The sequence below is a fragment of the Pleurodeles waltl genome, chromosome 2_1 (assembly GCF_031143425.1).
Source record: "Pleurodeles waltl isolate 20211129_DDA chromosome 2_1, aPleWal1.hap1.20221129, whole genome shotgun sequence".
Taxonomy (NCBI): Eukaryota; Metazoa; Chordata; class Amphibia; order Caudata; family Salamandridae; genus Pleurodeles; species Pleurodeles waltl.
The window spans coordinates 81,049,362-81,337,719 of NC_090438.1; the positions used below are offsets into that span (position 1 = coordinate 81,049,362).

The window sequence follows — 288,358 nt, forward strand, 5'->3', positions numbered from 1 at the left end:
ACTCATACAACCACTTCACCCACTACATCTCTCTCCACCTCACCCAGCCAATCCCATCATACACACAGATACACATACTGAGTCACACACAAGTCGATGCACAACATGACAGGTACAGATCCTCTTGCAATGTGCACACATGGACACAGTTGACCAGTGTGATTGTACCATCATTGTGGTGCCAGCAAAGAATACTGACACCATAATGACTGTTGTGTATGTGTTCGATATTTTGTGTACCAGTGTGTCCCCAGCTGGGTCTGACCCAATTGTTTCGCTGACATATGCATGTCACAGTAATTTGGAAAAATTACTGAGACATGTATATGTGTGCAGTGGTCCCATGTCCATGTGCAGTGACTCGCCAACAGACACAGCCAATGCGGGTAGCCTACCTTCATGTCCAGCCATGGGGTGGCCATGTTTTTTCTATGGTCTCATGGCAGAAGTGACTCAGGGTCCTGTCCAGGCTTGTCCAGCCGGAAATTGAAGTTAAATCGGGAAAAAAGGTGAGTTTTCACATATTCTCCCCCCTCCAATCCACCAAGTCAGAAGTGGAGGTCGGACCACCACTTTTAGCTTGGCAGTAAGGCACCTCCACATCTGCTCAGGGATAAGTGTAGCTGGAGTTTCACTGTCAGGCATTCTTTCCTATGGTGCCGTGCGGCAGATGGGAATGTTTGGCAGAGTCGACGGGACTCGGGTGGGTTAAAGTCTATAGGACCACCAACATCTAAAATCAGGGTGGCGGACAGGTTTTCAGACCGAAAACCAACCGCAGGACTATTACACCAAAATCTAAATCAGCCCCTTCATGTTTTGTTTCTGTTTTTGCAGTTTTATATAGCGCAGACTTGACCCAGAGGTATTGGAGTGCTTTACATTAGCATCAGTTACATTACACAGGGACACATTCATTTTGGTTTTAGGCATGGGGAGATTTCCCAGAATCATAGGAGGTCGAGATGATGACAAAACCTGGTTCTCCAGTTGCAAAGTCCGCAGCTCTGGGATAATGCCACATCCTCTCCCCTAAGTGTAACATGTTGTCAAGTGATCAACTAAAAAAAATAAAGACAGTAAATAATTTTCAAGTGCTTTGTCACTATTTGAGAACTCAGAAACTTTGTCCTCAGTTTAGTTTTTTAGAGTACTAACCATGAGTGCAATGGGAATAAGCCCTCTCATTTTTATAATTTCTGAAAGAAATGTTTTAGGTATTACAGTTTTGAATACATCAAGATGACTTCAGGCGTGCCACACTTTTGTATTAAATATGGAATGTTAGCAATCTATTTGTTTGAGGCAGAGGTCAGTTTGTAGAGACTTGGATAATTGAGGGCAGGGAGGTGGTGCATAGGCAGCAAGTTGACCACGCTTGGCAGGCGGGAGGGGCACTGGCAGCAGGGGCAGGGGCAATAAATCAACCATGCAGGGTAGGCAAGAGCGGTTGTGGCACTATAACAGACCATTGAGGACAGAAGGAAGAGGCACTGGAAGTACAAACATATACCCAACAGACCTAATTCAGGCAGGAGACTCCTGATGTGTTTAATTTATTTTATCTGTCTCCTGATAAAATCTCCTCTTTTTCAATGTAAGTCAATGGGGAAAAGCAATTACACAGGTTCTTTTTTCAAAATCTTCAAATTACCAAGTTTCAAATGTTGGCAAGAATGGTACATTGGATCTTGGAGGGTAGGAGAAATAGAGTAGGGACATGGAGTTGCATAGCAGAGGGCAGAAGAGAGATGGGCAGGGGCACCAAACTGACCTTCCCCGGCAGATGTCAGAGGTTATAGCAGCACAACACAAGGCAAGCGGGACAGCAGTGCAGAACAACAGACCATGGAAAGTAATAGGGAGGGGACAGGGCTATGCACATGGACAACAAAGAGCAGAGGGGAAGAGGCAAGGGCAGCAGGCTGGCTGTACCGGTCAGATGAGAGCAACAGTTGCAGCAGAATAGACCATGAAGGTCAGGAGGGAGGGGATAGGACCCTGCACACATGGAAAACTGAGGGCAGAGGGCATTGGGACAGGAGCACAAGGCAGGATGGGCACTGGAAGCACAAGACACGATGGAGGGCAACAGTGAGACTATAATGGCAAACACACAGACAATGGAAGGAAGGTCGGAAAGGGTCAGAGGGGGATGGGCGGGGTCAGCAGCAGCAAGATGGCCACACAGGGCAGGTGGGAGGGTTAGTGGCAGCACAAAAGCCATGGTGAGTGGGGGGCAGGGGCATGCACAAAGGACCATGGAGGACAGAGGATGGGGTAGGGACTGGACAAAGACAAGAGGGGGAAGGGGCTTCACACCACACCACACAGGGCAGGCAGGATGAGCTGTTGTAGCACAACAAGGCAGAAGGCAGAAGGGAGTGGCAGCAAGGAGGGAAGGGATAGGGGAATGGAACTCAGACAGGCAGGATGGAGGCGGCAGGGACAGGCAGTAGCCATCTTACCATGCTACGCAAATAGGAAGGTCAGTGGCAGCTTCACAGAACAGAACACTCAGAGCAGATAGGAGGGGCAGTGGCAGGTCCATGGAACATGGTGGGCAAAAAACAGGAGCAGGGGTATGCACACCGACATCGGAGGGCAAGGGGAAGGAGGGTAGGAGCAGCAAGTTAAGCACCGAGGCTAAGCAGTAGGGCAATGATGGGGCATAGAATAGGGCAATGGAGGGCAGAAGGAGTGGGCAGGGACATCAAGCTAAAGGCAGTGGCAGCACATCTGACCATGCGGAGCAGGAGGGAAGAGGCTGGAACATGGACTCAGACAACAGAGGGTAGGCAAGAGGTGGATGGGGTGGCAAACTAAGGGGCAACATTTTAAAAAGTGGCACTGCACACAGTACAGCACCACTTTTTTTGTGTCCCTTAATGCCCCAATAATGCCACCATGTGTGTGCCATATTTAAAATACAGCGCACCAAGGCAGCAGTTAGAAAACTAGCGTCAACATTTTTTATGGTAGTCCGGCGCTTTGCGGGAGTAGCATAATTAATGTTGACGCTAATCCTGCGAAGAACCCAGAGGCCCATTGTAAACAATGAAAGCCTCCGTTAATGCCTGTTCTAAGCAGGTGTTAAAGATGCTTCTTAGATTTCCTTGCCCCATTTTTTGGGCCCCACTAATGGGGAAATGTTCCCTGCGCATACATCCTGCCTGGTGCAAAGGGAGATAAGGGTTACAAAGTGGTTTTACAAGGTCCGTCTGTCCCCAAGGGGGCAGAAAGCCCACCAGAGACCAGGGAAGATTTGTTTTTTTTTAAAAAGAGGGTGCGGCTATGGCCATACCCTTACCCTAAATAAATTGGGCCAAAGTTGTTCTGCCCACTGGTGGGTAGATGGGGCAAAAACCCTCGATCCACTCCCTGGGGGGCACAAAGCCTACTAGATGCCAGGGAATTTTAAAAAAAGAAAAAAAATAGTGAGGTGGTGGCTACCAACCAGTATGTGCATGGTTATGCCCCCACCCCAACTGAATGGGGTAACAGTCTTTCAGCTCTTCCCCACACACTAAAACATCTTATCCCACAGCAAGCAAGAGGACATTTGATTATTTTATGTTTTGGTTTTACATTTGAGACATGAGAGCTTGTTTAACTCTCAAAATCGTCCCACTTTGAAAGGTGAGGGCTGTACTTTTTGGACTTTGGGACACTGCCATGTAGAAAATTGCACAAGACCTAGATGCATCTGAAAACTAAACATCATGGTGAGTCTAGGGTGGTGCGCTTCACATGCACCCCACACCATTTTCTTACCCACAAGGCCATGCAAACCTCCAACTTTCCTGGAAATCACAAATGTTTCCCACATTGTTGTGGTGGAACCTTCCGGAATCTGCAGGATCCCACAAAATTCCTACCACCCAGCATTCTTGCATCTATACCGATGACAAATCTGCCCCACTTGTTAGCCTAAAAACATTTTCTTTCAAACTACCCTTTTGGGCCCGCTGTGGTTCCCCCCTCATTTTTAACATGTTTTTGGCTCTTCCCTGTCACAGGCACTTGGCCCACCTACACAAGTGAGATATAATTTTTACAGAGGGACTGAGGGGAACATTGAGTGGTAGGAAATTTGTGCTGGTGCAGTAATCCCACACAAAAATGTGGGAACATTTCTTTTTTAGCTAAATTTGAGGTTTGCTTAGGATTCTGGGTAAGAAAACACTAGGGGATCACACCTCCCTGGATTCCCTCGGGTGTCTAGTTTTCAGAAATGTTTGGGGTTGGTTGGTTTCCCTAGATGGCTGCTGAGCCCAGGACCAAAAACACAGTTGCCCCCCACAAAAAAAGTAATTTTGTATTTGAGAATTTTGATGTGTCCACATTGTGTTTTGGGGCGTTTCCTTGTCACGGGCACTAGGCCTACACACACAAGTGAGGTATCATTTTTATCGGGAGACTTGCGGGAATGCGAATTCGAAGAAAATATGTGGGTCCTCTAGATTCCAGAACTTTCTATCACCGAAATGTGAAGAAAAAGTGTTTTTTGGCCAAATTTTCAGGTTTGCAAAGGATTCTGGGTAACAGAACCTGGTGAGAGCCCCACAAGTCACCCCATCCTGGATTCCTCTAGGTGTCTAGTTTTAATAAATGCACACGTTTGGTAGGTTTCCCTAGATGCTGGCTGAGCTAGAGGCCAAACTACACAGCTAAGCACTTTGCAAAAAACACTCCAGATTTCAATGTAAAAATCTGATGTGTCCATGTTGCCTTTCCTGTTGTAGGCACTAGGCCTACCCACACAAGTTAGGTACCATTTTTATCAGGAGACTTTATCGGGAAAACAGAATAGAAGAACAAGTGTTATTGCCCCTTGTCTTTCTCCCAAAAAAATCCTTAAAAATGTAAGACAGTGTGTAAAAAAGACGTCTATTTGAGAAATGCTCTGTAATTCACATGCTAATATGGAGACGTCGGAATTCAGAGATGTGCAAATAACACTGCTTCTCAACACCTTATCTTGTTCCCATTTTTTCACTCTTTATATTTCAGCAAATGATTTGCTGTATACCCAGTATAGAATGAAAACCCTTTTGCAAGGTGTAGCTAATTTATTGGCTCTGGGTACCTAGGGTTCTTGATGAACCTACAAGCCCTATATATCCCCGCAACCAGAAGAGTCCAGCAGACGTAACGGTATATTGCTTTCTATAGTCTGAAATTGCAGGAAAAGGTTACAGAGTAAAATGTGGAGAAAAATTGCAGTTTTTTTCACCTCAATTTCAATATTTTTTTTATTTCAGCTGTTATTTTCTGTAGGAAAACCTTGTAGGATCTACACATATGACCCCTTGCTGAATTTAAAATTGTGTCTACTTTTCAGAAATGTTTAGCTTTCTGGGATACAGCATTGGTTTCATACCTATTTCAGTCACTAATTGGAAGAAGGCTGAAAGCACAAACAATAGTAAAAATTGGGTATGTTACAGTAAAATGCCAAAATTGTGTTGAAAGATTGAGTTTTCTGCTTCAATATTCCTCAAAGATGGGAAGATGGTGATTTTAGCACCGCAAACTCTTTGTATATGCCATTTTCAGGGAATAAACCAGAAGCCTTCTTCTGCAGCCTTTTTCCCATTTTTTTTTTAAAAACACACTTTTGCTGTATTTTGGCTAATTTCTTGGTCTCCTTCAGGGTAACCCACAAACTCTGGGTACCTCTAAAATCCCTAGGGTGTTGAAAAAAGGGACACAAATTTGGCATGGGTAGCTTATGTGGACAAAAAGTTATGAGGGCCTAAGCCCAAACTGCCCCAAATAGCCAAAAAAGGTCTGCACCTGAGGGGGATAAAGCCTGGCAGCAAAGGGGTTAAATATGCCCCCAACTGGTCAAGGAAGGCAGCAAAGGCAGTGGCAGAACAACAGCCACAGAGGGCTGTAATGAGGGAGCAGGGGCAGGGACTTGGACACCGGATGGCAAGGAGGAGGAGGGCGGGAACAGCTAGCTTGGGTGGGGGAAGCACAATGTCAGGCCAGGCCCTGCATCCAAGCCCCCACCATGCATTGCAATGGGCATCTTACTTAACGTTTAAAAAAAACTAGAAATTCACTGAAAAAATCAAAGGTTACAGGGAAATTATAGTTTGGAAACATAATACAAAAGCATTAGAAATTCTATTAAAAAACCAAAGGATTTACGGTTATTTCAAGTAACTTGAAGTAACTTCAAGTAACTGCTTCAAGTAACTATAACTCGTGCCCTAATGTAACTATAACTTGTGCCCTCATCATGCACTGGTAATTACCCCAGATATTACATCACTCATGACATCTTCTATGACATCATTGATAATATCACTGTAACATTTGCAGTGAACTTACTAATGAGAACACTGCGCATGGTGAGGTCACAAGTTATGGTTACCTTAGGGTATGAAATATTCTGAAATGCTAGTGGCTCAAACCTTTGCTAGTATTCATCCGTTCATCTTTGTGTTTTCTTCATCACGACAACCTGTGTATGATAAGTGTTCCCTGATGTGGGCTCTGAGCTCTTTGTACTGCAGGAATCAAACTACATCACACTAATTGGGCTGCAAACAGTCTAAGGTTGATTGTGCTCGGCTACTGAGGTGATCTGATAATTTGGACTGTACAATTCCTCTTGGAACAGGGCCATGGTGAATTTGCATCATGGTGATCTCAGACTGAAACAAGTACAACCTAAGTGAATGTTAGTTTTTGATTCTTTTGCAAGTATTCCAACAATCATCTTTGTTTTTTCCTTGATATATTCTTTAACACACGTGCATATGTTTATACACATTACAAATTAAGGGCCTGATTTAGAACTCAGCAGATGGGTTACTCCATCACAATGGTTATGGATATTTCGTACTCCAAAATCTAAATCCCATTATCTTCTATGGGATTTAGATTTTGGCGAACGGGATATCCGTCACCCTTGAGATGGAGTAACCCGTCCATGGAGTTCTGAATCAGGCCCTAAGTAACATAAATATACAGACAATATACACAAGCTAATAGAAATCTAAAGAGTAGGAGAAAATTGAAACAGGTAACTTTTAGAATTTTCCACTATTGATGGACACATATGGATAGCCGAGATCACATCAAGGTGTCATTTTTAACATCTTTTAGCAAATCTGATGAGTTACTCTGCATCATATCCATTTGGTGATCGCTATACTTACCAATAACTTCAACAATAAGGAGTATAGCTACAACTTAAGATGAGACCTTCAGGACACCTTTCACTACAACAAATGTTAAGGGTTGTTGGACTTTTTCCCTTATGCAGGGTCATCCCCAATCTTTTTGCCTCCTATTTTATCTGAACTGGTTTACTGGTAAGTCTCTAGTACAGTGCACTAGAGGTGCCCAGGGCCTGTAAATCAAATGCTAGTATTGGGCCTGAAGCACTCGTTGTGCCACCCACATTAGTAGCCCTGTAAACATGGCTCAGACCTGCCACTGCAGTGTCTGTGTGTGCAGTTTCAAACTGCCAATTCAACTTGGCAAGTGTAACCACTTGCCAGGCCTAAACCTTCCCCTTTCTTACATGTAAGATACCCCTAAGATAGGCCCTAGGTAGCCCCATGGGCAGGGTGCAGTGTATGTGTAAGGTAGGAAATATACTAATGTGTTTTATACGTCCTAACAGTGAAAAACTGCCATATTCGGTTTTCACAGTTGCAAGGCCTATCCCTCTCATAGGTTAACATGGGGACTGCCTTTAAATATGATTAAAGCATAGATTTCGTTTGGGAGGGGAGAGACATGTGGAGTTTGGGGTCTCTGAGCTCACAATTTAAAAATACATTGTTTAGTAAAGTTGGTTTTAAGATTGTGTGTTTGAAAATGCCACTTTTAGAAAGTGAGCATTTTCTTGCTTAAACCATTCTGTGACTCTGCCTGTTTGTGGATTCCCTGTCTGGGTCATTTTGAGAGTTGCTCTGTTTGCACCTTTTAGACAGTAACACAAAGGGAGCTGGGGTGTAGCCTGCATATCCTGATGAGCCATCTGTGCTAGGAGGTAGGGGAGCAGTGGTCACTGAATCCTGAAAAGGCTGTGCCTGCCCTCGCACAATTCAATCTCCAACCCCCTGGTGTGTGTCTCGGGCCTGGCCTGGGCAAGGCAGGATTTCACAAACAAGAGAGAATTTCCTTTGAAGTAAGCCTACTTCAAAGGCCAAAATGGGTATAAGAAGGGCACCCAAAACCACAGACTTCAGATCACCTCTGGACATCAAGAGGAACCTCTGCCTGAAGAAGAGCTGAACAGCTGAGGAGAAGTGCTGCCGTGCCTGTGACTGTGCTTTGTGGAGCTATCCTACAGTTGCTGCTTCTGCCTGGTAAAAGGAGACAAAGACTGGACTTTGTTGTGCATGCCTGCTTGTAAAGAAATCTCCAAGGGCTTATCCTGAGCTTGCCGCCTGTTGTTGAAGTCTCAGGGCCATCAAAGACTTCCCCTGCCAGCACCTGGACTCTCTGTTGAGACTCCTGCCCTGCAAAGTGGTGCCCTATCCAGTACCTGGGGCCTTGACAGGTGAAGCTGGCAGACCAAGATTGAAAATCCACGTACAGACCACCGTGCAGGGAAATCTCTGATGCAACCTCCGAGACGGGGCTGAAGAAACAATGCACCGCCGGCTCTGCAGCTGAAATCGATGCAGCGCTTGCAGCGTGGCTGGAAGATCGACGCATGTGGCGAGAGAAACAGCGCGCTGCATCGCTAACAGAGGCTGGTAGCGTTGCATTCCACACAGAGCGGTTTTGCTAACACTGTGCAGCAGGATTTTCCACACAAACCTTGCTGGGTGTGGAAAAACTACGCAATGCCATCCTGGATCCAAGTGCTGCCCAGATCGACGCATCGCTCCCCTGTGGGGAGGAAAAATGATGCATGCCAACACAACTGGAGAAGGAGAAATGACGCACGATCTCGCTTGCGGGTGAGAAATCGACGCACACTCACCTGTGCATGTTATTTTGACGCTACACAGGTACCTTTCAATGCTAACAGTGTTTTACCTGTTTTCAAAAGGATTTAAGGCTCTTTTGCTTTTAAAATTAATAACTTGACTTGTGTCTGTTGGATTTTTGTAATTTTGTTCTTGTTTTGTTTAGATAAATATTTTCTGTATTTCTAAACATGTGTCATTTTGTAGTGCTTTCATTTTTGTGTGTTGGTGCAAATACTTTACACCTAGAACTCTGAAATTAAACCTACCTGCTCGTGCCAAGCTACCAAGGGGGCGAGCGGAGGTTAGCTGAGGGTGATTCTCTTTACCCTGACTAGAGTGAGGGTCCTTGCTTGGACAGGGGGTAACCTGACTGCCAACCAAAGACCCCATTTCTAACAAGGGTCTATGGTTACTGCTTTTCAAAAAACTTAGCTGAGTTAAGCAGTTTTGGACCTGGCCCTCTCTGCAGGATCACCCCCAAATGTTCTGTCTATACACACTTATTTTTCAGAATTCATTGTTTTCTGCAGGCCTTAGGACTCTGTACACTTTCCCACTGCTAACTAGTGCTAAGGTTATTTGTCTCACTCCCTAAAACATATGAATATTGGCTTACATCTGATTGGTATATTTAGTTTACTTATAAGTCCCCAGTAAAGGGGTATACCATATACCTATGGCCTATAAATTAAATGCTACTAGTGGGCATGGAGCACTTATTGTGCCACCTACTTAAGTAGACCTTTAAAACATGCCCTAGGCCTACCATTGCAGCCTGTATGCAGTTTTAAACCACTAAATGGACTTGGCAAAATAACTGCCTTGCCAAGTATAAGCTCCCCTTTTATGATATATAATTCACCCCTAAGGTAGAGATAGATAGCCCATAGTGCAGGGTGCATTGTAATGAAAAGGTTGGTGTGACGGGACGTCCTCCGTGGAAGCAGCCCTCAGATGCCCCGGGGGTACGTCCATGGACGCCTGAGGCCCCGGGGGTACTTCCGGGGTCTCTTGTCTCGACCCGGAAGTGGTTGAACTGGCGCCAAGGGGCGCCGAAACATTAGATGCTGCAGGGCTTTTTAACGCCCAACAGAAGAGAAACGAGGGCCCACCGCCGCTAACGAAGGACCAGCAGCAGACAGACGAGCCGACCGCGATGAGAAGGAAAGAACAGCTAACCCAGCAGCCAAACCTCAGACCTGGTGACCAGGAGGCAGCATGACCCTGAGGCCGGCCACACTCTAGGAAGAGCGTGGCCTAACCAGGTATGGGGAGAGGCTGGTTGAGAAAAGGGGACATGCTCTGATTGTTTGTTTTTCCCTACATTTTTATTTATTCTGGGTTTCTTTCCCCTTAATATTTAAACGGGGACCGGAAACATACGGAACACCTGAATATAAGGTGAACTTTATTTTTCACATGCTAAAAATGGTTGTTTCTCTTTAATCGTTTTTTTTTAGGAACAGATAAAGGGGGTCATTCCGACCCCGGCGGGCGGCGGGCGCCGCCCGCCGGGCGGAGAGCGCCAGAAGACTGCATCGTGGTCAAATGACCGCGGCGGTCATTCTGACTTTCCCGCTGGGCGGGCGGGCGACCGTCAAAAGGCCACCCGCCCGCCCAGCGGGAAAGCCCCAGCAACGATGAAGCCGGCTCCGAATGGAGCCGGCGGAGTTGCTGGTGTGCGACGGGTGCAGTGGCACCTGTCGCGATTTTCAGTCTCTGGTAGGCAGACACTGAAAATCATTATGGGGCCCTGTTAGGGGGCCCCTGCACTGCCCATGCCTGTGGTTTTTACCGCCAGGACCAGGATGGCGGGAAGGGGGTCGGAATCCCCATGGCGGTGCTGCGAGCAGCGCCGCCATGGAGGATTCTTTGGGGCAGGGGTAAACCGGCGGGAAACCGCCGGTTGCCCTTTTCTGACCGCGGCTTTACCGCCGCGGTAAGAATTGCCCATGAAGCACCGCCAGCCTGTTGGCGGTGCTTCCGCGGCACTCTGCCCTGGCGGTTTTCAACCGCCAGGGTCAGAATGACTGCCAAAATCTTAACAGAACCAAAGAGACAAGGAATTAACAGGTTATTTTCTTTCTGAGATCTTTATTTTTTTGTCATTGTCTCTTTGTTTCAGTAGGACTTTCTATGAACCTTAGGCAGGCAGACCCATCAATATAGCACAGAACGAAAGAAGTGCAGCTAAAGGCAGGAAAGTGAAACTAAGACAGAAAGAAAAGTGGGAAAAGATAAAAAGAGAAAAAGAGAAGGATAAAAGAAGAGAAAGAGAAAGAAGCAAAACTGGAAATTAAGGAAGCTACAAGATAGAATTATATCAAGAAGAGAAAAGAAAGAGGTAGAAAGAAAGAATCAGAAACAGTCAGCAAAAGGCGGGAAAGTAACACAAAGGAGAGCATAAATACCAACCTTTTGTGTTCTTCTTATCTTTACATGCTCCTTGTGGGTCGACCCCTGAATAAAAGCAGAACAAAAGAGAGAAGAAAACATAAAGATAAAAAGGAGAAGGCCAAAACGAAGAACCAAGACAGACCAAGGATTACAAGATTTAGAGACTGTTAAACTCACTATTACCTTAATAAACTACTATAACTAGTTAAACTGTCTAAACTGTCCATTACTGACACTCTCTTACAGTTGGACATGTACTTTTCAGTTTTATGTGTCCTGGCAGTGAAAAAGTCCCACAAACAAATGTGTGAGTTTTTAGCTACCATGAGGCCTACCTTTCTCACAGAGTGACATTGGGTTACTTTATTACATGTAATAGATGCTAGCCTTTGATTGAGAGCAAGTAGAGAATTCCTGTTTGGTATCAGAGAAATTGTAATTTAAGACCCTCTTTCATTGAATAGCTGGACTTTAAGTTACAGTTTTGAAAATGGCACATTTACAACGCTGGCATTTTCCTGCTCCAGCTATTTGATGCCGGCAGCCTGTTCCTCGGTCACATGACTCGGTGTGGTTTGCCATTGGACTTTGTATATTTCTTGCAGACAGCCACACAATAGAGGGATTAGGTGTGCCTGGATGGGCAATCACTGGCAGGTGGGGGGAGGAACTGGCCACAGCCCCACAGCCCCACCTGCAAATCTACAGGCTATGCCCTGTCTTCACCAAATAACTTCACACTAATGCATTGTGCCCTTACTTGACTCCTGACTGCTAATCAACCTCCATGGGTAGGGGCATCAAGACACCAGGCAGGCACCTCAGAGATTGGGGGGACAAATGGGGGGGTTGGATTTTAGTTTGGGAGGGGGGTCTTTGGGGTTGGGCTTGGGAGGGGGGCTTTGGACGTAGCTTAGGGGGGGCTGGAAACACTTTGGAGGGGTCAACGTCTTGGCGGGGGAGGCACATGCGTACTAGCAGGAGAGGCAGGGGAGGACTTGGAGGTGGTAGGGGTGGACTTGGGGACTGAAACTGATCTTTTGGGGTGACAAGGGGTGGCAGAGGAGTAGGGAAGTAGGGAAAAGGTTCAACTCCGAGAGGATAAACTCCTTAGACACACAGGGACAGTCATGGCATAAGGGTTTGGGAGTGGAGGGAGAGGTAGTGTTTGTAGGAGATGTCTTGGTGGATATTTAGGGTGCATGTGTGTGCAAGAAATGCTTGTGTGTGCTGGGTGTCTGTTGGGTGGGTGAGTGTGCATGTTTTTTTGTTTTGGGAAGGGGATGGAGGAAGTGGGTGATGCCATGCTGGATAGGTGACTGTCTGTTGGGGTTTTGACTGCAGGTATGGTGGATGTGCAGAATGTGGGTGTGTCTGTTGTTGTGATGTCTGCGCATATGGTGACTGGGGTGGATGTCTGCGGGTCTGCTATTGTGCTGACTGTGGGTAGGATAGGTGTTGTGGCTGTATCGCTGAATGTGATTGTGGTGTCTGCAGGTGTGTCAGGTGTAGTGTCTGTGAAGGTGGGGTGACGGGGGAGTCGGTGCAGGTAGTGGCTGCAGGAGGGTGTTTTTTGTGTGCGTGCCAGTGCTGGGTCTTGTGGTGCATGTGTTTGTCTGTGGGACCCTTGGATGATGAGGTGGATGCATGCTTGTCTGTCTGTGTGCTCTGGATGGGATGGGGAAGGTGGGTGGTATTGGGAAGAGGAAGATGGAGGGGGGACAGAAGACAAAGGGTGACAAGATGCCGTCACTGTGGAGGCCAGAGCCTGAAAGGATCTCTGTAGGCCAGCCAGTGCACCATGATTGCCCTCCAGGGACGCATTGCTCTGTTGGACTTTAGCTGCAAGTCCCTGGATGGGGTTTGCGATGGTACTCTCATCCACAGAGATCGACCTCAGGAGGTCAATAGCCTCCTCACTGAGGGCAGCAGGGCTGACTGGGGCAGGGGCAGAGGTGCTTGCGGTGAAGGAGACACCCACCCTCCTTGGTGAGCGGGCACGGACAACTGGGTAAGGAGCTACATGGAGGGCGGTGGTAGTAAGAGGGGTGGTGGACAAAGATCATGCTGGGGTGGTCCCAGATGTGTTCGCCACAGACAGGGAGTGTCCACTGGAGGTAGGATTCCGAAGATGATGAAGTAGAAGATCCAGTCTCACTGTGGCACTCCCCTTGCCCTCTGGGCCACTGGGTCTCTCACTGTCGGTGCTCACAGCACTTTGCGCCCCGTCTCCTTCATCTGCCAATGCTGATGCACACAAATAGAGAGAGAGGGAGGGAGAGAGAGAGAGGGAGAGAAAGGGTTATCATATTCCATACATACACACATGTAAACATGTATAACTGTAGGTACATCTCCAGGCTAGGCTGGCACTGCACATTTCCTACATCATGTCACAACATGTTACAAATATCTACCCCTTTATGTCATCCCTCATATCCACATCAGACACCAAGTAAGTCTGCATGACTGGAGTAATCCAATTGTACACCTCTAAAGCCATGTCAGCATGCCACTCATGCCCTGGCAGAAGTAGGTATATGAAGCATATTACAGATCATATCTCTCCATACTCCTATCATCTATTGGAAGATCAGGTGACTGATCGCAACACATCATGCATGTCCTAAAACAACACCTGACCAGTCTATCTCAATAAGTAATATCCAATGCTAGTGTCGACTACCGTTTTCGCCTACTACACAGCACCTGCCATACATATCACTTGGTTGGCTGACCCCCTGACAACTGATGTGTGGACTATATGTCTGGAATACAGGCATGGCAGGACATTCACACATTCACAGAGGAATATCTGCAGACACAAAATACAGATACACCACATCACTGCATAAATGCATGTGCAACTGCAATGACCTACATAGCACACATAATACATGCATTGCCAATCACAGTGCAGTGTCCCAATAACTACACTTCGGCAGCCACAATTGACATCATAGGCCACACACCATTTCACCTGAAATGCAGTTACTGGTCCAGGTCTTGACAACATGAGTAAACCAACATCACTCATGCAAATGACATGTATACATGATGTACCCATGGACCTACACGACTGCCAGTGCATATACAACAATTGCCACTGCAACACATACCTGCTTTAGAAATAGTGGAACAACAAAATCATCATTTCATGATAGCATGAGTCTTGCAATACCTAATCCTCACCAGACTGAACACATCAGCTAGGACAAGAGTAGCAAAGATTGTCCCACTTCATATGTTGTAAACCCTGAGACATGGTATAGGTAGCACATTACCAGGGTTGCTAAGGAATTGGTAGGGCATTTTCACACATAGCATTGGCATCACATATTGTAAAAGGCTAGCTCTGCCAAGGCACTTACCTCCTCTAGAACCAACCGATTGGGACAGAGATGAAATGCCCACATGTCAATCACATGCAAATGCATGATGAGTCTAAATACACAATTCAGACACCCAAAGTAGAATGCCCTTAGTTGCAACCTTCACATGCCCCATAGAATGGAGATGAATGGACAATGGCGGGACAACAACAAACACAGATATGTACTGTCCTCTACAGGCAATATCTGTGTTGTAAATGAGATCGCAGCATTACATGGAGTCATTACCTGTAGCAGTACTAGTAATGTTTGTAACCTGTACCAAATAAGTGGGTCAGTCAGTTGATACAACAGGTGATCAGCACAGATGCGAGTGGTCAGACACCTTAGAGCCACTAAAGGCCTGATTTATACTTTTTAAGTGCTGCATTTGCATCATTTTTTGATGCAAAAGCGGCACAAACTTACAAAATTCAATTATATTTTGTGAGTTTGTGCCACTTTTGCGTCAAAAAATGACACAAATGCAGCACTAAAAAAGTACAAATCAGGCCCTAAATCTCATATGCAGATGGTGGACCAGGTTAGAGTCAATTGGCTATGGTGAAACATTGGAATGGCAGGATGGGGCAAAACATGTGGCATTGACATGAGAGGATCTCCACATGCTGTCAAAATAATATCTTGATGCAAGAGTCCAAAATGTACACATGGCTAACCATGATGCCAGGTCCACATCTCATACACTGGCAACTGATTGCCACTAGTCTACAACCATTCGTCACTTACTACATTGTCACAGAAGCTACAGCGAGACAGGAGACACCATACAACCAGAGCCATGTACCAGGATACAGTCAGTACTTACCCCCTTGTGGCTGCTGTGCTACTCTCAAACGCCCATCAACCTCAGGGTAAGCCACTGCCAAAATGTGGTCCATAAGGGGGGGTCAGGGTCCGATGGGCACCCCTCCCTCATTGGGAGGGCATCCCCAGCTGGGCCTCAGCGGTCTTCTAGGCCCAGCGTCTCAGGTCCTCCCACTGCTTCCGAAAATGAGTGCTCCACCAGCTGAGGACCCCCAGGGTCCGCACTTACTTGGCGATGGCATGCCAGATCCCCTTCTTCTGATGGGCGCTCACCTGCATGGATGACACAGACAAAGGGAGAAAGTCATGTTCACATGCCCCATACCAATAGGAGTTGACACCACACAAGTTCAACAGCAAGTGAGCAGCCATCCTCTCAGTACACATGCCTGTACGGTATGGCCACTGCATGCATCTACTCCAACTACAGTTCACATAGCTGACTCACCATCACACACAACACGAAACACACCTGCATGGGCCATTGGACTAACCTGTTCCTCTGGTGCCCCATATAGCTGTCCATACAGGGGGAGGACCTCCTCCACCAGCTTCTCCAGCTCTTCCTGTGTGAAGGTAGTGGCCCCATCACCTGCAGGACATGGCACGATGGCTCCCAGAGGCAGTACACAGCAGCTTCTATTGTGGAGGTCTTGCTAGCAACAGTGTCAGGAGTCACGTGAGCAGGACAGCAGAAAATGATGGTCACAGCTGCCACGTACAGGACCGTCACCCCCGGCGGTCATCGCCATTGGCTCCAGTTCACCATAGGCAGCAATGTTAATCTATGATAAGTTGCACGGCGGTTGCGACTGCCTACTGCTATGATGACTTCCTCCAGAGGACTTAGATCACTTCCAACTGTCCAGAACAGTAGGTCAGGCAACTGGCATTTTGTGCACATGTAGTCGATGCATATGCATAAATAAGTGCATCAGTCACCTATTCATCCAGATATCTGTGTCACCCAACAGTAAATATGACATGTTGAGCCTTTATATATGTGGATTGTTCTGTGTAGTTAATCTGAGGTATATAGGTGTCGGATAAACATAGGTTGATTTCATTAAATATGTGTGATCAGTGCAGGATTGCATAGTCACCCACGCATTTCCTTATACATATGTGTCATATGCCCGATCCTACCTACATTTCATCCAATTTGCTACAATGACGGTGTATGATGTGCATTTGTATGGTCTGTAACGTTTATGTCAGCACTGCTACACAACACCCTACACGTGTTAGGTGTATGCTACTATACCATGTGCTGCAGACGTGTGCCTACTGCATGACTTATTGTACATTTTCTCCTTTCAACATTGATATCCTGCCATGACGGAAATGAGACAACCACCAGTGTACCATTCACTGGTAGAACTGGCAACCATGGAGTACAGGCATGTCATCCAGACCTATCGTCTGATTCGCCATACCATCACGGATCTATGTAGACAAGTGGAGCCAGATCTGATGCCAAGCAATCGAAATTCCTATTGCATACCTCTCATCTTTCAAGTTTTTTTAGTGCTACACTTCCTGGCCACAGGGTCATTCCAGAATACTGTCGGATAAACAGCAGGGATGTCTCAGCCCATGGTCAGACTGGCGTTGATGGTACCCATGTCCCCCTGGTGCCTCCCAGTGTCAATGGGCAGGTGTATAGGAAGAGGAAGAACTACCGCTCAATCAACATGCCAGTGGTGTGTCTGGCAAACCAGTACATCTCCCAAGTGACAGCCAAGTTTCGTGGATCAGTGCATGACTCCTACATAAGTCAGAACAGCAATGTCCCACACATGATTGCACAACTACACACAGAGAGGGCATGGCTGGTTGGTAAGTATGCATTGTAATGTGTTTGTATGTTAGGTGAGTTGTCATCACTATCTGCCCACTCACAGAACCTTCTATTGACAAGGTGCTACCAATGTTTTCACAGGTGACTCTGGCTATCCAAACCTTTGGCTGTTGACACCTGTGAGGTACCCAGCCACACCTTTTCAAGTATTGTCTGTGCACAATCAGAAGTGGTTAGCTGACATTAAACCTCCTGAACTTTAGCATATGTGAAGGAGGAATGATGTCCAATGCCTATGTGTGAGTTGTGTAAGCAGACAGATAGAATGTAAGGTGTACAGTATTTCTGGGTCACCTCTAACATGTGTTGTAGCAACAGATTCCAACATTCATTTGTGAGCTGGATGTCCTTCATTCTCCTATTCCCATCTCCTCCCACCCACTCAATGTGGATTTCATCAGTGGGTTTGCTACCTAAGGCATGAGGTATACATTGTCAGTAGTCACTGGTGATTGAGTAGAGTTCTGAGAGGTGTACATGACAGATATCCAGTTAAATGGATTGTGTGAAGTGCCTGGGCCAGGAAATATATAGGTGCAATCTGGGTGCCCATGATTTAGAGTAATACTACAATAGGCACACAGTCGAATACCTGTATATGTGCTTACTGTGTCATTATGCCTTCCATCCTGATGGTACTCTCTGTCTTGCTCTATTTGCAGATGACTTAACTGACTAAACCCTGGTGTTACTGTGGATTTCAACGTCACTCTCTGACATCTGTCCAGTGTCACTGATGGTGTCATGTGTGTTCTGCTGAGGGTGCCTATATCTGATGGCCATTACACTGGGAGTTCGATTCAGGGAGCCATTAACAGACCACAGTTGGGTAGAAGGACAATTGTTGTTGTATCATTAAACACACATATACAGTAGCTGGTTCCATAAGTGGTTTATTGTGCATTTACGTTTTGTGACAAGTGAAAGAAATGTGAACAACATAACAAACAGGTGATGAGTGGAGTCATGGTACATTAATTGATCAGAGTAGCTGCAACAACATTTGGTCACACAGAATCAGTGTGCTTGTACCATGGGAAAATGGAGCTCTATCTCCGAACAGTCAACAGGGTATATCAGTGGCACTCAAGGTTAACAAAGCAGGAGAGGGTCACTTCCTAGCAGTGGGGTTGGTCTTGGCATCTGCTTTAGCCCACTCCCAGTGTTAGCAGGACCATCATTGTCTGGGGTGTCATGGTCCGACTCAGGTCCCTGTACTGTGGGGCACACAATAGATTGAACAGTCCTTGGGTCACAGGTTTGGGGGTGCTTGCTTGGCTGTGATGCTGGAACAACAGGGGTGGGGGGAAATGATGTGGGTAGGGTGAGACTGGGAGTCGTTGACTGACCAGGTGTCCCGGATGGGACAGGTAAGTTGTCACTGTCCAGACATCCAGGGGTGTTGTCCTCACTGGGACCTTCTTCCTGAGGAGTGCTGGCAGTGTCTGGTATCCTCTCCATGGTGGAGTGAGACACAGAGTGAGACACAGAGTATAGTTATGAAAGTGTGTTTGGTTCCCTCTTTGTGAGATGCAGCCAGTGGCTTACCATGATTCCCAGCATTGACAATGACAGATGCTGCATAGCATAGCTAGGTAGTACATACTGGTCTGTGACAGGAGTACCATACTCCATGTTGTGTGCTGTGAGCAATGAATTGTACATATGGCACTACTGATGTGTTGTGTTACTATCTGATACTTGACATGGCCATTCGACTCTGCTACCTAGTGAGTAGTCAGGCTAGGTAGCTGTCACACAATATGACTACACATTGTACTATAATGTCCCTTTGGGTATGCAAGGTTTATACTCCTGTTTCTGGATTGTGTGCATATGCATGGAGTCTGCCATCTTACTTTCCAAACGTGGTCAGTCCATTTCAGGCTTGGGGATATGGATCAGTGTCCATTGGAAATGATCATTGAGACGTAGCTGTGTTTAGCCTTGCTTGCCATTGTGGTGTGCCCTTGCACTGCTGTCATTGCCATGTACTGGTCCTCTGTTGTACGTTCTAGTTGGTGTAGGTGGTACAATAGTCATACATGCATGTAACGTGATGTTATGTGTACAAAGTAGGTTTTCACATTAATGGGTTGGTGCATTGTGGGAGTCGTAGTGATAGGATTAGTCTGTAGTATACGTGCCATTGTCAAGAGCTGTGTGGGCAGTACAGGATGGTGACATGCAAGAGAGGGGCATTGGGTGATTGGCAAGGAGGTGTAGTGGGACATTCAGTAAATTAAGGGGTATTTGGGTGGTGAGGAAGCATGCAGAAGATGACAATTGTGTGACATTGACTTTGTGGGTCCTTACCAGTCTCCAGTCTCCAGTCAACAGGTATTCCAGTCAGGCTCTCAGGATGCAGCACATCTAAGACCTTCTCCTCCCAAGATGTGAACTGTGGTGGAGGAGGTTGGGGCCCACCGCCAGTCTTCTGCACAGCTATCTGGTGTCGTGATGCAATGGAACGCACCTTCCCCCATAGGTGGCTAGACCTCTTTCTGATGTTGTCCCTTGTGCTTGTGTGGCTGCCCACTGAGTTGACCATGTTGAATATTCTTTGCCACAACTCCATTTTCCTGGCAATTGATGTTTTCTGGACCTGTACTCCAAACAGTTGTGGCTCTACCCTGACAATTTCATCTACCATGACTCTCAACTCTTTGTCGGTGAATCGTGGGTGCTTTTGTGGGGACATGGTTGTGACTGGGTTGATGGTGTGGGGGGGTATTGTGTCTGAAAGGGTGCAGTGTTGGGTGATTGATGGGGTGTGGGTGGTGCGTTGTGAGGGATGGACAGTTGTCATGGAATGAGTGTGCTAGTTTTCTGTGTATTTTGTTCGTTTAGCTGGTGTGTGATGCGTGTGATGTGTGTATATCTACAGTGTTAGTTTCTCAATGTTGTGGTTTTGTTGCAAAGGTTTGTGGGTTGTGTGGGGTGTAATATGTAGTGGTGTGTGTAGGTGTGTCGGGTGTGTGGATGCGTGTCAGATATGGGGTGTTCAAACTGTCCAATGTGGTGTAGTGTTCTGTCAATGGTGGTTTTTTACCGCAGCGGCTCCTACCACCAATGTTTTTCCAACATGGTGGAATCGCTGTGGTGATTTGTGGGTCGTAATCTGGTGAGTGGATTTGTGTTGGGCTGGTGGTGCTAAAACCGCCTCTTTCTTGCCCTCCAGTGTCCTAGTGGTTTCAGAATTTTGGTTGTATTTTGGCTGTCTTCATGGTGTGGGATGTAATACAGCGGTCGAATGACCGCCCATATGGCGGTCTTTTGGAAGCCGCCACAGCGGCGGTCTTGCCAAACTACCACCAAAGTCGTAATAAGACCCTAAGTCCTAATTTAGTAATATTCACCACAAATTCATCCAGCGGCTCCCTGATCATGACACCTCCATCTCGGACACCACCTTCATCCTTGTCCCACTGAACTTTATCTTCTCGAACATTTTTCCATGAAATATCTTCGGAAGATAAGCGCTGACCAGGTCCAATCCACTTTTTGTATCTGACCCATCCGCAATTCATGTAGGCCATACATTTCAACTTTGAGCCGGTCTGAGGTGACTGGATATCCGTGCTTGATGGTTCAAGATTTTAATCACTAGTTTTCACTGAAAACTTAGGATCTACTGATTGGATTTTATAGTTTTGGTGTCAAATAATTTAGTAAAATGTCCTTTATTTTAATTTTTAATTGGTGTGGGAATTTTCTTATGGGGTGTTTTCACTTTATTACTGTTTATGTGCTTCACTTTACACATTACCTCTACATTAAGACTGATGCCTGATTGTAAATGTGCCAAGCTATCAGGAGGTTGAACACAGGTTAGTTAAGTCATTTTAGTAGTGCACCATGAAATAAATTGTGGCCTTTGCTTGTCCAGGGATTCTACCCCACTCAATCAACCATCCAGGTTCTCACAGGCACTTTTCTGGTACAATCATCATAATCTACACAGCTCATTTTAAAGATTATCAAGTCCTGTAACAAGCCAAGCAGTAGAAATTTATTCCAGTGATTTCTGTTTCCCTGATCCAAGGCTTTTCATTTGGAAGGCTCAACCGCAGGTTGCCCACCGAACAAGAAACAAGAGACTACGCTGTGCCTAGAATCATTCTGGGGTTATCTTCCTTAGCCCTAGTACCAGATCCTGAGGCAATTAGATATTTAGGCATGGAGTATAATAGCTCTTCTTCCAGTTCTTCAAAACGTGAGAGAGGTATGTTTTGTCTTTTCTCTTCTCTGGGGCTGGAAGAGAATGTTTATTGGTTTAATCTGATCGCTGGTAATTACTCTTACTTGGATACTCAGAACACATTTCCCTCACCTAATTTCACTACAGGGTGATGCAATGACATTTTTCTAAAATCCTAATCAAATTTTTACTAGGGCAGGAATGAGTACAAACCTGGTGGGTCTTTCTGGTCCATGGAAACTGGGAATGGATTTTGTTGTCAACTGTGCTAGGGCACAGATTGTTTTATAGCTGTCAGCCGAGCTTAAAATTGTTGCTCACCAATTCCAGATCCAGTTTGGCTAATCTTCTCTAAATTGATGAAATGCTTTCCTCACCGACGAATATCAAAAACATTGCTCCCTACACTTTAATGTTTGTCTCTAAATAGGTGGCATGAGGCTTTACTTAGACCTTCTGTCTTTATTAGACCTGGCATCCTTGGAATGGTCTCCCCTAACTTTCTGCCTCTACATCCCAGGTTGTTGCTGTGTGTTGGACTCTATTTTTGCAGTTTTTGTTACTCTCTGCACTTTACCACTGCTGACCAGGGCTAAAGTGCAGGTGCTCCTTATGTGAAATTGTATGTGTAATTGGCTTTCCAAATTGGCATGTATGATTTACTAGTAAGGCCCTAGTAAAGTGCACTAGAGGTGCCACCCATGGCCTATAAATCAAATGCTACAAGTGGGCCTGCAGCACTGATTGTGCCACCCACATGAGTAGCCCGGTAAACATGGCTAAGACCTGGCACTGCAGTGTCTGTGTGTGCAGTTTTTAAACTGCCAATTCGACCTGGCAAGTGTACCACTTGCCAGGCCCAAACCTTGCCTTTTTATACATGTAAGGCACCCCTACGTTAGGCAGTAGGTAGCCCCATGGGCAGGGTGCAGTGTATGTTAAAGGTAGGACATGTGCTGGTGTTTTTTTGCATGTCCTAATAGTGAAATACTACCAAATTCGGTTTTTACTGTTGCAAGGCCTATCTCTCATAGGTTAACATGGGGGCTGCCTTTAAATATCCTTAAAGTTCATATTCCTTTTGAGAGCAGATAGAAATATGGAGTTTGGGGTCTCTGAACTCACAATTTAAAAATAGATCTTTTAGTGAAGTTGGTTTTTACGTTGTTAGTTTGAAAATGCCACTTTTAGAAAGCAGGCATTTTCTTGCTTAAACCATTCTGTGACTCTGCCTGTTTGTGGGTTCCTTGTCTGGGTCAGACTAACAGCTGGGCTGTTTCTGCATCTCGTCTAGATAGTGACACAAAGGGAGCTCGGGTGTAGCCTGCATATCCTGATTGGACATCTGGACTAGAGTGGAGGGAGGAGTGGTCACTTACTTCTGAAAAGGCTGTGCCTGCCCTCACACAATCTAGTCTCGAACCCCCTGGTGTGAGTCTGGAGCCAGACCTGGGCAAGGCAGGATCTTGTAACCAATAGAGACTTTCCTTTGAAATTTGCCTCCTTCAAAGGCAGAAAGGGGTATAAGTAGTAGACCCAAAACCCGAGATTTTCAGATTACTTCAAGATTCAAGTGAAACCTTTGCCAAGGAGAAGAGCTGAAGAGCTGGAGGAGGAGTACTGCCCCTTTGTCTGTGACTGTGCTTTGCTGGGTTCGCCTGCAGTTGCTGCTTCTGTATGAAGGAGGACAAAGGCTGGACTTTGTGGTATATTCCTGCTTGTGAAGTGTCTCCAATGGCTTTGACTAAGATTGCCCCCTGTTCTGAAGTCTGAGGGCAATCAAAGACTTCCTCTGCCAGAACCTGGACTCTCTGCTAAGACGCCTATCCTGCCAAGTGGTGCCTAGTACAGTCCCTGGGCCCTTGAAAAGAGAAGCTTTTGAAAAGCCAAGAAAATCTAAGTGCACTAACTTTGGACGACTCCAGACTGACGCTGCTGCCGGATCCCACAATGCTGCCTGCAGCTGAAGCTGTGGTCCTCACTGGAGTGCAACAACACCACAGGCCCGATGCCGGGGCAGGCTCCCCGAAGTCCACAACTCTGTGAAGTCCTGGAGCGATGTGTCACTGATGTCCGTGAAACCCGACTTTGCCACACCATGACGTGACTGCTGGATATCGACTCCGCCGAAGTGCACAGATCCAACGCTTTGCACCAACTTCCTCACCTTTACAGCAAGGACCCAACACCTTGCACGACGCCTCTGCTCCTTCACTCTGCAGCACAGGAAGTGACGCCGCACCAGATCCAGCGATGCCTCCATCCCTGACTCCATGCACTGGCTTGCTTCCTCCTTTTCACGATGTCCTGTACCTGGGAGTTCGTGTGACTCCGTGAATGGCACCGGATTGTTTGGAACGACTCCACCACGACACTGTGATATCAACAAATCAAAGTATTTGTGCTTTTAAGCACTATATTGAAGTTTAATCTTAAAAAATTCATAACTTTGCTTGTGCGTGTTGGATTTTTGTCGTTTTGGTCTTGTTTTACTCAGATAAAAATTGGCTATTTGTCTAATCTGGTGTTGAGTCCTTTTGCAGTGTTTTCACTGTGTTACTGTGTGTGTTGGTATAAACAGTTTACACATTTCTTTGGGATAAGCCTGACTGCTTTTGCCAAGCTACCAAGGGGATGACCAGGGTTTATCCAAGTGTGTGTCTCCTTTACCCTGACTATGAGTGAGGGTCCCTGCTTGGACAGAGTTCAAACTGACTGCCAAACAGAGATCCCATTTCTAACACTCTTTCTCTTCTTTTTTATTCAGTTTTGGTATGATACTTTTGGTTAAATTGGTGCATGGCATTCCCTTTTCTTACATCTGCGGATGAAACACAGTTAATGATCTGCCTCAGTCTTAAAGCAGACTCAATTAACATACACTGGAACACCTTGGCCAGTGTTTGCCTCCTATAAAAGTCTGAACACACACAAACAACTACGTGAAACTCAATTAATCTAAGATGAAGCTATTGCTTACCATGACAAATTCATCCTTTGGTGTTTCTGAATTTTAATCCCTTCCAAAGTGTCTGTCCTGCAAAAACAGAATATGTGAAAATCCTATTATTCATTTTAGACAAGAACGTTTCTATGGAAAGAAGATAAACGCATTGAAAATATCTATTTTTTGTGTTTATGTTGCCTATGTATTTGTTCATACTGGGATTCCTCATTTCAGATTTAGTTTGCAAGCACTTTTATCCAATCCTCTTTGATTACGGGAACAGCCTCTCTGTCGTCACCTACAAACACTCAAACACACTGATTATGTTGTTGTCACTAGGCCTTGTCTCTTTACAGATTCCCTAAATTAAAAGCGCCAGCTTTCGCTATAGTGTTTTCAGAGTAACAGCTTCCAAATTTAGGATCTAATTGTCCTCACATTTGAGGAGAATTATTTTCTTTTCTGGCCTTTTCCCTTTGACATGTGGAGTCCCTCAGGGCTCGTCCCTTAGCCCCACTCTTTTTAACGTTTACTTGTCACCTTTAGCTAGAGTAATCGCCCCTCATAATCTGTCACTGGTCACCTATGCAGATGACACTCAGCTAGTGGTGTCCCTCTCCAGCTCTGGAGACTCGCCGGTGGCTAATCTCTCCCGCTGTATGAGTGACATCGCCAAATGGATGACCGAGTCCAAACTCAAATTTAACGATGGAAAATCGGAAGTCCTGGTCTTGGGAAATGGTCCCCCCGCTCTTCCTCTCCCCTCGCTCTCAGACGCCTTTAGTACTCTTCCCCTCCCCAAACCTCAAGTTAAAACTCTAGGTGTGATGCTTGACCCCCGGCTTACTATGGATTCCCAAGCCAGTAAAGTCTCCTCTACCTGTTTTGGTCTCATGCGCATGTTCAGAAAGATTCTCACCCTTCTCCCTCCTACAGCCAGAAGAATTCTCATCCAAGCCTTAATCCTTTCCCGGCTGGACTACGGAAATTCCCTGTTCCTCAGCTCCCCTCTTTATGTTATAAAGAAGCAGCAAAGAGTACAAAATGCAGCTGCCAGGCTTCTTACTCACTCCTCAAAATATTCATCCGCCATATTGGCTATCTCCACTCTCCACTGGCTCCCCATCAAAGAACGGATCCATTTTAAATCTCTCTGCATTGTCCATAGGGCCCTACATGGTAAAGGTCCCATCTCTCTGAGGAAACATATTTTCCTGCATACTCCTTCTAGGAACTTACGCTCCTCCTCTCTTAGGTATGCACACATTTCTCGGTCTAAGAGAGCCTGGGGCAACAACTCCTTCTCCAGTAAGGCTTCCCACCTTTGGAATACCCTTCCTATGGAGCTCCGTTACGAACCCTCTGAGCGCCTCTTCAGGAAAAAGCTTAAAACTTTTTTATTCTGTAATTAGTATCGACTCTTCCTCCTACTCGTGTCTTGTTGCTTTTAGCGCTGGGATGCCTTCGGGTCGCCATGCGCTCTATAAATTCTAAAAACTAAATTCTAAAAACTAAACTAAACTTTCAAGTAAAATTCCAAAGCCTTTTGTTTCTGATCTGGAAATAGGTAACCATGATGCTAGTACTTTTTTGTGCCTTCAAAGCCCAATCTAAGTCAATTTTCAACAGTGCCATGAAAGGATGTGCAAGTGTGTGCTTTAGAAGTAAAAGTGTGGAATAGAGTTGATTTGAGGTGTAATTTCTGTGCAAGAAAATGACACAGGACTTATCTTACCAAAAAGAAAGATGGCGGAGGCTGGCCTCCTGTCAGGTAAATTCAGCTGACTCAATAGTAGAGCGGTCCTCGGACATTAAAGACACTCCGCATCTCCATGAATGGTTGGTGGTATTAAAGCACTGTGCCTCATGGAGCAAGTGTACTCAGCATATTTTCCAGACATCAAAGTGAAGTGGGCATTTCACAACCCGTCTTGTGACAAAAGAAATGCGTAGTTCCAATCCACCTCCTGCTGTTGCTACTATTGATGACAGTGGGAGCAAAGTTTTCTCAGCAGCATATATCTGCACCTATTATTGTTTTCTCTCCAGCCCATAGGGCTCATTCATTCTTTATCCATTCAGTGGCTGAAAAGATATAGGGGGTCATTCTGACCCCCGCGGGCGGCGGAAGCTGCCCGCCAGGCAGGAACCGCCAGAAGACCGTACCGCGGTCAAAAGACAGCGGCGGTCATTCTGACTTTCCCGCTGGGCTGGCGGGCGACCGCCAAAAGGCCGCCCGCCCGCCCAGCGGGAAAGCCCCAGCAACGAGGAAGCCGGCTCCGAATGGAGCCGGCGGAGTTGCTGGTGTGTGACGGGTGCAGTTGCACACGTCGCGATTTTCAGTGTCTGCCAAGCAGACACTGAAAATGTTAATGGGGCCCTGTTAGGGGGCCCCTGCAGTGCCCATGCCAGGGGCCCCACGACACCCATTCCCGCCATCCTGTTTCTGGCAGTGAAAACCACCAGAAACAGGATGATGGGAAGGGGGTCGGAATCCCCATGGCAGCGCTGCTTGCAGCGCTGCCGTGGAGGATTCCCTGGGGCTTCGGGAAACCGGCGGGAAACCGCCGGTTTCCCTTTTCTGACCGCGGCTGTACCGCCGCGGTCAGAATGGCCCCAGAAGCACCGCCAGCCTGTTGGCGGTGCTTCCGCGGTCGTTGGCCCTGGCGGTCCATGACTGCCAGGGTCAGAATGACCCCCATATATTGTTATCCTTTTACTATTGGCTAAATCATATTTTGATTCAGACCCATGTCTATAATTCTTCTGGGAATTCTTCCAATAGCTGGAACCAATCAAGAAATATAACTTTATGGAAGTTTGGATTTTCCCTTTGAAAGGAGAAGAGGAACATAGAGCCAGATGTCTCAGACACATTTAGCAATTCTCAATGGGGTCACAACGACCTACCTCATCAACATTAATGAGATAGGTCTCAATTTGCGACCCCAATGGGAATGGCCGCATTCACTGGGATGGTGGCCTGCTGGGGACAGCAGAACACCATGTCTGTGGCTGATTTAAATAATGCAGTTTTTAAAACAAATGCAGCCCGTTTTCCTTCAAGGAAAACAGGATGCATGTAAAAAAAAAAAGAAAGTTTATTTTTATTTTTATAGAGTAGGCAGTGGTCCATGGGACCATTATTTGCTTCCAGGTACAAAGGAGAAGGGATCCATGGGAACCTCTTCCTGTTTGCAAATCGGTTGCCACCAACTTGAAGCTAGTGGTAACTGTGAATTGTTTTGTGACCGCATTCACAGTTACAAAACATTCCTACAAGCTAGTGTGATTCGGTATTAGGAATGGACCCCATAAAGACACCCTAAACACGCCCCTTCCTAATACTGAATCGCAAAAGCAAAATGTGATTCGGTAAACAAGTTATGTAGTTGCATTTTGCTTTGATACATAGGAAAAAGCATTTTTCGGTCGCCAGAAAAATGCTTTGTACATCTGGCCCAAAGACTCTCACCTTCTTGTGTAGGTGAACGTGTCATGGGAAATGACTGGCCATGGTGATAAAATTCCTCTACTCTTCCAAGCTTTGAAAACAAGAACACATGTGCTCAGGCATAAGGTGACCTGTATCCCTCAGCCAGTTGGCAGTATACTGGGTATTAATGTTTAGTCTCTTTTTGTGTCAGCATTTTAACTTGACAAAGTGTCAGGCTACTCCTGTGTTGATCGGCCTACACTTTAGGAAATAGAAATGCAATTTCAGAGATCATAGAGGCTGAAGCCTACTCATCAGGCCTCAGTCCCCAGCAGGGGTCAAAACCCAGGCTAGCCTTAAAGCTAAATGTGTGAGAATTTGCAAGGTGCAGAGAGGACTTCTTAAATTGCTCACATTTTAAGACACTTCAACTAACAATGAACTAACCTCAATGTACATAGTGACATAAGAAATGCTTTTAAGGTTCTAATCACTCATACATAAGTATACTCACCTAAAGACCTAACTGTTGTGAACTAAAGTTGAAGCTTTGTTTCCAGACTATATAACACTTATGTATCCCTATTTTAATCCATCAATATAAATGCTGTTGTAAAATTCATCCCAGGAAATATACTGCCTCCAATTAAAGCCTTTGTGTGTCTCCATACAGCTAATATGCACACTCTAAGTGTAAGTGTACAATGAATCTCTTTAACTGCAAAAACTCTGAAGCAATTCAGTGTGATGATGGTTCAGTACGCCTCTCAGTACATCAGACTGACAAGATGCACAATTAGAGGGGTGAGATCATCCCCTATAGTGAAAATGACAATGTGGGCAATTAGAGCCAACGAGTCAAGCCCATGTGCAGCTCCCAGTGGCAAGATTAGTCACGTAAGGAGGTGTGATCAGCAAGACAATTGATAGGAATAAATATATTGAGTGTGGAGTCACTTTATTTTAAATAGTACAGCCATCATGTGAAATGCATGGAGATTCAGAATATGTACGGGATGAAAGTATTGTAATGTCAGTCCCTTCAGAATGCAATCTAGACTTAAGGATTTCTATCATTTCAAAACTTGTAGAGATTTAATATATGTTCTTCTTTACAAGTGATATTCGATCAAATAATTTCCTTTATACATTAAGGCCCTCATTACAACCCTGGCAGTTGGTGTTAAAGCAATGGTAATACCGCCAACAGGTAGGCGGTAAAAAAAATGGGATCACAACCACATTGGAAACCGCCAACACATACAGCCACTTTAGCAGTCCGACCACCACGGCGGTAGCAACAAATACCACGGCGGTCACCGCCAACAGACAGACAGGAGACAATGTCCCGCCCACCACATTACAACCCATCAATCTGCCAGCTTTTCCAGGTGCGGTACCAACACCATCAAAAGCACGGCGGAAACAGGACTTGGAAGGGAAACCACTCACCGCTCAACACAAACGAAGAACAAGGACATGATGGAGCCTGAGCTGCAGGTCTACCTCCTCATACACGAGGAACACCAAAGACGGCGACGAGGACCACGTTGAGTACTGCACCTAGTACTCAGGGGAGGGGAAGAGGAAAAAGAGAGTGACACACACACGCAACACACAACACCCCCACCCCCAACACCATGCACACAAACAGATGCAACAACATTACAGATACACCCCGTGACCCCCTGGGAGAACGCAAGGACAAAAGGAATTGAGTCAAACCAGTGATATTTAAGAAGTAGGCAGATATACTATAGAATTTGAAAAACAGTATTTACACAAATATACAATATGTGCAGAAGTCCGTACATTGTCCTTCACAAATGTTCCTGGGCCACCGTGCCAAAAACCATTTGCCAAGCCCACACTTGACTCCTGCCTCAATACGCAGAGAACACTGCATGGACATCGGGTCAAAAACACACAGGTACCTCGGAGGGATGGGGAAGGGGGGGCACATCAGCTGGAAGGTGGTACAACGCCACTGCTCCTGGAGGGAGCTCCATGCCCACTACTTGCTCCTGGGGAGTGCAAAGCCACAGTCTCTCCAGTGGATGCCTCCTTCCACTGGTTCTGGAGGGGGCTTGGTGCCCAGAGTGCTTCATCCTGCCAAGGATAGGGGGAGTGGATGCCTTTCTCCACTGGTTCTGAAAGAGGCTTGGTGCCCAGAGTGCTTCATCCTGCCAAGGTTAGGGGGAGTGGATGCCTTTCTCCACTGGTTCTGGAGGGGGCTTGGTGATCAGTGATGCAGTATTTGGGGTGAGCCAGTACACATTCCCTCACCTTGGTGTCTGAGGCACAAGATTTGCAGGGAACAGGTAGCATTATAGTTCATGGAGGCAGGGCTGGGCTCCATCCTGCGGCGGCTAAGGCTGCTAAGTGGTGGTATTGGCGGTGCTGGTGGGGGTGCTGCCAATGGTGGTGGTAGGTTCCCGCTCGTCTACTGCAGCCTCTGACAGCCGCCCACTGGGGCTGCTGGTGCTGGAAGTGGTCCTATAGTCAGCGGTGCAGGTGGATGTGCCTGCTGCTGTGCTTGCGGTGGAGATGCTGGCGGTGCTGGCTGTAGTGCAGCTGCCGGTGCTGCCAGTGGTGGAGGGAGGCACCAGCCCTTCTCCTGCAGCCTTGGATGGCTTCCCACTGGGGCTGCTTCTGCTGACAGTAGTGGTGGCAGTGGCAGGGCAGGTGGTGGTGCTTGCGGTGGGGATGCTGGTGGTGCTGCACGCGGTGCAGGTGGCGGGGCTGGTGGTTCTGCTGGTGGGCACCAGGGCTTCACCTGCATCCTCTGTTGGCTGAAGTGCCTTGCCTTCAATTTTCTTCCCTTTCCTCACCTTGGCAGATGCTGTTGTGCCCTTGGCTCTGTCAGCTGGAGGTTCGGAGGAAGCCTTGCTGGGTGGGTTGTGCACCTTGCCCTTGCTGCATGCTGCTGGCCCCTCCTTCACCGTGGCAAGTGGTGGAATGGTTTGATCCTTTGCGGGGTTGGTGGTACACTGACTTTCCTGATGGGTGCCCCCTTTGTGCCTCTGGGAGTTGCAGGGTCCACATTGGATGACGACTTGGTGGCCGAGGTGCTGGGCTGGGTTCTGGACACCCTGGCCCGAGGGGAGGGTGGGAGGGGTAGGGAACAGGTCAAAGTTTGCCAGGAAAAGTTGTTTTGACACATTGGGAGGGGATGATGGAGAGAGTTTGGGAGTGGAGGAAGAGGGAGTGGTTGTAGGAGGTATCTTTCTGCTGACTTTGGGTGAAGGTGCATGGGCTGGATGCTATTGTGAGGTGGATGGCTGTTGGGTGGGTTGGTGCTTGCGTTTGTGTACTTTGGGAGGAGGGGTCACAGACACACTGGGAGAGGACACAGGGGACGTGTGCATGGTTGTGGGGGTGGTGACTGCTCGTGAGGGGTGTGTGATGATGGGTGTGCTGGTGACAGAGGTAGTGGATGAAGATGTAGTGCATGCAGGTGTGAGTGGAGACGCAACTGGGAGGGAGGTGGATGACGACGAGGAGGAGGGGGGACACAGTGGAGGCAGTGGATGTTGGTGTGTTTGCATGGGTATGGTGCTTGTATGAGTGCCTGTGAGATGAAGTGTGGCGCTTATGTTTGCCTGAGCCACCTTTGTGTGGTGTTTTGGGTGAATGCTGGTCTGAAGGTGTGCTTGGGATAGGCTGAGGGTGGAGGGGATTGGGACTGAGTAGAGGAAGTTGGAGGGGGGAGGCTAGACACAGGGACAAGGGCTGCCATCAGTGCGGAGGCCAGAGTGAATGCCCTCCAGGTATGCATTTGTTTGTTGCAAAGGCCTCTCGACACCCTGAATGGCATTCAGAATGGTTGACTGCCCAACAGTAAGGGATCTCAGGAGGTCAATAGCCGCCTCACTGAGGGCAGCAGGGCTGACTGGGGCAGGGCCTGAGGTGCCTGGGGCGAAGGAGATGCCCACCCTCCTAGGTGAGCGGGCATGGGAAACACGCTGAGGGGCTGCTGGGAGCGAGGTGCTGGTACGGGGGTGGCAGCTGTACCTGTTGTTGGGGTGGGCACAGAGGTGCAGGTGCCTCTGCTCCTCTGCCAGATGATGCTAATGCACACAAGGACAGGGTGACAAAACAAAAAGGGGGGGAAGAGACAGAGGATAATCTTGGTCAATGCCAGCAACAACACTACCGTTGGCGTACACATCACACAGGGAGCAGCCCTATGCACCAGGCCATGCCCAACCATTTACTAAGACAGTCACCAGCCCATGGGGTACAATGCCTAATGCCATCAGCTGCACACCAGAAACCCACAGGACCCTGCCCAGTAGTAGATGCCCTGACAACACTATTGGGGAAGGAGTGCTCCAGAGCCTGCCCAACAAGGGACCTACCCTGCCATCTTCGCCCTGGCCTAGGGGCACCCACATCCCACATCCCCCACCCAGACACCTTCTACCACGCGCAGAGTCATGGCTCAGAATCTGTACTCACCCACGTGGCTGCTGTGAGGCCTTCAAGCGCCCATCCAACATCAGGGGGGTCATGGTGCGACGGGCACCCCTTCCTCGTTGGGAGGCCAGCCCCAGCTGGGCCTCTGCCATCTTCTTTGCCCAGCGGCGCAGGTCCTCCCATCTCTTGCGGCAGTGGGTGCGCCGCCTGTCAAAGACCCCCAGGATCTGCACCTTCTTGGCGATGGCATGCCAATTACCCTTTTTCTGGTGGGCACTGACCTGCAGGGAAGAGACAACAGAAAAGGGAATTAGTCACCCATCTGGACCGTCATACTCATTGCCCACCAGATCCCACACATCCCCTGACGCACATAGATTGACCACCTTACATGCTGCACTCTAGCCATGACCCCTCTGCCCCCCCTACATGTGGCTTACACACACAGCAGTCCATACATTCATGGCCCACGCATCATGCTCACAGTGTACTCACCTGTTTGTCTGGAGGACCGTAGAGTAACGTGTACTGGGGTAGGACCCCATCCACCAGTTTTCTCCAACTCCTCCACAGTGGAGGCAGGGGCCCTTTCCCTAGGCACATGAGCCACTTTCGCTTCCAGACACAGGTCACAGCAGCACTTGCAGTGTAGGTCCTCTCCTTTTGAAGGTCAGGTAGCAAGTGAGTGACCAGATAGAAAATGGCTGTCACGTCCGCAGCCATGCGTACCGTCACCGCCGGCGTACATCGCCATTGGGTCCTGGAACCCATAGGGCCCAATGATAACCAATGCAAATTTGCGCAGGGGTCATCGACCGCCTACCACGACGGCGCACAACGCCAGTGGAATAACCTCATTTCCACCTGTCCGTCCTCACAGGTCAGGCAACCGCCATTTCAGGGGGGCAAAGGGCATGGCACCTAACTGTGGGCACATCAACGGACTCTCGACTTCACATACTGTTTCTGTAAAGTCAACAATTCATCATTAGTGCAATAGATGTGGGAATATGACCCTCTGCTCACCGTTCTCTTCCATAGGCTTCAACCGCTGAGGCAGAGTATAAGATGGCGGCATCCTCTGGTGTACAGACCCCTGGTGGACCTAGTGACAATGGAGGACAGACACATTATCATCACCTACAGACTTGATCGTGCTACAGTCCAAGAACTGTGTGCCCAATTAAAGCCAGCCCTGATATCTGCTATCCGCCAACCCACAGGTATTCCCCTTCTAGTGCAGGTCCTGTCAGTGCTCCATTTCCTGGCAAGTGGTTCCTTTCAACCAACAGTGGCCATGGCATCAGGGATGTCTCAGCCAATGTTCTCCAATGTGTTGACCAGAGTGTTGTCTGCCCTGTTTAAAAACATGTGCAGCTACATCGTATTCCCCCAGGTGGAGGATTTGGTCACAGTGAAAGCTGACTTTTATGCCCTGGGACATATACCCAACTTCATTAGTGCCATTGACGGCACACATGTGGCATTTGTCCCACCCCGGAGAAATGAACAAGTTTACAGGAATATAAAAAGCTATCACTCAATGAATGTGCAGAGGGTGTGTTTGACAGACCAGTACATCTCCCATGTGAATGCCAAACATCCTGGCTCTGTGCATGATGCCTATATCTTGAGGAATGGCAGCATCCCATATATGATGGGCCAACTCCAGAGGCACCGGGTGTGGCTTATAGGTGAGACAAAGGTCCCCACACAGTATGAGTAGGTGTCTGGGTATGGGGTTGTCCCTAAGGGTTAGTGTGTGTCTAACAGTTGTCCCTTGATATTTGCAGGTGACTCTGGTTACCCCAACCTCTCATAGCTACTGGCCCCAGTGAGGAATCCCAGGACAAGTGCAGAGGAACGTTACAATGAGGCACATGGGCGTACCAGGAGGATTATAGACAGAACCTTCGGCCTCCTGAAGTTCCGGTGCCTCCATCTGACAGGTGGATCCCCTGTACTACTCACCCAAGAAGGTGTGCCAGATCATCGTAGCATGTTGCATGTTGCACAACCTGGCCTTGAGACGCCAGGTGCCTGTTCTGCAGGAGGATGTGCCTGGAAATGGTCTTGTGGCAGCGGTGGAGCCTGTAGACAGCGAGGAAGAGGAGGCAGAGGAAGAAGATGTTGACAAGAGGAACCAATGTTATTCAGCAGTACTTCCAGTGACACACAGGTAAGACACTGTAACTTCACTTAGCATTTCAGTTATCTGTTGGATATTGTACAAGGCAGCCTGTTTCCTTATGTCTATGGCCACTGACTGTACCCTTTGGCATTTCCATTTTCAGATCTCTGTGCCCCACTCTGACTCCTGCTATGTGTACTGCTGCCCACCAAAGTTCATTCTAAAGTATATTTCACTGCACTTTTGATTTGCAATGCTTTGATAATGTTGTACTAATACGTATTTGAGTCATTTGACAGACGCCAGATTGGTATTTGTTCAAAGGGTGTTTATTTAGGTGCTCATAAGTAAGAGAAGGTGGTGCAAGGGGCTGGGCTGATGGTGGAGGGAAGTTCGGGGTAGAGTCCAGTCTGTTGGTATCAAAGGTGCTTTGTCCAAGGGGGCATAACAAGGGGAGCAATGTCAGTTCAAGGTGGACAGGGTGACAGAGTGGGACAGAAGGATGACAAAAAGGAGAGTCTTATTTCCTGGCGGGGTCTTGGCAATGTTCTCTGGCTTCTGCCTGAATCGCAGGGACAGTTTGCGGGGTGGTTCTCCTTCTGCAGGGGGTGGGGTGCTGGTGGCCTGTTGTTCCTGTGGTGGAGCCTCCTGTCCACTAGTGCCAGCGGAGGTGGAAGACTGTTCATCGGTTTGGCCAGTGTCAGGGGCCCGTTGGTGTGCCACTGCCTCCCTCATGGCGTTGGCCATGCCACCTAGCACCCCTGCAATGGTGACCAGGATGGTGTAGATGTTTTTGAGGTCATCCCTGAGCCCCAGGTACTGTCCCTACTGCAGCCGCTGGGTCTTCTGCAACTTGTACAGTATCTGGCCCATGGTCTCCTGGGAATGGTGGTATGCTCACAGGATGTTGGTGAGGGCCTCGTGAAGAGTGGGTTCCCTGGGCCTGTCCTTCCCCCGTCGCACAGCAGTTCTCCCAGCTTCCATGTTGTCCTGTGCCTCTGTCCCCTGAACCGTGTGCCCACTGCCACTGACCCCAGGTCCCTGATTTTCTTTGGTTTGTGGGGTTGCCTGGGGTCCCTGTAGTGGTGGACACACTGCTGATTGACATGTCCTGGGGACAGTGGTATGGGCCCGCTGGGTGGGTGCTGTGCTGGTGCTTCCTGAGGGGCTTCCTGAGGGGCTCTGTGATGGGGCTCTGTGAGGGGCTCACAGAGGGGCTCAGGGGCTTCCTGAAGGGCTCTGTGATGGGGCTCTGTGAGGGGCTCTGAGGGGCTCTGTGATGGTATGGGACTGTTCCTGGTTAACCAACTGTCCAGAGGTCCCTGATGGGCCACATTGGTCAACCTGATCCAGGCGTGCAGAGCTGCTGTCGTCACTGTGGGCCTCTTCTGTGGGGGGACTGGATGTAGCTGGCACCTCCTCTCCGGTAACATTGATTAGGGGTCCTGTGGTGATGCAAATGCAGTGTTAGTGTAGCTGCGTGGGCCATATTGTGCATGGGTGTGTTTCCCTGTATGATTATGATTTTCCTGTCAGCTTGGCCTTGTGTGAGTGGTGTTTACTGAGCATGCTGTGGTGATGGGTGTCCATGCAGGTCTGTGTTGGGGATCCATGCAATGGTGTTACAAGCAGGTCTCGGTATTGGGATGAGTGGGTTGTGATGGTGGGGTATGTGTGAGGTTGTGGAGTGATGGGGTGAGGGTAGGGGTAGGAGTTTGTGATGGTAGGCAGGTAGGGTGAAGTGGATAAAGTAGTAAAGCTTTGACTTACCAGAGTCTAGTCCTCCTGCTACTCCTGCGAGGCCCTCAGGATGCATTATTGCCAAGACTTGCTTCTCCCATGTTGTTAGTTGTGGAATACCACCGCGGTGATGGTATGTTGGCGGCCGTCAGCACGGCAGTAGGCAGCATTTACCGTCAAGGTTGTAATGAGGGCCTAAGTATTCTCTGATTAAGACAACAGGAGTCTTTATATAGTTCTGCACCTGAAAAGATGGTTGTATGTCAGAACCACTCATTGTATTGCAACACACATTGTTACCACACATGCGTTACAACGAGAATGCCATTACTACGCTTATCCTTTACCACGCATGCCTTTACAATGAATTACATTGTAAAAGCATGTCCCTTAAAGGCATATGCGTGTTAAAGAACCTAGCGCGACTCCTCCTCAGTCATTCTAAAAAATACCTCTCCCTCACCTTAAACCCTAAATTAGTCCAACCCTATCCCCCACCCTGAACCCTAAAATCATGCTCCCGCCCTAAGCTTGAAAACTGATCCCCGCCCTAAAACCCAACATCCCACCCCTTCCTAAAACAGCAACCCCCAACCCCAATCCCCTGCCCTATGCCCGAAAACTGTCTCCCCGACCTAAAACCTAACATGGCCCATCTCTAAAACAGTAGCCCCCAGGCCCGATTCCCTCAGCCTGAAAACCATCGCCCCACCCAAAAACCTTACTCCCCCACCCCTCCCTAAAAAAGTACCCCTAGACCCAATCCCCTGCCCTAATCCAGAAAAACGCCCCTGCCCCTGAACCTAACCCCCTCAACCGCTGCCCTCTCCCTAATACAGTACTCCCACCCCCATGCCCAATCTTCCCGCACCAGACTAAGCTCGAACACCGTCCCACCACCCTAAATCCTAACCCCCACTCCCTCCCTAAAACAGTACCCTCCTACCCCCAGGCCCAATCCCACCCCTCCCTAAGCCCTAAAACGGTCTCCCCCACCCTAAAAGCTAGCCCCTCCAACCCCTGTTCCCTCCCTAAAGTAGTATCCCCACACCCTCAGGCCATAATCCCCCCCCCCCCCAGTCCTAAACACAAAAACCATCTTGCCCACCCTAAAACCTAACCCCTCTTACTCCTGCCCCCTCCCTAAAGCAGTACCCCCACCCCCAGGCCCAATCCCACCCTGCCCGAAGTCCAAAAACCATCTCCCCCGCCCTAAAACCAAATCCCTCCACCACATGCCCCTCCCTAAAACAGTACCCCCTCCCCCAGGCCCAATCCCCCCCTCACTAGCCCGAAAACCATCCCCTGCTCTCGAACCTAACCCCTGCACCCTCCCTAAAGCAGTACCCCTGTCCCCTCAGGCCCAATCCCAATTACCTCACTCCCAAGGCACGATGCAGCTCGTTCTGAGGAAATGGAATGATGCTTCTGTTTCTTCTAACGACTCCGATAGCCTTCCCCAGCATTACCACACATAGCCCTTACCATGCATACCATTACAAGATAATTTGTTGTAATGGTATGCATGCTAAAGGCTGTTCATTGTAATGAAGGAAGCATTGCAATACATGCGTGGTAAGGCTAGTCAGGGAAACAATTGAGTTGTAACGTCTGTTTCCCCCCATGTTTACCTTACCAGAATATTACTTTCCAAGCATGTGTCTTTTTATTTGCTGCTTTTCTTCAACGTGAAAACATCATATCACATCAATGTGCTGACGAATCATAACACTGCCTCAGGGTTTCAAGCAAACTGAACAACTTCCTCCAACTAATTATTGCACGGACTGCCTTTGTCAACAAGTCTGTAATCATTTGATAGTCTAAAATCACTAATTTGATTTAGGATGACAGCTTCAGTGCTTGGTGAATGTTAACAAGTATTTAAATAGTTTATATGATGAGTTACATGGATTTTGTCAGTCTTTCTATTTACACTTGAAGATTTTGCTGGCTGGTACATTGGAGCTCCTTATGTAACATATTTAAATGTCATATAAATCCATTGCAAATCATGCATAAAGTGCTGCAGTGTAATTTAAAACAAATCACATGTGTGGCACAACGTGACATGGCTGCCCGGAGTACAACTGTGATCTGGCTGGGCTACAGTTACCCAAGGCATGAAAAGTAGCCTTTGCCATGTAGAAAGGTGTACTCATACACACTCATAGTTCACACCTTGAAATCTACCTTGAAAGTCCACATGGCTGGGTGCTAATATATAAAATACGACCAATCACACAAGTTAGTGTGCCCTCTCAGTGGTATACAATTAAAAACAAGTTTTACTGTGTAAGCTATGCTAGGCATTTCCATGAACAGGCCTAGATGTGATTAAGTTATTCATTCTGCATCTCCACCTGGGAGAATGCTAGAAAAATAATTCAACATTGCTTTCACTTGGGGCATGGCTTCACATGCGCAAAGATGGCGGCACACTAAAGAGGCTCTTGTTGCTCGATAAAGATTACCCCATCATCTGACATTAATCCAGGCACATCCGGACATGGATCTCCCCCTGCAAGGTGAGGGGAGACTGCAAAGCAAAAAGGAAAGCACAGAGTGTCTCCCCCCCAGTGGAACTATGACAGAAGGAGGTGACGGAACGGTGTGGCCCCCCCAAATGGCCACCTAAACGAAACGGAGGTTGGGCTCCGGAGACGGGAGACGGGCCCGGACAGGTGGGGCACTGGCTGGCCCACCTGAAGAAGGAGCAGGAAGTGCTGGGACAGTGGAACCGGTGGTCGGCCAGCAGAAGAGCAGGCCCGCCCAGGCTCCTGAGACGTTGTGGTGGTGAGCGGGGCCTCCTGGGCAGAGAAAACCAGTGAGAGGTGACATTGATGGAAGCCCAAAAGGAGGTGAGGCGGTGGCCGAGAGACAGGGGTTATTGGCGAAGAGGTGGAGAGCGGCTGCAGCGAGGAAACAGGAAGGCTCAACTGAGAGGCGAACAGTGAGAGCTGGTCCCGTGAATGTGCTCTGGGCCTGGGAATACAACGAAGCAGGAGATGTAGGTCCGGCGGACCGGCGACCGGCTGACAAAAAGCAGACAAAAGAGGCAGAGGTGATTGGCCTCATCTGGTGAAGAGCAATATTGTGGCTGCAGAGAAGGCCAGAGAGGGGCGCGAAGGACTGCGGCCTGAGCAGAAGTGAAGAGGTTGCCAAGAGGGTTGTGTGACCAGAGACAGGGTGGGGGAGCATCAGCTGCAGAGAGGAACAGGAAGGTCCGGAGGAGAGACAGTGACTGGTACTGCGAATTTGCTCTGGCCTGGAAGCACAATCGGAGCAGGAGACGATGGTTCGAGCATGTGAGACCGGAGATCAGCCGACAGAAAAGCGGACAGGCAGAGGCCTGTCCGCGACTACACAGAGGAGAGGCGGTGTTTGCCCTTACCTGATGGGGGGCCATATTGTGGTGGCAGAGACAGCCTAAGGGAGGTACGAAGTCTGAGGTCTAAGCGGAAGTGAGGAGACAGCAGAGAGGCCTAGCTGCTCGATAAGGTGGTAGGGAAGTGGCTGCAGTGAGGAAAGGAGATGCAGGGCTGGTCCCTGAGAGTGATCGGGACCGAGACCACAACTGTGAGTAGAGAGGGCCCCCCCCCCCCAAGAACAAGGAGTGGAACATCAGAGCGCAGATATGAGGGGGGAGGGAATTTTGATTGTGCCTGCCGGGGCACTGGAGGGCACTGAGTGAAGCAGCGCGACAGGCAAGATTGGAGACACTCACTCCCCATAAACACCGTAGCAAGGAGGACTCCTCTGGTTGAGGAGAATGGGAGGAACATCAATTGGGAGAGAAAAGGCAAGACCGCACAAGACGCCATCTGGTGACTGCAACAAACGCAGGAGGAGCAATGAAACCAAAGGGAGGGGGGGCGGTTCAGTCAAATAAAATGGACAAGTATGCTACATCCAAGGTGCCCGGAGGGCTGATGGGAGGGACAGTGGATGACTCAGAGGGGACGGAACCATCCCTGCGCGGCGATAATGATGACGAATCAAGATCTAAAAAACACCTTGGAACCCAAACTAGATGCTGTCACGGTGGATCCTGCTGCACGCTGACTTTCAAAAGATGTCAGAGAAGGTCACCTCAGCTGAAACCCACATTAACTTGCTACAGTCAACGTCAAAGAAGTTAGAGGAACAGGTACAATGTCTGACACGCCAGCAGGCGATAATAGCTGCACGACTTGAAGACCAAGAAGGCTGAGCGCGGAGGAATAATCTCCGCGTAGTTGGGGTCCCAGAGGGAGCAGAGAGACCAAGCGTTGACCTATTTCTGGAAGAACTCATTACTAACACCCTCCGCCCAAAGCGTTTATCCAAGTTCTTATCCATCGAGTGAGCGCATAAGGCGCTGGTGCCACCACCGAAACCGGGGGCCCCACCGAGAACTATCACTGCAAGAGTGTTCTACTATAGAGACAGAGATGCTATCCTCCAAGCGGCTCGTTCACATTGGACATTAGATATGAGAATGCAACGATCCGTTTTTTCCCAGATTTTATGCTCCAGGTACAAAGGAAACGTCGGAGCTTTGACGAAGTCAAAAAGAGCTTACGCGCCAAAAACATAAAGTACATGATGATCTTTCCTGCCCATTTGCGGGTCGTGTCAGAGGATAGGTCCTTCAGTATGCCAGCTGAGTCCTGGAAGTGGATGGAGGGTTGGCGCACTACCAGGAGAAGAACTTCAAAGGGGCTCCAAAAGAACAGAGGAGGAGCAGTCAGGACATCAGACCACCGGGGCAGCAGCTGGAGGTGGGGCTGGCCCGGGAGGGGGCACAAGCCAGCCTGGAGATGCTCACGTAGAGGCAACCTAATATACTAATTAGAATACAGAGTGAATGCAAGAAAGGTAGGGTCCTAACACCACCAAACATACTGAGTACACAGGGTTTGTAAGGGGGACGCTGACACAGAGGATTGGTGCCACAGTGAGGGCTTCTCAGTACTACTTTTAGTCAGTTTGATGCCTAATTATAACAGAGGTGCATTGCTATGTGTAAAAAGAATGGGGATAAAGTATTTTTGGAAGTGTGTCAGCTTGATTGGCGAAGCCAGTCAAACCTACTTAGTTAGATATTACAAACGAAGCAGCAGGCACTCTGCAAGTTGGGGCTCTATTATGCCTACTATGCGGGGTAACAGGGAGAGGGGTGGTGGGGTAGGAAGGATTGGTTTTGGCAGTTGGGAAGTTGTTTATAAGCTCACAATCCATGTACTTGAGGGCACTAGAGGTCTCGGTCTAATACAGGGGAGGGGTGCGACTCAGCAGGACAAGGTGGCGACTGCACACTGTATTAAAAGTATTTATGGCAAATATGTCCGGGCACAGCGCAGAGTTAAAGATAATGACCTGGAATGTAAATGGCCTGGGGAATAAGATTAATCACACAATAGTTCTTCAATGAATTCGCAGTGACTCACCTGACTTAGTCCTTCTTCAGGAGACCCGCCTAAAGGGTAATAGGTACAGGGCACTTGATAGGATGGGATACTCCTTACGGGCACACTCTGGCTTCACTGCCAGTTGAAGAGGGGTAGGGATCATGGTAAGAGCGACGGCCTACATTCTGGGGGAGACCTGGACAAACCCATTAGGGAGATTTGTAGCACAGACAGGAACATTTGGAGGGTGAACGATCAACTTGTGCTCTGTCAAAACTACATGCAGAAACCTTTAGGGAGCTAGCTGAGGTGTTGCTGGCATTCCCTATGGAAATACTGGTGATGGGTGGGGACATGAATGATACAATGGACCCACAATGGGACGGGCTGTCTGGCAGCAGCGGAGGGCCTGACTCGGGACTGCTGAGATCGTTTGCAGATGTAATGGGAATGGTGGACATGTGGTAGGAATATCATCCAATGCAAAAACAATACGCCTATTTCTCACACGAGCATAACAGCTATTCCCGACTAGACTAAATTTTCACCCAATCTACACAGGTGACGCATTTTCATGGAGTAGACCATCTCCCACGGGGAATTTCCGACCACTCCCCAGTGGTGGTTCAATTGACTGGCACAGGAACAGAGTCAACTCTACCCCACAGGATAGATGCGTGGCACTTTAAAGACAGGTCCTTCCAAGACAAGATGAGGGAATGGGCTATGCAATACTTTCGGAAGAATGAGGGGACGGTGGATGCACAGAGCGTTCAGTGGGAAGCAATAAAGGCGGTCCTCCGGGGTCATGCACAGGCATTGATTAGGGGCATAAAAAAAGAAAGAAATCTGCAATGTGCTACACTGGAAAAAGCAATAGCTGAGTTGAAGGTGGAAGTTTTGGTGGGGGGAAGACCTAGTTTGGAGCAGAGTCACCGACTCCAAGTGAGGCAACAAGAGCTGCGAGATTTGTCTGAAAATAAAGCCAGGGCACATGCACTGGCAATGCAGTACCATCTTTACGATGTCGGGGACAAGGTAAACAAACTTATAGCCTGGTTTGAGTGGAGAGACAGAGACAGAAGCTGGGTGAGGACATTGAGCGATCATGAGGGGAGGAGGCATGTAACCAGGAAGGCAATGACTGAAATCTTCGCCGACTATTACGAGCGCATATATATGTCCCAGTCCTAATACACGGAGGAGGATTGTGAGGACTTGCTAAAAGACGTTCCCCTTAGGACACTGTCCAAGAGTGACAGAGAGGATCTGGAGCTCGTTCTGATCATAGAGAAGGTCGGTGATGCAATTAGGGCCCTTCAGAGTGGGAAGGTGACAATGGCTTACCTGTAGAACTTTACAAATGTTTGGCAAAGGAAGTTGCGGAACATATGGATTTTTTTTTAGGGAGAGTAGAAGGGAGGGGACTCTCCCGGAAGATCAACGCAATGCCACAATAGTGGTGATATTGAAACCAGGCAAGAATCAGGAGTCCTGCAACTCATACTGATCCATTTCTCTCTTGATGTAGAGGCCAAAGTGCTTGCAAAGGTCCTGGCTAACAGGCTTCGTAAGGTCATTGCGTCCCTGGTCCACCCAGACCAAATGGGTTTCATGCCCCATAGAGGCACAAGGCTTAATCTCAGAAGACTGTATGGAGTCCTGCAAATAACGGAAGCGTTAGACCATGAAGATGCAGTCCTGCTGTCACTAGATGCCTGTAGGGCATTCAACAGTATTGAATGCCCACACCTCTTTGCTGTCCTAGCCAGGATGGGGTTGGGGGCCTCCTTCTGTGCATGGATTAGGTTCCTATATCAGGCCCCACTGGTGTGGGTGCTGGTGAAAGGAATACTCTCTCGCCCTTTTACATTTCAGAGGGGTACAAGGCAGAGTTGCATCCTCTCCCCAAAGCTTTTTGCTTTAGCTCTGGAGCCGCTGGTGAATTGGGTTAGGCATGATCCCTTAGTGGCAGGCATAGAGAATGAGGGAGGATGGGACGAGTGCATATCGCTCTATGCGGACAACATCCTATTGCACGCTACAAGACTACGCACCACGATAGATAGATTACTATATATGTTTCAAGTTTTTGGTTCATAGTCAGGGTATGAAATTAACAGGGTTAAAATCTCTGATCTTTCCACTAACGGGGATTGCCCCTCCAGTCCCAGCAAGTAGTAAGCCCTGGTCGTGCGCAAAGGCTTCAAGTATTTGGGTATATATATATATATTACTAGAGCAGCTGATGCTTTCTTGCGGGAGAACCTACACCGCCAGTTGGAGTGTCTACGAACAGATGTGGAGCATTGGCGAGGACTTCCAGTGTCCCCGATGGGCTGGGCGGTCCTCCTCAAGATGATGGCCCACCCGCGCATATTATGGCTCTCATTACGACCCTGGCGGTCGGTGTTAAAGCAGCGTTAATACCGCCAACAGGCCGGGGGTAAAAAAAATGGGGTTTTGACCCTGGCAGTAACCTCCATCACAGACAGCCACTTTAACACACCGACTGCCAGGGTGGTAACAGCAGCTGGGCTGGAGACTTCGGTCGCCGGTGGCCGTCACACCCCCACCCTCGGGATTACGACCCATCCTACTGCCATGGTTTTCGTGCCAATCTTACCACCACGAAAACCATGGTGGTAGGCACTATCAGTGCCAGGGAATCCCTCCCTCTCCCTCTCCCACACCCCCGCACATGTACACACCAACACGCACATCCATATACACACATGCACACATGCATACCCACACACAGCAACACACACCAACATACTTTGTTGCACACACGCATTCACAACACACAACATACACTCACATTCTTACCTGGTGCCACCGTAATTGTTCAGGCAAGTAAATGGAGAGCTCCGTTGGCTACTATGGGATGGTGGGTGCACCCGTATATCCTTGCCTAAGCTCCAACGCGGAGTGTATGAAGTGGGATTGGCAGTACCAGACATGCGTTTATATTATTCGGCACTGCACCTATGTATCATAAACGAATAGGTCTTCACGGAGCGAGATGACCAGGCATATCGGGTGGATAGAGAGGCCACAGGGGTTGGGGGCACCTTTCTCTCCTTTATGGGATGGGGAGAGGGGGCAGAGACCGCAACACACGCAGACAGTGGTCCGATACTGGAGGGAGGCTAGCAGGCTCCTTGGCTGGGAAAACAAGCTGACCAACCACACTCCTCTTTGGAATAGCACTGAACTGCGTGAGGTAGGGAAGTTACCGGGATTTAGGAAATGGAGACTAATTGGAATCGAGTATCTGGGAGATGTATGGTGGTCTTTTACGGATCTGGTGGGGAACTATGAACTGGCGGGCTCTGAACAGTTCTGATATATACAACTAAAATTTGCCCTGAGGTGTCATGTCCTGGAGAGGGAGCAGCTCCCAGAGTCAATGCCATTGGAGGATAGACTTCTAATGGATCCAATGCCAAATAAAGTCATCTCACTAATCTATGCAAAATTACTTTACAATTCACCTGCTATTCTACAGCTCCTCCAATCAGTATGGAAGGGTAGGGTCTTTTTCCATATTATATGGGAGTGTCCACAGCTGCAGGAGTTCTGGAGGGAGATTATACAAATTATGTCCAAGGTGACGAATTTACAAATCCTGCTAGAACCCAGGTGGGCCCTGTTGCATATCGCGGGGGAAGAAGTCTGGCCTAAACACATGAAAATTTGGTTAAATGTGGAGACGGGAGTGGCAAAACGGAACGTAGCATGATTGCGAGGGCGGTTGAGGCACCTAGACTTCCCGAATGGACCACTCATCACACGTCCAGAGCTGCAATACACATCCTTGGCTAGAACAGTTAATGAACCATTTTAGAAAACAATAGCCTGCCTCACAGCCCAGGAAGTACAAGGTGTTTGTAACTACTGGCAGAGATTACATAGCAGTGAATGAACAGGAGCACCTGACAGAACAGCGGACAGCCTTGGCAATTGGAGATGCCAAAAAGGCCTTCTCCTATTAATCCCCAGACCATCCCAGATTGCCAGACTCCAATCACAGTGGGAGGGAGAACCACTTTGGATCCTGTGTCAGGTCATCAGATGTAAAAGTTCAGAGCTAAAAGATTTTAAATGTGGAGGAGATGGGGAATAGGATAGTAGAAGGACAAACACTTCCAGGGCAATGTAGTTCAGTATGCCACTCTAACTTTGGTCATATCAATACACAGTGCTTGAAATGGAAAAATTAAAGTGCAGGTACTCTGTGACAGGGTACCTGCTTGTTTCCGAGAAGTGCCGGTACTCTCCAATTAAAAGTATTACGTTTTTCTTGAGATGTGCCGGTACTCTCCCTCTCAAAATAAAAAAGTGCCGGTACTCAGTACCGGACAGTACCGGCCCATTTAAAGCACTGTCAATACACCTTTCCAGGTCAATCTAGATAGAGCAGTATAAAGATCTTCCACATGAGCAGCAGGTTTCTGGCAATAGTGGTTGTTAACTGACAACTCTTTTGCCCTTACTACAGCTCGCTCCTAACCTTTCATTATTTTAACTTTGTTATTTCACTCTTTCATTGTTTTCCTTGGTCTCTCTCATGTTCTGGATTTAGAGCCTTGTTGCATCTTTGCTGATTGTTTCCCTCCTCTCAAATTTCTCCTTCCTGGTTCTGCAGAGTTAACCTAGCCTACTTTGATTCTTAATCAAGATTCCTGGTTGCCTTGGGGGCTAGTCACAGATTACCTTACTGGTAAATCAAATCTTTATATTTCTGTTTTACTCTGGCTTCCTTAATAACCATGGGCCAGATGTGGCATTTTACGATTCGCAAAATCAGATGCAGTACGGTGTCTCAGACACCGACTGCGAGCCGCTATGGGGTCGCAAAGACCCACCTCATTAATATTAATGATGTGGGTCACATTTTGCGACCCCATAGTGAGTCCCTGCACTCACAGGGATGGTGGCCTGCTGAAGTCAGCAGACCTCCATGTCTGTGACTGCTTTTTAAATAAAGCAGTTTTTTAATTTATTTTGCAGCCCGTTTTCCTTAAAGGAAAACGAGTTGCAAAATAAAAAAATATAATGAAACCATTTGGTTTTAGTTTTTCAGAGTAGGCAGTGGTCCATTGGAACATTTGGCAACATTCACAAAGGGGAAGAGATCCCATGTGGACCCCTTCCCTTTTGCGAATGGGTTACCACCAGTGTGACACTGGTAGTAACTGCGAATTGCTTTGCGACCGCATTCGCGGTCACAAAGCAATTTAGCATAGTGATGCGAGTCGCAAATAGGAAGGTGACACCTCTTCCTATTTGCGAGTCGCATTCACAATTTGCGAGTCGGTACGGACTCGCAAATTGTGAATGAGCATCGCAAATGGCATTTTGCATGGCGCAAACTGCGATTTTCGCAGTTTGGACCATGCAAAATGTTTGCTACATCTGGCCCCATGTGCTCTTGCTTTGCTTCTTTTCACAGACAATTTGCAGCATCTCTACTTTGTCCTAGATGGCGTGCTTTTACTGTTGGTCTTGCACATTCAAGTTTAGTCTTGATCTTCAACTTCAAACCACTCGTTTCCAACAGCACATACGTTCCCATCACTGTACTGAAGTTCTACTCAGGAATTTGCAGGCCCTCATGTGAGAAGGATTTGAGCTCATTATCCTGCACTTGAATGGGTCCTCACACATTGTCAGGAGGGATGAGACCTTGGCTAAATGAAATGGGGGAGGGAGGCTAGGCTGCTGAATTGAGGCATTTCTGGTGGTAGAAAGGTCTACTATTTTGATACTGGGGCTCCTGAGTAATTTTACAGTTAGACAAAGAGGAAGAGCTGCAGAAACAGGTCGACATAGGATGAGAAAGTAGCCAGGATTTGGTAGGAAAATTCTCCAGTCACTTGCTACTCACATGGTGTGACTGGCGGCACTCCCTCACCTATTCAAGACAATTATTGTACCTGGAAATAATACACATGAAGAAAGAAGACTCCTGCTGACAGAAGAGGGCTTACTCAAGGACGCAAGTTATCTCACATTCAGGGATTGGAACTGCTCTCCAAAGGTAAAGTGGTTAGCCTTGAGTTTTTTTTGCTTCAGGAATATAAAAACACAAAAAGACTTCTGAATCCAAGAGTGTCTGGATGGCCATGGAGGATTGGATCCTGCATGAGATGAGGGTAGACCGATGACTGTTGCCTAAATGCCTGCTCTGAGGAGCGAGGGGCTGAAAGACTGATCAGAAGAAATTTTCTGACAGTTGGAGCAAAGTGATACCAAGTCATTTTTCCACCTATGCAGGACTGGGACAAGGTACATAGGCCCTCAATATGAACCTGGCGGGAAACACCACACCGCCGGCGGTGGCGGTAAATACCGCCAACAAGCTGGTGGTCCAGACTGCCATATAATGATGCACATGAGAAGCAGCCAGCGCGCCAGGCACTCACCTCCAGTGTGGGAGAGCTGCTGACGACAGCGGTAGGCCTTTTCAGGCCCATTTTCAGACAGGTTCTGCTGCGGGTATAATGATGACAAAGACCTCCATCTGTACTGCGGTGGTCATCACCACCAGGTAAAGCATGGTGGTCCCCATTGTAAGTATAGGGGGGACTGGGAGGCAGCACCATAGACACCTCCCATTCCCACAAATTTTACATGCATGACTCCAACAGACACCCCATTTGACCACCCAGACACCCCAGACATACAGGGCACACACACAGACACACACACTCACCCACGGACCTCGCTTACCTCACATTCGTCGGGGTCCGCGATGACGCCTGCTGGTGTCCCATGTTGTGTATGGGCACTCCCACACCGCCGACGTGTTTCCACTCTCTTCCACACGCCCAGCTCAAAAATGTATCATTATATGGAGCGCGGATGTTTTTTTGGCGTGGCTGTGTGTGTTTGCAGATCGCCAATTATTAACGGTTGGAGGCCCTGGCGGTGAGTGGAATTGGTGGTGTGTCATTTTGGCATCATTATATGGCAGTATGTATACTGCAACCACTGGCAGTCTTTTGTCGGCTGTCAGCATGGTGGTCGGAGGTGTTTCCCGGCAGGTTCATAAAGAGGGCCATAGTCTTGCCTAAGGAGCTCACACCCACCCAGGATGGGCAAGAAACTCAGAGTGTTATACTGCGTTGAATACAGATTCAGAAGGGCAGTGCCAGAAAGATATATAGCCTCACTAAGACCTGCTTGGCTATTGCTGCCAGCTTTGGACTCCTGGAAGATTTCAAGAACAATAAAAATGATATATTTCGAAGGACAAACCTTGAATTGTGCAAAGTGGCAACTCTATCCAGTGACCTTGGTGCTACAAAATCCAGCTTTGTTATCCTTCAAGCTCTTTTGTGCCAAAGTCAATGAACATTCGGAGCTCAACAATGAAGTGTCTGACTTTAAGGGACACTCAGAGGTCACAGGCTTGGGTTGCATGAATGGGTGTAGCTGACAGTTGGTCTTTGTGTATTACTCCCAGACATTGAGACAAAGGGAAAATAGATGCTAGCTGGATCGGCCATCTCAGCCTTTGACCTTGCCTTGAAGAAGAATTCTGAATTCCATTTAGAAAACCAAGTCAGAAAATAAATGTTAGACCAGTCAGCCTTAAGGTGGTCTTTCCCCCCAAACGTTTGTCTTACTCCCTTATTATGTTTGCTGCTCTTGTTTTTGTTGGCTTTAGGACTCTGTGCACTTTACTATTTCTAACCAGTGCTAAAGTGCTTGTGATTTCATTTTAAACATAGTGAAATTGGCTTACACCCAATTGGCACATTTAATTTACTTGCAAGTCCCTAGTAAAATGGTACTACATGTACCCAAGGCCTGTAAATTAAATTCTACTGGGGGCCTGCTGCACTTATTGTGCCACCCATTTAACTAGCCCTTCATACATGCCTCAGACTTGCAGTTCCAACCTGTGTAAGCAGTTTAAAACTGCCATTCCATACTGGAAAAATAAACCTTTTTACAAGGCCTAAACCTTCCTTTTTAATGCATATATGTCACCTCTAGGGTAGGCCCTAAACAGCCTATAGGGCAGGGTATAGTGTATTTTAATGTTTGGATATGTACTTTTAACTTTTACATGTCCTGCTAGTGAAAAACTATTAAATTAGTTTTTCACTACTGCGTGACCTACCTGTCCCATAGGATAACATTATGTTACCTCATTACATTTAATAAGTGATAATTTTCAATTGGGATCAAGTTAGAATGTTAAGTTTACTGTCAAAAGAATTGCAATTTAAAGCCCTGTTCAATGGTAAAGTCAGATTTTAAGTCACAGTTCTGAAAATGACACCTTTAGAAAGTTGGTATTTTTTTGTCCCAAACAGTTGGTGCCTGTATGCTGTGTTACATGACTAGGTGTAGTTGACAGTTGGTCTTTGTGTATTACTCCCAGACATTGAGACAAAGGGGGAATAGGTATTGTTGGATAGGCCATCTCTGACTTGATGGGAGGATCAGTGGACTGTCAACTACCACACTTGCACATTACAAAGGCTGTGCCTCAGCACACTCACAAAGTGATGTACACAAGTCTAGTGTGCCCAAGGCAATCTGGGGCAAAGTCAATGAGACAGGAAATTCCAAATACCTTTGGCAGAGGAAATCTCTAGAAACTTCTCCTACTTCAAAGCTGGCACCAAGAATACATTTAAGCACCTGCTCGTCATTACACTCCTGGACCTGTGGGTACTTTAGAAGAATGATGCACTGCTTTCTGAGGCCTGCCCTGCTTTCTGAGAAGGAAGACTAGACCTGCACCCTTCATCCCTGGCTGAAGTGGCTCCAAGGGTCAGCTGACTGACATCCTGTTCTGAGCTACAGGGACATAGCAAGCTTCAGACGCTCCCTTCATCTGAAACCAGCTCACCTGTTGTCTGAACCTGTAACTAGACCTGCCAGAGCCCTGCTGGCCTATGCTGGAGTGAGTTCCTGACATCTAAGAGATGCCCCACAGGTCCTGGACCCTTGGTGTGGCATCATTTGAGCTGCTCTCCAAAGAAAAGAAGAAATCCATAAGTTTTGGGCTCTTAATGACAGGGAACAGGCCTGTTTGCATTAAGATATTGTCGTCCTTGCCAACCGCCAACGCGAAATTCCAGTGAACCAACTCTTCACTCTACAGAGACCATCAGTGATGATCAGCAATGCAAGATATGCACTTTGCCCTGCAACATTGACAGCCCATGGTGTCTGGTATTGTGAATCTCCAGCCACAACCAACTGCAACACTCAACAGGATCTTCATGCTACAGCTTGCAATATTTGTTTTTGGAATGTTGTTAGTACATGTATTCGCTATGGGGATGTGCAGCAGCAGATGCATAATTGAATTGTCACAGAGCTGCAGTGCACATCAGAACTGAGGCCCTGATTCGCCGCCCGCCAAGCGGGAACCGCCAGAAGACCGTACCGCGGTCAAAAGACCGCGGCGGTCATTCTGGGTTTCCAACTGGGCTGGCGGGCGACCGCCGAAAGTCCGCCCGCCAGCCCAGCGGGAAACACCCTTCCCACGAGGAAGCCGGCTCAGAATGGAGCCGGCGGAGTGGGAAGGTGCGACGGGTGCAGTTGCACCCGTCGCGAATTTCAGTGTCTGCAAAGCAGACACTGAAATTCTTTGTGGGGCCCTCTTACGGGGGCCTCTGCAGTGCCCATGCCATTGGCATGGGCACTGCAGGGGCCCCCAGGGGCCCCACGACACCCCATACCGCCATCCTGTTCCTGGCGGGCGAACCGCCAGGAACAGGATGGCGGTATGGGGTGTCAGAATCCCCATGGCGGCGCAGCAAGCTGCGCCGCCATGGCGGATTCCCATGGGCAGCGGAAAGTCGGCAGTACACCGCCGGCTTTCCGCTTCTGCCCGCGGCTGTACCGCCGCGGTCAGAATGCCCGGCGGAGCACCGCCAGCCTGTTGGCGGTGCTACCGCCAACCTCCGCCATGGCGGTATTTACCGCCAGGGTCAGAATGACCCCCTGAGTGTCTAGCCCCTCACAACACAAAGAAGGACCTATCATTACTTTTAGTCCCATACTTCCTTATGCTTCCCATCTCCCTGCATATCCACATTTTTATCTTTTATTCTCTGCTTCTTTTCCTTTTGGCTTCTAGAGCTTCTTTTCCCACTTTTGGGAGCTTATAGATCCATTGCCCAGTAGTTACATTTCCATAATTCTCTGAAGATGAGGAAGTAGGCTTTACAATTTAGTCTTCTTTTCTGAGTTCCTACAATTCTACCCCTTGTGGTAGATCATATTACTTTATTTTCTTCCCACTCCTCTTTTGATGTAACCACCAATAAAACTAAAATAGAATGCATGAACATTATAAAAGGAGCTATGGGAGAATCAAGCTGTTTTCCTTACCCATACATTCAGCAGAAAGACTGGTTATGCCCCTGTAGTGCTTCCTGTTGCCCACATCGGATGGACCATGAGTGTTGCCAGCCACGGAACGCTCACCTTGGGGGCATGTATTATTAAAACTAGCCAGCAATGGGAGCATTCTGATTGGCTAACTAGCTCTTAAAGTTATACTTTGGATACTAATAGAAACCAATAAGAAATCCACTTACCACCTAGACTGTTCAATCGGCTGCCATATTTTATGGCAATGCTTCTATTTTTTCGTCATAGTGTTTGCAAACTTTAATGTTGGGGAAGCTGATGGGCCATCATCAATGTAAACAAAAAATTATCTAAAGGCAAAAGTGTAGTTTTGGTCTCCATAAAGTGCACTGATGAGAACTAATTTCGGTGATGATGTGCTCTTTGTGAAATGTCAGCAAGCCATAACTAATAGTGAAGTCCGTCAATGACTAAAGTGGGCTGATACATTGCCCCTTGATGCACGCTGGAGTGGGTGTAGAAAAATGTGAATGACAGAACCAAAGACTAATGGACCAAGTCTGGCTGAATACCCCTATGGGTAACTATGTTATACACATAATTTTAGTATAATTCAAAAAGGTCTTGGCTAACACAGACAAAAAAAAACAATTGGTCTGGCATCGGCTGACAGCCTTTGAAAGAAAAGGAAAGAAAGAAAGAACGAAAGAAAGAAAGAAAGATAAAGCAGAAAGCAACAAAAACACTGGCACTGAAGGGAACTTCCTTGTGTGTTGATGCACTCCTTGTGAAAGGACTAAGGGCCTGATTACAACTTTGGAGGACGGTGTTAATCCGTCCCAAATGTGACGGATATTCCACCTACTGTATTACGAGTCCATTATATCCTATGGAACTCGTAACACGGAAGGTGGTAAATCCGTCATATTTCGGACGGATTAACACCGTCCTCCAAAGTTGTAATCAGGCCCAAAATGCCGTCACTCTAAGTTAGTTAGCCAGTGGGTAAAGTTGACTGACCTACTGCCCCACCCTGTCAGTGGTACTGGGCAGACTCAAAATGTGAATGACAGCACAAACCGATGGATGAACAGAAGTCTCTGGAAGTCCCTTTATTTGAGTATATGATACATATAGTTTTAGAAAAATCAAAAGGGCATAGCAAGCGTCAGACCTAATCAAATCAAGTGAGGTTATATGTTTTGTAGTCAAGCCGGATTTGAGTACTAGAAATCTTTTTAAATCCCACGCACTCATACATGAAACCATTTCGGCAAGTATAAACGTAGTGGGTGCACTTATGTGCATGCATACATGTGACTTCCAAGTGCCACTACACTTGTTATTTTTGTTTCTCCACTGAAACATATAATTTAAATGGTGACACCTGTTCCATTACCCCTATCATTTAAAGAGTGTTACTTCCCAATTCTCATTCTAGATAGTGGTATTTTCCTCTCCTATGTAGCAGTGAAACTTTGACACCATCAACACAGGGCATGAGACAGCCAAGAGTGTGTACACATAAACACACACACACACACATATTCCTTGAATACGATTTGTTCTAAGGTGATATTATGCACTTCTGCTTCAATATTATATGGGATCAAATACATTTATCAGTTTAAATGCACGTTCTGTAAATACAAAACAAGAATATACGGTTGTAAATTGAGGTTTTTATAATGGAAATGGAAATCCTTTGCATTGTCACTGGCTATCCTAAAAATCTTGAATTGCTCATCCCTTATATACAAAGACTCTGACACACCTTACATAAACGATTATAAAATCAAATATAGACAGATTTTTGTACCCAATTTTTGTTCTGATTTCAATTTTATTTTTTTACTTTACGTTTTCAAACTGTACACACAATGAACATGTCCTGTGCTGGTGGAATGTGACATTTCTGGGGAAAAAAGTTCCTCTACTTTTGTAATTTAGATTCCTAAGAATCAAAGCAAACTTTTTTATTTTGCTCACTTTATATTAAGCACTTATAAAATTATCTAAGAAACTTGGGGCTCTGTTCATCTCTGTGTCTGTTTCGTAATGGAATCTACTATTTCCATATAAAGGATGACAACTTGACCAAAGAAGTTCTACCTTGCTTTGGGAAAACGAAGATAGTTTTCACTGACATGGAATAAAAAAAGACTCACACACTTCTGGCATGGAATCGCTTTTCCACAGTTCAGTCATTTACAACAAAGCCCTATTGAAACACAACACAGGTGCAAGGTTGAGCAGAAACCACCTTAGCTCATGTTCACGATGGGCTCAACAATGGAAATGTCGGTCCTCCCTGAGTTGGCATTAGAGGTTGACCGGTTGCTTTTTGAGGGCTTTCCTCTCTTATAGTCACAATTCTCAGCCCAGGCATGTCTGAACGGAGGGGAGATGGCATGCAGGGCATGGCTCTGGGCGGCGCTCTTCTGCCGACACACGCACAGGAGAGACTTGAGTTCTGACCGGAAGCTCTCATTCAGCCAGCAGTAGATGAAGGGGTTGTAACAGGTGCTGCTCATTGCGAACCAGTGAAATGCAAAGTAGAGCGCGTTGTTTGTGCTGATGACCTTGCTGGACATGAGTACCAGGTAGCAGTTCAAGGGGAACCAACAGACGGCGAAGACCACCACCACCAACATGAGCATCTTGAGGGTCATCTTCTTCTTGCGTCGGTGTGCGTAATACTGTTCCATGGTGATGTCCCCAATGGCATTACGCAACCACAACTTTTTGGCCACTGTTGTGTATGTGATGGAAATGACCAGCAGGGGTAAGACGTACAGAAGTACAAAGGTGGCCAAGTCGAGGTATTTCCAGAAGAGGTCTGGGGGCTGTGGAAAGCTGTGCAGACAGACCATTCTCACTGTGTTTCTGGAGAAGAAAGGAAAAACATTTTCATTTGAGCGAAATCAACGACAACTGAAAAGCATGGTGAATGTAGTACTGTTTAACATGATGACTGAAACACTGATCAGAATTTATTTTGGATTTTTTTAGTTTTACTGAATTTGATTCACAGTGTAAAACCAGTGAAACCACAAAAAGAAATGCATTTAATTAAATGAAATGCAAGTAGTACTTGCAGACACTTCAGTTGTCACAGTAAAATTGTCCAAGGTATTTATTTCGTACTGTTCTATCTACATGTACAATGTGAGGATGCCCAGGTGCTGCAAGTCATGCTTCATGCGGTAGCTCATGGTTGGTAGCCAGACTGGCTGGATTGAGAGGCTGCTTAAACAAGAGAGAAGCCGAACAGGCCTGATGCACTGTTAGCATGGCCGTAGTGCATGAGAAGCACTCCAAGAGCATCAGCACCATGGCGAGAGCCAAGGATGATGGACATGGACCAGGAAATTCTACACCAGCGCTGATGGCTGATTTTAACCAAAATGGGTTAGTATTTATAAAGAGGGGATTGCCTCAAGTGGGGAATTAGGGATTTGGAGCCAGATGTATGGAGCTTTTTTGCATTCGTAAACAGTCCAATATGGAGAATTGTGCCATTTGTGAATGCAAAAAGGCATTTCCATATGTACCAAGCACAAATTGCGAATCCTTTATTTGGAAGGCGCCTGCTTAGAGCGTCTCTTCCTAATACAGATTTGCATTGGTATCTACAAACGTAATGTGATCGAAATGTGATTCCAAAACATTTGCATTTTACCCCCAACTCAAAGGGACCTCTTCCCCTTTGAGAATGGTTGCAAAAATACTTTTTAAGAGCAGGCAGTGGTGCCACAGACCACTGCCTACTTTCAAAAATTTTAAAGAAAACTTTTCACTTTTTAAAGGAAAAAGGGCTGCATAAAAAAAATATATATATATATATATATTGCTTTATTTAAACAAAATCACAGACATGGTGGTCTGCTGACCCCAGCAGGCCACCATCTCTGTGCTTCATGAGGTAGGTCAATTTGCGACCCACTAGGAATCGTAAAGAGTGTGAAACACACTGTACTGTATTGGTGTCTGTAATTACCAAAGACAAATACACATTTGCTATTTGGTGATTGCAAACATTAATGTTAGTACATTAATTTATCAAGAGCCTCTTCAAATTCTCTGTACTCCCTTAATCGTGTCACTCTTATAAAAATATCAAATCTGTCTGTACTCTGAAGCAGCCTTAGAATAAAAGGGGCAGATGTACAAAGCATTTTTCCAGTCAAAAACCGCCCTCAGAATTAAGTTGTTTGCTTTTTCTAATGTACAAAAGGCAAAATGGGATTTGGTAACTTATTACGAATCACATTTTGCTTTTGCAATTTGATATTTGGAAGGGCCATGTTCAGAGCAACCCTTCCAAATACTGAATTGGTATGGCATGTATTACTGTTTTGCGACCCAATTTCAGTTGCAAAACAGTAATACTTTACCACCATTTCAAAACTGGTGATAATTTGTTTGCAAATGGGAAGGGGTCCCCAAAGGGCCCCTCCCATTTAAGAATGTAAACCATAATATTTTTTTTCAGCGCATGCAGTGGCCCCACAGACCACTGCCTACTCTTAGAAAATGAAACTGCAAAGTTTCACTTTTTCTTTTTAAATGCATGCCATGTTCCTTTAGGGAAAATGGGCTGCAATAAAACAAGTTTTGCTTATTAAAAAGCAATCATAGATATGGTTTTATGCTGACCTCAGCAGACCGCCATCCCTGTGATGACTGTGAGTCATAATGGGTCGCAAAGTGCAGCCTACCTCATTAATATGCATGAGGTAAGTCTATTTGCGACCCACTAGGAATTGCTAATGAAACTCAAAAGAGTGTCATAAATTAGGAATACTGATATTCTAATGTTAGTACAACTGGGGCAAAATGTTTCCCTGAAAAGAGGGTGAACAGTATATAGCACCATTTTCAACATTGCTACCTCGATGTTGGTAGCCTGGCATGCAATACTACAATATCTACTTCTGCTAATCTGCCACTGAACTGCCCTGCTGTTAAGATACAAGGATCCTGATTCCCACAATTGTTGCTGTGAGTGGTGTAACTTACTCTTCCTGTTGCACTGGATTATTCCTGACTTTCTCTTGGATTTACATTTGCCTCCTGCTACTAGTAGGTGGCAAGTGTATGTGGGAGCTTCTGAGTAAGGTGTGAGGGAGGGAGGATGCAGGAGTAGAGGAGGGAAGATGAAGGCCTTTTCTGACAGAAGGGGCATTGTAGGCTCGAAATGTCAGAAAAAATGGGGAATGGCGCTAGGGTGAGGCCACCACTGATGCCTCATGTGCTTTCTGGAAATATCTGGTCTGGTGTCCTACTCCTCGGAAAACAGCAAACCCAACCCATTCATAATCATGTGGAGTCAAATTCAGTGTGGTAATAGCACCAGTCCTGACTCGTAATGAGGGCGGAAGGGAGACAGACCATTCAAAGTCTTTGGTGCATTGAGGAATCTTGGAGTAGTGGTCTTGGAGAGTTGCTAACTACTAGCACAGATTATCTTTAGAGGTGCAGGTGGGTCCCCGATGGTCTGCAATGAAAAAGAATACTTCCCCATCCCTAAAAACAGTAAGAATGTTGCATCACTGTCCTTAAATATTCCACTCTTGCATTATAACATGACAGATAGAGCCTCTTTTCTAAATATGTCCTGGTCTAATTCAGGAAGCATGGGCCCCAATGTAGTGCTGAGTGACATAACTACTGCTGCTATGAGTACCTTAAAGGGTGAGTGTGGGGTACCGAATGAAGGATTAGTAGGTTCAAAACAGGATAATCTCTGTGAGTTAAAATGAGTCACAAGATCCAGTTAAAGTTAACAGTTAAATTGAATGAGATGGGTGGAAGGAAGAAGGACAATGAAAAGATGATAGTAAATACTTCATATTTACCTTATAGGTATACAGGTACTCAAACAATTCTCAGCTCCTCAATTACAAGACTCGTGGCCACTGGGAAAGGGCAGAAATGTGCTGTATCTACAAGATACGGTGTATTTCTGTCCTGCTGCCCCGTGCTGCCATGTGTCAAAGCAGACCCGTTCCTTCACAAAAACAATCGCAAGAGCTGTTTCCCTCTTTCTGTGTGTGCTTCTGCAGCACACATTAAAAAGAGGAACTACAAGGAGAATTAAAGATAATTCTCCCCGTTGCATCACGCTTATGCCACCCCTGAGGTGGCGTAGGAATCTGATGCATCCCCAAACTTGTAAATCTGGGAATGCGTCAGATTCCTTTGGGTTCCATGGGTGTTGTGTGGGAACACACCACGCAACAATCATGGAACACCCCTTTCACACAGTGTTATGCTTGAAGGGGCTCCATATTTACGAGGCCATGAAAAGTCATGCAAGGTGGCTTTGCGTGGCCTTGTGAATATGGGCTGGCACACTGCGCCACAGCGTAAAACAAAATGACGCTCTGAAGGCACAGCGTTCTGCTAGGGCCTCATAAATGAGGCCCTCAGTTTCTAGTGTTGTTACATGCCAGTTTCCTGATGTTGTGACTAAGCTACCATTGCTTTTGTGCCATATGCATGGGTATTAGGGATCACATAGTTACTGGCTGGCCAACTATTCTATTTAGGGCTACTTCTTGTTTCCTAGGGCTAAGTTTTAGTGGATCAAATTTGAAACGTATGCCTGATGTATTACACAAATAGTAATGGCATATAGTAATGCCCACTCTATTGTGTAACATATTACTCAAAATGACAATGGAGTTCTGTAACACAGAGTGGATTTCTGTACAGCATTTTAAAGACCTCTGGTTTGGAGTAAGATCCCTCTCTCGCATTTGATGCCATGAAAGGATTACAAATATATATGTTTGTGTGTGTGTACGTGTGTGTGTGCGCGCGTGCGCACGCACGCACGCGTGCAGTCGCTCCTGTCACAACAAATACGAGAATTACGAGTAATGGTGAGAAAATCACATTGGGTAGCCACACCTGCAGTTTTTGCCAGGTCAGTTTCAGTAGGAGAAACCTGCCTAAATGGACCAGGGGAAAACTCCTGGTAATTAAAGAGACACGTATTTTGATACCGTAAGCAGCATTAGTCACATATTAATTTCCACTGTCAGGGAAAACTGGTAATATTTGCTATTTATTGAACCCAGTAAATAATTCCTCGGGGTGTGATAAATATTGCAACCAATACCGGGCTACTCGGAGTATGAACCTAGGAGAAAAGAGTGAAAACTCTCCTTCCATGTTACTAAAAAAAAAAAGAAATAAAGAAGTGATATATGTTTACGAAATTATTTTTTTGCAGTCATATGGCCAGAAACAATTCGGGCCTGATGTTAGAAGCGGTTTGAACTAACCAGGTCAGCTTCCTGTGATTTAGTAGTTGACTTTCTCAGAGGCGAAGTAATTACTATATGCGAGGAAAGTTAAAAAATACTTTGTGGAGCAAATTATGAGAATGTCATTTTCTTTGGTTGATGTGGTGCTCAAAAAAATCAATTACAATGAAAGATTGCAGAGTGACTGGCTGAGGTTGTATTTCAGATATTACATTAAACACATTTGACAAGATGGAAGGTATCCATTCTCACTTCCACTTACTTGGATTTATTTATTCAACCAAAATACACTGCAAAAATTTAATTTTGTGGCCCATATTTAAAATAAAACTGGCTATGCAAATGATACTACTTGCCACAGATTATTGCATGAGTAAATCCAGAAGTAAAGATTTAGGGCCATATGTACGAACACTTTTTCCCATAGACACAGAATGGGTAAAAACCTTTGCTACATCTGGCCCTTAGTACTTTTTCAAAAGGTTTCAATTTACGATTTTCCGCAAAGCATGATGGCATTGTAGGTACTTAGGGCCAGATGTATAAAAGCATTTTGCATTCGCAAACGGTGCGAATGCCCGTTGCGAATGCAAAATGCCAGTTCAGAATGTATGAAATACATTCTGAACGCAATTTTGGGGTGCAGCAGAGAGGGCCTTAGCCCCCCAGCATTCTGGGGTTTTGCATTTCCAAAATTGCGATTTCTGGTTCAGAAATCGCAATTTTGGAAATGCAAAAAATTTGCAGTTATGGGCCATAGCTGCGAATGGGGCCGGTATCGCAATTTGCGATTTGGTAATAGCATTTGCGATTTTTAAGAAATCGCTATTACCGAATCGTAAATGTGATACATGGCACTTTGCGAGTCGGAAATAGCGATTTCTTAAAAATCGCTATTTCCGAATCGCAAAGGGCCGTGATGATACATCTGGCCCTTAGGCCCATATTTATACTTTTTTAGCGCAGCATTTGCGTAATTTCTTTACCTAAAAGCGGCGCAAATCTACAACATATTGTATTTTGTACGTTTGCGCCACTTTTGCGTACAAAAAAAAAGAAATTACGCAAATGCTGCGCTAAAAAAGTATAAATACGGGCCTTAATACCTTAACTCAGAAGACTTTGAAGAAAGGTATTGTACTGTGATGTTGCTCCTACATTCATTTTAAACTAGCCTTTGACAGCGTTGAGAGAAAATTGTTATATAACAAATTGAGTACTTCCAAGGTACTGCTAACCTAATTCTGATTCATCGGCCAGTATTTTCCGACACATGGTTGATGGCCCTCATAAATAAAATGGGGGCAATGTTTCCAGTTGACTTTCCAGTTGCTTTGGTGGTGCAAGCTTGGACTCACAAAGGTTTGATGAGAGTTCACATTCCTATAGTTTTGGAAACTGTTTACATTATTAATGTGTATTTTTAGAATAAAATATTCATTAATAAGTTATGGCAATATTCTTTGGTAGTCCAAAATGAACTTAAATTTTTTCTGGTAGCGATTGCATGGGCTATGGCGATTAATGTAATAATTTTGGTTTGCAATTAACAGGAAACTAAAATGGTTACCCTAACTTAAAGTAGCAACTTCTTCTGTAACTCCCACTATAAAAGGTCTAAGGCTATTCAAAAACAAGTATGGGGTCTTGTTAGAAGAGTCTTTCAAGATAGTATATAGTTTGGGTCTCCAATGCGTAGATCAGGAGCAGAGGGTGTATAAACGTTACAGAAGGCTGCACTGCTCATCTCAAGACCATTTGAGTGGCAGCCAGGCAAACTACTGGTAGGGCCTCATGCTAACACCGACACACTCTATGTTGCGCTATGAGGCCTGCAACATAACCACCGGTAGCCACACTCAATCTAGCAAAGTCACCAGGAGATGGGACACATCGTAGGGCCCTATGTCTGTCAACAAATGGCCAGGAAAGAAGAATGTCAGCAGTAACTAGAGAAGGAGATGAAGCAGAATCACTAAGTGTGGACTCTCAGGATCCAGAGCAAAAGTGTGTGAGTTGGTTGCATGGTCAGCCCAGGAGCTGCGGAGAGCAGTGGCTGGATCGGGAGCTGAGATCCACATCCTAGACCCACTATGCATACATCTTTGTGTGTGCATGCATGTGTGCGCAATTCTATGTGTGTTTTTCCATGTCAGCATTTGGCATTGTATATCTCCACCGTGAACATTATTTCTCTCTGGAAACAATGGTTAGTGTCAAAGACCACAAAAGGTAGATGCGGCTCAAGCTCATGTGGGGTTTCACTCTGGCACAATTATGTCAGTTGGAGGCATAGTATGGGCCCTTGCATAATACTTTTCACCCTTGACATATTTTGGTCTAGTTGTGCATACTCTAAGCCATATATTAACATATAGTGAGTGTGAGTGAGCTAATGTTGCCATCCATGGCATAAGAATGGCCATTACAGCTGTATTGTGAGCAACCTGGTCATTACGGTGTCCATCCTTGCCCTTATATGAGTGGTGCTCCTCATATAAAGGAGAGCCTTATTGGCATATTAGAGGGTTCCCTGGCATCATGGCATGTGCTTGTAAAGCCTATTCATTTGAAGCAGCTTATGTTTCTGTGTAGCATTAGTATATTTGTATGCTTGGGCCTGCACATTTACTAAAATGAAAACTGGTATTTTGAAGGGACAAATTGTATTTCTTTAAAAAACAATAGGGAAATTGAGTTTGCTTGCCCAAGATGTAATAGGTATTTGGGAGAAAAATAGTTTTATTTTCAGAAACTGATATTCTGAGGAAGACAAAAATGGTTTTATTCCCACAATATATTTAAAACTGATAGTTGTACTGTGATAAAATCTGTTGCCTGCTCAGGATTATTTTCCTTGAGCAGATCTAACTCTCAGTACTGAAAAGATCTTCAAGCCCTGGTCTATAGTGTTCAGGTGGATCCAGCTTTTATCGGGTGAGCCCCAATATGTATTGCATTTGGGAAATATAACCAGGCTGCCTGGAAGCAAACTTTTTGAGATTAGTATCAGACCTAAAGACTACAACTCCTGTGAAGACAATTCCTTGTGAATTTTGAAGCTAATTTCAATGACTATGGGGGTCATTCTGACCCTGGCGGCCGGTGACCGCCAGGGTCACCGACCACGGGAGCACCGCCAACAGGCTGGCGGTGCTCCCAAGGGCATTCTGACCGCGGCGGTTCAGCCGCGGCCAGAAAGGGTAAACCGGCGGTCTCCCGCCGGTTTACCACTGCCCTACAGAATCCTCCATGGCGGCGGAGCGCGCTCCGCCGCCATGGGGATTCTGACACCCCCTACCGCCATCCTGTTCCTGGCGGGTCTCCCGCCAGGAACAGGATGGCGGTAGGGGGTGCCGCGGGGCCCCTGGGGGCATGGCAATGGCATGGGCACTGCAGGGGCCCCCGTAAGAGGGCCCCACAAAGTATTTCAGTGTCTGCAAAGCATACACTGAAATATGCGACGGGTGCAACTGCACCCGTCGCACCTTCCCACTACGCCGGCTCAATTCTGAGCCGGCGTCCTCGTGGGAAGGTAGATTTGCCCTGGGCTGGCGGGCGGCCTTTTGGCGGCCGCCCGCCAGCCCAGGGCAAATCTCAAAATACCCTCAGCGGTCTTGCGACCGCGGAGCGGTATTTTGACGGGGGAACATTGGCGGGCGGCCTCCGCCGCCCGCCAATGTTAGAATCACCCCCTATGTGTGCGTTGCTAAGCCATTTGGGGACAATCGCAATCTTTTCAACATGATAGGATCACTTTCAACACAATTGGAATGTTTGGAGGCCTGTTCAGCACTTCTTTTTTTCACAGAAATAAACAATTAAAGTTGGAATTTGCTTTAATGAAACAAAAAACTTATTGTGCTGATACATAGGGATTTTTCTGGTCTGAAGTCCATTTCTAATTTTTCTAGCCTGGCAAAGCCCGGTTCACCCAGCTCGAATATTTAATATTATAAGGCCCACCCCAAGTAGGGCAAGGTTTGCACTCTTAGTTAGCTTGTGACCCAGTGGTGGATGGGCTGCAATCTAAATATTTCCAATGGCAGAACAAGCTTAGGATCCACTGTGAGATATCTGTGGTTCTACTTCTTCTAAATGAGGCAGGGGAACAATAAATTTGGTGGTACGAGAGAACTCAGATTTGCTGGTGTTCTGCCACTCCACCACAGCAAAAGATCTCTCTTACATCCTCTCATTGGTGGAGAAGATGATATACATTTTCCTATCGGTACTGAGGGCATGCTTTTTAGATGGTTTGTTTTTATTCTTTTTATCTCTTCAACATTTCAAAATGTATTTTATTATTATTACTTCAATTTTTAAACTCATGCTTGCTTGCACAACAGGCTCCTTGGAGTCAAAAGTGATAATTAAACCAACTCAAATTCAAACTCTCAATGAAATCCTAAGAAAGCAAAACTAGTCCTTCTGGTACTCTAGGGACAATACCTATGTAGAGATGATGTAATTTTTTGTACATGAAAACAATAATGACCTAAAACTAATTCTAGACCTCAAAGGTAATAACCCCTGATGGCCAAAAGGCCATTAGATATATTTTGCTTAAATTCTCCAAGTGACGTATTAACTGTTTGTATCATTGAATAAAGTACTGGTCCTTATGCAGCCAACTTCTTACAATACCTTCACTCCCTATCAATTGCGTCATAAGAAGACATCAAAAGCAGATTATCATGTTGGGCCCTAACAAATGCAATTAGTTTTTTGCTCAAGGTATCTTACATTTCAGTAATAGGTTGAAAAGAATGCTATCTCTGGAGTGGGTAGTAGGTCTCTGCAGAGAGAAAAAAGACAAGACAAGCACAGTAAAGAAGGACTGAGGCCAGGAAGAAATGGACAGAAAGGGTGACCAATAAGAGATAATGTTAATTGCAGAGGATGCAATGAATAAGACTGAAATGCATTGGTGGATTCAAAACCGAAAACAGATTGCAGGAGATATAAAATAATTTGCACTGACGTTCTCTTCATCTTACCCAATGCAAAATTGCTCAAGTTTCTGATACACCGCATGTGGCAGAGAGAAGCAGCTCGCCATTACCCAAATGATGATGATGCAGATGACGCCCTTGACGGTGGACATCCGAGGTTTCAGTGGGTGCATGATCACCTGAAATGAAGGCAAAAGTTCTTAGGACCTCTGGTTAAGATCACTTGCACCTTATCGTCCACTGCAGCGACTTGGTTGTTCAAGGCACAATTTGCAATGGTAGAGTTGGCTCATCCTTTTTCTAGCACTAGATCGTAAATTTCAAGCATGTTAACTTGGTTTAGTAGCAGGAAGATGATGTGAAAAGTGTCAGCTATGTCATTCACCTGTTGATGCACATTTACAAATAATAAGGCCACAATGTCCCCTTCAGAGACTATTATGGAACAAAAGAGGCACATAGTATTTTTTGGACAAGTTATAGCTGTGTCCCCTCTGCCTACCTGTACCTCTGAATAACGGGGAAGGGTACCATTTTGTAGGGTGAGGGGGACATGTCACCCCCCGGGCTGATTCTGGCCCAGGGAACTCCATGGCCTGATGACATTCTAGAGGGGGAGAGGGGCACGCAACCCTCCTTGCTGGGCCACTTTTGGCCCATGAGACTCCCCCCCGGGCCCAGTGACAATCTGCAGAAGGAAAGAGGCCTGCTGATTTTAGTCCTTGGGACCCCTTCTCCATTAAAGGTGGGTGACCTTGTGCCCATCCAGGGCACCCACCATGCTCTTGTTGAGGACTACGGGGGAAACCTCAGGGCCACAATGAACTCAGATGGCTCCCTGCATAAAGTGGCCAGCATTGCTCCTTTGTTCAGGAAAAGGCAATATTTAGATTTATTTCCCTGGCGACATCACTGCAGACAGGGAACAGATCTGAAGTTAGCTCCCAGCAGGTGGGAGCATTTTTTAAGCTTCCACCCACTGGGAGCCGGCTTGGTGCCTGCTCTTGCTTGACGGCAGATTTAAAATGCTTCTGCCAACTAAGAACAAACACAGGTTTCCCTGCTCAAAACAGCTTTGCCCCGGGGCTGGCCTACCCGGGACATAGTCTGTGAGCCAGCCCGTGGTATGGAGTCCCAGGGGCCATTAGTGGCTCGGAGAGGGGAGCATGTGGCTCCCCTCCTTGAAGTAATCAGCCCCAGCTGGGGCTTCCTTGGCACTTTTGAGGCTCTGGGAGGGGGACCGTGCAGCTCCCCTTCCATTTTGTGAAATTTCAGTCTGGGAGTGGGCTTCCAGGGACATTTGATGCACGAGGAGGGGGACCGTGCGGCCCCACTCCCCATATAAGCAACTTTCAGCCCCAGGGTTGGGCTCCCCGGGTCCTCTGCAGGCACAAGGAGGGGGTTATATGGCTCCCCTTCCCATATAGGGTAGTTTCAGCCCTGGGAGTGTACTTCCATGGGACTCCGGTGGCTCAGGGAGAGGGGCCACGTGGCCCCTGTCTCCTTTATAAATAAGCCCTGGGGTGTGCTCCCCATGACATGAACCAAGAAATATGGCCTGGCAGCAATTTTGTTTTTTCACATTTTTTGATCACATGAGAGTTTTAAGGCATTTTTCCAATTTTTTATTTTCATTTTATCCCATGAGGGAATCAATCTGGGTCCTCCCCATGGAGCATATGGGGACAGGATAGCCCTACCCTGCCCCCTATGTTATTTTTATTTATAACATCAGGACAGGGAACTAAGAGCCTGATTTAGAACTTGGCGGATCAGTTAATATGTCACAACAGTGATGGATATCCTGTCCCCCGAAATCTAAATTCAATTCACTCCTATGGGATTTAGATTTCAGGGGACGCGGTATCTAACACTGTTGTGACAGAGTAACCCACTCACTCTCGCGAGATTCTGTCTCCCAAGGGCGTGAGATGTCCCAAAGGAAAAAAATCTCCCCAGCCCAATCAGAATGCTCTATTTTTCAATTGGCATACCTACTAGAGTCTCGCAGGACTTTCACAGATTCAACTGCCAAAATATATAAATATTTTTCACCCAAAAGTTTTCAAAAGTTATTTATTAGATGTAAACTAGCTCACAAAAAAAAGCACAGTCTGCAGACTAAGGTCTAGCTTCCTCACAAATTTGGTGTATTTCCGTAAATCAGTTTTTGTTGTAGCCCATCTTAAACAATTCTATGGAAATGCACTGGGATTTTGCATTTGGGACACCCTGCTTTTTCTCTGCCGTTGCTTGATGAGTCTCCCAGAAACTTCCAAGGAAGGAGCAGAGTAAGATGAACTTTGTTAAGGAAAGTTTTGTGAAGATTCCTCAAACAGGGCCAAAGTTATTACCAAAACAAAAAAAGTAATTTCTGTGGAAAAGCAGACCTAATTATAACTACCTTATAGCGACCGCCACTAGGTAATATATTCTTGCCTTGTGGATATTTTGGTCCCTGATGCTTTGCCCACAGTGTTGAGCTGACCTGCTATTCTGGGGATGATTTTAAAGTGAAATATCCAGCAAGGCAAAAATAGGCTCTCAACCAATTCCATCTTCATCAATATTCATCAAATTGCCCACAGACCCTTGGCTCTGCATACCACTAAGACAATTAGCGTAGGGTGAAGGACAATCCTAATTGCAGTGCTGTACTAGGCCACAATATTTCAGTACCATGAAAGAACCATTCCATGTATTAGGCCCTGAGTATTACAAATGAACACAGGAACCTAAACTCTTTCTTTAACCCAAAGAAGCAAAGATCATGGAGCCACAAGGTTATAGAAGTGGAAGTCCTGAGTGTTAGACCTGTAAATTCTGGATTGAGGTACCCTGTTTTACAAGGAAGAAAGACTGCTTCCTTGGGACTGTAGGATCTGGAAACAGGGCAGTACTTTGGAGTGGCAAGACTGCCAGTGCAGCCGCACTGTCATCTAGGGTTTACCCGCACAACCTGAGGAAGCTGCAAATACCACCATGGCTTTGGACAATGCAGGGCCTTCATACACATCCTCAAAGAATGCTCTGTTTAAAGGTTTCTGGCTCACCCAATGTGAATAGCGCCAACATTGCCTTGTGAGGCAGAACAGTAGTCTCATGATCTATCCTGGGGATGAAAGGGGCTTCACCCAATGTCTACCAATACATAAGGTGACAGTGCGGTATTTCTTTGCCTGTGCTGCATCTGCAAAAGCTAGCATAAGGGAAAGAGAAAAACAAGTGGAAAATGTATGAACCCTTTACAAAGGGCACTCAGGAGTGCACCAACTATGCTGTGTGTGCACTGGTTTGTACATTCTGGGCTTGCACACGAGTGCATTTAGGAATGGGCACATCAGTCAGAGCCTGTGTGCATGACAGTTAGTCACAAAGGGGTAATACATACATTTGCTTACTCTGCGCCTGATCCACACAGAGACAGAATTTAATCGCTTGTGAAAATGGAGTATTTCAGTAGGTGGATCCTTCCAGGTAATGCAAAATAATGGGGCATCCTAAAGATTGTGAAGAGTGGCTCCTTAGCCTCCCATCTCTCACAGATATTCATTTGGCTTGGGCTAAATGAAACCTCCCTGAAGGGCTCCTGAATTTTTGACACCTCCCCCGCCCCTGCATCACAAGAGATGCAAGGGCCTGTGTTATGCCTCTTCTTCCACAATGGGGACCGAGGTCTTCAGCTAGAAACGATGGCTGGTCGCAAGCTTATGACACTCCTTCTGTACATTACAAACTTGTGACAGGGAACTTTGAGAATGGGGTAGTTTGTCCTGACATGATGCCTTAACCTATTCTTCTGAATGGGTAACTTATATGTCTCGCTGTAAACATCGATTTTTGCTGACTTTTCTAACAAAGATATCATGATTGACTCATAGGGGAAATAGCTAGACCTATGGCAGCCAATTGAGGACAAGGGTGACCGCACAGCCAGAACATTAAGAGCTGATGCCATGGCAATGTTTTCCTTTGCTGTAGCGAGACAACACTCAAGTATCTGATCATTGCTGCAATGATTCCAGAAAATAGTTCCCTTATCCATTAAAATAAAAAAATGCAGTTTAATCCAAATGGCTTTGTCATATTTTTCCATTCAAAAATGTAACTTTGCCATCATATCATGTATATACCAAATGATTTCACCAAAATGCAAGCTCAATGCATGCTCAAGAAACATTATAACTACTTAAAACTGACATCTTTTCCAGGGCTCTGTGGACAGTGCTTAATTTGTGCTTGTTGTTTCCGGAGCTGAGGACCGGCACTTATTTGTGAGGGCCAGTGCTTTTTCTTCTGCCTCAAGCACTTGCTGCGAGTAAAAAACACGTATGAGAAAGGCGGGAAAGAGAAAAACGAAAAAGCGTCACAAAGGGAGAACGCAGAAAGCTGGAAGAGTGAGCTGAAGAGGCAGGGAGTGGATGTAAATAGATCGAAGAGGCCCGAGATGGCTTCAGGATTACGCTGCCTCAGTATTTCGTGTTCACACATTTAATTGCAGCAGCCGCGTGTTTAAGAAGAGAGCTTTGGGCACCGGAACGTTTTTATTTACAAATTAAGCACTGTATGTGGACATGTATGAACTAGCTGTAAATATGAATTCTTGGACTACTTTATTGACTGTATAAAAGTTAGAGCTTGGTTAACTGTTTATTTGGGAAGATAACAGAGGAATCAGCAATTGAAGTTTAAGAAGTCCCATTTACATTTTGCAGTAATGTGTTAGTGTACATTTTACCAAAAATATTACTTTGGTTGCTGATTTCTCTCCTTGTGTCTGTTGGTACATTTATCAAGTCAGTACTCCTGTGTGTTCCTTTTCACATAATAATATATATGAGATAAAGAACCCACTGCCATACATTATAAGGATTCTGAAAATCAAGAGTTCTGTGACCATACAGAAGAACAAGGCTGGAGGCTGTGTTGCTTTATAAGGTCATAGAACTCCGAGTCAGACTAGTGTTTTTGTGATGCGCCACCTGGCACCTGCCCTCTGGCTGATATCAATTGCATTATCGATCAGGTGCCATCGTCCTCTCAGACCCTTTGTTAAAAATCCGTGGTTTGTCTAATTCAAGCCTTTTATATTAATCATCTACATCGATGAATGAGAGATCCACCAGGCAGATTCCTCCAAGCGGCTATTGACTGTTGACATATGTTCATTTTATTGATCAATTACCACAATCCTCCTATTTGATACCCCACCCCAAGTGCTCTGAGGCTGCTCTGCAGTGGTATGCAGTGCACTAAAAGCAACAAATGAGTACCCACTAATGACCTGTATACACATTCTATAGACTGTCACAGGTATTACGTAAGGGATGAAGTTAGTCCAAGGATGTGATATAAAGAAATTGCAAGCTACATAGAAGAATCAAAACCAAACAGACTAAGAAGGCTAAAGATCAAGGGATTTTACCCATTCTGTGCCTATGGGAAAAAGCTTTCGTACATATGGCCCTAAGTTCTGTTGTAAGGTCACAAATGTGTCCCACACGGTCTGTTTTCTGTATAGTACGAGTAATTTATTCATTACAAACCTGGGTAGCAAACACCATTATTATTTCTTTGATCCCACTTTAAACTTGTGGGCTCATTGCCTCTCCTTATGAAAGAGTTATAAATATGCAGACAAGATATACAAATATGTGCAGTGAAAATGAACTCGCCAATCTGCACTTTCTAATGCTTTACGGGCACATATTTAAAGACTGTAATGTAGAGTGGCTTATCACAGACATAGAGCCTGATTTAGAGTTTGGCAGACGGGTTACTCTGTCACAAACACCGTGGATATCTGTGGTGGATATCCCATCCGCCTTATTACAGGTGCCATAGTGTCTAATGCACTTGTGATATTGTGGACGAGATGTCCGCCGCATTTGTGATACAACTGTAGTTAATGATTACAGAGAGGCAGTATATTAATAATAACTTAAGTTCCATATATTTTTAATAACAATGTAGTTTCTGTTATGCACATGTGGTGTAGGTAACAGGCATTAATATTACACCAATTTGATGGCACTCAATTAACCGACTCCAGAAGGTTAAAAATTGAGCTGACATTGCTATGATTCACAGCCCTGGGGCCTGATTTACAAAGGTAACGTAAGGTTTTGAGTAAATTCACTATTTTGAGGAAGTTTACTACATTTCAGGTTTTTATAAAATGCACTTTCATAGCAATTTACACTCTTGTAGTAACTTACACTTTTGTAGTAACTCCAGCACTACATGTGTCACCCACTGGTACTGCAGCATCCTCTCACAGAAAATAACAGAGGTAGGGATTTACTACAGCAGTGTAAATTACTACAACAGTGTAGTTTGTGAATACCGAAAAGTAGTAAACTTACTAAAAAGTGTAAGTTACTACAAAAGTGCAGTTTGTGAACAGCACTTTGTAATAAGTTTCCTATTGCTCCTGTAGTACTACAAAATATACTGAAAAGCGTTTGTGAATCGCCCCATGGTCTGCAAGTCAGTAAAAGTTAGCAGCAAACATTTAAGTAACTGAGTCATCTTGGCAGCAAATGTACTTTTTCAGATAATTTGCAGATTGTTTCTTATTACAGGTGAGTAGTGATGTCCCAAGGACTGAAATAGAGAATTGAGAAATCGTAATAGTGATGGCAGAGAACACTCTTGTTTGTGGTGTGGGGCACCGGCACTTATTTTTGAGGGTCGGCACTTATTTTTCTGCCTCACGCATTTACTGCGAGCAAAAGACAGATATGGGAAAGACGGAGGAAGAGGAAAACGAAAAAGCGTCACAAGGCGGAAAAGCAGAAAGCTGCAAGATTGAGCTGAAGGGACACGGAGTGGCTGTAAATGGATCAATGAGGCCGGTGGTGGCTTCGGGATAACTCTGCCTCTGTATTCAGTAATCCTACGTTTAATTACAGCAGCAGCGTGTGTGAGAGCAGAGCTTTGAGCACCTGCACGTTTTTATTTACAAATTAAGCGCTGCTCTTTTACAGCCTTATTTCATAGTGCTAATCCTCAACTTTTTAATAGCTGCTGCCAGGGGCTATGCTTAATGTAATCGAGACAACGCCTTTTGACCTATGGGATCTGAAGTTTGTAAAAACACCTCGCTCAATTCAGCCCCCTGTTTTCCTTTTGTAACAAACAGTGTGTTCCTCGTGTTCTGAGACACAGACGTGCTCCTGTGCTTGTCTCTCTCATTTACTCCTCAGATAAAGTCCAGTATCTTGGATACCTTAATTTTGTAGTTGCTGTGCTCTGTCTGCAATGTGATTACTTTTTCTAAATTTACGCTTGCGCTGGAGTCATTTTTCTACTCCATAAATCCAATTTACTACATTTTGCAGAGCCATTCTCGTATTCTGTTCAGAGGTTTGTGAGAAATACTTTTCCAAACTCCATGGTTATATTTTTATAAGCATAAAAGCAATTTCCTCTTTTGAAATCCGTCATTTAGTGAATGCTCAGCAGGCGCAGCGAGAATCTTTCCCTGTAGTCTCTTAAAATGAAAAAGGAGAGGATAAACCTTGCCTCTGTCTTTGTGGCATTGTCCTCCCTAATGTTATCACTGATAAAGGATCGATTCCTAGCCCTAGTTAATGCTCCTCTGGCCACTGCCCAGATAAGATTGACCATTTCCACTGTCTTTCTGGCCTGATTTTAAATCTACCTTGGCTGCAGGCCTGTTTACATCATAAACCCAGAATCCAAGGGTTACCAGTGTGGGACCAGGGAGGCCACACCCTTGATACATTTTCACCATGTCCACTAATGACAAAATGTACGTGCCATAAATCCTCCTAGCCCAAGGCTGGCCTAAAAGTCTGGCTTAGACCAAGCCCTCCTGGACCTGTTTTCGGCATTTCCTACACACCAAGGGGCATACTTAAGAGCCCCTTGCGCTGCCTTAGCACCACCTTAGTGCCATTTTGTTGATGCTAAGGTGGCACTAAGGTGGCTTTTTCCTCGCACCATATTTACAAAGTGGTGTAATGCATGCATGCACGTTAGTGTAGCAAAGCGCCACAATAGCTTCAAAAATGTTACCACTTACTGCTAATGACTGCCATAGTACACTGTATTACAAATACGGCGCAACCATGGAGTTTTTAGGTGCCTGTTGGGGGGTGCAGAAAATGCCCCACTTTTTCATAAATAGGGGCCCTACCTTTACAATATCTGCCACCAACACCACCTGTTACATAGATTCATGCATGCCATGCTGCACATACCCTGTACGTACCTAATTGTCCCAGACATGTCTGAGGGACATAAGCATGTGACAGTTGACCATATGGATTTACATGTAGTCATTTAATCTGAACTGTTCGATACATAAACAGAATAGATGCAGATAAAAGCGACATTCCAGGCCAAATTCACTCATTTCGAAGTCAGCTCCAGTCATGTCATATGGTTCAGTAGTGTAATAGCCACTAGGTACAATATGTTCATCTCAGAGCAAATGGTGCCACTTGTGATCAATGGGCATGCTGACCTGAAGAGTAGTCACCTACAGGGCTGTGCAGGGGACAATGCCTTGATAATGCCACTAGATTTTGACAGGAGCAACAGTACTGCAGAACAGCCACACTGGGAAGAGAATCATACCTGCCTGGAGGTGATGCAAGCTTCAATGTGAGCGAGTGCTGTGGATTCTACATTTTCCACATCAAGCAACATATCACCACCTACTGTGTTTTTCCAAAGATAGTTACCGCTCCCACAGAGGCTGTAACAACAAGGTCATGGATAAAATGCTTGAATTAATCTCAGCCACTGCTAGGCCAGGTGATCCCTGAACCACAACACAAGCAACCAAAGACTGGTTTCACTCTGAATGGGACTCTTTGATTGGGGGCAGCTTGGTTCCAATGGCACAGTGAGCATAGGACTCACACCTGGGCATACCCGTTGAGCTTAGGAAGCAAATGTAACAACATCAAGGTGACAGATGGAATGTTTGAATTACTCTCAGCCACTGGCAATCGCCTGGGCCCACAATTCCATCCATCATTTTTTCACCCACCATGTCACCTCAGTTTGGACCCAACCATATGTAAACCATTCTTGACCCTGTTTAACCAGGAACATTCCAGCTGGAACTGCCAGGCCAGGTCCTCCTTTCATCAGAACATAAGCAGGCCAAGACCTGTTTTGCTCTAGCAATGAATTCTAGCTGAGAATAATTCAAGCATTCCATCCATCATCTTGTCTTTAGCTGCCAATAGTGGCTGTGTCTTCACAATGCTATCAAACCCTAATATTTTCAGCAGAATAAAGGACTAAAGAGTTACAGGTTGGTGTTCAGCAAAGACATCTGACAGCCTTTCATGCAGCTTATGCCAGCCTCTGAAAGGGGTGGGGGATTACTAAAGGTTTGCAACCAACAGCATAATAACAGCACAAAGATGCAGGAAGCCAGTACACTCTAGAGCAGTGGTTCTTAACCTGTGGTCTGGGAACCGCTGGGGGTCTGCAAAGCCTACCTAGGGAGTTGGGATTGCTTAGAAAATTAAATAATATTAAAATATTATTAAAGTATGTAAATAAAGAGCAAAATGAACAGTTGAACATTTTAAAACATTCTGTAAATTTTAAGGAATTCAAAATTGTAGGCAAAAAAATTAAGTCAGTATCCTTAGATTGATTCATTGGAGGAGAGCAAGAATATCACACAGAATACAACCTGGATGAAGTTTAGCCTCAAATGAATTTAGAAAAGCTCCAACCTTCCCATAAATATTAAAATTTCGATTTTTGTATATTTGTTTTTGCATTAACTAACATTTCCTTGTTTGAATGTTTTCTTCATGAATACTCATTTCTGTTTTTTGTTTTTATTGTTTTGTGGTTCAAATCATCAAAAATGCTTATGTGACGTCCCTTGCTTCCATTAATTACTCAGTGTGGGTGTGGGGTCAGGGGGGCGAATTCCAATAATGACTCAATGGGTTTCCGCATATTCCTGTAATGTTTTAAGTGTGGGTTCAAAGAAGTCAAAAAATTGAGAACCTCTGCTCTAGAGGAATATGTGGGGTATTCTTACAAATGTCTCCAGGAGGTTGATAAAAAACAGCTCTGCCTCATCCTCCTATCTAAATAACAAACGATACTCAGCAGCTTAAATGAGTAAGAGGAATGTAAGAATGCTGACAAATCCAGGGCCCAGTACCTCTGAAGTAGAAATGCCAATATCCAATGTGTGGACTGTCTCCACATTGTTGCTGCTTTTCCATAGGCTCTCACCAGTTTCTGGACGAGTCATTTTTCATGATAGTATAGGCCATTTTTGGAACTTTGGAGTATTGTTATAGTTTGGCGAAATGGTGCATGTGCATAAAATGGTGGCTATATCATTTAGCCAAACTTGTGATCCCACCACACCATTCAGAGGTCCTGAAAATGATGCATTTGTGCTGAAACAAAATCAGCCAGAACTGCCAGCATAAACCCTTGACATAGTGGTTCGTTCATCAAAAGATTTCCTGGTCACAGTGGGGGTTTCCTTGCTCTATTTATGGTGAGATGACTATCACTCATTTTCTGTTCATGGGATGGCCTGTGCAACATAGCATGTTGAGGAGACAGATCTCATTATGGCACCCATGCACAAGGAGAAACATTCCTGCATGTCTGAATCACTGTTATTTTATTTTTTGTAAGAGCAAATTCTTGCTTTGAAAGTTTTTCCTTGCATAGTAAAACATTTTCCAGAGTAGGTGCTAGAAATGTGATGCCTACTAGGCAAAGACTCAGTTACTTTAAGGAGAGCCACCACAGTGCTGATGTCACTGAAGGAACAGAGATCCTTGCCACGCCGGCATTCTTAAATAAGTCTAAGTGGTATGGAACTAAAGTGTATTAAATTAGTCACAAAAATTAAGGGGTGCTGGAAAAGTGAGAGAGAGTGCAGTGCACAGAAATGCGTACTCATAAGATAAGAAAACATTGTAAAAACCTGAAAAAACTAGATCTGTAAAAATTGGAGGAATCAACTACAAGAAAGTCTTTTTTTTTTTTTAAACTTCATCATGGATTTATGATACGCTATGTTCCAAGCCCTTTACATTTTTTGAATAATGTCTTCTCATTTACTTGACTGATCATTTTTTTCCACTAATACTGACCAGCAAAGTTCAATCACCATGTAGTTGCCCCACATTTCTAGATTTTTGTCTTTTGTTCCCTAATAATTGAATCATAATGAATGTTATTCGTATTAGAATACTATGTTCTCCTTCAAGGAGCAAATGTCCTAAAGATGTTACTTTAAGGACCCAAGGCTCGAAATGTGTCTGATCACTTCAGCAGTTATGACTAGAAATTCAATAGTTGGTATAGATTTTGAGGTCAGGGCTCTTGTAAGCTTCCCTATACATAACACGATCTATCTGTTGCTGGTTACAAGATACACTCTTTATATGAACAGGTGATTTCTGCACTGTGTGATCACCTTTCACTGGGTATGGGTGATCTACCAAGTATCCTTTAAAATGCATATGATTAATATTGCAGTTTATTTTATTCTAAATATATAATTTGATTTATTTTGTTTTGGAACTTATCTGTGGTGTTGTCTGCTTTTCCATTGGAAATTAAACCATTAATTTGAATAAGGGAACATTAAAAGTCCTTCATTAGGATGTTGATGTTTCTATTTTGTTTTATAAACACTACCTCCATGAAATACTATTGCTTGCTATAGTAAATGTCCAAGTTTCCTAGAGATTTGTTTTTAGTTGGTTTGTATTATAGGTACGTCTTAGCATAGATCATGTTGTCTCTGACACAAAGAGAAAGGAACCACATTAAAAATTACCATACATTGCTCATTAGCAACGAGTGGGAGCAGAAGGGAAAGACATTCAACCCACTGAGAAAACCTACTTTCAGAACACAAAAGAGGGTTATGATCCCCAGTAGTAGATTGCATTTACCTCATTTAGATAAGCTCAGATCCTTTTCCCCTTTGTTTAAAGTCAAGCATTTTGGTATTACTGAGTGAAAGTCAGCATGGCACGCAACATACAGATATTGGTGTGACATTAGTTTTAAACTTGGGACTGTGTGCTAGTGGTGTCAGCTTACCACACATCTTCAGTATGATGAAGCACAGGAGACCACCTTCCCCAAAGTGGAACATCACACTGTCACCACACTAGGTAAAGTGGTGTTTCCAGGGCACCTCGTTTGTGGCACCAGGAAGCCCACCACCATCTGAACAAGTGGAGAGTGGCATGCCTCATTTATCTCTCTACACTTGAGTTTACCACCAAGGTCTGAAATATCACTGAGATGTTTATACTTGCAATAGAAATCTAACAATTCATATGTTTTACTGTTTATTTTCAGCAGTGCTTCTCAAACTTTTCAGAACAATGACCTACTTTTTAGCACATGACCCACCTAGCTTTGCCATTAATGGCCAGCACATTTTCCATTGAAATGGTTAATAAATTTGTGCAGACTTACAGTTTTACTGATAAAACTATACTGCACACAAATTATAATGTGTGGAAATAGGGTGTCAGTGAATATTTATTATTTGTGCATCGCCAAGTACAGTGTCTTGTATGTTTTCATCTTATCAAAATCTTTGTTTTTATCACACTTCAGAATTACACAAAGTCTGCTCATATTTGCTTTCCTAGCTGCTGAATATGTGGAGTTCATTTACAGTTTTTTACATTTTGCCGTGTGTTAGGAAAAAAATGACATCATACCTCTTTCCCTTTCACACTTCATGTACCCCAGCAAGATGGTCACCTAAATATTTTTACGTTTTGTTCTGACTGCTGTTTGTAAACATTAGTTACCATTTTAAAAATTTAACAGCAGAAGACGTAGCCTTGCATTTGACCTCTGTTTTTAAAGCATGGCAAATGTGACATGATAGATACAGAATTTAAAGACATCTTTATTTATTGATTGGACTTTGGTGACTCACCAAAAATCAGTTAACGACCCACCAGTGGACTGCAACCCACAGTTTGAGGAACACTGATCTATTACATTATTCACAACATTAGGACAAATTCACAAAGGTTTGACTGTTACTTACTCTTTGAGCTTGTAATATTAAGCAGCCACATCTGGCATTCTGGATTTGATTTGCAGATTTACTGTCCTCCATTGTGGTCATTATTTACATGTTCACTTTCCATTTGTAAAGCTAGCCACCCTGTCAAATTGAAAATCAGTCTAATATTGTGTTTTTGAAAGCTCTTCTTATTCACAACATAAACTGGTCTTTTAAGTTATCATCTTTACAAAATTATGAATAGTTTTTGATTGGGACATTCATGAAACAAGGAAGCAGAAAGATTCTCTTAAGATGTCTGAGAGAAATGTGCAGATGTTCAGCTCACTAGATTAAACTAGGGTCTGTGTGTGAGTGGTGTCAGCATACCACACATCTTCAGTATGATGAAGCACAGGAGACCACCTTCCCTAAAGCGGAACATCGCACTGTCACCACACTAGGTAAAGTGTTGTTTCCAGGGCACGTGAGCAAGTGAAGAGTGGCATGCCTCATTTATCTCTCTACACCTGAGTTTACCACCAAGGTCTGAAATATCACTGAGATGTTTATACTTGCAATAGAAATCTAACAATTCATATGTTAGCACTCTTTATTTATAGCAGAGCTTCTCAAACTTTTCAGAACCATGACCTACTTTTTAGTACATGACCCACCTAGCTTTGCCATTTGTGGGCAGCTCATTTTCCATTGAAATGGTTAATACATTTGCACAGACCTACAGTTTTACTTATAGAACTATACTGCACACAAATTATAATGTGTGGAAATAGGGTGTCAGTGAATGTTTATTATTTGTGCATCATCAAGTACAGTGTCTTGATTTGTTCTCATGTTATCAAAATCTTTGTTTTTATCACACTTCAGAATTACACAAAGTGTGCTCATATTTGTTTTCTTAGCTGCTGAATATGTGGAGTTCATTTACAGTTTTTTACATTTTGCCGTGTGTTAGGAAACAAATTACATCCTACCTCCTTCCTTTTCACACTTCATGTACCCTAGCAAGACGGTCACCTAATTATTTGTACGTTTTTTTCTGACTGCTGTTTGTAAACATTAGTTCCTATTTTAAAAATTAAAAAGCGGAAGACGCAGCCTTGCACTTGACCTCTGTTTTTTGAAGCATGGCAAATGCGACAGGATAGATACAGAATTTAAAGACATCTTTATTTATTGCTTGGACTTTGGTGACCCACCAAAAATCAGTTAACGACCCACCAGTGGACTGCAACCCACAGTTTGAGGAACACTGAGCTATTACATTGTTCCAAACATTAGGACAAATTTACAAATGTTTGACTGTGACTTACTCGTTTAGCTTGTAATATTAAGCAGCCACATCTGGCATTCTGGATTTGATTTGCAGATTTACTATCCTCTGTTGTGGTCATTATTTACATGTTCACTCTCCATTTGTAAAGCTAGCCACCCTGTCAAATTGAAAATCAGTCTAATATTGTGTTTTTGAAAGCTCTTAATATTCACAACATAAAGTGGCCTTTCAAGTTATCATCTTTACAAAATTATGAATAGTCTTTTGATTGGGACATTCATGAAACAAGGAAGCAGAAACATTCTCATTAGATGTCTGGGAGAAATGTGCAGATGTTCAGCTCACCAGGTTAAACGTGTCTTTTTAAAAAAAAAATCCCTGAACAAAATGAACAACGTGGACAGGCTTGAAAAGAGATGTTTGACTGTTTTGAAAGAAATCAAGCTGTCTAAATGGGCACACACTGTGTAGATGTAGGGTCTGATTCATATGCTGGCTGATAAAGGAATTACCGTCTCCATGGCAGAGTGTTTTTCTCCCATCATGGCAAGGGTACTCCACCTGTAGTATTGAGAGATGTCTGCTTCTCCGGTGGACATCTTCAGCATTTACAGAAACTATCATCACGGCTGTTTCTGACAATGCATTGTAAGTAAGATGGATGGCTCTGTCAACATGACAGAGCCATACTTCAAACTTACAATTTTATTTTCAAAAGAAAATCCAAAAGCAGGATTTTCTTTTTGAAAATGAACAAAATTACCCTCTTGCCATGGAGTCACTCTCCCATGGCCTGGGGTCAATGAATGTTTTCACTTCCCCACACCACCATGTTATTCATGGCACTGACGGCCAGTAGAGACTAACCATATGTCCGCCCACTCTAAATAACGTGGGCTGACACATGGCCAAACCTCTGACAGCCCTTCCTCCATTGGGCCATCAGAAAAGTACCTCCGTGATGGAGAGGGAGTAGTCTCTGCCGTCTACAGACTGAAGATCCAACTGACTCTAAAGGGTATATTTATAAGCCCCTAGCACCACCAGAGCTTCACTTTTTGTGACGCTCCAGTGGAGCTGTGCTTTGCACCACATTTACAACGCAGCAAAATTTTACAAGGCACAAAAAGTGGCTTAACGCCACCATGTAAATTTGGGCCTCCCGATGCAGTTTTCAGCAGCAGGGGACGTGCAACGTCTGTTGCTGTGGGCGTCCCCATGCAACACCCTTTGCTTTTTGACACTGTCCCAGATTTACAAGGAAATGTAAATCTAAGACAGCTTCAAAACTAACACCATCCCATGGATAGCGTTAGCATGGGGCAACGATGAGAAATACCTATTTCTTCTTGTTTTTGCTTTTTCTATGTGTGCTGCAGAAGCATTCTGCAGCACACATAGAAAAAGCAAAAGGTCATTAATGATTGTCTGACCCTTCCTGCACATAAACAATCATTAACCGATGATGATTTACTACTTCTATGACTAGCAAATCGCGATTATTGATTGTTTATGTGCAGGAAGGAACAGCTTTCTGCATATAGACAATCATTCCCTGCAATGCAGGTACCCTTGCAATGCGGGGCAAGAGTGCCTGTGTTGGCGCTAGGCAGCTAACTTTAGTGCCAGCGCTAGTGGAAACACAGGGATGCGCCACATTTACGTAAATATGGCGCATCCCTGCATTTCTGAAGAGACGCAGCTCAGCGCTGCCAATTTTTGCACAGTGCCACTCTGCTCCACGTCCTTGTAAATATTCCCCTAAGTGAGGCAGGCAGACCTTGAGGTTGGGGAAAGGGCTCTCTGTCACCTTTCCGGCAACATATAATTTAGGACCATAGTTACTAATGAGATTCAGTCACCACTGCTGGGAAACACTGAGCTGTGCCACCAATCTTTGTTTACGAGCTGTATTGTCTGCAGCTCACCTACTATCTTTCTGAATAAGGCCCACACTGCAAGAAGTCCCTAATATAGGATATAGAAGTTTCTGTGTAGATTGGTATAATGAGGGATGTGGCAATGGTAGCTATGCTAACATGCAGGTAACACTGGGGAGACACTCACCTGGACAAACCTCCTGGCATCAGTCCCTACAAAAGGCCTGGAAATTGGTGAAGTAACTCCAAGTTCTGCATATTAATCCTCAGTAATGCCATAATCTAGAATTACTGATAATCACGGTTTTGATAATATCAGCGGTGGGATTAATTGCACAGTAAATACATAGGGTCTTTTGATGGAGACCATTGTCTATGCACAGTTAAAAGTACAAATAATTTCAGAAACAGAGATCATCTCAGTTCTGCACCTGCACACACGTACATAATATGGCTTTCTCTTCCAGCCTAAAGAAGTGCCTCAAATTTCTCACTTCTAAATGTTGTATTCTGTCAGAGGTGCTTGCTACACTTTTGAAGTGTTCACAAAAGAAGATGAAACATCTGAATCCACTCACACTGTCACACAGAATCAGCATGTTGATGTGCTGCCTGAATTTTCTTTCAATTTATTTGATAGCAACTTGTAGTTGTGCATTTCAAGGAAATAATGAATAGTGTTTGGTTGGTATATCCATTTAGAAATGAGTGCCAGAAACACTCTCATTAAATGTCATGGAGGGATTGTGGTATGTAATTGTACGGATGTTCAGCTCATTATTTTAAATATGCATTTAGGAAGCCATGCTCACAGGGCTTTACATCTTCTCTGTCCAGAGGCAGGTTATGGAACTTTACCGGTGGAGTGCAGTTTTGTTCAAATGTTTTCCATCACTGCGAGCTTCTAAGTCAACATTTGCCAACAAAGATGAATTTTTAGAGAAGATTTATTTTCACATGAAGGAATATTTGTTTCTGCGGCAGAGAGGGTTCATTGTAAGGATGTCAGCATGTGTATTTGCTTTTAAAAGCTGAGAATTATCCGCTCATGGGCATATTCAAATAATAATAACTTTGATGCCACAAGCAACCTGGAAAACGGTGTCCTCTTGTGTCAAGATAGTGATAAAATGACACTGAAGATGTACGGGTGGCTGACTTTTACAAATTTCCTCTAAGCTTTGTAACAATGGAAATTACTTTACCTTCCAAGATTTTAATAATTGGTAATAATCAAGCAATGGTTTTCATTTTAGAACAACTGGCTAATTTCCCGTTTTACCTTATGTAATATATAGTGGAAGTAATAACGCGGATAAAAAGCCATCTCTAAAAATAGGAACACACTATGAAAAAATAAAGAGGGACATTTAGGGGCAGATTTAAGAGGACCTAGCGCCTCCTTATGCCAGATTAGCGTCATTTTTTTTTTACTTGAATGTGGCCCAACCACATCAAAATCGCTGCGCCAAATTTACAAAGTGGCGCAATGCAGGCATTGCGCCACTTTGTAACCCTTTGCGCTACATTATGCATGCTAAGGGGGCGTTCCCCCATTAGGGGGAACAAAATAATGGCGCAAAGAAATCTAAGAGATTTCTTTACCTCATTTTCTTTGGCACTTTTAATGTCTGCTCAGAGATGGCGTTAAAAAGGAGGCACACAATTGTTTACAATGGGCCTCGATGGGCTCTGCTGGATTAGCGACAACATTTTTGACAATATTCCTGCAAAGCTCCGAACTAGCATCAAAAATGTTGACACTAGTTCCCTAACTACCGCCACGGTGCGCTGTATCTTTGATATGGTGCACACATGGTGGCGTTATGGGGTGGTAAGGAGCACAAGAAAAGTGGCACTCCAATGGGTGCAGATACATTTTTCTTAAATCTGTCCCCTAGAGCTTGTTCGCAAGAATGTCTGCTAAATGTGAGAGGAGTCGATTTCCGTCACAGTTATCCGTTATCACAGTTATTATAGTTGGAGAAAAGTCATATTTTTGTATCAAAGAAATGTTTGATACATGAACAAAATGTTAGTATCCATTAGAGACAGCATGAAACTGATTTTAATTTTGCATCAATGAAGGAAAAAATATTTATAAAAACAGGTTTCCCTCTTTATTCATCATTTAATTCCAGATTCCACAATATCAATGTTACGGGTTCTGGTCACACAAGTAACAGATTTGTGACATTACCGCAAATGCCCTATTATCTTTTAATGGGGCTAAAGAATTCATTTTTTTTATTTTTCCGAACATTACCTGGAGCATACTTCATAAACATCAAATCAAATGTAAAAAAATAATTATGGTTATTTGTAGAAGTTTCCAGTTTTATTAAGCAGTTGCAAGAACATTTGTTCTTTTCCTTTTTTCACCATAGTTTTTTTTTTTTGCTATATAAACCTAGGTTCAGATTTACAAGGCCCTAGCGCCACCAGAGCATCACTTTTTGTGGTGTTCCAGTGGTGCTAACCACTTCTCCATATTTACACGAAGGTATAACGCCACTTTTTGTGGCTTAACACCTCCTTGTAAATATGGGTCTCTCCGATGCAGTTTTCTGTGGCAGAGGGGCGTGCAATGGGTGTTGCTGTGGGCATTCCACCGCAACACCTATTGCTTTTGACGCTGTCCCAGATTTACAAGAAATCATAAATCTGTGGCAGTGCCAAAAATCTGTGGCAGTGCCAAAGTCTAACGCAACCCTAGGGATGGTGTGAGCATGGCAAAACGAGGAGGAATACGTTTTTACTTTTTTTAAGTGTGCTGCATTCTGCAGCACACATTGAAGAAGCAAAATGCCATGGATTATTGTTTATGTGCAGGAAGGGACACCTTCCTGCACATAAACAATCAACACAGACACTCTTGCACTATGGTGGAAGGATGCCTGTGTTGGTGCAGGCTGCTTAATTTAACACCAGCACAGGGGAAGCACCTTGCTGCACCAGTTTCTAGTAAATATGGCCAATACTGGTTGAACCCTGTAGTGGCTGTGGACTACTAAATATGCCCAACAAGAGGATCTCTACTTAGGATTACCTTGAACATTTTACTGTTCGCTCACCCATGTGGCTCTTTACAAATGTATTAAGAACTCAGAAGAGAGGGCAAACTCTGATTAGTTAACAGAGCTTGCAAAGACCGAGGGCTTGGGTGTTATAGGCACCATATTGCTCGCTTAGGAAGTTGTATTTTGTCCTGAGAGCTTTCACATCAACTTTCCAAATCATCCTTGCAAATTTGGATAACGAATTAACATATCTAAAGGGCAGAAAAGCTTTGTAGATCTGTTTCAGCAGGCACTTTATTTGCATAAACACTTTACCTGCTCGACTAGGTAGTTACATTTTATTTCGAGACCTTCCACAATCAATTTTTTGAATATCCTTGAGATTCTGCATATTTTGTCTTATGAATCTATTTGTGTAGAGGACAGAGAAACACTGAAGCCCAGTCTGAGTATGCACATTATTTGTTTTATAAGCACTTTACCTGCTTGCTTAGGCAGCTACATTTTATCTTGAGTCCTTGTGCATTCCCTTTCCTGATTATCCTTGCGATATTGCACACTCTGGCGCGTGAGGGGCGGACAAACACTGCAGATCTGTCTTAGCATGCACTTTACTTGTATACCTCTGTAACTATTATCCATCCTCTGACTTGCACACTTCCTACCTAAGTGCTTCTGCATTTTTTTGCACAACCAGCCCAAAACCCTTCTGCTATGCCAAGGGGTAGGAGTCATTACAAATGACTCTGAAATAAGGACTGTTCCCCGGTTGGGGCCAGAATCAGAAACTGAGGTTAATTAATCATTTTGGGAATCTCCTTCTCCTGTGTATTTTTTATTTTCTTAGAAATTTGAGATATGTTGTTTATCAGTGCATCTGAATGGCACACTACAATGTTTTTTTTTCTGTTTAAGCCAACGTTGTAAATATGTGTTATGGTGTTATTTGATCATGTATTTTTTGGTCATGATGTGTAAATGGGTTCATTGTTTGCAATGGTTTTAATTAACTGAGCAATAATAAACTTAAAACTATTTAAGATAGCTGATTTCCTCTTCAGAGTGCCATAAAGTATGGCACAATGAACTAAAACCTCTGGTAAAAGAACTGTCTGTGTGCATGACCCCTGCACCAAGTACAGATACAGGAAGTGGGAGCAAAGGATATAAAGCACAGCACTTATTTTTGAGGGCCGGCACTTATTTTTCTGCTTCAGGCCTTTACTGAGAGCAAAAGTCACATATGGGAAAGGTGGAGGAAGAGTAAAACGAAAAAAGCGTCACAAAGAGAGAAAACAGAAATTTGCCAGAGTGAGCTGAAGGTACAGAGTGGATGTAAATGGATTAAAGAGGCCGAGATGGCTCACACATTTAAATGTTGCAGCCGCATATTTCAAAATAAAGCTCTGGGTACTGGCACGTTTTTATTTACAAATTAAGCACTGCTTAAGTCTATAACTTTTGAAGGAAAATTGCTACTCAAATTATAGTTACTAGGTAGATATAACTTAGATGACGTGATTCTGCAGCCATGACATTCTTCATATAATTAAGGAGTTACCGCACTTGCTGCATAAGCTACCATCTTCTGCAAAACTTGCATATTTAACAAAAAATGTTTCTCGCTGAAGTGGATAATCAGGCACTAGACAAGAGACCATCACTTATGGTACTACATAGCAATCAAAGGTCAAATGCTTACCTTTCAGTTGCTAAATGCTGTAGTAATGTGCTAAACCGAAACTAATAATGGGAAACACTGTATTTGTGTTGAAGTGAAATATTACTACCACGGAATGTGCTGCATTATTCCACATAGTTGGAATTTTTCCCCACATAATTTAGTAAACTCCGCAACATATTTCGGAACTCCTGTGTAACATAGTTTCAAAGGACTTCTGTATAGGTAATAACACTAATAAAACATTTATTTGTAACTCACCCCTTCACCCAGAAGGGTATCTAGCATGGAAAAACATGCATTTATCATTACACAACTCTTTGTTCCTAGTTACTGTAGGAAAGTACCATATTGCCTGGCATGTTACCCCCATATTTCACTGTATATATGTTGTTTTAGTCTATGTGTCACTGGGACCCTGCCAGGCAGGGCCCCAGTGCTCATAGGTATGTGCCCTGTATGTGTTCCCTGTGTGATGACTAACTGTCTCACTGAGGCTCTGCTAACCAGAACCTCAGTGGTTATCCTCTCTCTGCTTTCTAAATTGTTACTAACAGGCCAGTGACCAATTCCACCAATTCACATTGGCATACTGGAACCCCCCTTATAATTCCCTAGTATATGGTGCTGAGGTACCCAGGGTATTGGGGTTCCAGGAGATCCCTATGGGCTGCAGCATTTCTTTTGCCACCCATGGGGAGATCTGACAATTCTTACACAGGCCTGCCAGTGCAGCCTGAGTGAAATAACGTCCACGTTATTTCACAGCCATTTACCACTGCACTTAAGTAACTTATAAGTCACCTATATGTCTAACCTTCACCTGGTGAAGGGTGGGTGCAAAGTTACTTAGTGTGTGGGTACCCTGGCACTAGCCAAGGTGCCCCCACATCATTCAGGGCAAATTCCCCGGACTTTGTGAGTACACGCGTGCACTGTACATAGGTCACAACCTATGTACAGTGTCACAATGGTAACTCCGAACATGGCCATGTAATATGTCTAAGATAATGGAATTGTCACCCCAATGCCATTCTGCCATTCTCTAGCACAGAACCCGGGTACTGCCAAACTGCCTTTCCGGGGTTTCCACTGCAGCTGCTGCTGCTGCCAACCCCTCAGACAGGTGTCTGCCCTCCTGGGGTCCAGGCAGGCCTGGCCCAGGAAGGCAGAACAAAGGAGTTCCTCTGAGAGAGGGTGTTACACCCTCTCCCTTTGAAAATAGGTGTCAGGGCTGGAGAGGAGTAGCCTCCCCCAGCCTCTGGAAATGCTTTGATGGGCACAGACGGTGCCCATCTCTGCATAAGCCAGTCTACACCGATTGAGGGATCCCCCAGCCCTGCTCTGGCGCGAAACTGGACAAAGGAAAGGGAAGTGACCACTCCCCTGACCTGCACCTCCCAGGGGAGGTGCCCAGAGCTCCTCCAGCGTGCCCCAGACCTCTGCCATCTTGGATTCAGAGGTGTGCTGGCACACTGGACTGCTCTGAGTGGCCAGGGCCAGCAGGTGACGTCAGAGACTCCTTCTGATAGGCTCTTACCTCTCTTAGTAGTCAATCCTCCTTCCTAGGTAGCCAAACCTCCTTTTCTGGCTATTTAGGGTCTCTGCTTTGGGGAATTCTTCAGATACCGAATGCAAGAGCTCACCAGAGTTCCTCTGCATCTCCCTCTTCACCTTCTGCCAAAGGATCGACCGCTGACTGCTCAGGACGCCTGCAAAACCGCAACAAAGTAGCAAAGACGACTACTGCAACCTTGTATCGCTTCATCCTGCCGGCTTTCTCGCCTGTTTCCTGGTGGTGCATGCTCTGGGGGTAGCCTGCCTCCTTCTTGCACCAGGAGCTCTGAAGAAATCTCCCGTGGGTCGACGGAATCTTCCCCCTGCAACCGCAGGCAACAAAAGACTGCATCACCGGTCCTCTGGGTACCCTCTCAGCATGACGAGCGTGGTCCTGGAACTCAGCAACTCTGTCCAAGTGACTCTCACAGTCCAGTGACTCTTCAGTCCACGTTTGGTGGAGGTAAGTCCTTGCCTCCCCACGCTAGACTGCATTGCTGGGTACCGCGTGATTTGCAGCTGCTCGGGCTCCTGTGCACTCTTCCAGGATTTCCTTTGTGCACAGCCAAGCCTGGGTCCCCGACACTCTAACCTGCAGTGCACAACCTTCGGAGTTGTCCTCTGGCAACGTGGGACTCCCTTTTCTGACTTCGGGTGGACTCCAGTTCACTCCTCTTCTAAGTGCCTGGTCCAGTACTTCTGCGGGTGCTGCCTGCTTCTGTGAGGGCTCCCTGACTTGCTGGGCACCCCCTCTGTCTCCTCATCCAAGTGACGACATCCTGGTCCCTCCTGGGCCACAGCAGCATCCAAAAACCCTAACTGCGACCCTTGCAGCTAGCAAGGCTTGTTTGCGGTCTTTCTGCGTGGGAACACCTCTGCAAACTTCTTCACGATGTGGGACATCCATCCTCCAAAGAGGAAGTTCCTAGTCCTGTTCGTTCTTGCAGAACACAAAGGGGGTGATTCTAACTTCGGCGGGCGGCGGAGGCCGCCCGCCGAAGTTCCCCCACCAAAATACCGCTCCGCGGTCGAAAGACCGCTGAGGGTATTTTGGGATTTGCCCTGGGCTGGCGGGCGGCCGCCAAAAGGCCGCCCGCCAGCCCAGGGCAAATCAGCCTTCCCACGAGGACGCCGGCTCAGAATTGAGCCGGCGTAGTGGGAAGGTGCGACGGGTGCAGTGGCACCCATCGCGTTTTTCAGTGTCTGCATAGCAGACACTGAAATACAAAGTGGGGCCCTCTTACGGGGCCTGGCGGGATGGCGGTAGGGGGTGTCAGAATCCCCATGGCGGTGGAGCGCGCTCCGCCGCCATGGAGGATTCTGCAGGGCAGCGGGAAACCGGCGGGAGACCGCCGGTTTCCCGAATCTGACCGCGGCCGAACTGCCGCGGTCAGAATGCCCTGCGGGGCACCGCCGGTCTGTCGGCGGTACTCCCGCCGACCCTGGCCCCGGCGGTCTCTGACCGCCGGGGTCAGAATGACCCCCAAAGTTTCTTCCATCCGGTGGCAGCTTCCTAGCACCCTCAGCTGGCATTTCCTGGGCTTCTGCCCACTCTAGACACTGTCGCGACTCTTGGACTTGGCCCCCTTATCTTACAGGTACACAGGTCCGGAAATCCACTGTTGTTGCATTGCTGGTGTTGGTTTTCCTTGCAGAATCCCCCTATCACGACTTCTGTCCTCTCTGGGGGTTGTAGGTGCACTTTACATCTACCTTACAGGGTCTTGGGGTGGGCTATTTTTCTAACCCTCACTGTTTTCTTACAGTCACAGTGACCCTCTACAAGCTCACATAGGTTTGGGGTCCATTTGTGGTTCGCATTCCACTTTTGGAGTATATGGTTTGTGTTGCCCCTAAACCTATGTGATCCTATTGCAATCGATTGTAACTTTACACTGCTTGCATTACTTCCTTTTGCTATTACTGCATATTTTTGGTATTGTGTACATATATCTTGTGTATATTTGGCATCCTCATACTGAGGGTAATCACTGAGATACTTTTGGCATATTGTCATAAAAATAAAGTACCTTTATTTTTAGTATATCTGTGTATTGTGTTTTCTTATGATATTGTGCATATGAGACCAGTGGTATAGTAGGAGCTTTATATGTCTCCTAGTTCAGCCTAAGCTGCTTTGCCATAGCTACCTTCTATCAGCCTTAGCTGCTAGAAACACCTCTTCTACACAAATAAGGGATAACTGGACCTGGTACAAGGTGTAAGTACCTCTGGTACCCACTACAAGCCAGGCCAGCCTCCTACAGTTACCAAACATGGAAGGCTGTAGGCCTGAGCAGACCTGCTGGCGCTCAAACCTGGGCAACATGAGGTCAATCACATATCCCTGCAGTGGATGCATTAGTCCATCGAGACACCAGACCCGACATAAGAGGCCACTGCTGAAGTTACATTGCTATTAGCTATTAATGATATGAACGTTTTGCAATATAAAATGTATTCTGCCTGATATCACCTGAAGTGCCTTCCAAAAGGCCTACATATTTCCCGTTGTAATCACACCTTGTTTAAGCCTATGTTTTCCTCTCAAGCAGCTGTTACCTCCAAGGACAGTCCTAAGTGACACCAAGAATGGGTGATGGGATGCTGGTGGAAGACAAGAGGGACATTTGCCTTTGAATATACTTTTGCAGCACATTCTCATAGAAGGAATAGTGCAAATGATCCTGAATTACATGATGCTGTCGCCTACCTCAAATATCTCCAGTAGACCAGTTGGAACTGAAATGTATTCATGATTCCTCAGTGCACCTTCCCTGTTGATACCTCTGGGTGCATAAGATCCAGAGAATAGTAGCACATGTTGCCTGCCCAGAAGAATTTCAATAGACAAATTGGAACGGAATACTTTCTTGCTGCTGTGAAAGCAGCGTTATGGAGAGTATCCTGCATTCGGAATGCTAGAGTGGAATCTGGGGAGCCTGCCTTCAGTAAATGAAGTATTTTCTTTAAAATAGGAGTCCTACCAGAATTGGTCTTAGACCGTGATAGAAAATAGGCCCAGGCACTAAAATAAGAGATAGCTAAAAAGTGACCCATGTTTGTAGATTGGGGCAGTTTTGAACTTGTAAATACACTCTATATTATTCTTTAGCACGGTATGGAGGATTGTGGATTGGAGATTGTTTCAGGCACTGTTTGTTTTGTATATAGCAGAAATCACCAGTAAAAACCACCATAGCAGACCACAAAACTGGTCCACAAACAGTCAGTAAAACAACCCACATAGTAATCTGCATGCCAGCCCTTTGGGCACTAACTGAGTGCCCTACATGCCAGTCCAATCCTGACCAGAACTTTAATAAAAACTTTGAATTTTGAAGGACTGAAGCAACCTGCCAGTCTTTCACCAAAAGGCTCGAATTCAATGGTTTAATCATAGTGTTTTCCAAGTCTTTTGTTTTTCAACTGAAGTTTGAATCTACAGAGGAGTCACAGCTTCATTTACCATATCTAGTCAAGTGGGGCAATGGCCAGCTTCACACTCGTACTTTTTCCACTGCAGATATTTGACCTCTAGAAGCCTTACTAAGTCTAAAGGTCAAAACTTAGTGTTGGAAGACCACCAACCTTTTTTCATAAATTTTAGCATTTCTCATAGGGTAAAACTGAGCCCTTTTTGCAGTGCTTTTCTAAAGGATGTGTTCTTTCATCCTTTATATCTCTTCGTCTTATTATCTGATTTGCCTCTCTTTATTACTTTTATCTTATGAAACTTTTATCAGTTTAATTTTGTTAGTCTGGGGTTCTTTATTTTCTTTTCTTAATTGTGTTTTCTTGGATTAGCTGTTAGAAATATACATCGAACAATTTCTAGGAAGATGGCTTTTTTGGAGTTCATTTACAGCTCACAACAAAATGTTTGGCCTCATTCCCTCAGCCTAAAATGACTTTCCTAGTTTGTTAATCTGACCTTCCAGACCAACATATTTTGGTGGCATTAAGGTATAGGCTTGCAGCAAAATAGGGAACGACTAGCAGCACTGAAATATAAATGGTCAAACATATATCCACATGCATTAAACTTAGACAATGCCAATAATGTTTAATCAAACCATGTCTTGAGTTTGTAAGAGGAACACTCGTGAAGTAGTTGGTAGTCAGACACCTAAAAGCATGACTGGTTCATCTTCAGACTACTTACAAAGCTAACCACATGGGTACAATACTTAAATGTCTAACTTTTACTCTAGTTTCTGAAGGCGTGTGAAAAATGTTTTTTTTAAATAAATTTTATTAATTGAGCACAAAATAACTATAAACTTTGGAGAACTGTTTATTTGGATGTCGCGAAGACCTACAATCAGGGTTGATATGATGTTGATATGACCTGATTTAGTGAAAAATCACACTTTTAGCCTTTTGGTCACAATAATCCTTCATTCAACTTCCTCTCCATGTAACATATATTGAATTGAAGTCTTGGGATCATTTGTTCCTGCTCACATGTGAGGTCCAAATAGGCTGCAACTGGTTCAGGGATTGTTTTTGTTTCCACTTGAAAAGGAGTTGACCTGGAAGTTCAAGACTGGTTGTTCCTATTGGAGTGTTAACAAGTCTGATGTGCATGTAACTGGTGTCTGTCTATGGAACCACAGTGGGCAAAAACAATGTGCTGGATGCAGCACTCATTGATTACCATGGCTGAGATTAATTCAAACATTCCACCCATTACCTTTTGTTCTTATTTTTTCCTACACATGCTCTGAACTTTCTCAACTTATATTCTTCCAGGTGGTCATGCTGATCTTCATACTTTCTTCCCTAATGCTACAGCTCTGATATTCCCCTTACTTTATGTAAACATTGTTATTTTTAGAATCTTAAGAACATGAATAAAGCTCTTACGCCCTCTGACACAACATGTAGACATTCTCATTTTGGCTTCCACTCACCCTTTTGTTTGAGAAGGTGTCACCAGCTGTAAGACTCCCATAATTATTTTGTACATGTAATAATACCCCCTTTTGAGTCTGTTTAAAATTATTGTTCATTTGTTTGTGACAAAACCAGTCTTAGGCAGAGTTACTTAATACCTCATTCACCACCTCCTTTTGTGATGAGCTGGGATGGAGGAAATCATCTATAGTGTGTTCTAGTCTGGCTACTACAGGCAGGTAATCCCTCCTGAGAGGGAACAGGGCTGATTGCAGAGGCCCCATAACTTTTTGCCCCCATTTTCCACTTTTTGCTGGTGTTTTCCTGATACTGATGGTGCCCTGGGTACTGCTAACCAATCCCAGGGCCTGTGCTCTGTGTAAAATCAGTATGCAAATTAGGCTAATTTTAATTGGCTAAGTCAACCTACCTATAAGTCCCTAGAATATGGTACGGCATGTAGGTAAATCGCCTTGCTGGCTGCTTTTAAATTAATTAAAGTTACATGCAAATTTGACTTTGAAATTAAAAGTAGTTCCAAAGTCTTAAACTACCTTATTTGTACATATAAGTCACCCCTAAGGTGTGCCCTATGTGCCCCTAGGGCTGGGTGCCATGTAACTATAAGCAGGGACCTTATAAAAATAGTTTTATAAGCCCTGGTGAGGTAAAGCAGCCAAATTCATTTTTCCCTCATTGTAGTGAATGTCCTCCATAGGCTAGAATGGGGAGACTTTATTTTAATTTTAAAAATCCCATTAAGTTACAGATACCAGAAGTTTGGTATCAAATTAATTATTATAATAAATCCCACAACTTCCAGTTGTGGGATTTAATATAACTTGTTCAGGTAAAGAGTTTTAAACTTTACCTGAAAAGTTGCCAACTTCAGCCCTGCAGTGTTTTTGCTGCTGTGCTCTGATTGGCCAGCCTCTGGCAGCCTGGCCAGGCTGCATTGATGAGGTGTGAAGTGGCCTGGCTCCACACAAAGAGGTGTGCTTGGGGGAGGAGATCTCCCCTCAGCAGATGGTGAAGCAGGAAGAAGGAGGGCTGCCAAACTGGTCTTCAAAGGCAGGGAAGGACATTTGGAGCAGCCCAGCAACACCCTCACATCCTGCAAACCCAGACAATTAGGTGCCCCCTTGATTAGATTAGGAGAGGGCAGGAGAGGGGTGTGTTTAAGATTTTTAGCCACACCAGTGGGTGGGCTCAGCCAGATGTAACCTCCAAAAATCACTTTCAGCCATGATTGATTTTTGAGGAATATTGCTCCCTGGGATTAATTTTTGCCACACTTCCCAGGAAGTGGTCATCACAGGGGGAAGGACCCTGCCCCTGATTGGAGAACCAAGCCCTCCTGTTTTTCACTCAGGAGCTAGGATAAAACTGAAAGACCTGCACCCACACCTCAGTTCCCTACGAGATCCCATTCAGATTCCAACAAGGAAGAACTACAGGAGAAGAAGGACTGCCCTGCTGGACCCCTGACCTGCACCTGGACACTGCACTCTGAAGGATTGCACCAGCTGCACACTTGGGCTTCACCATTAAAAGGACTTTACCTGTCTTCTACTGCTTCAAGAAGGGACTCCCTATTTGCTACAGGTAAAAAGGAGCTGCCCAGAGTCCCCTGCATCAAGTCCTGCAAGCAGAGCCCAGCTGACTACCGTCCAGTGGCCATTTGAGGATTCTGAAATGGTGCATTCTGGGAATTGTAGTCCCAACTCCCAAGGAGCAACTCAGAGCTTCTGGAACCTCGGATCAAGTTGTGAACACTTCAAGGACACTAAAAGGACCACTGGAAGAAGATCCAGAATTTTGGAGATGTTTGGAGCAACTCCATAAGTTGAAGAGGTGCATTGTGGTAGTTGTAGTCACAGGCCCCAAGAGTCACACCAGAGCCTCTGAACCCTTGGCTGGTGCTGTGGACCACTTTCCTGAATCAAACACTTCTGAAAGTAAGTGTGACAGTGTTACCTTGTGGGTGGCCTGAACTCTGGACTTTGTTCCTTTCCAGTGTGACCTTTTTTTAACCCTTTGAGCGCTAGTTGCTCCTATCGCTAGAAAGCATTAATCATTTAAAAATTCATATCTCCAGGTTCCATTATCCGATTTTATTCGTTTTGGTGTCATTTTAAAGATAAAAATATAATCTATTTTTTTAATTGATTTATGATTTTTTAACGGTTTCCTGTGTTTTATTTAATTACTTTTTTGTGATATTTTAATGCTTCACGCTTTGTCTCCTAAGTTAAGCCTTGTCACTCGTTGCCAAGCTACCAAGGGTTGAGCTAGGTTTAATTTACTGAGACCTAACTGTACCTAAGTGGAGGTTAGTGGCCTAATGCTAAGTGTAGGTACTTGCCTGCCCTTACCAATAACCCATTTTCCAACACCTCCCCAATCCTTCAATATGTCTTAGATCCTAGGTTACGTAGGACATGCCAGCTTGGAGTATCTGTGGGCTTTCCACTTTCTAGTTTGATGGATACCGGCAATTCAAAAGAAATCTACTTGGAGGCTTTTCATCACAAGAATCCATTTATGCACAAGATACCAGCCCTGGATTCAACTGTTCAAACTATTCTAATGAAGATTTCAGAGTTGCTGCCTCAGGTATTTGAAATCTTTGCCTATCAAATTATTTACACCCACTGCTTTTTCCTCCAGACACCTTTATATTGGTTTATTCATGCCTGATTTCATACCATTTTGCATGTTACAAGTCCATTGAAAATAGAGTTGATTTGTCATCATTGATATTTAACTCTCCTTTTAGTTATTTTAGTTTAATGTGTTGTATTAGTTTTTCTGTATTGGTAAACTCTTATATAGACTTTTAATTTTGGGTTTATATTATGGCATTGTAGACATGGCCGGATAGGCCTTTTATTCCACTGGTAATTTCCCCAGTGGCCTGGGGCCCTCTGAGGTTGGCTCTGAAAGCCCAGGGCCACTCCTGATGCCTCCGTCATTTTCCCCACCTCCCAGGATTAATTGCAACAGCTACAAGAAGCCTTCAAGCGAGAGAGAAAGAGACAGAGTAAGGGGGAAGGTAGAGAGAAAGCGACCCAACAGGGCTAAGAAAAAGACAGGACAGCAGGAGAGAGAGGCTAGATCAAAAGCAAGAGATTATGTGAGAAGAGGAAGGGAGCAGAGCATTTTCACCAGGGTGGCTTTTGGTTTCCCAGTACGGCACTGACTTTAGAGCCCTTTCTGTCTCTCAGGTGAGACTTACACTCTTACAAACAAAACTTAAAAACAGATGAACAAATCATTCTAAGGGCTGCAGATATTCTGTAGTGTGGAGAGAGACAATTTCACCCCGACCCTAATGGAATAACACAGGCTTGAAGCACCTTTTTCATACAGCCAAGGACCTGCCTTTCCCTTCAGTCAATATATTCAACTAAGGGACTTATTCTGCGTATCCCAGATGAAACCTTTGTTACTGCAACAACACCAAGAGATATGGATATGGGGAGAAGGGTACGTGGAATTATTAGGGATTACAATTGGAACCATGCAGTTGCATTGAGGAGGAATAACCTTAGAATCAGGAGCACTGTGCTGGATTTTGATGATATTTCCTCAGTCTCCCTAGGATTTTCCACTCCTGAATCCTTTTAAAAGCAAGGCAAATTCTTGGGGCTGTTGTTCCAGTTTGCAACAGGAGCAATACTCCAGTATGCAGTTCTCTGGTTTGCAGACCAGGTTTCCAGTAGGGTGGTCTTTCTTCTTGTTATGGCTTCTCAGAGCAGATCTGAATTCCAATGAAGATCAGACAGTTTTATTCAATCATTATGGGGGACCATCAGTGGGCATCCTTGTCCAAATAGCTGCAGGGTGCACCCAGAAATATGAAAACTTTTTCCAAAGTGTGGCATCTTCTTGTCCCATAAAGCACTGCACTTTAACATTCCAAGATAGATGATTTTCCTTCAGAGGAGCAAGACCTGGCTAAACTAACCCACTGGTGTAGCTCATTTTCATTAACTCCCTTTCTGGACATCTGCAAACTCCTTTCCTAAGCCCACTATCTATATGCAAGGTACAGGGTGAGAGGGCAGGCCTGGATGCATTCCTTTATGACTGGCTTCCTTTTGAAGTCTCATCTTGATTTACCCAGCCACCTTCCTGGCCTGCCCTCAGCATCTACAGCATCAGATAGCCTCTGCTCAGGTCAGGCCACTTATCACCTCATCAAAGCAGCCTGGCTAACCATGTTACAGCTGACCAATCAGGAGAGACCACTAGCAGGCTGGAATTTGGCTTACGGAAAAGAAAGTCTTGCATCTTCTTTTCTGTACTAGTCATGATAAGTTCAACAAGAGCAAGTTGTTGGATTTATCATTACCATTCATAAGATTCCTTTCATGACAGATTTAGCTCCCTCCTGGCCATACGCATGCTTATGGAAAATATTCCCATTTTATCCTATGGAGCTCCCTGTTTTATGGGGGAATATAAAAGGTGAATTTTTCCCCCCACCAGGGCATATAAAACATCTTTCATAATGCCCCTTATTGTAGTTAGTTAGCACCCAAACCTGGGCTATCTAGGGCAGACCTTGGGGATACTTATATGTAAAAATAAGGTATGTTATCATTGGGGATGTACCTAAAATCCCAAAGTCAAATTTGCACAAACCTTAATTTTTAAAGACAGTCTGCAAGGCAGGGCTACCTTCACAAATGCAGAAGGCAACACAGTAGTGCACACTCTAGTGCAGGAAATCTACTGGGCCTCTAAACTTCCCTGCCCTATTATATACTAGGGACTATAGGTAGTTTAAATCTCCCTTGCCCACCTTATTATCTACTAGGGACTTACAGGGTCTGTCATTGCCAATTGGAATTATAACATTGTACCATTTGACCATATACCTTTTATTAATAGCACTGACCTTGGGCCTATTTAGCAGCACACTGTTAGGGTCAGTTACTACCAGTATCAGTCTGAAACATTGGGGTGAACATGCTAAAAGGGTTACTTTTTCGCAGCTTCTCATTAAATTACATTTCTGATTCTCATTAAAGGATTGACAGATGCGTTGACTGCCTGCCAAGGTGTAAGGATCCTGGCCTCCATCTCCCTGGTGGAGGACTGCTTGTTTAGTGAGAGATCCATCTCTAGCTGGCATGGATATATGTGCCTAAAATTATTCCATTTGTTACACTTTAGGCATGGCTGAATGCCCAGTGGGACCTCATGTTAGTGTGGCAGTCTCAGTTTTTGAATTTGTTCTGCAGAATAAAACCTTCAGGAGGTTTTGCTCTACCAAAACACACAAAGTTTCCCTAATGCACAGGAAGTTCTCTCCTTTCATGTGAGATACATGTTTTTGTTGACTGTCTAGGATTGCGATGCTTGACATGGTAATTTCATTGAAGAATGAAATCAGTGACAGAGGCCCAGCCTTACACGTGAAGATGTGACGGTCAATGTGAACTGGTGGCCTACGTTGGGTGGGCCTCTGGGTCAGGGATTTTGCATGTTGAAGCCAGTTGAGGCTTCAATCTAGGGAATCCAGTAGATTCCCCAACTCTGTTTGAGGCAGAGAACTTCAAATTCAGCTGGAAGCGAGCTCCACCTACACACGACAGGGCCCTCACTTGGCCGAGCTCTAAATTGCCCCCTAACAGTTTCAGTTAAAATGAGTTGGTAACAAAAGATCCTCTGCTTTGTAAGGGAAAAAGTAGTTCTGAATTGTTTTGATTCTGCAACATTAGCCACATTGGAATTCTCCAGTAAGATCCTCCACTTCCTGTACATTTCAGGTATCAATACTGCATTTTGTTTATGGATGGAATGTAAAGTTTACTTTTGGATACTATTCATATGAATATCTAATACAATGATAAACCAGACTCTAATCTCTCAGGATGTTCAATGATCTGCAAAGTGATTATCCAGCCATTGAATAAAGGTTCTTGCTTCAGCTTTCTTTGAACACCCCCTAAGTTTCAGGTGACGCTGATCATTCAATGAATGACCTGAAGACGAGTACAGTTGACATGTTTCTGCCTCAGTAGAACTACGTTAGAAATGATCTTGTTACCTGATGTCGATCCAAAGCGATGGCTGCCAGGGTCAGCACCGAGACGTGGACCGAGCAATACTGTGCGAAGCGGCTTAGGTGGCACATGAGCTTCCCAAACACCCAGGTACTGCTGACGAAACGAACCTGTGGGACAACCATCAACAGAAAACCATCAACTCAAGGACACCTATTCCAGGAGAGTACTTCATAACATCTTTGCATAACAGCAAGTAGGCCACTTAACTAAGTCTCAGAGTTTCGCTTTTGGTAAACATGAATAACAACTTTCTATGATATGCGCCCGGTTTTAAATATTCATAAACAGTGATTGAAGCTAATTGTTACAAATTAGGACCCGCAATTATTTAGTTCTACAGAAAATTAGCCGAGCCCTGGGACCCGGGATTTTCGTCGGCTGTCTTTAATTGCATTCACAAAGTTCTGCCACGCGCGCCTTTACTTTTGCCTGGGGGTTTCCCCAAATACGTCTTGAAGGCACGAGCTGCAATTATCGTTTTACTCCAGTATAAATCTTCATGAATATTTCAAAAGGACACTATTCGCCGCCCTGCGACTCGTGAGAGGAAAAAAAGATCAACGTTTGCATACATATCAGTGGGAGAACGTTTCAGAACGTAAAATAACAGCCATGTAATTCAGAAATGGCGCCAAAAGGCCCTCCTGAACCACGGTGGACTCCTTTAGTAATGTAAATGGTAGTTTAGGGGACTGAGCACTCACATCTAGTTCAGACATCAATGCAACAATTAATACCATATGAGAAAAATGCATCTTAAACATTTCATAGAGCACTTGCAAATTGACATAAAAAATAGTTCGAAGCCTTCATATTTAGAATGGAATTATTTACCCACAAACTATGCCATTCGGAAACTTGTCCCTGGCATTGGTCCACACACAGCCTTGGCAAATGTGGCTTTGATCAATCAATGGACTCTCACATTTCTATCGAAATATTTTTTCTGATCTTTTTTTGCTAACTGATGAATTCACGAGCCCGGGCATGGGAGACGTCATATGTTAGAAATCTTTGCTTTTAGTGGGAAATAATACTTACAAATTCACTTTTTAAATGTGAATGTTTCATCCCCATTAATAATCACTTGGGTCCAATCAACATATTCCAGGCTACTGGTTGTTCGCTATCCTAATTGTTCCATCCGGGTTATTCACCAAAATATCAGAATAGAAGGGAAAGCGCGTGTGTTTGTGTGTGGGAGTGTGAGAGAGAGAGTGAGAGACAGAGAGAGAGAGTGAGAGACAACCTGTGTGTGGGCCTGAAAAACAGATGTACGTGTGTAATGTAGGAGACACTTCAGTTTAGGATCATCCTGGCACAGCCCAGCTCATCCCCCATCCACAGGCTCACATTTGCTCCCACCTAGGGAGGGGACCGTCAAGACCTGGAATAGGGACAGGTTGGAAGATGTTCAGGTGGGGGGGCCAAAGGCCTCCCTCGCCTATGATTCTCTCTCCCACTTACCACACAGAAGTATGTACACTCTTCCCCCATCACCTGGGGTCCTACACTCTTAATATCATTCTGAACTTAGGCATCTTTGTGTCACAACCCCCTCAGCTACCAACCTTCCACGTGACCTCATTACTCTGTAGCTAGTGTAGACTATACTTTCCCACTCAGTGCCTGCTGAAAGGCACCTACATCTTCAGCCAGGGTAGGCGATGACCTATTCAGGGCAAAGTAGCTCAAGAATTATAACTAGCGTTGTATGTATATAGCCTTTCAGCACACGAAAGTATTTAATACTATGGGCCTCATTTACAAGAATCTGACACATCATCTCCGATGCGTCAGATTTCTTGCTCTGCCCTGCGCCCCCTTAACGTTGCCATAGATGCAATGCATTCACAATACAGAGCTCCATGGAGCACATATCCACAGATTTGTCAGAAATTCTAATGCATCTATGGCGCTAAAGTCACATACTGCTGGACTAACATAAAAATAAATGGCGCTACCCCAGCAATGCGAGGAGGCCCCCACAGAGAAATGTACTGAGTCAGTTTAACGCCTGCTTTGAGCAGGTGTTAAACTTTTGACTCAGTGGAGGTGCAGTATGACACAGTGAAATCTTGTAGGTTTCACTGTGCCAGTTCTGTGTGGCTTTAAATGGGGGAATGCCTACCCTGCATACATTATACCTGGAGCAGGTATAATGTTGTATAAGGCTTTACAAACCTGCGCAATGGTCCCATTGGGCCAGTTTGTAAATGTGGCACACTGTAGAGGACTGCTTTGTGCCACCGCTGCGTCAAACAAAATGACGCAATGGTGGCACAAGGGGTTTGTAAATAAGCCCCTATGTGTGATAGCTTAGTGCGTTATTGCATCCACTCTATGCACTCTGGTCTATGGGGCTTTGCAAAGGCTTTTGCCCTTCCAAGGTTAATACAATCAATACCTCTGGGTAACTTAGAAACATCTGTTTGAGATCAGTAGCGCCAAGAGACCCTTCGAGACACTTTGAGAGTTACAGAAACGTATTGTCTATTTTCTACGAACCACAGATGATCTAGAGGCAGCCATTGCGAATTATATATATGTTTTGTAGTCGAAACAAAAATGTAATATAAACCTGTGAAGTGCCTCTGAAAATCTTTTTGTTATATAAATACTTGGGGGCTTATTTACAAGCCCATTGAGCCACTGTAGCTAGCGTCACTGTTTTTTTTTTACGCTGCTGTGGTGCAAGCTGTCTCCTACACTGTGCCACATTTACAAACTGGTGCAATGGGACCTTGCGCCACGTTATAAAGAGAGAGATTAATCAATGTTTCTGAATCGGTTCATTGAGTGCATGACTCTAGCTACCTCCCACAGCCACGCTAAGTGTTCTCTGCTGCTATGCAGGACTCAGGGAAGCAGTGACTCATACTGCGGGGAAAGCTGTTCTTGTTTGTGAGAAATTTGTGTTGTGTTTCTAAGGATATATCTATGGTAATGAAGCATCCATTCTCCTTTGATATTCCAAGAAATTGTATTCTTGATCTTGGCGTCAATATGTCTAAATCTAATGTCATTAAATATGTCATAGAAGGACTCTCTTATTTGCTAGGACCAAAACAAAAACCATTTTCACAGGGCCACTGAATTAGTGAATATGTTGATATTTATTTGTCTCATTGAGCATATCTCTCACCCCCAACTGGAGTTTCATGGAGCTAAAAACAAATCAGACACCCATACATTTCTGATATTTATCAGTTCTCCTAGTTAGGCCTGAGAAAAAGCTATGTCTTCACATTTCTCCTGAATCTCTGATGCTCTGGTTCTCTTTAAAGTGTGTCTTTCGGGGTGCAATCACAGAAAAAGCTCTGTCACCAACTGTCTTTCATTCAACTTTGGTAACTCGAGGGTTCCATTGAATGGCTTATCTTAAATTACACGTGGAACAAAATAGCATGAATCGTGATTTGAGAGGTGACATATTTGATTGATGTTTCAATTTATGCACCAGAGTGTTTTCAACAGGATAATCTATCTTGTTGACAACCAATGTAGTTTTGCCAACACAGGGTACAGATAAAAGCTGCACTGTATACTTGGTTGCAGTTCCTTAATAAGTTAAACTGGTAAACCCAGGTAGATGGAGTTACCATAGACCAGGCAAAATGATCGAAATGCATTCAAAATAGTGATTTTTAGATGAAGTAAAAAGATGGAGCACTTATTTGAGTGCATGCAGTTGAAATGGGAAAGTGGTAATCACATTTAGTACTTGATTTGTACATCCAGCCTGTTAACTGCTGGCATCAGTGAAGAAGAAGGTCTTAGGCTATCCGGCCAGAAGGTAGGCAGAATGGATGTCACAGGTTTAAGAAGATTTAGGATCTCGTTTTGAAGCCTTTGAGCTTTAAATGGTTTGAATTTGTCCAGCACTGCACTTTCTCCAGGCAAGGGCCAGATTAGAAGTGGCTTTAGAATCACCCTCTTAGAAGCTAGCTATGATCTGTGTCATCTGCATATAAGACAATTCCTGAACCATAGAACTCAATCAACTGTGACAGTGGTGTCAACTATAACTTAAAAACAAAAGCAACAGGATAGAGCTCAATGGAACTCTGCATGTACAATGTCTAAAAGAAGAACCAACGTATGATATTTGAACTAAAATAATTTTGATAAGAACTCTAAATTATTTTAAGGTTGCATCTCGAATCCTAATATTCTCAAGCATAGTTAGTAGAATAGTGTGATTAACGTTGCCTAATGTCACTGTTTAATCAAAAAATATCAGAGCTGTTGACATATCCCCAGAGCTGACCCAATCATCATTTCAGTACTATGTACTTCCTTTGAAGACACCCATTTGTGTGGGATAGGGCCTCATTAAGACCCTGGCGGTCTCAAGACCGCCAGGGTCGCTGTGGTAGTCGGACCACCGTCAATGTGGTGGTCCGACAGCCATATAGCGACCGTGGCGGTAGCTCCGTGGTTGAATCGCCAGCACCGCCACTCTACCACCACAGGATGATCTGCCAGTGCTGGTGGTCCTAATCCACCAGGGCACAGCTGCAAGCAGTGCTGCTCTGGGTATTACAACTCCCCTCTCCGCCAGATGTTTCATGGCGGTAGCACGGCCATGAACCAGCTGGCAGAGACGGGGTGCAGTGGGCCCCAGAGGGGCCCCTGGACTGCCCATGCACTTGGCATGGGCAGTTCAGAGGTCCCCCTGGCCAGCCCCATTGCAATGTTCACTGTCTGCTGGTGCACCCTACGCACTACAGCATTGCCCCTGGCTCGTTTACTAGCCAATGACAATACTGTAGTGCATTTCCCACTAGGCCAGCAGGCGGAATCTCTGTTCCTGCCCACTGGCCAAGCAGGAATCTCAATATGGGGCCCATGGGGAGGTGGCCGTACTGGAGGCAACCTGCCCATCGGGACTTCGGCGGATGGTGTAAACCATCCGCTGAAGTCATAATGATGCCCGCATTCTGCAATCTGAATTTCTCATTTGAACAGATTTCCAGTTCTTGTACAGGGGGATTTCATAATATTCTCCTCCCTTCTCCTTAGCAACAGCATCGAATTTTGCTGCCACGCACACACCTTTGCACCATAGTGCAAGAGTGTGTGTGTGAGCCTAGCATGGATTTTGCACTGGAAAGGTTCCCTTCCAGTATAAAAAACTGTGTCTAGATGACTTTTAAAACTTTTCCTACTTTGTATGTGTGCTGTACCATGCAGAACACATGCAAAGTCAGAAAAGAAAGACAAAATATAAACATTTTTCCTTTTAATGCCTGCTTTCAAATAGCATTAATTGTTGACCCTAAGCCCTGTCTTAAATTTTTGGTAGATGGGGTTCTGTGTCAAAAAGCATGGGTGGCTGCATGGGAACGCCCATGTGCTATCCATGTAACGCAACACTGATTGCGCCACCCACATGAGGAGGCCCGTAAACACGCCTCAGACCTGCCACTGTGTTGTCTGTGTGTGCAGGGCGAAGCTGACAGTTCAACATGGCAAGTAAACCCACTTGCCAGGCCCAAACCTTCTTTTTTACTACATGTAAGTTACCCCTAAGGTAGGCCCAAGGCAGCACCCTGGGCAGGGTGCAGTGTATTTAAAAGCTAGGACATGTACTAGTGTGTTTTACATGTCCTGATGGTGAAATACTGCTAACTTGGTTTTTGCAGTATGGTAAGACCTATCTCTCCCATTGGATAAAATGGGGATTGCCTTAAAATCTTCTTTTAGTGAAATTATCCATTGTGAGAAGTTAGAGAAGTGGAGTTTGGAGTCTATAAACTCACATTTGAAAATACATCTTTTGGTGAAGTTGGTTTTTAAATTGTAAGTTTGAAAATGCCACTTTTAGAAAGTAGATGTTTCCATCCTTATCCATTCTGTGCCTCTGCCTGGCTGCTGAATACACGTTTGGGTCAGATTGACAGTTGAGCAGTTGTGAAATCACTCTAGACAGTCACACAAAGGGAGCTGAGTTGTGTCCTGCATATCCTGATGGGTCTTCCTCAGCTAAAGTGGAGGGAGGAGTTGGCACTTGTACCTGAATAGGGCTGTGCCTGTCCTTACCCAAAGCAGTCTCAAACCCCCTAGAGTGTGTCAGGGGCCAAGACAGGGAGAGGAAGGGTCTTGTGCACTAAAAAGACTTTCCTTTGAAGCTTGCCTACTTCAAAGGCAGGAATGAGTATAAGTATTGGACTGCTGACCCCACAAATTCAGAACACTTCTGGATTGAGGACATTCTGCCAGGGAGAAGAGCTGGATGCTTGAGGAGGACCTGCCACTCTGCCTTTTGCTTTGCTGTGCTGGCCTGCTGCTGCTACTTCTTCCTTAGGAGTGAAAGGAATGGACTTTGCTTTCTACATCATGCTTTCCAAGGTTCTCCAAGGGCTTGAACTGAGCTTGCCTCCTGTTAGAAGTCTCAGAGACATCAAATACTTCATCTGCCAGCACCTGGGCCTTCTTACTGAGAGCCCTGACTTGCCAAGTGGTACCAAATCCAGTTCCTGGGCCCTTGGAACTGAGTTCTGGTGAAAAACAAGAAGAATCAGGCACATCAACTCTAGATGACTCCAGAACCGGTGCTGCTGCTCGACTCCTCGCCGCTAACTGCATCCGAAGCAGTGGTCCACGTAGAAGTGCAACTGATGCCTCTGGCCCAAAGCCGCCGCAGCGCCTTCATGTCCCATGACATTGTGAGTCCCAAGTAACATGTACAGACGTCCGTGACACTCAACTCCACTGTAGCACCTGTAGTATCATGGTGTGACTTCAACACTGAGAGGTCACCCCATTGCATCTTGACCCACCAGATTAATCGACCCTTCTGGATCGTAAAGAACTGACGCCTTGCCACCGATGCCGCATCACCTCTCCTGAAACCATAACCAACCAACGCCTCTCCTTCCCTGCCTCGTAGTAAGGAACCAACACCTTATCTCCCCAATAGCAGTAAAGAACTGCCGTCACACCGGCTCCAGCGACACCTCACCTCCCCGACTCCATGCAAGGTCTTTGTTTCATCGTTTTCAAAGATACTGTACGTGGCGGTCATGTGACTCCATGACCCACACCACACACACTTGCGAGTGGCATCGGGCTGTTGGGAACAACTCCATCAACATTATTGTGATAGCCCCAGTTGGAGCTATTGTGTTTCTAAGCCCTTTATTGGGATTTAATCGTAAAAAATGTGTTTATCCTTGCTTGTGTATGTTGGATCTTTGTCGTTTTGGTTGTGTTTTAGTCATGTAAATATTGGCTATATTTCTAAACTGATGTGAAATACTTTGTGGTGTTTTCAGTGTGCTACTGTGTCTGAGTTTACAAATACTTAACACATTGCCTCTGAGATAGGCCGGATTGCTCATGCCAAGATACCAAGGGGGTGACCAGGGGTTATCTTACATGAGTGACTCCCTTACCCTGACTAGAGTGAGGGTCCCTTCTTGGACAGGGTGCAAACCACTACCAACTAGAGACCCCATTTCTAACGCAGTGCAAAACAAGTTTTGCGCTGGAACGTAAATAACAAAACAAAACACATTTTGTGCTGGTTTGCGTCACTTTGGTGACACAAACACAGTACAAAATGTTGGCAAATCTGGCCCGAAGTGTCAGAAAATCAAGTTTCCATTATCACTAAAGATCGAGTTCCTAATCTAGGATGACATCTTTAATCAAAAATGTTCTTTTCGCTGCTGAACTGGCTTTTATCAGAAACCTCTGAGTTATGGATTTATGGACTTAAAGCACCGTAGGTGGAAAAGGGTTCCCTTGTTTTACTAAATATGCTTCCCTAGCTTTAATCATGTTTTTTTCTTTTTAATTATCCTATGCTGTACTGAAGACTTACATTTGCGTCAATATCATGGTATTTTGGCCGTGTCATTTCCTCAGAGATTGTGAATTAAAATGACAGGGACTCAATATTCATCGGATTGCAACCGATCATGCAGTAGCAGAATTAAGATTTCATTTATAAAATGAATACTGGATTTTTATATTTATGACTCATTTCTACCATCCGGAGCAAATCAATGATAGTATTGGAATTTCACCTTGCCAGCTGGTCTTGGCCCTCTTGGCCCTCGTCTGAGGCAAAAGTGAAAGAGGACCACTCATGGACCAATCATGGGTTAAACCTCCAACACAGTTGACCTCAATATATTTTTAGTTTGCAGTTGTTCCACACTTAGACACATAATACACAAGGAAGAAAGCTGTGAGTTGTGTGCTCAAGGAGATGGGACGAAATTCCATGTGGATTCTCAACATTTCTTCAGAGGAGGTTGGCTCTCTTTCATGGTAAATTTCGAAATATAATTGATGTTCGTCATTGGTTCAATTTTATTATCACATCCTTTTTTGTTAAGTACTTACAATCACATAATTGCAAATGTAAGGCTACATGGGGCCAAATGTACCTTCATTTTACATGTATGGATGTATGGTAGATGCACTTTAAGACATACAGCTAAGTAAACTGGAGGTACAATTGGCTAAAACAATTGTCTCATTAACCATTTAAGTACGTCCACTGTAATGTGGCACAGGAAATGCACCAGCGGCATCAAATGTAAAAGGTTAAAGGTAAATGGATTTCAGTGTGCACTTAACACTACCCACATGTGAGACTGGAAAAATATGGTTCAGGTCTACTATTTGAGATTGACCAGCTTCAGCAAAATAAATAACTATATTTATACATTAACTAAGTGACCCCTGTGCGTTCCCTGTAGCCTGCAATGATTTGTGCAGGATTTGTGCATAGTTTACAAAGTAAAATGAATCAAAAGAGTTTAAGGTTTTGAATAAAGTTAATGGAGTTAAGGAGTCATTTGGTCTGCCGCTTGCAAGGCTCAGCCCCCTTCCCCCGGGCATGCAGAATGTTCTCTGCTGCTGCTATGCAGAATTAAACCAAGCAGTGACTCATAGCAGTAAAAGCTTTGCTATTGTTCTCAGTGAAAAGTTTGTGTTGTGCTACAAAAGCTACAGGGAAGAAGCATCCATTTTCTGTTGATGTCCTTGGCAATATTATTACTGACCTGTTTAAAGGTTTAGCAGATGTCATCAATATGTTTAAACCAGTGTATTTAATTATGTAGGTTATAGATAGATTCTCTTTGCCACGACCAGCAGAAAAAGACATTTCCACAGGAACACATGAATCCCATCTCTGAACCTAAAAATAAACATTGCCACTTATGTTTTCTCTTCTGCTTTGCAGAATACTTGCATCTGCATCAATGGCATAGTGGGTGGCCTTGGCATATCATTAAATATTGTAAATCCAAGTAATGGGCAAGGAAAATGTATTGATTTGTAGCAGTTCATTGCATAGCATAATTGAGATTTTACTTACAACATGACTAAAGGTCATGATAAATAGTGTTGCAGACTGAGGTCTGCCTATTTAATCTCCCTGGACATTCCGCTTCTGACTACCTTTTTTTTAAACTTTTACTATTACTGATCTTATCACCTGAGTCTCACTCATGGTAAATTCTGTACCAATGGATTGACTGTGCTAACCATCAGTGTCCATCTATAAAGAGCAGGCTACGGTAAGAGGCTCTGGATGGTCACATGGGAACACATAGGTACACATTTGTGGACTGAAAGTGTGAGACTACCATCTAGCTGAGATCAGCATTTGTGCACACGTAGCCTCTTGCAGAAGGGACTTTTCAGGTATTAGTGCTGACCTGGTCTAGGCCTTGTAATGGGAGGGGACATCCATAGTGTAGGACTGTAGTGCTTACTGAAAATACTGTGTCATTACTGCATTCTACATTCTGGAGAATATATGTGCCACTGCAGTTTTGCCATATTTAGGCCTAGAGATACCAGTCAGGTATCAATTTTAGGATAAACACGCACACCGAGTGCAGAACCACTGTCACATTTGTGTTAACTGTACCTTTAATGGCACTTTAAGAAGTATCATATTTCTCTGACTCTGCCATAATGAGATTCAAGGCCTTGGTCAAAACTACTGGGCCAAGTAAATGACTTTGCTGGTCACCAGGAGAATAAATTGTGCCATTAGCAATGCTTGTCTTAGCTTCTGTGAAAGGAAGTGGTGGGAAGGAAATCTGCATGCTAATGAACTCTTCATACTGCATTTGGCCCAGGCAAAATCAAGCCCACAAAAAAAAATGAAGAAGGCCAGACCTCTGAAGCCAAACACAGGAAGGGCTTTCCTTTGAGGTTTTGGTGAGAATGGATTGAGCAGCTTTGTCACTTGGAGGGAGGACTCCAGGAAATGTCTTTTAAAAGACCACTTGAAGCTGCCATCATTAAATATCCAGAATGCTGTGTAGGAGGGTTGGGGCAGGGGTGGATTGTAGAGGTGGAATGCTAGGATTGGGTAGAGGTGGCTAACTTCCAGAACCTTTTATTCCCACTTAAAAACTCCCATGAAAGGGAGAGACACTTTAGGAGACACTGGACGTGAGAGCAATGACAGTGAAGCAATGCCTAGTTGGAAGGAGAACCACCTACCCCTGCTGAGAAGATGGACTGAAGGACGTATTCTCCAACTGGCACCCAGGTCTAGTATGAGTCTCTCCAGGGCCTGTGGTGTTGGCCATCTTAGGCCTCCCAAGGAACAGTAGGGAGGATGGACCTGCTGGGATACCCTAGAGGGTTCTTCTCAAATATCTGTGGGCTGACTGTTGACCCCATGGACACACAGGTGCCCTTCAAGTAGTCAGGAGGCTGTGGGACCTGGGGAGTTTGACAGGTAGGTTGTTTCAGGTGTTGACTGTGAAGGGATGGGGAGGACAGCCCCCAAGCAGAAGAGAGCATCAGGGACCCAGGCAGAAGACAGGTGTGGCAATAGAGCAGCAAAATCAAGCTGCCCAACAAAAAGTAAGCTTTAGATGCATGAGGCCTGAATAGAATGTATTTGGTTGTTAAGGTTGGCCACCAGGAGCAAAATGAGCTGAATACCCTGGTGGAGGGGGTATTGTGTGAGAAATAAAGAGTGCAGTGCTTTGCTTGGATCTTTGTGCAGGAGCCGCTCCCCAAGCCTCACTTGGCCCAAGGGACTCCATCCCCCGGGACCAAAAACAAAGAGATTTTCCTACTGGACCCCATTCCCCAGGGTGCAAAGATGCGTTTAGCAGCACACTCTGTTGGTGGTGTGCTGCCGACACTCCCTATGCCCATGTCTGTGTAGAATGGGGCACACACTGAGCAGGTAAGAATGAGATGCCCACTCCTGTGTCAGCATAAGAAGCAGTGGTGAAGTGAGCTTCCTGTGGTACCCCGAAGAAAAGATAGCATCCGGGTGCAGTTTGGGCACGGGCATCTGGTATTAAAAAAATAAATATAAGCAGCTTAAAGCAACATTTTGGAAAATTCAATCTAGGGACACAGCAATGAAGTCACTACTTCAATAGGCATGTCATGAGGCAGTGGCTCACTTTGTAATCCCTGTATGTGCTCTTAAAAGTAACATATTTGCTCTGTTGGTGCCCCAGGAGGGATGGGTTATTCCTGGGGCACCCACATTCTGTAAATTATCTGAGATAGCTTGGTCCACCCACGGTTTTGAAGAGTGTTTGGAGGGCTCCAGGAGGTCCAGCAGAACTCCAGAAGATGTCCAAACAAATATTGCTCTAAGTGTCCCAGGGGGTTACATCGATGTCCCCAGGAGAAGCTTGCTTTGTTTACAAACCACTCCTAGAGTCTGTATTCTTATACTTGGGCTTGGGAGTGCAAGGACCCTTTGTTGGTGGTTCCTATGGCTTCATTTGCAGCAGCGTAAAGGTCGAAATAAGATTCTGGACACATGATTCAACATGATGCTTTGTTGGCAACGTTTAAACTTGATAATACAAGGTTTTAAACTATAGTGAATAGTATTGAACGTTGGCATTATTCTCGTTGATTTAAATGGTAATGCATTGATGGATTATATATGATTTCTGCTTTTACTATTGTGCTGATACCCTGCAAAGCCTGCCTTATTTCTACCGACATGCCTTTATATTGTGGTGCATGTAGTGTAGGCAGGTGGGGTTGTGGGTTTATGGCTTGCTGGTTATGCGAATTGTTCTAAGTATGTTACCAAATGTAAATCCTGGTTGTATATATCTGTAATTAAGGTATAGTATTCAGTAGTCTTTGCATAAGCAAGCACTTTTTGTAACAGAAAAAGCACTGAATCTGTGATAATTTTATGAGTTTTTTGCATGCAATCTCTCCTGAGTAGACACGCTACCCTGTGAGGTTGTAATGCTACAATGGGGTGCTTAGTCCCCAGTAAAGAGAAGGCTGCAGACTTATCACTCGTATACATACTCACATCCATAATAGATCATGATCATTTGTTCAATTCGTAATCATATCATTTTTTGTTAGGTACTTACAGTCACATAACTATATTTGTAATGTTCCAGGGCACAATATGATTTCCTTTTATCACATGTGGCACATTCATTTAAGAGACACACACGCTAAACACTCAAAGTACGAAGCACGCTGATATACATATTAAACCATTGAAGTCCTGCCACCCCATCTTTTTTGGATTTCTGGAATTTAACTCCGGTCACTGTGAAAATCCCATTCCCTCTCCCAGTAAATGTGATCTGCCTCTAAACACAAAGAAAATTAGCTAAAAAAATTAGTTGATGTAAGGCCTCTTTAAGCTGGCACAGGAAATGCACCAATGGCATAAAAGTTAATTGTCACAAGTCGACTTCAGACTGCGCTGATGTCGTCTATATGTGCGCCTGGAAAAACATGGTACATCCCTACTATTGGAGCTTGACTGGCTTCAGCAGAACAAAAGAAACTGTTTTCCATGTACAAAAAGCTACATTTATACATACTGTAAGTTACCCTGACATGCCTTGTAGCCCACACATCTTGTATACAAAGCTATAACATCCGAAATATTTAACCCCTTCGCTGCCAGGCCTTTTCCCCCTCCTGTGCCGGGCCTTTTTTTGCCTATTTGGGGCAGTTTGCGCTTAGGCCCTCATAACTTTTTGTCCACATAAGCTAACCAAGCCAAATTTGCGTCCTTTTTTTCCAACATCCTAGGGATTCTAGAGGTACCCAGACTTTGTGGGTTCCCTTGAAGGAGGCCAAGAAATTGGCCAAAATACAGTGAAAATTTCGTTTTTTTTCAAAAAAAATTGGAAAAAGTGGCTGCAGAAGAAGGCTTGTGGTTTTTCCCCTGAAAATGGCATCAACAAAGGGTTTGCGGTGCTAAACTCAGCAGCTTCCCAGCTTTCAGGAACAGGCAGACTTGAATCAGAAAACCCAATTTTTCAACACAATTTTGGCATTTTACTGGGGCATACCCCATTTGTGCAATTTTTTGTGCTTTCAGCCTCCTTCCAGTCAGTGACAGGAATGGTCATGAAACCAATGCTGGATCTCAGAAACCTAAACATTTCTGAAAAGTAGACAAAATTCTGAATTCAGCAAGGGGTCATTTGTGTAGATCCTACAAGGGTTTCCTACAGAAAATAACAGCTGAAAAAGAAAAATATTGAAATTGAGGTGAAAAAACCATCAATTTTTCTCTACGTTTTACTCTGTAACTTTTCCCTGCAATGTCAGATTATCGAAAGCAATATACCGTTACGTCTGCTGGACTCCTCTGGTTGCGGGGATATATAGGGCTTGTAGGTTCATCAAGAACCCGAGGAACCCAGAGCCAATAAATGAGCTGCACCCTGCAGTGCGTTTTCATTCTATACCGGGTATACAGCAATTCATTTGCTGAAATATAAGGAGTAAAAAATTGCTATCAAGAAAACCTTTGCATTTCCAAAAAGGGCACAAGATAAGGTGTTGAGGAGCAGTGGTTATTTGCACATCTCTGAATTCCGGGGTGACCATAGTAGCACGTGAATTACAGGGAATTTCTCAAATAGATGTCTTTTTTACACACACTCCTATATTTGGAAGGAAAAAATGTAGAGAAAGACAAGGGGCAATAGTACTTGTTTTGCTAATCTATGTTCCCCCAAGTCTCCCGATAAAAATGGTACCTCACTTGTGTGGGTAGGCCTAGCACCCGCGACAGGATATGCCCCAAAACACAACATGGACACATCACAGAAAACAGAGCTGTTTTTAGCAAAGTGACTACCTGTAGATTTTGGCCTCTAGCTCAGCCGCCACCTAGGGAAACCTACCAAACCTGTGCATTTCTGAAAACTAGAGACCTAGGGGAATCCAAGGAGGGGTGACTTGTGTTACTCGGACCAGGTTCTGTTACCCAGAATCCTTTGCAAACCTCAAAATTTGGCTAAAAAAACACATGTTCCTCACATTTCTGTGGCAGAAAGTTATGGAATCTGAGAGGAGCCACAAATTTCCTTCCACCCAGCGTTCCCCCACGTCTCCCGATAAAAATGATACCTCACTTGTGTGGGTAGGCCTAGCACCCGCGACAGGATATGCCCCAAAACACAACGTGGACACATCACAGAAAACAGAGCTGTTTTTAGCAAAGTGACTACCTGTAGATTTTGGCCTCTAGCTCAGCCGCCACCTAGGGAAACCTACCAAACCTGTGCATTTCTGAAAACTAGAGACCTAGGGAAATCCAAAGAGGGGTGACTTGTGTGGCTCGGACCAGGTTCTGTTACCCAGAATCCTTTGCAAACCTCAAAATTTGGCTAAAAAAACACATGTTCCTCACATTTCTGTGGCAGAAAGTTCTGGAATCTGAGAGGAGCCACAAATTTCCTTCCACCCAGTGTTCCCCCACGTCTCCCGATAAAAATGATACCTCACTTGTGTGGGTAGGCCTAGCGCCCGCGACAGGATATACCCCAAAACACAACGTGGACATATCACAGAAAACAGAGCTGTTTTTAGCAAAGTGACTACCTGTAGATTTTGGCCTCTAGCTCAGCCGCCACCTAGGGAAACCTACCAAACCTGTGCATTTCTGAAAACTAGAGACCTAGGGGAATCCAAGGAGGGGTGACTTGCGGGGCTCGGACCAGGTTCTGTTACCCAGAATCCTTTGCAAACCTCAAAATTTGGCTAAAAAAACACATGTTCCTCACATTTCTGTGGCAGAAAGTTCTGGAATCTGAGAGGAGCCACAAATTTCCTTCCACCCAGCGTTCCCCCACGTCTCCCGATAAAAATGATACCTCACTTGTGTGGGTAGGCCTAGCGCCCGCGACAGGATATGCCCCAAAACACAACGTGGACATATCACAGAAAACAGAGCTGTTTTTAGCAAAGTGACTACCTGTAGATTTTGGCCTCTAGCTCAGCCGCCACCTAGGGAAACCTACCAAACCTGTGCATTTCTGAAAACTAGAGACCTAGGGGAATCCAAGGAGGGGTGACTTGCGGGGCTCGGACCAGGTTCTGTTACCCAGAATCCTTTGCAAACCTCAAAATTTCGCTAAAAAAACACATGTTCCTCACATTTCTGTGGCAGAAAGTTCTGGAATCTGAGAGGAGCCACAAATTTCCTTCCACCCAGCGTTCCCCCACGTCTCCCGATAAAAATGATACCTCACTTGTGTGGGTAGGCCTAGCGCCCGCGACAGGATATGCCCCAAAACACAACGTGGACATATCACAGAAAACAGAGCTGTTTTTAGCAAAGTGACTACCTGTAGATTTTGGCCTCTAGCTCAGCCGCCACCTAGGGAAACCTACCAAACCTGTGCATTTCTGAAAACTAGAGACCTAGGGGAATCCAAGGAGGGGTGACTTGCGGGGCTCGGACCAGGTTCTGTTACCCAGAATCCTTTGCAAACCTCAAAATTTGGCTAAAAAAACACATGTTCCTCACATTTCTGTGGCAGAAAGTTCTGGAATCTGAGAGGAGCCACAAATTTCCTTCCACCCAGCGTTCTCCCATGTCTCCCGATAAAAATGATACCTCACTTGTGTGGGTAGGCCTAGCGCCCGCGACAGGATATGCCCCAAAACATAACGTGGACATATCACAGAAAACAGAGCTGTTTTTAGCAAAGTGACTACCTGTAGATTTTGGCCTCTAGCTCAGCCGCCACCTAGGGAAACCTACCAAACCTGTGCATTTCTGAAAACTAGAGACCTAGGGGAATCCAAGGAGGGGTGACTTGTGGGGCTCGGACCAGGTTCTGTTACCCAGAATCCTTTGCAAATCTCAAAATTTGGCTAAAAAAACACATGTTCCTCACATTTCTGTGGCAGAAAGTTCTGGAATCTGAGAGGAGCCACAAATTTCCTTCCACCCAGCGTTCCCCCACGTCTCCCGATAAAAATGATACCTCACTTGTGTGGGTAGGCCTAGCGCCCGCGACAGGATATGCCCCAAAACACAACGTGGACATATCACAGAAAACAGAGCTGTTTTTAGCAAAGTGACTACCTGTAGATTTTGGCCTCTAGCTCAGCCGCCACCTAGGGAAACCTACCAAACCTGTGCATTTCTGAAAACTAGAGACCTAGGGGAATCCAAGGAGGGGTGACTTGCGGGGCTCGGACCAGGTTCTGTTACCCAGAATCCTTTGCAAACCTCAAAATTTGGCTAAAAAAACACATGTTCCTCACATTTCTGTGGCAGAAAGTTCTGGAATCTGAGAGGAGCCACAAATTTCCTTCCACCCAGCGTTCCCCCATGTCTCCCGATAAAAATGATACCTCACTTGTGTGGGTAGGCCTAGCGCCCGCGACAGGATATGCCCCAAAACACAACGTGGACATATCACAGAAAACAGAGCTGTTTTTAGCAAAGTGACTACCTGTAGATTTTGGCCTCTAGCTCAGCCGCCACCTAGGGAAACCTACCAAACCTGTGCATTTCTGAAAACTAGAGACCTAGGGGAATCCAAGGAGGGGTGACTTGCGGGGCTCGGACCAGGTTCTGTTACCCAGAATCCTTTGCAAATCTCAAAATTTGGCTAAAAAAACACATGTTCCTCACATTTCTGTGGCAGAAAGTTCTGGAATCTGAGAGGAGCCACAAATTTCCTTCCACCCAGCGTTCCCCCACGTCTCCCGATAAAAATGATACCTCACTTGTGTGGGTAGGCCTAGCGCCCGCGACAGGATATGCCCCAAAACACAACGTGGACATATCACAGAAAACAGAGCTGTTTTTAGCAAAGTGACTACCTGTAGATTTTGGCCTCTAGCTCAGCCGCCACCTAGGGAAACCTACCAAACCTGTGCATTTCTGAAAACTAGAGACCTAGGGGAATCCAAGGAGGGGTGACTTGCGGGGCTCGGACCAGGTTCTGTTACCCAGAATCCTTTGCAAACCTCAAAATTTGGCTAAAAAAACACATGTTCCTCACATTTCTGTGGCAGAAAGTTCTGGAATCTGAGAGGAGCCACAAATTTCCTTCCACCCAGCGTTCCCCCACGTCTCCCGATAAAAATGATACCTCACTTGTGTGGGTAGGCCTAGCGCCCGCGACAGGATATGCCCCAAAACACAACGTGGACATATCACAGAAAACAGAGCTGTTTTTAGCAAAGTGACTACCTGTAGATTTTGGCCTCTAGCTCAGCCGCCACCTAGGGAAACCTACCAAACCTGTGCATTTCTGAAAACTAGAGACCTAGGGGAATCCAAGGAGGGGTGACTTGCGGGGCTCGGACCAGGTTCTGTTACCCAGAATCCTTTGCAAACCTCAAAATTTCGCTAAAAAAACACATGTTCCTCACATTTCTGTGGCAGAAAGTTCTGGAATCTGAGAGGAGCCACAAATTTCCTTCCACCCAGCGTTCCCCCACGTCTCCCGATAAAAATGATACCTCACTTGTGTGGGTAGGCCTAGCGCCCGCGACAGGATATGCCCCAAAACACAACGTGGACATATCACAGAAAACAGAGCTGTTTTTAGCAAAGTGACTACCTGTAGATTTTGGCCTCTAGCTCAGCCGCCACCTAGGGAAACCTACCAAACCTGTGCATTTCTGAAAACTAGAGACCTAGGGGAATCCAAGGAGGGGTGACTTGCGGGGCTCGGACCAGGTTCTGTTACCCAGAATCCTTTGCAAACCTCAAAATTTGGCTAAAAAAACACATGTTCCTCACATTTCTGTGGCAGAAAGTTCTGGAATCTGAGAGGAGCCACAAATTTCCTTCCACCCAGCGTTCCCCCATGTCTCCCGATAAAAATGATACCTCACTTGTGTGGGTAGGCCTAGCGCCCGCGACAGGATATGCCCCAAAACATAACGTGGACATATCACAGAAAACAGAGCTGTTTTTAGCAAAGTGACTACCTGTAGATTTTGGCCTCTAGCTCAGCCGCCACCTAGGGAAACCTACCAAACCTGTGCATTTCTGAAAACTAGAGACCTAGGGGAATCCAAGGAGGGGTGACTTGCGGGGCTCGGACCAGGTTCTGTTACCCAGAATCCTTTGCAAATCTCAAAATTTGGCTAAAAAAACACATGTTCCTCACATTTCTGTGGCAGAAAGTTCTGGAATCTGAGAGGAGCCACAAATTTCCTTCCACCCAGCGTTCCCCCACGTCTCCCGATAAAAATGATACCTCACTTGTGTGGGTAGGCCTAGCGCCCGCGACAGGATATGCCCCAAAACACAACGTGGACATATCACAGAAAACAGAGCTGTTTTTAGCAAAGTGACTACCTGTAGATTCTGGCCTCTAGCTCAGCCGCCACCTAGGGAAACCTACCAAACCTGTGCATTTCTGAAAACTAGAGACCTAGGGGAATCCAAGGAGGGGTGACTTGCGGGGCTCGGACCAGGTTCTGTTACCCAGAATCCTTTGCAAACCTCAAAATTTGGCTAAAAAAACACATGTTCCTCACATTTCTGTGGCAGAAAGTTCTGGAATCTGAGAGGAGCCACAAATTTCCTTCCACCCAGCGTTCCCCCACGTCTCCCGATAAAAATGATACCTCACTTGTGTGGGTAGGCCTAGCGCCCGCGACAGGATATGCCCCAAAACACAACGTGGACATATCACAGAAAACAGAGCTGTTTTTAGCAAAGTGACTACCTGTAGATTTTGGCCTCTAGCTCAGCCGCCACCTAGGGAAACCTACCAAACCTGTACATTTCTGAAAACTAGAGACCTAGGGGAATCCAAGGAGGGGTGACTTGCGGGGCTCGGACCAGGTTCTGTTACCCAGAATCCTTTGCAAATCTCAATATTTGGCTAAAAAAACACATGTTCCTCACATTTCTGTGGCAGAAAGTTCTGGAATCTGAGAGGTGCCACAAATTTCCTTCCACCCAGCGTTCCCCCACGTCTCCCGATAAAAATGATACCTCACTTGTGTGGGTAGGCCTAGCGCCCGCGACAGGATATGCCCCAAAACACAACGTGGACATATCACAGAAAACAGAGCTGTTTTTAGCAAAGTGACTACCTGTAGATTTTGGCCTCTAGCTCAGCCGCCACCTAGGGAAACCTACCAAACCTGTGCATTTCTGAAAACTAGAGACCTAGGGGAATCCAAGGAGGGGTGACTTGCGGGGCTCGGACCAGGTTCTGTTACCCAGAATCCTTTGCAAACCTCAAAATTTCGCTAAAAAAACACATGTTCCTCACATTTCTGTGGCAGAAAGTTCTGGAATCTGAGAGGAGCCACAAATTTCCTTCCACCCAGCGTTCCCCCACGTCTCCCGATAAAAATGATACCTCACTTGTGTGGGTAGGCCTAGCGCCCGCGACAGGATATGCCCCAAAACACAACGTGGACATATCACAGAAAACAGAGCTGTTTTTAGCAAAGTGACTACCTGTAGATTTTGGCCTCTAGCTCAGCCGCCACCTAGGGAAACCTACCAAACCTGTGCATTTCTGAAAACTAGAGACCTAGGGGAATCCAAGGAGGGGTGACTTGCGGGGCTCGGACCAGGTTCTGTTACCCAGAATCCTTTGCAAACCTCAAAATTTGGCTAAAAAAACACATGTTCCTCACATTTCTGTGGCAGAAAGTTCTGGAATCTGAGAGGAGCCACAAATTTCCTTCCACCCAGCGTTCCCCCATGTCTCCCGATAAAAATGATACCTCACTTGTGTGGGTAGGCCTAGCGCCCGCGACAGGATATGCCCCAAAACATAACGTGGACATATCACAGAAAACAGAGCTGTTTTTAGCAAAGTGACTACCTGTAGATTTTGGCCTCTAGCTCAGCCGCCACCTAGGGAAACCTACCAAACCTGTGCATTTCTGAAAACTAGAGACCTAGGGGAATCCAAGGAGGGGTGACTTGCGGGGCTCGGACCAGGTTCTGTTACCCAGAATCCTTTGCAAATCTCAAAATTTGGCTAAAAAAACACATGTTCCTCACATTTCTGTGGCAGAAAGTTCTGGAATCTGAGAGGAGCCACAAATTTCCTTCCACCCAGCGTTCCCCCACGTCTCCCGATAAAAATGATACCTCACTTGTGTGGGTAGGCCTAGCGCCCGCGACAGGATATGCCCCAAAACACAACGTGGACATATCACAGAAAACAGAGCTGTTTTTAGCAAAGTGACTACCTGTAGATTTTGGCCTCTAGCTCAGCCGCCACCTAGGGAAACCTACCAAACCTGTGCATTTCTGAAAACTAGAGACCTAGGGGAATCCAAGGAGGGGTGATTTGCGGGGCTCGGACCAGGTTCTGTTACCCAGAATCCTTTGCAAACCTCAAAATTTGGCTAAAAAAACACATGTTCCTCACATTTCTGTGGCAGAAAGTTCTGGAATCTGAGAGGAGCCACAAATTTCCTTCCACCCAGCGTTCCCCCACGTCTCCCGATAAAAATGATACCTCACTTGTGTGGGTAGGCCTAGCGCCCGCGACAGGATATGCCCCAAAACACAACGTGGACATATCACAGAAAACAGAGCTGTTTTTAGCAAAGTGACTACCTGTAGATTTTGGCCTCTAGCTCAGCCGCCACCTAGGGAAACCTACCAAACCTGTACATTTCTGAAAACTAGAGACCTAGGGGAATCCAAGGAGGGGTGACTTGCGGGGCTCGGACCAGGTTCTGTTACCCAGAATCCTTTGCAAATCTCAAAATTTGGCTAAAAAAACACATGTTCCTCACATTTCTGTGGCAGAAAGTTCTGGAATCTGAGAGGTGCCACAAATTTCCTTCCACCCAGCGTTCCCCCACGTCTCCCGATAAAAATGATACCTCACTTGTGTGGGTAGGCCTAGCGCCCGCGACAGGATATGCCCCAAAACACAACGTGGACATATCACAGAAAACAGAGCTGTTTTTAGCAAAGTGACTACCTGTAGATTTTGGCCTCTAGCTCAGCCGGCACCTAGGGAAACCTACCAAACCTGTACATTTCTGAAAACTAGAGACCTAGGGGAATCCAAGGAGGGGTGACTTGTGTGGCTCGGACCAGGTTCTGTTACCCAGAATCCTTTGCAAACCTCAAAATTTGGCTAAAAAAACACATGTCCCTCACATTTCTGTGGCAGAAAGTTCTGGAATCTGAGAGGAGCTACAAATTTCCTTCCACCCAGCGTTCCCCCAAGTCTCCCGATAAAAATGATACCTCACTTGCGTGGGTAGGCCTAGCGCCGGCGACAGGAAACACCCCAAAGCGCAACGTGGACACATCCTAAATTTTGGAAAAAAACAGAGGTGTTTTTTGCAAAGTGCCTACCTGTAGATTTTGGCCTCTAGCTCAGCCGGCACCTAGGGAAACCTACCAAACCTGTGCATTTCTGAAAACTAGAGACCTAGGGGAATCCAAGGAGGGGTGACTTGCGGGGCTCGGACCAGGTTCTGTTACCCAGAATCCTTTGCAAACCTCAAAATTTTGCTAAAAATACACATGTTACTCACATTTCTGTGGCAGAAAGTTCTGGAATCTGAGAGGAGCCACAAATTTCCTTCTACCCAGCGTTTCCCCAAGTCTCCCGATAAAAATGATACCTCACTTGTGTGGGTAGGCCTAGCGCCCGCGACAGGATATGCCCCAAAACACAACGTGGACATATCACAGAAAACAGAGCTGTTTTTAGCAAAGTGACTACCTGTAGATTTTGGCCTCTAGCTCAGCCGCCACTTAGGGAAACCTACCAAACCTGTGCATTTCTGAAAACTAGAGACCTAGGGGAATCCAAGGAGGGGTGACTTGTGGGGCTCGGACCAGGTTCTGTTACCCAGAATCCTTTGCAAACCTCAAAATTTGGCTAAAAAAACACATGTTCCTCACATTTCTGTGGCAGAAAGTTCTGGAATCTGAGAGGAGCCACAAATTTCCTTCCTCCCAGCGTTCCCCCACATCTCCCGATAAAAATGATACCTCACTTGTGTGGGTAGGCCTAGCGCCCGCGACAGGATATGCCCCAAAACACAACGTGGACACATCACAGAAAACAGAGCTGTTTTTAGCAAAGTGACTACCTGGAGATTTTGGCCTCTAGCTCAGCCGCCACCTAGGGAAACCTACCAAACCTGTACATTTCTGAAAACTAGAGACCTAGGGGAATCCAAGGAGGGGTGACTTGTGTGGCTCGGACCAGGTTCTGTTACCCAGCATCCTTTGCAAACCTCAACATTTGGCTAAAAAAACACATGTCCCTCACATTTCTGTGGCAGAAAGTTCTGGAATCTGAGAGGAGCTACAAATTTCCTTCCACCCAGCGTTCCCCCAAGTCTCCCGATAAAAATGATACCTCACTTGCGTGGGTAGGCCTAGCGCCGGCGACAGGAAACACCCCAAAGCGCAACATGGACACATCCTAAATTTTGGAAAAAAACAGAGGTGTTTTTTGCGAAGTGCCTACCTGTAGATTTTGGCCTCTAGCTCAGCCGGCACCTAGGGAAACCTACCAAACCTGTGCATTTCTGAAAACTAGAGACCTAGGGGAATCCAAGGAGGGGTGACTTGCGGGGCTCGGACCAGGTTCTGTTACCCAGAATCCTTTGCAAACCTCAAAATTTGGCTAAAAATACACATGTTACTCACATTTCTGTGGCAGAAAGTTCTGGAATCTGAGAGGAGCCACAAATTTCCTTCTACCCAGCGTTCCCCCAAGTCTCCCGATAAAAATGATACCTCACTTGTGTGGGTAGGACTAGCGCCCACGAAAGGAAAGGGCCCAAAACACAACGTGGACACATCACATTTTTTTATAAAAAGCAGTGCCTACCTGTGGATTTTGGCCTGTAGCTCAGCCGACACCTGAGGAAACCTAGCAAACCAGTGCATTTTTGAAAACTAGAAACCCAGGGGAATCCAAGATGGGGTGACTTGCGGGGCTCTGACCAGGTTATGTTACCCAGAATCCTTTGCAAACATAAAAATTTGGCCCAAAAAACACTTTTTCCTCTCATTTCGGTGACAGAAAGTTCTGGAATCTGAGAGGAGCCACAAATCTCCTTCCACCCAGCGTTCCCCTAAGTCTCTCGATAAAAATGGTACATCACTTCTGTGGGTAGGCCTAGCGCCCACAAAAGGAAATGGCCCAAAACACAACGTGGACACAACATATTTTTTCACAGAAAACAGAGGTGTTTTTTGCAAGGTGCCTACCTGTGGTGTTTGGCCTGTAGCTCAGCCGGCCCCGGGGGGGGGGGCAGAAATGCCCTAAAATAAATTTGCCCCCCCAACCCCCACCCTCCCCCGCCGGGAGCGACCCTTGCCTACGGGGTCGCTCCCCCTGCGTGACATTGGCACCAAAAAACAAATCCCCGGTGCCTAGTGGTTTCTGCCCCCTTGGGGGCAGGTTGACCTAAACTCAGCCAATCTGCCCCCAAGGGGGGCAGAAATGGCCTAAATACAATTTGTCCCCCAGGGGAGCGACTTTTGCCTGATGGGTCGCTCCCCATCTCTAAAAAAAGAAACAACAAAAAAAAAAAACACAAAAAAAAAATTGCCCTGGCGCCTAGAGTGTTCTGCCCCCCCCCGGGGGCAGTTCGGCCTAATAATAGGCCGATCTGTCCCCCGGGGGGGCAGAAATGGCCTAAAATAAATTTGCCCCCCCAACCCCCACCCCCCCCCCGGGGAGCGACCCTTGCCTACGGGGTCGCTCCCCCTGCGTGACATTGGCGCCAAAAAACAAATCCCCGGTGCCTAGTGGTTTCTGCCCCCTTGGGGGCAGATTGACCTAAAATTGGACAATCTGCCCCCAGGGGGGCAGAAATGGTCTAAATACAATTTGCCCCCCCAGGGGAGCGACCCTTGCCTGATGGGTCGCTCCCCATCTCTAAAAAAAGAAACAACAAAAAAAAAAAACACAAAAAAAAAATTGCCCTGGCGCCTAGAGTGTTCTGCCCCCCCCCGGGGGCAGTTCGGCCTAATAATAGGCCGATCTGTCCCCCGGGGGGGGCAGAAATGGCCTAAAATAAATTTGGCCCCCCCAACCCCCACCCCCCCCCCCCCCGGGAGCGACCCTTGCCTACGGGGTCGCTCCCCCTGCGTGACATTGGCGCCAAAAAACAAATCCCCGGTGCCTAGTGGTTTCTGCCCCCTTGGGGGCAGATTGACTTAAAATTGACCAATCTGCCCCCAGGGGGGCAGAAATGGTCTAAATACAATTTGCCCCCCCCAGGGGAGCGACCCTTGCCTGATGGGTCGCTCCCCATCTCTAAAAAAAGAAACAACAAAAAAAAAAACCACAAAAAAAAAATTGCCCTGGCGCCTAGAGTGTTCTGCCCCCCCCCCCCGGGGGCAGTTCGGCCTAATAATAGGCCGATCTGTCCCTCGGGGGGGCAGAAATGGCCTAAAATAAATTTGCCCCCCCAACCCCCCCCCCCCCCCGGGAGCGACCCTTGCCTACGGGGTCGCTCCCCCTGCGTGACATTGGCGCCAAAAAACAAATCCCCGGTGCCTAGTGGTTTCTGCCCCCTTGGGGGCAGATTGACTTAAAATTGGCCAATCTGCCCCCAGGGGGGCAGAAATGGTCTAAATACAATTTGCCCCCCCCCCAGGGGAGCGACCCTTGCCTGATGGGTCGCTCCCCATCTCTAAAAAAAGTAACAACAAAAAAAAAAAACACAAAAAAAAAATTGCCCTGGCGCCTAGAGTGTTCTGCCCCCCCCCCCGGGGGCAGTTCGGCCTAATAATAGGCCGATCTGTCCCCCGGGGGGGCAGAAATGGCCTAAAATAAATTTGCCCCCCCAACCTCCACCCCCTCCGGGAGCGACCCCTTGCCTACGGGGTCGCTCCCCCTGCGTGACATTGGCGCCAAAAAACAAATCCCCGGTGCCTAGTGGTTTCTGCCCCCTAGGGGGAAGATTGACCTAAAAGTGGCCAATCTGCCCCCAGGGGGGCAGAAATGGTCTAAATACAATTTGCCCCCCCCAGGGGAGCGACCCTTGCCTGATGGGTCGCTCCCCATCTCTAAAAAAAGAAACAACAACAAAAAAACACAAAAAAAAAAATTGCCCTGGCGCCTAGAGTGTTCTGCCCCCCCCGGGGGCAGTTCGGCCTAATAATAGGCCGATCTGTCCCCCGGGGGGGCAGAAATGGCCTAAAATAAATTTGCCCCCCCAAACCCCCACCCCCCCCCCCGGGAGCGACCCTTGCCTACGGGGTCGCTCCCCCCTGCGTGACATTGGCGCCAAAAAACAAATCCCCCGGTGCCTAGTGGTTTCTGCCCCCCTTGGGGGCAGATTGACTTAAAATTGGCCAATCTGCCCCCAGGGGGGCAGAAATGGTCTAAATACAATTTGCCCCCCCCAGGGGAGCGACCCTTGCCTGATGGGTCGCTCCCCATCTCTAAAAAAAGAAACAACAAAAAAATAAAACACAAAAAAAAAATTGCCCTGGCGCCTAGAGTGTTCTGCCCCCCCCCCGGGGGCAGTTCGGCCTAAAAATAGGCCGATCTGTCCCCCCGGGGGGGGCAGAAATGGCCTAAAATAAATTTGCCCCCCCAACCCCCACACCCCCCCCCGGGAGCGACCCTTGCCTACGGGGTCGCTCCCCCTGCGTGACATTGGCGCCAAAAAACAAATCCCCGGTGCCTAGTGGTTTCTGCCCCCTAGGGGGCAGATTGACCTAAAATTGGCCAATCTGCCCCCAGGGGGGCAGAAATGGTCTAAATACAATTTGCCCCCCCAGGGGAGCGACCCTTGCCTGATGGGTCGCTCCCCATCTCTAAAAAAAGAAACAACAAAAAAAAAAAACACAAAAAAAAAATTGCCCTGGCGCCTAGAGTGTTCTGCCCCCCCCCCCCGGGGGCAGTTCGGCCTAAAAATAGGCCGATCTGTCCCCCCGGGGGGGCAGAAATGGCCTAAAATAAATTTGCCCCCCCAACCCCCACACCCCCCCCCCCGGGAGCGACCCTTGCCTACGGGGTCGCTCTCCCTGCGTGACATTGGCGCCAAAAAACAAATCCCCGGTGCCTTGTGGTTTCTGCCCCCTTGGGGGCAGATTGACCCCAAAAATTGGCCAATCTGCCCCCAGGGGGGCAGAAATGGTCTAAATACAATTTGCCCCCCCCAGGGGAGCGACCCTTGCCTGATGGGTCGCTCCCCATCTCTAAAAAAAAGAAACAACAAAAAAAAAAAACACACAAAAAAAAAAATTGCCCTGATGCCTAGAGTGTTCAGCCCCCCCCCCGGGGGGCAGTTCGGCCTAATAATAGGCCGATCTGTCCCCCGGGGGGGGCAGAAATGGCCTAAAATAAATTTGCCCCCCCAACCCCCCACCCCCCCCCCCGGGAGCGACCCTTGCCTACGGGGTCGCTCCCCCTGCGTGACATTGGCGCTAAAAAACAAATCCCCGGTGCCTAGTGGTTTCTGCCCCCTTGGGGGCAGATTGACCTAAAATTGGCCAATCTGCCCCCCAGGGGGGCAGAAATGGTCTAAAATACAATTTGCCCCCCCCAGGGGAGCGGACCCTTGCCTGATGGGTCGCTCCCCATCTCTAAAAAAAGAAACAACAAAAAAAAAAAACACAAAAAAAAAATTGCCCTGGCGCCTAGAGTGTTCTGCCCCCCCCCCCCGGGGGCAGTTCGGCCTAATAATAGGCCGATCTGTCCCCCGGGGGGGCAGAAATGGCCTAAAATAAATTTGCCCCCCCAACCCCCCACCGCCCCCCCGGGAGCGACCCTTGCCTACGGGGTCGCTCCCCCTGCGTGACATTGGCGCCAAAAAAACAAATCCCCGGTGCCTAGTGGTTTCTGCCCCCTTGGGGGCAGATTGACCTAAAATTGGCCAATCTGCCCCCAGGGGGGCAGAAATGGTCTAAATACAATTTGCCCCCCCAGGGGAGCGACCCTTGCCTGATGGGTCGCTCCCCATCTCTAAAAAAAGAAACAACAAAAAAAAAAAACACAAAAAAAAAATTGCCCTGGCACCTACAGTGTTCTGCCCCCCCCCCCCCGGGGGGCAGTTCGGCCTAATAATAGGCCGATCTGTCCCCCGGGGGGGCAGAAATGGCCTAAAATAAATTTGCCCCCCCCCAATCTCCACCCCCCCCCGGGAGCGACCCTTGCCTACGGGGTCGCTCCCCCTGCGTGACATTGGCGCCAAAAAACAAATCCCCGGTGCCTAGTGGTTTCTGCCCCCTAGGGGGCAGATTGACCTAAAATTGGCCAATCTGCCCCCAGGGGGGCAGAAATGGTCTAAATACAATTTGCCCCCCCAGGGGAGCGACCCTTGCCTGATGGGTCGCTCCCCATCTCTAAAAAAAGAAACAACAAAAAAAAAAAAAACACAAAAAAAAAATTGCCCTGGCGCCTAGAGTGTTCTGCCCCCCCCCGGGGGCAGTTCGGCCCTAAAAATAGGCCGATCTGTCCCCCGGGTGGGCAGAAATGGCCTAAAATAAATTTGCCCCGCCAACCCCCACACCCCCCCCCCCCGGGAGCGACCCTTGCCTACGGGGTCGCTCCCCCTGCGTGACATTGGCGCCAAAAAACAAATCCCCGGTGCCTTGTGGTTTCTGCCCCCTTGGGGGCAGATTGACCCAAAATTGGCCAATCTGCCCCCAGGGGGGCAGAAATGGTCTAAATACAATTTGCCCCCCCAGGGGAGCGACCCTTGCCTGATGGGTCGCTCCCCATCTCTAAAAAAAGAAACAACAAAAAAAAAAAACACAAAAAAAAAAAATTGCCCTGGCGCCTAGAGTGTTCTGCCCCCCCCCCCGGGGGCAGTTCGGCATAATAATAGGGCCGATCTGTCCCCCCGGGGGGGCAGAAATGGCCTAAAATAAATTTGCCCCCCCAACCCCCACACCCCCCCCCCCGGGAGCGACCCCTTGCCTACGGGGTCGCTCCCCCTGCGTGACATTGGCGCCAAAAAACAAATCCCCGGTGCCTAGTGGTTTCTGCCCCCTAGGGGGCAGATTGACCTAAAATTGGCCAATCTGCCCCCAGGGGGGCAGAAATGGTCTAAATACAATTTGCCCCCCCAGGGGAGCGACCCTTGCCTGATGGGTCGCTCCCCATCTCTAAAAAAAGTAACAACAAAAAAAAAAAACACAAAAAAAAAATTGCCCTGGCGCCTAGAGTGTTCTGCCCCCCCCCGGGGGCAGTTCGGCCTAAAAATAGGCCGATCTGTCCCCCGGGGGGGCAGAAATGGCCTAAAATAAATTTGCCCCCCCAACCGGCACACCCCCCCCACCGGGAGCGACCCTTGCCTACGGGGTCGCTCCCCCTGCGTGACATTGGCGCCAAAAACAAATCCCCGGTGCCCTGTGGTTTCTGCCCCCTTGGGGGCAGATTGACCTAAAATTGGCCAATCTGCCCCCAGGGGGGCAGAAATGGTCTAAATACAATTTGCCCCCCAAGGGGAGCGACCCTTGCCTGATGGGTCGCTCCCCATCTCTAAAAAAAGAAACAACAAAAAAAAAAAACACACAAAAAAAATTGCCCTGGCGCCTAGAGTGTTCTGCCCCCCCCCCGGGGGCAGTTCGGCCTAATAATAGGCCGATCTGTCCCCCGGGGGGGCAGAAATGGCCTAAAATAAATTTGCCCCCCACCCCCCCCCCCGGGAGCGACCCTTGCCTACGGGGTCGCTCCCCCTGCGTGACATTGGCGCCAAAAAACAAATCCCCGGTGCCTAGTGGTTTCTGCCCCCTTGGGGGCAGATTGACCTAAAATCGGCCAATCTGCCCCCAGGGTCAGAAATGGTCTAAATACAATTTGCCCCCCAGGGGAGCGACCCTTGCCTGATGGGTCGCTCCCCATCTCTAAAAAAAAAAAAAGAACAAAAAAAAAAAACACACAAAAAAAATTTGCCCTGGCGCCTAGAGGTTTCTTCCCCCCCTGGGGGCAGATCGGCCTAATAATAGGCCGATCTGCCCCCAGGGGGGGCAGAAAAGGCCTTCCCAAAAAATTGCCCCTCCTGGGAGCGACCCTTGCCAAAGGGTTCGCTTTGTTGCGTGACACTCGCGCGCAAAAACAAACTCCCTGGTGTCTAATGGTTTCTGCCCCCCTTGGGGGCAGATTGGCCTTATCAAAATAGGCCAATCTGCCCCCAAGGGGGGCAGAAATGGCCTAAATATATATTGCCCCGTAGGGGAGCGACCCTTGCCTAAGGGATCGCTCCCCACCTAAAAAAAAAGAATTCATCACAAAAAAAAAATGGTCCCTGGTGCCTAGAGGTTTCTGCCCCCCCTGGGGGCAGATCGGCCTAATAATAGGCCAATCTGCCCCCAGGGGGGGCAGAAAAGGCCTTCCTAAAAAAATGCCCCCCTGGGAGCGACCCTTGCCCAAGGGGTCGCTCCCTTTTGCCAATTTCAAGAAAAAAAAAAAAATCCCTGGTGTCTAGTGGGGTTTCAAAAGTCGGATTGCAAGCAATCCAGCTTTTGAAACCTGTGAGAGACTTCAAAGGGAAGGAAATACATTTCCTTCCCTTTGAAGCCTCTCGGGGCCTCCCCCATGGGATTGAAAAAGAAATGCAAAAGCATTTCTTTTTCAATCGCGCTGGAAGCTCTGCTTCCAGCGCAATGGGGGAGACCCTGTGACTAATCAGCGCGCGCTCGCGCGCTGACGTCACAGGGGGGGTTGGGGGGGGGTCGGGGGTGGGAGGGGAAGGGCTTCCCCTTCCATCCCTGACTTGGGGGGGTGGGGGGGAACCCCACAGAGGGAGCGAGAGCGCTCCCTCTGGGCTGTGTGCCGAGGACGTAGTGGTTACGTCCTCGGCACAGCAGCACTGTGCCGCAGGACGTAACCACTACGTCCGCGGCACAGAAGGGGTTAAGCAGTATTTCCCTACAGTGTCTACATACATACAAATATAAAGTGCTATTTCCACTGCACAAGCTAATATAGGTTTTCCCTATGGACAAGCCAATTGCAAGCCATTCGTGGTGTATATTTGCCTCAGAACCTGGAGCCTGGTGCCTTTCATTTTAAACAATGGCTCCTAGAACACTTTGCAGGCACGTAAACATGAACTGCTGCACAGGTGAGACGGCTGGACTGTGACTATTCTGTACTGATTAGTTCATGACCCTGATTAGTTCATGGTTGTCATCAATCACTGTTTAGTGTACAGAATGAACGTGGCTTTGCACCACCTACTGATCAAAACACAAATGGCAATGGTAAAGACTGAGGAGAAGAATTATTCTTTGAGTGCCCACATGTGAAGAAGACTGAGGAGTTCTCTGCTGTTCACCTGTAATGAGGAACTGGAAGTATTCTTTAAATTTCAACTGCCTACCCTCTTGTTTTGCTGGCAAACATAAAAGACGTAAGAACAGCTTTGTTTCCTATTGAAGAACCAACTACCCAGTCCGCAGTAGACTGTACCAAACCAGGGGTCTCCAACCTTTTCTGCAGTGAGAACTACTTCTCATCCCCGAAAACGATTGGGAGCTACTGAAGGTCAAACAACTTGTGCATTGTTAACAGACACCACCACGCCCAGCTTAATTAACTTTAAGACTAATGTTCATATAGCAAGTGCTAGACCAGACACGTTAAGGTAGTGGTTCCCCAAGCTTTTTTGCTTTTTTTAGGAACCTTTGTTGTTTCTGTTTAAGAGGCCCTCGGGCCCTGCACACTTTCCCTCTGTGACTACAGTGTGAAAGTGCTCAAAATCTTCCTATATCTACTAGGATGCGGCACTTGTCAGTATGTGCACACTTGCACATTGGTGTTTTTATATTTATACTGAGAGTGGCACAACTTGTCAGCATGTACAGACTTGCACATTAGTGTTTTTATACATGTACTGATCCTTACAATGCAGGCCTGTATGGGCGCACTTGTACCCTTATGGTGTTTACAAAGCTTGTATCCAGCCTGCCCCTGCAGGCTGGTGCGGGCACCAGGGCACATGTCCATGGAATGAAGAATGTCCATGGGTCTTTTCACAGCCACTGAGAGCTGCTCTGCCCATAGGTTAATGTGTGGGAAAGTTTATAATTAATCATAGCTGCAATAGTAGATTGCTGTGGAGCAGCCTCATCATTTTTACTGTCATTATATTCCTAAAGACAAATCGTTCCAATGGTAAAGGTGGTTTGGTTAGTAATACCTTGGAAATGTCACTTCTAGAAAGTGTGCATTTCCATATTCTAAAATCCCTTTTGTGTGCATTTTCAATTCAAGCTTCATTTTACTGGGGGGCTAATGGAAAACACATCTATGCATTCCCCAGGCACAGATATAAAACTTGGAAAACCGAAATAACAGACCTCTGCCATCTGAGGGCCTGGCTGGGTAGATTGGGAGGATAGGTTTTGACACTTGGACTCTCGTAGACAGATCATGGCACCACTAAAGATAAGGGTCTACATTCCAGAGCCCCACAGTAGACAGGACTGAAAATTAGGGATGCCATCTGTGGTTTAAAGGAGAACCCTTTGAACCACTCCCAACTTTAAAGGCCTACTTCTGTATAACTAGGGGGACCACACATCAGCAATTGAGAGATACACTTGCAGGAGCGCAGGAAGGAGTGTTTACTGTGTGGTACACACTGCCAGAGGAATCTGTTGCGCACAGGAGTATTTACTATCCTCGGAAGGGATTGCGTACCCTTCCTGTATCATGGCTGGCCTGGGCACTCTGCTATTGGCTTGCCCTCTGTTCTGCGTGGAGGTCTGAGGGATATCAAAGACCCCTGTGAGGGACCTACACGATCTACCATGTCATCTGGAGAGCAGTGCCCTCCTATGCTTCTACGTCATCTGCTGGATTCCACCAGGTAGCAGTGGTGTGAATGTTGAACTAAATATTGGACCTGGAGACCAGATTGGCCTGGTGCAGAGCTGCAAAAGTGCAGCCCGCATTCAATGAGAGTGGCCCTTCATCGTGGGGCCATGTCACGCATAAACGCTTGGTTGGTAGTGGATGGATAACTGGTTGTGGGACCCCGCATGGCCCGTTGCTGTTGAGTGTGCTGCATTTCTCTTGTGCGGCCATTGACTGCACCTCATTGTGTGCAGTGTCCATGTCACTGGTTGCAACCCTCGGAGGTAGTGGCATACCCGGAGCAGTGCCGCAATCTAACTTGTGTGGTACCACTGAACTGGTGTCTGTGTGTGTGTGACTGGATTAGTCTGGAGTGACTCAAGTCATTACACACCAGACATTGTGCCTCATTCAAGGGAGGTATGGAACAGGAGGTGATGGTGTGTTCAAGAAGTGCCTCGTGGGACTCATGTCATCATGCACCAGGAGGGAGTGTCTCATTCCAGGGAAACGTTGCATTGGTAACTTTTCGCGTGCAGCGGGATTGCATGGTGCCACTCATTTAATCGCGCAACAGATGTTGTGCCTCATTGCAGGGAGGCACATCAGTGGTAACTTTTCATTTGCAACAGGATTGCTTGGTGCTACTCAAATCATTGCGGACCAGACATGGTGCCTCATTTCAGGGAGGATCTGCATTGGTAACTTGTCGTGTGCAGTGGGATTGTCTGGTGTGACTCAAGTCATCATATACCAGACGTTGGGCCTCATCCGAGGGAGGCCTACATTGAGCACTTTTTGTCTGCTTTCGCAAGTGTCTGGTGCAACTTAGGTCATCACACACCAGACCTTGTACCCATACCAGAAGGGCATGGAATTGGTAAACTCTTCATGTGCAACCGGGATGCTTGGGGCGGTCATCGTGCCCCAGATGTTGTGCCTTTTGTCCTGGGAGGTGCTGAATTGGTAACTATCAGTGAAGTGGTGTGGCTTGGCTGGACACCATTGTGAACAGCATGTCCCAAGGCAACCCTCTCCCTGTGCTTTGCAGACAAGGGTCTGTGCCGAAAAGCCGGTGTGGAGACCTCTGAGTGAACTTCCTGAGTGGGGACCAAACCTCCATTTGCGGACTGTTGCCTATTCAGCCATTCTCTCCTTCTTCCCTCATACCTTTCCCCCAGGAACTTGACTAAGAGTAACCACCGGCTGCAAGACGTCTAGTACTCACGGAAATGTTGCTTTATTTTAACTATGACGGCGGTGGGAATCGGTTAGAGGGTGGAGGAAGGTCTGTATCCAAGAGGGGTCTGCAAACTAATTGACACTTCACCTGCCGGTTGTCAGAGCACCGCATTAGGCTGCTGGAAGTGAGTGTGTGCGAGTGCCTGTAGGTGAGCATGGCTGGCATCCATGGTATCGCGTAGCAGTGTGGAGTGAGAGTGTGGGAGTGAGTGTCTGGGTTTGATTTCACTGCACGGCCACATTGCTGGGCACGCTGTTTACTGGTGTGGTTGACATTGACATTTACTGGTGCAGCCTAGGCCGTGGAGCTATTTCAAAAGTTCTAGAGTTCTCTGTATGTATACATTGCTGCTATCGTTGGGAACCAGGATGCATCATACGACTGTTTATATTGAATTGGGGTGATTGTTGGGACGGGTCTTGTGCTGCCAATATGGTGCTATTAGTGATATTTCTGAAAGTGGTTTATGCCCAGATTTACATGACATTCACGTGGTGTTAATTCATGTGTATGTGGAGTACAAAGTTTATTTACATACACTGCGTGTGAAATCTCATTTGTGACACTCAGTGTACTTATTGTGTGGATGTGCTGTGCCAATGTTTTACACATTGCCTCTGTGATAAGTCTGACTACTCTGTGCTAAGCTACCCAAGGGTGAGCGCAGGTTATACACTGAGTGTAATCACCCACCGTGATGGGAGTTGTAGGTACTGCCTGGCTAGGGCCTTGCCTCAGCTAACCAGAACGTGCCACCTCCAACAGCCAGATACTATGGTTTGGAGAAAATACTTTGAGTAGTGGCACTATGTCAGGGCTATCAAGTGTATCAGAGAGAGCATGGTCTCTGGGGATGCATGAACATGTTGATGTTTGAATGAGATACATGTGTATGGGTGACTTGAGAGCTTGTGTCGTATGTACTTATGGCAGAGGTCATGCCTTTCACCATATGTAGCATTGTTACTTGTATAACACAAACATACAACCGTTTTTTTAATGGCAGAAATTTTAAGTGCAGAGGAATGTTCTGCAAAGATGTTCATAACGTGGAACATTTTTCTGCACTTTAAATTTCTCCAAGTTAAAATATTGGCTGCATTTTCCAGTTATAACTACTGCACCATGTCTTCCATCTTTTACTGTGGTAAAGGTGACACTATGAAATGGGAGAAAGTAAAACTGAAGAGTTAACTTTGTTTATGTGGATTCCAAAAAACGAATCTTTTAAATTTTCCTCCATTTCCAGGTGTTGCATTTACAAACAGCAGGCCTCTTGCACCCACTGGCCTGTAGACATGGTGCTATATTTATAAGTGAAAAATACAGCCATTTGTTTCAGTTTGAATTTAAATTGAAGAAACATGCTTCATGAATCATTATAATTGGCTTAATTAAAAGTGGTGAAAAAACATTGACTTAACGTTTCATAGAAATGTTTTCTATACTTTAAATTTCTTCCAGTTACAAAATGACTGCATATCTCAGTTATAATCATGGCACAGTGTCTACTGGCCTCTGGGAACAATAGCCCTGTTGTTTGTAAATGTGACACTTTGAAATGGGGGAAAATTAAAATTAAGAGTTAATTTAATCATTAAGGTAACTTTTCATTGTAATGTTCTCCCATTTAAAAGCATTCAGAAACATCATTTTGTTCTTACGCTCCAATATTGAGTTGACAAGGACTTTTATTTAAGAGTTAAATGCCTTAGTGGGTCAGTTCTTCACCTCAGTGCCCAGCCTGTCATACATCTGTCTAAGAACTGCTCGTTATCAGGCCCTGCTATCTTGAGCCTGATGATAATACCATCAAATAAACACAGCCCCCCCCCCCTTAGCTTTAAAAGGGAAATGTGACCTAGTGCTTATTCAAAATGAACTCCAGGCTGAGAGCTGCTCTCAAGGTGTCTGTGATTTACCTGTAGCTCAAGACACCTGTACTAAACCCTGTGGGATTTCCGACTGGAGAGATACCTGGGGCCTAGTAATTGTCCCTGGAAGCCTAGGAGCTAAACGAAAAACCAAGAGGTTTTACAGCACCTACATGAAAGTGAGATTTTGTAACTTTTTTTACCTCTGAAGGGCAAGGACAAGGTGTTGAGGCCACTGTCATAGATAACACTAATAAATATGAATTTGACATGATTCTATTCAGAGCATTTTCAAACAATGTTTAAGCATATTGAGCCTACTGGAGCACTACCAAAACTAAGCATGCAACTTCATTGAGCCCTAACACTGTTTCCGACCTTGCCATGCTAGACATTTCTGAAAAACAAAAAGTCTTCACAGTAGTAAAGTCACCACAGTAGCTACAAAATCCATCATTGTCTCATGTGGAGCTTTTTGTACCAAAATGGATGGCTTCAACTGGAGCCTAGTCATGATATATTTCAGTTTGAAGGATTCTTGCTGACTTCAGCATCCTACCTTACCACTCTGTGCTGCAGGTATACTGTAGACAGGGCTGAATGTCAAAAGGGTGCCAGGTTCTACTGCCTAATCTGTTTTCTTTTTTTTACCGAAAACAAACTTGCTGAGCTGGAATTTGTTTGCATAAAGCAAAAACTGTCTACATATAGAGGTTATTGTGCCACCCACTTAAGTAGCAATTCAAAACATGTCTCAGGTCTGCCATTGCTGCCTATATGTAGTTTTAAACTGCCAATAGGGCTTGGCAAAATCAATTATTTGTCAAGACTAAAACTCCCTTTTTTTTTACATGTAAGTCACCGCTAGGTTAGGCCCTAAAGATCCCTTAGGGCAGAGTGCATTGTATTTAAAAAGATGGACATGTACTTTTACATTTTACATGTCCTGGTAGGAACAAAATACACAAATTTGTTTTTCACAACTGTGAGTCCTACCTCTCTTATAGGATAACATTTGATTACCTTATTACATTTGATAAGTGATAACATTTGCTTTGGAGCAGGTAGAAATGTCTTGCTTGGTGTATGAGGAATTGTAATTTAAAACCCTCTTTGATGGTAAAGTCAGATTTTAAGTCACAATTCTGAGAATGCCACTTTTAGAAAGTCAACATTTTTTTTGTCTTAACCATTTCATGCCAGCAGCCTGCTTACTGTGTCACATGACTAGGTGTAGTTTGCACTTGGCCTTTGTGTATTCCTTCCCGACAGCCACACAATAGAGAACCTAAATGTTGGCAGAAGGTGAAGGTAAGGCTGTGCACAGCCCCACTTACACTTCAAAGACTCTGCTTCAGCTCACACACAGAACTTCACACTAACCTTTTGTGCCTGGGGACAGGTTGGGAACAGGGCAGGAATGTATGAAATTCCAGACCCTTCAGTAGGGGGAAACTCCAGGGTTTATTCCACTTCAGAATGGGCATGGTTCTTACACCCACCCTTCAGATCACTTCTGGACCTGTGGAATGTTCATGGCTCCTAGGCCCACCCTTCAGTTCACTTCTAGACCTGTGGTGTGGAAGGACTCTTAGAAAACTGCCCTGCTGTCTGTAGCTTGCTGTGTACTTCAGAGTACTGCCCTGCTGCACTATGAGGACTGCCCTGATGATTGAAGTCTGTCTTGTGTCATCAGAGACCTGCCCTCTTCTTGAAACCTGCTTTTCTGATTGCACTAAGAACTACCACAGTGCCTCCAAGGGCTAGTTGGCTAGCTTCCTGATCAGAGCCTCAAGGACAGAAAAGAATCCAACCATCTTGTCTTGAACCTGCGCCGGGACCCAGTCTGAGTGAGTCCTGCCCCTCAAAGTGGTGCACCTCCTGCCCTGGCCCCTTCAAAGTGGTGATAAAGGTGCTATAGCAGCTTAACTGAAGGTTCCATCAAACCCAGCATGAATCCCCAACAAGCAACACTGCCCAAATCGAGCACCAAAAACATACAAAATATTCCTCAGCAAACTTGGTCCTGTCCCTTGCTTGCACTCCCTCGCAGTTGTCCTAAACTTGTGACTTTGTCCCAGTCTAGCTTTATAAGATACCATCAGTTGGCACTTTGTGCCTTTTGAAGTACTTTTATCTAAATTCAAAAAATTACATATCTGTTTCTACTGGTTGGATTTTTTACATTTTTGTGTCATTTTCTTTATTACATTTTAATTTATATTTCTATGTTGGTGTGGGATTTTTCTTGTATTGTTTTGATACTTTGATACTGTTTGTGTGCAGCCTGACAGAAGCTTAAGAATAGGTTAATATAATGACTTTTGTGGTTCACCCTGACAAGGATTATGGTTGTTGCTTGAGAAGGGTTGCAAACCCCTCAGTCAAAAACCCAATTTCACACCATTTGGAAATGCTTTAATATTATTTAGCAAATGCTTAAATACCCTATTTGCTTTTCTGTGGGGAAAAGTCCCCACCTTGTGCCATAGTTACCATAGATTGAACAAGACTTTCCTATTGGAACTGGGATCCTTAATAGTTATGGATTTTATGCCATGGTTAGGTAGATGTGGATTTGAACCCCCTTAGGCCTTTTAACAGCAATAAGTAGAACCGTGCCTCATTCTTATCAGAGGAGGTGGGAAGCAGGCTGAATGGGTTGGTATCAGGTGAATAAACACAGGCAAATGCCATTACCATTGACTGGGCTATAAAAGTACAACTCAGAGGCTCAAGCTTTATGTGCTGTCCTATTTGTGGGGTCGGGGAGGTGGCACCGGTCTCCAGATGCTGACTGCAGCTGGACCCGGAGCTGAACTTTCATTTGCATTAGAAAACAATGCAAATGGTGTGTATATAATGTGGAATGGATAGCTGAAAGTCTATCTTTCATTTAGTCTTCACTGAAACTAGCCAACAGAGGAGCACACTGACTTCACTCAGCTGAGAGGTGACTGCTAGGAGTGAAGAGAGAATGCATTTTCATTTTTCAGTTGTAGTAAAGATCCCCTTTGTAGTGTGTTATGTGTGTACTTTGGGGTCTCCGACAGAGCACTGAGAAGAGCAAAAGTCAAAGTGCACGATTTACATGTAAAGAATGATATTTATCTTGAAGAATTGCAGCCACCTGGTTGGTGGTTAAATTAAATGAATGCAACATACAGTGCAAACCTGTTTATTATATGAAGAACAGTTTACTTTGGTAAACATAAGCACATAATTGTGACTCATGCATGCAGAAATCCTCACGTTGTTGGCCTGCTCTACAATTTGAAGCACTTCATTTGAAGGTCATTTATGGCTAATGCCTTACAGTCTGCATTGGAGCTTCTTTGTTATCTTGCTATCATTGTTATTACCACTATGTAAGGTTTCTTTTTTATTTACTTCTTCTGCAGCTGGAGAGGATACTATTGAATTGAAATTCCATTTATATAGCGCTTAATACACCTGCTGGCTGAGGGATTTAAGCGCCTCAACTTCTCTCTCACAGCGTGCAACATATTTCCAACATAGAGGTAGAGCTGCTGTTCAAGGCCTGAGGTTGTGGTATCTTTTTATTGTTCCATCTTGTATCTTCCAAGAAAATTCTCTCGTTATATGACTGATTATAAATGTGGAAAGAACAGGAAGGAAAAAATCAAAAGGAGATGCTTCAAAAGTTTTGAAAACTGATTGCAGGCCCTGCCAATATACACCTCCCAGATTATATCAGCCATTGTTTGGAGAAATTATTCTAAAATAGTATTGTTTGACTCGATGTTTCAAATGTCTCATGGGAAAAGGGTCTGCAGCCATCACAAACGTTCCAGGGATGAGACAAGCTTCATTGGCATACTGTGATTTTAACATTCTATGAGTTCCCGTTTAGAATTGCGTGCGTTGAATTCACCAGTCTGCAATGTTGACACATTTACATTTTGTCAGGTGAAGAACTCCTTCCACCCTTCAGAGAGAATGGGGGCTCGTTTTTTAGGCTCGCACGCAAGGTGCAGTTTTAGTCAGTGACATGCGCCCCTACCACTTTCAAAATTCACCACCCGCCACTGGAACGATGTACTAATAACATGCATCCACGTTAGTGAAGAACCAGAGACAGACGGATGCACTAATGACATGCATCCATTCTAGTGAAGAACCAGAGACAAAAAGATGCACTATAGACATACAGACATGTCAGTGAAGAACCAGTGACAGAATGACGTACTAATGACATGCATCCACGCTAGTGAACCTGAGACAGACGGATGTACTATGGACATGCGTCCCCGTCAGTGAGGAACTAGAGTCACAATGATGTACCAAAGACATGCAGCCATGCCAGTGGAGAACCAGAGACAGAACTTTGTACTAATGACATACATCCACGTTGGTAAAGAACCAGAGACAGAAGGATGTACCAGTGACATGCATCCATGTCAGTGAAGAACCAGAGACAGAATGATGTACCAGTAACATGCATCCACGTTGGTGAAGAACCAGAGACAGAAGGGTGTACTATCGACGTGCATTAATGTCAGTGAGAAACCAGAGACAAAACGATGTAAAATGACATGCATCTACGTTAGTGAAGAACCAGATACAGAATGATGTAGTGTAGACAAGCATCCATGTCATTGAAGAACCAGAGACAGAATGATGTACTGTAGACATGCATCCACATCACTGAAGAACCCGAGACAGAATGGTGTGCCAGTGACATGTATCCACATAAGTGAAGAACCAGAGACAGAAAAAAAAGACAAAGGAATCACTTTCAACCTGTGACATCACCAGGGACCTACAGCCTCAAATGTAAATTATAATGCAATACTGATGTGTATATATAGACATTTTTCAATAGTTATAACCCCGTAATTTACATTCGAATATAGCAATATAGTATTGAATGGCAGTGAACTGAACTTGAACTGAGTGAGAGAAAGAAAGAAATATAGAAAGAAAGTGAGGGAGACACACACAAAAGAGAGAAAAAGAAGAAGTATGGATCAAAAAGGTGATGACGAAGGGACAGTGGGATTGGGAAAGAAATAGTGAAAGAATGAGAGAGAGAGAAATAGTGGGTGAATGATACATAACAGGGAAAGGGGCAAGCAAAAACAAGAAAGAAAGGAAATATCAGAGAGCATGATGTAAAAATAGGTTTATAGTCAATTTTAGGCATTAGAAGTGAGTATTAATGCTGAGATAAATTGAGTATCAAGTTTAATTGAAGCATACCTTCTGCCATATGTATCAATTATAATAAAAATAAACCAAGCCTCACGTACAATGCGTGATTAGCACAGGGGGGCTTGCAACAATGAGATATAACGTAAACATACCAGAGACTCACTTTTTCAATAATAGTGAACTAGAGTATCATGGTTCTAAAAAGTCTATTCCATCCACACTCCAACCTTTACATGACATATTTGGCAATACTGGTTCACAAACAGCAACATACACTGAATATAACTGAATATAGTGGAATATTAGAAAGAAAGCTTCGCAGTAATTCGGCATTTTCTTTTAGAGGTTTAGGATGGAGGAAGCAAGTGATGTAACGTGGTAAGTGATGCCTCTTGGCCATAGTGGAGATGGGGACAGCAGAGGAATGAATAGAATCGCCATGATAAAATAAAGGGGATAGGGCGTGTAACCAGGACAAAGAAGGAGAACATACTAAACATGTCCTGAACAGATGAAAGCTCATGTGTGCAAATCCTGAGCATGCCTTATTAGGATAAAGTGAGAGCCACCGGAACTTAGCATGCTACTATACACGGATAGTGAGTGACAGCCTGGCTTTTATCAAAGGGTAAAAAGAGAGGGCATTATTCTATCAGTAAAGTTGGGCCACATGTCCCTCTTGCAGGCTGAGTTGTAGGACTCTTGGTGGTGGGGGGTTGCTTCTCCCCCCTGTGAAATGCATGGCTTCTGCTACTTTGCAATGCAGGTCGTGGAGAGGGATGTCTTTTTTGCCAATCAGATGGGCAGAACATTAGCAAACTTTCAATTCAGCATAGAATGGTGTGGCAGTCTAACAAGGAATACTCTAGTCGTGTGGTAGACTACTCAAGAACCAACACAATGGCATGGTAGTCTATTCAAAGAAAACCACAGTGGTGTAGCAGTCGCCTCAAGGAGCACCCTAGTGGTGTGATAGGCTACTCAAGAACCACTCCAGTGGCATGGTACTCTATTCAAGGAACATCACAGTGGTGTGGTAGTCTACTCAAGGAACACCCTAGTGGTGTTGTAAACTACTCAAGAACCACCCCAGCAGCATAGTAGTCTACTCAATGATCCCCTTAGTGATTTGGTAGTCTAGTGAAGGAACACCCCAGTGTAGTGTTAGTTTATTCAAAGACCCCAGTATTGAAACTCCCAAGTGGTTTGGTAGATTACACAAGGAACACCTCTGTGGAGTGGCAGTCTAGTCAAGGAGCACCCCAGTGGTGTCTTAGTTTACTCAAGGAATGCCCCAGTGGTGTGGTACTTCCCTCAAAGAACACCCCAGCAGTGTGGCAGTCTACTTAAGGAACACCTCGGTGGTGTGGCAGTTTACTCAAGGAATGCCTGAGTGGTGTGGTAGTCTGCTTAAGGAACACCCTGGTGGTGTGGTCGTTACCTCAAGGCACACCCCTGTGGTGTGATGGTCTACTCAGGGAATACCTCATTGTTGTGGCATTCCATTCAAGCATTCCCCTGCTCTGCACTAAGAGTGTAAGCTGAGGTGTTCCGAATTCCCCCCTTATCCTAGTCGCGGGTGAGTGGTGGGATTTTTTGCAACTGTCCATACATGCCCTAAAAATGTGCGACTAACCATTAGAAAGTACCTGAATATACCCAATCTGGGTAAAGTGAGGGGCAAAATGGCATTTGAGCATGTTTTGTCAGTATAAAAGGGGCGACAAGGAGCAGTTCCTAGTTTTTACCATTGTACATGGAAGAGGTCACTCTGTACTTGACGGATCTTTACTACACAATAAGGGTCCTCTGTAGTATGCCTTTCTATAGATAGGGGTCGGGATGTGGGCACACAGCTAAGTTGGTGACTCTGCAACCTATATTCCTGGGTTCTAATCTTGCCTTCTGCTGTTCATCACACACTGGGTGTTTCTCTGCAAATTTATACGTGCATGAAAATGTAAATTTTGCAATAAAAATTAATTCAGTTGTGTAGTGTCGTCCTAGTTACATATCCCACATCATGAACTGTCTCAGTAATCCAATTCTGTTCTGTGTACGGCACATCATGTCTGTTCTGCTCTACCTGCAATACAAAATATTCTCTGTAAAGCATACTACCGATCCTTGCAGCAAGGTGTGTGCCACTTGAAATACCTAAGAGCATCAGACAGATATAAAATGATGGAAGCAGCCTCAACATATCCTTTTACTGATGAGCGGACACTTGGATATGTCTTCCCAGTGCCCCAATGCATATGTTTGGCCAATATAAAATTATTTTAAGGGGCAACGGCCCAGATGTACAAAGCATTTTTGCAGTCACAAATTGCTCTATTTGCAGAATCAGACTGTTTGCGACAGCAAAATGCCTTTTCAAATGTACAAAAGGCAAGATGGAATTCAATAACTTGTTACCGAATCTCAATTTGCATTTGCGAATCGGAATTTGGAAGGTAAGTGTTTAGGGCATCACTTCCACATACTGAATGGGGATGTATGTATTACAGTGTTCTGACCAGATTCTTATCACAAACATTTGATACTTTACCATCAGTTTAAAAGTGGTGGTAATCCAGTTGCAAATATGAAGAGGTCCCCTAGAGGCCCCTTCCTCTTTGAGAAAGTTAAAAAATTAAACTTAAACATTTCCTTTTCTTTTTTAAACACATCTCATTTTCCTTTGAGAAAAACGGGCTGTATTTGAAAAAAGATTGCTTTATTAGAAAGCAATCACAGACATGTCGCAAACGGCCCTACTTGCAGAATCAGACTGTTTGTGACTACAAAATGCCTTTTCAAATGTACAAAAGGCAAGATGGAATTTAGTAACTTGTTACCGAATCTCGATTTACATTTGCAAATCGGCATTTGGAAGGTAAGTGTTTAGGGCATCACTTCCACATACTGAATGGGGATGTATGTATTACTGTGTTCTGACCAGATTCTTATCACAAACATTTAATACTTTACCATCAGTTTAAAAGTGGTGGTAATCCATTTGCAAATATGAAGAGGTCCCCTAGGGGACCCTTCCTCTTTGAGAAAGTTAAAAAATTAAACTTAAACACTTCATTTTCTTTTTTTAAACATCTCATTTTCCTTTAAGAAAAACGGGCTGCATTTGAAAAAAGGTTGCTTTATTAGAAATGAGACATGGTGGTTTGCTGACCAGAGAAGGCCACTATACATGTGGTAGCTACAATTCTTAATGGGTCGCAAATTGTGACCTACCTCACTAATATTCATGAGGTAAGTCAATTTGCCACACAGTAGAATCGCTAATTCGAAATAAAAAAAAACAGATATTAGGAAATCACAATCCTTAATGTTAGTACATCTGGCCCATGATCCCTACTAGGTCAACACATTACCCCCTAGACACAGAATGGGTATCAACCTTTCATACATAGGACCAGATTTACAAGGCCCTAGCACCACCGAAGCATCACTTTTTGCAACGTTCCTGTGGCGCTGACCACTTCTCCATTTTTACAAGGAGGTGTAGTGTCACTTTTTGTGGCTTTACGCCTCCTCGTCAATATGCCCCCCTCATATGCAGTTTTCTTTGTCATAGGGGCATGTCATGGGCGTTGCAGTGGGCATTCCACCACAACACCCATTGCTTTGGAAGCTGCCCCTGATTTACAAGAGCTTGTAAATCTGAGGCACCACCAAAAACCAATGCCAAGACAGGGGTGGCGTTAGCATAGCACAATGAGGAGGAATACTGTTAGAAATGGGGTATTTGGTTGGCAGTGAGGTTACCCCCTGTCTAAGCAAGGACCCTCACTCTAGTCAGGGTAAAAGAGAATCACCCTCAGCTAACCCTTGCTTACCCCCTTGGTAGCTTAGCACGAGCAGTAGGCTTAACTTCAGAGTGCTAAGTATAAAGTATTTGTACCAACACACACAGTAACTCAATGGTTACTACAGGTTTAGAAAAATATGAAATATTTATCTAAACAAAACAAGACCAAAACAACAAAAATCCACAATACACAAGTCAAGTTATCAATTAAAAAGCAAAAAGAGTCTTTATGTAGTTTTAAATGCACACTAACACTGTTAGCATGAAAATGTACCTTAGGTGCATTAAAAATAACCCCGCATGGGCGAGATGGGGTCAAAAAGGGCTTGCGATGCGTCGATTTCACTCATGAGCGAGACCTTGTGTTGTTTCTCCTTTTGTCGGGTCGAGCGCATCGTTTCTTCTCTCCGCAGGAGAGAGATGCGTCGATCCGGTCAGCACTCTCAGGTCCGGGCAAGCCTTGCATTGTTTTTACACATCCAGCGGTGTTTGCGTCGGAAATCCAGCCGCAGGATGATTCGAAAACCACGCATAGCGGGTTACGATCTCCCAGCCTCCGTCAGCGATGCTGCGTGTCATTTCTCCAGCTCCGTGCATTGATTCTTCGGTTGCGTTACAGGTGAGCATTGATTTTTAGCCGCAAAGCCGGCAGTGCGTCGCTTTCCCAGCCGCAGATTGGAGTTGCATCGATCTTTTCCCTGCACGGTGTTCTGTGCGTGTACTTCTTCCTCTTAGGCTGCCACCTTCTCCTTACAGGGTTCCAGGAACTGGATAGGCACTACAGGGCAGAGTAGGAGTCTCCCCAGAGACTCCAGGTGCTGGGAGAGAGAAGTCTTTGCTGTCCCTGAGACTTCAAACAACAGGAGGCAAGCTCTAAATCAAGTCCTTGGAGATCTTCACAAGATGGAAGGCACACAAAGTCTTTGCCCTCTTACTCTGGCAGAAGTAGAAACTGCAGGATAGTTCCACAAAAATCAGTCACAGGCAAGGCAGCTCTTCTTCCTCAGCTCTTCAGCTCTTCTCCAGGCAGAGGTTCCTCTTGGGTTCCAGAAGTGTTCTAAAGTCTGTGGTTTTGGGTGCCCTTCTTATACCCATTTTCTCCTTTGAAGTAGGCCTACTTCAAAGCAAAGTCTCTCTTGATTATGAAATCCTGCCTTGCGCAGGCCAGGCCCCAGACACTCACCAGGGGGTTGGAGACTGCAATGTGTGAGGACAGGCACAGCCCTTTCAGGTGTGAGTGACCACTCCTCCCCTCCCTCCTAGCACAGATGGCTCATCAGGAAATGCAGACTACAACCCAGCTCCCTTTGTGTCACTGTCTAGTGTGAGGTACAACCAGCCCAACTGTCAAACTGGCCCAGACAGGGAATCCACAAACAGGCAGGGTCACAGAAATGGTATAAGCAAGAAAATGCTCACTTTCTAAAAGTGGCATTTTCAAACACACAATCTTAAAATCAACTTTACTAAAAGATATATTTTAAAATTGTGAGCTCAGAGACCCCAAACTCCACATGTCCATCCGCTCCCAAAGGGAATCTACACTTTAATCAGATTTAAAGGTAGCCCCCATGTTAACCTATGAGAGGGACAGGCCTTGCAACAGTGAAAAACGAATTTAGCAATATTTCACTGTCAGGACATATAAAACACATTACTATATGTCCTACCTTAACCATACACTGCATCCTGCCCTTGGGGCTACCTAGGGCCTACCTTAGGGGTGTCTTAAATGTAGGAAAAGGGAAGGGGTAGGACTGGCAAGTGGGTACACTTACCAAGTCGAATTTACAGTTAAAACTGCACACACAGACACTGCAGTGGCAGGTCTGAGACATTATTACAGAGCTACTTATGTGGGTGGCACAACCAGTGCTGCAGGCCCACTAGTAGCATTTGATTTACAGGCCCTGGACACCTCTAGTGCACTGTAGTAAGGACTTACTAATAAATCAAATATGCCAATCATGGATAAGCCAATTACCTACACATTTTGTATAGGAGCACTTGCAGTTTAGCACTGGTTAGCAGTGGTAAAGTGCCCAGAGTAACAAAAACAGCAAAATCAGAGTCCAGCACACTTCAACAACCTGGGAAACTGGCAAAAAGTTAAGGGAGACCACTCCAAGGATGAACAGTCTAACAAATACATTCTGCAGCACACACAGAAGAAGCAAAATGCTATGTATGTTTGTGTAAGTGCAAGAAGGGACACCTTCCTACACACAAACAATCACACCCCTCAACGCAGACACCCTTGCACTATGGTGCACAGATGCCTGCGTTGGAGCAGGCTGCTTAATTTAGCATTGGCTCGGGGGGAAATGCAGGGGTGCACCGTATTCTTGTAAATACGGCATATCCCTGTGTTACGAAACTGGCGCAGCATGGTGCTAATTTTGGCGCAACAGCGCGCTGCGCCAGTTTCTTGTAAATCTGGCCCCTAGTTTGCAATATTGAAAGTTGCGGAGATCAGTTGCGCTAACTCAGAAACCAATGGGCACTCAGTCTAAGAAATGTCCACATTCACTTGGTGAATGTCAGGTACACTGAGGGCCTACAGCATCAGCGTAAGGACAGAACAGAAAACGTAGTAAAAGCTGAAACTCAACACTTCAAGACTAACGAGGTTACACACGAGCAATCCGTGGGGAATATACAAGTCAGACCAGGGCAACAGACTATCCCCCATCACATTAGTGTTAAAACTGGTAAATGGATCAGACGGATGAATTAATATATGGCGGGAGCTGAGGCACAGGGCTGGCTTACCAGTGTGAACGGCGTGTTGAGCAGGGTGATCATGATGTCCGCTATGGCCAGGTTGACGATGAAGAGGCTGGTGGCCGAATGCATGCGTTTGTTCTTAATGACCACGTGACAGACCAGGAGGTTCCCGAAGAGGGAGATGACGATGATGACGGAGTAGGCCACGATGAGCAGCGCCTTGACCGTTGAACTCTGGGACTCGGCCTCGTATTTGTTGTTCTCGAAGTCCCCGAGCTTGTCGAAGAAGGAGGAGATGTTGGAGTCCTCATAGAGGCCGAAGAGCAGGTCGGTGCCGTTCGCCTCCTCCGTGCGCCGGAAGGGCTTGGAGGCGTAAGGCAACGAGAACCAGGCGTGCCTGGTCATCTTTACAAGAAGCCTGGCCTAAGCATCAACGTGACAGAAAGAGAACTCAAGGCACTTGGCAATTACACATAGCAACAATGTTTGTTAGAATCGGGTGATTTATGGGGGCTGCTTCCAATTCTAATCCCGCAACTTGGTGGAGTTTTACAACCGATAAAAAGATACACAGTTGTTTATGTGAGAGGTTTCCGGTCCAAGACGTGTGCTTCGTCTTGTTATGTTCATGTAACTCTATCGCGTGCCAAAAAAGCGGGTTCCTAAAGTTTGCTGTGACGGATTGCAACTCTATTAGTCTGGTGCTCCAGCTTAGCTCTTACATTTAGAAATGCTAGTTTATGAAGGAATCCTGCTCTTTTATTTATTTTGTTGAGTGTCGTTTGTGGTTCGAAAGGGGCTCTAGGTGCTAGACAGCCCCCAGGGCACTTAGAAACAACAGCACAAACTAACGAAGTCTTCCTTCACACAAGCTTAATGGCGCTGAGGGAAGTTTTGAATGAGGTACAGTATCTCTGGTGGGCCATAACAGGGGTGGACTCTGAGCACCGTCCCCAGTCATGAAGCAGCGCAGCTCCGTCCGGAGTGTGCAGTGCGAACTATCTTCGGTCCTGACGAAGAGCAGCTCTATCCGATGTGTGACTTGTAGTTGCAGCTCTGTCCGGAGCGTGCACAGGGAGCTGTCTGCGGTTCTGAAGCGGAGCAGCTCTGCCTGGAATGTTCACTGGAGCTGCCCTCTGCACCAATGAAGAGCAGCTCTGTCAGGAGTGTGCACAGGGAGCTGCGGCCAGTACAGAAGCGGGTCAGCTTCGTCCGGAGTGTGATATCATTGCTGTTCTTTGTGCTAAAAGTGCGTCAGATTTGCCGCCAGACCTTTCAACAGATGCTGCCTCCGGTACTGAAGTCCTGCAGCTCCGTCCAGACTGTGCACTGCCAGCCGTCCTCGGTGCTGGAATGTATATCAGAGGGGCCGCCAGCTCTAGCGCCTCGTGCTACACCTTGTCCCCGGAGCAGGGCAGCTCTGCCCAGCTGCCCCAGGGTGTGAACCAGGAATTGTCAGGTGGAACCAGAGTTCTGACTTGGACGGTGCGCTCTGTACTGCTCGATATCGGCCCTGCACGATGAGAGGTCTAAGCTCTTTTTAAAACCGTCAGAGACTCACACATGGAGCTGTCCTCGGAACTGCAGTAGATCAGCTGTCCCTGAGAGCACCAAACATTGCACAAGGAGCTGTGCCCAGCGGTTCCTGAGAGTGTCGGAGCTGTGCACGGAGAGCTGCCTCGTACCGAAGTGTATCGATTGTTCCAGACAGTGTCAAAGTCGATCACAGAGTATCTAATTCTTGCACGGAGAGCTGTACTCGACGCTGACGTACATTTGGTGTTCCGGGCAGTGTCGTGTATCAGTTGTCAATGTTGGAGCCTTACAGAGAGAACGGTCATCGATACTGAAGTGCATCTGATGTTCCTGAAAGTGTCAGGGACTCTCCAAGCTACCGAACGATTTCTACTATAAGGAGATCAGAGGCTCAGTGCAGTGTCGGAGCCTTGCCCAAGGGGCTGTGGTCAGCTGTCCTCAAGGAGCTGTCCTCGGGACAGACGTATATCAGCGGTAGCTGACAGTGTAGGAGCGCTGTCTCTGGTCCTGAATTATGTCTGACGTCCCAGGCAGTGAAGAAGCCTTGCACGGGGAGCACTCCGAGGCACTGAAGGATACCTGCAGTAAGTGGATCTGATGTTCCAGGCAACGTCGAAGTCTTGCACAGGGAGTTGTCAGAGGTACTAAAGTGTAAATGATGTTCCTGACAGTGTGTCGAAGCCTTGCACGGAAAGCCGTCCAGTGAAGTGTATCTGATGTAAGGGGATCAGAAGTTCTAGGCAGTGGTGGAGCCTGAACGCAGAGGTGTCCTCGGTCCTGAAGTCCAGCTAATGCTCCTGACAGTGTCGTCACTGAGAGCTGTCCTAGGTACTGAAGTGTATGCGATGTAAGGGGATCTAGTGCTCCTGGCCGTGTCGGAGCCTTGCACGGAGAGCTGACCAAGGTACTGAAATATATCTGATGTTCCCGGCAGTGTCGGAGCCTTGTACGGGGACCTGCGCACAGCAGTATATAAACTTTAACTGCAGTGTAGGAGTTGGGAATAGCGAATTGTCCTTGACTCTGAAGTGTATCAACTGCTCCTGACAATTTTCGAGTTGTGCACAGTGATCTGTGCGCAGTCGTGGCACTGAAGTGTCTCAGCTGTTTCCGTCAGTGTCAGATTGGTGCAAAGGAAGCCTTGAAGTCATGTATCACGAAGCCTTGCACGGGAGCTGTCCTGGGCACTGAATTGTCTCAGCTGTTCTTGACAGTGTCCGAGTCGTGCAGGTGGAGCTGTACACAGCAGCATACAAGTTGTTTCTTACAGTTCCAGAACCTTGCACGAGGAGCTGTGTGATAGTGTTGAAGCGGGGTACTGGGAGTTTTCCTCGGTCCTGCAGTATCTCAGCTGTTCCTGACAGAGTCGAAGCCTTGCACTGGGAGCAGTGCACTGCAGTATGCCACCTCTCCCTGGCGGTGTCGCAGCCTCGCACTGGGAGCTTCGCACAGCAGGGCACAAGCTGTTCCTCACAATGACAGCCTCGCACGTCAGCTCCTCGGTGCTGAAGTGTATTAGTTCTGCCTCGGTGCCCCGAGAGATGTCCTCCGTGCTCCGAGCGCTTGTACCAGAGCCTCGCACTGGGAGCTGCTCTGAGGATCAACTCTGGTTATATGTGCACACTCGTCACCAGCTGACGAAGGAGGATGGCTTTTGGCGACCACGACCAATAGGAGGCAAGAACCAGCTCAATGCAGCACAGCACGGCTGTTGATGTAATGCGTCCTCGAGAAAAGGTGCGAGCCGGGGTGGGTTCTCTGCGCGGGGAAAATGAGATGGAAGTCAGAGGCCAGAACCACCCAACCACGAACTTTCCTTAACTTCTGCTATATCGAACCACCCAACCACGAACTTTCCTTAACTTCTGCTATATCGAACCACCCAACCACGAACTTTCTTTAACTTCTGCTATATCGAAATTTGTCATTTTTTCCTGTCTTAGTCACACAGTCCACACAAATGTTTTTATAATACAAACTGAAAAGGGCTCACACAGAACAAGACATCGGCCTACATTTAAGAAGGCCTAGCGCCACATTAGTGTAATTTTTTTTATGCTAATGCAGCATTAGGCTTGCAAGATCGCTGAACCATATTTACAAGGTGGCGCACTGCATGTATTGCGCCACTTTGTAACCTTTGCGGCACATTATGCATGCACCATGCATAATGTGTGCAAAGGGGGCGTTCCAGCACAAGGAGGCCCGCAAATCTGGCGTAATAAAATCTACAAGATTTCATTGGGCTTTTTTGGCATCATTTTTAACCGGACGCACCCATTGTTATCAATGGGCATCCTTGCAGTTTGCTCCACTAGTATCAACATTTTTGACGCTAGTGGAGCAAAAATGTTGACCTTATTGTTCCCAATACCACCATAGTGTGCCATATCATAAATATGACGCACACATTGTAGCGTAAAGTGGTACGGGGGGCTCAAGAAAAATGGCACTACATTGGAAGCAGCACCACTTTTCTTAAATTCGTCTCATTGTATATAGAAGTGGGTTCATTTTCGGTTTTGTTTTTGTTTGTGCTTTAAACCCTTTGTACTGGATAAGTTTATTGACGTCAGTTACTAGAATATTTATGTTTCCTTTTAAATACATTGGTAAAAATTGGGTTTCTGGTTGGCAGAGGTATACGCCATGTCCAAGCAGGAATCACAATCCTTGTCAGGGTAAGTCAGATATGCACCACACCTTAACCTGTGCTCCCCTCTGGTACCTTATTACAGAGCAGTCAGGCCTAATGTAAGAGGCAATGTGTAAAGTTTTTGTGCAACACTTTAAACAGAAAAATATTACAAACGTCATGCAAAAAGACACATCTGAAAAATAGGACTTAATTTTATAAGTAAAACAAGACTAAAATTACAAAAGTCCAATAAGCAGAAGTTGAGATATGAATTTTAAAGAATAAAAAGGAGTATAGTGCTCAAAAGTATAAAGCACCAATCAGGGCTTTCTGGTTGCACTAGACTGGGTGAAATTTAAAAGTTATTGTTGACTGCTATGGAGCATGGGTCCGACACAATCCCAGACAACTCCTGCTGAAGTTTTACCTTCTCAGAGTTGAGCCAAGAATCCCATTTGAGGGCAAGAAGTTTCTGGGAGCAAGGAGAGTGTTACTGCTAGTGGTCAGAGGGTGCGAATTGTCACCTGGTGGCACGGACAGGTGGACTGATGCCTCGTGGCCACGAGTGTTGGTGCTTGCTGTGCGAAGAGGACAACTTGTGGCAACTCAAGCTGATCCTTTATGTGAGGTGTGAGCAGGCCCATTTGTGGTTGTGAAGGTCACAAAACTTTGATTTCAGGAGCCGCAAAACCACTTTCAAGAGCCCAGGACTGGAGGAGCAACTCTTGGGGGACAGGAGCTTGTGGGGACAGGTTTTGGAGTTGTAGCAGATGTGTTGGAAGTCTTGTGTATCCATGAGACCTCAGAAGAACAGGAGCAAAACAGCAAACTCTTGGAGCCACTCTGGTTCTGGTTTTGAGAGATTCAGGTCCAGTCTTTGTCACTACCAGGCAAAGGGAGCAGCAAGCAGCAGGTCAGCACAGTAGAGCAGGAGTCCGGAAGAATCCAGCAGAATCCAGCAAAGTGACAGTCCTGTCAGTAGCACAGAAATCCTTCTACCTGGCAGAGTATCCACAGGTCCAGAAGTATACTGAGTTGGTGGTGTCTGAGATTTAGTTCTTATACTCGTGGTGCCATTGAAGTGGGAGAGACTTGACAGAGAGGCCTTGGAAGTGCACAGAGTCCCTGCCTTTCCTGCCTTGGCTTCAGCCTCAATACAGGGGTTATGCAGTCCTTTGTGTAGGATTAAGACACAGTCCATTCAGGTGTAAGTGTCAACTCCTCTCTCCCAAACTGCCCAGGATGGGCCATCTGGTTGTGGCTGGCTCATCAGTCACACCTAAGCTCCCTTTGTGTGCGGCTCTCTGGAAGGACTACACAAGAGCCCAGCTGTCACCCACCCAGGCATGTAATTAGAGACAGGCAGCAGGAGTAAGAACATGGCAACTTTCTTAAAGTAGCATTTTCAGAATTACAATTGAAAAGCTGACTTCACTATAAGTTGTGATTTTAAATTGGGATTCCAGAGACATGAAACCTGGGGGTCCCATATCTTCCCAATTGGAAATTACACTTGTAAAATGTAATAAGGCAATCCCAACGTTATACTATGGGAGCAATAAGGCTTGCAGAAGTGAAAAATGAATTTAAGAGTTTTTCAATACGAGGACAGGTAAAACTGAAAAGTACATTCCCAACTTTTTAAATACTCTGCACCCTGCCGTTAGGCTGTCCACAGCCTACCTTAGGCTTAAATGTACTAAAAAAGAAGGATTTGGCCTGGCAAGAGGGTTAACTTGCCAGGTTGACATGGTAGTTTAAAACTGCACACACAGGCTCTACAATGTAAATTGTAAATTAGCACTTGTATAGCGCACTACTCACCCGTTAGGGTCTCAAGGCGCTGTACTCATACCGCTATGGAACCCCTCCTGGATTTTCCCTGTGAGGCGCCCACTCCTGAGCACCCCCAGGGTAAAGCCAGGCATCCAAGCGCTGTTGTGGAGATTAAGCAAGCTATTGCCCAGAGTGGGACCCATGAATTAGATTAGGCACCGAGGTGAGAATTATCTGGTCAAGGGGAATTGAGCCCAAAACCTGCCGAAGCAGGACTTGAACCCTGGTCTTGAGCCAGATCTCTGCTTCAGGGTCTGCCGCTCTAACCATTGAGCCACTCTTCTCCACTACAATGGCATGCCTGAGACGTTTGAAGAGCTACTGAAGTGGGTGGTGCAATCAGTGCTGCAGGCCCGCTACTTCCATTTAATTTACAGACCCTGGGCACAGGTAATGCACTTTACTAGGGACATTTAGGCAAATGAAATATGCAAGTTGTGGATAAGCCAATGTTACCATGTTCTCAGCAGAGAGCAGATGCGCTTTAGCACTTGTTAGCAGTGGTAAAGTGCCCAGAGTCCTAAAGCCAGCAAAAATGAGGTCAGCAAAACAGGAGGTCAGAGGGCAAAAAGTTACGGTAACCACACCAAGGATGGCAGGTCTAACATACATGTTTGCAGGTAATTTTGAAGATTTTTTCTATTAACCTTTAATTTTATATTTCATGTTCTCATTGGGTCCACCCTGCTGACAAAAATAGTATTTATAGAGTCCAATCGCATGGCCCTTCACCTCATGTAAATGGTTTCCACAGTGAAAGCACTTACAAATTTTAACTTGGTTGTGATTGAAAAATCATTCTGTGAAATGATATAATAAAAACATACTTTTTATTTTGGTTTCGAAAATAACAAAGATGTACAGAACTTTTAAAGGATTTTTGAATCTGAAAAACAGCGGAAAACCTCAATAATATATTGAGATAAAAATGAGAAGTCAGCCACAGTACTTTGCTGACAAAAGACATGTTTATTTAATATATGCTGTTTGTTCCATAGAGGAATTTAAACAAAAAATCATGCTCCGGTAAGCTTTTGTCAAGGAGCACCAGAACAACCGGTGATAAGGAAACACTGAGGTCCACCTACCATTGGAACAACCTGTGAAGAAAGTTATTACCTGCCCTGGCCTTTTGAACAGGGTCTTCAATTTCTTTCTAGCCCTTCTACTCTGTAAAAAGACTTAGACCCTCATTACTACCCTGGCGGTCGGTGATAAAGTGGCAGTAATACCGCCAACAGGCTGTCGGTAAGTACTGCCACATTATGACCATGGCGGTGATATCTCCGATAGACAGCCAATGTACCACACCGACCTCCAGGGCAGAAACAATAGTCACCACAGCGGTAGCCGCCTACAGCAAGGCGGAAGACAAAGTTCCGCCCACCATATTAGGACCCTGCAAACCACCACCTTTTCCGGGGCGGTACCAACGACATCAAATGCCTGGGAGAAACACATCACAGAAGTGAAAGGACTCACCAATGGAGACACAGGGAAGAACCAGGCCGCCATGGAACCTGAACTGAAAGTTTTTCCGATGATCTTCTACGTTTTGCTCCACCTTGAACACCAACGCCCGCGAAGACGACGATGGTGAGTACAGCCGCTTAGCACACAAGGGAGGGTGAGAGGAAAACAAGAGTGACACACACATGCACCACACACACCCTACATACACACGCCATATGAATTACAAAAACAATTTGACCACGAAAATCTGCAGAATAATGCTAAGGCAATAGGAATTTACTAAAATGATTGTAATCAGTCCTACAATAAATTCAACAATCCGATTTGGCCATGAAACAGATCTGTACACTTGTATAAAAAAGAGACACTGCCCAGTTCATAGTTCAATGGGCCCACATGGCCACAGGGCACAGTCCAAGGCCCCACTCGAATTCTGCACCAATCTGGATAGAACACTGCAGGGGCATCAATTGTTAAATAGGCAGGCCCCTCAGTGGGAGAGGGGCACCTCAGCCTGATGCAGGAGCAAGCCCACTGGTTCTGGATGGGGCTCCATGCCCATTGCTCTGTCCTGGGGAGTGCAAGGCCACAGTCTCTCAGGTGGGTGACTTTCCCACTGCTTCTGGAGGGAGCAACGTACCCATTGCTCTTTGTCCTGGGGAGTGCAAGGCCACAGTCTCTCAAGTGGGTGTCTTGACCACTGGTTCTGGAGGGGGCAAAATGCCCATTGCTCTTTGTCCTTGGGTAGTGCAAGGCCACAGTCTCTGAAGTGGGTGTCTTGACCAATGGTTCTGGAGGGGGCAACATGCCCATTGCTCTTTGTCCTGGGAAGTGTAAGGCCACAGTCTCCGGGGTGGGTGTGTTGCCCACTGGGTCTGGAGGGGGCAACATGCCCATTACTCTTTGTCTTGGGGAGTGCAAGGCCACAGTCTCTGGAGTGAGTGTCTTGCCCACTGGTTCTGGAGGGGGCAACATGTCCATTGCTCTTTGTCCTGGGGAGTGCAAGGTCACAGTCTCCCGAGTGGGTGTCTTGCCCACTGGTTCTGGTGGGGGAAGGCTGCACAGCAGCCCTTGGAGGCCAGACTACATGGCATCCACCAGCAGTGATGGCTGCACTGTGGTGGTGGTTGTGAGAGGCTCCTGCACAGCCCCTGCACCCTCAGATGGCTGCACTGTGGTGGGGGTTATGGGAGGCTCCTGCTCAGCCCCTGCACCCTCTGATGGCTGCACTGTGGTGGTGGTGGTTGGCTGGCAGCTTTCGCTGGCATAGATTGCCTCCTCTCCTCATGCTCATGTGTTGGGGAACCCTTACCCTTCCTGGCACTGCTGGATGGGCTCTTTCCCCCTCTGCCTGATGGTGAAGGCTCCTTCCCCTTCTTAGCAGCTGATGCAGACTCCTTCCCCTTCATAGCAGCTTCTGCAGGCTCCTTCCCCTTCTTAGCAGCATCTGCAGGCGCCTTCCCCTTCTTAGCAGATGCTGCAGGCTCCTTCTCCTTCTTAGCAGCTGCTGCAGACTCTGTCCCCTTCTTAGCAGCTGGTGAAGGCTCCTTCCCCTTCAGTATTGTTGGCCTGTGTTAGACCTGACAGCCTTAGGGAGGTCAACCATAAAGTTTTGCCTGCCTCCCTCCACTTTTGAAATACTGTTTTGCTGTTTTTTTAGCCTCTGCACACTTTACCACTGCTAACCAGTGCTAAAGTGCATATGCTCTCTCCCTTTAAACATGGTGAAATTAGATCACACCGAATTGGGCTATTTAATTTACTTATACGTCCCTAGTAGAGTGCACTATATGTGCCCAGGGCCTGTAGATTAAAAGCTACTAGTGGGCCTGCAGCACTGATTGTGCCAGCCACTTCAGCAGCCCCTTAACCTGGTCTCAGGCCTGCCATTGCAAGGCCTGTGTGTGTAGTTTCACTGCCAATTCAACTTGGCATTTAAAAGTACTTGCCTAGCCTAACCCCCCCCCTTTTCTAGATATAAGTCACCCCTAAGGTGTGCCCTTAAGTAACCCCTAGGGCAGGGTGCTGTGCAGGTAAACGGCAGGACATGTACCTGTGTAGTTTACATGTTCTGGTAGTGTAAAACTCCTAAATTCATTTTTGCACTACTGTGAGGCCTGCCCCCTTCATAGGCTAACATTGGGGCGGCCCTCATACATTGTTTGAGTGGTAGCTGCTGATCTGAAAGGAGTAGGAAGGTCATATTTAGTATAGCCAGAATGGTAATACAAAATACTGCTGACTGGTGAAGTTGGATTTAATATTACTATTTTAGAAATGACACTTTTAGAAAGTGAGCATTTCTCTGCACTTAAATCTTTCTGTGCCTTACAATCCACGTCTGGCTGGGTTTAGTTGACAGCTCCTTGTGCATTCACTCAGACACACCCCAAACACAGGATACTCAGCCTCACTTGCATACATCTGCATTTTGAATGGGTCTTCCTGGGCTGAGAGGGTGGAGGGCCTGCTCTCACACAAAAGACTGCCACACCCCCTACTGGGAACCTGGCGGACAGGATTAAACTGGAAGGAGACCTGGTGCACTTCTAAGCCACTCTTTGAAGTCTCCCCCACTTCAAAGGCACATTTGGGTATAAAAACAGAGCCTCTGCCCTACCACCTCAGACACTTCCTGGAGAAGATATCTGAACCAGAACCTGCACCTTGACAAAAAGAACTGCCTGGCTGCCCAAAGGACTCACCTGACTGTTTTCTGAAGAGGACTTCTGCCTTGCTCTTGCCCTGCTGTCTTACTGCTCCCTTGCTGTGTTGCAGAAGTGCTCTCCAAGGGCTTGGACAGAGCTTGCCCCCTGTTCCCTGAAGTCTCAGGACCAAAAAGACTTCTCTCTTGCATCCCTGTGCGGCAAAAATTTGACACACCGCCTGCCAAGAACAACGCACAGCCTGCTCGCGGTGAAATATTAATCGCACCCCAAGACCGGAACGATGCAGCCCTGACTTTGCAACAGAAGATCGAAGCAGTGCCAGCGACGCAACCGGAACTTCAACGTACAGCCCTACTGGAAAGACGCAAGACGACCCAGGACGACGACGCCCGACTTCCTGAGAGGAATTGATGCAGCGCCTGCCATGCGGAAGAAAATTCCACGCATCGCCCACTGGAATCGACGCAGCCCCTGTGACTTCGCTTCTCAATCCCAGGATTCCATGCATCATCCCTGGGGCAACTGAAAACAACGCAACCCGAAGAGGATCCAAGCCTGCGCCCCGGATCGACGCAACGTCTTCCCAGCATGGAAAGTAACGACGCTAGTCCGTGTGTGAAGGGGAGAAATCAACGCACTCTCACCGTTTTTCCACGCACCTCCTCCTCTATGGTCCCTTGCGAGGATTTTTCAATGCAAACCAGGTACTTTGCCCTGCAAGAGACACTTTTACAGTAATATTTCAACTCTAAGACACTTGGGGCCTGATGTACCAAAGGATTTTACCCATTCTGTTTCTATGGGAAAAAGCTTTTGTACATATGGCCCTTGATATCACTTTCAGTGATATCCCTGCATTTGCTTATTTCATCTTTACTCGTTTTGACCTGCATTTATCCAGATAAATATAATATATTTTTCTAAACACTGTGTGGTGTATTTTTGTGGTGTTATATTGTGGTATTGTCTGATTTTTTGCACAAATCCTTTACACATTGCCTTCTGGGTTAAGCCTGACTTTTCAGTGCCAAACTACCAGAGGGTGGGCACAGGAAAATTTTGATTGTGTGTGACTTATCCTGACTAGAGTGAGGATCCTTGCTTGGACAAGGGGTAAACTGACTGCCAACCAATGAACCCATATCTAACAGCCTGGAATCCCGACCACCATGAGTAGATGGTGCTACCACTGGGCCCGTGGACTGTTTGGCCGAGGTTGGGATGAGGGAGTGGTTGTCGGAGGTGGTTGTCTGCTGGAATTGGGTGCAGGTGCAAAGGCTGTATGCTGTTGTGAGGAGAATGGCTTTTGGGTGTCTGAGTGCTTGCGTTTGTGTACTTTAGGGAGGACAGACACAATGGGAGATGACACAGGAGACGTGTGCATGGATGTTGTGGAGGTGTCTGCCAGTGAGGTGTGTGTTCTGCTTGGTGTGGTGATGATGCTGGTAGTGGATATTGATGTAGTGCATGCAGGTGTGAGTGTAGATGCAAATGGGTGGGAGGTGGAGGAGGAGGAGGAGGGGGAGACAGTGGAGGCAGTGGATGTTGTCATGTCTGAAACTGAATGGTGTTTGTGTGAGTGCCTGTGGATGAAGTGTGGTGCTTTTGTTTGCCTCTGACACTCTTGGGTGTTGTCTTGTGTGCATGTTTGTCTGGCTGTGTGCTGTGTGCACTATGCATGGCACTACCAGTGAAATGGCTAGTCACCAAGGAATGAGGAGGGGCAGTCATCGCCAACTGCAGCACACCTGGGACCCACGGAGCCCTGCCCAGAAGTAAACACTAACAAGCTAGGTAAGCAGTATTTCCCATTCAAACTTTTAGCCACAAGAGGACCTACGCTGCTATGTCTGGCCTGGCCTAGGGGCACCCAAGGACACACAACCACCACCTGGATACCACCCCACCAGCTGTAAGTTGTAATGATAGCCACTGTACTCACCCCCTTGTGGCTGCTGTGATGCCCTCAAGTGCCCATCCAGCTCAGGGTAAGCCACCACCAGTATGCAGGCCATCAGTGGGGTCAGGGTCCGACAGGCAGCCCTTCTTTGTTGGAAGGCCATCCCCAGCTAGGTCTCTGCGGTCTTTCGTGCCCAGCGTCTCAGGTCCTCCCACCGTTTGCAACAGTGGGTTCTCCGCCTGCCATAGACCCCCAGAGTCCGCACATCCTTGGCGATGGCATGCCATATTCCCTTCTTTTGATGGGCGCTGACCTGCAGAGGCAATACAGACAGGAGAACACCATAAGACAAACAGTCCAGCCTGTCGCACAAATGGCCCACCATACCTGTTTGCATCACCATTGGCACTCATATAGGCCAGCGCACACCATGTACACCACCAAGTGGAAATACATACATTCATGCCACATGCATGGTTCCCAAGTGTACTCACCTGTTGGTCTGGACCCCTCCTTACACGAGGCCTTCACATACAACTCCAACATTCATGCCGCATGCATCATGCCTAAGTGTACTCACCTGTTGGTCTGGAGGCCCGTAGAGCAGTCTGCATTGGTGTAGGACCCATCCACAAGTTGCTCTAACTCCTCAGAAGTGAAGGCTGGGGCCCTTCCCCCAATCACACGGATCATGGTAGGTTCCAGGCACATGTCACAGCAGAACATGCACTTTAGGTCCTCTCCTATGGAAGGCCAGGAAACAAGTGAGGAATCAGATAGAAAATGACGGTCAAGTCTGCGGCGGTGCATACCATCACCACCAGCATAGATCACCATTGGCCACTGTACCCCATAGAGCCCAATATTAACCAGTGATAAATTGCACGGAGGTTCATGACCGCCTACCGCCACGGCGCACAACGTCAGCGGCATTACCTCACTTCCACCTGTCCCTACACACAGGACAGGTGGTCACCATTTCCAGGGGGGTTAGCAGGCCTATCGATTATTGCTGCGTCACTGGATAAATAGGCACATACTTCACTAATTACACTGTCCCCTAACAAGTTTGCACATTGCGGACTGCTGTTGTGGCTCCATTGTTCAGTTTGTGATAGCCTACTCACTCTTGTGTCCCTTAGATACCTACCACTGCAGATGAATAGGAGATGGAGACATACCCCCGTTTACAGACCCCTGGTGGACCTGACTACACTGGAGGACAGTCACAGTATACTCACCTATAGACTGGACAGAACCACAATCACAGAGCTATGTGCCCAATTGGAGCCTGACCTGATATCTGCTATCCACCACCTCACTGGGATCCCCCTTCTTGTGCAAGTGCTATCAGTGCTCCATTTCCTGGCAACTGGATCTTTCCAAGTGACAGTGGGCTTGGCAGCAGGAATGTCACAGCCAATGTTCTCAAACGTGCTAACAAGAGTCTTGTCTGCCCTGATAATTCACATGTGCAGCTACATTGCTTTCCCCCAGGTTGAGGATTTGGAAACCGTGAAGGCCGGATTCTATGCAATGGGACATATCCCCAATATAATTGGTGCAATTGATGGAATACATCTTGCATTTGTGGCCCCCTGCCAGAATGAACAACTGTTCAGGAATCATAAGAGTTTCCACTCCATGAATGTGCAGATGGTGTGCTTGCCGGACCAGTACATCTCCCACGTCAATGCTAAGTATCCTGGGTCGGTGCATGATGCCTTTGTCCTGAGGAATAGCAGCATCCTAAACTAGTCCCAACTACAAAGGCACAGGATGTGGCTAATAGGTGAGCCCTGGTTCCTAACCAAGTATATGCTGGTGTATGCCTATGGTTTGGGCCATATAGGATAGTGTGTGGCTAAATAATGTTCCTCAATAGTTGCCGGTGACTCTGGTTACCCAAACCTATCATGGCTGCTGACCCCTGTGAGGAATGCCAGGACAAGGACAGAAGAACGTTATAATGAGGCACATGGGCGAACCAGAAGGATCATTGAAAGGACCTTTGGCCTCCTGAAGACCAGGTTCAGGTGCCTCCATCTAACAGGTGGATCACTGTGCTACTCACCCAAGAAGGTCTGCTATATAGTAGTGGCATGCTGCATGTTGCACAACCTGGCCCTCAGACGCCATGTACCTTTTCTGCAGGAGGAGAAGACTGGAGATGCCCCTGTGGCAGCAGTGGACCCTGAGGACAGTGAGGATGAGGAGGCAGAGGATGAGGATGTGGACAACAGAACATCTATGATATGTCAGTACTTCCAATGACACACAGGTGAGACAGTGCAACTTTACATTTCTATGACTATTGTTGTATTCTGTGTGGCATTGGCATAATGGCATTACCCACTTCTTTGCACAACTGACTGTTACCTCTGGATATTCATTTTGAAGATGTTGGTGATATAGCACATTCTCCTGGTGTGATCACAACAGCCAGCTACAGGTCATTATTTATGTTTATTCTATGTACAGTTCATTTGCAATGGTTGTAGCTGTTTTAAGCAATACAGATTTACAATACATGAAATACTGGCAGTTGAGTTTTGTCCAAGGGTGTTTATTGTAGTGCTAAAATATAGAGGGGAAAGTGCAGTGGAATGGGGTGATGATGGAGGAAAGTCCAGGGTATTGTTCCAGTCTGTTTGTAGCACAGGTGCATTGTCCATGGGGACATAGGAAGGGGAGCCATGGCAATTCAAGGTGGACAAGATGACTGAGTGGGACAATCAGGAGAGTAATTTACTGGTGGTGGTCTTGGCAAGTGTCTCTGGCTTGTATCTGGATCGCAGGGAACGTTTGCGTGGTGGTTCACCTTCTGCAGGGGAAGAGGTGCTGGTGGTCTGTTGGTCCTGTGGTGGGGCCTCCTGGCCACTAGCAGCAGCAGAAGGGGAGGGCTGTTCAAATGACTGGCTAGTGGCAGGGGCCTGCTGGTGTGACACTGCCTCCCTCATGATGTTGGCCATGTCTGCCAGCACCCCTGCTAAGGAGACCAGGGTGGTTTTAATGGCCTGTAAGTACACCCTGATCCCCTGATACTGTCCCTCCTGCAGCTGCATATTCTCCTGCACGTTGTCTAGGATCTGGCCCATCTTGTCCTGGGAAGGTCGGTAGGCTCCCAAGATCTCAGAGAGTGCCTCCTGGAGAGTCGGTTCCCTGGTCCTGTCCTCCCCTGGCGCACAGCAGTCCTTCCAGTGTCCCTGTTGACCTGTGCCTCTGTCCCCTAAATGGTGTACCCACTGCCACTGACCCCGGGTCCCTGTGTGCGAAGTGTGGCCTGGGGTCCCTGTACAGGTGGGCACACTGCTGATTGACGTGTTCTGGAGACAGAGGTTTGTGGATGCTGGGTGGGTGCTGTGGTGTTGGTTCCTGATGGGGGAGGCTCTGTGGTGGTCTGTGATTAGGCTTGGGTGACTGATTGTCTAGTGGTCCCTGATGGGCCAGGTAGATCGTCCAGATCCTGAAGTCCAGAGTTGCTGTCATCACTGTGGGCCTCTTCTGTTGGGGGACTGGATTGTGGTGGCACCTCCTCTCCAGTGGCATTGGCTGGGGTACCTGTGAGTGTGTAAATGATATATTATACTTCAGGTGTCAGACATTTGTACTTCTGTAGCTTCTCCTCTATGTTTGTTGTTACCCTGCTAGCTCTTGCTTGTGTCTGTTGGTGTATAGTGGTTATGCTAGCTTCCCTATGCTGTGCATGCTTTGGTGATGAGTGTCCATGGAGGGCTGGGAGGAGGTGTCCATGCATTGGTGCATCAAGCAGGGGGCTTGGCATTGGGATTAGTGTGATGTGTTGGTGGAGTATGTGGGATGGAGCGGAGTAATTGCAGTTTTGCCAAGACTTGCTCCTCCCATGCTGTGAGTTGTGGGGGAGGAGTTGGGGGTCCACCGCCAGTCCTCTGTATAGCGAGCTGGTGTCTTGCTGCAATGGAGGGTACCTTACACATAGGTTGTTTCACCTCTTCATGATGTCGTCCTTTGTTCTTGGGTGCTGTCCCATGACATTGACCCTATCCACGATTCTCTGCCATATCTCCATCTTCCTTGCTATTGATATCTACTGCACCTGTGCTCCAAATAGCTGTGGCTCTACCCTGACGATTTCCTTCACCATGACCCTTAACTCCTCCTCTGTGAAACAGGTGTGCCTTTGTGGTGTAATGGGTGTTATGTGATGTTTGTTGGTGAGTGTGTGTTGGGTAATTTGTTGGGTGTGTTATGTGGAGTGCGTGAGGGGTGTATGTGTTTAGTTGTCGCAGTGGTCTTGGTGTCAGTCTTGTGGCAATGAATTGTATTCATAAAGGGTTGTGGGTAAAGTGGGTGTGTGTTTTATAGTGGCGTGCGTGTGGATTGTAGATGGGTGTCAGGTCTGTGTTGTTTGAATTAGCCAATGTGGTGTTGTTTTGTCTGTGGGTGTCCCTTGTGAGCGCGTCGGTATGTACCGCCAATGGTGTACCGCCGTTGAATGTCCACAATGGTGATTTTTGGGTCATAATGTGATGGGTGTTGTTCTGTTGGCGTAACGGTGTGGGTTTTGGGACTGCTACTTTTCCACTGACCTTTGGGCTGCCGGATTTGTGTATGCAGCTGTATTCTGTCAGATTGGTGTGCGTGTCATAATATGGTGAACGGATATTCGCCAGCGCGGCTGTAAGTTGCTGGCCATCAGCATGGTGGTAAGCGGCATTTACTGCTAATGTCATAATGGGGGCCTTGATCTGGTTATGTATAGAAATCTGAGGGTGATGAATTAATAAGGCTGTCAGATCATTTTCTGGTCACTTTGGCTATAATTGTGCCACAAATAGGACATAAAATTCACCTAACCAATAGATGATTTGCAAATTATTGCCACACACCAGGGGCCATAGTTATCACCCAAGTTGATACGCACTTGCACCACACAACATAGTGCATGCACGATGCAACTAAAAAATGAGATTTATGAAGCCACGGAAAGCTACCTTGCGTGGCCCTGAGTGGGTTCATAAACCTCGACTAAAGCATCGCAGCACAAATCACTGCATTGCTTTACTCTGCACTTGTGAGGCATTCCATAGTTGTTGCATGGGTGTTCTCACGCACCAGCCATGGATTTTAACACATTCCCAAATTTACTAGAAGTGGTATACCTGACAGTGCAGCAAAAACTACACCTCCCAAGTGAGGCGTAACGAGGAGAAGTATCTTTACACATAAAAAGAGTAGAGAGTGCTGCATTCTGCAGCAAACATATAAAGAGGAAAAAGCCTTAGGGGATTGTTTTAGGGGCACGAAGGTGCCCCTTCCTGCACAAAACCACCCAACAATCAACAGAGGCACCCTTGCACCATGGTACAAGGGTGCCTGCTTTGACTTTAGGCGGCCTGTTGTGCACCAGCACTGGAGAAAGGATGGAAATGCATTGTATTGGGATAAATACGGTGTGTTCCTGCTATTTCCCCATGATGTGATGCAGTGCACCAAGGTGACTTGCTGTGCTGCGCTACAAATTCATAAATATTCCTCAAGATCACTAATATCAGCAGCCATGGAAGACAACCTGCTAGTGATAAATGATGATGCTGCTTTATAGCTACAATCAGTTCAGAACCACCTAAATTCTTTATTGGTTTCAATACAAAAATGTAAAGGCTCCGCAGCAAACACTAACCTTTCATACATGAAAAAGTAAGGTAGCCTTCATCAGCCTAGTCCACCCCACTTCTGCGAGAGAGTAAGCATAGTTGGTGGAGGATGAAATACAAACTCACTGAGAACCAATCCTCACCGAAGGCCCCACAGCAGAAATGTAAAAAAACATTATGTTGGGAACAGAGTCTACTTTAATGGTAAAATGTAGACATCTTGTAACAAACTCAAATAATATCATAGATGCTACAGCCCTTTAAAAACTCAATATGCCTGCATCCCCATGTTGCAGCCCTTACGAAGAAAGCATTCACTTTCAGTATATATTTTTTTAACTCTGGAAGTCACTGATACCCAACTGGCAGTAGTCAGTCAAAGGACACTGATAGCCAACTGCCTGTTACTAGGGAACAACTTGTTTCAATTAACGTCAACAATGTAGGGTTAATGCCTCCTCCACAGTTGCCCTTTAAGGGAGGGTCTGGAGAAATCTCACATACCTACTCTGTTGATACAACTGAAACTGGCTTGCTTTGAATGTGCTTCTTGGGTGGGCTTAGCTGCCAAAGAAAATGGTGCCCCTCATTTCAACAAACATTACAGGGTCTACACTCTGGCAACATTCCAGATAAACTAGTCAGTACATTGGCACCAGGGATTAAAAAAATACCACTAGTCTCAGAAAGTCTTCTAAACTACCCCCTTATTGCTGGTCGATCTTGGCTATCAAAACATTTAGACAAAGTAGTGACCTTTCAGCTTTAAGCTACAAAGGATGTGCAGAAGTACCTGTAATTGCACCAAACTGTTTGTAGGCCCTAATCAGGCCATGAAACTGGGCAAGCAGCAATGATATGTAATGTGTAGGCAATTAATGAATTGCCCCTTAGACCAGCTTGCAAAGTGTGGTATTAATATGACTGTTATAACCTTGTAATTTATGTATGTGTACATGTTGATTATTGTGACCTGTAACATAGTTATTTGTTTTGGTTGTCAAAATATTTAAGCCAGTTAATCAGCATATCAATCGTATACTCTCATATTTGTATTAGTGGTATATTCCGAATAGCTCCTAAGAATGTTGGGCATTGGAATGCCCTGGAGCTTGCCTTAGAATGTTGGCGAAGTACTATCTTATTCTGGAGTTGGTGAGACGATGTGTGAGGAGTTTCTGGGTTAAACAGGACAATTCAACGAGCTGCGCTTTGTTCCTTCTTTATTTTTACGGCGCTAACTCGTGGATCACAACAAGGAAAGGATGAAAAAGTATCCAGTTATATTGCGTGTTTGAGGGGCCTGGCCAACACCTGTGATTTTGGTATCCTTGAGGATTCTTTAATACGTGACCAGCTAGTAAGATGTACCAATAATCTGAAAGTGCAGGAAAAATTGTTCGTTCATAATTCTACCCTGAGGGAAGCCGTGGATATAGCAAAGGGTATAGAACACACGGCAGAGTGCATGAAACTAATTAAACATTCCCCGGGTGATGAAGATGAAAACGTATTCCAAACAAGAGAATAGAGTACTTAATCTAGAAGAAGACTATAAAATTCATGAAGTCTCTCTCAAGAAAAATACCGCAAGTAACATGGATGGGATTAAAAGTAAGTGTTTTAGGTGTGGGAACAGCAGACATCTGGCCAATAATCCTATGTGTCCGGCTCGCAACTGCGTATGTCGGAAGTGCGGTGCAAGAGGACACTATGCGAGGGTGTGCAAGAATGAGAGGGGTGAACGTAATGAGAATTTTTTTTTACATATAATTGAAGAGACCCAAGATATAAAGAACAAATTTGTGCTGCAATTGAAGAACTTGGGTGAGAGCGGAAAAGGAGGTACCTTATACCCTACGTGTAATATTGAACTGGATGGTTTAAGTGTAAGGGTATTTGCAGACTCTTGTTCTCCATTTACATTTATGGATTACAGTGTATTTGAGAAGAATTTTAAAAATAAGGGGAATAAACTGCAACCTGCAGACATCTCTCCGGGTGGTTACAATAATGATCCTATACCTCTGATGGGCATGTTATGTCTTCAAATAACCTTTAAGGGTCGTCTTACTAAAGGGAAAGTGTATTTTACAGACAAGGGTTCCAATCTCTTAGGGTGGAAACATCAAAGGGAATTAGGAATCAAACTTGACCCTAACAATGAAGAACCTGTACTACTGGTGGGTGAATCTAGATGTGGTGTGAGTGTATGTGAGGAATTTCCCGATTTGTTTGGAGACAGATTGGTGTTGCTGAGGGACTACCAACATAAAATAAAGGCGAAGGAGAATGCTATTCCGAAAGTCCATAAGGTCAGAACGATTCCTTACCTAATGCAGGAATCTTTAAAACAAGAATTGAACAAGCTGGAAGAACTAGGGGTCATAGAACCCATTGAAAGTTCACTATGGTTGGAGTGGAGTCAGATGAATATTTAGGCCATAAGATCACAAAGATAGGGGTAGAGCCTAAACTTGATTTAGTGGTAGCTGTGAAAGAGGCACCTGCACCCACCAATAAGCAGGAACTCAAATCCTTCCTAGGGTTAGCTGAGTACATGGCAAAGTCCGTGCATAATTTTGCCAAGGTCACAGCTGCTATGAAAACATTGTTAAAAAAAAAATCCTATTTGAATGGAATATGCAGTGTCAGGAGGCTTTTTGCAAGGTGAATGAGGCTATTGTTAATTCTCCTAATTTGGAAAAATTTGATTTCAAGAAGAAAACGTGGGTCACTACTGATGCCAGTGGGAAGGGTCTTGGAGATACCCTTTCCCAAGTCATAGAGGGACAGGAAAGGATCATAGCGTTTGCATCCAGGTCACTGACTACAGCAGAGGTGAACTATTCCACCATAGAGAGAGAAATGCTGGCATGTTATTGGGCCATCAATCATTTAAATTTTTTCCTATGGGGTCTACCCTTCACCATCACAACTGATCACAAACCCCTCATCAGTGTATTAACCACCAGGGGAAGAGAACATGCCACTCCACGTATTGCCAAGTGGATTTTAGGATTGGAGGGGTATAATTTTGGTGTGGAATATGTTCCTGGCAAAAATAATTTTGTGGCTGATTTTCTATCCAGATCACTGAGGGGAGGTGGAATGGAGGAAGGGAGTGACACTCTTGAACCAGTACTACACATAGAACTGGCTGGCCTTACCAGAGATGAATGGGTAGAAACAAACACAAATGATTGAGTATTAAGATTACTCCGGTAAAAAATAGTCAAAGGTTGGCCAGAGAGAGCTAGGTACCTGGAAGAGGAGCTCAGAGGGTATTGGGAAGTGAGGTCAGAACTCCACATATCTGAGGATATGGTGATGAGAGGTGAGAGAATCGTACCTCCGTGTGAGTTGTGGAACAAACTAGTGGGTCTAGATCACGAAGGGCGTCTAGGGAGGAACCTTACCAAGAGTAGAGTCCGAGCATCATATTGGTTTCCCACCATGGATAGGTTGGTGGAGGACGCAGTGAGGGATTGTGTCAGTTGTGCCCTGAGCGACAAGAATATTGTTACAAGAAAGGCTCCATTGTCCCCTATTTCTGTCCCACTTAAACCGTGGGGCAAGTTGGGATTGGACATTTTAGGACCCATAACTCAAACAGGTGTCAAAGGCAGATTCATATTTGTGTTAGTGGACTACCACTCACACTGGATGTTGTTTAAGATAGTGAATCAGGTGACTACCCAGGATGCAATTGACTTCCTAACAGAGGCATTCATGAGGGAAGGTATACCCAGCACCTTAGTGACCGACAATGGTGTGCAGTTCACCTCAGAAGCCATGAGAGAGTTTTTGATGAAGTGTAGTGTACACCATTTTAGAACGGCATTATACAACCCCCGTGCGAATGGTCTAGTGGAGAGAGCCAACAGGATGATTAAGGAGTGTTTGCAGATGGGGTCAGCATGCCAGGTACCAGGTGAAATTGCTCTTAAGCAGATGTTGTGGTCGTATCATACCACACCAAATTTAGTTACGGGAAATTCCCCATTCTTCTCACTGAAAGGAAGGCACCCGGGTACCAAACTTAGTCCTAATTGGCTGAAGGGAGGGGAACCATATGGCGAGCAGCGCGAGGAGATGGCAGCTAAAATCAGGCGACACCAAGAGAAATACAGAAGGTGGTATGATGATCGTTTTGGCACCCAGAGGAGACTATGGAGGGTGGGGCAATGGGTTAAAGTTAAGCTTCCCGAACCCACCAGAAGAGATGGCAGCAGGTTTTCCCAACCAAAGAGGATCATTAAGGTGCAAAAGAATGTTGTAACACTAGAAGATGGCAGGGTATGGAGTATGGACAGAATTTCATGCAGCAAGGAACCAACTGGTATGCCCAGACAAGAATCTGACGAGGAAATGGAAGATGGGCTGGAGCGCCACACCCAGAACAGACACACCAGGATCACAAAGCGTCCAACATGGCACAAAGACTTTGTTTTTGACCAGTAAGGAAGGGAGATATGTTATAACCTTGTAAATTATGTATGTATACATGTTGATTATTGTAACCTGTAACATAGTTATTTGTTTTGGTTATCAAAATATTTAAGCCAGTTAATCAGCATATAAATCGTATACTCTCATATTTGTATTAGTGGTATATTCCAAATAGCTCCTAAGAATGTGTGGCATTGGAATGCCCTGGAGCTTGCCTTAGAATGTTGGTGAAGTACTATCTCATTCTGGAGTTGGATAAGCTAGATAAGCAGACATTTGAGGTGAGCAAATCTAGAGTGTCGCTGGGGTTGCAGGGTGCTCTTTACTAGAGCAGCTCTCCACCTAAAATTGGGAACTTCCCAGAGTTCTCCTTTGTTTTATATATATATATATATATATATATGTATATATATATATATATAACTCACGCTCCTGCCATGCACAGTTTTCGTATCAATAATGTTATTTACAAGATCTCATAAAATAATATGTGGAGTAATTAGCTGTGCATAGCGAAGGCGCAAGTTATAGTTACCTTAGGGCGCGTGTTATAGTTACTTGAAAGAACTCTAACTATAGCTGCTGAATTTCTATGGTTTTGTATGAGTAAATCCAGAACCTATCTATAACGCCCCTGTAACCTTTGGTTACAGGATTGTACGGGGACACAGTGGAGAGGACTCGTGCAGAGATATTAACGGGTTTGCATGCGGGTATCCTTTGAGCAAAACTTCCAGGATTTTTCGTGTGTTTCTGTTGCTACTAAAACTGCACTAACGTTTGCGTATTACATACACTTTTTTACCTCATTTAGATAATTCACATTACCAAAAAAAATTCAAAATATCTTATGCATTCATTCATTTTCTGACAGAACAAACTGATGTATAATTTGAGGTGCCAAATAAATGTACATATTCTGAACATGGTAATAGAGACAAGCTTAAAGTGGGCCTTTTTCATAAACATTGCAAGTATCACATTACCGAACCTCATGCACGGTTTATATATAAAACTTTTTGTTTTCGGTGAGGCATGTCACAAACTGAGGTGTCACAGCTCAATATGTGACTGTTTATAATTTCAGACAGGTTTCAGGCTCAATAGAATGCATCACAGAACATATGTTGCAGCTTTGTGCGGATGTTTTTGCTGCAGACTATGTTTTGAAAGTGGGGCTGGTTTATATATTTGCTCATCTAATTGGCAAAGGGGGAACGTTTTTGGTCCGCAGGGCAGTCTGTTCACATCAGGCGATGGTTCTGTTTAACAGCAATGGGTCATGTCCTGGAAGAAGATTCATACTTTGAACCATATAAGGCTTCATCACTTCTTGGGCTGCTGCCCTTAGCAGTGAAAGTGTCAAAAGTCCAAATTCAGAAAAGCACAACCAAATAGGGCTCAAAGTAGTGGCTGCTTCTCTCACTAAAACTGGTACTGGCTTCTGCCAGCTGCTTTGCTACCTGATGACAGATAAACTGATTGCATATGGCTGCTGTAGAGGGAGTGTCCTGGTGAGGGTGTTGATGACGGTGTTACTGGCTCTGTCCTTCAGTGATTGATATCTCAGCTCTATGTATTGATATCTCTGTCATGAGCACCACACTGTTCAGCAAAGGATCTCTTGTATTTTGAATATCATCATCACTGGCAAAAACTTGGGTAGTGGAAATTTGTAGCACGGATGAGGCACAGTGACACCAATGAACTCCTTGGAGGATGATATTTCCTTGCTGATCATGCCTGGGGCCAGATTTACAGGGCTCTAGTGCCACCGAAGCGTCACTTTTTTAGATGCTCTGGTGGAGCTAACCATATTTACATAGAGGTGTAATGTCACGTTTTGTGGCTTTACGCCTCCATGTATACATATGGGCCCCTCCAATGCAGTTTTCTGCATCAGAGGGGCATTCAATGGGTGTTGCTGTGGGGGTTTCACCACAACACCAATTGCTTTTGTAACTGCCCCAGATTTACAAGAGCTTGGCAGTGCCAGATCTAATGCCATCCTAGAGGTGGCGTTAGCATGGTGCAACGAGGAGGAATACTTTTATATCTCCTGTTTTTTGCTTTTTCTTTCATTGAAAAGTCAGATTTTAAATCACAATTCTGAAAATGCCACTTTTAGATACTCAGTATTTTTTTGTCCCAACGACATGGTACATGAAGCCTGTATCGGAAGTCACATAATTGGATGTATGTGGCAATTGGTCATTGTGTATTGCTCCCAAACAGCAATACAAAGGGTAAATGGGTGTTGGCAGGAGGGGCCATCACTGATTTGATAGGGGGAGGAGCCACACTTGCATATCACACAGCCTTTGCAAAGCACACTCCCAAAGGTTTTTGGCAGTAGTCGTTTGTGTCCCCATACAAGCTGGGGCCAGGGCAGCAAGGAAGAAAATTCCAAACACCTCTTGGGTTTGAACCTCCAGAACCTTCTCCGACTTCAAAACTGGCACTAAGCATGAATATTGACCCCTCAGACCCAACTCTTAAGTACACCTTTGGACCTGTGGAAGACTCAGAAGGATTGCTGTGCTGCTGTGCAAGAAGGACTGCTACTCTGCTGCCCTGCTGCGTGAGTTAGAAGAACTAGACTAACGTCTTGAAACCCAGGACCACCAGTGTGACTCCAAGGTCTAGTTGGCTATCTTCCTGATCAGAGCCTCAGGGACAGAAAAGGTTTCAATCACCATGCAACCAGCACCTAGACTCTGCCTGCTGTGACTCTTGCCACCCCAGTTCAGACCCTTGAAAGAATGTCTGAAGGTGCTCTGTAAGCTTAGCTATGGACTCTTGGACAGAACTGACAGGGCACAACGCATCTCCTTGCAGATCCATATCAGAACCAACACTGCACAACCAAGATGGAAGGTATTTGTTTCAGTGCACCTAACCTGGTCCCTGTTGCCAGGTTGTGTTCCATCATGCCTGGCTTGAACTTTTGACTTTGTCCCAGTCCAGCATGACTAGATAACTACAGTTGGAGCTTTGTGCCTTTAGCAATATTTTCACTTAAATATTTAAAATTGCTTACTTTTGGTTCAACTAACTGGATGTTTGTTGTTTTGGTCTCAAACTATTTATTACATTTTTCTCTATTTTTCTAAACTGGTGTGGGATATTTTTGTGTTGTGTTTTCACTATATATTGTTTTTGAAGTGCTGCATGAATACCTTACACATTGCTTCTAAGTTAGGCCTGTCTAGTTTGTGCTAGGCTACCAGAGGATTGAGCATAAGCTAATTCGGGGCTTGCTTGTGCTTCACCCTGACAAGAATTGTGGTTGCTCGTTCAGTTGGATTTTACCCCCCTCAACTGGTAACCTGATTTCCCACAGTGTACATCTGTAGTCCCTACTTGAAGGCTGTGCCCTACTGATCCAAGTTAATTATTCTGCTGGGCAGTAGGAGGATCAAAGGCCTCCCAACACAGTAGATATTTTAACAATGCTTGCTGTCGTTCCTGGGAAAGGAAGGCTTGCAGATGATATCTGCTTGTGCTAATTACCTCTTCATACTGCATCTGGCCTGGTCAAGCTCAGAACCACTGAAACAAAGGAGAAAGCCAGCCATCTGGAACCAAACACAGGAGGGTCTCCCTTTGAAGTTTTTGTGGTAAGGAAGCAGGCAGCTGTGTCAGTTGAGGGAAGAATGTAGACAACCCAGGGAAGGTTTTTTTTATAGGTTACTTGAAGCTGCCATGTTTAAATGTCCAACAAGGTTGTGCAAGAGGGTTAAGGTAGGGGTGGAATAATGATGTGGCACTACAGGATTGGACAGAGATGCCTACCTTAGAGAACGTTCCACCCCTATTTAGAAAATCTAGACAAGGGAGAGGCTTTTGAGAAGACACTGGACCTGGGAGTGATGAAGGAAAAAGAATACCCAGTCTGGAAGGAGAAACCACTGGACACCATTGAGAAGAAAAACTAAAGGACTTTGATTATAGTTGACACTTTTTAAAAACTGTTTTTATTGAGGTTTTTCTACAAAGCACACACATAAGGTGACATTGTTGCTGGGACAACACAGTATCATCGACTGTAGCATAAAGACATAGGGGGTCATTATGACCCTGGCGGAAGGCGGAGAAGCAGCGGTAAGACCGCCAACAGGCTGGTGGTCTTTTTTTTTGTATTATGACCATGGCGGTTACCGCCATGGTCATCAGCCGGTTCTCCGTTCCGCCCGCCGGGCTGGAGACCAGCGTCTCCAGCCCGGCGGCCGTCACTATACCGCCGCCGGTATTTTGACCCGGCCTACCGCCATGGATTTCATGTGGTTTGAAACCGCCATGAAATCCATGGTGGTAAGCACTATCAGTGACAGGGAATTCCTTCCCTGGCACTGATAGGGGTCTCATCCACCCCCCACCCCCACCCTGACTCCCTCCCCTACCCCCCCACCACCCCTGCCACCCTCCAAAGGTGGCAGGACCCCCCTCCCCACCCCGACCCCCAACATAACAACACTCATACACACACGACACGCACGCAAGCACCACCAACACACATACACGCACACACACCGACATACATGCAAACATCCACACACACAGTCAGACACGCACATCCACATTCAAACATACATGCACACATCCATTCAGACATACCTACAGACATACACGCACTCATTCCCATAAACACAACACCCCCGCAAGCATACACGCACTCACACACCCCCTCTACATACACACACGCACACCCCCACGCACGCACACAACACACAACACCCCCTAACCCCCTTCCCTCACGGACAATCGACTTACCTGGTCCGACGATCCTCCGCGAAGGGACGGAAGCCTTGGGGGCTGCTCTGCCGACACCACACCGCCAACAGAACACCGCCACCCCGAATCACAGGACCTGATTCGCTGGGCGGGGTTCTGTTGGCGTGGCGTTGGAGGTGGAGCAACCTCCACTTCCCCGCCGCCCGCCAGTATGGCTGTTGGCGGCTCTCCGTCCGTAAAAGGACGGAGAGCTGCCAACGGTCATAATAGGCAGAGCGGCGAACCGCCACCACTGGCGGTCTTCCGCACGTCGGTCCCTCGCCGGTCTTGGTAAAAGACCGCCGAGGTCAAAATGACCCCCATAGTATTAGAACTTTATCATTTGCAAGTGTTGGTGGGTGTCTGTTCAATGACCATGCCACTGGGTAAGTCAACATCACTCTAGGTAGAGGGGCCTTGCAGGAGTGATTAGTCTGGTGTAACCATGGTGTAAAGTAATTTCAGGAGGAGTGCCCTATGTGACTATGCTACGAAAGAACAGAGAGGAAGAAAAAGTGTGGGGGCCAGGTACCTTAAAGGAAGGGCCTATGCAACTTGGAACTTTAAAGGAAGGATCTATGCACCTTATGGAGGTGGCTTGCTGGCTTAATCATGAGAGGTTTCTGGAGTTTTCTTTAGTTTTAGCTCGAGCAACATAGATAGAACTCAAGCTAGCACTTAGTGCCAGGATAGGTCTAACCAGGGCCAGCAGCACTGGTTCACTTATGCCCCAAGGAACAGTTGGGGGAATGGACCTGATTGGGAATCCTGGAGGGTTAGCCTGGGACTTCTGAGGACTAATCCTTGACTCTGCCCACACACAAGTGCCCTTCAAGTAACCAGGAGGCTACTGCACCTGAAGAGTGCAGTTGGAAGGGTATTCTACTTATTGGCTGTGGAGGGTCTATGGATGTTGTTCTTCACAGTAATGAGAGAGTATCAGGAGTCCAAGCAGGAGACAGGTCTGGCAAGGGAGCAGCAAAATGAAAAGTAACCTTAAGAGGGCAGGAAGCCTGAAGAAAAACATATCTGGTGGCTAGAGCTTTCCACCTAGGAGCAAAATGATACCAAGATCATCAGCATCTGCCCTATGAAGTTGGAGAAGACAGCCCCTGAAGTTCTGTCCTCTGGAGGCTGATCAGGGAACTGAGTGACACACCAGAACATATTTTTATTTCTGTTAGAAATGGGGTGTTTGGTTGGAAGTCAGGTTACCTCTTGTCCAAGCAAGAACCCTCACTCTAGTCAGGGTAAAGTAGAATCACCCTCAGTTAACCCCCGCACACGACCTTGGTAGCTTGGCACAAGCAGGCAGGCTTAACTTCAGAAGCAAGGTGTAAAGTATTTGTACCAACACACACAGTAATTCAGTAAAAACACTACAAAATGACACAACACAGGTTTAGAAAAATAGATAATGTTTATCTATGCACCTAAGCAAAACAAGACCAACATGATAAAAATCCAACATACCCAAGTCAAGTTATGAATTTAAAAAGCAAAATAGTCTTAAATCCTTTAGAAAACTGTGAGAACATTTTTAGCATACAAAAGTACCTGGGTAGCGTCAAAATAAAGCTGCACGGGCAAGTATGCATCGAAAAAGGCCAGCGATGCGTCTATTTCTCACCTGGAAGCGAGAACATGAGTTGTTCCTCCTCTGGTCAGGTCGGCTTGTGTTGTTTCTTCTCTCATGCAAGAGAGTGATGGGTCGATCCAGATGGGCACCTCGGGTCTTGGCAGGCTTTGCGTTGATTTTCTGCACCCAGCGATGTTGCGTTGAAATTCGGTCTCACGGTGTCAAGAAACCGAGCTGCGAGGGGGCTTGTGTCTTTAACAGCAGCCGCTGCGGGTGTTGCGCGTCATTTCTCCAGCTGCGTTGCATCGATCTCCCAGCCGCAATGCAGGTGGAACGACAATTTTAGCCACGATGCCAGCAGTGCGTCGTTTATCAGCCGCGAGCCAGGTGGTGTGTCGAATGTTTCCCCACACGGAGGTCTAAGTGTGGATTTCTGTCCTTTTCCACCAGCATCACCTTTCCAGGGCCCAAAGACAGGTAGGGCACCACTTGGCAGACAGGACTCTCAGCAGAAAGCCCGGGTGCTGGCAGAGAGAAGTCTTTGATGTCCCTGAGAATTCAACACCAGGAGGCAAGCTCAGTTCAATCCCTTGGAGATTCTTCACCAGTGGGAAGTCACACAAAAGTCAGTCTTTGTCCTCTCTCAGGCAGAAGTAGCTGCTGCAGGCCAACCCAGCAGAGCACAGTCACAGACAAAGGGGCAGTACTCCTCCAGCTTCCAGCTCTTCTCCTTGGCAGAGTTTCTTCTTGGTTCCAGAAGTAATATGATTTTCAGGGGTTTTGGGTGCTCTTCTTATAACCCTTTCTGCTTTTGAAGTAGGCCTACTTCAAAGAAAAGTCCCCACCCCACCACGTGCCACGAGCCGCTCCTGATCATCTCGATGACAGGAGGTGAATATGGCTCAATACCGAAAGGGGAACTCTTTCTAGTTAGGTTGGGTAAGCGTGCTTCGTGGAATAAGGACAGAAAACACAGTGGGATCAGAAGGAACAGAATCCAGGAGAAACTTTTAGATAACAGGAGTAGAAATGGTCTGTGTTATGACAGCTTAGTATATAAACATCAAAATGATATGAAGCAGCAACACGAAAGGAGGTTCTTGCAGAAGAAAAACAAACTAATAAAAAGGGGGTTAACTCATACAGGGAGCTATTGACATATTGTGTAGATATATGCACTGAATATCAATTCCTACAGTTTGTGTGGATTTACACAAAGTTAAATTTTACCTAGAAAACTACACACATTTCTATCATATTCCTTGAGAATGTCCACAAGGTGAATATTGCATTGCAAGTGTGCAAAAGGGCATTTTTAATTTTTCTTTTCTTCGGGGAAAACATATTTCCCAAAGCTTCTCCCCTAAACATCTAGGAAATATGTTGTAGAACCTTTCTTTTACTAGTGGGTCACTTAGCGCATTGCTCTTGTCTAGAGAAACTTCTTTTACGGTGGGATGCACAATGCAAAATGTTTGCAAATACCCCAAACATATGAGGTTTGGGTGCTCACTAACCTTTGCAATGACAGCCCTAAACTCCACCTTGCAGCAAGTTCTCCTTCCTGCCAAGAATTACTGCTAGTCTTGTCTCTAAGTATTTCTGCTGATCCCAAACTGATGACAACTTCTAGCTGTAGGTCATTGTTTCTGAATGTGAGTAAATGCCTCTGTGAATCTGGACCAGTTCTGAAAGGTTCTTTTCCACAAAAAGAGTCAGTGTAAAGTAGAATTGTATTCCCGAAAGATGCTTTTATGATGACTTAGCTCACTCTAGGGGTGACTTGTGATAACCTTTTAATTATATGCTGGTTATGATGTTTAAATCCTACATAAAATATTTACTGTGATGCAGAGTAACACAATATGTTTTCATTTTCTAAGTGGAAATTGCTATTGAGGATCAGGCTTTGCTATGTATGGTGAAAGCTTTTATAGCATGACACCTAGGCTAAAATGATAAATTCTCCTTTTATTGCCCGCTCACAGCAGCAACAATAGTGTGAACAGAGAACATTGCTAACATTCCAATAAACTAAAAAGTTCAGCAACCAGCAGCCATCATACTTTTTCTGTTGCTGCTGCTCACAAGATAAGTACTACTCCTTCCTTTCTCTTTCTTAGCGCTATTTTAATGAATATTTATCCATGCTTATTAGTAAATGTATTTGTGGCTGCTAGTGTTCTTGCTCTCTGAAGGATATATGTACTTGTGCTGGTTAGTTTTCTAACCCTGGCTTCCTTACTGCCTTCAACTCATTAGCCGTTTATTTTCTCTCATCTAATCCCATTTAATTGGATTACAATTTTTATAATTCTAATTTAATTATCCATTGTAGATGCTCTGGCCCATATTTATACTTTTTTAGTGCCGCATTTGCGTCAATTTTTTACGCAAAAGCAGCGCAAAGATACAAAATACAATTGTAGTTTGTAAGTCTGCGCTGCTTTTGCGTCAAAAAGCGGCACAAATGCAGCGCTAAAAAGTATAAATATGGGCCCCTGTTTCAAATTATTTGGCATGATTTCATAGCTTGTGCGTTTTTTTTAAAAGCTTCTTCTACTGCTGCCCATGAGAAAGGCGCATTGGCAAAGATGCTGCGCGCCTTCGCTCTCCGTCCGGCTATCTCGTGAGGAAGACATGCTGACAAGCAGCCGCAAGGCTTTGCTCGCTTGCCAGGAAGACACCTCCAAGTAGCGTGCCGTCGCTCAACAGTTTTCAAGCCCCCCGTTCAAAGCACACACCACACCAAGGATGCACTGCTTACCATAGCTGAATTATTACTCCTTCTCCTGCTTGTAGTGATCACTCCGTTAGAGGAAAGTCCCTTGTGTTTCCTCGGAGTGAAGTTGGTCTCTCTTTAGAAACACTTTCCTTTAGAGGAAAGTAACTTGTACGGAAACTACATAATCTTTTAACACTCAATAATTTGTAGTTTTAAGCCTTTATTACTTATATACTTGACTGAGACCATTTATAATATATTATACTTGTTTGTTAACTGTTAAGAGTACACTTGATTTAATAAGGATGGCTGAAAGCCATTTAGAGCAGATATGAGAGGAGAAGTTTGAGGGGATGGTTAGCTAAACTTTAGGTCACTGATGGGGTTGCTAAATGATGCAGTCAATAAGAAATGTGAGGCTTTATTTAAAAAAGATATGATTACTAAACCTGATGACCAGCCAGAATGTTCAGCCTGGGTAACTAATCCCAAAGAAAAATAATTTCTGGCACTGAACATAATGTTAAAAATAAAAAAATAAAAGTTGGCAGGTGCAGAGTTGACACATGATGGCTTAGTGCTTCTGGTATTGTGGGTAGGCAGGGTGTAGGCTGGAAAGTTCATGTATTCATTGACACCCATACATTTTCCACAGCCTAATGGGCAGAAAAATCAGGATTTTATTAAAGATACAAGCTAGGGCTGCCCCATCTCTTTTAACCCACTCTAATGAATTTTAATTTGTTCTTTTCATTCTAGAGGAAGTTCCTGAAATGGTATTCTGATCCATTTAGGATTGGGCCTTTGGGACTATCATCCGTCAATTCTTATTTCTTGGTTTGGATTTATCTTGTTTGCAGCTGTTAAAGAAGGAAGATGGCTGCTGATTGCTGAACTTTAAAGTTTATTGGAATTTTAGCAATGTTCTACGTTCTCTCTATTGTTGCTGCTGTGAGTGGACAATAAAAGGAGATTGTATAATCCTAGCCTCCACGTCTTTAATAAAATCCAGATGTTCTCCCCATCAGGCTGTGTAAAATCTACATTTTCTGATTTAATGCAATAACGTCAGTGGATTGGATGATACGTAATGCAGACAAATCATTCATTAGTATGCAAAGACAATGAACATACATTAGAATGCAAATTAGAGTGAGGTGGGGTGTTTTCTCTTTCATCTGCGTGTGATCTTCCACTTATTGTTCACTCCATGGGAGCGCCAATTCCCCCCTTCATCCTACCTGGTGTAATAAAAAGAGCGCCATTACCTTTGGTTAATAGGAACCCTTGTAATTTGTAACACTGTGAAATGTTAACGCTGTGGCACCAGGCCCTGTTTGGAAACAGTGAATTATGGGACAATTATTAGGATTATGTCTAAAACAAGCATTCAGAGAACTAAGGCTGCATGAAAAGACCATACATGCCACGTTTGTGTTAATGTTTCAACAGAAGGAATGTTTTCTTTTATTCGTGCTTAATAGCTTCATTCTCCATTCATGAGATCAAAACATGGGTAGCGCTGATGAGGATCAGAGAGGCAGGCAAAAGGAATGTGATATGATTCGTTGTGATTAATTATTATAAGAAAGGGGAATTAAATGAAAGCCGGCTTAAAAGGTTCGGTATCCTCCTTTGTAAGCAGCGCATTCGGAGACATTCAGCATGTAAAATCTTTCAGCTAATTATGCATTTAAATTGCTTCTTGTTAGATTCTCTGTCGCCTGACCAGCAGGAATGCAGATGCTAAAACGCTCTAAATGACAGATTGCTGCCCTTCTGACTCCCAGAGCTTTTCCTAAAAATCCTGCTCTAATGCCTTTCAAGCATGTTTCCCTCTTCATGGGCATTTTTGAATGCAGCCTGACGTCAATATAATACCGCCCGTTGTATTTAGCGCTTCATACTGCAATTCTGCAGTTTCTAAGAGCTCTACATCATAGGCGTTTCGTCACTCGGTTTAAAGGAACTCTCGTTACCGACCGTGTAAGGATGGAAGCCTGAATCTGACCTTCTGGAGTTCAAAATTATAAGAATCGCTGCAGATGGCTTTTACCCTGAAGATACTTGGGCCCATATTTATACTTTTTGACGCTAAACTGCGCTAACGCAATTTAGCGTCAAAATATTTAGCGCCGTCTAACGCCATTCTGAAGCGCCATGCGGGCGCCGTATTTATGGAATGGCGTTAGCCGGCGCTAGCAGACCGTCGCTGTCTGGTGTGCGTGGAAAAAAACCACGTAGACCAGGCAGGGCCGGCGTAGGGGGAAAATGGCGTTAGGGCGTCTTAAAATGGGGCAAGTCAGGTTGAGGCAAAAAAATCGCCTCAACCCGATTTGCGCCATTTTTTTCGACGCCCAGACACCATTTAAATGACTCCTGTCTTAGTAAAGACAGGAGTCATGCCCCCTTGCCCAATGGCCATGCCCAGGGGACTTATGTCCCCTGGGCATGGTCATTGGGCATAGTGGCATGTAGGGGGGCACAAATAAGGCCCCCCTATGCCACCCAAAAAATTTAAAAAAAATTAAAAATTATACTTACCTGAACTTACCTGAATGTCCCTGGGATGGGTCCCTCCATCCTTGGGTGTCCTCCTGGGGTGGGCAAGGGTGCAGGGGGGGTCCGTGGGGGCATGGGAGGGCACCTGTGGGCTCTTTTTGAGCCCACAGGCCCCTTAACGCCTACCCTGACCCAGGCGTTAAAAAGTGGCACAAATGCGGGGTTTTTTGACCCGCCCACTCCCGGGCGTGATTTTTGCCCGGGAGTATAAATACGACGCATTTGCGTCGCCGTCATTTTTTTAGACGGGAACGCCTTCCTTGCATCTCATTAACGCAAGGAAGGCGTTCACGCAAAAAAATTACGCTATTTGCCCATACTTTGGCGCTAGACGCGTCTAACGCCAAAGTATAAATATGGCATTCGTTTTGCGCCGAATTTGCGTCGAAAAAAACGACGCTAATTCGGCGCAAACGGAGTATAAATACGGGCCTTGGTTCTGATTGGTTAGCAAGGAGTCAGCTACAAACAAGACACATTGCAAAAGACCGAGGCTCTCGTCCTCCATCATGGAGAAGGTAAATAGTGAAGCTTAAATGCATATGTTTTCCTGGTCTCTTGAGTGCACCTGGCACCTGGAATAAGTATCTTTTGAATCGGTTCGTATACTTATAAGCTGTATTATTGGAGTGCAGACATAAGTAATACAAACATAAACGCCAGCTACGGTTGCAAATTAAACTGTTGCTCCATAGAGAAATTTTAAAAACTGTATTTTTTTCGATTTGCTGTGTGGTGCGAATTTACGAAGCATGATGGCTCGCACATTCGAACATATTTTCGAAAGAAATCTCACAAGGTTTGCTAAACCGGAAGGTGTCGAATATTACAAATACATTCAAAGGCGCTAAGACCTTTGGTACAGGCACACAGGTCGGAGTAGCGGGCACTTGCCTGGTCTTGGCTGCACCATGACCACTCGCCATTCTTCTAAAGGGGATGCCCCCTGAGCTAGGTTCAGTCTCCTGGGAGGACTGTCGGGATCCAAGCACCCAAACAGGCCCGTGAGGGACTTTGGAAGCCCCTTATGATAAGGAAACAGAGACAGAACACAGCATGGCCACCAACAATCCCCAACCTGATTTCCGGTCGTTGATGGATGGGGCATCAGGAGGGAGGGACCTAGCAGACTTGAAGTACACCCAGTACTTCCACGTGGAAGGGGAAATTCCTCTAATAACTGCACCATCTGCACCCCTGAAGGAATCTCTTCCGGTGGTCCAGGGACCCCTGGGAGTCCACGAAGTCACCTCAGGGGGTCCACAACTGCTTAGAAAATTAAATAATCTTAACACAATGTGTTCACAAGTGCAATCTTCAACGACATTCAATGGATGGTAAAACTGTGGGAAAGGTCGTTCCAGGACTCCAAAACTAAACGGCCTACACTCCTTTGACACTGCTCCACGGATGCTTAAATTAGCGGTGTGAGAAGAACTCACTACTCCATGTGGTACCACAGCAGCGGTGCCACGGAGAAGCAGCTTTGCTTTCAGCCCCGGTCGCGATCTGGAGTTTGGAAGAGGATGCAGGCCAGAAATCTTAATTCACTGCCATTTGACAAGCATCGAAGCTGTCAGAAGCACAGTGACGCCGGCTCAGAGCATGCAACAAAAAGACAATGGTGTCGGGGACAGACAAGGAGTCTGTTTACAGGGGAGAAGCCCACTGTAGGTGGACTGTCTACCTACTGTTGGAAATCCAGCTGCTCTGTGCTCCACTTTCACCTCAGCAAGATCCTCTCTCTGCATTTCACAAGAATGATGTGCTTTTCTTGTGATGGAGAACCCGATACATTTCCCTTTTATGAAGAGGAAAGACCCGTAAATCACAGCCCCATTCGGAATGTAGTGTCTTCTTCTCATGATAAAGACAATGTAGAATTCCCACTGTGCTAGACTCCAATAGAACAGTAGCTTATGATGTGCCTTGTGGCCTCTTCTGCTGGCATTCCTTAAAAGGACTTTCCTTCATATGAAAGAATGGTAGAATTCCTTATGAACTGTGGAAAACGCAGCACAATTCCAATTGGAAAAAATGTATACTTCCAGAAGTACAATATAACATTTATTGTGCTTGCCAGCTTATATTTTGTATTCTGCTTTTCTCTAGATAGGGCACAACTCAACATTTGGAGCTCGCTAAAGAAGTTTCTTATTGTTTTCTATCAAAGCAGCGTGGCAATGTCAACTTTTGTAAAGTGAGAGGGATGTTTTTTCCCATAAGGAGGTCTGGTTGTCTTTTACTAATGTGGAGCAAGAGCTGGGCAATGCAAAGGTTTCCACGCACATTCACACAAAGATGTCAACTATGGCCAGCCTAGAGCTTGATATTGTAATTCCCCTCAATTTATTGTTAGGTTCTAGAATCCTGTTTAAGCTTGAACTTGATGCACTTACCGAACAATCACAAACCCTGAACTGAAGGAATTTGGGGCACAATCAGAAACACAAATGCAAGGGAGCTCTCGGGTCTATGCTGAGCCCGGCGTGCTACTCTGCAAGATAAGTGACACTGAATCTAAGCAAAAATGTATTTAATGGTTGTTAATGTTGCCTAAATGTAAAGTTTCATTATTTCTTTAAGTGATAGCACTTACTGCACATTCTTTTATTACATAGGCCCTCATTACGAAATATGGGCGGTCAACGTACCACCGCAGTGGAGTTGGGGGCCACACCACTGTGGGCCTAGTGATGAAGACTGCTATATCACAAGTCCTGGGAAGGTATCGTCAGAAGACAGCCAAGTCACCGTTCGGCCCACCACAGCAGAAGGGCTGGCGCGCCAGGCAGCAGCCATCTCCAGCCTGGCGGTCAGGCAGAATCCCACGATCATATTACGAGGCTGCACACCGCCAGGATTATCGGGGCGGAACCACCACCACCAAAAGCCTGGCGGAAATGAACAATATAAAGGGAACACCTACCCTCAGGAACACAGGCACATCAATAAGTGCAATGGCACGTAAATTCCACCTCCTTCCAATCCTCTACCTGGTCCTGCAACTCTCAGAGCAGTGACGGTGACCACAACACCAACCATAAGTACACCAGCCTAGCATACACTGGAGGGAACGATGTTAGTACGCACACACACAACACACACGCATACACGCCAATACCCACAACCACCACACATACATGTTAAAGGAAAGCCAGGACTAGGTAGGTAAGATCGACACCAACAGTGTAGTGCTGCATAAATATAATATTTTGCAAAAGTGTGCAATAAACAATGAACATACAGGCCCAAAGGCCAGTCCAAAATCCATAGTGCCCCGAGCACACTGGGCACAAGCTGACACCCCAACTTGACTCCTGACTGCAAAGTGCAGGCCTCCACAGGGCAGGGGCATCAATTTGGAATGCAGGCACCTCGGGGGTGGGGAGGTCAAAGAGGACCTTGGGCTTGGAGGGGGGACCTTCCGTCCGGGCCCGGAGAGGGCCTTAGGGGGGGACTTTGATGGGAGGGGATCCTTGGGTTTGCCCTTGGAGGGGGGACTGACGAAGGGGGGGTCTTGGCCTGGGAAGTAGGTTGAGTGGGCCTGGGTTTGGGAGCAGTGGACGTGACAGGGGCAGAAGTGGCAGGTGGTGGAGGGGCAGTGGCAGACTGGGATGCAGAAGGCAGGGGCATTGGAAGGGTAGCAGGGCGCTTGGGGGGAAAAGGGAATGGGTCAGTGGTGGGGAACATGGAAAACTCTCCGAGAAAACGTTTTTTGGGGACAAATGGGAGGTCCATGGAAAGGCGTTTGGGAGTGGAGGCAGTGGGTATGGTTGTAAGGTGTGAAAGTAGATGTGCCATGGGTGCAGGTGTGTGGGTGGATGTAATGTGTATGGAGGGGGACTGTTGGGTGGGTGAGTGTGTGCTTTTAGATGTACTGGGAAGAGATGCAGAGAGATGCCAGGGAGATGGCAGGTGGGAAGTCTGAGTGTATGTTGGGGTGGCATCTGCAGGTAGGGTGGGTGTGCTGCATGTGAGTGTGTTGACAGTCGTGGTGTCTGTGCCAGTGGTGTGTGGGGGGCATGAATGGGGGTCAGAAGATGTGGTGACGGTGGCAGTGACTGATGTGATGCTGACTGCAGGTGATAGTGGTGTCTCGACTGTGAGGGGGGAGGTGTTTGGGAAGTCGGTGCAGGGTGTGGATGTTGTCATGACTTCATGTGTCTCTTGAGTGTCTGTATAGCAGTGGTGGTGTCTGTGGTGCTTATGTCTGTCCTTGTGTACCATGTCTGTTGATGTGGATGCATGTGGGTCAGTAGATGTGCCTTGGAAGGATGTGGGATTGGAACAGGTAGCTAGAGGGGGGACTGGAAGAAGAAGGGACACTGGCTGCCGTCAAGGAGGAGGCGAGAGCCTGAAACAATCTCTGTAGGCCAGACGAGGCACAGTGAATGCCTTCCAGGAACGCATTGCACATTTGCATCTGGGATGCCAGTCTCTGGATGGCATTCACAATAGTTGTCTGCCCTACAGAGATGGTCCTCAGGAGGTCAATAGCCTCCGCATTGAGGGCAGCAGAGCTGACTGGGGCAGAGGTGCTTGCGGCGAAGGAGAAACCCACCCTCTTGGGTGAGCGTGCACCGGCAACTGGGTGGGGAGCTACATGGAGGGCGGTGCTGTTAAGGGGGTGGCAGACAAGGATTGTGCTGGGGTGGTCCCAGATTTGTCCACCACCACCAGGGATCTGTCATCGGAGGAGGAATCAGAAGATGTTGTGGTCGATTTGTTCTCCCCCATGGCACTCCCCTCACTCTCCAACCCACTGGTCCCCCTGGCTCCGCTGGTGTCAGCCTCCTGGGTCCCGTGGGCGCAGCTTCCCCACTCGCCGGAGCCCCTTCTCCTTCACCAGATGATACTGATGCACACAAAGACAGAGGAGGACAGGGAGGGAGAGGGAGAGAGACAGGGTGCAATCGGTCAATGCCAGCACAACGGCCACACAGGGTAGAACATCAGCATTTGATGCCATGCCATGATACAATATGCCCACCTCTGAACATCCTACAACTTGGGAATAACATGGGGGAAACCGCAACAAATCATATGTCAACCTCTGATGGTCTGACTGATCCATATATCTACATAAGTAGTGTCATTCCTGCCACACCTGTCCAGTACCTGCCCACTACTCATGGCCATTGAGACAAGCATGCAAAGGATTGCAAACACAACAGGATCCTGTGTGGTTAGTAAGCAGGCCTACTTGGCTATTATCAAGTAGCACTGTTACCACTTGGTGCACTCACCCCACCATACATGCAGTGCCTGCCAGCTGAATGAGGTCATGACCAATCACAATGCCCTGATACCGTAGATCTAATGATCCTGTTGCCATGTGCTGGCAAGCACATCTAGCAAGTATGTGGAGACACAGTTTCTACAGTAAAGGAGTCTGACCACTGTCACTAACTGCATGGCATTACTTACACTTGTGATGTCAATCCTGCCCAGATGGACACAACCCATAGTGGACATCATTGTACCTAGCATCCACGCTACAGCTACCCAATGGTACCCACCTAGAGCCACCATGCCAACATATGTCCATCCTCCTGAGATTTTGCTCCCCCCTCTTTCACCCTCCCATGAATGTGCTGGCCGATGGGTTGGCAGTTGTACACGTCTTGCGTTCTCAATACAGATAAATAAGTAGACATGAACTATGCTCAATTATTGTTTATTTGGAATGTACAGGTGTAAGGGGTGATGAGTGGGGTCATGGCGGCAGAGATCATCAGACTGGTGAGTTCATCTGTAGGTAGTCTGGATCCAGTGTGCTGGCTATGGGTAGATGGAGATGTGGGAGTGGGCAGTCGACAAGGTGTCACAGTCACACACAAGGGAGAATGTTCAGGAGAGGTTCACTTCCTGGTGGTGGTCGTGGCCTGGCCATCCTCGCTTGCGTGGGGGTTCCTCAGCTACAGGGGTTGGGGTGCTGGTGTCCTGCAAGTCCTGTGGCAGAGCCTCCATGCCACTGGATACCACTGACGTGCAAGGCTGTGAAGGAATGTGGCCAGTTGTAGGGACCTGCTGCTGGGTGGTGGACTAACGAATGATAGTGGTCAGGTCCCTGAGCACCCATACTATGGAGGCCATAGTGGTATTGTGGGCCTGCCACTGCTGCATGGCCTCCTGATGGTATTGCCCCTGCAGCCGCTGGGTCTCCTGCACAGTAGCCAGGATTTGGGCTACTGTGTCTTGGGTGTGCTGGTATGCACCCAGGACGTGGTTGAGGCCCTCCTGGGCAGTCAGTTGGTGTGGCTGTCCTGTCCCCTGGCCCACAGTCCTCCTCTCACTACCGCTGGCCCCCTGTGACTGTGCCCCTGGCACATTGTGCCCACTCCCAGTAGCAGCAGGGCCTTTGTTGTCAAGGGTGGATGTCCTTGATTCTGGCCTCTGTACTATGGGGCACACCTCTGATTGATGGGTTCCTGGGACAGAGGTTTGGGGTTCAGGGTCTGGCTGTGGTGCTGTTGCCACATGGGTAGGGTCTTCTGGTGTGTTGAGGATGGGTTAACCGTTGGTGGACTGTCCAGTGGCCCCAGATGGACCGGGCAAGTCGTCGTCATCCAGACATCCAGTGGTGCCTTCATCCTGGAGATGGCTGTCTGAGCCTGGCATTCTCTGCAGTGTGTCAGTGGCAGGGGTGCCTTCAGATGGATATGGCAGTTGTAAGTTGTGTGACTGTAGTTGTTATGTCCCAGTTGTGATGCATGCAGTGGCTCGACTAGCTTCCCAGTGCAGGCATAGACAGCTGCTGCACTGCAGACATTGATTTGGTTAGTATTGTGGGTGCTGTGGTTCTTCACATTGTGGTTGACATACATGCATTATGGGTGTGTATAAAGTTGGTGGGAGTGGGGTGGGCTGACATGCAGAGAAGGGGCATGGGGTGTTTGGGACAGGTCAGTGGGGTGGGGTACAATGGGTTGGAGAGTGGTGTGGAGCCATGCTGAGCATGGGTGGTTGGTGTTTTGTGGGGTATTGCTGACTTACCAGAGTCAATCCCTCCGCTGATGCCAGTCAGGCCATCGGGATGCAAGATGTCAAGGACTTTCTCCTCCCAGGATGTCAACTGAAGGTTAGGAGGTGGGGGTCCACCCCCAGTCTTGTTTCTGGTTATCCTCTGCCTGGACTACACGGATCGGACGTTCCACTTGAGGTTGTTCCACCTCTTTCTGATGTCCTCCCTTGTGCGGGGGTATGTGCCGACTGCGTTGACCCTGTCGCCGATCCTCTGCCACAACACCATCTTTTTGGCTATGGATGTTTGCTATACCTGGACTCCCATGAGCTGTGGCTCGACTCTGATGATCTTGTCCACCATGACCTGCAACTCACTGTCAGTGAACAGTGGGTGCTTCTGGCATGCCATGTTGTGGGGTGGGTACGTGTTCTGAGTGTCAGGTGCAGTGCGTGGTGTGTGGTGATGTGGGGGTGTTTGGCTGTGTGTGCTGGTGAGCTGTGGTGTTGATTTGTGCAATGTGCTCTGTGTGCTATTTGGTGGCTGTGTTTGGGGTATGCTTTGTCTCAAGTGTGGCTGTTGCTGCTTATATCTGTTGCAAGAGATTGTTGGTGGGGGCTGTTATTTGGTGTCATGCTCAGGTGTGCGCGGTGTGTCTATGGTTGTCAGGTGTGAGATATTTGAACCAGCCAATGTGGTGTTGGCTACTTTCCGCTGTTCCTTTTTGTTCCACTGCAGTGCGAACCGCCAACATTTTCTGATGTGCAGGTTCTGCTGTGCTGGAGGTTGCCTCATAATGTGACGGTCAGAATGGTGTCAAAGTGGCAAGGCCGGCGGTTGATTGGTTACTCTTTCGCCGTAGGTTGACCTGGCATTGTTGGTTTTGTGTATGTATTTCGGCGGTTTGTGTTTTGTGACTTGTAATTTGACGGTCGCTATACCGCCACCACTGGCGGTATGGGGGCACCATTTAGCATGGCGGTCTTGCCTAAAAACCACCATACTTGCAATGAGGGCCATAATGTTTAGGTGTTGTTTTCGCCTCAACTTTTAAACTTACATCTTCTTTGGATAGGACAGAAGCAGTTCATGGTGAGTAATGCTTACTAAACTAGCAATAACTTCCAAATTTCAGTTTATTTTAAGATTTACATTATAACCATACAGTAAAGTCCTTCAATGCCATTTTTTTATGACAAGAAGTTATTGATCTTAGTGTACATCTATAGTATTTTTTACATAAGCTTTTCAGTGATTTTCATTGATATAAATTTATTTATATCTTATGAAGATTGGCACAGACTTCAGCCATGCCCAGGGAGGAAATGGGAACAGGTAATGATACCTACCCAACTGTACTACATACCCAACTGTGAGCTCTGGCTGCAGGCTGTAGTCTGTTGCCATAGCCTCCTTGCAGACCCCCACTGTGAGTTGCCGCTGCACACTGCATTTGGATGTGTGCAAGTCTTCAATACCACCCAACAGGCAGCCCGTCTACCGCATGTATCCTCGAAGGAGCACTGTAGCTTTGATTAACAGGCATTGCATCCAGGATTTATCTTTTAGCCATGCCCTTCAAAGACTACCCATCACCAGTGCTCACAGTATTTGATTGTGGGGCATTATGTAGCTTGGTTCTGCATTCAGTCTTCAGTGCCTTCACCATGCTCATTAGGCCCAGACATGAGAGTATGGCAATGTGCTCGAACATTTCCCAACCCCTAGTGCCAACTTGGCATGATACTTAGACAATATGTGTTGTGATCTTGCAGGTCAAACATTCCATATTAAGCCATGATCTCAGTACCAACTGGATATTCAATTTGTCTGAGCACTTAAGGTAATTTATGCCACAGATTTCATGAACATCTTGCTTTCAGCTTTCCAATGCTAGTAGCAATGGTCACCACCTTTTTGGCACACACAGTGACCAATGTGCACATAAAATGACAAAGAAAGCTCCCTGAAGGTAGTGCCCCTAACCAGAGTACACATTGGACATGATGTATGACCATTCCTAGTGGGTACCAGCTAATCCCCTGATCCCAGTAAACTGCCAACATGTCTAGCAGATGCAGGATACTTTCAGCACTGCTTGTTATGTCCCCCATCTCCCCACTATGGTGTCCTAAGACAGTTCCTGCTGCTCTGGTCAACAGGTGCAGGCCATTACCTTTGGCCACACTCTGTGAACACTTCCCACTTCTGGTACTGGCTGGGCACAGACTGCAGGAAACCTTTTTTGTATACTGACCACAGCAAACCCATGTGAGAATTTCAATGAAATATGATAATTCTGTCACCCTGCTATTATTTCCTTGGAACAAGATGCATGAACCTTTCCATGATCTAAGTTGGGTAGGCATAAGTTATAAACAATCTAACAATTGATGTTCTATGGCTGCATACAATACCATTATGTGCTGTTTACTTTAGTTTACTAACTGTTACTCTGGAGAGAGATTGGTGTTGTATGCCAGTACAGAGGTCACATTAAGGATAAGGATATCAGCTAAATTAATGGCAACTCTGTTTAACTTTGCATTGAAAGATAACACATTTCAAATAGCCCACGATCTTGCAGGACAGTGACTTAATGTATACATTTTATCTACCTTCTATCACCTCAGTCCTACCTGGAGGTGGTTGGACCTGACCCCCTACAGATCCCATACATCTGAGGCATTCCACACTGGGTCGATCAGAATTATCTACCCTGGATAGCTAGTCACATTCCATGTCAGTTCATGTTTATGAGATGCATATGTGCCTCCTTTGAAACACAGGAATGTAGCAATTTTTGAAAATGTTGTTATATGTTGTTTTATGCAACAACCTGTGATATGAGATGCAGACTTCGAAATGTATTTTAAACTAGACTATAAGTACTGTGAACTCAACTGTGGATTTTCAAGTGAGTCAGATAAAAATGTTTGTTTCTTTGAAATTGTATTTTTTTAAATTAGTTGATCAGATGAGATTTTAATTCACTTGTGTATTAATTTAAATATCTTTCATAGCATGAGTTAACTGTTATCTGTGGGTCCTTCATAAAGGGGCAGTGACAAAATATAATATAACACATAAAATGAAACTGAAAGCTGTACATCAATTCACATATTAATTATAAGTGCATCCATATTTATTGGGGAATACACAAACAAATAAGTTTACACATAGCAATTAGGTATTTGCCTTAAAAAAGCATAAGCGTAACTATGACAAATGTTTTTACCTTTTAACACATAACTAATATGTCAACTAAGATCCCAGTTTAAAAAAAAATGTATATCGAATAAGATCATAAGGGAAGACCAATGTTATGAAGAAATATGCAAAAAAGAGGATGGGGCTATTTTGTGTATAAGAATATATTCATAATTCAAAGGTATTATTTAATTATGTTAGCTCATGTAGCAATAAACCAATTAAAATCCGAAAAATACATTACTAATAGGACTATATTTCTGAAGACGTTATTACACCTTTGTAATAGGCATTACTCTGAATCAGCCAGCATGAATTTGTTTTTGATCATATCTTTCTTTATTCTTTACAACACTCTTTTGACCTCCAACAAAACTCTCATTAATAATCTACTTGCATGAGTTGTAAAACTGTAGCATGGAAAGGAACTGATGATTTGTTTTAATTCTTACATCAATCACCAACTCAATTGTCTTGAAAATGACAGATCAACATAAAGATAGGCAGTTACATTGAAAAAATATATGAATATAAGTTCTCCTTGCTCCTCTACAAAACCAAAATGTACCCATTTTCAGCAAATACCAGCAAAGAATGAAAACAGGTTTGAAATATTTGCAAAGCAGTAAAGGCTGCTTGTGTTGTCCCATGAACGGGTTTAAAATGAATCCAGATCTGTTTTTCAGAGTTCTTTATCTGCATTTTTTGTAATGGGATGTTGACCAGACCAGGCAGAGTAAGGTTATTTTCATTTCCATTCGAACTAAATAGCTAGGATTTAGAGTTCTGCCATTAGCACCACATATTGAGCTCAAATGGGGGTTAAGAGAACAGCTAACAGTTAAAAAAAGAGTGAGTGAAAGGAAAACATAAGTGCCAGAGACTGACGTGGACCACAGTGTAAGCCTAAAAGAACTCCCAGGTGCAGAGGAAAATAAACACCCTCTCCCGCTCTGCATTTCTTACTAGCTGGCCATGGTAGTCCTTATATTGTGTGACTTTCATGGCAGCGGGGTGGTCCTGCCGTGCATCTCCTACAAGGGGGAGGCGATTTAGGCTGGACTGCCGCTCTTGGTCTGCTCTCCACAGCAGCTAGAGGTACATAATGGGAATGAAAATACAAATGTGGAGGCCTCTGCTAGGCATTCAATAAGTGCCCACATCCTTAGAGGAAATGAAAATGGAGTAATTTGAGTCCTTGCCTCTCCTAGAAATGCCCCAAACCTAGGTCACCATGCCTATGGATTGGGAAGCACCACCTGTTGTTGACTATGATTTGAACTCAGTAAAGAGATGGTGTGAAATAGAGCTGAAGACGTGAAGTACAGCCATGAAAGAAAGAAGAAATGAATAAGAATAAGAGAATTAGTTAAATAATAAGGTAATGTGCGATCTGTAGAGAAAACCTGGGCATGGATATCAAGCCACCATGAGGAAAGGGATGTCTGATCTCCTTGTCACCAGCACAGTTCATGCTGCCTCTGCTTTGTTGCTTTGTTGCAGTCCTTATACAGCCAAGCATCGATACAATGACACGCCACCACATGATTAACATTTAGGTAAAAATGGCTATCTTTTGTCCCAAAACAAAAACGCAAGGACAGAAGAGCCTCTTCAACACAGTTCAGTTTGAGGAAGAGCAAAGTCCAGAAGAAATGTTGTTGAGTGCCTTACTTGAGAAAATCTGAATGAGGACAAAGGGTATGGTGGGGAAGATTGAATGACACGATGGCTTCTTTGGAGACTTGAATGGCTGTGAAGGAAGCCTAGCTGTGCAAGGCTGTAGCAAGAGTGGATGATGAGACACACAGAGTCACCAAATCAACGATCAGGATGTAATGCATAATAATGCCCTTTTACACCTCCTAAAACAAAATCAGCAATTTCTGCATGGGCTGGAAGATGCAGGAAACAGAATGAGGATCAACATCTGAATATCACATTTCCCAAAAACTTTGTGAAGTCACTGCTTGTTTCAGTGCTACAGAAAGTACATGTTGTGAGAGAAAACCAAATTCTAGACCTGCTACCCAGATGTGGCACTGAACCACCAAGGACAATACTGCAGAGCACAGACTATTGTGGAAGGCAGAACAAAAAAATAGTGCATGTTTAGAAAAGGCTTCACAGTTAATCTCATTGCTACATGTCAATGATAACACAGTAGTCACACAGAAGAAAATATCACAATTAAGGAAGCTCCCTGCCCCCCTGAAGGACAAAGCTATAAAGTACACGGCTCAGTTTCCTGCTAGGTTGCAACTGTGGCTTTGCAGGCAGCAGAACGATGCTGCAAACATTGCTAAACCAGCTCCAAACCTCCCAGTGCTTAATTTGTGCTTGTTGTTTCCGGTGCAGAGCACAGCACTTATTTTTGAGGGCCAGCACTTATTTTTTTGCCTCAAGCATTTACTGCAAGCAAAAGACACATATGGGAAAGATGGAGGAAGATAAAAACGAAAAAGCATCGCAAAGGGACAAAGCAGAAAGCTGCTGGAGTGAGTTGAAGGGGTAGGGAGTGGCTGTAATTGGATAGGCGAGGCCCAAGATGGCTTCAGGATTACGCTGCCTCAGTACCCCGTGTTCTCACATTTAATTGAAGCAGCCACATGTTTAAGAGGAGAGCTTTGGGCACTGACACATTTTTATTTACAAATTAAGCACTGCTCAAGACGCTAGAAGTAACACAAGGGACAACATCATCTGAAAAGAAGATTGTTGCAATGACAAAAGAATTTGGATATGTTCATTGGCAGTGGCGTAGGGAACATCTGCCCCATCCACTCCCCCTTTAGAAGCTTAAGTGGGGGCAGCCACTGCCCCAGCTGGCCTCATAATCACGCTAAATATTGTTTTTTGTTGTACTTAGCCTCTTCTGTCTGCTGGCCTGCATAGAAAGGCTCATAAAATGACTCAGGGGAAAAGCAGGGTGGAGCTGGGAAGTGGAAATCAAGAGCAGCTAAGCGGGCAAAGCAAACATAGATCAAAAATGGTTTGTGCATTAAAAGGAGGAGGGCATGAAGGGTGAAAGGAAGGCAAAAGGCTGGCAAAAAAGGTAATATGAAAGAAAGGTGAAATGAGAAGTTGAAGGAAGGGTGAAAACAACAGAGGAAGGGAGCAAGGATGAGTTTTTGGAAGGATGAAAGGTTGAATGGTGTGGTAAAAGGATCAATTAACGAAAGGTTAGAGGGAACGGTGAGACGATGTATGGATGAAAGGAAGGTTGGATGACAGGCTTTTAGCACAGATAGTTGGAAGAGTGAAATGATGGATGAACTATCTGTGAAGAGAATAGTCATTGGATGGAAGCTTTGGCTAGATGGATAGGATGGATGGAAAAGGATGGATGTGTGGATGGATAGGTGGTTGTAAAGGTGAAAGGACTGATGAACGAATTAATAAACCGATGAATGGAAAGAAAGTCAATGGATTGTCAGGGCAATGAAAAGGATGCGGTGAAGGATCAAAGAATGGATGGGTGGATGGATAGGAGGATGAATGACATATCGGGGGGAATACAGGTGATGAGCACTGATCTGACCTAGGAGGCGTTTTCTGTTCCAAAATGGGAGGCATTTCATTTTCTGGCTACTCCCTTCTTCATTGGATGCGATTCTCCATGCCTCTTGGCTTCTACGAATAAATACCTTTCACAGATAAAGCACCTGTTTTCTAGAGAGTCCCCAGTGTGTTTTGTATAATAAATGTTCACTTGGTGTAGCTTGCACCTGTGGCACTTAGCTTTAGAGCTGGGTGAGAGTCTCTTTTTAGGCCTGGTGATAGGCAGAACCTTTTGATTTTACAAAAAATGATATGCATAATATACCTTATCCAGTGGAGGGTTGCTGTGTCATTCACAGTTTACTTCCGACAACTACAGCTTACATCATATGGCGATGGGTCAGTCTACTTCAGCCAATAAGCTACCATCACTCTACTGTACAGTGACTGTATTTTTCTATTTTACCATAGCACATCCACTTTCACACGAGAACAAATTATTACAAGTGTTTTTATTTACTTTGCCAATAATTTAGTATTGTCTTTAAGTTTAAAGTCTGATATGAAAGCAGGACCAGCTCTGTATGCTGCTTGTGATGTGAGCAGAGAGCACATTCCAACTTTATCAGTTCCCATCTTCCGCTAATGCTGTTTTATATTATTTTTGGAGTTGCCTTTGTTTTTCTGTTTGCTGCTGTTTCACAGCATGCCACATTGTTCCCATTCCGAACTGCGCTTTATAAAGTTACCCTTTTTTTGGCATGCGCGCAATGATGTGCATCTGTAATTGCACTCCTGTTATCTTTCCAATCCTTTCGATCTCTATGTCTTTGCAAGCCTCTCTATTTATTTATCTTTTTTCCATATCTGTAATTAACATTCAGAAAAACATAACAACAAATATGCAGCACCTGGATACCCTCAAGAGTGACAAGCAGCACTCAACAAATCCACCTTACATTACATGCATTAGCAATGTCAAGAGGCTGGCAGGCAGCACCAGACCAACTGGCTTACCTAGGTCTGCTGTCAGCCAAAACTTTACACTTAATCTATTAGTCTCTTTATGTGTCCTTCAGGTTCTTCTTCCACCCACTCCAGCATGCATTATGGGGTCATGGAGCAATGAGTCGGCCCACTTCACTCATTGGCTGACTTCACTGTGTATTACAGCATGCTGCCTTTTTACAAGGAGCACATCCACACACAAGGACGTTCTGTTAGTGCGAGGGACTACTGTGATAATGTGTGCTTTTGTGAGATCAAAAAATATTTTTGTCTTTAGCCCATATTTGTTTTTCAAATTGATGAGAGCTTAGCAGCTTCCCCAACAATACAGTTTTGCAAAAAGCATGAGAAAGCAAAATAAGAAGCAAAATAAGAATTGCCAAAGAAAAACAGCTAGCAGCCAATGCCAGACCTATTGGCTTTGCCATTACTTGTGTTTTTGTGCTTTATCTCTGGCACTCCTCCACCTTTGACAACCCCACTCGCTAGGTCTTTGACCACTAATCTGGACTGCTACTTCTGAGCCCTGCCTAATAAAGTGCAATTATCGAGTCTCCTTCTAAACTGCAAGGTTTCCCCAGAATGTAGTTATTTAACAAGTTTTGACATCTTTCAGGTTCAGTCTGGCGAGAGCATTATGCATATGTTCACACACACACTGAACTCAGATATCTGGCTGGCACTCATGAAATGTATACATTCATCTACTGAACACATACGCACCTAACAGAAAAAGAACTAAATTGCTGCTTAAACATCTTGTAGACATTTTATGCTGATATCACAGATGCCAAGAAAAATTGAAATGGCAGCTGTGAATCCAAGCAGAGATTAGGTAGAGTTCTGCATTCCTAATTTTTAAAGTATGCAAATGTAGACCCAACTCTGTTTAACATGAAGTGCACTGCACACTTCCTAAAACTTGTAAAGTTTAACAAAAGAAAGCCCTTTATCAGCCACAAATAGGTTAGTGAGAGGAAAAAGGTCAATTTGGAATGTATCAACTTGTACTTCGGTTACAATCAAAAACTTGTGATGCAAACCGAATCTTAGTGACTTGCTACTTTTGCAACTGGTGTTACTGATTACCAATTGGCAATTATCAATTTGCATTTCTCACTTTTGAATGTACTAATTGTTCACAAATTCTGAATAGTCACAAAATCAGGTTTTAGTATACGTAAATTAGCACCAAGTGGAAGCAGGTAGTAGTCAGATGTAAACTATAGAAGGGGTGCAAACTTCTTTTTTTCCACAGTGGCTGCTCTGTATGCTGTGGCGAGTAAGATGAGGCTTTTTGCTCCACACCAGCATAGGACAAGGCAAAGGCAGAACCACATTTTCATAGTCAATTTATTACATTTGATAGAGGAAGATATTTGTGAGAAGTATAGGCTGAGCAGCAATGCTACTTTTGATTTAATTTCTGAATTATGTTCTGTGTTGTCTAGGGACACACATGGATAGTTTTCATACCCACATACTTCCAGATACTATACTGCCTTCACCTTTTGGTCTCATCAAGCTCTCAAGAGGTTGTTGTCACAACAGGAGAGATTCCACAAGCTCCCATTCCTGTTTTGTAGCATTTATGTGGATGTAATGCTGCTTCTTATAAATAGATATATTTACTTTCCTAATTGTTTACTTGGCCCTTTCTGCTGGGTAACTCCCAATATTTTTGCCTTTACCCCTCCTGTTTTATAAACCTATTTTGTTGGCTTTTAGGACTTAGTGCACTTTACCACTGATAACCAATGATAAAGTGCTTCTGCTCACTCCCTAAAACATGGTAAAAGTGGTTTACACCTGATTTGCCCAATACATCTGCTTATAGTTCCCTATTACAATATCACAACATGCACCAAAGGACTGTAAATGAAATTATATTAGTAGGTCTGCAGCACTTATTGTGCCTCCAACCTAAGCAACCCTTTAAAATATGTCTCCAGCCTGCCATTGCAGCCTGTGGACAGTTTTAAACTGTCAATTCGACTTGGTGAAATAAACCTTTTGCCAAGCCCAAAGACCCCTTTGTAATACACATAAGTCACTCCTAGGTTAGGCCCTACATAGCCCACAGGACAGGGTGCTTTGTATTTAAAAAGTTAGGCATGTACTCTTTTGTTTTACATTCCCTGCCAGTGAAAAACTCACAAATGTGTTTTTCACTACTGTGTGGCCTACCGCTCCCATAGGATAACATCGGGTTAAGTTATTACTTTTACTACATGATAATATTTGATTGGGAGCAGGTAGAAAGTCATGTTTAATGTCTTAGGAACTGTAATTAAAATCCATTTTAAGGGAAATGTCGGACTTTATGACACAATACTGAAAATGGCACTTTTAGAAAGTTGACATCTTTTTCCTAACCATTTGGTAACTGCAGCCTGTTTCCCGCGCCACATGACTAGGTATAGTTGGCAGTTGGCCTTTGTGTATTCCTCCCAGACAGCCACACAATAGAGGAACTTGGTGTAGGTAAGATGGGCCATCTAAGGCACGATGAGGGTCAGAATCATGCACAGCCCTACTTACACTTTAAAGACACTGTCTCAGCTCACACCCACAACCTTTCACAATAGTCTATTGTGACTGCTGACACACTGGGAAAAGGTCGGGAAGGCAGGGCATTCTACACACTTCTGTGAGGTAGAACTTCTAGAAGTGTGTTTTATTTCAATGTAAGCACCAGCGATAAAAATAGGGCTCTCAGATGCACCTTCAGTTCATGTTTGAATCTGCTGAAGCACTTTCAGAGGACTGCCCTGCTGCCTATGGCCTGTTGTGTACATCAAAAAACTGCCCTGCTTCTCCTAGAGGGCTACGTTGCTTTCTGAAGTCTGCACTGTGTTTTCAAGGACTACCCTGCTGCTTGAGACCTGCACTTCTACTTGAAAACAGGACTTTCAGAGTGACTGCAAGGGCTAGTCAGCTGGCCTCTTGATCAGTGTCTCAGGACCAGAGAAGGCTTCAGTCATGTTGCACCAGCACTTGGTTCCAGCCTGAGTGATTCCTGATCCCCCTCAGAATTGTTGCCCCTTCAGTCATAGAACCTTGAGAGTGGTGCTAAAGATGGCCAAATAGCCCAAATCCAAATCTTGGGACTTTCTACCAATAAGTACTTTGGGAACCAAGAGGAGACCAGGAGATAAGTACTCCCTGATCTATCCAGGTACACCGCCGGTCAGCCTGGCTTCCGGGTAGCTCTGCTACATTCTTCTCAACAGCAGCAAATCCTGTTCAGCTGCTCTTCTCGGAAAGGTATCCGACCTTCTTGAGCCCTCATCAGATACAGCCTGCAGCTTCATCCTTCTGGAGATTTTCAACCTCCATAAAAGAGCCTATGGGCCTGATTATGATCTCAGCAGAAACTGTCCTGCCACCATCGAAACAACGTTGGATTCCCCACCCGCCTAGCTAGTGGTCCACCCATTGTATTACAATGTTGACTGGTTGCTGAATGAGAGTCCCACTGACTCCATCAGCCATTCGCCGACCACCTCAGTGGCCGCACAGGGAAAATCAGCTGTCAGAGGGCGGTACAGGCAGGGTTCCTGGCATCCGGATTACAAAGTGCCTTTCCCTCAAGCAGACTGTGGCAGGGATACCACATGCTTTGAGACAGCGGAATCGAAATAAATGTAGTGGAAACACACCCATTTCCTTCTTTTTCCCTTCATCTAGGGCCCCCCTTCACAGTAGAAACTTGACCCAAGTGAAAACAACCCAGTCCACGTGGAAATCCAGGTAAGGCATTTTGCACTTTTCTCCTATTGACTGGACTGGGCACATATGGTCCAGACTCCAGCAATGGAAAAGTACTTGTACAAGGTATTGTTTCACATGTGTCATGCATATGTGTACATTTTACACTTACTCAGTCAACATTTACCCACTTGCATTGACACATGAAAAAATATTTTTTAAATTGCTGTCCACGTTCCTGCGCTGGCCCTCCCACCATCAAAAACACCACCGATAGGCCAGAGGTGACATCTAAATACAGCGGGCAAGAGACCGCCAACTCTGCGGAGTACTTAGGACTGCGCCGCAGAGGGATGGCGGGAAGACTTCCAAGATCATAATCAGGCTCTAATTCCAAATTTAAAAGTTTTCAGCTCAACTTTGTGTGACAGCTTCCCAATGACAACACCTCCTCCTCACAAACTGCCAGCTGCCTCGCTGAACATTACCTTCTCTGACATTCTTCCTCAAAAATGTCTGAAGGTAAGAGGGGTCCGGGCCCAGTCCATTTTGTGTATCTGAACTGAGTTTCCTCGCCGTCGGTCATTACTTTTGACTTTGTCCTGATCTCACGCTACTAGACGTCCACGGTTAGTGCTTTGAACTTTGAAGTGCTATATTCTACTAAAAGCTTTACAAATTCATAACTTCAATTATACTAATTGGATTTTTGTCGTTCTGGTGTTAAATACTTTATTACAACTCTGCTTTTATAAATTAGTGTGGGATTTTTCTTGTGTTCTGTTTTCACTTCATTACTGTTTGAGTACTGCATAGATACCCTAAACATTGTTGCTAAATTAAGCCTGATTGCTTTTGTGAAAAACTACAGGAAGGTTGAGCACAGGTTAATGTAGTGACTTTTGTGACTCATCCTGGCAAAGATTGCGGGTACTGCTCAAGAAAGGCTCACACCCTCCTCAACCAACAACCCAATTTCTCACATTAATACTCTCCAAGAGTTACAAGGAACAATTTTATTTGTTTGCCACGTTTTCCCCATGTGGGCTTTGTGGAAAACACATATTTTAATTTGTTCACCAAGTGCTACAGAATTCGGATATCAAACTTGGAGGAGGTTGCACTCCTTAAATGTACAATTGTATGTAATGCTGGCTGTGTAATTCTTGATCTTGTTGCTAAGTTCCCTCGATCAACTCACGATTCGTTTGTGTTCAGGTACTGTGGCCAATACAACAGCCTTTCAAAATCATAGTTTGATGATGACTTTCCTTCAGGTATTTATAATCACGGGGATTAATCGCTTTCTTAAATTCTATTTCTTTGTGCGCTCTGTGACATTGCTCGTGCTCTGTGCACTTTAATTATGACCCCATACCTCAGTGCAAATACATGTAGCCAACTCACATACAATACTGTGCACAGGTGAACCAGGGCTGTCATTGAAACTACGTTTGGCCTTGTTAACGTGAGATTTCCCTGGAACTACGACTGTCACTGAATGTACCATTGGCCTTTTTAAGGTCACGTTTCACTGTCTGGTGGAGCACTCCAATATTTCCCACCTGTGGACTGCACAATAATGGCAGCATGTGCTATGTTACACAATTTAACAACGATGACAGGACTTCCTGTACTGTCAGACATAGACAACTCGAATGAAGAGGACGACGTCCACCCTTCAACCCATCATATGATGCAACCAGAGTTACAGATGGAAGGGAGAGAGGCACTTACATTATAGACAACTATTTTTTTAGGTTATTTATATCAAAAGCAGTAACTTTATTTTATAAGTTAACATTCAAACTCAAAAGGTAGATTAATAATGTTTAACAAGAAAGTTGAAGACACACACATAGAACAAACAATCTTTTTTTGGTTTCTTAACAACATGTTCAAATGCAAAGTAAATGCAAAATATTTTTCTGTTATGATTATCAAGAATACTTTCAATGCCTCTTTCTCACTTTGGTGTGAGAGGGCCTCTCTATACTAGTTTGCAAAATGCCCCCCCTTATATGTCACCAGTCTGACTACTAGTACGCCTAATTCATATGGCTTCTGGCACAGACGTACTACTGTGGCCAGAAGCCTTCTCAGGGGCGCCTGAGCATCATTGCACAGTTTGTAAATATTCAAGACATAATGTAACCATCCCCACGAAATTTGCAACATTCTTGCTATAGTGTGCCATTCCTTGCTGAATATTTATGATTCTCCAGCTGAGTTCCTCAATAGCAGTTGCCAATTTTCCCTAACTCTTATGATAATTTCGCAGTTTAAACACTACATGGCAACGTCTTTTGTTCTGTTGCTGTGTCTGCTCAAGAATAGCATCACATTTTTTTTTGTTTCATTCAAATTATCAGTGCTATTAATCATTGCAGTCACACCTTCAGACATGCGTTGAATAATTATGTTTGTAGCATCCAGTTGTTTTTTTCGAGCATCTCACATTGATTTCTCTATTTGGCCAAATTCTGCTGTAGATGGTGTGGCACTCATATCATCATTCATTGGAGAAAGCAGTGATCAGAGTGGAATAAATCTTTGCCTCTTACACGTTTGTTTGACATTGTGTAGTGGGCGCACATGTCCAGAAGCTTAGCTCTTTGTCTTCTAGAAGCCACTGCTGTTTCACAAACTGTATTTAGAGGTTTAGGCCCTCATTACAACTTCGGCGGGTGGCGGAGGCCGCCTGCCAAGGTTGGGCCGCCGAGCGGCCGTCTATGCAACCGTAATCCCTATGGCCGCATTACAACATCCCCGCCGGCCCAGCGGGGATGTCGGCCGTAACATTGGAGCCGGCTCCTGATGGAGCCGGAGGGGTTGCGGCCGTGCGATGGGTGCAACTGGGGGCAGTGCCTGGGGTCCCCAGCACTGCCCATGCCAAGTGCATGGGCAGTGCAGGGGCCCCCAGGGGCCCTGCGACTCCCCTTCCTGCCAGCCTTTCCATGGCGGTCTCTACCGCCATGGACAGGCTGGCGGGAAGGGAAGTCATAATCCCCTGGGCAGCGCTGCAAGCAGAGCTGCCCTGGAGGATTAAAACCGCCAGGACAACTATGGCGGGAAACCGCCGGTCCCGGCGGTGCGACCGCGGTGCTACTGCCACGGTCATAATATGGCAGATTGTACCGCCAGCCTGTTGGTGGTACCCTTAGTCTCCATTGGTGTGGGCAAATCATTGATGGTACTTGCCAGATCCTCCACCTCATCTACATTTTGATCATCATGGTCCTCTGTAATTGTTCCTTCTATAGCTGTACAGAAAGTGCGTAATATAAAATGTAAAAAGATAGATACATTTTGTTGTATATGGATAAGAACATAAGTACAAAAAAATGCATTATTGATATACAAATTGATTGTCACTGTTTTTAATCTGTCTCTTTTTACAGGATAATGAGACATAAGAATAATGGTTTTAAACGTTAAATATGTATTGAAGTGGCAATTAATGATATACCAGAAACATTTCATGGACTGAAGTGGACTATAAATTGCATAATGCATTTTAACATATATAACTAAAAAGTGCATTTTCATATGAAATGTACCCATGTCAACTAAAACTTTAATTGTATTGTATTATTAATAACAATTTTGTGTTGAATTTTTTAAAAATATTAACAACCTGTGTTTTGCTGAGAAGTTCCAGACCTGTCTAAGACAGTCTCTGTGAATTAAATGCTTTAAATGGTCTCATCCATAACTGGAGATGGTGGCTATTGGAAAGTCCCCCTCCAGTTTCAGTAGCTTCCTTCCTCCTGCTTCTATTTCATTGTGCTGTGTGTTGTAACCTCCACAGCATTAATAAGCTTTTGTATACAGCTCCAGATGTTCCTCCTAGTGGCTTCAGGATCTGTTAAGGAAGCTTTTGCAAAAATGTGTTCATTATTAGTGTGAGAGGGCAGTTCTGACTATCTGGTCCGCCCAGATTTATTTATTTTGGATCACCAGGTTTTTGACCTTTTACTGTGAGAGAGCCTCATAGTTTGGGACTCATTCACAGTAAACTCATGGTAAAATGGACTGTGCATATTTACCGCTGGTGGCATCTTGTTAAGCAAAGGCTACTGTGATGCAACAAGGGTAGGAGGCCCAGGGTTTGTTACATGTGGTAATGTGCGCGAACGTGTGCACCCATGAGAGGGCTGCACGGGGAGTATTCATGTTGTGCGCAGCCCAAGAACTGCGCCTAGGTAGTCTGGCACAGAAGGGACCATGCAGAGTGAGTGTTGACCTGGAGTAGGCCTTATGAGATGGGTGTGCACATGTGAGGGATAGTCAGTGTGCTTTTTCTCTTCATTGTAGTGACGGTCCATTTTATGCCAATGGGAAAGGCTGCTCTAGGGTACAACTCACTGTCTCTTAGGTCCACAGTCTCCAAAGTCACTCCAATGCACTTGGTAACCTGTATGAAAAGAATAATGCAGTAGGTTTCCAAAGCATATCTGTACAGATTATGGGTCAATCAGGAATGTCATCTTTCTCTGACAGATCAGGATCAGGGCCCAGGCCTTTTGTGACCCTGCTGGGCTGGATTAATTACTGTTCTCTCCAGCTGCTGGAACAGGGCCCTGCATCAAGCAGCCATCTGTCATTCTGTGCCAGGAACCGGGCCTTCCCCAGGCCCCTCAATGAGGAGGGGCTTCTTGGAGGAATTGCTGGGAGAGGCAGTTGCCGGAATGTGGCAGATGACTCCTGGACGATGCCATTTTGAGCTATCTTAGAAGATTGTGCAGGAAGGTTGGACAGGGGTGGAGAAGTGAGGTGGCACATCAGGATAGGCATAGGCAGGAGGCGCATCCCTGCTGGACAATTCCTTCACCACTTGAAAGGTCTTGCACAGGGGAGAGAGCTCTCTCTTGGATGTGCTTTTCTGAAAAACACGAGGACTGAATAAGGGCATCATGGACAACTGGAAAGAAGAACCCCCTGACTGCCCTCTGGGGCAACAACTCTGCCCCTGAAGGATCCAAAAGCTGGTCTTTTTGCTGCACTGCCCTATGCCATCCAAAGGGCAGGAATGCTCCATATTTACGAGGCACTGCATTCCTGTCCTTGCGGCTAGCACCGGTGCACAAGTTAGTGCCTAATGCCAAAGCAGGCACCCTCGCACCATGGTGCAAAGGTGTCTGCTTTGTTAGCAGGATTGTTTTTGTGCAAGAAGGAAAACCTTCCTGCACAAAAACAATCCATGGAGACAATTTCCTCTTTCTATGTGTGCTGCAGAATGCAGCACACATGGAATGAGTAACAAACGAGGAGAAATGAAAACATTTCTCCTGGTTACACCTGCTCTGGGGAGACATAAGGGTTTGGCACTGCCCCAGGTTTACAGGCTCTTGTAACTCTGGAACAGTCTCAAAATCCATGGGTGCTGCGTGGGAATACCCACTGCAACGCCGATGGAATGACTCCTTGATGCAGAGTAAGGCGGCACAGTGCTTTGCGCTGCCTTGCCCTACTCCATATCTATGAGGCTATGCAAAGCCATGCAGGGGGGCTTTACGTCGCCTCATAGATATGATTGAGAGGCCTGCGCCACTGGAGCATCTAAGAAAGTGACACTGTATCAACGCAGGCCTCTTTTGAATAAGCCCCTAAGTGTTAGTTGTGAGCATGCCACATCTTTATTTAAACATAGCTTTCAAACACTTATGTAAAACATTTAAATTATATAGGAATGTCTAGCACCACATTTGTAGAGCAAATATATATAAAGGAGCTTAACAGGGAAAAGCTAACTTTTGCATTGTTTTAAAAATTATGTTTACCTTGTAAGGCCCCAATTCTTAGTGAGACAGTGTCATTTCCAGAGAAGATGCAATTCTATCTTATAACAACTGACCAGGTGTTCTTGCACACGGATTGCCCAGGTGTGGGAACAGCAGGTCTGATTTTATGCGCTTGACAATCTGGTTGGTAAAATCACAGAAGGATCAGACAGGTGCTAAATGCACAAACAGAGACTGACCCCCACCTGACCTTCTCCCTCTGCATTGGGAGAGCGTGGATAGCTTCCCCATGCCTTGCTCCAACCTCTCCTGCACCGGACTACTAAATCCACAGCCATCTCCCTGCTCCCGTTTACACACCTGATTAAGGCTGGTGCTAACTGGGAGTGTAAAGCACAGGTGTGGCTTCTCTGCTATGGTGGAGGAGCGTTGCCCCCCGCCAGCAGCAGCAGCTGCAAAACTTTTACTACAAAACAATAATAAACTGTGTTTATTATTGTTTTGTAGTAAAAGGGGTAGGGCCACAGGCTATGACGGAGACAGAGGGGGAATGCTCAGCACTACCCCCCAGTGCGCATGTGTGTTTGCCTGGCCGTCTTGGGCCGGCCAAACACATATGAGCACAATGCTCTCTCCAGCCCGGCACTGTGTTGTCAGGCTGGAAAGAGCAGGCACAGGCTCCCAGTCTACCTGGGAGCACCCTGGCTAGGCACTCCAGCCAAGCCAAACGCTGCTCTCATGCAGTTCGGATTGGCCGCAGGGCATGCTGGGAGGCTGTGCCTGCAGCTGCAGCAGATGAGCGGTGCGGTGGTGGCGGCAATAAAGGTAAGTGTTATGTTTTTTATTATTATTATTTTTTAATTATTTAACCCCCCCCCCCATCTCTCCCCGCATGTGCCGTCCCGCCCCCTGCAAAGCGACACAAGCCACCGCTGGTAAAGCGCTGCATTACTGCAGGAAGAATTCTAATACACTTGAAGATTTTTGCCTGGAGAGTCCATGTCAACAAAGTATTTCCCTTCCAGACAGAATAGTTCAGAATTCACAGATTAAGTTACAGGAGTACAGGATGGAAATATTACAGTGACATGATACCCTGCACCCATATCCTGACAACGTTTAATCAGGGCATTAATAGTTAATTTCACCTCCGGGGAAAGTAGTCTCTTTGGACTACAATCCAGTAGTCATTGCATGACACCCCATTTTCTTTTCCCTTTTCACTTAACATCTGTACATTTCAGTCCAGCCACTTCTTTCCCAGAGAGTCCTCAGGGTAAAGCGCCTCTTTTCTGTTTAAGACACCTCCCCTCTAAGTTGAATTATCTTTGCAAGTCTTTTACGAGTTCAGCAATTTCCGGAGATACCTGAGACTTCTTAACTTTGTCAATCATGTATGTAGGTCACATTTATTTATATTTAATTCCCCAGTATTGGTCTTAAGGTTTTCCTACCTTCAGATAATGATGCTAAATTGTACTAATGTCGGGGTGCATGGGAACTAAACATAAAGCTTCTTCATCCCTGCTAGAGGTGGCAGGTATGTTTTCAGTTTTCAGAAAATGACCAGGCTGCAGAGGCTGAAATACGGTTCACACGAATGAACAATTTAGCTGCTGGGCATCTCAACTTACTTCAGGCATCCTGAGGTTCCTGGGCCCTCTTGATCTGAATGGTTGCTGGCATTTTGTCTGGAAGGAATTGCGGGATCTTCTATTCAAACTGACATTCAATTAACCCCTTTCAGAGCCGTTTTAGCTCTGAGAGCCGGTCGATGCCATCACATATTCCTTAATTTGGAATTCTGGGTAATTCTAGATTTAGCAGATTAAAGGAGTTAAAAACCGAGTCAGAATTTACATGAACACTGGGAATACCACATTCCTTCTGAATCCCATCCAAACATTTTACACCTTAAACCTGGCCACATTCCCAGTGGGAAACCAATCCAAAATGGGGAATTAGGATCAGAATACGGTGCAGTAATACTTGGTCATATGGTAACTCCTAATTTCTTAGGAACCACTTTGACTCCCATTGAGAATTCCCAGGTATTCCTGCAACCAAGAATTAACAACACATAGATACATGAATACAGTATGGTGATATTGAATAAAAGTAAGTGAATACTTCATTAATCAAGGGCATTTGACGTGCTGAGTCAGTGATGGACCTTTTCACACTAAACTCCACAGTGCATGGATACTGAGGGCATATTTAAGAGCCCCTAGCACCATCTACCGACAAATTAGCATAATTTTTTATGACGCCAATGTGGCGTTAGATAGCTAAAATCCCCGCGCCATATTTATAAAGTGGCACCATGCATGTATGGCGCCACTTTATAACTCTTTGCACTGCATTATGCCGGCCCGGGGGGAAATAAAAATTGTGCAAGGAAATCTAACAGATTTCGTTGCGTAATGTTTTGGGTACTTTTCGCCTACTCAGAGCAGGTGTTAAAAGGGGGCACACCATTGAATACAATGGCCCCCTATGTACTCTGCAGGAGTAGCACCAATAATTTCCCCCCTACATGTGTGCCGTATTTTGAATACAGTACACACATGGTGGCGGTAGGGAGGTGCTAAAGGGTGCAAGAAAGGTGGCACTGCACTGTGTGCAGTACCACTTTTCTTAAATATGACCCAGAGTCTTTCCTAGGAATCACAGTTCTTCCTTACTTCTTGGCCTAGATTTAATAATACTTTGTACCATTGCAAAGTAATGAATAACAGTGCAAAGGTGCCATTTTCAGTGCAATAAGAACTTTGTGCTGATTTGCATTGCTCTATGTCAAGAGGGAGATACTGACATGTTAGAGTGCAAACGCCCATGATTTTTGATGCAAACCCTGACCTACTAAGAAAGCTAGACTGGGGTTTGTGTAGAAAAATATTGCATCTTTGAAGCAAGAGTAAATAAGGGGAAATGCTTTCATTTCTCAGAAAAAAACATGCATGTGTGTTGAAGTTCACAGCACACTTCAGGTGAATGGGATCCTTCTAGGTTTCCCTAGATATAGGAACCTGTACAGGAATTATATGTTTTTAGTACAACTTCTATGCCCTCTTCAATACAAATTATATGCTAAACAGTTCACACTCACTGCTGCAATGATGTCCATTGTGCAAGGCTTTCTTTAAGAGCACTAGCGCAAGAGAAGACAGCAGCAGCAGGCCAAATGTAATAGGTGTGGCTCTGTGTTGTGTTTTCCCCTTGTTGCAATGTCGCAGAGCAAATTTGGTGGCTCCCCTATTTTGCCTTAAAAATCAGTAAGATCCTTTGTCTCCACTTTCTCTCCTGATTTCAACTGATAATCAAAATCAAGCCAGGCTTGTGCTGGCTCATAACAGCCATTAAATAATTTCACATGGAGTACTCAACACACAAAGTAAGAATCCTAACTGCTGTCAGGAGATGTCACTTGTAAGAAAGTGAATTAGTGATTGGTGTGGAAGGGGGTCCACCACAAGTAAATAAAGTTGTGAACTTGTTCTGTTCAGTCAAAGGTTAATTTAAACCTGATCTAAACCCCTCGTAGCTTTGGCACAGTGCAGAGAGGCTAAAGGTAAAAAATAAACACATTTAGCATTGCTAAAACAGTTAAAAGTCAAAAACACAACAAAATAAAAATCACACTCTGATTTAGAAAACAGAATACACTTCAATAAACAAAATGACAAAAATCCATTAAGTGGAGCTGGAGATATGGATTTTGAAGATTTAAGGAAAAAAGCTCTATGAAAAAGTAAAGCTCCAATGATGGGCTATGGTTGCAGATGCCCGGAACCTAGGCATGCTTTCTGGCTCACCACAATGGAGCATGAGTCGGCCACACCAAGCATACACTCCTGGTCAGAGATTTCTTCATGGTGCTTAGCCTCAGAAATGGAAGTCTAAATCCCCCAAGTGAGGCAAGGTTTCAGACAGTATCCGACAACTGGTTGTACAAGGCGGGATACCTTCTCACTCAGGGTTCCCTGAATTGGATTTGGTGTTGTGTAGAAGTTCCAAGTAGGATAACCATGTTTCTTCAGTCCAGCAAAGTTGCACCTTGGCCACATCAGCTCAGGTGGTTGGCCCATAGTTTTTCAGACATTATAGGAGAGGTCCAGTTAGGCACAGCCAATGATCCGAGGACTTCTGAGACAGCACTTACATATCACGACTCACCTCATTAGAGGCTGCCAGCAGGTTCCACTCATGTTACATTTGTAACTTGTTCAGGAAAAAAGGTCTCTTGCAGTTTGTTCTGTGCCTGTAGCCACATAAGGCCTCAAATTGACCCTGGCGGCTTGCGGTAACACCACCAACAGCCTGGCGGTGTCCCGCCAGCTATTATGACCGTGGCGCAATAGCCACGACCATACCGCCTGCCCCTCCACAATACCCAGGGCAGCGGTGCAAGCACCGCTGCCCTGGGGATTATGAGTCCCCGACCGTCAGCCTGGCCATAGCGGTAAACACCGCCATGGAAAGGCTGACGGTAGGGGGGACTTGGGGTGCCACTGAGGTCCCCTGCACTGCTCATGCACTTGGCATGGGCAGTGCAGGGTCCCCCAGGCATAGCCCCGTTGCGCATTTCACTGCCCGAATTTCGGGCAGTGAAATGCACAATGGGTGCTTCTGCACCCGCTGCAGATCAGTATTGCCGCCGGCTCTATTACGAGCCGTCAGCAATGTTGATGTGACTTTTCCGCTGGGCCAGCAGTCGGTAACACTGTCGTAATAGGGAGCCAGAAATACCGCCAGCACTGGTGGTATTCTGGCTCCCGCAGCCTCCACGGTCTTTTGAAAAGACCGCCAAGGGTGTAATGAGGGCCATAGTGTTGTGTAGCCATTTTAGTTATAGCTCCATGTACGTTATTTTAGCACACTAGGCATGCCGCTGTGCACTTTAACCTAGATATATTTTAGTCAGCTTCGTATATTATTTTAGCAATAGCCACATTTGCGGTCTTGTTTTATTTCTCTCTATCTAGCTGTTCTTTGACTGCGTTCTTAAACAAGACATTTCTTTCGCTCTGTGCTTTTCTCAAAGCTGCAGTAAGATAGGTTGCCGGTAAACGTGGTAATGCTTTGGCTCTGGTATTCATAGAAATATACACCTCCTTACATAGGGATATTTCCTCAGAACATCAGCTGTTTTATTATAAAAACACTTCTCTGTCCCATACACGGGAGAGGGAGATTCCAGCCAGATGACCACGACTGTATGTTGATTGCTGAACGCTTTGCTACAGCTGCTTCTGTAGGCTACAGGCCTCTTGATCAGGTAAGGGGATGATGTATTCCCAGGGAAACCTGAAGGGCAGAACTAGAGCTTAATATGCCATGCTCTAAAATAGCTTAGGTAGGAATTATTTTAATGACTCTAGTGACAACATGGTAGCGTTATTTTTATGCTTTACTCTCTTTGTCACTATTTTAATCCTGTCATGCTTCATCGTCCTGGTTATTGTAGTGCATGCTTTATTATCTAAGATGCAGTTGCTTCATTAAAACCTTATATACTGCCTCTAACTGTCCTTGCATATGTGAGACTAATGTAACTGAGAGAAACGGATGCGATCTGAGTGACCACTATTTCCCTGAGGAGCCAATTGTGTCTTGCGTTCAGCTGCCCAATCATCCCTGCTCTTGGGTAGAGATGAGGCGCTATTAGGTAGCCAAAGCAAAACCTGGATTAGGCCAACAGGTGTCACCTGTAGTGGGTTAGACTCAGTCCCCCACACCGCAGGCGATTCTGCCACTCAAATCCGGTAGCCTCATTAAAATAATGAGAGCCTACTCGACATGGCGCCATCAACATTTGGTCAGGCTCTAATTTTTGGGCCCTCCTGAGTATTTCTGTCTCACTATATACAAAGACACCTCAGTACTATAAACGGAGACGTCCGTGGTATTGAGGATTTCCTCTGCAGCTAAGTAGGGAGTACCTAACTAACGCTGTCTGTTGTTCAAGCTTGAACTCTAAAAGGATAATCCCCATTTGGTGTGCTTATCTCTGAAGGAAACTTACCATTCACTATGGCAAATCCACAACAGGTAGCAATTACAGTCAATATGCGATCACCCCTTACTGCACATTTACTGGCACATGGCCTAACGGCGCGGGAGGGTCCAGTCACATTTGTTGTTGAGGCTCACCCAGCCTATAGAACAGACATTTTTAATTCTTGGGTCACATTTCCAGCAGCCGATGGGAACACAAATACATTTCATCACTATACACCTGCAAACGCACCAGCACAATACACAGCATCTGCATATCTAGAAATACCTCTATCTTATCAAGAACAAAATAATTGGCTTGATGGCACCCTACCCCGCAAAAAATTATATGTTAGGTTAGGTACTATAAGTAATGCTGGTCCTACCTAGCCTCTATTGGCCACTTATACACCTCACCCTGCTGCAGCAAACATAACTGCAGCAGAAGTCCGTCGCTTATACATTGAGCTGACAGAAATATATAGATGATTAGTACAGTTTGTAATGCAAATATTAAATACAAACCCAGCAAGTGCTGCTCTGGCGCAACCACATGCAGTAATGCCAGGCAGTAATCCTGCACTGCACATTCAATCATGGGTAAAGTACCCGCCAAGCGAGAAGAAATTCCGTTTTGGTTAGCTAAAAAAAGAAAAATGCACTGGAAGCAGTATTTCTCCATACTGGACCTCAGGATAAACATAGAATATTAACTATGTTCTTGCCATTAGGGATGGTCCCCACAATAGATAACCGTAATACTTGGGGCACAGTATTTGCCACACTCTATAGTACCGCACACAGTACACCAAGACTTGCCAACTTGTAGGAAGTGTTGAAACAAATTCAAGATGAATACGGGCTGCCCCGGCCCTGGACTTGGGGGTGCAACTAATGGGCATCTTTGCCACAGTATCCTCAATTATATTAAGTAACCTTAAAGGGGAAGCAGTCTCACTAGCAGTGCGCATGAGGGTCCGGGACGTTCCTCCACAGGATCAAGAACGTAAGCTGCCAAAGATTACTGTGGAAACCTACTCTAGCATTGGTTGAGATAGTTTGGTGGCCAGACCAACAATACCACAATTTCAGGGTACATCTAATAAAGATTCTACCAAGCAAGCTCTTGAGGGTACTAAGAAACGCTGGGATTAAAAACAACAAACACCTAAAAAAGAAAAGGGAATATCTCCGCGTACGGAGACCCCACAAAATAAATATCATCTCAGCAATAGAGATAATATAAAAACACCTGACAGATATCAATATACTGATACATGCCAATCTCTTTCCTTTCAGGACTCACTGGAAAAACGCAGTGAGAGAGGTGGTCGGTCAGAGCGAAGAATTGAGTACGTGAACCCGAGACAGGAATCACAACGCTCAACAGAAGTTTCTATTGAAAAAGAAGAGAAACTTCCCCAACAAAAACCCCAATTCAAAAAGAAAAAGGTGGCAGCAGTTGCAGTTCGACATGGCACTCAAGAAGAGGGCTTTATTGAAGAACAAGAAGTGGGCACTAGCGTTATTGGACAGCGTGGCAGAGATCACAATAGTTCGCCGGATTCTTCTAGAGCATCTGGAGGTGAAAGCAACTGATGACTTCCTACAAGTAGAGACTAAGGACATGCGTGTCTCCATGCCTGATAGGGTGTACAAAGTAACGTTACAGGTAGAAGGAGACATTGAACGCACAATTGACGCAATCTTTTGGGACCGCGTCGTAAACATTTATGATATTCTAGTGGCTGAAAGGGATTGGCCACCTGAATTTGTCTGTACCTGCCCATATGGAAAAGATGTTATTAAACCTTCTTTCTTGCCTCTTGTTCCCAAGGAGCTTGCAGAATCGTTTGCCATTGATTGGGCATTGACGCAGGCACCCACGTTATATCGCAGCCATGTAGGGTGGGATAAAGACTCACCCCATCATGTAATTCCTATTAAAAATCAACCTCAACCACAACCCCAGTATCCAATAAAACATAAGGCAAAAGCACCCGTTAGGAAAATCCTCACGCAAGTGGAGTACCAGGGCGTAAATGAACCCTGTGTCTCACCAAAGAATAATCCCTTATTACCAGTAGCTAAACCGGACCATTCATACAGAATAGGCTTAGACTACAGTCATTAAAACAGTCACAAATGCACATACACTGTACAAAACTCACGTAGCACATCACTCATGAATAACATAGTGCATAAAAAATACAAAACAACACTGGAGATTTCCACTGGTTTCTTCTACCAAAATATAGCGCCTGAGAGGAGAGACTTAACACGTTTCAGCAACTAGGCTCTCAGAAAAAATTCTGTTGTTTACCCCAGGGGTACAAGAACAGTCCAGGACTGTTCGCAGCTCATGTGACTTCAATATTGCACGACAGACCCTGAAGCATTGTCCTATGTATATGATATTTATCTCACGGATGATGAATTACTGCAACATTTAAGATGGGTATAGCGTCCTGTTTCTGGGATATGAGCTATCAAGTGAAGGAAAGAGCCTGTTGCCACAATTCTTGGAAAATTGCGCATAGTTCCAACTTCCAAATTCAATTAAAAAGCTCCAATCCCTATTGGGTTTTCTAAATGTTGGCAGAACCTACATTCCAGATTGTTCATCACGCATAAAACCTTTATATGACTTAATACGTCCTGACTTTTCAAGTAAATTTTGGACAGTCAAACACACACGCATTCTCAGAGCTATGCAAACAGACATGCTTTCAGCACAACACTTACAAACAAGGGACAACAAAAAACATTTGTTCATCAGAGTAATTGCTGGTGCCATTGGTTTCACCTATGTAACTTTCAGTGAGGGTAAGACAGTCCTGATTGCAAATCACATTTGTATTCAGCAGCAGAACAAAGCTTAGCTCCCACTGGGAAAATTCTCACTGCTGTTCAGATGGCTGTCATCAAAGAAAGACCAAGGGAAACGCATTATTGTCATCTTTCCAATTCCAGCCTTTGAGGCTGTTACCAAAGCCAGCATTCCTAACGCTAACGCATTACATCCACATTGGATTCAATGGGCAACGTCTTTGACAGCCACTGATGTTGTCTACATTTTTTACCCAAAATTACAAACTCAAGAATTTTTGCAATATGAACTAGAATACCCAGTTCCAGCAAATACAAAGCCTGTTGATCAATATCAGAGAGTCATGCACACCGATGGCTCAGCACAACCTGCAACTGGCACAAAACATCAATACTCTGCTGCTTGCGCAGTCGCAGTCGTAAGTGGCTTCATGGAGGATAATACATTTTGATCCCAACATACATTCATGCAAACCCTTGGGGATTGCACAGCACAATTAGCAGAGCTAAAGGCTCTGGTGATGGCACTGGAACATACATATCCTGCACAGTTAACACTGATTGATTTTGGTTCGTACTACTGTGTCCAGTCCTTCAATAAATACCTGCATTACTGGCGTAAGAATGGGCTCAGAGATTCTAAAGGCAACACCATCAAACACAGATTACTGTGGGGGAAAGTAGCGGATCTAAAGGAAACGCTACCAAACGTCCATGTTGTACATACACTTGGACACCAGCGCATTGGAATACATGTTGCTGGAAATACACTGGCTGATGAAGCCACCCAATCAGCAATAGCTGTGGCTGATGTTGCTGCAGTAACCCGTTCTGGAACAAAACCGGACGATGACATATGGGCTGCTGTGAAAGGACCCGTGTCCCTCAGCTAGCTCCTTGGGACCACCTCCGGGTGATAAGCCACGCTTTATAAATGCTGATTGATTGATGGGGCGTGGCTTGGCCGGCCAAGATGGTGGTCAAGGTTTAAAGGAGCTCTGCAGCAGCACGCGCTAATCCGTTATTTATCAGCAGGTTTGTGAGCTGCGTGGCACTGCAGGGCAGACAAGGGGCGTGGTGACACCCTGGGGAACAGATTGTGGCCAGCTGACTGCGTGGGACACCTGACACAGCTGCCGACCGCGGAGAGTGGTGCGGCCTACCTGCACATGGCAGGCAGAGACAACGAGACACGTTGCGCCAGGTGCCTCTGAGGTGGAGGCTGGACGGGCCCTGTCTGGGACCCATGGACGTGAGGCGGAAGGCCGCAGACCACTGGGGGACCAGTGAGTGGCCTCATGGGGGACTGTGCGGGTGCAGGATGGGCATACCCTGTGAGAGACCTCACATGCAGGGGCCTGATCTGACATTGGAGCTGAAGCACGCTCCTGGCCCCGCGTGCAGTCTTCGTGCCTCCACTTCTCCTCCTTTCCTCGTCCCCCCTCCCGCCACTCCCATGTGAACAGATACAATGGGCGTCCCCTGGGGACCGAACAGCATACAATAACGACATCACTGGCCGCGACCATGGAGAAGTATTTTGTCACACCTTGTCTTCCGGCAGCCTGAACATTAAGTCACACACATTTGGAAGCGGCTAGGGGATGCAGGGCACCCCAGGAAGAGAACACAGCATCGAGGAGGCCCCCGATCTGATGAGGGCAGTTCCTGGAGGGGGGTTCCCTGGCGACACCCAGCTCAGCAACAAAGGGTGAGCCTTTGTCTAGCGCCCTCTTCGACATGTAAAGGCAGCAGAGACCACTCAGGAACAGGGGTCACTGTGGTGGGGAGCTGTTGGTGCTGTTGCACCTGCAGCAAACCGTGCGGCGCAGACAAGCGGGCTTCCAACATGCTAGCCCCATATAATGTGAAGCCCCCCCTCCTCTAACTGAGTGCACACTCAATGAAACAACACATGTGACTGACTTACCATAAAGCGGTGACCCCTGTGAAATTGGCTGAGATAACTGGAGTGGTAAAGACTGTACACCCAACATAATTTTACGATTCTGCTACATCACCCCTCTTCTAATACTACAACCTGAGTCACCCGGGCCCTGTTGTTGTTGCGATGGGTCACCTTCGCTCCAGGTCAGGGAGCAGCTTGCAGACATCCGGACCTGGGGCTCATGCCTCTACTCGCCACAAACTAGACACTGTAAGTGCAGCACTAGATCAGATGCGAACATCGCTAGAACATAAAATAGATAATGTAGCAAGTGACATTAACTTACTACATGCAGACCACCGTAAGTTGGCGGACAAAACCAAACTACTGGAAAGTACCTTGACGGATCTTACCCCCAAGACTAATCAAATAGATGCCTCAGCGCGAGCATTAACCTACAGTGTCGCGGCACTGGAACACTGGGCGGAAGACGCGGAGGGATGTGCAAGACGCAACAACATTCGTGTGGTGGGCCTCCCAGAGGGAACTGAGGGTGAGGACAATGTCTCCTATGTAGAAAGATGGATATGTGATCTAGGGCCAGATGTAGCAAAGTATTTGCACGTCGCAAACGGCGAAAATCGCAGTTTGCGAGGTGCAAATGCCTCTTTGCTATGCAGAAATGCATATTGCGAGTCGGTACAGACTCGCAATATGCATTTCCGACTCGCAAATAGGAAGGGGTGTTCCCTTCCTATTTGCGAGTCTGAGTGGTAAATGGCATCGCAGTTACCATCCACTTCAAGTGGATGGTAACCCACTCGCAAATTGGAAGGGGTCCCCATGGGACCCCTTCCAGTTTGTGACTGGACCCACAAATATTTTTTCAGGGTAGGGAGTGGTCCAAGGGACCACTCCCTGCCCTGAAAAAGTACCGAAACTAAAGGTTTCGTTTTTTTTTTAAGTGCAGCTCGTTTTCCTGTAAGGAAAACGGGCTACACGTAAAAAAAAAAAAAGACTGCTTTATTTAAAAGCAGTCACAAACATGGAGGTCTGCTGACGACAGCAGGCCTCCATGTTTGCGAGTGCCTATACTCGCTATGGGGCCGCAATTTGCGACCCACCTCATGAATATTCATGAGGTGGGTCATTGCGACCCCATAGCGAGTTGCAGTCGGTGTCTGAGACACCGTACTGCATACCAATTTGTGAGGTGCAAAGTGCGAGTCGCATGGACTCGCACTTTGCACCTCGCAAATTTTAAATTTGCTACATCTGGCCCCTAGTCCCAGCAGACATCCTTCTGCCATTCTTTTCAGTTGAGCGTGCCCACCGAGTCCCGATGAGACCCCGGCCACCAGGCGCAGATCCGAGACCATTCTTGTTCTGCCTGCTGCACTTTGTAGACAGGGACAACACCCTGCGAATGGTGCACTCGCTCCCGGTTCTCCAAGTGCACAATGCTAAGGTGATGATGTTTCCAGACTAAACTATTGCAGTGCAAAGGGAAAGAGGATACTACATGCCTGTGAAATGTAAAGTAAGAGCACTGGGTGTGAAATACTCCCTACTTTTCCCTGCTAAACTGAGGGTTGCAACGCAAGGCAAAACACATTTTTTAGAGACACCAGTAGCAGTATGGAAATGGCTGGAATCAACTGAGTAGGTCAACCAAAGTGAGTTAATGACAGAACTAACAGAACAATGGAACTTGAAACCTCGCAGACGTAAGAACCGCCGACATCGCAGACAATACCCTGGGCGACAGGGCCATGCCCCAAACCTGGAAGAGATTATTCAGGAACAATGACGCGCGCTGCAGACAACTGCAGTTTTCAGGATGCCCTTGACTATCTTAGGCACTGACAAAGAACTCAATGGCTCCAATGCAGATAGTGACCCTTTCTACAGAAATCTCTCCGATAAGGGGTCCACGACCTTCCCTACCATTACTCCTCAAAAGGGAGATGATGTTCTTTAAACTTGCAGTGATGTTGTATTCTGTACTCCTTGATGCTTACTGTTCATGTCCTAGGAAGTGGTTTGCTTAGGTCATACTGTGTGCTTGCGTCTGCGCTGCATCCCTGGGTTGGACTCGCCCCTTCTCGCTTAATGCATTGCCCCATGGGGCATCCTGTGGAGTAATTACGAATTGCGGCGCGCGGCTGCTCCGAACTCTACTCATACATGAGAAGCAATGAGGGTGCTGCTGCTGGGCCTATCGGATATTACAAAACTCCCCTCTTTTTATTGCCCCTACACCTGCGGTTATCTTCTTTTCATGTGCTAGTTGTGCTGATTAGGCTAGTTAAATGGTATGGGCAGATACCTATTGTCTCTCTGCTCGAATGATATTTTGTTGTGTTAATACTACAGCTGTTGATTGTTTTTTACTATGTTCATCGATTCCTGACTGGTGTAAAGAACCCTACTATATCCATCCCCTCCAGAGTCTCATAGAGCGTCCTGTACTGTTTGTTGCTTGCAAAAGCAGTGGACTCAAAGATCTTCTTTTACTCCCTCGACTATGGCTCCCACTGATGTTCTCACATGGAACATTAGAGGCATACATACACTGTTGCTGGGGTCAGTTTACGCACCTAATACGGACCAAGCCTCTTTTCTCCACTGGCTCTCCGAAGTCCTCTCCCATTGAAGCAGCCTCCCATGGCTTGTTGTAGGTGATTTTAACAGTGTTCTAGATCCTAGCCGTGATAGGTCTTTCCTCCCACTATCTAATGCGCCTGCGGTGACTGCTGTGCACTCCCTGAATGAATGGCTCCAACACTGGAAATTGGTGGACATATAGCGACACTGAAATACGATAATGAGAATTTTTTTTTTCAGCCCCACACCGACTACATGTATGACTCGACAGAATCCTTTGTTCAGAACACCTCTGCTCTACAGTGTTACAGACAGACTTCCTTGGCCGAACACACTCGGACCATAATCCCAAACTCCTACAGATGGGATGGGACACACCCATCCCTGGTGTTCCCACCTGGAGATTGCAGCCGGAAATGTTAGAAGACGCACCCTTTAGGGCATCGCTTGGTACAGCCATTGCAGAGTACTTTGAACATAACACAGGCACTGCCTTGACAGGTCTTGTTAAATGGGATGCGTTCAGGTTTTATATACAAGGACACTGCCTGAGCACACAGAGGAACATGTGTAAATCCATCGAACGTGACCTAACCCGAATAGAGAAAACCCTGTTGCGTCATGAGAGAGATGCCCTCAGAGGCTCCCCAGGGACACAAACTCTCACAGAAAAGAGGACCGAGCACTTGGCCCTGGTAGAGAGACTGCACTGTCTTAACTATGAGGCTCATTCAGCACGTACGCATGCTGCAGCTGATAGATCGGGCAGACTATTGGCCTGGTTGGTTCGCCAGGGGCATGAACGTACCCCTATTTTAGAGCTATGCTCGGTGACAGGTGACACACTATACATGCAGGGTCAGATTCATGTCGAACTAACACACTACTATGCCACTCTATATCAATCAAGGGCGCCAGCGGGATCTGTAAGAGTTCTTCTCCCCACTCACACTACCCTACCTCACAGATGACCAACGGGCAGAACTAGATGAACCATTTACCTTGGCCAAGATACAAGGTAGCATAAACGCGCTAGCTACGAGCAAGACCTCGGCCCTGATGGTCTACCGCCAGAGTTTTACAAGGCAACCAGTGGAGTTGGGATCGTACAGGCCCTTGGCGATGCTCAATACAGATTATAAAATCCTGGCCAAACTGTTAGCGGTGAGGTTATCGCCAATGGTGCCTCGCCTGATCCATACCGATCAGAATGGCTTTGTACTGCAACGTAGCACTTCCTTGAACATTAGATGCTTGTTCCGAGTGATGAGACATTCCGTGCAGAACTGGCCTGATGCGGGCTGCCTAGTGCTAGACTTGTGAGAAATCAGTATTTTCAAGCACACAGATGCAGCATGCCCCCGATGCACGTTAGTGGAGACCGATTTGCTACACATGTTATGGTCCTGTCCCTCATTAGGTACTTTTTGGCATGCATTGCTGGCGCAGCTGTCAGAATGCATGACATGCCTGCAATTGACCACATGGGAGGAGTGCATCCTGGATCTCTTTCCCAGAGCTAAACAACATAAAGCGTCAACAAGGTTTCTAGATCTAAGCCTCTTAACGGTTAAGAGGCTTATCACCAAGAGGTGGAATTCTGCAGTGCCTCCATCGATAGAGGCATGGAGGAAGTTGTTTGCGATATGGTCAGAGGCGGAGGCGGTGGTGCTACAGAGGGAGGATCACCTGGGGCTACGGAAGTTTCTCTTGGCCACTAGCTGGGATGCGATGTTGCAGTATCTTCAAGGGGAGGAGTAACGATTGAAGTAGATATGGTACGTACAGTGAATATCCCAGCAGAGAGGTGGCTCGTTCACCGAAAGAAGTGGGTTGATGACATCCTGGCCAGGTGATACACCAAAGGCTCCATTATAGTGTGGGTGTGGGACTGGATACGATATATAATATGAGTCCTTGCAAGGCAAGCCAATATGACTCGCTTAGATGGTTGAGAGTACCATTGACGATCTTTGGAGGGTGAGGAATGGACTGGATGATCAAAAAAGTAGGAACAAATCACAGTTCCAGTTCTTGTTTTGTTACTGTATCATTATTATATATGAGAGTTACGCTGAATCTTCCCACTATTATTATATGTTGTATGTCAAATACCTAAATAAATGACATAATGAAATGTTAATTGCTATGCACTCCTACCAGCCCTCTAAGTAGATGGCGTAGGATACAAAGCAACATTTATGTCATCACTTGCTATAGCAGTTGGACAGCAAAGAAAAGCAGAACGATCCACTCCAGATGATGTAATTTCAAAATGTATACAATGGATAATGTATATGAGGTGTATTTGTAATAATTTCGTTGGGAACAGCAAACAAAAAAAAAGGAAAATAAAAAGATTCAAGCAAAAAATAAATGCTGATTGATTGATCTGTTTTCTATAGCCTGTGGCAAATATTCCTTTTGACTTGAATCTTGATCAGTATGCATAAAAACAGCATTCAATATTAGTGAATTATCTTTTGTTATGACAAACACAAATGTCTTCTTTTCCATGACAAACAGATCGAACCACGCCTTCAAGATGGTAATAACATCTCTGTCAGATTAGTTTCTTATTTTGCTCATTTATAGGACACACACTGAAAGCTACATTGTATAAGACCATCAAATTGCAAAGAAAATCTGAGTGGCATCCACCATAAAATGTACACTGTACAATGTTAATTAAAGGCCTATGTGCTGGTTACAAAATATTAAAGAAAGAAGAATGTGTGCAACCTATCAGCACTTAGTGCTGCTGAAAATAATTGTACAGAACGCTGACTGTATCCTGCTTTTATGTGTGCATAACATTTAAAAGGAGAAGTGTTATACGTTTTTTCAGGGTCTCTTTGGGTCATGATTTTTTTGTGCATTCTCTAAAAACCTGCTCTGAGTGGGCTGTTTCTTGCAACTCAAGTTAATAATGGATCTCTGCAAATTTTCAGAAAAAGGCTTTTGCTGGTGCCGATGCCACGTAAGTAAAGTTTAATCTTCACACCATTTCACAAATGGCTGTTTAATCAGGTAAAACAAATTTACATTTTCTGAAAGTAAACTTGTTATCAGCTTAACTCTGGGTGGGAAATGTGAATGGATGTAGGGGAATCTGCACATATATCCTCTGCCTCACAGCAGCACTAGACTTGTTAGTATCGCATGATACATATGTCTTGCAATAAAACCAATTTCATAATAATTTTACGCCATAGTTGCTGTTCAAAACGAAATTGGCAATTTTTGCAACATATCTTTACACAAAGATTCACAGAAAGGACATTGACAATGATGGAAGGGGAAAAGGATATCAGACTTGATGAAGAAAACAGTGAAGTTATGGTACATCTATAATTGTACAAATAAAATTATTTGGCTAGGTTATGAGTTGAGTGGATATATTTAGAGACATTGGTATCTCTTCACCTGAACTGACCTATCACAAGCCAGTCCCCATGGATTGGGGATATGTATACAAGTCTGGGTCCAGATGTTCTTAAACTGGAGTCAGTAAAAATGGTTGCAAATTGTGCCGCAACCTTTACTGAATCCATTCTGAATTTGCAAACTGGCCTATGTAGTAATGTGTCAGTTTGCAAGAAATCAGAATTGTAGCAGGTCACAATTCGACCCCTTCACATGAATATTAATGAGGTAGTGTTATATATATATGCCATTAAGTGAGCTCATAAGTTCAAAGGGAATCTATTTGGAATATCAGGAGGAAACAACTAACTCTGAGCTTGGAGGATGCTTGCTGCTTCCCTCCTTCCCTTTAATGACTATTTCTTATGAATAAACTTCATGGGCTGAACCTTGTTGTTATCTGCATGCCTGCCTCTTATTACAGGTGGGTTGCATATTAGAACCAATAGTGATTTGCTCCCATCATAGAGAGAGTGGCCTGCTGGGGTCAGAAGAATACCATTTCTGAGACTACTTTTAAATAAACCAATCTTTCATTTTAAATCCTACTCATTTTCCTTAAAGAAAAATGTGAATGTAGGAAAACACCTCTTTTTACATGATCACCCTCACTTTTTGTAACAGATTCTGCTGGTTTCTTCACTCTCTGTACTTGGGCAATTCTGACCAGGCTCCACTGCATGTGCTCTGATCCTTAAACATGTCAAGTTGACTTTACTCCTAATAGACATATTTAACTTACTAGTAAATCTTCTAGTTTATAGTACAACTGTACCCATGGCCTGTAAGTTAAACATCACTAGTGTACTGCAGTCCACATTTGGCCATCATTAGAGAAATGGTGAAAAACATGGCTGCAGGTCTATTACTGTAGCCGGGCTGTGCAGTTTTAAAACTGCAATTTTGACCTGCAAAAAATAATCCCTTTTGACAAGTCTAAACCCTCATTTTAAATATTAATAAGTCACGCCTAAGGAGAAATGCCAAACATGTCTTGACAGTGACAAGACGCCAAAAGCTATTTTTTTTGTGGCATAGGGTTAGCTATTCCACCGGAAAACATCGGGATAGTCTATTAAATTTACATAATTCTGTCTCTGTTTAGGAAACAGGTAAAAACTTAGGGCCAGATGTAGCAAGCATTTTGCATGGGGCAAACTGCGAAAATCGCACTTTGCGCCATGCAAAATGCCGATTGCGATGCTCATTCACAGTTTGCGAGTCGGTCCCCTTCCTATTTGCGACTCGCATCGCTATGCTAAATTGCTTTGTGACCGCAAAGCAATTCGCAGTTACCACCAGTGTCACACTGGTGGTAACCCATTCGCAAAAGGGAAGGGGTCCCTATGGGACCCCTTCCCCTTTGTGAATGTTGCCAAAAAGGGTTTTTTCAGAGCAGGCAGTGGTCCAATGGACCACTGCCTACTCTGACAAACCGAAACCAAATGGTTTAGTTATTTTTTTTATTTTGCATCTCGTTTTCCTTTAAGGAAAACAGGCTGCAAAATAAAAAAAAACAGTGCTTTATTTAAAAAGCAGTCACAGACATGGAGGTCTGCTGTCTTCATCAGGCCACCATCCCTGTGAGTGCAGGGACTCGCTATGAGGTCACAAAATGCGACCCACCTCATTAATATTAATGAGGTGGGTCTTTGCGACCCCATAGCGACTCGCAGACGGTGTCTGAGACACCGTTCTGCATCCGATTTTGCGAATCGGAAATTGAAAAATCGGACCTACCTACATCTGGCCCTTAATTCTTGGACTGTTTGAAATATTTATTAGAAACCCAACTGATTGGTAAAGTCTGCTTTGTATTAAATATTTTACAAATGGTACTTTTAAAAAGTAATCTTTTGCCTGCTTAAAGCTTTTAGAAATAACCCCTTTGATGAGATGTCTCCTTGCACTTAGATACTCAGAGCCTAGACAATTGCCTTGGGTGTGGGGAGGTGTCCTATTCCTCTTAAGGATGTACATCTGAGCAGCACCCAGTAACTTAATTAACTTCAAAAAGACCTACCCTGTCATAGGCAGATGTAGCTAAAACTGGGATGTGCCCCCTCTATTGTATGCAGATGTAGCTAACACCTGGCCCTGCCCTTCATTGTTAATCTATTCAGTCAATCACTAATCCCAGTGGGTGAGAAGCGGCCCCAGAACCGACAGTGATCACAAAGGAGGGGTTGCTCATTTCCCTGTTCACACTTCTAGGGTGGGCACAGGAGCTCTGCACAGGGTTTCTATCAAACCTTGATTTAAATAGAGAGGAACGTTGTGGGATTGTTTGCATTGTGGCACACAGAAACAGCTGCAATAGTGGATAGGGTTACCCTGGAAACTTTTTTCCTATTGGTTATGGAGAGGTTTGGAGTCACCCCCATCCACAGGGCAGTGCCAGGCATAATTGTGGGACCCTGGATACCGTCTTCATAACACTACTGGACCTCTGGAAGACTGAACTATGACTGCACTAGCTGTAGAGGAGGAGACCTGGAGGCAGGATATGCTTCCACTTATACCGAGGACAAAGAAGTGGACTCAAAGGTCAGTTGGCTGCCCTCCTGTTAAGTTACAGATACTAGACAACACAACAGCTGCTAGAAGCCTTTTTTCCTGAAGAGCCCAGTTGACCAGTTTGAACCTGACCTGCACTAGACCCTACTGCTGGCTTTTCATGAAGTGAATCTTGACCCCCTAAGGTGCTGTTCCTAAGGTCCTGGGTCTCTTGCCTATGTTAAAGTCTACTCCTCATAACATACTGAATAACCTGGAATCAAACTAACAAGTCAATCTGACAAAGGTGTATTGCTGCTGGGCGAAAGATTCAGGTTGCTCCCATTCTGAGGATTTCCACAATAGCAAATCTGTTTCAGCAGGGTACCATGGAGAAGGTACCCAACCTTGTGGAGTCATGTTAGAAAACAGCCAGCAGCCTTGCCCCACTGCAGAAATCTGAGCTCCAAAAAACTGAGTCCGAAGGTAGAAATCTTCACCGGGCGAAAGTACCAAAAGAATCCATCTGGGGAGGGATTTTCTTTGGGCGAAAATTTTGAATTTATCTTGCTAGGAGCTTTCTTGCCAAAAGTCAGCAGCTTCACCAGGGCCTTGGCTGATGGCTATCTGGAATCATGGAGGTCTTCTTGGCCACAGCCTGCTACCTTGCCCCACTAAAGATTTTTTACTTTCATTTCAGAGACTCAGGGCCTGAATTAGATATTGGGAGATGAGTTACTCCATCACAACTGCGACGGATGTCCCTTCCACCCAAATTTAAATCCCTTAGGAGATAATGGGATTTAGATTTGACCGGACTGGATATCCATGACCGTTGTGACGGAATAATTCCTGCGTCAATATCTAAATCAGGCCCTAAGTAAGAAGGTATTACTGCCCATCAGGATGAACTTGGCTTCTATATTCGAACTGCTACATCATTGGCAGCCTTAAATTACATCTAGGTCTCAGTCAAGCACTACCAGATAACTGCAGTTTGTGCTTAATGTTTTCTGGCACTATGGCCCTCATTATGACATTGGCGATAAGTCCTGCTTACCTCCATGGCGACTGCCGCCAACATACCCCGACCGTGGCGGTATACCCCCATCCATATTATTACACACACATAAACTGGCGGTATCCAAACCCACACCATTACGCCAACAGAACTTTACCCACAGCATTATGACCGGACATTCAACCACGGTAAATCATTGGCGGTACATACCGCAGCGCTCAAAATACACACACACTATCAAAACAGCATCACATTTAACAATTCAAACTACACACACCTGACACACATAAATACACCACACCCACAACACTACAAAACACACACACACACATTACCCACAACCCTTTACGACTCACAAATATTTACAACTGACAAAGAGAGAGACACCAAGAGCATCCACACAACCAGAGCCACAGAACACCATCACCCATACACCGTCCACACACCTCACAGCACACACCCCAACACATCACCCCATACACCCTCACACACACCACTCACACTACACCCATGGCACCACAAAGACACCCTAGGTTCTCTGTGGAGGAGCTCAGGGTCATGGTGAAGGAAATCATCCAGGTAGAGCCACAGCTATTCGGATCACAGGTGCAGCAGACATCCATTGCAAGGAAGATGGAGCTATGGCGGAGGATCGTGGAGAGGGTCAACACCGTGGGACAGCACCCAAGAACAAGGGATGACATCAGGAAGAGGTGGAACGACCTACGGGGGAAGGTGCGTTCCGTGGTTTCAAGGCACCAGATAGCTGTAGAGAGGACTGGCAGTGGACCCCCACCTCCTCCCCCACAACTAACAATATGGGAGGAGCAAGTCTTGACAATACTGGCAGGATTAGCTGGTGGACTGGACTCTGGTAAGTCAAATCATTACTACTTTCACCCCCCCCACCTGCATGCCATCACAAACGGGCCCATACCCCTGTCCCCAGAACACATCAATCAGCAGTGTGCTCACCACTACAGGGACCCCAGGCAACCCCACAAAACCAAGGACGATGAGGGACCTGGGGTCAGTGGCAGTGGGCACACAGTTCAGGGGACAGAGGCACAGGACAACAGGGAAGCTGGGAGGACTGCTGTGCGACAGGGGGAGGACAGGCCCAGGGAACCGACCCTCAACGAGGCACTCACCAACATCCTGGGAGCATACCACCATTCCCAGGAGACCATGGTCCAGATACTGGCCAAGTTGCAGGAGACCCAGCGGCTGCAGGAGGGACAGTACCTGGGGATCAGGGAGGCCCTGAGGGTCATCCATACCACCCTGGTCACCATTGCAGGGGTGCTGGCTGACATGGCCAACACCATGAGGTAGGCAGTGGCACACCAAAGGGCCATTGACACTAGCCACACTAATGAACAGCCCTCCACCTCTGCCAACGCTAGTAGACAGGAGGCCCCCCACAGGAACAACAGGCCACCAGCACCCCACCCCCTGCAGACGGAGAACTATCTCGCAAATGGTCCCTGTGATCCAGGCAGAAGCCAGAGAACATTGCCAAGACCCCCGCCAGGAAATAACACTCTCCTGATTGTCACTCTTGTGTCCCACTCTGTAACCCTGTCCACCTTGCACTGCCATTGCTCCACTTCCTATGCCCCCTTGGACAATGCATCTGTGATACAAACAGACTTAACTCTATCCTGGAATTTCCTCCATCATCACCCCATCCCATTGCACATCCCCATTTACTTCTCAGCACTGAAATAAAAACCCTCTTAAAAAATACAAGTATGAAGTCTGTCAAATGAATTAAGGATGTATTTGTTTAACAATCTGTAGACATTACAATTAGACTGTACAGTTATGTATAAATAGGTATGACCTGTAATGTGCTGCAGTCAATACACCAGGAGACATGTCAAAGGGTACAGTAAGTGGCCAGAGTAGTGGGAACAGCAGCCTGCCTAGAAAATATTAACTACACAAAACTTCAATGGAAGGTGAAGTTACAGTGTCTTACCTGTGTGTCACTGGAAGTACTGCCGTATGATGGGTGTTCTGTTGTCCACATCCTCATCCTCTTCGTCACTGTCCACAGGCTCCACAGCTCCCACACGCTCATCTCCAGCCCCATCCTCCTGTAGAAAAGGCACCTGGCGTCTCAAGGCTAGGTTGTGCAACATGCAACATGCCACGATGATCTGGCACACCTTCTTGGGTAAGTAGCACAGGCTGTCGGATGGAGGCACTTGAACCTGGCCTTCAGGAGTCCAAAGGTGCACTCAATAATTCTTCTTGTACGTCCATGTGCCTCATTGTAACTTTCCTCTGCCCTTGGCTTGGCATTCCTCACTGGGGTAAGTAGCCATGAGAGGTTGAGGTAACCAGAGTCACCTGCAAATATCGAGGGATACCTGTTAGCCAGACCCTCACCCTTAGGGCCAACCCCACACCCATATACTTACATCAACTGGGTGGGGACCAGTGCTCATATATTAGCCACACCCGGCGCCTCTGGAGTTGAGCCATCACATATAGGATGCTGCTATTCCTCATGACAAAGGCGTCATGCACAGATTCAGGATACTTAGCATTCACATGGGAGATGTACTGGTCCGCCAGGCACACTATCTGCACATTCATAGAATGAAAGCTCTTTCGATTTCTGAACACCTGTTCATTTCTCCGAAGGGGGGGGAGGGGACAATGCAATATGTGTACCATCAATTGCCCCATTGATGTTGGGGATATGTCCCATTGCATAGAAGTCAGCCTTCACTGTGGCCAAATCCTCCACCTGGGGGAAAACGATGGAGCTGCTCATGTGTTTCATCAGGGCAGACAACACTCGGGTCAGCACGTTTGAGAACATTGGCTGAGACATCCCTGCTGCCATGGCCACTGTCGCTTGGAAGGACCCACTTGCCAAGAAATGTAGCACTGATAGGACTTGCCCAAGAGGGGGGATCCCAGTGGGCTGAAGGATAGCTGAGATCAGTTTCTGCATCCAATTGGGCACACAGCTCTTGGATTGTGGCCCTATCAAGTCTGTAGGTGAGGATAATGTGCCTGTCCTCCATTGTTGCCAAGTCCCCCAGGGGCCTGTACATGAGGGGATGTCTCTATCTCCTATTCATCTTCAGCGGTTGTACTCTAGGGGTAAAAACGATGAGCATCTGGTCACTTTTCAGCATTTTGTCATTGTACAATGCATTTGCATGTTGTGACAGAAACAGTATTTTTATATTTAATCCCAAAATGTGCCTATGCCGGCTGTGACGCACTTAGGTGCCATGGCCTGCCCCCCTAAAATGGCGGATGCCTGTCCTGTGTGGAGGGACAGGTGGAAATGAGGTAATTCCGCTCACATTGTGCGCCATTGCAGGAGGTGGTCGATAACCACGTGCAAGTTCTCAATGGTTATCATTCGGCCCTATGGGTTCCAGTAGCCAATGGTGATGTACGCCGGCGGTGACGGTATGCACTGCCGCGGACGTGACATCCATTTTCTATCTGTTCACTCACTTGCTACCTGACCTTCAACAGGAGAGGAACTACACTGCAAGTGCTGCTGTGACCTGTGTCTGGAAGCAACCATGGCTCGAGTCTCTGGGGAAAGGGCCCCAGTCTTCACTTTGGAGGAGTTGGAGAGACTGGTGGATGGGGTCCTACCCCAGTACCGATTGCAATATAGACCTCCAGACCAAAAGGTGAGTACACTGTGTGCCGGGTGCATGGGGCATGAATGCATGGTGTGCTGTAGGCGAAGGCCTCGTGTAATGGGGGGGTTAGTGGGGGGGTCGTGGGCAGAGTGCTGCATGTATGGTGGGCAATGCATGAGCGTAAGGGGATGGGAGGGATATAGTGGGGCATGAGTGTAACAAGCCGGACGGTATGACTGATAGCATTATTCTATGTTTATTTCCCTTCAGGTCAGCGCCCATCAGAAAAAGGGTGTATGGCGTGCCATCGGCAAGGATGTGCGGACCCTGGGGATCTACGACAGGCGGAGCAGCCACTGTCGCAAACGGTGGGAGGACCTGAGATGCTGGGCAAGGAGGACGACAGAGGCCCAGCTGGGGATGGCCTCCCAATGAGGAAGGGGTGCCCGTCAAACCCTTACCCCCCTGATGTTCCGCATACTGGCAGTGGCCTATCTGGAGTTGGATGGGCGCTTGAGGGCATCACAAAAGCCACAAGGTGGTGAGTACAGTTTCCAATTCTGAAAATTGTGTGGTGGGGTGTTATCTGGGTGGGGGATGTGGGCCTGTGGGTGCCGCTAGGCCAGGTTGAACATTGAAGGATAGGTTCCATGTTGAGCAGGGTCTGTTGCACTCCACCCCCAAACATGCTAATGGGTATCTACTACTGGGCAGGGTTCTGTGGGTCTCAGGTATGCTGCTATTGGTGTTAGGCATTATTCTCCATGGCCTGGTGACTAGCATTGTGACTGGTAGTGCATCGCCTAGTGCATAGGCCTGTCCCCTGTGTGTTGTGTATGCCAACGGTGGTGTTGTTGCTGGCATTGACCAAGTGTATCCTCTGTAGCTCCCCCTCCTTTTTGTTATGTCACCCTGTCCTTATGTGCATTAGCATCATCTGGTGGAAGAGCAGAGGCACCGGAGGGAGCTTCACCCCGCATAGGCCTGGAGGCCGAATCCACCGACGGTGAGGGCACCAGTGGGACGGAGGGTGAGGGGAGCACCACAGTTGAGTATGGAGGGGAAAGTTCGGACAGTGATACCTCCTCTGATGGTAGCTCCCTGCTGGTGGTGGACACCTCTGTGCCCCCCCGTACCAGCACCGCCCTCCAAGCAGCACCTCAGCCTGTTTCCTGGAGGGTGGGCATCTCCTTCGCCCCAGGCACCTCAGGCCCTGCCCAAGTCAGCCCTGCTGCCCTGAGTGAGGAGTCTATTGACCTCCTGCGATCCATCTCTGTTGGGCAGTCAACCATTGTGAATGCCATCCAGGGGCTTGCAGGGCATTTGCAACAAACAAGTGCATTCCTGGAGGCTTTCACTTTGGTGTGGCGGCCCAACAGAGATGGATCGCAGGAGGTCAATAGACTCCTCACTCAGGGCAGCAGTGGGCAAGCCACCCACTTGAGAGACTGTGGCCTTGTACTCCCCAGGACCAAGCAGTGGGCAAACCACCCACTTGAGAGACTGTGGCCTTGCACTCCCCAGAACCAAGCAGAGGGCATGTAGCCCCCTCCAGGAGCATTGGCGTTGTACCATCTTCTGGCTGAGGTGCCCCCCCCCTTCCCTGTCCTCCTGAGGTGCCTGTGTGTTTTCAACCTGATGCCCCTGCAGTGTTCTCTCCGTATTGAGGCAGGAGTCAAGTGGGGCCTTGGCCTCTGTGACATGGCCTTGTGGCCCACCGACATTATGGACTGGGCAGTGCCCCTCCATTTGTATATATGTATATGCTGTTTTGATTTTGAATCACAAATTTCTAGAATTGTATCTTATTACACTCACTTTAATCAATTCTTTTTGTCCTTGCATTATTCCTGAGGAGTACAGGGTGGATATATAATGTTATTGCATCTGTTTGTGTGTATGGTGTTGGGGGTGGGGGTGTTGTGTGTTGCGTGTGTGTGTCACTCTCTTTTTCCTCCCCCCTCCCCTGTGTGCTAGGTGCAGTACTCACCGTGGTCATCTTCGTTGGCGTTGGTATTCCTGGTGTAGGAGGAGATAGACCAGCATTGGTAACACCTGTAGTTCGGCCTCCATGGCATTGTGGTTGTTCCCTGATTGTCCAGAGGTGAGTTGTTTCCCTTCTGTGTACTATTTCCACCGTGCTTTTGATGGCATTGGTACCACCCCGAAAGTGGTGGCTGATTGGCTTGTTGTAATAGGGTGGGCGGCACATTGTCTTCCGCCTGGCTGTTGGCGGTTACTGCTGCGGTGCTTGTTGCTATCACCGTGGCTGTCGGTGTGTTAAAGTGGCTGTCTGTGTTGGCGGTGTTCGCCGTGGTCATTATTCCATTTTTGTTACCGCTGGCCTGTTGGTGGTATTACCGCCGCTTTATCACCGACTGCCAGGGTTGTAATAATGGCCTATGTTATTTAGAACTTGAAAAATGTGTATCTTAGGTTCCCCCGTGGATTTGCATCATTTTGCCGCTATAATTTTGTTCATTAAATTGTTCTCCATTTTTAAAAATTGGAGTGGGGCTTTTATTATGTTGCTTTTTCCACTTTTGAACTTGGCAGGAAAGGTTCGGACCTAACAAGAATAGTGACATTAATACTTTGTGGTGAACTACCATCCACCCCAACCAATAATCCACTTTCTTACACTAGGTAACAATGCATGTACTAATGGGATATTTGTATTTTGATAGTAAGCATGTATTGTATAGTTAATAGAATAGTGGGTGGCACAACTTAAAAGTGGTGTCCATCATCCACGTGTTACATTTTGGCAAAGTTAGTAAATTCTTGGTGGCAGCATAAGTGACAGTTCTTTTATCATTATTATGGTTGTCACAAAATAAAAAGGTTTCTTCTTAGGTTTGGAATGCCAGGGAGTTGGCCTGTTGCCTATTCAGGAATATTTGGTCTATTATTTTTAAGTATCATTTATGCTGGCTCCTCCAAGATAGTACCAGCCTCTATCAGGTCTTGTAAAATATTACTCACTTCTATTTCTAAAGAATTAGGGGGATGTTTATGCTCCCTAATGCTTTCTTGCATTTTGTTATTTAATTTGTAGTGGTAGCATTGCCATATCATGTATTAGAATAATATTCTTTGCATTTCCAGTGTATTTTTCACTGCTGGTGCTCTCCTTACTAAATGTCCTCTATAACTTAATAAATGCTTCCCATTTGGTATTCGATTATTTGATGTATTTAGTTGTATCTGTCATTTTATTTTTGGGACTACAGTAATTAATATATATATATATATATATATATATATATATATATATATATATGACATACTTTAAAAAATGTAAACGCCAGCACTCCAGACAGCTCCAATAGTTGTTTAATAGCTCACATCAATGGCAACGTGTTTTAACCATTACGGTCATCTCCGTACCCAAATTGTTTTACAGAGGCCCCATCCCCCATAGAAAATATACTATTAGGTTTACTAAACATAAAAGAAATATAACTACCAAAGAAATATTACACAAATCCTACACATTTTTTCTTCAAAGAAATTTCCCAGTTTAAATATAAATACCATATATGCTCATCCAATTATAATTCCTGGAAAATACAAATACCACCATATACTGTTTTAGTCAAAATAAAAATATGGTATGGTCTTCCCACTATTCTCATATAGGTATCATCCTACATTTCAAGCAAATTAATGCTCATCATATTCTGTCATCAATAAAAGACTACATTTCAAATTGGACGTCCATTTATAACCTAATATCCATTTGTGTAGTTATAATATTACATCATTAAAACAAAATCATACCTTGTAAAATTAACCAAAATCATGCCATTTTAATTACCCTCGGGTGTGCCTAAAACTTACTATGATGCTAGCTATCTGTAATCATCTGAATTCAGGAACCCCGATATCTCATAACCTGAAAATACCACTCAAATATTGGCTAGTTCTATCAAATTAACCCACGTGTAGAAAAAGTTCCTCATCCTGGTTCAATCCCCAAGGATATTTTCTGTTTAGTCAAATTATATACTCCAATTCCATTCTCCTAAGAATGCGTTCCCTGTCACCTCCCCTCAGCGTTAACAACACCCTATCAATGCCCAAAAACAACATTTTGTCAACTTGTCCACCATGTACTTGGCTACAATGTCCTGCAACAGGATAATTTACATCTTTGTTCTTCATTGCTCGCCAATGTTCCAAAATTTGTTTTTTCAATGGAAAAATTGTACTTCCCAAATATCAAAGCCCACATGGGCAACAAATAACATATATTGCAAAATCAGAATTACAATTCAAGACGTTTTTAATCTTAATTTCTTTACGGTGGGTAATGTATATGTTTTACAGTTTGCACTATTCTTGCAAGCCTTACATTTGGCAAACTTATAAAAGCCCTGTTAATATATATTACGTAGTCGAGGTCGTCACTAGGTAGTTATAGTTAGGACCTAGTTTCTATAGAAAAAACATTTTTTACTTGCCTATATCATTGTCACCGGTTGACGAATCTTCACAAACTTTTCCCAAAAAATTAAATGCTCACGTAAGCTGTTGTCTGGAAAGTTTTGGAGTGATCCCTCAAGCTGGGGCTGCAAAAAAGCAGGGTCCCGAAATGTTTTTTTCCATTCATTTTTTCATAAGGATTTTGAACAGCGATAGCACCCGAACCTCTGGATGGAATTACACCAAATTTGGCTGAAAGGTAGCTCTTGGTCCAGAAAGTGATCTTTTGGTGTAAATCCATTTATTCGTTTTTTTAGTAATTAAAGAAAAAACTATTTTGTATGTATAGGGGTGATAAGACTCCGCAAACCCTCTCTATCTCATGCTGAGTTCTGATTGGCTGCCAACACTTCAACAAGGAAGTATTGGCAGACATGATGAGACTCAAGTCCCTAAAAAAAAGTGAAAAAATTAGAAATGGGGCCAGGGTAGGTTCACCCTAACCCCTTAGCTCTCGTGCTAGGATCCCAGAGGGACAACCCAGGGCTTAAAAAACATTTAAAAAAATAAATTCAGCACAGATCCACCTGAAAATTAAAATAAAAAGAAGCGCAGGCTCCTGGGCTTGTTTTGTAAACCGCACCTGGATGGGCATTTAAATTTGACAATCAAAGCCACCTTTCCAGGGCTTCAAACTAATGGGATGTGGGGGCCGCGGAGCCCCCAAGCCTCAGATACCACCAACTCCCTGGGTCAATGCTCGTCGGATGGGGCTGCGTGACCCTCGTCAAGGAGCCAATGATGGCCCCAGAGCTGGCTCCTACTATGTCCCGGGGGGGCCAACCCCCGGGACATAGCTGTTTTCTTTCGCTTGGTGGGAGCTGACAGCTCCCACTAAGCAAAACCAAACAAAGTCCGCTTTCTGACAGCGGAGCTATCAAACAGATCCCGCCTGCAGAAAGCAGAGTTTTCATCTGTTTCCCTGCATGCAAATATAGATGCAGGGAAACAGATGAAAACATTGCTTCCACAAGCAGGGAGCTGCTATTTAAAGCATCTCCCTGCTTGTGGGAGCAATGCCAGCTGGGGGCCAGGGCCATGAAGCTCCCCCCATGGTCCTGTCTCTCTCTCTTTCTCTCTGCTATCCCATAATGGGATGGAAAGAGAGAGGGAGAGAGAGAGACCATCACAGTGAGGAGTCACCTATGGCCTAAAGGTTAAAATCACAGGCCCTCGCACCGAAAGTTGAGGGTTCTACTCCAGGCGTTGCCGTGGTCGTTTTCCTTCTTTAGTTTCTTTTAAACTTCAAAAGTTTAAGGTTCATACTAGAAGGCGATATTACTCTTTTTAATTGACAAATACATTTTCTTTTCAATTTGTCCAGAAATATGTCATTCTGAGTATATCATTCATCAATGCCTAAAAAACTCTCTCTCCCTCTTTCTCAATTTCTCTTTTTCAATCTCTTTCTCCCACTGACACACCCACTCATAGACCCACTCAGACACTCATGAATCTAGTCCCAGACCCCACAGACACTGACACACCCACTAAGACACTGATGCATCCATTCTCACACCCAGACAGATACTTTCACAGCCACTCTAAGAGACATCTCCTCTCTTACACATAGGCCGGAGCCAACTTCTGCCATGCATGGGCAAAGGGCTGTGTGCAATGTGGGGTTGGGTGGTTAGAGGGGTTGACCACAGGGTCTGGCCAGAGGCCTTGCAGGCATGCCACGCACAGCTGAAGACCATACACGACGCAAAGTTGGGTGCTTGTAGGGGGTTGGCCTCAGGGCCTGGCCACAGCCCAGGCCCAGTAGCCATCTGCCGCCACGCACAGCCATGGGCCTGTGTGGCAGTGGTTTGCTTAATATTTAGTAATGAAATTACCAACGGTTACAGGGCTGTTATAGCCAGGTTCTGAAATTACTCGTACAAAACCATAGAAATTCACCATTTACACTTATAGTTATCTCAAGTAACTATAACTTGTACCCTACGGTAACTATAACCTGAGCCCTTCTTGTTGATCACCCTTGACGTGGCCAGTTTGTATACAAGTATTAGGCACTCTTTGGGGATTGAATCCTGTAAACATTAGTTAAGGGATAGACCTCTCTCATTGTTTTTCCATACTGAAATGCTGATTGACATGATTCAGTTTTATCTTGAGCATAACTATTTTATTTTTTAGAAAAATACTTTCCATCAGAAACAAGGGACAGCGATGGACCATGTTTTGCTGCAAGTTGTGCCGGCCTTTTTATAGGGTGGTGGTGGGAGCAACAGGTAGCTGATGCATTGACCACTTTCAATTTTAATGTGATCATGTGGTTGGGATACATTGATGATCTGTTTGTGATTTGGAAGGGTAGTAGGAGTGAGGCTGAGAGATTTGTGGAACAACTGAACAGCAATGTCTACAATATCAAGTTAACATCTCACATAAGTGATAAAACTATTAAATTCCTGGATTTCATAGTAGAGGTCATTGACAATAAGATTACCCTCAGACTCCACAGTAAATCCACAGCAGGTAATACATTACTGCATACCTTGAGTAGGGTCTCTCAAAATCTTATTGAGAGTAATCCCTTTGGTGAATTTTTGAGAGCCCACAGAAATTGCAGCACAGAAACTGCATTTAACAATGAGTATAAAATCATGTTCCAAAGATTTATTGAAAGAGGGTTTAAGCCAGGGATCTTGAAAGCTGCCTTGTAGAAAGCTAAATTTAAAAGGAGAGAGGAACTTCTTGATTTCAAACCCTCACCAATAGACCAGCTTAGCAGGCAAGCCAGCTTTATCACCACAAAAGTGAGTGAGATAAAGGAAATGTTATGGTCACATTGGTTGATATTGCTAGTAGAAGACAGGCTGACTGATATAGTTTATGAACATCCTAGAGCGACTTTCAGTAACGGAACTTCATTAAAGGACAGACTTAGCAAAAGTGACATTGGTAAGACCACTGATGTTGAGAAATCCATCAAAGATTTGTATCTCTTTCTAAATTGCAAGGCTTGCAAAAAGAGTGTGGTTGTTACTGAAAATATATCAACTTTGACAAATGTGACCACTACCATTAAATATCACTTAACTTGTTCCTCTGACTGCGCTATTTATGTTCTTGTATGCCCCTGCGAATTCTGGTATATTGGTAGTACCATACATCCTGCAAGAAAAAGGGTTCTGGAACATATGAGTGCTATCTCACATGCTGTTCAGCAATACCCTGTTGTGCGTCACTTTCAACTTAGGCACAACAGTGACACATCTAAATTAAGATTGTTTGTGATTGACAGAATACTTATTGACAAAAGAGATGGTGATAGGGTTAAGGCACTCAGAGAACTTGAATCTCAGTAATTAATTAGCCTTAACACTGTTAGTCATGTGTATATAATGAAATCTACGTGTCTGCCTACTCCCTGGTTTCCAATATTCTTTAAGTCTTTTCTGCTCTCCTTTACTGCCTTTCTCTTCTCACTTCTCCTGTGGTTCTGCTCAAAATTATACAATTTTAAGGTTTTCTACTTTGACTTTAACTTGTCACTATTATATCTCACTTGGAGTACTTTTCTGCTGCGATGCTGTCATGCTCTCTGGTATTTGGGTTATTCGGTCTTATCTCTCACTTGGAGTACTTTTCTGCTGCCATGCTGTCATGCTCTCTGGTATTTGGGTTATTCGGTCCTGGGTTGCACTGTTCACAATACTTGTCTTCTCATTGTGTCTCCCAGAGATCTTGCGTGAACTTTCTTACCATGATAGATGTTTATTAAGGTCATTGATTGATCTTTTCTAATAAGAAATAGTCAGGATGTGCACTACAGTCAGGTATGGTAACTAATCACAGTATATATATATATATATATATATATATATAACCATCAATGCAGACCAGATTTAAAACTCAAGGTTTTGGTTCTATTTTCCTGCGCATAAGTAATTGTTGTCTTTAATGAGATTGTTTCCAATGCTTATATGTTGTGTTTGTATTTATCATAAATGTAACCTGGTACATATTTGGCTGCTTTATTTGAGAATATAAGATTTTTGATGTAAGACGTTTGCTGATTTGTTGGCAGCTGGGGTAATTTACATTACACTCATGGACTGGTCATTATTATTATTGATCTTACATTGTGAGGTACTTGCATGAACTTGGACTTAGGCCGCTATCCATGTCGATTATATATATACATTGCTGGGAGTTGGACATTTCAAAATGGCCGTCATAGATCTATTCTGTATTTGGAGATGCTGTTGTCATTTGTTGATGTTGATTTCACTACTGTTTCAAAACTCTACGAGTCAATGTCACTTTCACCCGTGAACAAGGTGCTGTCGCACTGAAACACGTTGGGTGTTTCTTTGGTTGCTGTCTTTATGAAGCCACATAAAATCTGTTTCTGTGAGCATATTTGGCCACAATGCACGCCTTTTTTACTGGGTAGCAGAGTGATACTTTGACACAGTGCTGCATATATTCTCTTAAAAAACAAAGTTTACAAGTGTTTAGGGGCGTTATAGTTAGGCTCACATTTTAAACATACCAAACCATAGAAATTCATCTGTTATAGTTATAGTTATCTCAAGTAACTATAACTCATGCCCTAAGGTAACTATAACTCGCGACCCTGCCATGTAGTTTTTTTTGTCAAAGATGTTACGCAATTCTTACATTGATATTATCAATAATGTTATCAAAGATGTCCTGAGTGCTGTTATTTGTGGGGTAATTAGCAGTGTATGGTGAGGGTGCGACATATAGTTACCTTGGGGCACGAGTTATATTTACTTGAGATAACTCTAACTATAACATGTGAATGTCTATCGTTTGGTACATTTAAAATGTGAGCCTAACTCTAACATCCCTGTAACCTTTGTTTTTTAAGTGAATTTCTATGGTTTGCTTAATGTCAGAAATGTATTTACTACATGGTAATCCAAACACTGTCACTCAGGTCTTTGGCTGTGCGCGGTGGTGGATGGCTGCAGGGCCTGAGCTGTGGCCAAGCCCTGAGACCAATCCCCTATGAGCACCCAACCTTGCGTTGTGCATGGTTTTCAGCAATGCACAGTGGGGGTTGCCTGCAAGGCTTGACCTGTGACCAGACCATGTGGCCAACCCCTATAGCCACCCAACCCCACGCTGTGCACGTCCCTTTGCCCATGCGTGGCATACGTTGGCTGTGACCTGTGAATGAGAACGTCCGTGTAACCTTTGGTTTTTGAAGTGAATTTCTATGTTTTTTTAAATTCTATTTCCTAACTTTAACATCCCTGTAACTTTACCGTTTTTTTACTGAATTTCTGTAGCTTTTTTAACGTAAAATAATTTTCATTACTAAACGCTAATCTAACTACTGCTGTGCACGGCTTTCGGCCAAGGATGGTGGCCAGGCCCTGGGGCGAACTCCCTATAATCACCCTACCTTGCGCCGCACACGGCTTTCAGCCATGCGAGGTGGGGTTGGTCTCAAGAACTGGCCTGCAGGCAGGCACTGCAGCCAACACCCCTAACCATCCAACCATGAGAGAGAGCGAGAGAGAGAGTAATTGGGAGATTCAGAGTGAGAGAGAGGGCGATTTAGGCTTTGATAAATTATATATGTAGAATGAGATATTTTAGAACAAATAAAAAATAAGTGTATTTGTCATTTAAAATGTCTGAGATCACCTTTCAATATGAACCTTTAAAATTAGAAGTTTAAAATAAATTAAAGAAGGGAAATGACCACAGACACACTTTGAGTAGAACCCTCAACTTTCAGTGTGAGGATCTGTGACCTTAACCATTACACCACACAAAACTTCTAACCCTGCTGTTTCAAAACATACCTATGACATTCAACCCACACATGTGATAGGAAAGAAAAGTGAATGTTCCATCACTAGGACGGTTTAACAGTCAAAACACTAGTGATTAGACAAACACACTGCCATCGATACTAGGACCTTCAGCCTGCTGAATAACGGCACAATACCTTGGCCATTCGGCCAAAAGTGACTCTGTTCCACTCTGCATCCAAACGTAACTATAACAGTCGTAAAAAACATCTCGCTAGCCTTACTCTTTGAAGTCAATGCATGGGAAGGCCATTGCAATGACAACTTCTCTCACCCTTTATGAGTGGAAGAGAGAAGGCGAATGAGAGGACCACAAAGTGAGCCTCAAGGCCCCTACGGTCCTAGCCAGCTGCCCACATCCTGCAGGAGCTGGCACTGTTCCCCTAAGCAGGGAGCTGCTTTTTATAGCAGCTTCCTGCCTGCAGGAGCAATGTTTTCATCTGTCTTCCCTGCATGCATATTTGCGTGCCAGGAAGACATGAAAACCTCAGTCTCTGCAACTGAGAGCTGTTTGACAGTTCTCACTTGCAGAAAGTGAAGTGTTTGATCTGACTTGATAGGAGCTGTCAAAGCACCCCGGGACATAGCAGGAGCCAGCCCTGGCAGGTGGTGGTCCCAAGGGCCATCCGTGGCTCCTCAAGGGGGTCCGTGCGGACCCTCTCCAACTAAAATAGTTCCAGGGAGGTGGTGATCCCCAGGTACCTGGGGTCTGAGGGCTGAGGGGGTGCCTCCTGCGTTAGATTTGTTAAAGCCATAGGAAGGTGGTGGTCCCCGGGACTGCAGTGGGCCATGCCGCCCCCGCATTTAATTTATTTAAGGCCCTGAGGAGGTGGCGGTCCCTGGAGTGGGGGATCCAAAATGGACTCCCCTCATTGTTTCATGTTATCCCCAGGAAGGTGGTGGACCCTGGGCCACAGGGGACTAGGCAGCCCCCTCCGCATTTAATTTATTTGAAGACCTAGGGAGTTGCCGATCCCCAGGGTTGGGGGGCTCTGAAATGGACCTCCCTCATTGTTTCATTTTAGCCCCAGGGAAGTGGTTGTCCCTGGTGGTTCAAGGGGGCCGTGCACCCCCCTCATCACATTCGATTGAAGCCCCGGGGAGGTGGCAATCACTTGGGCTGTGGGGGAGGGCATATGACCCCCCACATTCCATTTGTATTAGCCCTGGGGAGATGGTGGACCCCGGGACTAATGGAAGCCCTAGAAGCCCTCAGGTCCCCGGGCACAAGATCGGCCTGGGGAGGGGGGCCACATGGCCCTAGGGCTTATATCTTAATCAAATGTGGGGGGGCACCGACCCCCCTCAGCCCTGGGGACCACCACCTACCCCAGTCTAATATCCTAATCAAATGTGGGGGGCACCTGCCCCCCCACAGGCTCAGGGACCATCATCTCCCCTGGGCTAACATCTTAATAAAATGCAGGGGGCACCCGCCCCTCCCTGCAGCCCTGGGGACAGCAATCTCCCCAAGGCTAACATCTTGATGAAATGCGGGGGCTGCTGGCCCCCCCGCAGCCCTGGGGACTGCCACCACCCCTGGGTTAAATTTAAATAATTTTAATAAGATAGGGGTGCGTTTTGGACCCAGGGGACCTTCACCTTGCCGGAGCTACTGAACATTGGAAGGTGGCCACATGGCCCCTCTCATGCAAACAATAATGACCCTGGGGACCACCACCCCCCAGGTCCGGCTCCTGCTATGACCAGGGGTGCCCACCTCTGGGACATAGATGTTAGCTCTGACTTGGCAGGAGCTTTGACAGTTCCCACCAAGTCAGAGCAAACACTTCCAGCAAATGAGAGATGTTAAATAGCTCTCACTTGCTGGAAGTAGAGGTTTCCTCTGTTTCCCTGCCTGCAGTGATACAGCCGGGGAAACTGAGGAAACAATTGCTCTCACAGGCAGGGAGCTGCATGTTTAGCAGCCCCTTGTCTGTGACAGTAATGCTGGCTCACACATGAGGCAGGGAGCAGACTGGCACCCGGGGCCTTCATGCTCCTACCGCGTTCTCTAACAGTGGTGACTGGGTGCCCTGGGCTAGCAGTTAATCCTGGACTGTTTCCATGGGGAACAGGGTCAAGACTCATTTGCATATGGCTGGGTCCAAACTGGGGTGGCATGGTGAGCAAAAGAACAATGGATTTAACCCAGATCTGTGACTGGGGGTGAGTGTTTGAAAAGTTTCAGCACTCCGACCATCATCTTGTTGTGCTGCTGGGTGCCGTGGGGGGGGGTGGGGTGAGCACCAAGGTGACATGGCTGGTCCCCGGGGCTGAGATCCACCCTGGGAGGGGGCCCCGGGCCTGCACTGAACCCAATCCCCAGGCCCAAGATTGGCCCAGGGAGGGGAGGCCACGTGATCCTCCTCCCCAGGATAAAAAAATCTATTCACTCAATAAATCAGGATTTATAAAGCGTGGCTAATCACCTGATGAGGTGCTTGCAGATCCTGGGGGCTTATTCGAACAGCCAGGTCTTGAGGGCCATTCAGAATTCGGGAAGTGAGATGAGGGTCTGGAGGTGTGTTGGGAGACTCTTCCAGGCTTTTCCTGCGACGTGAGAGAAGGAGCGTCCTCCACTTCTGCTTCGGTAGATGCAGGGAGTATTGGCCTGTGAAAGTGAGGCAGATCGTAGTCTACTCGATGGTTGGTTGAATGTTCAGGCGTGGTTAATGTATGCGGGTCCTTGGTTGTGTAGAGCCTTTTGTGTGAGGGTCAGCAGCTTGAATTGGCATCTCTTCTGTATGGGGAACCAGTGGATTTGCCTGAGGTGGGGTGTGATGTGGGTCCAGCAATATTTACTTTAAATGGGTAGTTCCCTGCTGTAGTTACAATGCTTATATTCCAAGTCATCTTTTTTTAGGTTACAAGTATTTCTGTGTTGATTCCTTCATTTCCTTTTATTTTAAGTAGTTTCTCCTCTTGTAGTGGATGCCCCTATTTGTTGGAGAAATAAACATGTAGCATAGTTCTACTTATTTGTTTTCTTAAATAGTTATGCCTTTGTATTTTTTTATTAGCCATTATTTGTGGTCACACTTACTTTGTTTATAGTATTTATTGGTTCTCTGAAGTGCTGAAATTGTGTAGAGTTGCAAACCAGCAGAGGGATACTGTTCTGCTCTAATTGTTGCGGTCAGTAAGCATTTCGTTGTGCATTTGTGTACCCTTTTTATACCAGGTTTTAATTGAGAAAATGTTTCTATTTGCTAACTATTTTTAAGTTTAACTTGATAGTTTGGCTGGTGAATAGTTTGAGTTTTTTATTAACCCCTTAGCTGCTGGGCCTTTTCCCCCCCAGTGCTGAGCCCTTTTTTGGCTATTTGGGGTAGTTTGCGCTTAGGGCTTCATAACTTTTTGTCCACATAAGCTAACCACGCCAAATTTGCGTCCTTTTTTTCCAACATCCTAGGGATTCTAATGGTACCCAGAGTTTGTGGTTTACCCTGGAGGAGACAAAGAAAATAGCCAAAATACAGTGAAAATTTAGTTTTTTCCAAAAAAATGGGAAAAAAGGGCCGCCGAAGAAGGCTTGGGGTTTTTTCCCTGAAAATGCCATCAACAAAGGGTTTCTGGAGCTGAAATCACTATCTTCCCACCTTTCAGGAACGGGCAGACTTGAATCAGAAAACCACATTTTCCAACACAAATTTGGCATTTTACTGGGACATACCCCATTTTTACTATTTTTGGTGCTTTCAACCTCCTTCCAGTTAGTGACAGGAATGGGTGTGAAACCAATGCTGGATCCCGGAAAGCTAAACATTTCTGAAAACTAGACAAAATTCTCAATTCAGCAAGGGGTCATTTGTGTAGATCCTACAAGGTTTTCCTACAGAAAATAACAGCTGAAATAAAAAAATATTGAAATTGAGCTGAAAACAACAGCCATTTTTCTTTATGTTTTACTCTGTAACTTTTTCCTGCCATGTCAGATTTCTGAAAGCAATATACCGTTTTGTCTGCTGGACTCTTCTGGTTGCTGGGATATAAAGGGCTTATAGGTTCATCAAGAACCCTAGGTACCCAGAGCCAATAAATGAGGTGCACCCTGCAGTTGGTTTTCATTCTATACTGGGTATACAGCAACTCATTTGCTGAAATATGAGGAGTGAAAAAGAGGTATCAAGAAAACCTTTGCATTTCCAAAATGGGATCAAGATAAGGTTTTGAGGAGCAGTGGTTATTTGCACATCTTTGAATTCCGAGGTGCCCATACTAGCATGTGAATTGCAGGGCATTTCTCAAATAGACGTCTTTTTTACACACTCTCTTATATTTGGAAGGAAAAAATGTAGAGAAAGATAAGGGGCAATAACACTTGTTTTGCTATTCTATGTTCCCCCAAGTCTCCCGATAAAAATGATACCTCACTTGTGTGGGTAGGCCTAGCACCAGCGACAGGAAATGCCCCAAAACACAACGTGGACACATCCCATTTTTTCACAAAATACAGAGCTGTTTTTTTGCAAAGTGCCTACCTGTAGATTATGGCCTCTAGCTCAGCCGGCACATAGGGAAACCTACCAAACCTGTACATTTTTGAAAACTAGAGACCTAGGGGAATCCAAGATGGGGTGACTCGCGGGGCTCTGACCAGGTTCTGTTACCCAGAATCCTTTGCAAACCTCAAAAAGTGGCTAAAAAAACAAGTTTTCCTCACATTTCGGTGACAGAAAGTTCTGGAATCTGAGAGGAGCCTCAAATTTCCTTCCACCCAGCGTCCCCCCAAGTCTCCCGATAAAAATGATACCTCACTTGTGTGGGTAGGCCTAGCGCCCGCGACAGGAAATGCCCCAAAACACAACGTGGACACATCACAGAAAACAGAGCTGTTTTTTGCAAAGTGCCTACCTGTAGATTTTGGCCTCTAGCTCAGCCGGCACCTAGGGAAACCCACCAAACCTGTACATTTTTGAAAACTAGAGACCTAGGGGAATCCAAGATGGGGTGACTCGCGGGGCTCTGACCAGGTTCTGTTACCCAGAATCCTTTGCAAACCTCAAAAAGTGGCTAAAAAAACAAGTTTTCCTCACATTTCAGTGACAGAAAGTTCTGGAATCGGAGAGGAGCCTCAAATTTCCTTCCACCCAGCGTCCCCCCAAGTCTCCCGATAAAAATGATACCTCACTTGTGTGGGTAGGCCTAGCGCCCGCAACAGGAAATGCCCCAAAACACAACGTGGACACATCACAGAAAACAGAGCTGTTTTTTGCAAAGTGCCTACCTGTAGATTTTGGCCTCTAGCTCAGCCGGCACCTAGGGAAACCTACCAAACCTGTACATTTTTGAAAACTAGAGACCTAGGGGAATCCAAGATGGGGTGACTCGCGGGGCTCTGACCAGGTTCTGTTACCCAGAATCCTTTGCAAACCTCAAAAAGTGGCTAAAAAAACAAGTTTTCCTCACATTTCGGTGACAGAAAGTTCTGGAATCTGAGAGGAGCCTCAAATTTCCTTCCACCCAGCGTCCCCCCAAGTCTCCCGATAAAAATGATACCTCACTTGTGTGGGTAGGCCTAGCGCCCGCGACAGGAAATGCCCCAAAACACAACGTGGACACATCACAGAAAACAGAGCTGTTTTTTGCAAAGTGCCTACCTGTAGATTTTGGCCTCTAGCTCAGCCGGCACCTAGGGAAACCTACCAAACCTGTGCATTTCTGAAAACTAGAGACCTATGGGAATCCAAGATGGGGTGACTCGCGGGGCTCTGACCAGGTTCTGTTACCCAGAATCCTTTGCAAACCTCAAAAAGTGGCTAAAAAAACAAGTTTTCCTCACATTTCGGTGACAGAAAGTTCTGGAATCGGAGAGGAGCCTCAAATTTCCTTCCACCCAGCGTCCCCCCAAGTCTCCCGATAAAAATGATACCTCACTTGTGTGGGTAGGCCTAGCGCCCGCGACAGGAAATGCCCCAAAACACAACGTGGACACATCACAGAAAACAGAGCTGTTTTTTGCAAAGTGCCTACCTGTAGATTTTGGCCTCTAGCTCAGCCGGCACCTAGGGAAACCTACCAAACCTGTACATTTTTGAAAACTAGAGACCTAGGGGAATCCAAGATGGGGTGACTCGCGGGGCTCTGACCAGGTTCTGTTACCCAGAATCCTTTGCAAACCTCAAAAAGTGGCTAAAAAAACAAGTTTTCCTCACATTTCGGTGACAGAAAGTTCTGGAATCTGAGAGGAGCCTCAAATTTCCTTCCACCCAGCGTCCCCCCAAGTCTCCCGATAAAAATGATACCTCACTTGTGTGGGTAGGCCTAGCGCCCGCGACAGGAAATGCCCCAAAACACAACGTGGACACATCACAGAAAACAGAGCTGTTTTTTGCAAAGTGCCTACCTGTAGATTTTGGCCTCTAGCTCAGCCGGCACCTAGGGAAACCTACCAAACCTGTACATTTTTGAAAACTAGAGACCTAGGGGAATCCAAGATGGGGTGACTCGCGGGGCTCTGACCAGGTTCTGTTACCCAGAATCCTTTGCAAACCTCAAAAAGTGGCTAAAAAAACAAGTTTTCCTCACATTTCGGTGACAGAAAGTTCTGGAATCTGAGAGGAGCCTCAAATTTCCTTCCACCCAGCGTCCCCCCAAGTCTCCCGATAAAAATGATACCTCACTTGTGTGGGTAGGCCTAGCGCCCGCGACAGGAAATGCCCCAAAACACAACGTGGACACATCACAGAAAACAGAGCTGTTTTTTGCAAAGTGCCTACCTGTAGATTTTGGCCTCTAGCTCAGCTGGCACCTAGGGAAACCTACAAAACCTGTGCATTTCTGAAAACTAGAGACCTAGGGGAATCCAAGGAGGGGTGACTTGCGGGGCTCGGACCAGGTTCTGTTACCCAGAATCCTTTGCAAACCTCAAAAAGTGGCTAAAAAAACAAGTTTTCCTCACATTTCGGTGACAGAAAGTTCTGGAATCTGAGAGGAGCCACAAATTTCCTTCCAGCCAGCGTTCCCCCAAGCCTCCCGATAAAAATGATACCTCACTCGTGTGGTTAGGCCTGGTGCCTGCGACAGGAATAGATCACACAACGGTCAATGTTGGTCCTTACGTGAGGCAGCTGTTGACCCTGGGGTGATCCATTCCTGACACAGACACTAGGTGTAGGCACTCAAGTGGGGTAGTGTTTTTATCAGGACAGGTGAGGAGTCACTGGGTGGTAGGAATATTGTGGATCCCAACATATTCCTGTAGTTTGTGTGACAGAAATGCGAGAAAAATTGAGTTTTTTTTCAACATTTCAGCTTTGCAGGGTATTCTGGGTAAGAAAACTTTGGGGAAGCCACACAAGTCACACCTCTGTGGACTCCCCCGAATGTCTAGTTTCCAGAAATGTTTGGGTTTAGTGTGTGTCTCTATATGGCCGCCGAATCCAGGACCAAAAACACAGGTGCCTGCCTTACAAAACCAGTTTGTTTTGCCATGGATAATTTTGATGTCTCCACAATATGATTTGGGTGGTGGAATTTGGGGCTGAACTAAATTGGGGAGCTCCCAAGGGAGCACTCTCTCTCTGCTTGCCGCCGCATTCACCTGCTCTCTGGGTTGGCCTAACCCACTATTACCCAGTTGCACAAACAGCTTGCGAAGGGACAGCAGGACTGTCCTCATCACCTCCCTCATAATGTACTGGAAGAGGAGTTATCGAATGGGACTCCTCTGACTGAAAAATCACTCCCAGAGTCTGCGCCATTGTCCTATCCCTCAGATGCTGTCTCAGTATCTGATGTCTCAGTCTCTGATCCTATGTCAGAGCGGTCCTCTATAACCCGAGTGCAGGCAGCAGTCATCCATCAAGATGCCATCTCTGCTATTGGCTAAACTGTTGCTCTAAAACACTAGCCTACGTAGACAGTCACAAAATCGATGGTGTGTGAGATACGTGCAACAGTAGAGGCCACCTTACCTGCGCTTCTTCCCTCAATCAGCACGTACTTTCAAGACACTCAAAAAACACCTTGTCACATACCATTCGTCACAGTCTTTAGCACCTCCTGCGCCCAGTCCAACAATCATTATTGGTGCTCCCACTCCCTCCTCCTCGGATTCCCTCATTACCCCCCAGCAAAAGTGCCCTTCATCTCTCCATAGACTTTGCTAATGTACTCAGCTATTTACATAAAATACAGATTTGCTCTTTGCAGTAGGCATATAAACCTTCTGCGCTTCTTTATGGCACTAAAACTGCCACTAGACAAGTCGGACCCTTTTCCCCCCAGGGAAACCACACACATATTGACAAAAGTGATATATATATGACAGCCAATCACCTGAAACTCAACTCAAGCAAAACCGAAATAATCCTCTTTGGCCCACACAAAAACACCTGGGACCCCTCATGGTGGCCCACCACGCTAGGCCCTGCACCCACCCCCGCCAACCACGCACGCAACCTCAGCATCATCCTAGACTCCTCCCTCTCGATGACCCAACAAATCAACGCTCTCACCTCCTCATGCTTCAACACACTCCGTATACTGAAAAACATTCAAATGGATCCCCACAGAGACCAGAAAAACTGTCACTCACGCACACATCAGCAGCAGGCTTGATTACGGAAACGCCCTCTACGCCGGCACCACTCTAAAACTCAAGCGCAAACTACACGCATCTAGAACTCAGCAGCACGACTCATCCTCGACCTCCGCCGACACGAACACATCTCTCCACACCTCAAATCCCTCCACTGGCTCCCCATTGACAAAAGGATCACCTTCAAGATCCTCATCCTCGCACACAAATCACTCCACAACACAGGCCCTGCCTACCTCAACGAGAGTCACCTTCCACACCCCCACACGAAACGTCCGCTCAGCTGACCTCTCTCTCGCCTCTGTCCCCCGCATCAAACACACCACCACCGGGGGCAGATCCTTCTCCTACCTTGCACCCAAAACCTGGAACGCCCTCACAACCCACCTTCGCAAGACCCAAAACCTACTTCTTTTCAGGAAGGGCCTCAAAACCTGGCTTTTCGAACAGTGAACCTCCCAGCCCCTTTCCCTCCCCCCGCCCCCCCCCAAACACCTTGAGACCCTCACAGGTGAGTAGCACACTTTATAAATCTCTTTGGTATATATAGATCTACCTCTATATATATATATATATCTATGTACATAGATATATCTATAGATATATCCATGTACATAGATATATCTATCTACATAGATATATAAATATAGATCTATATATAGATCTATTTTTTTTAGTTGTTGTATGGTTTCCTTGGGGGCCAAAATGGCCCCCAGGGAAACCCTACAACATCTAAAAAAAAAATTGCCCCCACAGGGGGTCACTCTGCCCACGGGCGACCCCCTGTCATTTTATTTATTTTTTATTTTTTTGAAAAAAAAACAATCCCCTGGGGGGGGGGGCGCGATCGCACCCCCCCTCCCCCCCCCCCAGGGGGCAACTACCTTTTTTTTTTTTATTAATTATGCCCCCGGGGGGGGCGGGCCGTTTTCCGAGGGGGGCGCCCCCCCAAAGTGAAATCCCTGGCGTCTAGTGGTGTTTCCTGGCCCCCGATCGCAGCTGTGCTGCGATCGGGGGCCAGGAAACACTTTGAGAAGGCCTCGTAAGAAAGGGGAGACTCTCCCCTTTCTTACAAGGCCTTTTCAAAGTGTTTCCTGGCCCCACAATCGCAGCTGTGCTGCGATCGGGGGGCCAGGAAACCTGAAAGTGTTTCCTGGCCCCCGATCGCAGCACAGCTGCGACCGGGGGCCAGGAAACACTTTCAGGAAGGCCTCGTAAGAAAGGGGAGTGTCTCCCCTTTCTTACGAGGCCTTCCTGAACGTGGGAAAGGCCGTTTTCCCCATCAAAGCAGGAAGCGGCTGCAAGGCTGCTTCCTGCTTTGATGGGGAAAACACCTCGCGGCGCGCTGATGTCACAAAGGGGCGGGTGGGGGGGTGGGGGGAGACACGGAAGCTTCCGTGTCTCCCGGGGGGGGTTTAAAAAAAAATATAAATCCTCGGGTGCGACGCACCCGAGGATTTATTGATACCCTTCCTGGTGTCGGCCACTGGTCGTGACCCGCACCAGGGAGGGTGTGTGGGCGTCGGCCGCAACAAAGAGGTTAATATGTATGGTCAATGGTAAGTAGTCTATTTAGTTTATATTTCATGTATATTTGTTTTATTGTGAATTTTTCAAATGTATGCATATTTTTAATGTAATATTGTATCTTTTATTTTATATTATATTGATTTCCTGGTGTTTGATACTCTGGGTTTCATGATTTTTATTGTACTTCCTTAGTTTTAATGTCTACGAAAAAATTAATATTGCTTAATTTTTTTGTTTTCTATATTGTTGTATTTTTCAGTGATATTTTTGTTATCAATAGTTTTGTCTTTACTGGTTACGTATAGGGTTTAAGTATGGGTACTGAAAGAGGAGACTGATTCACAAATTATGCTACTGAAGTAAGAACATTTTTTAATTTTTCAAGAGCACTTATAAGACTATAAGCGAGAATAGGTAAAGTAGAAGACGATTATGATCAAGTCACTTTGTATAAGGAGAATTTGACAACTTAAAGACTGCACACTCTTTGCAGGACAAGGAACAATAAATCAAATGTGTCTTAATTTGGAGTTCTGGAAAGTCTAGAGGATAAAGAATAGGGGTTAACGGAATCCCATTCTACCTGGGGAATTGGCAGAATTTTGGCGACTCCATGTAACTTTTGTAAAGAAGAGTTCCAGCCAAATTCTGCCAATCGCCATGTGGCAGAATTTTTTCTTGTGCATGTCTCCACAATGGTAAGTTGTCAAGCCTAAATGAGATTTGGCATCCCCTAGCATGATTTTTGGATGCTAGGAGGACATCTGGTGAGATTTTTTAACTCTAGCAGTAGCAAGCAGCCACGGTCATTCGTGGTCAGAAGGCTGCCACTCGCGTAGAAAATCGACTTGATCAGCAGCAAAATCAACTCGATTAGCTGCAACCTCTGGCGCACTGCCTGGTGGCATTTGTGCTGATTTTTCAGCGCAGAATGCACTACTGGCGCTAACTTACAGCATGGACAGAGCAACATGCCTATTTCCACCCATTGGCGGAACTCCATGGAATCTCGCTGTATTTTTATGTAACTCAGAAAAATTCTGTGAGGTCAAATTTCACGAGTTCCGCCCAGGACTAATAAAGGTGCTGTAAAATTTCTGCAAACCTGATTTCAAAAGAATCCCTCAATCGGCTCTATGGAGACATGCAATTGCTTGCTTGCTGCATCACAGAGAAGCCCAGATATTGATTGAAGCATCAAAGAAAAGCAATATTTGATGAAGGATAATCAGAAAATCTATACAGTTGCAGAGTTTCAAAGATGACAATAAGTGCAAGACATTTTTGGATAAGTTTCCATTGCTGCATGAAAGTGGCAAAAATGCCTTATGAATCTGCATGGTAAAATTTGCCCAGGCGAGCAGGGTGAGCCCTCGAAAGAGGTCTTGCATAATAAAATAATGCAATTATGATTTGCAAGACATATCGCAAGGATACAGATCAGACTGACACTAATAGTGAGCTGTATAAAGAGGGTTTGGAGATGGGAGGTAAACACAATCATAAAATTTATATTAAGAGTTGCATTTATGTTTGTATTGCCATTTGTTCAATGAGGGTAATGGGATAAATGTAGGGCAGGAGTTCATTGAGGTGGAACATTGTAGGGCTTGTTGCGATGAGTGTGCTCAGGTAAATAGGTGGAGAGTAAGATGTGGCTGCATGTTATTCTACGACGGTTATCTCCCAGGTGTCTTGTCGGTTACTTATAATGGCTTGAGCCACAAAGGGTTTATAATGATTAGGTGAAATGTACTCTTGGAGTACTCCTGACATACTATTTAGTACTAGGATTATTATTGGGGTACTAGTGACATACCTGGAATTCAGAAATAAGCCTGGATTCCTACAACAATAAATCATAGCAGGCCTTAAATAACTGCTGCTATGGTCGTTAAGTACTTTGATATTGGAAAACTATAGAAAGCTTATATTTGTGCATAACAAACAAATCTAGTCTCTGTACTGAGGATATGTATATTTTCCTTGTCTCAGAGTGTGATGCGGCTCAAAGAAAAACGTATTACATTTTCTGCCAGCACTTTCAGCAATTAAAAAGACTTATGCGCACCTCAATTTGTTTTGTTTAAATGGTGTTAGACTTAACAATTACAACAGTCAAGGAAAAGTACTTCAGTTCCTTGTCTCAAAAACCCAGAGAATGCATTGATACAAGAGATAGTTCTTTGAAGCAAGGAGCAGAAAATGCTCTGAAAGCTCTATCCTATCCTGGGGTGCCACATCATCTCTCCACCCCTGTCCCAACCCTTCTGCACAGCATATCGGTACAATTGAAAATGGGATCATCCAGGAGCCACTGGTCACATCAGCTCCTGGGGCCTCAACTCCATCCCTCACAACACTGCCAGGGATTCGCACACTAGAATTTCAAGGGGAGCCACCATGGTGGGTTGGTGCCAGTTGTCTGTGCACTCTCCTTTGTTCAGTTGGCTTGGGCAGGCCCATCCCTGGTGCAGTATGAAAGATGAGTGATTGATAAAGGTCATTCCACCCTGCCTCTTTCCTCCTCAGGAGCTGGGAAAACTATTGCTAATTCCTCCATTTGTGTGGAGGCGACCTTTGTTCCTGCTGCTGGAGAAAATGTAAATACTGGGCACAGCAGAAATACACACGGCCTGAGCTCTGATTCTGAACTGAACCAGTAAAACATGGAAACTCTGAATGATCCACAAGATGTGCAGTTATAATATTGGAAATTACAACTGTGATTTTCTTACACAGGTTGCACTCCAATTCAAGATGTCAGTGTACTTGGTGGTCCAAATGGAAGTGAAACTACATTCTAAGGAAGTTCCTCCCAATGTGTATAATAGTATGTCACTATAGTTAAAACAGTAAGGCACATTGACTTTCCCTAATAGTGTACACTACCCTCATGAGGTCCATACCATGTGAATACCTAACCCTGCAGAGTCACATTACACTGGGCTACCTGTGCCTTGTTACTGGGCTGGGCACAACAGTAGTCTCCCACACTCAGCCCGCCCAATGTGTGCACACACGAATGCACACGTGTTCACGTGTAACCAGCCAATTGACCCTTCCCCTTGCTGCATCGCAGCAGGCTTATTTAAAAAGGTGGAAACTGGTGGTAAACATGTGCAGTCCACTTACCAATGATTACCGTGGGTGGGACACTGGTAGTGAGGCTCACACACTGTAAAAAGTCTAAAAACCATGTGAACAGAAAAGCTAAAAATCTGGGCTTACTGGAGGGGCAGAACCAGGTGCAACAGATAGGTTAAGAGATTGGGCTAAGAATAATTAATTAATGTGAAACTAATGATTTAAGAAGAGTAGTACAGTAGATGGACATTATTGGGGTATATATTATGTAAAGTGACAGAGACAACATGGTATAAGGAAAGAAAGCAGGTTATGGTTTAATGGGGATTTAAAAGTTAATAATTAGGACAATCGTTAAGTACAATTCACCGATGTAGTGCTCCATTTATTTATTTTTTTGCATCAGCATTTTTGTACATTTCAATACTCTAATGTTAGCCACAACTTTTTTACCTGTTCCAAGTCTTAGAAGATATGATGTGGCAAAATATGGAAGAGCCGTGAGAACAATTACAAGCCTATATGCGCTGGTGGAAAAGGCAAGAATTGTCACTTTGTAGTAAGGTCAGGTTGTCAAAATAGTGGTAAAAAAACGGACTTATGTGTTTGAAATGATACCACATATTTCCCAATTAGGAATATTGTGGTAATTTATGACAAAATGAAACTTCTTTTCACAGAAAAAGCTGATGCCAAAGTTAAGAAAGGAAAAACTTGCTTCCGCAGACTATAACACAAGTGGGATAAATGTGTCCAATATTGAATTAAAGTATATTTCTGGACAGCTTCCTCAATGGGAACGATTCTTGGCCTGAAATGCATGGACGCAAAGGTTACCCTAGTATAATTGTCAATGAAAAGAAGTGGAGAATAATTTTTCTTCAAGGAGTAGTGAAAAATACCCAAAGGTAAATCCAGTTGTCACAAGCGAATGAGAATATTTTGAAGAGGTCTTAAATGTTACTGAAGATCAGTATCAGGTTGCCAGTAGGGCTGCTGGTATTGTGAAGGATCAGAACAATGATGAACTGGAAGGAGAGGAGAAATTTGTGAATACAACACCTTTAGGGAAAAGCATCATTTTGGGTATCTTAGTAGTGGATGAGCATTTAGACCTAACATTAGAGAATTTCTGATTACCAAGAACGTGGCTGTACATGACACTTGTTATAGATTAGAGAAAATGAGATATACTACAATAATTGATGTCATTTATGTCACACCATGAAGGACTTTAAAGACTAAATATGAGGGCTTCCTGCAACGTTCATGCAATGGTGCAAAGTCTTATGAAAGGTATCTGTCAAGGACAGACTTTCTAAAGCACGTTCATCCCCTGAGTGCAATGCTCAGAACTGCGCTGCAGTATTTTCAGGGAAGAGAAGACTGGTGATGCACTTTAAATGTTGGTGCTATCTGATGAATGGCTTTACATATCTAGAGAACGCACTAGACATAGCTGCCTTGTTTGAATGGGAAAGGTCACTAGCATGCCTCTGAATAGCATGAACCCCTTGCTGAAGTCTCCATAGCAAGCTGCAATGCTCTTTGCCCCCCAGAGTAGCACGCATGAAGTTGATGCATGTGGGCTGGTGCCTTTCAAGGGTCTGGAATGAGCATTAGGAAACAGGAATAAAGGCCGAGAGTCACGTATAAGCTAGGGATTTGCCCCTTACTATTCAATTACTTCCTTGGTGCGGCTACCCTCCACAGGCCAACATGTGAAAATGGAACAGTCTCCGTTAACTTAATGCTTTTGCTTTCAGTTACTCCTGAGAAGATACTCCTAGATCCTTCTGCCTTTCTGCTCATACTTGTCAAAAAGGCCATGGCTGGATCATTCAGCTTAGAATTCACAAAACTAAAAAACTATGGAGCACAAGCCACAAAGCTGAACTGTTAGAATGCAAAATGACTGTCAGTAACATGTTTAGAAAGATTAGGCAAAAACCTCTAGTCCGTGTGCCAAGATTTCCTGTCATGTTTCGGATTAGTAACCTAGGGAAACTCACTGAAATTGTCATAAGGGTATACCTGCATCTTACTTTAAAAGAGACTGCTGACCAACTGCTCAGGAGGGACAACAGAGTTATTCTTGCCTAAGACGAAGCTACTCAGAAGGAGCAGAGAACGTGAGAAGCTCAAATCAGGTGAAGCAATACCAACACCACAAAACAGGGTGTGACCCACATTGAGAATCTGTGAGCAAGGTCCTGAGGCCTGGACCTGTTTACCTGGTAGAGGTGGCATCAACACCTAAAGGGCAAAAGTGCCCTGGAATTAATCTCCAAAATGTTACGCTAATGTTTAAATTCAAGAATCTCCAAAGCGTTTTGACAACTGCAACCATCAATGCAATCTAACTTTAAAGAAACTCTAAGTTCTGACTGGAGGTCAAAGGTTGTTGGAGAAGTGTCACAACTGTGGCCTGGGATAGACACCTAATTGTCTAAACGCAAGGTAAAAAATTGTGTCCAAGAAAGACCTAAGCAGCAAGATCCAGATGTCCACAAGCTCCCACTGACTTGTGTTGGATCTGCTGTGACTCACTTATAGTTATGGGCAGTATATCAAGGTGAAGCATAGACCCCATCAGCTGATGGGCTTTGGCAAAGGCACACTGCTGGAAAAGGGGCTGTTTCCCATGCATACAGTAAAGTATGGGATAGCACATCTCTCCTGTTACAGCAGCCAATATTCAGGTTAATCATTTAAGACAGAACCATGTGGAGTTTTGCTTAGTTGATATACAAGATTGGCAGCCACTGGGAACTCACAAATTTGAAAAAAACGACCTGTATAAAAAGGTTAACTGTTGGATGTGTAATGCAGTGGAGTGTAAGTGGTAGAGACTTACTGGAGAAATATACTGCAGAAAATGGGAGATGTATTGGGAAGGAACATACTCAGAGTCAACGTATTGGAGACACTCCAAAGTACCCTGGACCCCATGACATATATGATGTGTTATGGGGTGTTGTAGGAGGCTGGCCCTCTATGTAGTGTGCAAAACTTTGCACACCATGCAGGAGGTCCAGACAACCACACGTTGGTTTCCAGAGGTGAAAATTAGACCACCCAATACTTCAAATTTTAAGGAAGCTGGTCGAACAGTTAGGCTAATCCAGGATATGTGCTACGTATTTGCTGTACTCTCAAATCCAATCATACACCATACACTCTCAATGAATAACTAGAGACCAGAATTTATAAAAAAATACTTCAGACATTTATATAAATTTTAAGACCAAAATCTTTAGAACACGTTAAGAACTTTTTGAGTTATGCCGTTTTGGAGTTTTAATAAAGTTAGTCTTGCTGTGTGTAATTACACACATAGGAATAAATAGGCATTCACTTTTAAAAATGCATTAAAAATCGTACAGTTGGGTTACTAGTCTCGTCTTTTCCAGGGTGGTCGAGGTAGTCGGCTTGAGCTGGACAGCTTCGTGCGGCTCCTGGTTCCCGCAGGAGCAGGGTTGGAAAACCTCTTGGCACAGGCACTGGGCCACCTGGATGGGCCACTAGGAAAAGGAGCTGGTTTGTAGATTTAAAGGTGGTGCCTGGGGGTCCCCTTGGGCTGTTGAGATCCCAAGGGGTTGGAGACCCGGAGCACACAGCAGATCCTGCGATGCAAGGCTCAGGTCGGCCAGGTGCAAGGCGTTTTGGAGATCTTGGATGTTGTGAGCAAAGGGACCCTTTGGAGCTGGAGGTAGGTCTTCTTCTTGGGGTCCTGTGGTACGTTGAGGGCGCTCTGGTGGGAGGTCCAGGGTGTCACTGTGGTCCCTCGATTAGTGCTTCCTCCTGCTCCAGTTGCAGCTCTGTTGTTGGTGATGTCCGATGTGCACTGATCAGTACCTGGGGTATTGCGACAACTCGGCCACAGGAGGGCGCTGTGTCACCAAACTCTGCACACTTGCATGTCTCATTCAGGCTGTCGTTGGCGTATCATCAGGTCTGGCATGCGACTTCCGGTTGTGGAGATATCATCCAGTCGGTGAAGTGTCTCTCACCTGTTTGCAGGTTCCACTCAGGAGGGAGATCTTGGGCTATTTGCAAAGCCTAGAGGTCCTCAGGGTCTTCTGAAGTCATCTAGTGGTCAGCTCCTCCGCATCGGCGATTGTCAAGACACTGGTGCAGCAAGCAGGGGTCTTGGAACCTCTTCTGATGCAGCAGGTCCTCTGTTCTCGTCTTAGCGGGTCCTTGTTTTGCTTCACTAATGACCGAGCTGAAACACTCATGCACTGACAAAAATCTCTGGAATGCGCTTCTTAGTCCAAAGAAGACATTTATTATTTCACTTCGCAAGGTTCCTAAAAGTAGATTAGCATGCTGAAGGCACACGTTTAAAAAATGGTCACAGCAATTAAATGAAAACATGTACAAATGATTCTCCACTGCAATATACACAGCAAATATATGTATCTATATTATAATGCAAAGTAAATAATGAATTTAAAAATATGCATCACCATGAGGCAAGGGCATAACTGCTTCATCTCCCTCCTATTCAACATCAGATCACCAGATCCCAGAATCAATCGAGGAGAGAGAGAGATCAATTATCCTCATGGGAAGGATGACACACTCCAGCGTCCTGGATATGCCTGAGATCTGCAAACACTCTCAGTCCCTGGTCAATCTGGTCTCGGCCTCTTATACTTTGAAAAAACAAGAGAAGAAAATTCTAGAACCTCCCTATAACTGCAGAAGTGGATTTATTCAAACAATGCTGATTGCTTTAGGCCAGCTTTGAAAATAACTCATCAGGACTTGGCCACAATCCCAATGTGCCAGTTCAAAACAAGACCGCTCCCTGCCGTCTTAGTACATTCTTATCAGCCTAAGCCCTTGGTGGGAAAGAACATGAAAAATAAAAACATGTGCACATTGTACAATGTGCAAAACTACTTGCAGCTTTTACCATGGCAGTGGATAATGCTAAAATAAAGTCAATAGGCAAAATGAATCTGGTGGTCACTAATGTGACGGTGTGCTGCTAGGTTAAGTGCAGCATGGAGTCAGTGGTCAAAACTCACATATCATTACAGTCCTTTGGTTCTGTCTTCTTTTCCTCCAGATGAATCTAAAATCTTGGTCTAAGGGAGCCCACATTTTAGGGGGAACCTGGTAGTGTCCAATAGGACACTTACCTTTGGGTGGCTACACCCACTACAGTGACCACTTCCTGTGGGAAGGGTCACTTCCCTAAACCCTATTGGATATTTTCCTGCTATCCAACATGGAGGAAAATGATATGGAGGGTCCACTTTGCCTGCAAGCCCCTAGGGGTGGTACATGATTATTGAGGCCACTCCTCCTACCCTTTGTCTGGTTTCCTTCCTTTGCTCCCACCAGAAGGAAGAGTTTGCAAGGGGGAAGCCTTCTGATGCTAGCAGCAGGCTTGGAGGGTGGAGTTTCAGGGGCTGTACCCCTTTGAGGCTCACCACCAGGGTGTTGCACTTTCCTAAGGGAATGGGTGTTAGCACCTCCACCCAGAAGTGCATTGTTTTACAAACCAGAGAGCCAGGGTTCTCCCCCAGGTTTGTATATTGGCCGTCTGGAGTAGCAGGCTGGATGGGACCAGTCAGCAACTATGCCAGTCAGGTTAGCTTTTGCAGGGGGCGGGGCACCTCTAAGGTGACCCATGGGTACATTTAGGGTTAAATCCAACACTGGTACCAGTTTGGATTTAGTATTCTGAGTTGTTTGATACCAAACAACCCAGGGTACAGAGTGACCATCATGTAAATGGGGAACTCGTGTTTGACCAGTGTCCAGTACATGTACTTAAAATGGCTACTGTGCTCACTCACTATGTCCCAGGTCTGGCAAGGCCACAGTGGGGGCATATTGTTCATGCACTTATGCCCTCACATATAGTATGGTGCACCCTGTCTCAGGGCTGTAAGGCCTACTAGAGGGGTGGCATCCATAACATATGCAGTGTAGGGTGGACGGGGCACATGGGGCACACAGGGAGGGTGCTTTTTCGAGTTTGTCTTTTTAGGTTTGCCCCAGTACACTCAGCGTGCACTGGCAGAGCTGAGGGTGTCTGGGTGCAGGGCCCTAGAGGGTGGCACAATCAGTGCTGCTGCCCTCAGGGGCCTACTCCTACTATCTCATGCTCTGGTTACTGGGGTACCCATTTACTTGGGTCTTACAGGGATCTATAAGAGTGTATCCAATTGTGCCAACCATCACAACAGATTAGGGAAAGAGCTCTGGCCCAGCAGGGGCCCTAGGCACTACCAACTTCTAGAACACATCAACATCAGGCAAAATTGGAGGCTAACTATGCATAAAGAGGCCTCTTCTCACAGGTGTGGCCAACAAACAGCTAAGATGGCTACATAGAATGTGAGCTCAACTCCCTGAAGCATAGACTATCCTTCAATATCCTTTCATAAAGCCAGGACGTGGGCCCCATGGGCACACAGGAAATTTCTATATGCTGCTGTCCGCTATATTGCAGAAACAGTGGATTCAATGTGCTTGATTGAAAAGAGTCACCAAGCTGAATCTTGGGGAATTCCTGTAGCACTCTTGCATACTTTGGGCTACACCATTGGGTGATGCACGTGCCCGCATTTTACTGCCATCATCGTGAGCCCCAAGCTATTTCTCTCCTCTTGTCCTCTGGCAGCACTACTTTGCGAACTGTACTATACCTGTTTTTGGTTAATGTCCAATGCAGGGGGAGCCCATCACCCCTGATCTGTGCTGACTGCTGTGGCAGCTGGAGTGGCAGGTTCACCTGCTGGGGACTGATCATGCAGGGAGGTAAGGGTTGCCTCGCGGCTCTTTAAACATACATTCTTATCACTGCACAAAAAAATCTAGAGGGACACAACATGTCTGCATAATGGCTGCATGCTACCATTTACCCTGGATTCTAACTACAGTGATATCTATTACTGAACCACCTGCTCAACCATCTTGACTGCAGTCAAGGTTTGTGGGGCTCTACAACAAGTATTGATTTCATTGCTTCTCATGAAATTCATTTATTGAACTGTGGACTCCTACTGCACTCCTGCTGCACCAGCATAGGTGGGCCAGCATGGGTCACTTGATATACTTGTAGGCGGAGGGAGGGTTACACCTGTCCCAGGCTGACCCTATCCCCATCTCTAGTTTTGGGGGTACATCAAGATCAACCATGGCCATTTGCTGTACCCCTTTGGACTTCACTCATCTTGTTGGCAGCTTTTAAGGGCAACCCTAAGAAAGCTAAACTAACTTTTTGCTGCCACAAAGAGTCTAGGGTGAATACTGTTTCTGATGTTAGTCATGCATCAGTTGAAGGACCCACCACTTGGCAAAAAGGAGATGGATGTGCACCACCTACTTCTACAAACGCTTGCTGGAAAGCTATACAGCCTCACTGAGTGCCTTGACCTCATGAAAGCTCATACAGGAGGTGCCAGAACATTGGCACTCAACCTACTACATGTTGCAAGGACTGAGCAGTACAGATCAATCACCAACTTTATCCTTCAAAGAGAAGGGGATGCAGCTGGGAAAAGCATGACAATGAAGGTGGACAAATGGAGGCTAGTGACGTGCCTGACACAAATGCTTCTTCCTTTTGAAGTTTTCACACTGCAAGTCAGCAAGGAGAGCAGTACAATGAGCCAAGCAATCACGTTGTTGCATCTACTACAAGACCAGTTGAAAAAGGGGGCACAAGAGTTTGCCAGTGTTAACGAAGAAGCATATGAGTTGGTTCAAAGCTTAATGCTTCACTTGGCTGTTAATTTAAGGCTGTAAAGAGAGTTAATTTCCCCCCAATAGTACATATGTACCACATACTTGATCCGTTGCACACAATAAAATTCTGTCCACTTTTATTCTTTTGTCAGAAGGGAATACTTCATTTTACAAGACTTGGATTGATGATCAAGCAAGAGACCTGAAAAAAGAATGGCTAGAAGTTAGAGGCAGGGGTAGTGTGCAGTCTTCAACCTCCAGAGAGGACAGTGCTGTTGTCTGACAGCCAACATCATCATCACCAGCAACACCAACAACAGAAGAATTTGACTCAACCTCTGCAAGGGGCAGGGCTTAAGTCAGATGCAGAGATCAAAGTAATTGAGGTTGAGCAAGTGGCAGCACCAAGGACCATTCAGAGGATGGTCCAAGATTATCTGGATGACCCAAAATAGGTCTACCTGGATCAAACCCATTGGTCTATTGGTATGCAGAGATGCAACAATGACCAAAGCTCAGCAGGCTTACAATAAAGTATCTGGCTTGTCTGGCAAGTCTGAGCACGTGTTCAGTATAACTGGCGCAGCTGTCACTATCAGAAGGACCAGTCTCCCACCCCAAAGTGCGGAGTGACTGACCATAATAAAAATGAACCAACAATTCCTACCACAAGATTAGACTGTTCCTGAAACAGCACAGGAGGATGGTGAGGGTGATTGGTCATACTCAAATGTGTGAGTTAATCAACTTCTGGACGAATTCCCAGAGTTTGAGGATGAACTCTGCTTCCCAGACTGCGTAGGCCATAACAGAACTTTCATACATTAATGTTGAATTGCTTTGTAAAAAAAAGATTTTTTAAAGGGATATAGAAACACCTTTAATTCACATATATGCGGTGGAGTTGGACCAGTGTGCACAGAAGAAGCCTCCCTTTTTGCTTAAAAATCATGAAGACAATGCCTCCCATCCCTATCCTTTTTTGTTTTCATTCCCTTGCTGGGCTGCCAGTAAAGATAATTAAATATACAAGAATGCCATTGTTTGTTATTTCCATGGAAAAATAGGAGACACAATAGACATATGTGCACCACACTTGGAACAGGTAACTATTGCACCAATGAATGCTGCATTGAGTGACTGATGATTTGTGTGGTGGCTCGCAAGGTATTGTTAAACTAATTTGTAAACTTGATTTGTAATATTTGGGGCCCAATGCATGATTCTGCCTGAATGATTGCCTTGCTTGTAATAGCTTACATGTTCCACTCCTTTCCTGCACTTCATTTTTTTCAGGTTCTTCAGAGACCAGACACTTTAGCTAACAAAACTATACAAAATGCTCAAATTGTTCTGCTCATTTTTTTCATGAACACCACAGGTCTACCTCAATCTCATTTGGCTCAGGACTCAGAGTCAGAATAGCACTACCCCAACAGTTGGAAGACTGGAGTTATGAGCAATCCACTTCAATGGGAAACAACATGCCTCACACAGGTCTATTTAGTACTGTGGACTAGAGAGAAGTCAAACTCCTCTAATTAAATGGTTCTGGTCTGGGAGGGACTGTCACTGGACACAAGTCAGATGATGGACGCACACAACTGAATGTTATGACAATCGACATTTGTGAGACTGAGCAGCCAGGTACATGCAGCTACATGTCTGGGATTGGTAGTAAAAGATTGTTCTCACTTCTTAGTTAATTGCACGTGATTGCACCAGCCTATGCCATGCCCTCTTGATCCTCATTCACCATTATTTTTACCCTACCTTAGACTCTATAATATTGAAATGTACAGTGTTTAACATTCCACAAGCATTCTCCTGCACAAAAGCTCCATAACACTCTTGCATTCTGGACAGGTTCAGCTCTGCATTGAGGATGGACATTCCAAGAAGAAGAATACAAATGCACCATCCATTTTGGCATTTATACACAGTATAATTTTTCTTTTACTAACAACACCAATTTGTAAAACTGTGTGGGTCCTCTCTATTTTGTATTTTTCAGACCCAGGTAACAGAACACATGGATACCATGGGGCTCAGATGATGTGCTGCTCATCGACTTGATGAATGTTGCATTTGTCTTTGTCTTACGTTCCCTAACGCCCTCTTCCCACCCATTCATCAAACCCCTAATTCTCTTCCTCAAGGTTGTGCAGATCTATTGAGCTGGGAAATGGATCACACACATGGTAGGGCAGATGTGGTGAAAGAGATGCCAACTCACTGTTACAAGATCTTCTTAACTAAACAATCGCCCATGTCAGCCATGCATGACCGCCCTGACCTGAAAGTGAAATCATTATCATAGTGCAAAGTCTTAGTTAGAACAATGTCTGAGCTGGTATAGGTTGTTCTAGTGTGGACTATTTGGCTTCATTCAGAAAGCTAAAGTTACACTTTTTGTGTAAGTTTACTCTTGCAGTGTTATTGTACTAACAGTAACTTACAGAGTAGCACCTTCATGAGTAGTAACTAATTAGTTGTAATAGTAACTGCTTTTAAAGTGATAGAAGGCACTTACTAATGTCAAAGTTACTACACATAAATTTAATGATGGAAAGATTACTAGTCGTAAACCTACATTGCAAGAGTACAGTTACTTTAGTAAGTAAAGTAACTCAGACCTTGAGTTACTTAGAAAATCTATGCCACATGGAATAACCTAACCTTCTCTCGAGTCCTGACTCCTGGCACAAGGTTTTTGTAGGTTTATTTTTTAACTTTTTAAATAAATTAAATGGTCACTAGCTGCCCAGATTGCTTAGAAGTTAATACTGCTAGCTGTAGTTTGTAGAATGATGTTTTAGTCACTGTGGTCTGATCTCAGTCTTTGATTAGCCACTAACTCTGTGTTTTCTTTCACTCTAGTTACCTGTCATGGATAATCCTTATGAAGAATCCTAAATTTGGAGTTCAACCCACAAGCATAATTTGGAATATGTGGGAATTGGACCTTGGTTTGTAATGTCTTCCCTGTTATCACTAGCTCACTACTACCACCAGCATTAAGAAGGCCATTTGGGAAACCCTTCAATAAGGCTTGGGAAGATATGAGAGAGGTAGAAAATGTATTCAGGTGAGAAGAAATAGGTAATACCTCAGTACTGAAGTTGTTCTCGGGAAAGAGAGATAGATAATAATGAGATTTTTGTGCAATGTTGGTGGGAGACCTCATTAGTGGCTAATAGTTACAGAGGGTAGGACAAAGGCAGTAGCTAACTAGTATACAGTATCATTGATAGGTGGCTGTGTCCTGCATAACCTCATCCATTGATATATAATTAACCAGTTTTCCGTTCCCAGTGCCCTTTTTGGCAGCCGAGTATACTGTACTGCAGGAAGAGGTAAGTAGCCTACTGAAGAATAAATACTTGGCAAGGTGGGAAACGTTGATGTACATTATAATGTGTGACAATTTCAGAGGACAGCTTCTCGTCACACTTTCATCACTAAACCACAATGTATCCCATCAGCTGAACTCTAAATCGGGAACTTAGTCCCATGCTACATCCATGTATCCACTACAAATTATTTTCAACAAAGACCTTTACTTGGCAGTGGGGACAGTTAGGGGGTGATTCTGACCGCGGCGGACGACGGCCAAGTGGTTCCCGGCGAAAGACCGCTCCGCGGTCAAAAGACCGCGGCGGTCATTCTGGCTTTCCCACTGGGCCGGCGGGCGACCGCCGAAAGTCCGCCCGCCAGCCCAGCGGGAAACACCCTTCCCACGAGGACGCCGGCTCAGAATGGAGCCGGCGGAGTGGGAAGGTGCGACGGGTGCAGTTGCACCCGTCGCGAATTTCACTGCCTGCAAAGCAGACACTGAAATTCTTCGTGGGGCCCTCTTACGGGGGCCCCTGCAGTGCCCATGCCATTGGCATGGGCACTGCAGGGGCCCCCAGGGGCCCCGCGGCACCCCCTACCGCCATCCTGTTCCTGGCGGGAGAACCGCCAGGAACCGGATGGCGGTAGGGGGTGTCAGAATCCCCATGGCGGCGGAGCACGCTCCGCCGCCATGGAGGATTCTCAAGGGCAGCGGGAAGTCGGCGGTACACCGCCGACTTTCCGTTTCTGGCCGCGGCTGAACCGCCGCAGTCAGAATGCCCAGCGGTGCACCGCCAGCCTGTTGGCCGTGCTACCGCCGACCTCCGCCATGGCGGTAATTACCGCCAGGGTCAGAATGACCCCCTTAGTCTACAGGGGGGTACGTTATATGGATTGGGCTAGGTAGAGGTTCAATTATGGAATTGTTCGGTGTCACTGATCAGGTTGTACGCTTTTGCTTAATCACATTGATTGATTGAAAGAAAATATTTGAACTGTATATGCACAATGGAAGCCATGAAATATAAGTCACTTGGGCAGAAAAAAATGTGGCACTTGATGAGATAGAAGTTACATTTTTGGGTCGGCTGGGACAGAAAGAATGAATGATAAAGTGAGGTAATCGTAGTTGACTGAGTGGGCATTGAGAAATACACCTTGTCTTCAGTTTGTATGTATTGCAGTCGTGCCACAGCAGATGCAAATTTCACTGCCTATATTGCAGCACTGAATTAAACTGCACTCCACTTTTAGGTGGCAAAATACAATGGGCAGGGGCTAGAGGTGGTGTGCCAGATATCTGCCTCGCATAACAAATACAGTACTGTCAATAAGACATCAAGGTGACTTACCACTTGTCACTGCCACCACAGGGAATGCTCCTCCTCCCTCCGCTGGCTTGCCTTCCTCTGATGTCTCTGGCTGGCTGGCACGTGTGGTGGCACTGGTGGTCTATGAGCCTAGAGAAAAACAAAACAAACGCATTTTTAGATACCATATTAGCCATCTACATAATTATTTATTTTGCACTATGTACTACAGCATTACCTCACTACAGTTCAGTCTGCTATACAATAGTATCTACTTTGGGAGGTATGTTTGTTGGTTGATAACATTTTAAAAAACAGGTAGACATTGAGTCAACCAAAAACTTTTTTTGTATACTGGGGGGATAAGGCTATGAAATGATAACAGTGAAATGTGATGAAGGGATGGAGGGGAATGCAAATGACACATGGTAGCGGTTGGTAATGTTATGGAATATATATACATAAACATAAGTAATTTAATATACACATGTCATTTACATGTTAGAATAAATTAATATTGACATTAAATATAAATATATTATATTTATATACTTACTGACATTGTGAATAAGTAATATGAATATTTATTAACCAGTGTAATTTATATTTATATAAAAATTACATACACAATTTATATATATAAAAATATCTAATATTTATGTATATATGTAATCAAGTAAACTTAACTTACCTGTAATCATGCTGCTTACAAAAAAAATATATATATTAGAATTTGTAGAAAACAAAAATATTACTGCAACCTCAAAACCTAGCAGGTCGAGAGGGTCCTGTTTCCTGTCTAAGATGTCATCCCTGCGCACACATTGCTGCACTTGCTCCCGGGGCACCTGATGCTCCTGAAGGGTGTAACCCTTATTTGCCGCCAGCATGCGGGGGGTGGTCCACCCTAAATAACACAGGGATTGTAAGGTCCTTCCTCCAATGGCTCCTAGTCTGTTGGGATATTGGAGGAATCTCTTGTCCATTGGGCAAAATCAGGCAGTAAGGGACAGGAAAAAAACTAAATTTCTTTGTTTTCAAAATCAAACTCACACTTTGGGAATTTGTTTCTGAAAAACAAAAAGGTAATAAACCCACAAAACTTATAGGCCTTGAATATGACCTCGGCGGGCTGATGCTGGACTGCTAATACGGTGGTCAGGAGGGCGCCACCAAGCCGCCGGCCTCCCCACTGCCGCATTACAACCCTACCACCAGGCTGGCGGTAGTGTCTGTGGCGGTGTTACTGCAGGGGCATGCTTTGGCTCAGAAAGTGAGCCTAAAGCACATGCCACTGCAGTTCAGTGCCAGACGCATCCCAGGTGCTCTGTTGCCATGCTTAATGTTGTGCATGGCAACAGTGTGCACCGACAGTGAAGGCATAGGGAGCGACAACATGTGCCCCCAGCCACACTGCCCAATGGGAAAAATTGCCCTGTTTGGGGTCCCTTCCCTGCCTTTCCACTGAGCTTTTCATGGTCCCGTCCCAGCCCTGAAAAGCTTTGGCAGAGAGGCAGGCCATGATCAGCACAGAGATGCCGACCTCAGCACTTCTGCGATTTACCACTGCTGTCCCTGCTGCTGCCGCCACAAGATCCAAGATCCTTGTAGTTGTAGCAGTCTTGTGGCTGTCCGACCACCATCCTCGCCATCTGGTGGTCAGACAGCCAAGGATGCATCGGTCGGCCTACCACAGCAGGTATTGCGGTCCCAGGACTGCCGTACTCATAATCAGGCCCTTAGTATTTCGTACTTTTCGTACATTGAAGAGAACTGCAGTAATGGTGGTTTCTTTCAGTGTTCAAGGATGATGGCTGTTATCTCTAAATTTGGTAGATGGAGTACTGTCAGGATTGTAGAGGTAATGATCTCTGCCTTCCAGATGGACGCTACTATGGGCCAGATGTAGCAAAGGGTTTTACCCATTCTGTGTCTATAGGAAAATGTGTTCGTACATGTGGCCCTATGTCTGTTAAACCTTAAATCAGGCCTAATATTTTCAAATGTATTTCTGCCATTGGGTTTAACTTCATTATATCAGAGGTCATCTTAACGTCGGCAGGAAATATAGAAAATGTGTGGATGACAACTATTGAGTTGCTAAACACATTTTCTGCTCTGCAGCATCAACAACATGATTGGAAAGCATAGGAAGATGAAACAATAACACCACATTTATTCCCTGTCTGTGGCAGACATTTGGCTATGGAAGAAGCATGCATAATGACTGGCAGGTGCAATGATTCTTCTAGGTATTTCCCAAGTCATCATCCCAAGGATGTAAATAGCTGCAAACTTGACATATTTACTGAAAACCATTCAGAGCACAATTGCTGTGATCTGAACACTCCTGTGCTTCACTTAACTTTTGGACATTCCCTATTGTACCACATCCTTTCATCTATCAGGTTTTCTCATATATTGTGAAATATGGCACTCATCTTTTGCCTCTCTTTGCATATTCTTCTTTATGCAGCAGGTGCATGAGCCCACTGAGCTATTGTACCATTAATTCAATTGACCATCAACTGCTAGGTTGTCATAAATAATTTGCTTACCAAACACTCTGCACAGTAAAGTGCTCCCTATAAGTAAACTAAATGAGTAAGTCCATTTTAAATGTTGGTAATGGCAAATAAAAGATTCTTATGACATGTTGTTCCATAAGTAGCAGAGTCGCACAACACATATTAGGATAGCACAAGTTACCAATGTAATTATAAAGAAATCAGATAGCACAAATACTGATATAGATAACTCCATAGTTACAAGTCACTTCCAACATAGGCGAGTTATTGATTTGTAAGTTGCACTCTGGATTCAACTCATACCCCACTATAAGTTTTTGCACACCCTGCCTGTATCGCTCCTGGTTAGGTGTTGATAGGGGCAATCAGGTATCAGCGCTGCTCCACATGGGTTCTCTTCTGCAAGGGCTCTGCCTGCATTTATTAGTGTTAACAAATGGATCCCGGACTGCACTGCTTTCAGGACTTGGATTTCATTTTACAAATATGGTCATCCTGTGAGCTTTGTTCTTCTTTCCCTTTGACTGAACCAATAGAATTAACACACGTGACAACAATGAGCAAATAGGAGAGGGCTGCAAACATGGGGCCACACTATGGTGTATCTAGGGCATGGAATGAGGTTAAATGGGCAAAGGTTTCCATGTTGTACGTGTGCAAAAGCTGATGGTGCAGTCATTGTTTAGGCACAGCTCGAATACATAATTACTACTGGCAGTGCTTAATGTGTAAATACAAAGGTGCCGGTGCCCAAAGCCCTCCTCTTAAACATGCGGCTGTTGTAATTAAATATGTGAATCTTGAATACTGAGGCGGCGTAATCCTGAAGCCATCGCGGGCCTCTTCAATCCATATAAAGTCACTCCCTGTCCCTTCAGCTAACTCTTGCAGCTTTCTACTTTCTCCCTTTGTGGCGCTTTTTCGTTTTTCCCTTCATCCGTCTTTCCTATATGTGTATTTTGCTCGCAGCAAATGCTTGAGGCAGAAGACTAAGCATCGGCCCCCAAAAATAAGTGCCGGTGCTCAGCACCGGAAACAACAAGCACAAATTAAGCACTGACTACTGGTGGTATTCCAGCTTTGGCGTGTGACCCGTGTGCAAGCCCTGCACTAAGTTTAAAGTGTGCACCATCTCACAATGTCAGTGTACTGCAGCCGGATGAACACACCTCGAGTGCACTATTTGAACTTTTGTAGTTAAAATGACTGCAGAAGTGCAAAATGATATCTAACAAGTATCCAGGCAAGTACACTAAAATTAGTTTGCCAGCACGTGCACCTTCATTGAAGCAACCAACAATTAAAGAAATAAGTAAAATGAAGTAAAATGGCTGCAGGATTTTTTTGCGATCAGTTAGCCTCGCAGTGCCTGCAACTTATTTTGGTGTTTGTTCAAATGCCACGTACTTTATAATAACACAGGGCATAAGATAATGTATGACACAGTAACATGAAGTAATGAAAATGACATAGCATAATATACAAAAGCTTAAAACACAACGTAACATAAGATACGATAAAGCATCATTGAATCTATTTCGGATATGAAAGATATGAAGATAGGAAATATTAAAAATAGCATAACATAGATGTTAGACCTGACAGCCTTAGGGTAGTCACCCCTAACTTTTTGCCTGCCTCCCTCCGCTTTTTGGACACTGTTTTTGCTGGTTTATAGACTCTGCGCACTTTACCTCTGCTAACCAGGGCTAAAGTGCATATGCTCTCTCCCCTAAAACATGGTAACCTGGAATCATACCTGATTGGACTATTAGTTTACCTATAAGTCCCTAGTAAGGTGCACTCTATGTGCATAGGGCTGGTAAATTAAATGCTACTAGTGGGCCAGCAGCACTGGTTGTGCCACCCACTTAAGTAGCCCCTTCTCCTTGTCTCAGGCTTGCCATTGCAAGGCCTGTGTGTGCAGTTTCACTGCCACATCGACTTGGCATTTAAAAGTTCTTGCCAAGCCTAGAACTCCCCTTTTTCTACATATAGGACACCCTTAATGTGTGCCCTAGGTAACCCCTAGGGCAGGGTGCTGTGTAGGTAAAAGGCAGGACATGTACCTGTGTAGTTATATGTCCTGGTAGTGTAAAACTCCTAAATTCGTTTTCACACTACTGTGAGGCCTGCTCCCTTCATAGGCTATCATTGGGGCTGCCCTCATACACTGTTGAAGTGGCAGCTGCTGATCTGAAAGGAGCAGGAAGGTCATATTTAGTATGGCCAGAATGGTAATACAAAGTCCTACTGACTGGTGAAGTCGGATTTAATATTACTATTCTAGAAATGCCACTTTTAGAAAGTGAGCATTTCTTTGCACTTCAATCCTTCTGTGCCTTACAATCCACGTCTGGCTGGGCTTGGTTGACAGCTCCTTGTGCATTTACTCAGACACACCCCAAACACAGGGTACTCAGCCTCACTTGCATACATCTGCATTTTGAATGGGTCTTCCTGGGTTGGGAGGGTGGAGGGCCTGCTCTCACACAAAGGACTGCCACACCCCCTACTGGGACCCTGGCAGACAGGATTGAACTGAAAGGGGACCTGGTGCACTTCTTAGCCACCCTTTGAAGTCTCCCCCACTTCAAAGGCACATTTGGGTATAAAACAGGGCCTCTGCCCTACCTCATCAGACACTTGCTGGAGAAGAAACCTGAACCAGAACCTACATCCTGCCAAGAAGAACTGCCTGGCTGCTCAAAGGACTCACCTGCCTGCTTTCTACAAAGGACTGCTGCCTTGCTGTTGCCCTGCTGCCTTGCTGAACTCTTGTCTGGCTGTGAAAGTGCTCTCCAAGGGCTTGGATAGAGCTTGCCTCCTGTTCCTTGAAGTCTCAGGACCAAAAAGACTTCCCTCTTTTACTTGGACGCTCCGTGCGCCGAAAATTTCGACGCACAGCTTGTTTCGCGGCGAGAAAAACGCCGCACTCCAACGCTGATCGACGCGACGCTCTTGGGACGATCGAAGATCCGACGCACGGCCTCGCAAGGAAAACGCTGCCTGACCTCTAGAGGAGAAATCGACGCAACGCCTGCCGTGAGATCGTAATTTCAACGCGCAGCCCCGCAGATCGAAGTCTAGAGGAGAAATCGACGCAACGCCTGCTGTGAGATCGTAATTTCGACTCGCAGCCCCGCAGACCGACGCGCAGCCGGAGAACAAGCAGGAAAATTCACGCACAGACCCGGGACATCTGGTAATCCCCGCGATCCACAGAAAGAGACTGTCCGCGCGCCGGAAAACGACGCCGACTTCCCCGCGTGGAAAATAACGACGCAAGTCCGTGTGTGCTGGGGAGAAATCGACGCACACACCCTTTTTCCACGCACCTCTTCGCTTGTGGCCCTCTGAGGAGATTTTTCCACTCCCAACCAGGTACTTGTGCTTGAAAGAGACTTTGTTTATATTCTAAAGACTTAAGACACTTTATATCACCTCCCTGTGATATTTCTACAATTTTCCATTGCAACTTTATTTCTTTATGACCTACAATTATCCTGATAAATATTATATATTTTTCTAAACACTGTGTGGTGTATTTTTGTGGTACTATATGGTGGTATTGTATGATTTATTGCACAAATACTTTACACATTGCCTTCTGAGTTAAGCCTGACTGCTCGTGCCAAGCTACCAGAGGGTGGGCACAGGATAATCTTGGATAGTGTGTGACTTACCCTGACTAGAGTGAGGGCTTTTGCTTGGACAGAGGGTAACCTGACTGCCAACCAAAAACCCAATTTCTAACAATAGAGTAACATAAAATAACATAGTGTAAGATTATAGAAGATAGATGGTGCAGCGACAGAACAATAAACCCTAAAAAATATAAAAAATGACATAATGTAAAACTACAATGTACTAATTCACCAGCTTCAAAGCCTCCTGGGCCCTTATTTCGCGTAGAAGCGGGGTGCATGTTGCCTGATTCCGCGTCCTTTTTTTCACCCCATATAAAATACTGAAAATATGGCGGAGGCAGAGCACGGTCTGTAGGAGACTTCTGCCTACATTGGTGGGCAGCAACAATACGCGTCAGACACATGGAAAGCACGAGATTCCCTTTCAAACGCATCATGCAGCAAATGTTCCACTACCTCAGGACCAGTATTTTTAGAAAAAATCTCTTTCCTGTGACTCCCACTGTGCAGCAGGCTGGCTGGATGTAACGCGGAGAGCCTTGGCAGAGGCTGAGGAGGCGACGTCAACGCGAAGCCAACGCTCGCATTACACCCCGTCCCTTCCATTTTCACATTTTGTCCAAGATGCATCTTTTCCACCTAAACGGGAGACTACATTTTATCTAATCTGACACCAATGGCAGTTTCATTATCCGATAATCCCATTGCGTTCCATGCACTCCCGGGGCTTGGAAAACATTATTATACCGCTGTGCATTAGAATTCGATTCAACAATAAAGCCGGGTTAAATTAAGTCAACTGTTTAAGTGGATGAGTAAAGTCTGTCATGGGGAAAATTGTTCGGGGAAATCCGCCAATCTCAGAAAGGTTTACATCCCTTCAGTGTCAAAACACATAGGCCTGAATTTAAGAAAAGTGACGCTGCATCCAATGCAGCACCACTTTACTTGCTCCTCTTAGAGACCCCCCTACTGCCACCATGTGTGTGCCGTATTTAATATACGGTGCACCATGGCGCAGGGTAGGGGCAATAGCGTAAACATTTTTGACGCTATTGATGTACTGTGCTTTTGGCGGTAATCCTGCAGAGTACTTAGGGGCCCATTAAAATCAATGCCCCCTTTTGAAGCCTGCTCTGTGCAAGCATTAAAAATAGTCGCTAAAAATGGCGCAGTGGAATCTCTTAGATTCCACTGCGCCATTTTTGCGGCCCCCCTAATGGGGGAACACCCCTCTTGCATACATTATACCTGGCGCAGGTTTAATGTGGTGCAAGGGGTTACAAAATGGTGCAATGCATGAATTGCACCAATTTGTAAATATGGCGCTGCGAATTTGGCCTTGTTGAGCCACATTAGCGTAACAACAAAATGACGCTAATGTGGCGCAAGGAGGCGCTATGCTCACTAAAATCTGGGCCATAGATTGCTTTTTAGTAAAAACATAACCTGAAGGGGAGACGCTTGACAGTGAACTGCGGCTCAAGGTAAAACGAAAGGTTGAAGGCTGATTACAATGATTTCTGTTTGAATCTTGTTCGTGGTTATTCCGAGTATATTCTCTTTTAGTTCCAGAAGTGTTAACTTTCATACAAGGCGAGAGATAGAAATAATTTCTAGGAGCTGAGGAATGCTGAAGGATCAGTATAAAGAGCCGATTTACTAACATTTTGACCTTGTAGAACTAGTTCATTTTAGATTTGCTTTCCAGCACAATACTTTGGGGCATATTTGCAAGTTTGTGGCACAGGGCAGCGCCGCAAGGATTCTTGTGACGCTGCCCCGGGTCAAAACAAGGGCAGGAATGATGTATAAGATGCGGTGCATTCCTGTCCTTTCCCCCTGTGCTGGTGTGCAGTGGGCTGCCATGTGCCAACGCAGGCACCCTTGCACCAAGGAACACCTTCCTGCACAAAAACAAACTCAAGAGGCATCTTCCTCTTTCTATGTGTGCTACGCAGCACACACATATAAAGGTAAAATGAGAGGAAATAAAGGTATTTATCCTCATTGTGCCTCCCCTATGCCTCCCCTGGGAGGCATAGGCTTTTGACGCATTCCCAGGTTTACAAAATCTTGTAAATCTGGAAATGTGTTAAATGACATGGGTGTTACGTGCGAACACCCACTGTAACACCAATGGAGTGCCTCCCTGTCACTTATGCTGCATTGACTCAGTCCATATTGACAAGGTCATGAGAAGCCATGCAGGGTGGCTTTACGTGGCCTTGTATATATGGCCCTGCAGTGTACGCTGCCAGACCGTCACTAAAAGAGATGTTCCTGCAGAGCAAATGGGCTAGTAAATATGCCCCTAAAAGTGACGTTATGGCAGTGCAGAAGAGCTTGTAAATATGCCCATTCATTTGCGCTGTAAAGGAGCCCCAAAGTTTCCCAAAGTAGTTTCTGCCTTAATTTCTTTTAATTGCTGGTAGTGCCTAGCCCCACATGATGTGGTACCTATTTTACTGCATTTATACAATCACCTCCTGAGTGCATCTTTTAATAATTTTCCGAGTCTACCTTTTGCACTATTTTTTAGTTTGGTTTAGGTTCCTAGGAGTTGTAGTCTCCAAGAAAGCTTGGCTACCACTACAGGAGCAGCTGGGCTGCAGTTCGAGTTGTCTTTTCCCATCCTGCTTTTTCCACTCGGTCAGCACTCTGTGGGTACTCCTCTTTACGAACCCTAGATCTTCACAGCAGATGTATTTCTACCACGGTCCTGAACTGTGGCAAGAGCTCCCACACTGTGGCTTGTGGGCACTGTACTCTCTGCCTTTATTTCCTTGTAGTTACTAGAGGTATCTTGCTCAACAAACTACAGTATCTATTTTACTGCACTTGTCCGATCATGGTCTGAGTCCTGCATTTTAAGTTGTAATGTCATTTTACCTTTTCCACTGTTGTTTTAGCTTGTTTGAAGTTCCCAGTTGTTTTGGTCTCTCATAGCAAGAGAATCTGGGCTCCATTTGAGGTTCACTTTACACATTCCACATTTTCAAATTCATTAGTGCTCTAGAACTCTGCTGGGTATGCCTCATTTCAAACATGCCACCCTATACTTTCACAAAAAAAACTAATGCATATGGCTGGGTCCAAGCTGGGGTGGCGTCATAGGCAAAAAACAATGGATTAAACCCAGATCTTTGTGACTGGGGGGTTAATATTTGCATTGTTCAGCATTACGTCCATCATCTGTTCTTTTTGCTTTTGTCACCCTATGTGGAAAGGGTATACTTAGACTTGGGTCTCGTGCTCACTGCACCACTGGATTCAAGCTACCCTGGCTGATAAGTGGTGATACCCTGAAACCAGTCCCAGGATGCTAGTTTTTGGCCCCGGGAGGACCTCGTCTGGCAGTGTGGGCTGGACTGTTCCCATGGGGACCAGGGTCAAGGCCCATTCGCGTATGGCTTGGTCCAAGCTGGAGTGGTGTGGTGGGCCAAAAAACAATGGATTAAACCCAGATCTTTGTGATTGGGTGAATGTTTGCATTGTTCAGCAATACATCCATCATCTTTTCTTTTTGCTTTTGTCGCCCTAAGTGGATAGGGTATGCCCAGATGTGGGTCCCGTGTTCAATATGCCATAGGATTCAAGCTACTCTGTTTGATGAGGGGTGATATCCCAAAACCTGTACCAGGATGCTTTTTTCCTGTCCATGGAGGACCTGGCCTGCAAGTTCGGCCTGGACTGTTCCCATGGGGACCAGGTTCAAGACTGATTTGCAGATGGCTGGGTCCAAGCTGGGCTGGCGTGGTGGGCAAAAAAATGATGGATTAAATCCAGATCTTTGTGACTGGTGGTGAATGTTTTCAGTGTTCAGCATTCTGCCCATCATCTGTTCCTTTTGCTTTTGTCACTCTAAGTGGGAAGGATATTCTCAGACGTGGGTCCCATGCTCATTGCACCACTGGATTCAAACTACCTTGGCTAATGAGGGATGTTACCCCGAAAGTGGCCCAGGATGCTTGCTTAATGTCCACAGAGGATCATATAAAAGAAAGTGATCTATGTGGAATTGTACCATGTACAGTTGATGTAAAACTGTGAAACCACCTTGTAAGGAAATAGTGTTTTTGTTACTAATATATGTATCTTTTTGAGTCTTGGTAATAAATGTGATGATGAATCGAAAATATCCGAGTGTATGTGCTCCCTACGAAATCTGTATTTGTTTTGGATGCTGGACACACCAGCTCCAGACGTTGCTCCGATATCCCTGACAGGTACCCATTCTTCACAAAACTTCCAAGGCCAAAAAGGCGGAGTTGTGGCGATTGTCTATCACTACACCTTTAGTTGCTTCTCCATCAAGCTTCTGATGTGCAATCTAGGAGAAATTATGCTTTTCTCTCTTAAATGGACAGCCTAAACTACTATCTGAGGTGCCTTGATCTAACAACATTTCAGTCTCAAACTTTGGTGCCACCCATAGGGCCAGATGTAGGAAGCATTTTGCATGGTGCAAACTGCGAAAATGGCAGTTTGCACCATGCAAAATGCTCATCGCGATGCTCATTCACAATTTGCGAGTCGGTACCGACTCGCAAATTGTGAATGCGACTCGCAAATAGGAAGGGGTGTCCCCTTCCTATTTGCGACTCGCATCGCAATGCTAAATTGCTTTGAGATCGCGAATGCGGTCGCAAAGCAATTCGCAGTTACCACCAGTATCACACTGGTGGTAACCTGTTAGACTTTTCATCCTTGGCGTGGTCTCCCTTAACTTTTTGCCTCTGTTCCCCAGGTTGTTGATGGGTGCTGGACTCTGATTGTATTGTTTTTGTTACTCTGGGCACTTTACCACTGCTAACCAGTGCTAAAGTGCAAGTGCTCCTGTTTAAAAAGTGTACGTAATTGATTCTCCATGATTGGAATATTTGTTTTACTGTTAAGTCCCTAGTAAAGTGCATTAGAGGTGCCCAGGGCCTGTAAATCAAATGTTACTAGTGGGCCTGCAGCACTGGTTGTGCCACCCACACAAGTAACCCTGTAATCATGTCTCACACCTGCCACTGCAGTGTCTGTGTGTGTATTTTTACTCTGTAAATTCGACTTGGCAAGTGTACCCACTTACCAGGCCTAAACCTTCCCTTTTCTTACATGTAAGGCACCGCTAAGGTAGGCTCTAGGTAGCCCCAAGGGCAGGGTGCAGTGTATGGATAAGGTAGGACATATAGTAATGTGGTTTATATGTCCTGACAGTGAAATACTGCCAACTTCGTTTTTCACTGTTGCAAGGCCTGTCTCTCTCATAGGATAACATGGGGGCTACCTTTAAATATGATTAAAGTGTGGTTTCCCCTAGAGAGTAGATGGACATGTGGAGTTTGGGGTCCCTGAACTCACAATTTAAAAATACATCTTTTAGTAAAGTTGATTTTAAGATTGTGCGTTTGAAAATGCCACTTTTAGAAAGTGAGCATTTTCTTGCTTAAACCATTCTGTGACTCTGCCGTGTTTGTGGATTCCCTGTCTGGGTCAGTTTGACAGTTGGGTTGTTTTTCACCTCACACCAGACAGTGACACAAAGGGGGCTGGGGTTTAACCTGCATTTCCTGATTAGCCATCTCTGCTAGGAGGGAGGGGTGGAGTGGTCACTCTCATCTGAAAGGACTGTGCCTGCCTCTGACAATGCCGGCTCCAACCCCCTGCTGTGTGTCTGATGACTTGCCTGGGCAAGGCAGGATTTCACAAGTAGGTGTGAGTCCCCTTTGAAGAAAGGTGACTTCAAAGACTAAAATGGGTATAAGAAGGGCACCCAAATCTACAGACTTTAGAAACACTTCTGGAACCAAGAGGAACCTCTGCCTGGAGAAGAGCTGATAGCTGAGGAAGAAGTGCTGCCCTGCCTGTGACTGTGCTTTGTGGAGCTTTCCTGCAGTGCTGCTTCTGCCAGAGTAAGAGGGTAAAGACTGGACTTTGTGTGCCTTCCATCTTGTGAAGAAATCTCCAAGGGCTTGATTTAGAGCTTGCCTCCTGTTGTTTGAAGTCTCAGGGACAGCAAAGACTTCTCTCTGCCAGCACTTGGAGTCTCTGGAGAGACTCCTGCTCTGACAAGTGGTGCCCGATCCAGTCCCTGGGCCCTTGAAAGAAAAGCTGGTGGAAATCCAAGAAAATCGACTTCGGACGACTCCGGACCGATGCCGCTGCTGAATCCGGTAACGCCGCCTGCACCTGACGCCGTGACCTTCGCTGGAACGCGACGCTCTTCGCAGGCCCGACGCCGCTGCAGCCCCGCTGAAGTCCGTGACTCCGTGGAAGTCACGCACCACGTCGTGACAGACGCCGCTCGAAGTGCACCGATTCAACGTTTCGCACAGACGCCGCGATCCCCGACTTCGCGCATCGGCTTGTTTTCACTCTTCACCAAAGGTACTGTACTTGGGGGTCTACACGACTCCGTGTCCGGCGCCGCTGGTGTCGGCTTGTTGGGAACGACTCCGTCACGACGCCGTGTTAACATCTCATAGAAGCATTTTTGTTTCTAAGCGCTATTTTTGAGTTTAATCTTTAAAAATTCATAACTTGACTTGTGTATGTTGGTTTTTTGTCGTTTTGGTCTTGTTTTGTTTAGATAAATATTTCCTATTTTTCTAAACCGGTGTTGTGTCATTTTGTAGTGTTTTCATTAAGTTACTGTGTGTGTTGGTACAAATACTTTACACCTAGCACTCTGAGGTTAAGCCTACTGCTCTGCCAAGCTACCAAGGGGGGTAAGCAGGGGTTAGCTGAGGGTGATTCTCTTTTACCCTGACTAGAGTGAGGGTCCTTGCTTGAACAGGGGGTAACCTGACTGTCAACCAAAGACCCCATTTCTAACATAACCCATTCGCAAAAGGGGAGGGGTCCCCATGGGACCCCTTCCCCTTTGTGAATGTTGCCCAAAATGTTTTTTCAGAGCAGGCAGTGGTGCAATGGACCACTGCCTACTCTGAAAAAACGAAACCAAATGGTTTCGTAATTTTTTTTCTTTTGCAACTCGTTTTCCTTTAAGGAAAACAGGCTGCAAAAAAAAAAAAACTGCTTTACTTAAAAAGCAGTCACAGACATGGAGGTCTGCTGCCTTCAGCAGACCACCATCCCTGTGAGTGCAGGGACTCGCTATGGGGTCGCAAAATGCGACCCACCTTATTAATATTAATGAGGTGGGTCGTTGCGACCCCATAGTGAATCGCAGACAGTGTCTGAGACACCGTTCTGCATCCAATTTTGCGAATCGGAAATTGCGAGTGGCACCGACTCACAATTTCCGATTCGCAAAATAGGAACTTCCTACATCTGGCCCCTAGTGACTTACTGGCCCCTTACATCATTAACCTTAATAACTTTCTAATTTTAGGAGATCTTAACTTTCACTTCAATAGTGTCTCCAATCAGAAAGCCTCTTGCATATCTGACTCCTTCAAGGTCTTACCCAAATTGTCTCCCTTCTCACGCATTGCAGGTCATATACTTAACTCTCGATTCTCTGATTCCATTGAGATGGGGGCTTCAAGTCTTTGCCTCTGCTTTGGACTGATCATCTGGCTTCCTTATCTATTGCCTCACTCCATTGAAAGTACCACCTATAGGGAAATGATGAGATGACCTCTTTTAGACGTTTGCCTGAATAAATGAGAGCAATCTTTTATGAGCTCTTTACAATCCCATATACAAACTTGGGCAATATTGATGCAGACCCAGTCTAGTTGAACAATTGTTTTATGCATCTCCTCTGCCATTGGACTAGACCTCCAGCTCCCGAGCATTCAGGAGAACTTGGAAATGCCAAATGCCTCTGCGAAGCATTGGAATTAATGTGACATAAAGCCTATTCACCAGATGTCAAAGCAACTAATTGAACAGCAATTAAATAATGTCAGGGGCTAATGTTCTCCACCGGAATCCCTTTCTCCACCTCTGCTAACCCTATCTTAGCCAGGGCAACCCCTATCTTACTCACATGTGGAGTAACCCCACAAAGGCCTAACCTGCTACTTGACATGGGGTCAGACAACCATGCCAAGGACAGTGCAACCATAAAGGCTAACACCCAGCAGAGGCCAGTGACAGCAGTCAGTACCCAGAAGCACACCGTTGACTCTTCACTGACAGGTGAAGGAGCTAAGTTACAGGCTTCTTTGGGTTCAGGGTACCTGTCTGCTGTTTTAGAGTGGGGGGGGGGGCTACCACATCCTGTAGCAAACACCCTTCTTCTGTTAGCTGAGGAACCACCATCTCAAGCTCAGCAGCTGCTTGACTCATCAGGACTTCTTGTGGGTCAGGCTGGACTTCACCAGTGCAAGCTTTGAATTTCTTCCCTACTAGAGCAGAATCTCCTTGGCTAACAGGAACTTTGGCTAAAAGTAGCCCACCTTTCCTATACTTTCTTACTTGCACTAACTGCAGGTTCTGGAGCTCCAGAAACCTTGGGAGGGGACTGGCCCTGGACCAGTTCCCCTTTTGGGCTCTGGCCAACCTGGGAGGTCATTTCCAATAAGACAATCAAGGGGGAGGTCGGTGCTGACTACCACGCTTCTTCAACTAAGGTACCCTGCTATTTATAAAGACACTAAAGCCACAGGCCTCTCAGCAACCTCCCCTGGGAGAACCCTCACTCTGGCAGTCTCACCAGGGACATTCTGGTTGGAGACAACCAGCCTGTCATGTTCAGTGGTGTGACTGGCATAGGTATCTCTCAGGTCAGTGGTTGGGATTCCTTCCATTTACCAGTAGGTGGTAGAAGGGTTTATTCCTTCTGGAATCTCCAACTCACCATTTGGTCCCAATTTTCATTTAAAAGCTATGAGGACCTCCTCATCCGAGGAGTCATCCTCTAAGGCTACACTGGCAACCCCTGGGGGCACACTAGTGGGTTTGTTTTTAGGACAGGAATTGTTTGCAGTCAAAGCACAAAGCCTTTGTGGCATGCCAGTTTGTACCCTGGTATCCACTTTTGTGTTGTGAGCTGTCTTGGGTCCCACCCTCCTGAACAGATTTTTGGGGGCTGTAGCCGGCAGTTGGAATTCCCGGCTACATCACGGGCTAAATCGGGAACGGAGTCCCGATTTTCTAACCCGTGCGACTATAATGACGGCATCGGGAATCCAAGTGGGCGGATTCCCGAGTCCTTGCCGGGTCACCAGGACAACTTGGACGCGATCGGCGTCACTGGGAACCCGGATATCCGGGTTCCCGAGGGAATGAAAAGTGAGGATGGACTACGTGCGGCGCGCGCGTTAGAAGGGGAGGATGCCGGAGGAGACGCGAAAAAAGACGAAAGAAGAAACCGGGAAGCAGAACAAAGACCACCCACGGAGAAACCGAAGACGTCTAGTGTCAAGGACACTACAACGAACAAAGAGGTTCTAGAAGGGTGCGAACTCCGCCACGTCCCCGGAGGGACGTGGCTCAATCAGGTTCGGTCCTATATAAAGGACAGTTTAAGATTAAAACGGGTGAGGGAGAGGGTTGCGGGAGAGGGGAACAGGGGAGCGAGGGGAGGGGAGGAGAAGAGGGGAGGCGTGCAAGAAGAGAGGAGGGAAGGGATTTGAGAAGGGCACTAGAAGAGGCAAATAAGAGCACTATATAGAACAAACCTGACATTTATAAAGACACACAAAGGTGACTCCCCCTTAATATTCTGACCTTTAGGTCATCACGTTATTCTAGGGAGCGGACTTTCTCTCTCTCTCTCTCTCTCTCTCTCTCTCTCTCCCTCTCTCTCTCTCTCTTGTCTGCACGAACTTATATCACAAATCAAAAAACCCCAGACTCACCCATATTTCCGTTCCTCTTGTTTCCGGTCCACCTGGGAAACCCACGGAGACTACCTTCGCCTGTCAAGAGGAGTCCTGGAAAAGAAGAAAACAGCATAGGGTTAAGAGTCAACAGTCCATATACCATTGAGTACTGTCACAGATAACTAAAATAATAAAAACCATTGTTTCACACCCCAACTGAGTATCATAGTCTTTATTATCGCCACGCCCACTGCCACAGTGGTGTCAGAAGTGGGATTTAACAGTGTGCGATAGAGGACAGACCCAAAGGTGAAAATGGGGGAAAAACCCACTTTGGAGGATATGATCCAGCAGCTAGCTGAAGGACAGCGCCATCTTCAGCTAGTATGGGAGGCTCAACAGGGGGAAGCTAAAGAAGATAGAGAGGCCCTGCAGAGCGCGTTAAAGAGCCAGGTCACTATCATGGCCAACAATCAATTAGTACATGAAACGGCCCTCCAAAAGCTCACTGACACGATTGCAGCTAGCAAGGTTCATCCTAATGTGCCTAGCTCGGTCCGCCAAAAGTATCAGGACGGGGAGGATCCCGACGCTTTCTTTACCAACTTTGAAAGAGTAGCCTCCTCCGCCCAATGGCCCGAAGAACGCTGGGGTCAATACGTAGCCCCGTTACTGACAGTATTCTCCAAACTGCCTATCAAGCTGCAAATCCAGATGGTACCACACCATATAAAGACATTAAAAAGAGCATATTGGAGAGAGTAGGTCATGACGCAGAGTACAGCCGCCTACGGTTCCGGAAAATAAAATGGGGCCCTACGGAAGACCCTCGAACATTATATTATAAGGTAAAAGATCTGGGACTGAAGTGGCTGGGCCCTCTAGGAACAGAGAGGGAGGACGTTATAAAAGCGGTGATTTTGGAACAATATTTAGAATCCCTCCCTCCCTCCACCCAGAGTTGGATACGTCAACACCCGAATACGATACGGCTATGGCGGTAGACTTAGCCTGTATCTACCATCGATCGACCGAATTTAAGAGCAGGATCCCCAAACCAACAACCAGGTCATCACCCATGCCTCTACGAACTCTTCCAAGGAAAACCTCAGAAGAAGTGGGGCTTCCCAAAATGGGAGACAACCCACCAATGCAACAACCACAGTGTTACAGCTGTGGAGAGTGGGGACAAATAGCTCGAGTATGTCCCCGGAAAGGAGACAAACCAGAGCCTATGGAGAGGGGAGTCACAAGGAGAAGAGTCCTTTGCACAGGAGGGGGGGACTCAAGGTACAGACAGGAAATAAAAGTAAATGGGGAAACTCTCCTAGCCCTGATAGATTCAGGATGTAGCCAATCCATCATAAGAGCCGATGTAGTGAATCTATCAGGTCAACCGACACACCAATGGGTCTCTATATGCTGCATACACGGGGACAAAGGCAACTACCCCCTGTCCATAATACAGATAGAATGGGAAGGACAACAAGATCTACTACCGGTGGGTGTCATGGACCGTTTGGTGGAACAATGTATATTAGGAACTGATTATATACGCTTCCCGGAATTGTTAAAAGGGGTGAGATCTCGAATCTCATCAGACTCCTGGTGGTCTGAGGCACCTTTTTCCGGCAGCCATATAGAGAATAAACCCTACAGACATAAGCCCACCAGACGGGAGAAAAGACACATAAAACAACACTATCGGAATACCGAAAAAGAAAAGAATGTAGAGAAGGTCGTGGCCACTATTCCAACTCCCTCTCCTTCCTTCCGGGTCAGTCAACGGGAAGACCCCTCTCTCCGTAACGCTTGGAAAACAGCTAAGACAGAGAGTACTAACGAGGTGGGTCCGTACTTCCTTGTCCAAAAAAATCTCCTGTACCGAGTCGTCAAACGAGACGAAGGGGAGAAACGACAACTAGTAGTACCAGAACCCTACTGCCCACAGGTACTCTTTCTGGCCCACAATCAACCGTGAGGGGGACATTACGGGATGGAAAAGACGGAAGAATATCTATTATGAAGATTTTATTGGCCAGGGGTATATTCGCACTTACGGCGGTACTGTGTTCAGTGTCCCAGATGTCAGCTCATAGATCCAGGACCCCAAAGAAAAGCACCCCTCCAACCCTTACCTATCATTGAGGTCCCTTTTTCTAGAATTGGCATGGACTTAGTAGGCCCCCTTCTCCCATCCACCAAAGGACACAATTATATTCTTGTGCTCGTTGACTATGCCACTCGGTATCCTGAGGCTATACCTCTTACTAGCATGATGACTAAAAACGTAGCTCAAGCGATGATCACCTTCTTTGCCAGGGTAGGGTTTCCCAATGAAATCCTAACGGATCAAGGGACACCTTTCATGTCTTCTTTAATGGCCAATATTTGTAAGACTTTAGGAGTCAAACAAATTAAGACCTCTGTATATCATCCCCAGACAGACGGTCTGGTTGAAAGGTACAACCGTACCATAAAAACATTATTAAAGAAAACAGTCTCAGAGTCCGGGCGAGATTGGGACCGATAACTTCCCCTGGTCCTTTAAGCCATAAGATCACATGAACAGGCCTCTACCGGACACAGTCCCTTCGAACTCGTCTTTGGACGACAACCCCGTAGCTGAGATATGGGAGGAGGAGGGAGAAGGAGAAAAACCCTTATTAGACTATGTACACGAACTTAAATACCACCTACAGACAGTGTGGGAGGACGTACGCAGACATATGGAAAAAGCCCAAGATACCCAAAAAAGATATTATGACCGAGGGTCAAAAACACGATACTTGCAACCCGACGATAAAGTTCTTATATTACGGCCCTGTTCAGACAATAAACTCCTGGCCAAGTGACAGGGCCCATATACAATATTAAAAGCGGTTTCCCCTGTTCCTTACCTGGTGGAAATATCCAGGAACCCCAAAAAAACACAAATCTACCACATCAACCTATTAAAAAAATGGGAAGAACCCACTATCATCCCAAATCATTCGGCTACAGGATTCTTAATAACCCCTGAGAAACCCTTAGACATTGAACTGTGTCCCACCAGTATCGATATAGACGCAGAGACACCCCATATTAACCCAGACATCACAGGAGAACAGCTAAAACAATTAAAGAGCCTTTTGAAATTACATAGCACATTTTGCTCGGGTAAACCCGGTAAAACACATTTAATCCAACATCACATAAGAACTCCTGAGGGGCAGGTGGTACAACTACGTCCATATCGTTTTCCAGAGGCCCGCAGACATTTAATTGAACAAGAGGTACAGTCTATGTTACAAATGAAAGTAATAGAGCCATCTACAAGTCCTTGGTGTTCCCCCGTCGTACTTGTCCCAAAACCAGATGGTTCTGTAAGATTCTGTATTGATTTCCGCCGTTTAAATGAAATTTCCCTATTTGATACTTATCCTATTCCCAGAGTGGACGACCTACTTGAACGATTAGGCAAAGCCCAATATATGTCAACACTTACAGTATGCTGCCGCCTATTTAGACGATATCGTGATCTTCAGCGAAACATAGGAAGACCATCTTGTCCATCTCAATGAGATTTTCAATGCATTACACTCAGCCGGTCTCACGGCTAATCCAAAAAAGTGCCATCTGGGTTATGACCACATTGTTTATCTTGGGTACTTTATAGGGAGGGGCCAGCTCGACCCCAGAAAAGCATGATAGAGGCTATTCAGCAAGTTCCTACTCCCACAACAAAAAAAGAACTCCGCTACTTTTTAGGATTGATAGGTTATTATTGATGATTTATACCACGTTATTCCACTTTAGCCGCCCCCTCACGGACCTCCTTAAAAAAACCCTGCTGTCCAAAATATCTTGCCTGACAGCTGCCCAACATGCCAGCTTTCAACACTTAAAATCCTGTCTCACTACAGAACCTGTCCTACGGTGTCCTGATTTTACTAAGGTTTTCCATCTTCAAACTGATGCCTCGGACGTGGGAATAGGGGCTGTGCTTTCCCAACCTGACGACGATGGTCATGACCACCCCATCGTATTCATTAGTAGGAAACTGTTACCTAGGGAGTTTCACTATCTGATTATCGAACGTGAATGTCTTGCTATTAAATGGGCTATTGAGAACCTGAGGTACTATCTCTTGGGTCATCCTTTCGTTTTATTCACAGACCATGCTCCCCTAACTTGGTTGGCTTCCAATAAGGACACCAACTCCTGCATCCTCAGATGGGTTATGGAACTACAACCGTTCTCTTTTCAGGTTCGTCATATTCCGGGCACTCTTAAGGGTCCTGCGGACTATTTGTCTCGATTTCCTGGGCCTTCGGAACTATATCAGTCCCAATCTTGGGATGGGGTGTGTAGCCGGCAGTTGGAATTCCCGGCTACATCACGGGCTAAATCAGGAACGGAGTCCCGATTTTCTAACCCGTGCGACGATAATGATGGCATCGGGAATCCAAGTGGGCGGATTCCCGAGTCCTTGCCGGGTCACCAGGACAACGTGGACGCGATCGGCGTCACTGGGAACCCGGATATCCGGGTTCCCGAGGGAATGAAAAGTGAGGATGGACTACGTGCGGCGTGCGTGTTAGAAGGAGAGGACGCCGGAGGAGACGCGAAAAAAGACGGAAGAAGAAACCGGGAAGCAGAACAAAGACCACCCACGGAGAAACCGAAGACGTCTAGTGTCAAGGACACTACAATGAACAAAGAGGTTCCAGAAGGGTGAGAACTCCGCCACGTCCCCGGAGGGACGTGGCTCAATCCGGTACGGTCCTATATAAAGGACAGTTTAAGATTCAAACGGGTGAGGGAGAGGGTTGTGGGAGAGGGGAACAGGGGAGCGAGGGGAGGGGAGGAGGAGAGGGGAGGAGTGCAAGAAGAGAGGAGGGAAGGGATTTGAGAAGGGCACTAGAAGGGACAAATAAGAGCACTATAAAGAACAAACCTGACATTTATAAAGACACACAAAGGTGACTCCCCCTTAATATTCTGACCTTTATGTCATCACGTTATTTTAGGGAGCGGACTCTCTCTCTCTTACCCTCTCTATCTCTCTCTCTCTCTCTTGTCTGCACGAACTTATATCACAAATCAAAAAAAAACAGACTCACCCATATTTCCGTTCCTCTTGTTTCCGGTCCACCTGGGAAACCCACAGAGACTACCTTTGCCTGTCAAGAGGAGTCCTGGAAAAGAAGAAAACAGCTAACTAAAATAATAAAAAACATTGTTTCATACCCCAACTGAGCATCATAGTCTTTATTATCGCCATGCCCACTGCCACAGGGGCCTAAAGAGAACTCCTTTTCTTTATTTTTGAGGAGCTTCCCTGACCCTTTCTTTTGGTCACCCCCTCCATGACTCTTCTTGAACACTCTAGTCTTGACCCAATGATCAGCCTTCCTCCCTAGCTCTTGGGGAGGGACTGGCCCCAGGTCCACCAGGTATTGATGCAGCTTTTCAGAAGTCCAGTTACTTCCTGTTCCGTCATAATTAAATTATAAAGCCCTTCATAATCTTGCATCTGACTTCCTTTTAATCAACCACCTAGTGTTTTCACTGGAAAGTCTACAAAATCGACCCTGGACTGACTCAGGGCTTTTTGAGTCTCCCTGAACCTGATTCTATATTCCTCAGTGGTGAGTCCAAAGTCATCAATTAGGGTACCCTTTATAAGGTCATAATATTCAGCATCAGTCCCTTCAAGTGTCAGGAGTTTTTATTGCATTTTCTCATTCTAGCCCTCTCAAAGGCTGAAAACCTGTCAGAGTCACCAGATCCTCGGGGTCTGCGCACATTCCCAACACGTCCACCACTGAACAGCTCTAAGAATCTGATAGATAAATCACAGAGGCTAGGAGAGTTCAAGAGGGGATTAGGAAGGGAAACAGCTGGGAAGGAGACCTGTAGTAAGAAAAAGGTTAGAACATACAATATGATAATTATATCTCCTGAAATCAATACTAGACTATGATTCTAAGCATAGTCATTCTGAAAACATGAACAATCTAAGAATTAAGTTTAAAATGACTAAGTTTCAAGATGGCCGGATACCTGTAAGGGAATCAAGATGGATTAAATGAAAACTTTCTTATTCAAGTACTTTCCTTTACATGAGAATCAGAAAAACGTTCTGACTAAATTTTAAACCAGTCATATAAATCCTTTTTTTGAGAATGCATACTAGGACCATACAATATTGCATCTAGACACTCTGATCTTCTGTGTACTCCTAAAATGTTTCAACACAAACTGCGCATATTGTAGATTTATATATATATATATGTATATATATATATATATATATATATATATATATATATCCTCCAACTCTCCTCCAAATAACAGGAGACCCAGGACACCTCCAAGGTGCAAATCAATTTATTTCAGCACACAAATCCAACGCGTTTCGGCAGCAGCCTTACTCATGGATACATCATTGTTACAGTGCCCCAAGTTAAAAACCATGCAATCCTAGACATAAAAAACAGACAACATCTCAAATCCCCACCAAAAGACACAAAATGTGGCGGCCATCTTAAAGTGCATCTATAAATAAGTTTCACAGTAGTTTGTACCATAGTCCTATCAAAATACAACTCAAATTATTGTTCAAATCCATCAGAATCTTTAAATTAATGTGATATCATAATTCGCACAATAAATAGAGTAGAATTCAATTGCCAAAATACAAAAATTGTAAATAGAATAATTCATTGCATTATAAAAGTTTGTTAACTATGAATGTTTTCAAAATTCTAAAATTCAATATATCACTTAAATCCTGAACATTATTAACTATGCTTGAATTAATTACATATTATCCTATACCATCCAAATAGACCTGTACACCTACACAAAACTTTTGGGGGATCTCATATTTTTGGGGAATCTCATATTGGTATATGGAGCTTCTCTACCCAAGTGGGTAGACAAACAAATTCTTCTATTGTAGAAACCTTATAGACCCCAACACCTGTACCCTTCTACTAAGAATCAAATAGGATTCAAAAAATCACCCCTACTTCACATTCTGTATCAGATGACCACCCACCAAACAAAGTATCGATTACCCTAGATGGATGCTCAGCTCCTCACTCGAATTTAGCCCTACAGGTTCCAACGTTTCGAAGTCTATTATATATTTAGACTCTAAAGAAGCTCCATATACCAATATGAGATTCCCCAAAAATATGAGATCCCCCAAAAGTTTTGTGTAGGTGTACAGGTCTATTTGGATGGTATAGGATAATATGTAATTAATTCAAGCATAGTTAATAATGTTCAGGATTTAAGTGATATATTGAATTTTAGAATTTTGAAAACATTCATAGTTAACAAACTTTTATAATGCAATGAATTATTCTATTTACAATTTTTGTATTTTGGCAATTGAATTCTACTCTATTTATTGTGCGAATTATGATATCACATTAATTTAAAGATTCTGATGGATTTGAACAATAATTTGAGTTGTATTTTGATAGGACTATGGTACAAACTACTGTGAAAGTTATTTATAGATGCACTTTAAGATGGCCGCCACATTTTGTGTCTTTTGGTGGGGATTTGAGATGTTGTCTGTTTTTTATGTCTAGGATTGCATGGTTTTTAACTTGGGGCACTGTAACAATGATGTATCCATGAGTAAGGCTGCTGCCGAAACGCGTTGGATTTGTGTGCTGAAATAAATTGATTTGCACCTTGGAGGTGTCCTGGGTCTCCTGTTATTTGGAGGAGAGTTGGAGGATTTATTAGGGCCTCTCGGAGCCCACCCGGGACCGCTGTGTGGTGTTCCTGCAGTCCGAGTGTTTATGTGAATTATTTCTTCGTTAATGCGGGAGCCCCTGTACTGGATTTACCAGGAGTTAAATGGCTGTAGGTGCGGAGCTGGGCTGATACGAAGGCGAATGGAGGTTCTGGATTATGCGATCTCCGTATACAACATGAGGCGCCATTTGTGACCGGATCGGTGCGATCGTGCGATCCGACAGTGGAGGCGTTTGGGAGCCGTGCTGCTCCGACGCTGGAATTGAAAGGAGCCCCACGAGTAAGACCTTTTCGTGTTTACATCGTAACCGGGAGGCTGTGGCATGCTCTTTCGTAACGCGCCAAACGTTGAGAACGGGGCGGAATTGCACAAAGGGTTCTTCGAACATTATTGTTGGCTAATCACACTTTCCTCTAGCCGAGTGGTGTGTGCACAATTGACTTTGGGAATAGATACGCATTTACGACGCATTGATGACACATTATGAATTTATTAAGTAATACGCCGCAATCCATTGACGACGCGCCTGTTTATTAGTTTTACAGCGCGGAAGTTTAGTTTGGCATTTAGAGGAGTGACGGAATTTGACAATCAATATAGGATTTATGCTGAATTAATATGGATTGTTAGTGTGGTTATGTAAGCCACACAAGGTGTTAAGAAAAACTGTCTTGTCTTTTGTGTCCGTACTGAACCTATTTTGCTTAGAATGCTTTATGACTTTAAATGGCCCAGCTTCGATTGCCTTCCTGGTAGGAACACGGTATAGGAACAGAGTGGGAAATGCACCAGATTTAAGGTGCTTTTTGCCCACATCCAAGATAATACCAGGGACATTGTTACCTGTTCAATTGGTTAATCATCCAATTTATTTCAGCAATTATGGCTTCCGGATGGGAAGCCCAACGAAAGGAAAAATCGAATAAATTATTCTTTGCCCAGATGAATGAGGGGCCCAGTACACAGCCCAGTCGTAGTAATTTGAAGGTGGAAGTGTAACTACAAACTTTGTATGAAAAAATGGAAAAACTGCATAGAAGAGAATTGTCGAAATGGTGGGAGGTTGAGTCATTACAGAGATATATTGAGGTGGAGCGTGTCCCTAGGGGGTTGAGGATTTATACTGTACCTACTTATGAGGATCCTGATCCAGAAATGCTCGAGGAGTGGGCTGAGAATTCGAAACAGAGCTCATTGAATATGATGCGTATATTGACGAAATATGCAATGAAAGATAGGAGTAGGACCCTAGAAGAGATGGAGAAAGTAAGATTGGAGATATTGGCACTAATCACGCAGGAAACATTTGATGAGTATATGAAAAATTTAGAGAAAAAACTCTGCAAATTTGAGGAAGAGATCACTGCCAAAAAGCAGAGAAAATTCATTAGGGACTTTAAGGATTATCAGGCTGGCCGCATTTTAACATTTCAGCGGAAATATGATCATATGTACAATGAGGAAGTTACCGAACTAAATTCAAGGGACTTTGAACAAATTAGCCAACCAATTGAGGAACAGGAAGAAAGTGACATTTCGGATGGGAATCTCTCAGATGTATCAGACACTGCTTTTGCTGGGGCTCCGGCATCAGATAAAGAAGTGGACAGATTGAATTTTTTAAAGCAATTCAGACTGTTGAACCAGGGAAGGATGGATCAACACAAGGGAACTCACCCCCAGAGAGGCAGAGGACGAGGAGTCAGAGGAAGAGGGAGAGGAACAGACAGGCCAAGAAGAGGGGGCGCAGGAGACGATACAAGACCCCAGGGAATGATAACTCGAGCACGCAAGTGAAAACCATGAATATTATAAATCTCTCCAGCAGAGTGTTGTCTGCTGTTGAAGAGGACCTCTTATCTCTGGGCCTGTCATTCTGCCCAACTAGTTGTTTCAATTACACTCAGACTAGGATTGACACCTTTAAGTTCATTAGGAAGTTAAAATTGAAAAAGTGGTACCACACTAAGGTTAGAAAGGATAAGAAAGTGGGGGTGGAAACGAATGTGAGCAATCTATGTATCTCTGATATTGATGTATTACATACAGCAATGGATTTATGTGAGGGGATGGTTCCCCATGAAGACCCTATCCTCAATCTGATGGGAACTGGTATTGCTTTAAACAGCAATTGTCCGAGTAATTTCAAACCAAAATCTACCTTTCTACCTGCCATTCATTGTGATGCCCTTGAGGTTTTTGAGCGAGAAATGACCAAACAATTGAAGAAGTTGAGATATAGTGTGACGAATGTGAAAAACAGCAATTTATCAGGTGAACAGTGGCAAGCCCTTCGGAAATTGAAAGAAGACCATACCATTGTGATTAGACAATCCGATAAGGGGGGTAATGTAGTCCTTCAAGATACCACCAAATATGTGTCAGAGGGAATGAAACAGCTAAGCAATACTCTGTGTTATGAAGAAGTGAGTTGGGGAGATGTCAAATCAATGAATGAGAAATATATTGGTATGCTCATTGATTGGAAAGATCAAGGGTTGATAGAATGGGATGAATTCCTGTTTCTTAAATGTGATCATCCGAAAAT

The 288,358-nt window shown here is 45.5% G+C and overlaps 1 protein-coding gene across 1 annotated transcript; it reads right to left on the minus strand.

Moving 5' to 3' along the window:
• Positions 1-53,120: 53,120 nt before the first annotated feature.
• Positions 53,121-147,635, minus strand: LOC138261367 (G-protein coupled receptor 83-like). The gene is made up of 4 exons (XM_069210240.1): positions 144,562-147,635; positions 97,668-97,793; positions 64,300-64,433; positions 53,121-54,908 (listed from the first exon to the last, which is right to left on the minus strand). The coding sequence occupies exons 1-4, from the start codon at positions 144,919-144,921 to the stop codon at positions 54,287-54,289; spliced, it is 1,242 nt and encodes a 413-aa protein (XP_069066341.1). The 5' UTR covers positions 144,922-147,635; the 3' UTR covers positions 53,121-54,286.
• Between the last annotated feature and the right edge of the window lie 140,723 nt (positions 147,636-288,358).

What these genes read in the sequence shown, in the direction of transcription:
- LOC138261367 (XM_069210240.1), bottom strand. Translation starts at nt 144,921, where the DNA reads ATGACCAGGCACGCCTGGTTCTCGTTGCCTTACGCCTCCAAGCCCTTC. An exon ending in TCGCTTTGGATCGACATCAG is followed by an intron (nt 64,434 to 97,667) that starts GTAACAAGATCA and finishes CCTTCATTTCAG; the next exon opens with GTGATCATGCACCCACTGAA. An exon ending in CTTGAGCAATTTTGCATTGG is followed by an intron (nt 54,909 to 64,299) that starts GTAAGATGAAGA and finishes TTTCTTCTCCAG; the next exon opens with AAACACAGTGAGAATGGTCT.